This window comes from Girardinichthys multiradiatus, chromosome 4 (genome assembly GCF_021462225.1).
Source record: "Girardinichthys multiradiatus isolate DD_20200921_A chromosome 4, DD_fGirMul_XY1, whole genome shotgun sequence".
Taxonomy (NCBI): domain Eukaryota; kingdom Metazoa; phylum Chordata; class Actinopteri; order Cyprinodontiformes; family Goodeidae; genus Girardinichthys; species Girardinichthys multiradiatus.
The window spans coordinates 26,557,752-26,796,035 of record NC_061797.1 but is presented as its reverse complement, the minus strand read 5'-3'; the positions used below and the strand labels follow the sequence as shown (position 1 = coordinate 26,796,035).

General features: G+C 39.5%; 7 protein-coding genes across 14 annotated transcripts; 4 read left to right on the top strand and 3 right to left on the bottom strand.

Moving 5' to 3' along the window:
- Window positions 1–2,529: 2,529 nt before the first annotated feature.
- Window positions 2,530–5,033, bottom strand: adma (adrenomedullin a). Its single transcript, XM_047363464.1, has 4 exons — window positions 4,880–5,033; window positions 4,192–4,294; window positions 3,932–4,057; window positions 2,530–3,827 (listed from the first exon to the last, which is right to left on the bottom strand). The coding sequence occupies exons 2-4, from the start codon at window positions 4,284–4,286 to the stop codon at window positions 3,551–3,553; spliced, it is 498 nt and encodes a 165-aa protein (XP_047219420.1). The 5' UTR covers window positions 4,287–4,294; window positions 4,880–5,033; the 3' UTR covers window positions 2,530–3,550.
- A 3,740-nt stretch (window positions 5,034–8,773) lies between these two features.
- Window positions 8,774–137,289, top strand: sbf2 (SET binding factor 2). Its single transcript, XM_047363043.1, has 42 exons — window positions 8,774–8,922; window positions 30,788–30,873; window positions 61,374–61,511; window positions 64,876–65,010; window positions 65,379–65,489; window positions 68,968–69,073; window positions 72,861–72,993; window positions 75,161–75,269; window positions 75,996–76,109; window positions 76,309–76,386; window positions 76,672–76,785; window positions 77,580–77,708; window positions 78,115–78,213; window positions 78,524–78,728; window positions 79,675–79,784; window positions 80,463–80,612; window positions 89,366–89,434; window positions 105,624–105,794; window positions 105,959–106,230; window positions 107,784–107,956; window positions 108,171–108,244; window positions 111,835–112,030; window positions 112,265–112,392; window positions 115,381–115,556; window positions 115,677–115,810; window positions 115,914–116,115; window positions 116,218–116,414; window positions 116,603–116,743; window positions 119,330–119,413; window positions 121,298–121,372; window positions 122,456–122,634; window positions 124,238–124,414; window positions 124,796–124,897; window positions 127,648–127,833; window positions 128,793–128,919; window positions 130,193–130,320; window positions 133,184–133,408; window positions 133,498–133,605; window positions 133,703–133,893; window positions 134,407–134,494; window positions 134,562–134,693; window positions 136,012–137,289. The coding sequence occupies exons 1-42, from the start codon at window positions 8,868–8,870 to the stop codon at window positions 136,108–136,110; spliced, it is 5,706 nt and encodes a 1,901-aa protein (XP_047218999.1). The 5' UTR covers window positions 8,774–8,867; the 3' UTR covers window positions 136,111–137,289.
- A 7,937-nt stretch (window positions 137,290–145,226) lies between these two features.
- On the bottom strand, window positions 145,227–159,494 carry swap70a (switching B cell complex subunit SWAP70a). 2 transcript variants are annotated; one of them, XM_047364196.1, is made up of 12 exons: window positions 159,313–159,494; window positions 157,798–157,938; window positions 154,306–154,479; window positions 153,088–153,312; window positions 152,853–152,999; window positions 152,607–152,715; window positions 152,336–152,517; window positions 151,156–151,263; window positions 149,311–149,477; window positions 147,111–147,309; window positions 146,231–146,327; window positions 145,227–146,070 (listed from the first exon to the last, which is right to left on the bottom strand). In XM_047364196.1, the coding sequence occupies exons 1-12, from the start codon at window positions 159,406–159,408 to the stop codon at window positions 145,952–145,954; spliced, it is 1,764 nt and encodes a 587-aa protein (XP_047220152.1). In that variant the 5' UTR covers window positions 159,409–159,494; the 3' UTR covers window positions 145,227–145,951. The 2 variants fall into 2 exon arrangements, with proteins under 2 accessions (XP_047220152.1, XP_047220151.1); XM_047364195.1 differs by lacking the exon at window positions 154,306–154,479 and having other exon boundaries at window positions 159,313–159,493.
- Window positions 159,495–161,173: 1,679 nt separating this feature from the next.
- On the bottom strand, window positions 161,174–175,899 carry ipo7 (importin 7). Of its 2 annotated transcripts, none has more exons than XM_047363705.1 (25): window positions 175,686–175,899; window positions 172,962–173,043; window positions 171,567–171,720; window positions 171,301–171,459; window positions 171,056–171,212; window positions 170,860–170,949; window positions 170,650–170,744; window positions 170,477–170,561; window positions 170,247–170,381; window positions 169,718–169,817; window positions 169,553–169,629; window positions 169,337–169,453; window positions 167,632–167,721; window positions 167,376–167,541; window positions 167,133–167,293; window positions 166,812–166,940; window positions 165,664–165,730; window positions 165,399–165,524; window positions 165,180–165,277; window positions 164,622–164,717; window positions 164,268–164,488; window positions 163,928–164,136; window positions 163,617–163,820; window positions 163,379–163,495; window positions 161,174–162,228 (listed from the first exon to the last, which is right to left on the bottom strand). In XM_047363705.1, the coding sequence occupies exons 1-25, from the start codon at window positions 175,767–175,769 to the stop codon at window positions 162,131–162,133; spliced, it is 3,117 nt and encodes a 1,038-aa protein (XP_047219661.1). In that variant the 5' UTR covers window positions 175,770–175,899; the 3' UTR covers window positions 161,174–162,130. The 2 variants fall into 2 exon arrangements, with proteins under 2 accessions (XP_047219661.1, XP_047219660.1); XM_047363704.1 differs by having other exon boundaries at window positions 163,617–163,823; window positions 175,686–175,898.
- Window positions 175,900–183,433: 7,534 nt separating this feature from the next.
- tmem41b (transmembrane protein 41B) lies at window positions 183,434–192,621 on the top strand. Its single transcript, XM_047362385.1, has 7 exons — window positions 183,434–183,679; window positions 187,589–187,706; window positions 188,893–189,021; window positions 189,259–189,352; window positions 190,009–190,113; window positions 190,455–190,593; window positions 190,683–192,621. Exons 1-7 carry the CDS (start codon window positions 183,580–183,582, stop codon window positions 190,850–190,852), a joined length of 855 nt encoding a protein of 284 aa, XP_047218341.1. The 5' UTR covers window positions 183,434–183,579; the 3' UTR covers window positions 190,853–192,621.
- Window positions 192,622–193,765: 1,144 nt separating this feature from the next.
- Window positions 193,766–225,997, top strand: dennd5a (DENN/MADD domain containing 5A). 4 transcript variants are annotated; one of them, XM_047362866.1, is made up of 24 exons: window positions 193,766–194,016; window positions 204,226–204,297; window positions 205,070–205,179; window positions 205,284–205,962; window positions 211,200–211,387; window positions 211,990–212,298; window positions 213,456–213,671; window positions 213,868–214,102; window positions 216,046–216,196; window positions 216,289–216,382; window positions 216,629–216,733; window positions 217,076–217,207; window positions 217,561–217,713; window positions 217,812–217,896; window positions 217,971–218,058; window positions 219,927–220,055; window positions 220,553–220,674; window positions 220,757–220,902; window positions 221,798–221,916; window positions 222,000–222,181; window positions 222,462–222,544; window positions 223,239–223,362; window positions 224,202–224,370; window positions 224,521–225,997. In XM_047362866.1, exons 1-24 carry the CDS (start codon window positions 193,917–193,919, stop codon window positions 224,702–224,704), a joined length of 3,975 nt encoding a protein of 1,324 aa, XP_047218822.1. In that variant the 5' UTR covers window positions 193,766–193,916; the 3' UTR covers window positions 224,705–225,997. The 4 variants fall into 4 exon arrangements, with proteins under 4 accessions (XP_047218822.1, XP_047218823.1, XP_047218824.1 ...); XM_047362867.1 differs by lacking the exon at window positions 204,226–204,297; XM_047362868.1 differs by lacking the exon at window positions 216,629–216,733 and having other exon boundaries at window positions 193,767–194,016.
- Window positions 225,998–227,211: 1,214 nt separating this feature from the next.
- On the top strand, window positions 227,212–231,563 carry sinhcafl (SIN3-HDAC complex associated factor, like). 3 transcript variants are annotated; one of them, XM_047362491.1, is made up of 6 exons: window positions 227,212–227,363; window positions 228,367–228,530; window positions 228,638–228,737; window positions 228,835–228,949; window positions 229,628–229,778; window positions 229,882–231,563. In XM_047362491.1, exons 1-6 carry the CDS (start codon window positions 227,229–227,231, stop codon window positions 230,048–230,050), a joined length of 834 nt encoding a protein of 277 aa, XP_047218447.1. In that variant the 5' UTR covers window positions 227,212–227,228; the 3' UTR covers window positions 230,051–231,563. The 3 variants fall into 3 exon arrangements, with proteins under 3 accessions (XP_047218447.1, XP_047218446.1, XP_047218448.1); XM_047362490.1 differs by having other exon boundaries at window positions 229,625–229,778; XM_047362492.1 differs by lacking the exon at window positions 227,212–227,363 and adding an exon at window positions 227,380–227,697 and having other exon boundaries at window positions 229,625–229,778.
- Window positions 231,564–238,284: the final 6,721 nt, after the last annotated feature.

The window sequence follows — 238,284 nt, the reverse complement described above, 5'->3', positions numbered from 1 at the left end:
TACTTTCACTTTTTGATGATGGGTTGAACAGTTCTCTGTGAGATATTCAAAGCTTGTCATTTTGTTTTAAAACCTAATCCTGTTTAAACTTCTCTACAGCTTTATCCCTGACCCATCTGTTGTGCTTCTTGGTCTTCAAAATGATTACTAATGTACAGCAAACCTTCCTAGAACAGCTCAATATATAGAGCATGATTCTGATTACTAATTAGTTGCCTTTGTTCAGGAGCTTCAAAGTAAACAGTTTTGAATACAGATTCCACCCGTTTTAGATTATTTATTTGTAAAACATATTACAATGTGTCCTTTTCCGTCTACAGTTATTTTGTGTTAGTCTATCACAAAATTGATCACATCAAAGTTTGTGGCAGTAATAGATAAAATGTTCAAAAGGAATTTTGGGTATGAATACTTCTGCAAGGCCCTGCATCTTAAACCTTTACAGAGAAGATTAGACAGACTTGCTGTGCAGTATGGGTGCACCATGACTTATGTCTCTTCAGAAGACTCACATAATAGTGAGGCCATAAGCAGCAGTCCCCGATTTAGCCTCAGAAGTTGTTAAGATTATGAGGCTAATCCTCTCCTCTGAGGTTATCAGCGCACCTTGACAGTTAGTTTACGTCTAAGTCCTTGGCCTGTATCCATTACTGTCACATTTATAATTAATCTGCTTTCCTCTGCTGTTCTATCCTGTTATACTCTGCCCTCCTCTCCTCAGTGGTAAAAACGATGCATCAAACGCCATACATGGGTGAGCAGATACATATTCCAGTTCCAGAGGGGATATTTTAGACCACTTTCTTTCTGTCTCTTTTCATTTTTTTCAGTTTGGTAGAAGTATTTCTTATTGTATGATTAAACCAATATCCAGCTATAAAAATAAATCAAAGGTCTTTTTTAACATAGCATTGCATAAGGAATGAAAGAGCAGTCACTTAGCATGCAATAAGAGCTGGAACGAAGGTGTTGTTTTTTAGCTGTTGACCCAGACTGATCAGTTTGTTGATGCTATCAGAGCATCAATGGCGTCACCAGCTGATTGGTTTACTGGAGAAGTGACACCATCACATAATTGGAAAGTACAAAGAGTACATCCATTCGTACTATTCTTTACTCTGATGACATTTTGTTTTATTTGATTTACTTGTGTTTTTTCAACTTAGGGTCTTTTACATTCAACACGTAGACATTGCAAACGGTGTAACTAACCACTAGATGTCGTAGTTGTTTTGTTCCATTACGTTACTTTTGCACATGTAGTGGAGTCATTTGTGTGACAGATCCTGCAAATAATTTTAAAATAAAAGATTAAAAGAGCCCTTTGCTATTGTTTGACACCTTTTGTTTCCCCTTTAATAAACTCCATACAAAATAGTCATGCATAGTCCTTCAGCATTTTTGTGATATTTCAATAAGTTTTTTATCTACCGGTTTTGGAGTATGAATTATTTTCCTAATGTTTTCAAGGATTTTTTGCAGTGATGGATTTGAATTTTAGTTTTTTATTGTTTTCCACCAAGTGTCACACATTTTCCCGTATTTGGATGCAGTGAAACCGATCCTGCATACTTTTGCGAAATGAAAAACAGTGTTTCATAAATCTCAGCAAGAGATAACTGGATTTTATTTAAGATGAACTCACATTGTCAATGATTAATTGAGGGGCGTGTTTAAATATAATTCAGTGAAGACTAAAGGGTAGAACTTGTGCAAATCAGCAAGATGATATTACTGTTTTCTCATCCTATACCATTCGTAAGTTTAGGAGAGGTTCTTTCTGATCTGATATCTCTAGAGGGCGACAGAGATTGCATTTACATCATAGAGCAGGATGAATGATTGCAACCTTCTCTCCACTAGGACATTTCTGTTCACTGATAGTTTGCTGAAGTTCTCTGGGCATTAAAAAGATAATCTATTAAGGATTGCTTAAAAGTCAAACTAATTGATGCCAGTTAGGTCTTGTTGACCTGCTTGAAGCAGGTTCTGCAGGTTATGTCAAACAAAAATTAGCATTCATTAAATTTAAGTTTTAATCTGTCATACGAAGCATGCTGTATTTCTGTGATAAAAGGTTCCACTTTGTGGCTGCTCTTATGCAGAAGTTTTGTTTTAACAAAAATAGGGCGAGGTGATCTGTTGTAGGAGCTTCACAGTCTCTCTGATGCACTCAGAGGAATGTTAGACCGGAACCCTCTCCCCCACCTCTATACCCCACCACCCCATGTGAGCCTCTTGTGTCTAAACATTGAATGCAGATGGAGCTAAATCTTCAGCCTCCCCTTGAAGGCTTTAAGGTTGCTCTGTGTAGTGGGGTGAGCCCACAAATATGAGTTAAACCTATCAGGAATGTGCCAGGCACCCTGTCTGCCCTTCTTTTAAAGGGGACGGCGGGGGTCAGAAATGGGGGAATGTTGTGAGAGGAAAGATTTTGAACCTGTTAGACCTTAACAGAGACCAGGTGCTCTGTGTTTTTCCCCTAGACAGTAGAATGTCCTAGAGAATAAAGGACGTCAGAACAAGACATTTTGTTTGCAAAAGGTTTATTGAATGACACAAATAAAATAAAATACATTTACAAATATAAAATAATATACTTTCAAACCACATCCATTTAGCACAGTTGGCAAAGGAATAATGACAAATAGCTACAATGCCCATATATATATATATATATATATATATATATATACATATATATATATATATTTCTGTACAAAAATAGCTTTATCTGCAAAAGTACTCCAATGTAACTTCTATATAATATTTAAATAGAGGAATTCATATATATATATATATATATATATATATATATATATGTGTGTGTGTGTGTGTGTGTGTGTATATATATATATATGTATATATAAAAATATTTGCAAAAAAAAAAAAAAGATTGCACATGTTTTTTTTACAGACAATAACATTTTCAAGTATAGTTAAATCCAGTATGGATTGGCACATAGCTCACAGAATTTAAGGCATTTTCCCTAATACAGTGTCCAAAACTTGATATATATTGAGAGCATTAGAGCTCTGTAGGCATATTGATAATAATATATTTTCTTTATGATTTACTCTGCTTAAGTTCAAATGGAAAAGTGCAAGACATTTTTAGCAGTCTTATGGAACATGTTGATGTAGTCGTTCGAAGATAGCACTTTTTAAAGTCTAAGCCTTGAGGAATAAGTGTGTAAAGTCCTAAAATTTTAGTAGAAGGTTCCCTCTTTCAGGATGTGCCCAAAGGTATATTCACTCATCCTTTTTTCTCTGCCGAGCAGAGAGCAGCACCCGTAGTTTGCTCCAAACTGTACCCTCCAGTGTCTTTAAGCCAGCTGTTTCCATACTCTAGCCCACTGAACCACAAGGCTCAGGCATCCCAGAGCCTCGGCTGTAGCCAGACTCACTCTGACTCAGTCCTCCTGCCTGGAACAAATGTGCTGGAGTATACTTGGCAAGAGTCTTAGGCATTTGGAGAATTTCAAAGTCAAGCAAAAGGGGACAAAAGCTGGAGAGTCCAACTCCCTTGCTATTTGCTCCCACCTCCCTCTTATGTCCTTCCGAGGAGAGCTTCAAGCTTGTGAATCTGCGAGTCGTTCAGTCTCCACATGGGTCTCAACCTGCCGTTCTCCATCCTCAGGGAGACTCGCCTCTCTGGAACAGATCTGCGCCTCCGGCCGTATCCATGAGGACTCATCTTGGCAATAGGCGCACCAGCCTTCAGCTTGTTGCGGTTAAACTGTTGTATGCGGTATGCCAAGTCGTGCACAGTGCAGGTACCCAGCGAACAACCTTTGGACCTCTTGGTTCGGATATTAACGTCAGTGCTAGAGACAGAAAAGAGACAAAACGTCAATCCATAACTTTTCAAGAAAAATATGATCAACTGAGGTAGTTTTTAACTTCTGGGATTGGATGATTAATTTCTTACCTGGTATGTGGCAGCAAGGTATCCCTGATGTCCTCTGGTCTGACAAAGTTTTCAGACACTGATTTCTTCTCCACTGCAATGCTCTCAAGTTCCCGTCTCAATCTGCTCCCGAGCCACATGCTTAGTCTGCAAGCGGAGACGAAGGGAAAACTCCATTAGTCTTGGAGTAGAACATTCTTGGCAAGTAACTTCTGCCAGAGACTTAACAGACTTGAAACATTATTATTATTACTGCAGGAACTGATTTAAAGTTAACTCACCTTTTTTTCAACTCGGGATTCACCTCAAGTTCCACACAGTGTGCTACTGAAGCCAACAGGCAGCAATAGAGGAAGGAGTGGCAGATCGTTTTCATTGTGGCTCCTGTGGCAAGAAGAGAGAGGGAGACAGAGAAAAAAAAGTTTGGTTAGTTAAACAGTTATGATGGAATTTAATATTTAGCTGCAGAAATTTCAATTCTGTCCCTCTCTACATGGAAAACTACCACATAACTATTGCATTGAGAACCAACATTATGTTTTCTTACACAACAGTCCAAAAGCCAAGTTATTTGCACATATTCATTTATTTAGAAAGTTAAACTAAGGTCACAATTTGCTCGGCTAAGTAAATCTGCAACCACGCTTTGGGCCCCTAGCCAGTTATTTGAAGGACACGGACTGAAATAGACTCAGCAGAAGTCCAGGAAAACTTGCAATCTGTAACAGTTTGACTTCATTTAAAAAAAAAATGGTAATGCACTAATCCTGTTGGATGCTTTACAGACTGTAGGCAATTCCCTCACAGACGCGCACACATTAAGAGCTGAACTGTTTATGTAACCAGACAGATAACCTGTTCCTGTCTCTACACTTGTGCCCTGACCTAAAAAAAGTAAGGATAAAGCCATCAGCTGGCAGTGCAGCAAATAACAGCAATGTGTGTTGCTTTAAAGCAAAGTGAACATACCTGTATATCAGTTCAGATGGGTTCAAAAGTTCTTCTTCCAAAGTAAAATAATATTCCACAGGTTTTCTTCAGGTTGATTATGGTTCTCTAAGGCAGCTGTGTCACTCTGCTATTAGCCTCTACACACCAGACCGGCACCCTTTATACACTTACTCAGGGTGGGAGGGGCTCCGTGATCGACACACGCTGTCTCATCCTTCCCCCACCCCATTCAAAGCACTTAACTACTCTTCTTTTGTTCATGTTTAGCAACACGGGTGGGGGTTAAGTTTAGGAATGACAATTAAAATCATATGTTAAACAAAACTTTGAAGAAAAATAGTATATAAATCACATGCTGCTATTGTATCCTGTTTTTTTTTTTTTCACTTAGTCATAACCCACTTTTTTATGCAGGCTTATATAAGAGCAAAATTATTAAAAAAACAACAACACAGAGTCAAAACTAACACTCAAAAAAGAATGCAAAATGTTTGTCCTGACAGGCTTCTTTGCATTATAATTAATAATTTTCAAAACATTAAAACTTTTATATTGTGATATTTGAACTCTAAGGTCAGTTACACACATTCTTTATTGTTTATGCTCTTTTCAGTCCCTCTGGCAACAAAGGAAATAACTTTAAGGAATGTTCCCATCCTCGGCTTTCCAGGGCACTCCTCGACACTATGAAGTTCCATGTGAGCCTGGAAACCCAGACGACAATGAATCCAAGACAAGCATTAAGTTACTGATTAAATATAATAAATATACCCAGCTGTAAATACAATAAACTCAATATACTTGTTTAGACAAGGCAAATATTGACTTTGGACCCATTTGGATGGTTAGAAAAATGAAATGGAATTTTATAATTATAAATCTGTTGGAACTTGATTGATGGCTCATGGAGTATAACGTAGCTTATTAAGATGTTAAAATAATTTAAATGTACTTTTACCCGAATAGAGAAAGTAAATCTACTAGGTGAGGATTGAAAAGACATCGAGTTTGTTTTTATGGCTTTTTAACTCCTTTACATGATCACGCTTTAAAGGTGTGTTTTATATTAAAGCTAAATGTTTGAAAGTCACACAAAATGTAGAAAATGAAAAATCAGAGCCCCAAAAAGCAGATATTAGCGTGCTTTTTGTTGTGATGAAAATTATAAAACCCAGAAACAACCTGTTTCAATTTACCCGAACAAGTAGTTTAGGAAATGCTGGAAAAACCAAAAGAAAAAACAGCAAAGAAATTCCTGTGTAGAAATTTCCACACGGCATTGTATAAGTAAATCTTTCAGTTGTAATTTTCCTTTCACTTTCTCTAACTGTGAAAACCAGCTACATGACATAAGGTTTACTCCATAGTTGACATTCCTCTGTGGCATATCAAGATCCCTTATTCACATCCTACAATCATAATGAAATCCTTATGAGTTTATTTATATTCTCATGCGACCCCATTCCGCTGGTGGTGTCATATTTTTAAACTCTAGAAAAATATATAAATGGCAAACACATGCGATGTCAAAATAAAAATGTTTTGTAAGCACTGTGTAATGTTAATTGGTTCCAACAGATCAGTAATCCCCCTACCAGAGTTTATGACAAGAGATGGTGCAATCACGACAACAAAATTCTTCTACTGCCTTTTGGCTCCATATATAGCAATCTTTTCCGTCCGTTTGTGCAGAGGAAGTTGGAGTTTGACTGACAGTTTTTGTACCACCTTTTAGTTTAGGTATGAGCAGGTATATCAACAACAGGAGGCTTATTCATAATTATTGTAAACCTGTCATGAACCATAATATTTCAAGATAAACCCAGTTATCTACTTTGTGTCTTCAGGTTTTGTTGTGGATACAACTTCTTCTCTGCCTCTATGTTGTTTTACTTGCACACACAAGCAATGTGCAGGAATTTAGAAAGCCATTGAAAACACAGATGACAAGTGAGGGAAATCGCTTGCTGGGTTCCTGCTATTGTTGGTGGTTTGTCTATTTGCCTCACACACATGAGCTAATCCCCACGTGCTATACCCTGTGACAGCTTGTCCTGTTTTCATCCTTCTTCAATATTTTGTTCTAACCCTAAGAGTTTATCCTATTCCTTGAATGTTCTATGGAGGGATCATTTTGTTTTGTGAAACTTGCCATAAACTGAAGATATCTGGTTTGGGAAAAAAAGTGTTGCTAGAGAACAGTGTGTTTAGACCATGTGGCTTCATGATGTTCTGCCTTTTACTGGAGGAAAACTCGATTGCTGTATTTTTTTTTTTTTTAAATCGGAAATGAAAATGTTACAGTATTAGATTTGTTCAGTTGTCAGACTTCTTCACAAATCCATATCATTAATAAATGGTTAATAAATGGTTATCCATTAAAGTATCCATTAAATGTTGACCTACATAAAAGATTGGGCCTGAGGTCATTTCACCACAGACTGGTTGGCTTTGTTAAAATAGAGTTTGGAATTCATGATTCCTACGCAGTTTGAAAAGGTAAGGAATTTGATTTAAGTATTTACCTGGTCTGGATAAGTATGGAAAAAGACTGTATTATGGAAAAAGTGTTGCATTTTTAGACTTCAATTGCATAGTTGGAGTTATTTCCATCCATCCATCCATCCATCCATCCATCTAACCAACCTTCCATCTGTCTCTTTGTGAATTTCCTGGTTATTTCCATCCATCCATCCATCCATCCATCCATCCATCCATCCATCCATCCATCCATCTAACCAACCTTCCATCTGTCTCTTTGTGAATTTCCTGGTTACACTCATTTATTTGTTTTAGCTAATACAATCTAAAGAATGACTTGTGATAGATAAGTATTACCATGTTACCCATTGTGGAAAAGATTGTTATCACTTTGTAGCTGCTATTTCTGTCTTTGCTTTAGCGACAACACTGTGGTTGTTTTTTATTTTTATTGTGGCAGTTAGTGTGATGTCTGTGATTTTCCATTAAAATCGAGCCTTAGCTGTGATTTTTTTCAGTTTCTTGTAACTTACATCTAAAGTCAAAGAGAGGCTTTGACAGACGAACCTTTCATTTTTTTACAGTTTGATGAATTCAACAGTGCACTTTATTCGATTTGAGAATTTGCTGCTTACAATACAGACATAAAAAACCTCTGTTGTGCAAAGTTTTTTTTTTTGTAAGAAATGGGAGACAAAAGGACAAAATGATGTAAGGTGTAAGCCAGTTATATTCAAATTGCTTATACCCTTAATGCAATCATTACTTCCACCTAGGACGTCATATTTTCGTAGGTATTTATCTGTCCATCTGTTTACTAAATTTCAGACAAGGTGCATATTAGGACAAGGAACAGATTACTAGATTTTGGTGGTGATGGGGAGCACCATCTGGATCCAGGACTTTTTAAAGAGATTCTTTATCATTGCCAGGCCATGGTGCAATGACTTGGAATTCCTACATGGTTCCTCACCCTGTCAACAGCTGACATGCAGTGGTCTTGACGGAGGTCTGTGTTCCCTGAGTACTTTTCTAGTTTTCATATCTATTTAAAATGTCAAAACAACATTTCTACTAGCTTATTCATATATTTTTTTATTAATTTCTGTTTTACCCTTGACATTATTCAAAGGACCTTGGAACTGGCCCCTCTATTATTTCTTGAAAAGTTCGCAGAGCCTCCAGCAAATATGGTATTGTTGCAAGCAGGAAATCACAATTCCCAATGCTCTCTTAGATTAGAATAACATTCATTAAAATCCCCGTGTGGCTGCTGCACATTTGGTTGTAGCCTACTGGATGACAAACATTTCGTTTCGTTTACTAAAGAAGATTGTTTTATTGTTTAAAATAGGAACCTGCGTTGACATAGTGATATTTGTAAACTGAAAGAGGCCCACGCCCATGGATGTATCCCCGTCGCCGCACGCAAGCGCAGTGACGCTCCTTCTGTCAAACATGGCTGTTCTTTGGAAGGAGGAAAAATGCTGAATTGTGTTGGTATTTCTCGGGAAAAGCAGCAGACATGGCTAGGTTGGCTGACTATTTCACTGTTGTCGGATACGACCAGGAGAAGGCGGGTAAGTTGTTTGTGGTCGCAGACCGAGTGGACCTTCGTGGGTCCAGGCCGTGTGTGTGTGTGTGTGTTGATGTTGATGCTACATAGCGTTAGCCGCGCTGCTAGGCGAGACTGGGAAACACTTTCTTTTTCTCCCATTAGCAGGACAGATGTTAGAAACCACTCGGAGGGGCGTGGGTTTACGCATGGCGTTTAATCGGTGCTTGGTGGTTGTCATTAGTGAAAGTTGTGATATTGGACTTGGATCAAGTGGAACTTTTCTCTGTGTTTAAAATCTGCCACATCCTGTCCCTGTTGATCCAGCGCCCATTAATGGGGAAACGCTCTCTGTATGCTGCTCAGATTTCATCATATAAGTTCAAATCTGGCTCCTCCTAATCTGTTTGTCACACGAGTCAAGCAAGGACATGATTATCGATAACTAGCTTTGTAGGTTTCTTGCGTAATGCTACGCATGCTATTTTTACCATCTGCAGCCCTCTGTCATTTTTTTTTCTCTGTATTGTGTATATTTTCCAGTGGCGCCACCAAAGGGGGGAAGAGGGGCTGGTAAATGGAACCCCTAAATGTTGGCTGCCCCAATGGTCTGGCCAGACAGTCTTAGGAGCATAATATGAGTTTAGTATGAATTTAGAAAAATGACTTGCTCTTCTGGTCTATAAACGCATCAACCAGCATGTACTTTACACCCTTTTTCGAGTTCAATAAAAAAATCAGACAATGGTTAAATGCACAAATTGATATGATTTGTTGTGTTCACATTTCTTTCCTCTTTCAAACATCCTGGAGTAAGTACTTTATCTGTTATGTGTTAACAAATCAAAATCAGCCAAAATTGGAATTGGTGGTTCGGACTGGGGCTTGGTGTAAACTCTGAGAACCCTCCATCAGTAACTGTTGTGAATCCTACTGTGTTTTGTTTGAGGATGCTGAAGTTAGCTAATCTAAGTATGAAATCATTCGGGCCACATGTAGCCTGAAAAACATCAATATAAGTTGACATTTATGTTTAACTTGCTTAAATTACTCTTTAAGTTAAGTATAATTTATTAAGTAACTATATTATTAGTTTTGTTATAATACATGTAAATGTTATATTGAAAATATAATGATCTTAGTAATAAGGTCTTAAGTTACTGATTAATTTTAATTCAATTCAAAAATACTTTATTAATCCCAAAGGGAAATTAAATGTTGTTATAGCTCATATTATGAAGGTTTCTTCAAAGAGTTGTTGTAGATGCTGATGGCTGTGGGCAGGAAGGATCTCCTGTAGCGCTCCGTCTTACAGCAGATCTGAAGAAGCCTCTGACTGAAGACCCTCTGTTGTTGTAGGACAGTCTCATGAAGAGGATGCTCAGGGTTCTTCATATGTTCTTCATTTTATGAAGAATCTGTCTTTCCACAATGATCTCCAGAGGTTCCAGAGGAGTCCCCAGAATGGAGCCAGCCTTCTTTATCAGCTTGATGAGCTTTTTAGGTCCCTGGCTCTGATGCTGTTTCCCCAGCAGATGATGGCAGAAGAGATCACATTCTCAATAGACTTATAGAAGATATGCAGCATCTTGCTGCAAACACTGAAGGACCTAAATTTCCTCAAGAAGTACAGTCTGCTCTGTCCCTTCTTGTAGATGGCTTCACAGTTGCATCTCCACTCTAGTCTGTTGTCCAGGTGAACACCGAGGTATTTATACTCCTCCACCACCTCCACTTCTTCTCCCATGATAGAAATAGTTTTTGACTTATTCCTGTTTCTCTTAAAATCTACAATCATCTCCTTTGTTTTAGTCACGTTCAAGATGAGATGATTGTTTCCACACCATGCCACAAAGCGGTCCACCACCTTCCTGTACTCAGCTTCTTGTCCATCTCTGATCCACCCCACGACTGCAGAATCATCTGAGTATTTCTGCAGATGACAGGAATCTGTCTTGTACTGGAAGTCTGAGGTGTGCAGAGTGAAAAGAAATGGTGATAGTACAGTCCCCTGTGGTGCTCCTGTGCTGCTGACTACCTGGTTAGACTCACAACCCTTCAGTCTCACAAACTGTGGTCTGTTTGTCAGGTAGTCTTTGGTCCAGGAGATTGTTGAGGCCTCCACCTGAATCGTCTGGAGTTTCTGACAAAGAAAATCAGGTTGAATTGTATTAAATGCACTGGAGAAATCAAAGAACATGATCCTCACAGTGCTGCTGGCTTTGTCCAGATGACAGTGGGTTTGTTGAAGCAGGTGTATGATGGCATCTTCAACTCCAACTCCACAGCGATAAGCAAACTGAAGGGGTCCTGATGGTTTAGTGTTTGCTTACTCAGGTGGGCCAACAGGAGTCTCTCTAGGACTTTCATGATGTGAGATGTCAGGGCAACAGGTCTATAGTCATTGAGGACTGATGGGTGAGTTTTCTTTGGTACCGGAACATGACAGGAGGTCTTCCACAACACCAGAACCGTCTTCTGAGCCAGGCTAAGTCAAAAGTAACAGAGCTACTCCAACCTGCTGCCACCTTGAGCGTCGCAATTCTAGAATTTTAGTCTGTATTCCAACTTTATTTTTCTTTATTATGCCACTGCAATGTACTTGTTTCTGGATTCTCTTATGTTTTTGCAAGTAAAGAACTTTGAATTGTCTTATTTGCTGAAATGTGCAACACAAATAAACTTGCTTTGGCTAACTATAGATGGTTGTTGGGCAGGGAGGATGTATTGTAGTGGCTTGTGTTGCTCTTTCTTAGTTCCTATCTTCATTGTATTCTTGAGCATGATCAGTAGGCCAGTCTTTGCACTGTCTTTTATTGTTCATTGTGTTGTTATTGCTTACTGCTTTTATGATTTATGATTTTATCTCATCGTGTTTTTACTCACCTTTGCAGCACTGGTTGCCATATGGTATGTAAAAGCGCTTTATATATAAAGTTTTGATTGATTGATTCTTTATTTGATGAAGCACAATCAAGTCTAGATGCTTCAGAACAGAGCCAACCTTCTGTATCAGATTATTTAGCTTTTTTAAGTCACTGGGTCTGATGCTGTTTCCCCAAATAATGGCGGCGTAAGAGACTGTGCTGTCCACTACCGACTTATAGAAGATATGCAAACACTAAAATACCTAAGCTTTCTCAAAAAGTACATTGTGCTCTGTGCCTCCTGGTAGACAGCATAGTTCCTGTACTAAGTGGGAAATTGTAGGGCTTGACAATATTAAAAAAGTTATGTGATGGACACTGTATTGCCAAACATATTGGGTCACAGCACCAAATCAATGAATTCTGGTGTCCCAGTCACTTCCATGGCTGCAGGTTTATAACGTTTGGTGTGGAGAAACTTGACTGACCTGCACAGAATCCTGACCTCAACCTTCTTGAACACCTTTAGGATGAATTAGAGTGAAGAGTGCAATTCAGATTTTCCCATCCAACTAGAAACACACCACTAAACCTTGTGGAAGATGTTTACTGAATGATTAAAGTTGCTATTTCTGGTAACAGTCAGACCATCAACATATTGGACCTTATAGGTTAAAAATAAGATGCCATCAAAGTTCATGTACATGTAAAAGTAGACAGACAAATACTTTTTCCAATCTGTTGCATTAAATCCACATTTCTTCTCTCCTTTGTTTCTTATAGCCGCCATTACAATGCTTTTAATTAGCTTGGGATACTTTGGAACCCTTCCCTAATTGCTTGCAGTTCTAGTTTGCTTTGTGATCTTTACAGGGTTTATTCACACAGTCTTGAATAGCCTGGAAAGCATCGAAGTAGATTTTTATCATTTTCCAAATCTTGATAAGTACAGAAGAAGGTTTTCAGATCTTATTGCTTATTCCACTTTCTAAATGTAAAAAATGTAAAACTCAGAAAAATAGAGATGTTAATTTTGGTTACTTTGGGTTGAGTAAACACACCGCAGTGTACTCGTTTAAAACATTTAAATTTTACAGCATTTTTGGCCACTAAACCGTCATGGATCAGAGTTTTAAACTGAACCTGTCGTTCTTAGTTTGGGTCTGGTTTATTTGCCAAGCAAAATATGGCAACTCCTATTGTAATTAAGTTATCACGTCTTCATACCCTGTGAGTGGAACAGAGTTTAGTTGGTCCTGATGGCGAAGAAGAATACGTAAATGACCCTTTACCACACTGTCTAATTTGAATCTAGCTTCGGCGTTGTGTTGCTTCACAAATTTGTAGAGCGTAACGATAATACAACCATCTTCCTTCAGTATCTTCAGCTCTGTTATCGGTGCCAGTTCTGAGCATCTGCCCCAAAGAGACCCATTCACTGAATATATATTATTGTGTACTGCACTTTGTTGCCATGACATGGCCATGACTCCTGATATGGCAGTCAATGAACTAACTAAGCCCCATTCTGGTTATCCCATTAAAAACTTTCTGGGTGCTCCTTTTAATTATTTATTTGTACATGTCTGAATAGTGCGGAGCAGTGTTACCCTGCAGTGTCAATTTTTGTGCTGAAGCCTTCCCCTCTGCGCCGGTGTTCTGCAGCAGGACAGAAAGCCTCTCATGTTTACACTTCCATGTTATGCCTCAAGTCCAGCCTCACATTCCTTTCATCCAAAGCAGGAAGCAGCTTTGCACACATGTCTAATCATTCATAGATAAATAGATGAACACTTTTTCTTTTTTTAGGCACAGTTAGGGCTGGACTTTTGATAAATTGCCATCTACTTTTAGGATAGCTGAATTTTTTGTAATTTATTGCCTTTTATGTGCTTTTCAGGATGCATTATAAATGTTGTCTGCAGAAAGTAAAGAGATTGAGTTAGTTAGTTAGTTAGTTAGTTTGCCTAGCCTCTTGTAGTGGCTCCCATCCTGCTCCATGTCTGCCCTGGCCTGAATCTGCTATTACTTCGCTATGCTGCACACAATAGGTAAACAGCATATTTCTTTGGCTGTGAGCATCCCAGCATACACTGATAAACATTTGCGCAAGAGACACATTGTTTATGTTATTATCAAAAAAGTTTAACTAGATTCAAATTTAGACAATCTAAGGACAAGACAGAGATGTTGACTTTCATCTTCTCTGTACTCCTAACTAAAGATCAAGTTAATAAGTGATCCAAATCTCATCTAGAAAGACAATAGCATTCCCTGGCTCTGTACTGAATCTGTCTGTTTACTGTTAGATTTTCTCAAAGTAGTTGCTGTTTAGCCTCAAGGCTGCAAAGATGCCTTGCCTGTTAGGAAAATAAACAGGTAGCCTATGAGATTTAAAATGCATGCCTTTTTGAAGTCATGCAATTTTCAGTGATGCACAGTTGTTGGTCTAGATGACAGATTTCTCTTTCGCCTGTCCCATCTCACTCGTTAACTCAGACCTGGAGTCCCTACGTGGCTCATCACTGCGCCTGCTGCTCCATCCTGGCTTCTGCTCCACTGGCCTGACCCAATTCTCACGGTTGGATCGCTGCAAATAAAACTTAAGCTTGCAATCTGCTCATAGTCAGAAGAAACAGTTCATACAACTTTTGTGGTGACAAGGATTCTCTCCAACTGTTGCAGGATGTTGTGGGAGTAAGAATAAAAGCACATACAGAAGAGATGGCTTACAATTGTAAGGGTGGTCAATAAGCAAAAGTATGGCTGTAAAAGTGGAAATATATTCACTTTAAATTCTGTCTCAGTTTGCTCAGAATTTGCATGAATCCACGATGTATGTCTCCAGAAACATTTCTATGGCCCAAAAATGAATGAATGCACAATCCAGATCAGACTGAAGGGATTTAAATACATATATGAGGTAAAGTGTCTCAATGAAGTTGTTTGGGGCGGGGGCTATGACTAGTGAGGTGGGTTCACTGTGAAATCAGAGCATTGTGCTTCCCACTTGGAATAGTTTCCACAAAAAATGTTGGAAAACTATTCTGTCCTGAACCCACACTACTCTGTATTTTCCCTTTTTTGCAGCAGGGAGCTGTTTCTCTGTGCTGGCATACCTTTATATAGAGTCTGGTAAACTGTTTCCTCAAAATTGCAATTTTCCATGTTTAAAAAAATCTGACCAGCTGCTTTTCTAGCAGTTTATTTGAAGGAAATCAGCACTGTTTTATTGAACCAAACTGCTCATTAAATGCATCTCACAGATGCTGTGGACAGTCTCAGCTCTGTGGGACTTTACAAACAGGATCGTTTGGTCTGAACTAGGGGATTTCCTTATGTAATCCAGCAAATCTTTCAAAATATTATGAAATTCGGATTTGAAATGAGAAAAAGATGTCCCTCTGCAGCTCTCGTTATACTCCTGCGTGGAACGGCATGTACGTGTTGCGATGCCAGTCTGCAGGTGTCAGATGTGGTTTTGTTTCCCAACTTGGTTGCAAACCAGTAAGTGCCGTTTAGAGCATTATTGTAATAGCTGTAACAGGAGTGAGTTCACGCAAGGTGTGCTGCTCCAAAACTTGCATGAATTGACTTTTTGTTCAAACTTCTGAAAGAGAGTTTGTGCACGCCCACATGATTTGTGCTTTCTCTAAAAATCAACCTTTACTTGAACTAAAAGTTCATGGTTCATGTTTTTTCCTGCTACTTTTGCTCTCAGGTTTCGTCTTGATGTTATGATTATGGACACATCATAATTATATTAGAGCTTTTGTGGCTTGTTTAAATGTCTGAGTATGCAGACTTGTATGTGTTACAAGCTCCTGTTGATCTGCTCTGCTGGGGGTCCTTAGTTTAATGACGCCTTTCCTTTGTGACAGTTTCAGTCGTGTTTGACTCACAGTGTGTTGGCTTCATTCTGACATCGTAAATAGTCTGTTTAATTCTGCTGCCTCCTTGGTTTATCTGCAGCACATAGACCTGATTAAATAATTAGATATTTATTGCAGAACTTCTTCCACAGCGAGATAAGCTAATACTTTTGAGAAAATATGCAAAGCTCGACTAAGTGCCGACGTCTGATAACGTTTTAAGGATGATGTCTTAAAATGTTATTGTGCCGAGGTTGCCAAAATCCATATATTAAATTACAAAGTTTTAAACTTGGTTACACAATGTCATAAAGTAAACATGGTTCGGGTACACTCAGTCAAAGCTCTTCTAACAGCTGGAGACTTTCGATTTCAGACGTTAAATCATGAAGTGCTGCCATGTGTTATTGTTGGCTGTCTAAATTGTTATATATTTTAATAAAGTTGTCTAGTTTGTTTTGTTCTTATCAGTAATAACATAAACCTGATGAAAGTATGGCTTTCCCAGTGCTTATTAGACAAGGTTTTAACCACTTCAAAAAATAAATTGTGCAAGCCTCTAGAGGAAAATTCAAGTTTTGAGCTTTTGCAATTTACAGACTCTTTTCAGCTTGCATCCCCGATACATTCTCATTGTTCTGAAGTATTCACTAAAAGTATAACCTATAGTGACCGTCCTAATTAAGAACCTGGTAACTAATCTAGTGATGTCCTTGAAGGAAAAACAAGGCTAAGCAAAATTTTTGTGACCTTTTCTTACCTTGTAAATTGTTTCCCTATCTGTGTATACTGTATATAGATAAACCTGCTGTTAATGGTACATGTCCACACATCGACAGATTCATGGACAGTTCAGTGATTGATATGAGCAGATTTGAAATTTGTTGATAAATTTAAAAATAGCAAATTTAGAAATGGTTAGTTACACCATATGTGTTCAAACCATGGATTATGGCTGCACAATATATCACAAATTTATTGTTATTACAGAATTACTGTTTGCAGTATGCATATCACAAAGAACTACCTAGACCACAGGTGTCAAAATCCAGTCCTCTAGGGGCGGTATCCTGCAGGTTTTAGATGTGTCCCTGGTCCAACACACCTCAAACAAATGGCTGCATTTCCTCCTCAGTATGCAGTTCTCCAGAGTCCTGCTAATGACCTAATTATTTGATTCAGCTGTATTTAAGCAAATACACATCTAAATGTTGTAGGACACCAGCCCCTGAGGCCTGGAATTTGACACCCCTGAGTCCTAGACTGTAATAAGTGTTAGCTAAGCACGACACTTGTTTAACAGCTTAACATTTAAAACAGCAGACATCATCTAGAAGCAAGTTGTTCAGTAAAACCTTGCTGTTGAGATGAAAATATTGTTATTTTTAGTAGCTGGGTAGACTACTCGTTATCTGGGGGTCTGTGTTTACTATAAACAGAAAGACATCAGAAAGGCATCAAGACTCTAAACTAACTTTTAAACTTATTGCATGCCATGTCGTTATCGCAACATTCTCCATTATTCACATATTGCATGTTATCTTAATATTGTGTATTAAATTAAGTTGTGTATAATAAAAAGGAAGGGTAAAGAAACATCAACATCAATTTGATCACAAATAACATCTCTTCTTTTTTTTTTTTTTTGCATGTGTGTACAGGATGGGTCATTACCACCCTCTGGTGATAATTTATTTGTCAATTGCCCCCTTTAGAAATACACTGCTCAAAAAAATAAAGGGAACATTCAAATAACATATCCTAGATCTGAATAAATGAAATATTCTCATTGAATACTTTGTTCTGTACAAAGTTGAATGGGCTGACAACAAAATCACACAAAAATCATCAGTGGAAATCAAATTTATAAACCAATGGAGGCCTGGATTTGGAGTCACACACAAAATTAAAGTGGAAAAACAAACTACAGGCTGATCCAACTTTGATGTAATGTCTTTAAAACAAGTCAAAATGAGGCTCAGTATTGTGTGTGGCCTCCACGTACCTGTATGACCTCCCTACAACGCCTGGACATGCTCCTGATGAGACGGAGGATGGTCTCCTGAGGGATCTCCTCCCAGACCTGGACTAAAGCATCCGCCAACTCCTGGACAGTCTGTGGTGCAACGTGACGTTGGTGGATGGAGCGAGACATGATGTCCCAGATGTGCTCAATCAGATTCAGGTCTGGGGAACGGGCGGGCCAGCCCATAGCTTCAATGTCTTCATCTTGTAGGAACTGCTGACACACTCCAGCCACATGAGGTCTAGCATTGTCCTGCATTAGGAGAAACCCAGGCCAACCGCACCAGCATATGGTCTCACAAGGGGTCTGAGGATCTCATCTCGGTACCTAATGGCAGTCAGGCTACCACTGGCGAGCACACGGAAAGAAATGCCACCCCACACCATTACTGACCCACTGCCAAACCGGTCATGCTGAAGGATGTTGCAGGCAGCAGATCGCTCTCCACGGTGTCTCCAGACTCTGTCACTTCTGTCACATGTGCTCAGTGTGAACCTGCTTTCATCTGTGAAGAGCTCAGGGCGCCAGTGGCGAATTTGCCAATCCTGGTGTTCTCTGGAAAATGCCAAGTGTCCTGCACGGTGTTGGGCTGTGAGCACAACCCCCATTTGTGGACGTCGGGCCCTCATACCATCCTCATGGAGTCGGTTTCTAACCGTTTGTGCAGACACATGCACATTTGTGGCCTGCTGGAGGTCATTTTGCAGGGCTCTGGCAGTGCTCCTCCTGTTCCTCCTTGCACAAAGGCGGAGGTAGCAGTCCTGCTGCTGGATTGTTGCCCTCCTACGGCCTCCTCCACATCTCCTGGTTTACTGGCCTGTCTCCTGGTAGCACCTCCAGGCTCTGGACACTACGCTGACAGACACAGCAAGCCTTCTTGCCACAGCTCACATTGATGTGCCATCCTGGATGAGCTGCACTACCTGAGCCACTTGTGTGGGTTGTAGAGTCCGTCTCATGCTACCACGAGTGTGAAAGCACCACCAACATTCAAGAGTGACCAAAACATCAGCCAGAAAGCATAGGTACTGAGAAGTGGTCTGTGGTCCCCATCTGCAGAACCACTCCTTTATTGAGTGTGTCTTGCTAATCACCAAAGATTTCCCCTTGTTGTCTATTTTATTTGTACAACATCATGTGAAATTGATTGTCAATCAGTGTTGCTTCCTAAGTGGACAGTTTGATTTCACTGAAGTTTGATTTACTTGGAGTTATATTGTGTTGTTTAAGTGTTCCCTTTATTTTTTTGAGCAGTGTATATTTACATAGTAAATTGGTGATATGTTTAATGCTTATTTTACCCTGTGTTTACACCTTTTTCTAGCTCATCTTATTTCATTGCATTCAATTTTACGTTAATATGCTTGGATACATCACGCTGTGATCAGCCTGCTTCTTTAGCAGTGACCTTTGTTACCCTCCATGTGGAGGGTGCCAGTGATTGTCTATTGGACAAAGACATTGTTTAGGTCATAATATAACATTTCTGTATAAAGATTCATTTTTTTATTGGAAACCAAGAAAGTGAATTTAAGTTTTTCATTAGTTGTAAGCCATAATTCTCAAATTTAACAAAAATAATTATTTGAAATGCATTCATCTACGTATTGAGTTTCAGTTTTTGAAATTAATTACTGGAATAGAATAACTTTTTCATAATATATACTAATTTATTGAGGTGAACCTGTACATGTTTTATACTTCACACAATAAGCTTACTGTTCTGCCAACAGCTGATTATGCTGCTGCAGGGGTTTACAGTGAAATGAGAGAGGAAAAGCAACTGACATGGCAGGGATAACAACATGGGAGACAACGGTTAAGACTAACAACAACAATACTTACAAAAAGTAAAGCTTTATGGTCTAACTTCTTCATCAAATATCAGCCTCCTCAGCATCAAAGTAATGTGCTTTTTAAAATCCAATCCATGTTTTTGTTGTGACTGCTTTGATTACGTTTAAGAGTTTAAAATTTCAAGTACTGATCTTGGAAAGACAATAAACAGCAATCATGGGGCAGATTTTTTTTATTTTGAGATGTAAAACATAAGACAAAGTACTTGTAAATGATCTTTAATTTGTAACATTACCATTGCAAACATTTTTGACCTTTAATTTATGTGGTTCTACAAATGGAGCATAACTGAAAACAAAAACTTGGAGTAGATGGCAATTAGGAAGCGAAAGTCCTTCCACTCTGAATTAGAGAAGTGACGTTCTTTTTCCTTGCAAAGTTGGACTGCTTACTGAATAAATGAGAGAAAGGCTCTGTTTTTTCAGGGTTTTAAAGTTGGGATTTTCTTAAAGGTATTTTTATTATTGTTAAATGATTAAAAGCATCCTTTAGATGTTGACCCATGTGTCATTATTTGTTTGAGCATTAGAGATCATTCCTGACATTATTCCACCACAAACTGGTTGTCTTTGGTAAACTAAGGTTTGGTATTATAACTAGAGTTTCTATGCAGTCTGGAAACGTATGGAGTTTCCATCCATCGTTTTCCTTTTTCCCAGTTTTTTGTTTTTTTTCAAGCCTTCTGGTGAGAAACATTTAGATTACAGTGGAGCAGTTCCTTCTTTGTTTTAGGCGAAAGTCTGATATGAAGGGAAAGTCCATGGACTTTACATGCAGAACATGATGACGTTTGTTGTAATGCAAATTAATCCTAAGTTCATGGCAAGAAACATTTTGGTCATAATAATTTTAGAAGTGGAATTTGACATTCAGGGTGTTGAAGAGTATACCAAAGCTAGGCATCATCTCTGCAGCCTGTCAGTCTGACCTTTTTTAATATTCCAATGGGTTCTCTGTCCAACAATATCTAGATCTTGATAACCATTTCAGAATGAAGCCTGCATGGACTCTCTCTGATGTGTTTTGTTTTTCTTCACTCATTTGACCGGGGCACGACCTTAAGGTTCTGTCATTGTTTTTGTGTATTTGACCTTAAATTGTAATTTGAAGCCATAAAGCTTCCTGGTATTTATGACATCATCAGTTGGTTAATCTCCAGTACCATTGTGGCATGCAAACTATGTTCTGTTTCATCCTTTGCATATCATTTAGTGGACAATCAGTTTGGTTTCCTGATTATCAGTGAATCTAAACTGGGTTTCCTCATATCCTAACAGGGATTTTTAATGTAATTCATATTTTGATTTATATAAACATAAACTTATAACTGCTCCTAATTCTGAATTGAATAATTTAAAACCTGTCTTGTTTTTCTTTCTTCAGCATATGTTCAACCCAAGTTTTTTCTGAACCATAAAGTCCAAAAGAACTAGTTGCTGCTAAATCAGTGCCAGCTATAAGTTAAAAAAATGCATTTTTTTAAATGATTCTCTCTTTATGGTGAATCAGTCTTAATATTCTGGGGTTTACAGATGTGAAAAGACAATACCTGTGAATTTGTTTCAGCATAGTCCACCTGTGTGCATAACCGGGCCAAAATCAGGTTAGAGACTGATCTCTGTATTACGTAACTGGCAGAGTCCACTGGTGGCCTGTCCATAAATGGTGAAGAAATAGTGTTGGCTGATTTAATCAGCCGCAACAGAGGTTAGATAAATCAGGAAGATAAATTGAAATTTTTCTTTTATTGGGAGGAGAAACGTCTCCTCTAATGAAGGAAGACTCATAACTTTCCTCTGTGAGTTTTTCACTTGCCTTTGAAAATATGCCACACCACGCAATTCAGAAATAAATTATTAGGTTCATTCAGTCTAAGTCAAATATAGATATTTATATATGTGTGTGTGTGTACTGACTTGTTCTGTAGGCAGAGCTCTGACTGCTTCCACGTCAGAAAATAAGAGGAGCAATCCGAAACACGTCAGAGACATCTTCATACAAACGCTTAAAGACTCTCCAACCTAACAAAAATCAGAAATGACAGCTTTTCCAGGTCTATACCGATTTCCAAAAAGAGTTTTTTTCCCCCTAAGGACAGAAAAAGAACGAAAACAAAATGTGCTGCAGGTATACTGATAGTAATACTAGTTTTGAATCCAGCAAATTACAAGATTATCTGATTAATGTTTTTCAACTCAGAAAACTGCATTAAAGTTCTTGCTGTCGGCTAATACTTCTATGCACCATAACTAGTTGGATCTTATAGTTTTTTGTTTAATAAACTTAATAAACATTAAATAAACGTTAATAAACATTTTCTCTTGTTTTATTGCTCATCAAAAAAGTTATGTTATTTTTTTTTCTGTCATGGTGCTTCACTGTGCTGAACCCTTCTATGTCGCTTGATTTATTTATTTTTTTCTGTGTTTGGACTTCACTGCCCTTTGTTTTGTGCTGGCGGATGTGCAAATTAGCATGCTTCTTTTTCAGGCCTGGATTTCATTATCCTCACATATGGGGGTTCTTTATAGTTATCTTGGGGGTGTTGTTTGAAAGCAGGGCTTGTTTTAATACACAAGTGCTGGGTTGTGGAATTTGAGGAATTTTGTCATTTACTTTAATCTGATGTTGAAAATTAGAACAGAGAGCACTCAGTCCACATGTTTTTAATTAGAGGAGCTGTAAAGACCTGACACATGTAATGGTCAGACAGATTGCAACATGTCCAAACACGCTGTGTTTGGACATGTTGCACTTGATTATTCTGATTTATCAAAAAAGGACATACAGCACTATAGAAAACTATTTGCTGATTCCTTCTGTTTTTTACTCTTTTTATTTCCGATCATCAAAGAAAAAATAATATCAGACAAAAATGACCAGAGTAAATGCAGAATATGGTTTACAAATCAAATGATCATTTAAATTACTAAGAGAAAAATGCTATACAATCCAGTCTGGCCCTCAATAAAAATATAATTACCCCTGCTTGTTAAATCATGAATTAATTGTTATTAAGCACATTTGTTGGTTTAATTTCACTAGCCACATCCCAAGCTTACCTGTAGAGTCAAGAAAAGCCATTAAAAGGACTTGTCTGACAACATGAAGTAGGCTAAAGGATATTAGAAAGCAACATATGATCTAAAATATTCAAAAAAAAAAGATTAGAAACAAGCTCTTTGGTATTCCTGGTAAAGGTTACCAAACCATTTTTAAGTATTTCAGACTGCCAGACTGACTTAAGGATGTTGATCTTAGGGCTTTGTTGGCTATCTTTTATATGGAAGCAAATCGTTACCATATTTCAAATGAAAAAGCATTTTCAGAAATGCTTTTTCATTTTAAGAATGTGGCTGCATTGTTTGACTCATAAATGAAATTAGTAATCAATAATCCTATTTGCATTTTAATTTTCTTCTTCAAGACTGCTCATTCTTTCACTTAATTAAAATGAAAAAGAAAAAGACATTTGAGATTTATTTTTCAAAACGTACCCCAGCAAATAGATACCAAAATTAAATTTGAAATGTAAAATTTGAAAATGAAAAAGAATTTCCAGAAATGCTTTTTCATTTTAAGAATGTGGCTGCGTTATTTGACCCATAAATAAAATTAGTAATCAATCATCCTATTTGCATTTTCTTCTTCACGACTGCACATTTTATGCCATAATCAAAAAGAAAACAAAGCAGACATTGCTTTTTCGTTTTTGTGGTCCGCCTGCAAAGTCCTGCCCAGAACTCGAAAACGAAAAAGCATTCCGAGCGGCGAGCGCAGAAGAGTGACGTCAGCAGCCGCTCTTCCTCAGCTCCCTGCTGACCAAGCTACCCAGCTTGTTCAGTAGGGGGCGCTGTGCACGTCTGCATTGCATTACATTGCAGACGTGCCAAGAAATTGATTGAATTGCAGCAGGGCTGAGCTCAATTTGTGGCAGTGACAGGCAGAACTGCCACAGCTTGCCGCAGGGTGGCACGGGATTCCGCGAGGATGCCAGAAGGTGCCAGACCGGCCGTAAAAACTTGCCAATGCGGTTGCCGCTGTTTTTGTGGAAGCTGATGCTGATTATCGGCAAATGGGTTGTCATTGTTGTTATAGCCTGTTACCTTTAAATAATGATTTCATTATTGATTATTATTTAATAAACAGCTTTAGACCCATAACATAAGGTGATTGTATTTACTTGACATGGAAAATAAATAGCACTATGTGTATGTGTGACGTGTTGAAAGGATGACGAAGATTTATTGTACAAACAGCCGGTTTATTATAAAGCACGAGCGGCTATTCTGAATTGTCACTCACAGAAAATTTTAAATAAATGCTTAAAAACATGCTGGATGTCCCAGGCCATAAGGCTGCCACGAGGATGCCACAGCCTGCCACCGGAACTACCAGTTCTGCCTGCCACTGACACAAATTGAGCTCAGCCCTGCTGCAATTCAATCAATTTCTCGGCACATTTGCAATGTAATGCAATGCAGACGTGCACAGCGCCCTCTACCGAACAAGATGGGTAGCTCGGTCAGTAGGGAGCTGAGGAAGAGTGGCTGCTGACGTCACTCTGCTGCGCCCCCAGCTCGGAATGCTTTTTCGTTTTCGAGTTCTGGGCAGTACTTTGCTGGCAGACCGCAAAAAAAACAAAAAAGCAATGTCTGCTTTGTTTTCTTTTTGATTATGGCATAAAATGTGCAGTTGTGAAGAAGAAAATGCAAATAGGATGATTGATTACTAATTTTATTTATGGGTCAAATAATGCAGCCACATTCTTAAAATGAAAAAGCATTTCTGAAAATGCTTTTTCATTTTCAAATTTTACATTTCAAATTGAATTTTGGTATCTATTTGCTGGGGTACATCTTGAAAAATAAATCTCAAATGTCTTTTTCTTTTTCAATTTAATTAAGTGAAAGAATGAGCAGTCTTGAAGAAGAAAATTAAAATGCAAATTATTGATAACTAATTTCATTTATGAGTCAAACAATGCAGCCACATTCTTAAAATGAAAAAGCATTTCTGAAAATGCTTTTTCATTTGAAATATGGTAACGATTTGCTTCCATACTTTTACAGCCTAGGTCAGCTTCTTGCTAAAAAAAAAAGAGATGTTTTTGTTTCTAGGTTTATGTATCTGTGTGAATCTAAATATTTAAGGTGACCCAAAGTGTGAGCACAGGACTGTATGTATACTATTAGACCAAGAGGGTCTCGAACTTGAGGCCTTTGTTGTGACTGATGATTCACCGGCCCATGTAAAGGTTTAGCTTTCAAGGACTTGTTGACAGCAGGCCTAGGGTCCCGGATGGCGGCAGTCCAAAGACCTTGTGTTATTCTGTTGATGTGTAGCTGCTCTTTTTTCCTGTTGTTGTGGCAACTCTGCCTCCCTTGTGCATTGTATCTAATCTCTGTTCAGACTCTAACACGAAGGCTTCATAAGTAGTATGATGGGGAGCTTGCAGTGTGGCTTGTACTGAGTTATTCGTGCCAAAAAGCACAAAGTGGCTAAATATCCAGTGCGGATACTGAGTATATAACAGTTACCAGGGTGTCCTAATCTACGTTAAAAAAGCCTTGATTAGTCACTTACACAGGGCAAGGTTGCACATGGACATTTATTTGAAAGGCTGATCTTGTATAAAATACATCGTGGGTAGTTTTTTCAAGCAGGTATTTGTACAAATGTTTATTTTTCAAAATAATACAGCCTTCATTAGTTATGCAAACACTTTAATTTGTCTAGTAATCCAGGCAACCTACAGCTGGTTATCTTGCAGTGACATGAACACAACAGTTGTTAGAAATATTAAGTAGGGCTGCACAATATTAGGAAAATTATGAAACGTTTTTCTGACACTATTCTTTCTTTTATCATTAAACTGTATCCCCACCACTCTGTGTGCTTTAGCGTCTCAGCAACTAAACATACACAAGTTTGGAAATTAAGGACAATTAAGAGTCCATCAAACTGGCCAAATATGCTATGTCAATGTCTGACACTTGAAATATATCATAATAAATAGTCCCAGGAATTCCTCAAATTGCAATATTGCAGCCAGTGATCTTGTGATTTTGTGCAGCTATAATATTTAATGATTAAGACTTTAACATGCATCTGATTTCACATAATTCTAATTCCCGGTTTTGTAGAAATTCTGTTCCACATTACCTTTTAAAGGACTAGTTTGTAAAACGTCAGTGGAGATGAAATGCTGTAAAAGAAAAAAAAATCCCCTCTGCTAGCAACAAAGCAACAATAGACAACAGATTTATTTTTCAGTCCCTTTACACAGCTGACTGACAGTTTACAACAACAAGTAGGGGAGGGATATGCAGCTTGTTTGTGATTTTGAACCATGACTTTTTAAAATTTTGCTACAGGTATAACTTAAAACTGGAAATCAGGACATTCTTGCCTATTGTCAGATGAATGCAGCAATTGACTTTGTGGTGCTTTTTCATAAATAATATAATATTAGAAGATGGCTTTCAATTTGTCCTCTGTGGCCATGGGACATTTTATGTATTGAGATCTTCATGAGATTTACACTGCTTTGAGGTCAGTTGGAATAATATTTTATGGCTAATTGTTATGCAAATATTTGGCATTCAATGGCCAATGTGTTTGGTTAATTATGTGTCTATTTTTTTTCTTTGCACAATGTATATTTTTGCATATTTTATTTATTTAATTTTTTCTGCATGAAACCACTATGCTGCTGTGGGCAGAAATGTGCTGCCTAATGTGGAAACTAAAAGCAGCTCATAGTAACGTCATTATAAGAAGAATCTTTGAATTTCTCTAATTCTAAGATTTTTCTTATAATTTTACCTCGGTAAGGTAAAAGTTATTTACAAAGCACGTTGGGCCTTAAGAGACTTCCTAAGGTGAACAAATGTTAAGAGTAGTGAGGAGGACTTTTAGTGAGCTTAAGAGTGTCTTCAGCAGAAACGATGACGGAAAGACAGACAGAAAGGAGAGAATGAACAACAGTGAATCTATGAAAAACCACTGTTTCAATTGTGCAGGGATCCACCCTCTAAACAGTTTGGTTAATGAGCATATAAACTCCTATAATAGTCATACAATTATTAATATAGAGATAAGATAAACTTTATCATCCCCCTAGGGGAAAATGAAATAGTTTCAGCAGCAGGACAGGGTAAAGGTGTACCTCTAGTAATGTAATATTAGGAAGGATAAACAAATAATAGAAACAATAATGAATAACTATGAATAAAGAGTGAAAAAAATTCCAAACAATAAAGTACAAAATAATTTAAATATTATTTACAGACTGTAAAATGCTTCCAAAAATAAACATTTGGAAAAAAGTTGAAAAAATATATATATATATATGTATATAGATCGATAGAAGTACAATGGGATCTGCGCTCCGAAGTCTGCCTCTTTGTTCCCTGGACCGAATCTACCTTTCAACACTCCTCTCTCCTCCATCTGCCGTGCCAACAGCTGGATTCTGCTCCTCTGTCCAGTTTAGTTTCCTAAACCTTTTTTCACCGTTTTGTTGTGAGCGTTTTGCCAAATCAAACCTCTTTATACGAGAAGGCAATCACAGTAAAATGCTGACAGGTGAGTGTCAAGTGTCCACGTTAATATCAAATAGATGAGGTAGGAAAACGACCACCACGGCAAGTAAACACAATTATAAGTACCGTATTTTCCGCACTATAAGGCGCACTTAAAAACCATTAATTTTCTCAACAAATGACAGTGCGCCTTGTAATCCGGAGCGCCTTATATATGGATCAATTGGTTAATTGGTTGATCCATACTGGTTGTACACGGCGCTCTGTCAAAATGTTTCAGTACGACTGGTAAACTACAAAGCCGCACCGCTTGCAGCATTACGGCTACCGTAGTCAGGAGCGTCGCCGAAGTAATAGCGGTAAACACCTGTACTGTGCTTACTCCTAGTCCAACACCACTTGTGTGTGTATAACGTTTGAATGTACTGTTGCAGGAATTGCCTGAACTATATGTGATTAGAAGCTCAGTGTGTGGGGTGTATGTTTCGTGTGTGTGTATGGAAGATGTTGACATTACTCCTCCGGACAGAGGTGGCGCTGTGTGCTGCCGTAGCTGAGAATCAAGAGTGAAGGAGTGACGTCGGTATTATTGTGTGTGTGGGGTGGGTAGAGACGGCGACCGGAGCAGCGGTGTATGAGTCTGTAAGCCCTCCCTGTGTTTTTACGTGCTGCAAAGTCATTAAAAAGAACCCCGAATCTCGTCAACAACTCAGTGTTTTGATGCTGTTTCTTCATGCTCAACTCAGCAACGTATGAGTGAGGGAGTTAACCCCGAGGAAACTAGTAACTTCGGCCTTGGAGAAAGCGTCTCCCCTGTGTCATCAGACTACGGTCAGGGGACAGAAACAGGAAAGGTTAACAGTACTAACGTTTGATTTAGTGCATCAAACTGTTTCTTTTACGTGTTTACTGAATCAGGGAAAAGTTCCCTTTCACGTTTTAACTAACATTTGATTTCAACTTCAACTTCATAGACTCCAATGCATTCCTAACGTGCGGTTGGCTCTATTCAATAGAATTCTATGTAGAGGAGACCTTACCATGAGAGTGAATGGAGTTATCAGAACGCTGGTTTGTAGTGTATTAATAAAGTTTGACTGACTGACTTATCTGACTGTTTTGTTGACATTCTTTAGCACAGCTCCATCTAGTGGATGCATAACGCAACCCCAGTCAAACGTTTGACTGCAGTAGCTTCTATTCTATGCGCCTTATAATCCGGTGCGCCCTATATATGAAAACAGTTCTAAAATAGGCCATTCATTGAAGGTGCGCCTTATAATCCGGTGCGCCTTATAGTGCGGAAAATACGGTAAATAAAAATAGTTAGCTGAATCACTCTTAAACTGAGACTCCTTGCAGGAATTTTTAGGCTTAGATAAGAGGACTCTGAGAATCTTTGAGAATGCAGACCCAGATACGCAAACTTTTGTAAAAAGGCATAATGCCCGCCACGTTATTTTTCCGCTAGACACACAACGAGCTTCCTACAAATAGTTTAACTCGGACTACAAGTAATCCTAGACTGCTCATATTTTATTTTCATGACACAGCTTCCCCTTTGACTTCTCAATGCCTGATATAAAATATCGTTGCATGCAACAGCTTTATATGACGGTTTTATTTTCTGCAATCAGCACAGCGGTTATACTAGTGATTCAGATTTCATGGTTGCAGTTGTATTGTTTGCCTAAACAAAGATGCATTAACAGATTAGTCATCTTGGCTAAATACATTCTTTAATTGGCCACATGTATGCAATTTCTGTCTGCAAGTGTCCCTTTGGGAGATCTTTTTTTCTAATGAACAAAAGTGTGTCCAAGCTTACAGAGAGTGGGGAAAAGTTTAAAATAACATCAGGATGAAGTCATAGATTTCTTTTCCCTAATTAGATAAATATCTTTTATACTGGCCTTCAAGATTGCTAAATAAGAATGCTGCGGTTATACATCAACCTCTAAATAGATATGTTGACATGCATTATGACTTGTAATTTAGATTTTTTATGGATTTTTACAGAAGATTTTTTATGGAGGACAATAGAAAACCTGACAATGTTTGCTTAGTTTGCCAGCTTAGCTTAGTTAATATCTGAACAGTGACATTTTTATTGCATTTGTGACTCAGATGAGTTATAATTTTCATAGCAATATGTTCCATCTTATATAAACAAGCTGCTGCCAAATAAGTTCAAAAGTATCGTTAAATACAAATAAAAGTTTTTGTTTGAGCTGATGAACCTGTTACTTCTAATGTTTTTTTATTGGGTACTAGGAAAGCTAACAAGGTATAGAAATTAAAATGAAAAGATCAATTTTGAATGTATGATTGAAGGGTTGGGAATGAAGACGTTGTCGTGTTTCATGATCTGCTTTGCATTAGTTCCTAGTCCTTTGACCACAGTCCTTGTGAACCATCTTAATGTCCTCAGTCACACCAGTTAAAGTCATGTTCTCACCATTTAAAAAAAAATATAATTTACCATATTTGAATAGTTTGTTCTTTTTGGTGTAAATTTTTATCTAATTAAATTTTTGAAAAGAAATCTGGATTTAATCCACTTTTACCCATCATGGGAACCTTTTAACTTTTTATCAGATGTACCTTCTCTTTTGGTTTTAATGCACTCTGTCAACAGATTAAGATTCATTCCAGTTGTAGCATTTCACACTTCCTCTAAACAGCTTAAAATACTTGAAAGCAAACTTCCTAGAATTTGAGAAGAACTGAAATCTCGTTTGCATGCAAATCATTTATTAAGTCTGAGATGACAGTGGATGACTTTTAAAAAAAAGAGGTTATAAGAAAACCCAAGAACTGTCAGTCAGAGCTGTTCCGTGTGTTTTATTTGGGTTTTGAGAAAATAAAGGGTTAGATTTATCACCTGGTTAGGTCTGTTCTTACACCTGAGCGATAAAAGTGTTTTATTGACTGTAGAAGCTGGAGATCAGGAATGCAGCCTTGACCGATGAACAGATGGAAACTCATTGTGAAATTTTTACATTTGGTGCATATATACTGCATTGCTCTTATTTGTTTCTATATGCTTTGTATGTGACTCTTCAACAACAGCTAAACAAGCAAACTAAACAAACTGTACATGGTTTGTTTAGTTTGCTTGTCTAAAGAACAAGTCTTTCAGATTTTTTGTACCTTGGTCTTTAGTACACAGTTGTACAATCTGTTTTTGCTCTGAAAATATTTTAATAGATTGATGTGTGACTGGCATGTTGATTTTTTGTTGATGGTTTAGTATTGGTCATGCCAGTCCAAGATATTTTCCTTCAAATAAACGGAAAGGTTTGACAACAGTAGGGATGCTATGGTGTATATTTTCGGACATCTCTATCAGCCGATATTCAGCTTGTTCATTCTTACCGACCCATCAACTAACAGGATAATAAACCAGTTGCAGTGGTAGCTGAAATTTATCTGATTATTTTGCCGTAAAATATTTTTTTACATAGACATTTGTGCAAATTGTAACATAGTGAGAAGTAAAACTGGAATATGTAAAGAAGTTTAGTTAGTAACACACATTTTACTTTCCTTCGCAACTTAAAACCTCTGTGTTAATTACAATTTTTGATAATATGCATTCAGTTTTTTGCCATGAACATGCGAAGATGTTTTATCCACGATGACCTGCTTTGTGTCATTTACAGAAACTGACTAGTTTTCATGTGGGCCAATGGACTGATTTCTGTCCTTTTACGTGCAGGTTCAGGAGAAGGATGTGGGAAGATTATTCAGCGTTTTCCCAAGAGAGACTGGGAGGGAACCGCCTTTCCTCAAGGGGTGGAGATGGTGAGTTTTAACAACCTCGATAATTACTCGAAATGACTGAAACAGTTTTTGGGATTAAAAAAAACAATTGAATGCTTTTTTGGGCTGTTAATTATTAAATAATTGATAGTGAAACTCTAAGTCAAGAACATGCATTGGTTCTACATCTCACTGTAGATGTGTGTTAGGTGAGAAAGCAAATGAATGACATTTGACACATTTGCCCTTTAGGGCTTGAGCTGTAGATACTGGCATTTCCTGTTGCAGTTACAGTCATCACTCTTTTTCTAAGTTTGGTTTTCATCTCACTCCATACTCGCTAATTAAGGAAACTCGCATCACATTTGCCTTTCACTTTATGCCCAACTTATCTTGTTTCAATTCCTGTGTTCTCCGTCTTCTCTAGTGATATGAGCAGAATTAGTTGCTTGTTTTAGTTTAGCCCTTCCTCCTCTAACTGGAGACTCCATGGGGTCTTTGACAGGAGGTCTGTTTTCCTTACATGGACAATCCAATAGATATAGGAAATATTTTCTTATCAGGGATGGGAAAAACTGTCAGTCTCAAGGGAAACATTTACAGTTGACGGGATCACACTGCCCAGGACATTAACGCCTGCCTATATCTGTTTTTGTCCATTTAAACTTAGCATTCTGATAAGCTCCTAATGACAAAGCAGACTGGTTTGGCAGTCGAAAAAGAAGCAAGTGAAGAAAATTCACTTTTCATTCCAACAATAATCATCCTTATGGTTTCTATTTCTGCTCACAGTTTGTACAACATGGCCAGTGACTCAAGTTTTTACATTATTATAAAATTATTTTTGCTTAATTAGTTACTACTGGTAACCAAATTTGTAATGTCTGACAGCTTACATTACATGCATTCATAAATCTGCTTGGAGAGGGGAGTCCTTATTATGGAACCCCATCCAGATAATAAAGAATTTAAAATGTGTTATTGCAAATTAAAAATGTAATAATGTATGGTCCATCATGCTAGTTAGCTTCACTAGAAGCTAGCAAATCAAACCAGCAAATTTAAAGACATAAAGCATGGAGACATGTGAAGGCTGACGACGCTGGTCTTTCTGCTTGGGAACACTGTTTATACTGTACCAAGTAGTTTGTCTTAATTTTATGCAAGGAAATACACACACGCACACACACACACACACACACAGAGACGTAAAAAATAAACGTATGTGGTGAGGGGCTGCCATCCCCTCGATTTTATTTTATCTGTAGCTACTGAAGAGAATAATTAAATAATTAATATTGTTCAGATTTGCATTTAGATTATAATTACAAAATTAGTTTTCTAAAGTTATGTTAAGCATGACTTTTTTAAAACTTATTTACACCAATTCTACCCTTAAAATGCTCCATAGCCCTATTATGTTTCTCACTTTAATGGTCTAATGATTAAACTAGATCCTGAAGATGTGATATATGAATGTAGCTAATGTAGTTAATATTTATATGATTCAAAAAAAGTTATTTTTAGTTTGGCTCAAAGAGAGCTTTCTCAATCACTTCAGCTCTTTTTCTAGATTTAGTTTAGCCAAAAAGAGAACAGTAAAGTATAACTAAATAATAATTTCAAATATACGTAGTTGCTTTTTTTCTGTTTTGGTGCAAGGTAATCATTATAGGAAGAAATGTGTTTGTCTGTTATGACTTGTCTGGGGTTGGCCAGACGTTGACATGAAAAATTATCCATTCTCATCAGACCTCAAGCAGCCACAACACCGTTAGTGCAGTTTTACAGTGATTTTATTTACAATAATGTGAATACTTAAATGTTTTAACACTGAAGAAGGAGCAGAATGACTTCAAGGTGAACTATATGCCAAAACAACAAACAAAAGGAAACTATCTGACATCTTAAATGAACTAAACTTCTTAAACATAAATAAACCAGATGACAACAACTTGCCTCCCTAACTAAAATAAACAGGAGAAAACTGGAATAAAAGTAAAAGGCACTTCAGCCCTATGAACTCCTCAAAGTATTGGCATCTACTGAACATCGCCTAGAAAGGCGTGGCTGGTTGAGATGAGCAGAAGAATGACTGACGAGCAGCCCACAGCAGTGTCATCTTATGCATTATCTCCGTCAAGGTAACCAATCCGTATTCATCTTCCTTCTGGATCCACCAATCACGGAGAGGCACCCACACACTCAGATTACATAATTTAAAAAAAGGAAAAACAAATGCCTTATGGCCTCAGTCATAACAAGTCACTTTTTAATAAAACAAGTTGTAATCATATTACTCTTATTACATTTGAAGAATAATAATCCTCCTGTGGTTTATCCTTTGCGTTTATATATAGATTTGCACTGACTCTTAAAACACTGAATATTGTGCGTCCGAATTGATTTAATACAGAATGCCTCTTGTTTGTCAAAAAGCAACGATGCCATATTTGAAAGGACGATTGGTAACCCTAGATCTGGCGAAAAATGGTCTGTTAGCACACTTGGTGTCCATTTGAAGGTGCAGGCAGTGTGCAGTGGAAAAACTTACTGTGAAACTCTTTCCTTATTTTCTATGATTTTATTTTGTGATAAACAGCTTTCACCTTAACTCCAACCAATATCCAACCAGCTTTAGCCCTTTTAATGCTCTCAAATCTTCCTTCAACTCTATTTAGTTTTCTTTTATTGTTTGCTTGAAGTTGTTATTTATGTCTTTATGGAACAACCATTCATTCAAATCCCCAGTTTTTGGTCTATGACTATGGTCAATGGTTAAAAGTATATATCCTGGTATTTTTAGCACATAAAAGGAAAAACACTGCATGGGTTCTTATGGCTTTGCTGTGTCTGTATTAAGGAAACTCTTATTAGATGTGTGGTTTATTGTTGTGATTTTGGGAACATATTGTTCATGTTCATGACATGGTTATAGCTGCAGCTACAGTATTAATTGCTTCTCTGTGTAGACGTGGGTAAAAAAAAACCTGCTATTTATTGTTTATACAGCGGTATTTATGAGGCAGCTCAGAACAATTGAGGCTGTTCTTTTGCCACAAATATTCATTTAGTGTCTGGGTGGTTTTGAGTGTCACGCAGGCATTTTCCTGTTCAAGCCACTTGAGTCCATTGGTGGCCATTAGGAATGCGTCTTGTTGTGTGTCGCTGCTTAGAGATGAAATTGGATGTGTCGCATCACAAAGCTGACAAACATTAACTGTGACATGGAGGTTATAAAATCTGAAATTAAAAGAATGCTCTTTTAGGTTATTTTGGGAACTGGATGTTTTTATGATGAAGTTGGAACTCATTTATTTTCTTTAATGACTGAGGGATGAATCAGGGTGGCTCCACTCACTCAGCATCATCCCTTAAGTATCTTGTCATGTTTTTTCTCTCTAAATATAGAAACCTTGCACCAATTTTAGATTTTAGCTAAATCTATTTGTCTAGTGTTTTCAGATGTCTTCCGGGACCGTGGCAGACCGATTTAAACCGGTGTGCTTAAAATTTAGAAAAATAACAGAAAAAATGCCAAATTCTTTCAATCTTTGGCTGATCTTTTTAGCATTTTTGATTTAACCGTATTTGCTTCTGCAATACATTATGTTTTCAAGAATATTCTGTCCAGCTACGTGTTCAGTGACAAAATTTGGTTTAACGCCAAATGACGGAAATTCCTTCTTTGAAGCTTTAATGATGATACGCTATAGTGTTTAACAGACCCACTAAGCAATTTGCATTTTGGCTTCATTTCGGGCTGGTATGTAAAACATTATTATTTGCAGATTTTGTCTTCTCCATGAAAAAGAAAATGACTTTTTTTTTTACAAACACATCTGTAGAAAACAGTGGATCGAGCTAAGCACGAAAAGCATTTTGCGGTCACAACAGGCCCCCAGCAAACTAAATAGCCACAGATGAGGAATGCACCAAGAAAAAGCGTTTACAACTTGTGCTCGGAAAAATGTGTTTCTAATCTTTCCAGGCAAGTGATGATGATAGGAACCAGCTCAAACCCTCATCTGTTGCGGATGAGCCAGGTCTGTGGACGGAGGTCAGTGCTACATGAACCTAGTAAATTTCCATCCCTTCACCCTCTAGAATCGATGCAGGGGTGCTTGGCTTACTGTAAATGGTCAGGGGTTCACAAGAAGGTACCACAGTGGGGTCTTCGGGTGAGGTTTTTAATGTGTAAATTCCACTAAACTAAATGATAATGGCTAAATGAGATGCATTAGTGGTTGCCAACTGCTATTTTGCAATTCATTTTCATTGTTGAAGCATTTTTATAAGTTTCAGCCTCATTATGTGGCAGAGAAAAGCATCTGAAGAAGGTTTTCTGCTATGATTAAAACTATGCATGAACAATTTTGGCTAACCATACCATATTTTATGATTGCTTTAAACATTATAATACTTAGATAATTAGTCTTGTGAAGTGAGTTACAAATTCCAGTATTTTTAAACATATTGCTGCTAAAGTTTCCCAAGCCTAGTGGAGTTCAGCATCAGTGTTTTGTTTTCATGACTATACACGTCCTCAGCTGCAGCTGTTATTTATCATTTGTGTACAAATTAAGGTCAGTGGCTAAATAGAGTTAGTTCTAAAATGTTTTAAACTGTTCTTGTTTCTGTTTGTGTGGGATTAGTTTGACACTGGTGTTGTACAGCATGTAAACAAAATAGTTTTCATGTCTAAAACTTTTGGTGATGAAAACAAATGGAACAAACATGATGCTGATTGATGCTGACTCTGTTTTGCGCCACTGCAGTCTGACTCTCTTCCTGTTTGTAACTGTAGTGAAAGTAAACATCTGCCCTGGTACAGGTAGAACATACACTTAACGGTTAGAAGTCAAAGCTTTGATTACCGGAAAAAGTGGAGGTTTTTGATATGGATGATATGGCTTAGTGACTTGCTCTCTGGGGAGGCATGTGAGGCATTGCCACTATTCATCATTACAAGTAAAACACTAACAGTAGTAGGAAAAAATAATTTTGTTCACTTGAATGTTCAATAAATTTGTTTTCATAGTGATTTAAACGTTTTTTGATTAAAATCGCTGAATTTACTCATTGCCTGTTCAAATACATGGGAGATGGGTGAGGTGAGGCTGTGATAAGCTGTTTCACCTCTGATGGTGCTGTCACACATTGACTGATGCAGGTAGTAGACGCACGCCCTTTGCTGTCTCTTTTTATATCACCAATGTATATGTTTGATTGCACATGTACTGTGTGACATATTAAGTCTCTCTTATCTGCCATAAATGCACTGTGAAAATAAAAGTACTGTGCCACACTGATAGGGGGCAGTGCTGAGCCCCATAGGTACAATGGGTAACAGGTGCACGTCGTTACATGTTGTTCTATAGAGCGGGAGTGTTATGAATGTAAATCTCCTGGACCACGTCTCAGCATTTAGGCCCAGAAGGATCTAATGCAGCAGACAAAGTTACTCCATCTGCTGCTCACTGTGTACCATCTACAACTGCATCTGTGGAAAAGGTCATTCTCCGCAATAAAAAGACTGAAAACATACAGTCGGAATAAGGCCGATCCAGGTCGACTCTCCGCCTTGGTGATTATCTCCATTGAAGCAGGCAGACTTAAATATAAAAGCAAACAAGGACAGTTTTTACAAAACAGTGACAGAGATTTTTGTGGAGTTGGATAGATGTATGGACTTCATATATAAATATGAACTGGTACCAGTCATGAACCTCATCGCACTTCACTGAAATGGCTCTCCACCCAAGTTGCAATTGTGTCATCGGGTGGTACTAGTACTTAAAAAGTAACTTAATAACAATAAAGGTTTCTATTGCATTTCCCATCAACCCACTCAAAAGCTAAATTAAATGTTTACTTTTTGATGGAAGACAGGCAGTTTTTCTAAGGAACGTCTTCCAAGCATTTTAGAGAACTAACCACAGATCTTCTGTGGATGTAGCCTTCTGTCTCTTCGTGTAATCCCAGACACACTCGATGGAGATCAGGGCTCTGTGGGGGTCATGCCATCACCCAGGACTTCTTGTTCTTTCTTACACTGAAGATAGATCTTACTTACTTGGACTGTACACTTAGGGTCATTGTCCCCCTACAGAAAGTATTTTGGGACAATCCTACTCCTCCCTGATGGTATTGCATGATAGATAAGTATCTGCCTGTATTTCTCAGCATTGAGGGCAAAATTAATTCTGACCAAATCTCCAGCTCCATTTGCAGAAATGCAGCCCCAAACTTGCAAGGAAGCTCCACCATACTTTACTGTTACCTGCTGACACTCATTATTGTACCACTCTTCAGCCCTTCAGGAAACTAACTGCCTTCTGCTACAACCAAATATCAAAAATTGTTTCTGTACCACAGTTCCTATGTTTTCGTACATATTTGAGTTGCTTGGCCTTGTGTCCATATCGTAGGTATGGCTTTTGGCTGCAGCTCTTTTCTGAAAAGCACTTCTGGCCAGACTTCTCTGGAGAGTAGATGGGTGTTAACTGATGGCACTGCTGGACATCTTCCAATTTTGAAGGGAAATAAACTTGTTAAATGTGTTTTTCATCTGGAAGTTTCCATGGCTGACCACTCCATCTACGATCCTCAAAGTTGCTCGTTTCTTTCAAAAGACCTTGAACAGCATATTTTGTAACACCAGTCTGCTGTTGCTGTTTCAGTTAATGACTGTTTCAACCTACATTTGACATTGATGAGCATTAGTGCCTGTGTGGTATAATTGGTTAATCATACTCTTGACTTCAGTCCTACAAAATCCCTGACTTTTTGCAAGTGTACCTAAAGGAAATTATGCTGTTTGAAGGCATAGGGTAGCAACACCAAATATCGATGTGATTTAGATTTATCTTTTGTTCAATCACTATGCCTTTTGTAAATTGAAAAAAAAAAAAAAATCATTATTATATAGAAAACATCATATATATATATATACACACACACACACACACACACACCACCGGTGAAAAGTTTTAAAACCACTTTCTCACTTTGTTTATGACTATTTACATTGTATGTAGATTCTCACTAAAGGCATCAAAACTGTGAATGAACAAATGGAATTATGTAGCAAACGAAAAACTGAAAAATATGTTTTATATTTTAAAATCCTTCAAACTTGCCGCCCTTTCCTGTGATGACTGAAATATTAACCTTTGTCCGTTTTCAATGAACCTCTGGGAAGTTCTTTCAAGACTCTTTGGAAAACCATTTCTGGTGACCACCTCATGAAGCTCATGGAGAAAATGCCAAGAGATCAAAGCAGGAATCAAAGCAGAGGGGGCTATTTTCAAGAATCTAAAATATAAAAATGTTTAGAGTTATTTCACACTTTTTGTTTGCTACATAATTCCATGTGTGTTTATTCATAGTTTTGTTGCCTTTGGTGACAATCTACAATGTAAATAGTCAAGAAAATAAAGAGACTCATTAAGTGACAAAGTGTATCTAAAACGTGTGACTGGTTGTGGAAGTTTTAACTGAAAAACTGATGTGGCAGGCCATTCTAGTTTGCTGAAATGTCATTGCAGGAACTAAGAATGGTACTTAGTTTGGTAGTAGTTTGCATGGTGCTAGTTGTATGTATGCTTGTATGATACCTGACAACGTCGGGGCATGCTCCTTATGAGATGACGGATGGCGTCCTGGGGTATCTCCTCCCAGATCCTGACCAGGACATCACTAAGCTCCTGGACAGTCTGAGCTGCAACCTGGTGGTATCAGATGGACCTACACATTATGTCCCAGAGACTTCCTATTGGATTTAGGTCAGGGGAGCGTGGAGGCCAGTCAGTGGTATCAATTCCTTCATCCTCCAGGAACTGCCTGCATACTCTTGCCACGAGGCCAGGCATTATCACTTACCAGGAGAAACCCAGGACCCACTGCACCAGCGGAGGGTCTAAGAATTTCAACCCGATACCTAATGGTAGTCAGGGTGCCGTCATTTATCCTGTACAGGTCTGTGTGTCCCTCCATGGATATGCCTCCCCAGACCAACACTGACCCGCCACCAAACCGATCAGGCTGAACAATGTTGTATGCAGCATAACTTTTACTACAGCTTCTCCAAACCCTTTTACATCTTTCATGTCTGTTTCTAATGGTTTGGTCAGACAGGTTAGATCCCAACTGGATAATTCGACACTTAACAGATATTTTTAAAACTGTTTGAGATTTATGATACTTTTATTTTTATGAAATCACACAAAAAAGTATTTTCATTGTTTTCTGTTTAACCTTGACAGGCATGAAAACAGTATATATATATATATATTGATCAAAGCTATGCAGAATTATTTTTCACTGATTAAAACATTTTTTAAAATACAGTCTGGATTTATGAAAAGAAAATGATATTCTTGCTTTTTTTAAAAACGATTGTATAGTTCCAGTCTCGTCTTATTCGTGTAAACCCAATAAAAGGACCCCTCCCAGGGCGGCATTTGCGCTTGAACCACCAAGACAGGCAGTAGTATCTGTTGTTGGCTTTGTTTTTTAAAGTTTTCACCCAACCTGAATGCCACGTGGTCCTGTTATGTAACAAAGTAGAAGTCATATTTATTGGCGCTACATGGAGCAGTTTTCTTGGAAATAAACAATGTGTGCTAACTAATAAAATCGTCCATATTTAATTATGTGGAAAGTTTTAAATATACTGGTTAAAATTATAAAATTTCAGCTGTTATTTTCTACTCTTTCATTGGTCCACCATTTAGCAAATGTTCACACTTCGTCAGACTTGGTGTCTTTAGTTTGCTGTTTACCACCAGATGGCTTTGAGCAAAAAAAAGTAAACACACAAGTTATATTTGCCACATATTCAGCAAAAATCCCTGGAATGTCTTTTCACTCAGTCTGTTTATTTGCTCCGTTTGCTTGTTTAATTACATACACCATTTGTTTTATACATGATGTACGTCAATGTTTATAACATCAGCATATTTGTATCATCTTGACAACCGGGCTAAGTTTGATCTTGGGTTTTGGATCAATGTCCTGTTGATGAGCCAACTTCAAACAAGCTTCAGCTGTGGGGCAGATGGCCACATGGCCATACAATACAGAGGATCTCATTGTTGAGTCAGTGACCATAAGATACACAGTTCCTATAGCAAGCCCCAATCATTACTCTTCCCCCACCATTCTTGCTAAACATTTGAGGCTGTGCAATAAGGCCAAACATTTCCACTTTCTTTTTAGAGAGAAGAGGCTTTCTAATGGCATCAGATGTAAAAATCCACATTTGTTCAGTCTTTTTCTAACTGAACTGCCATGAAGTTTAACATTTTAATAGAGAACTGTCAATCCATCAACTAGAGATTATAATTGGGCTTTTTCTTGATCAGCTCAAACACCAGATAAAGGTTACAGAAACACACTCGGATGCATCAGGATTAACATTGGAATTCCTTCATTCTCTGTTGAATTTAAACATACCACATTTATGAAGAAATGTACTCCACATTTTACTATGCTATAGTCCTTATAGGGGAAAAAAATCAAAATTGGTCAAAATTGAGATTAGCAGGTCGGACTCGCAAAATATACCAAAAATCCATATTGTCCATTAAAAGCCTCATTAGTGCAACTCTACTTTAACATGCTAACCAAGGCCTATAAAGAATAAATATTTCTTATGTTTCTTTTTCTTTTTTTGCAATTTCCCTTAGCATTACACAGCCTGAACCTGGGGTGAAATAGGTTGAAGATTAGTATATGTGGTCAATGTCTCCACATCCATCATTATACAGTGATGATTCACAAAAAGAAGAGTGATGAACTTTGAATTGTTTGTATATGGCCTTGTAACCCTTCCCAGATTGTTGCATAGGGAACAGCTGGCTAAGGTCACTGCTGATAGCTATCTGCTTTGGCATTGTTTCACCACATGCACGTGAGTTTCTGACCAGCGAACTGCAAAAACTCTGAAATTCATATAGACGGTCAGGAATAGCAAAGTTGTAGTGTTTTCCCACAACTGTACCGACAATCATGGAAACGTCCTTGTTACTGTGACTTTATAGTCTGCTGATGGACACTAAACCTACTTCATTTGTGACTCAAATCCACTAACTTCTTGGAAATGTTCTTTAATCACTGAAGTAAAGAACATCAAATTTTCTCAGATTTGCCTTTGCAGGTCCTTGCCACGGCCAGCCAATTCAGTTGTTACAACGTTCCTGACAACTTCACGTTCATCAAATTTGAGTGTGCCAGCAAAACTGTAGAAGCACAAATGCTATTTCTGAAGGAAATTGTGATGGTTCTTAGTTACTATAAAAACATTTTCAATCAAAAATAGGTTTGCACACTGTTTATTATTACAGATCCAGATCTTAATAAACTGACTTTATTCCTGCAAACATAGATAATGTGTCTAAGAGGTCCACTTAGTTTCTGCATTACCATTTAAAAATTCTCTTAGGTTTTTTTACAGCTTAAAAGGTTTTTGCAGATTTACAAATTTAGCTAAATTCATTCAATGTGCTCATTAGTTTAAAAAAATCTAATTTTATTGAATCTGTGTTGTAGTTACCAAAAAATGTGAAGTCTTGTACGCTTTCTTTTGCTTTATCCCCAGCTGACAGTATTGTATTTTCAGGTAGCAATGACATTTTATCTTCATCTGAGCTATGCAGTTAGATTGCATGGATGATATGACTCATTTTGGATTTCACAACACAGAATGAAGAGTTCCTGGCTGTTTTTAAGGTGACCATTTGGTAATTAATTACAAAATGTACAGATTAAGTCATATTATTTAAATCAAAACCGATGATTAATATATAGTATTACTCATTTGAAATTTCTGTGACCTTTGTCTTCTCTGTTGTTTTTGTTTTTAATGTTTGAACTTAATAAAAAACTCAGTCATGTGTGTCCAACTTGATTATCTAATGCCACATAAACAAAATGTAGTTTTGAAATTTATTTTCCCAACATCAAATTTGAAAAGAAAAAAACTGCACCTCTGCAAATGTTGACAATCAGTTGGTAAACCGAGCTTTAATAGTGAAAACCATTTCTCCTTAGATCAGCCTCATGCTCACCACAAGGCACGACCGCAGAATGTCATTTAAGTCCTGAAAGATAACTAAGGACAAACTGATCCCATAGCAACTGAATGAAATGAGCAAGAGCATTTGTTGAAAATGATTGGTTTGTGTGGAAGCTTGGCTAGCCTTTGGATTTGTGGATTCGGGTGAAGACAGATGCCTTGAAAGCTACGCCCGAGAGGTCAGACGCATTCCTAAGTGCTGCAGAGTTCAGTGTTAAACATGAAGGTCAGCCCATTACATGTACCCTGCAGACAACGTTCAGTCAACAGACTCATCCCTGCTGTCTCCTGTGAAGTCATAATTCCCGGCAGAAAAACAAAATGTCTCCAAAGATATACGCTCCTATCGGCCCCGTTTGATCATAAGGAAATAAGATCCCTGCCTCTGCTAGAAGTTCAAGTAGAAAACCTTATTTCTTTAACACCACAAAGACAAGCAGAAAAAAGTGTGTTTAAAGCACTGAAATGAGGTGAAAGTGGTGTGTAGCAGTCACTGAATCACTCTCAAGATAGTTTATCCCAAGCTATTAGGACAATTCATTCTTACCTTTTAGCTGCTCACTATTGATTGATACTGTAATATGCTTCTTTACAAAAAACATTTAAATTATATTTTTTTGAATAAATTGATCTCGTCTTGATATCTAAGGGGGATTTTCTGTACAACTCTTAATATGCTTACTGTCTCGTGACCGCCTATCTGCTCGCTGCGTGTGTTCATTGCATACAAATGAGCTAAATGCAGTCAAATTCCTGTGTGCCTAAAGAGACACCAACAAATGAATGATTGCTTTTTTTGTGTCGGCAATAATCTGTTATAATTTGAGCATCTTCACCTCCTTACTGGTTATGTCAACTTTTTATGATTACCAAAAATTACTGTGGGGGCCTATTTGCTATAATCACCATGGCCGACAGTTTTTAACTGACAATATAGTGGCTGAAGTCCTCCTCAAGGACAGGTTTATACGTAAACCTTGTAGTTGATGAATACCATCCACCGTTTACTTGTTCCCATCCTTTAAAGAGGGTGTCGGAGTGTTTGGACAGTGAACACGTATGACTAGTAATTAAGCTCTAGTCCGTTATATAACGCACTATTCAGTAGACATGGGCTAGGTTCCAGTTTCATGGTATAACACAGTATAAAAGAGTTGCAGTTTAAGAACCACAGAAGGTTTGTGTCAAACTATTTGCATGTTGGACTTCATGGTGGCACGAGGGTTAGTACTGTTGTCTTGCAACATAAATGTCCTTGGCTCCCCCCAGAGATCTTTCTGGATGAAGTTTCTCTTCTCCATGCATGTATGGGTTCTCTCTGGGTACTCTGGCTGCCTCCCACAGTCCAAACGTTGCGTGTTAGGTTACCTGAATTTTCTAAATTGCCCTTAGGAGTGAGTATGTGTATGCATGGTTCTCTGCTGCCCTGTAATAGACTGGCGTCCTGTCAAGGGTTACTGCGACTTTGCAAGGATATGTGGGTACAGACAATGGACTACTCGTACTCGTACTCGTCGTCTTCCGCTTATCCGGGACCGGGTCGCGGGGGCAGCACACTCAGCAGAGACGCCCAGACGTCCCTCTCTCCAGACACCTCCTCCAGCTCCTCCAGGGGGAGCCCAAGGCGTTCCCAGGCCAGCCGAGAGACATAGTCCCTCCAGCGTGTCCTGGGCCGTCCCTGGGCCTCCTCCCGGTGGGACGTGCCTGGAACACCTCCCGAGGAAGACGTCCTGGAGGCATCCGGTATAGATGCCCGAGCCACCTCAACTGACTCCTCTCGATGTGGAGGAGCAGCGGCTCTACTCCGAGCCCCTCCCGGATGGCCGAGCTCCTCGCCCTATCTCTAAGGGAGTGCCCGGCCACCCTACGGAGGAAGCTCATTCTCGTTCTTTCGGTCATGACCCAAAGTTCATGGCCATAGGTGAGGGTAGGAACGTAGACCGACCGGTAAATTGAGAGCTTTGCTTTTCCGCTCAGCTCTCTCTTCACCACAACAGACCGGCACAGTGCCCCCATTACTGTGGCAGCCGCACCGATCCGTCTGTCGATCTCCCGCTCCATTCTTCCCTCACTCGTGAACAAGACCCCGAGATACTTAAACTCCTCCACTTGAGGCGGGAACTCCCCTCCAACCTGAAGAGGACAAGCCACCCTTTTCCGGTCGAGTACCATGGCCTCGGACTTGGAGGAGCTGATCCTCATCCCAGCCGCTTCACACTTGGCCGCGAACCGCCACAGCGCATGCTGTAGGTCTTGGCTAGAGGGGGCCAGCAGGACCACGTCATCCGGAAAAAGAAGAGACGAAATCCACTGGTCCCCAAACCAGACCCCCTCCAACCCTTGGCTGCGTCTAGAAATCCTGTCCATAAAAGTTATGAACAGGACCGGTGACAAAGGGAAGCCCTGCCGGAGTCCAACATGCACCGGGAACAGGTCCGACTTAGTGCCGGCAATGCGGACCAAACTCCTGCTCCGCTCGTACAGGGACCGGATGGCCCCTAATAAAGGGTCCCCGATTCCATACTCCTGGAGCACCCCCCACAGGGCATCACGAGGGACACAGTCGAATGCCTTCTCCAGGTCCACAAAACACATGTGAACCGGTTGGGCAAACTCCCATGAACCCTCGAGCACCCTGTAGAGGGTATAGAGCTGGTCCAGTGTCCCACGGCCGGGACGAAAACCACACTGCTCCTCCTGAAGCCGAGGTTCGACTATCGGTCAGACTCTCTTCTCCAATACCCTGGCGTAGGCCTTACCAGGGAGGCTGAGGAGTGTGATCCCCCTGTAGTTGGAACACTCCCTCCGGTCCCCCTTCTTATGAAGGGGGACCACCACCCCAGTCTGCCAGTCCAGAGGCACTGTCCCCGACCGCCACGCAATGTTGAAGAGGCGTGTCAACCATGACAGCCCTACAACATCCAGATACTTGAGGTACTCAGGGTGGATCTCATCCAACCCCGAAGCCTTGCCACCGCGGAGCTTTTTAACCACCTCGGTGACTTCAGCCTGGGTGATGAAAGAGTCCATCCCCGAGTCCCCAGCCTCTGTTTCCACCAGGGAATGCGTGATGGCAGGATTGAGGAGATCCTCAAAGTACTCCTTCCACCGCCCGATAATGTCCTCAGTCAAGGTCAGCAGCTCCCCACCCCCACTATAAACAGTGTTGGCGAAGCACTGCTTCCCCCTCCTGAGGCGCCGGACGGTTTGCCAGAATCGCTTCGAGGCTAACCGGTAGTCCTTCTCCATGGCCCCACCGAACTCCTCCCAGGCCCGAGTTTTTGTCTCTGCCACAGCCCGGGCCGCAGCACGCTTGGCCTCACGGTACCCGTCAGCCGCCTCAGGAGTCCCACAAGCCAACCACAGCCGATAGGACTCCTTCTTCAGCTTGACAGCATCCCTTACTGCCGGTGTCCACCACCGGGTTCTGGGATTGCCGCCGTGACAGGCACCGCAGACCTTACGGCCGCAGCTACGGGCAGCAGCATCGACAATAGATGCAGAGAACATGGTCCACTCGGACTCTATGTCTCCGACATCCCCCGGGATCTGGTCGAAGCTCTCCCGGAGGTGGGAAGTTGAATAAATCCCTGGCCGAGGGCTCTGCCAGGCGTTCCCAGCAGACCCTCACTATGCGCTTGGGCCTGCCAAGTCTGTCCGGCTTTCTCCTCCTCCAGCGGATCCAACTCACCACCAGGTGGTGATCAGTGGACAGCTCAGCACCTCTCTTCGCCCGAGTGTCCAAAACATGCGGCCGAAGGTCTGATGATACAACAACAAAGTCGATCATCGACCTCCTGCCTAGGGTGTCCTGGTGCCAAGTGCACTGATGGACACCCTTATGTTTGAACATGGTGTTCGTTATGGACAATCCGTGACTAGCACAGAAGTCCAATAACAAAACACCACTCGGATTCAGATCGGGGAGGCCTTTCCTCCCGATCACGCCTCTCAAGGTGTCACTGTCGTTTCCCACGTGGGCGTTGAAGTCCCCCAGCAGAATAATGGAGTCCCCGGGAGGGGCACTATCCAGCACCCCCGACAGGGACGCCAAGAAGGCCGGGTACTCCGCACTACCACTCGGCCCGTAGGCTGAAATGAGTCAGAGACCTTTCCCCAACCCGAAGACGCAGGGATACGACCCTCTCATCCACTGGGGTAAACCCCAACACGAGACGGCTGAGCTGAGGGGCAACAAGCAAACCCACACCAGCCCGCTGCCTCTCCCCGTGGGCCACTCCAGAGTAGAAGAGAGTCCAGCCCCTCTCAAGGAGATGGGTTCCAGAGCCCACGCTGTGCGTGGAGGTGAGCCCGACTATTTCTAGTCGATATCTCTCGACCTCCCGCACAAGCTCAGGCTCCTTCCCCCCCAGCAAGGTGACAATCCACGTCCCTAGAGCCGGCCTAAGCATCCGGGGATCGGGCCGCTGAGGTCTCCACCTTCATCCGCCACCCAATCCTCTTTGCACCGGTCCCTCACGGTTCCCCCTGCAGGTGGTGGGCCCACTGGGGGATGGCCTCGCGTCTCTCGTTCGGGCTTGGCCCGGCCGGGTCCTGCGAGGAGCAACCCGGCCACCAGGCGCTCTCCGACGAGTCCCGACCCCAGGCCTGGCTCCAGGGTGGGACCCCGGCTCCGCCGTACCGGGCAACGTCATGTGCCTTGATATTTTGGTCCTCATGAGGGATTCTTGAACCACTCTTTGTCTGACCCATCACCTAGAGCCTGTTTGCCATGGGAGACCCTACCAGGGGCATTTAGGCCCCAGACAACATAGCCTCTAGGATCATTTGAGCACTCAAACCCCTCCACCACGTTAAGGTGGCGGTTCAAGGAGGGGCTAATGGATCTCAATCTTTGACATAAACTCAAGACGGAATTATCTCCATTAATCCGTATCTTGAAAATATAAAATAGTTTTTCTAGATGGTCATCTGTGATTGCTCAATCCCCATCCCCCTGCCTTTCTATGCATCAAAATAGAAATAAATGAAGATCAGTTACTATTATAGCTAAGTGTAGTTTACCGGTTGAGTTCTTCATATTGTAGCCACTATTTTTCTTTCTTCATTTTCAGCTTCCACCTCCCTTTTTCCAAATAAAAAAGATGATATAGTGGCGCACCCTATAATTGCCTGGGATTTCTTTCAGTTTCAAAAAATGTTGGTGACATTTTAACACAATCTTTTGCGTCGAAGCAGAGGCTATACACAAGATAGTTGATAATGGAAGGAAGGGGTTAATTGAAGTAAATGTATCGTAATCTCTGCTTGTCCTCAGCAATGGACAGTGTTTGTAGAATTTGTATAAACATAGGACTCAATAAATGAACACAGTGAAACTGCTGTAAAATCTTTTTACAACAGTCATAACATTCAAGGTAAAATCACCTTAAACCCACCTTTTGTGTTATGTCATAAGGTTTTCGGAAATCAACTTTCAGGTCCTGCCCCCTCTAATGAAGGAATGTGACCTGATATGTCCAACTTGCAAATATTTGTGTTGTCTCACGTTTGTGTCATCTCTCCTGTCGAGAACGTTGACTTGTTGAACTCATTCCTGCTTCATCAAATCCCTGCTGTAATGAGGAACTTTGTTCTCATTTCCAGGAAGGATGGTGGAGCTATTTAGAACATTTGTGACCTGCTGGTGTCGTGTGGAAATAAGTGTAGCAAAAAGTAGCAATTTAAGGAATTAATGTTGTTTAAAAAACCTTGAGGATCTTACTGAAGAACTTAGCGTTTTAGGTCTGGTTCACTGCAAATGAATGGGCACTTGCATTAATTTTACAAGGAGCCAAATTTCTAGCTTTGTTCTCGTAGTAAATTGAATAAGTGAATCATGACCAAGCTTAAATGGATCATTCACATTCAGCACCCAGAGTTAGTCAGGCTTTAGGTTCTGCGCCAAGCCACAGACTGGTGAAAGAATGCAGTCTAATTGTTTCTCTTTATAGACCAGCTCAAGTGACCATAACTTGACATGTCACAGTGCATGTCGAACCTACCATGTTTTGCAAAGCTGAGAAAAAAAAACCTTAAACATTGCATTGCACATAGAAGAAATCCATTCCAGGCAGGGAGAGAATGAGATGATATGTTTGTCAGGAAGATCCCCAGATGCGTAATCAAGGGTTTCTGTGCCAGCAGAGCTAAACACATCAGGGAACAAAGCTGGAGCTGTCAAGCCAGCAGGAATTTCCAGGCTGAAAAGCACTGCTCCTGCTCAGGAAACGGGGAATACACAGGATGAGATTTAGCCCGAGAACATCAGAGATTGGACACACACAAACTGAAGCTCCTTTCAGACATGGACTGTTTTCTGTTTAACAGACAACAGCTGAATAAATCGCTGTGGTGTCCATAGGGGGTCCTTGACCATTTGTTTTCCATGATATTTTACAAAAACAATCTGACTCGGTTTGACGAAGAAATGCATGAGATACATGACAATTGTATATGGGACAAATGTAAGCTGCAGCAGCCATATTAATAAAACAAATATGTATAATTTTTTTTCCATCATACATTTGTTTAGGGGATTTGAGTAGATTTTATTTCATCTGTCTCCTTCTACTGAGTCTGAATCAAATACATGTTCCTCCAGAACACAGTTGCTATTTTCAGTCTGTCTTAATCCTGTGCTGGGCCGAGAGAATTCCGGCACAACCTAGCCAACCCCTTTAATTTATTATTTCTTATTTTATCACACAAAATGACTTGCACAGCCATTTGGTCTATTTTCTAGTGTCCTCATCTGCTTTACACCCTCCACTTTATGAAATCTTCAGATTTGCAGGGTATGTCGGGATGCTTTTGAGCAGATGAGTAATAGGTCCAGTTAGCAGACCATTTCACAAACATCAAAACTCACATCTGTAGTACAGCCTGATTGTGGTCACATCAAATTAAATGCCTGTAGGTGGTGACTGTTTCTGTCACAACCATCTCATAAAATGCTTGAATTATAGAGATTGCAAGGTGCTTTTTGAAAAATGACATTTCTATATGGCGTGGTTTTGCAAAGTTCAGCAGTGTTACTGCTGGCTAATGGAATAGTGATTAAACATCAATTACAGTGATCAGTTTAAAAAAGGCCTTGATGTCAAGAATCAGATAATTTATATCAATATATTGCATTATTCAATATGTAACATCGATGTTCAATGTTTGCCCTCCTTGCACTTAACTTATACTTTTACTCATATATTTGTTAGCATTTCTGAGCCAAATAATCAAGAGGCTGTGTACAGTGTGACCCTGTGAGCCTGATGTCAGCTTTGGAGAAATGGCATTTGTTGTGTGTGTGTTGGAGAATTCAGTATGTGATCCTCTAATAAAGTACAATATGAATTTTCTTTCGTTTTTGGTGGAAATAAACTTTCATTGGTGCAATTTTTCTTAAAGTTATAATAGTTAAACTTTTTAAAAAATACTTAAATATGTAAAACAAAAAGTGGTATTTCATCTGCTTTCCTATACCGTTCTGGTGGTTTATGAAACTGTAAAGCTTTTAGTGTGCTTATTCAATATCATGCTGATATGACGTCTTGTGTGTGAGTTTACGAGGGCGCCGGTGTTTTTCCTCTGATTTACTGGCCAATTTCAAGCAAAGGGCACTTTTTGCATCCTTACTTTATCTTGCTTTCTTATTGTCATGGGCTTGTCTGAATGAAGTTGTGGGGACCATGGTTAGAAAAGTAAGCAGTGCCAGAATACTGTTTTCTGACTAGCTGATAACCTTCCACCACACTGAGAATTTATATACTTATCTTTTTTTTTTTTGTTGTTGCACAAATGGCCTTTATTTGCCATATTAAGACAGAAAATAGGCTGAGAGAGAAAGGGGGAAGACATGCAGCAAAGGTCCGAGGTCGGAAATCGAACCCAGAACGCCTGCGTCGAGGACTAATAGCATCCGTATATGGGGCTGACCAAGCGCTGCCCCATATACCTATCTTTAAAGTCGCATCAAGATGATATCTGCCTACCACAAGTAAGGTACTACTGATATTACCATCACAGAACTTCACTTAAAAATATCCAACTATTTTTACACCTCGGGTAAAAAAATACTATTAGTAAGTTATTTCTTGGCATTCATTCATAGATTTATGGTCCATCCCTACCCACAAAAGAGTTGGCGGCTTCCTTACATCTCTCTGCATATCTCATGGTGAATGTTACCCTGTGCATGTTTACCTTTAGCGTTCACTGGCTGATGATAACACTAGATGGGAGCTGGTGATATTGCCTTGAAGCCTCTTGATTGACTGCATCTCTTGAGGTACCCTCAAAAACAGTTATTCCAGCATCATTTTCAGCATTTATCTTCTTATAAACTGGTGTCTGATGGACTTGTTGTGACACAAATTAGTTGTTTGAAATGTCAAATCCAAAATACTGATATGTTGGCCATTTGCAGGTGCTAACAGAATAATAAGTTGTGGCCGTAATATATTACTTTGGTGTTATTCATTAACATTTGAGTCATGCTAGTGTGAGATTGAGTCTTTTAAAGTGTTCGTCCAACCCAGTTATTCTTTTGGTTTCAAAGCACCGTGCTGTGCCAGGGTAGTTATTTAGACTGAAAGCTAGATAGAGATATCAGATGGAAAACAAGAAATCTCAGACTCATGGAAAAGTTTTCTCACAAAATTATGTATTACCTAGTGAAAATATGTGGCATATATTTCAGCATATCCCTTTTATTAGCTGCAGCTTCAGGGTGGTGGGTGTGTAGCGACTAGCCAATTGTTTCTTGAGGGCATAAAGAAGATGAAAAGCGGTGATTTGTTCAAATTGCTTACTCCTCTCTTGCCCCCTCTGTCTGCATTTAAACCACAAGCGCACATTCACATAAACTTTGCAATTTCAAAGAGATGAATGACGTTTTTCTCAATCAGTACCTTGGTATAACTTTGTAATTCAAGCATACAGTTTAGATAGTGAGCTTTTTTTCAGTCGACATCTTTTACCTATATGAAAAATCTTCTTTTGCAGGACTGCTTTGGTTCCATTCAAAAACGCATTTAGCATTTTTGTAGCCTCCTAAAAGTAAGCTGTTCTTGTCCAATCCAGTTAAGCTGTAAGATGTTTTATGTCAGAAAATAAAGTTCACCTTGGCTTTAAAAAAAGTTGACGATAAGTTAGAATTATCACTATCAAGTGGGTTATCGTGGAAAACATATGTGTGTGTAAATATACACTGCTAAAAAAAATAAAGGGAACACTTAAACAACATAATATAACTCCAAGTAAATCAAACTTCTGTGAAATCAAACTGTCCACTCAGGAAGCAACACTGATTGACAATCAATTTCACATGATGTTGTTCAAATAAAATAGACAACAGGGGGAAATCTTTGGTGATTAGCAAGACACACTCAATAAAGGAGTGGTTCTGCAGGTGGGGACCACAGACCACTTCTCAGTACCTATGCTTTCTGGCTGATGTTTTGTTCACTTTTGAATGTTGGTGGTGCTTTCACACTCGTGGTAGCATGAGACGGACTCTACAACCCACACAAGTGGCTCAGGTAGTGCAGCTCATCCAGGATGGCACATCAATGCGAGCTGTGGCAAGAAGGTTTGCTGTGTCTGTCAGCGTAGTGTCCAGAGCCTGGAGGCGCTACCAGGAGACAGGCCAGTACACCAGGAGACATGGAGGAGGCCGAAGGAGGGCAACAACCCAGCAGCAGGACCGCTACCTCCACCTTTGTGCAAGGAGGAACAGGAGGAGCACTGCCAGAGCCCTGCAAAATGACCTCCAGCAGGCCACAAATGTGCATGTATCTGTACAAACGGTTAGAAACCGACTCCATGAGGATGGTATGAAGGCCCGACGTCCACAAATGGGGGTTGTGCTCACAGTCCAACACCGTGCAGGACGCTTGGCATTTGCCAGAGAACACCAGGATCGGCAAATTCGCCACTGGCGCCCTGTGCTCTTCACTGATGAAAGCAGGTTCACACTGAGCACATGTGACAGACGTGACAGAGTCTGGAGACACTGTGGAGAGCGATCTGCTGCCTGCAACATCCTTCAGCATGACCGGTTTGGCAGTGGGTCAGTAATGGTGTGGTCGCCAGAGGTAGCCTGACTGCCATTAGGTACCGAAATGAGATCCTCAGACCCCTTGTGAGACCATATGCTGGTGCGATTGGCCCTGGGTTCCTCCTAATGCAGGACAATGCTAGACCTCATGTGGCTGGAGTGTGTCAGCAGTTCCTGCAAGATGAAGACATTGAAGCTATGGACTGGCTGAATCCAATTGAGCACATCTGGGACATCATGTCTCGCTCCATCCAACAACGTCACGTTGCATCACAGACTGTACATGCTTTGGTCCAGGTCTGGGAGGAGATCCCTCAGGAGACCATCCGCCGTCTCATCAGGAGCCCAGGCATTGTAGGGAGGTCATACAGGCACGTGGAGGCCACACACAATACTGAGCCTCATTTTGACTTGTTTTAAGGACATTTCATCAAAGTTGGATCAGCCTGTAGTGTGTTTTTCCACTTTAATTTTGTGTGTGACTCCAAATCCAGGCCTCCATTGGTTAATAAATTTGATTTCCATTGATGATTTTTGTTTTATTTTGTTGTCAGCATTTTCAACTTTGTACAGAACAAAGTATTCAATGAGAATATTTAATTCATTCAGATCTAGGATGTGTTCTTTGAGTGTTCCCTTTATTTTTTTGAGCAATGTATATAAAAGTTATAGGCCTAATTCAACCTTTTTAGCAAATGATCTGTGTAAGACTCAGCTCATCTAGTCTAAAGCTAATTAGACTATTCTGTTTGTTCCTGTTCTATTCAGATTCATCTTTACTTTTCACACTAGATTAGTGAGTTTCAACAGAAGGAATCAAACCTGTTGCGGTTTAAACAGAGTTTATTAAAGGCATAAGTGAGACCGAGAGCTGTAGTGAGCTCTGTAACGTGGCCAGAATCCCCAGAAAGTGGTGGAGGAAGCACCTGTTCTGCAGCTATTATCTTACTGTGCTCTAAAGGGCTGAGCAGCCTTACACATGACAGCCATTGTACTGAAATACAACGTTAGGACAAAGCTGTTTACCCTGCTCTTTCATGCATCACTCCATGAAATGTGGTTTGATGTTTTGTGCTTGCTCATTGTAGACAAAACAAAATAACAGACACAATTAGAAACAAAACATGTTCCTGTTTATTTATCAGTTTATGTGAAATCACATTAGTGTGAATGTCAAAAAACACAGTCTTTGTTAAATATTGAAATCCTAAAAACAACCCGTGTTTGTTCTTTCTGGAAAAAACATTAATAAACACTCCCAGCTGCCCACAGATGTTGACCAGGGGACACGCTGAGTTTTAAGGCAGAATGAAACCTCCAGGCGCTTCTGGCTGTGTTTTATTTTTATTATTATTTTTTTTTTACAGTGCTTTATAAGTACAGCTCATTTACCTGTTATGGTATCTTCAACAAAGACCACGGTTCTTGAAGGTCAAATGCACATCTGCAGCCTGTCAAGGTGTGAAAGCCAGATGTGACCCTGTAGAAGGCTTTGGGGAGGCGTTGCGTCATTGTTAGAGCAAATGAAATCTAGCAGAACCAAACTTTGTGTAAATAAAATATTAGCATCAAACCTTTTTTATTGTACTTATTTACTTTAACTAAACTGATTTAAAACCAATACTACAAGGACCACATACACTTGAAGTCCACATCATCATTTCTTTTAAATGTTTGTGTTTTAGTCTCAAGTTTAAACCATACACCAAAGAAATGATGGCGATTTTCAGCATAACTGTCAAAAATGTCAGAATCGGAAGACGTTATTACAGTCTGATCATGTCTGTTTACATTCGGCACTCTCACAGTTACATTAGTAGGGCTGCATGATATTAAGAAAATATGTAACTGTGATACTATTGTTGAATATTGCCATGGCTACGATATGGGTTACATTTCCATGACTCTCTTCCTTCCTTTTCACCTTTACAAGTTCCCCACCATTTTCTGTGAGCTTTAGCGTCCCTTCCAGTAAAATATACATGTGGTGTGCATCAAAGGTAGTTGGCGAACATCTAACTGGCCCCAAATATTATGTGGTTGCAAAGTGTGAATTTAGGGGAGATGATATGTCATCCAACCAAACATTGCATTTAAGCAGTTCTTTGTGATTTATTGCAAACATTGATATTGCGATGGTGAGTGCAATTAAATAAATTGTGCAGCTCTAGTTGGAAAATAATTAACTAGAGCTGCCTTTTTACCTTTACAATAAAATACCTTGTCCACTACCTGGGACTTTATACAAATGAGTCTCTGAAAGCATCTAGTCAGTGGAAAATACAGTTATTAAAGTAGATTATTAAAAACTTAGTTAAACAGTTTCCAAAGCAGGTATTAACTGTCCTTATGGTGTTTACAAATTAATGCATGGTTGCTAGGAAACAATGCATGGATGATGGCTCCTACCGACTCTGCTCCCTCTTCAGGTACCGAAAGAACAAAAGGTGCAAGAGCTCAATATGAGCAGCACCCAGAGCAGGATCCATTAGATGTTGATAAAGTGTCTGATGGTAATTCATGTTGTAATAAAAAAGGTCTCTGAATCCATGGCTCACCATGTCACACTTTTTTATTTATCTTTCATCTGTTCTGTTGCATCAGTTTTGAAAGTCTTCCCAGCATTAGTAGATTTTATTGTGCAGTAATGCATTTAAAACCGTTTTGGTTTTGATATCAATCCTGCCATTCAAACCCATAAATAATCCATTTGGGAAAATTTCAGGACTTTCCTTGGATTACTAAAAGGAATTTTCTGCTATTTCACAAAAGATTTTTCCTTAAACTATTATTCAACTCATTTATGTTTGGATGATGTGTTGTTGTATTACCCTACTTTAAAAAGGACAATGAAATACTGCAGTGCGTTTAAAGGCTGAGACCCCCCGCATGGTTTTTAGATAGAATGGATCAGTTTAACTGCGATTTATTTCAGCAGATAAATGCCGAATCCCCTGAAGGATTCATTTTATTTCCCTTTGTCTAGAAGTTTAATGCGGTAAAGTTGCTGCATGTTTTTAGTTTATGCTTTGTATTTAGGATAAAGTACTTGCCATGAAGTGAACAAAATCTCTTTAAGGTATGTTTGTGAGCAGGGTTAAAGGCAGTTAAGGCAAACCTTTCCAGATGAGTTTATTGGTGGACTGTATCACTAAGAAATTAGCCTTTTATGTAGTAGGTTCTTTCTCTGGTGTTGCATTTCCTACACATAAGGTACATCATAAGGTACATATGATGCTGAAAATTGTGTAGATGGCTTTATACTGCTGGACTACATAAAAATTTTTTACATTGATTGTCCTTGATCGCAGTCTTCTAAAAATAACCCTAAACTGAACCATATGTGCTGAGTGTTGCATAGCATTGCCACAAAAATCCTCAAAAGTGTTGGCGACAGTCGCGAAGCCGAGCTTTGGAAGCAGCACTTCTGAGCTTTTATGCAATAAATCCAAAGCTGTGGAGCAGCGGAGGAAACCTCTGCAGCCACTGAATAGTATTTGAATAGCAGTGTTATTATGGTCATGTTGTTGACAGTTTGGTTTCTTGTAATCATCATGCTGACCTTGACTGAAGAAGCAAATGTTGAGGGAAGCAAGCGCGCGCATGCTTGTGCACCAAACCACATGGCTGGAGTAGAAAAGTCTGCTTGTTTTGTCCGCTGCTCATCCTGCAGAGTAGATAAACTCAGAGCACCAGCCAGGCAGCACACCATTGACCTTTTCACTCCCTCCAAGTCCCTCTCGCACCCCTGACACCTTGCACTGCGCTTTCCGTCATTGTGTTGTCTTCCTGCCAGAACCTTTTCTATATGAATGAGGAAAGAACAAGCAGGAGGGAGGAGAATCATGGTATTATCCTTTGTTTTAGCTTTAGCTTGCTTTTATATTTGAGATTACATGGTGCGTTTTTATGTTTGTACTGTTCAAGCATCTTTTATTTATTTTTTTTAAGTGTGCTTTTTGTATTCTTGACATCAGCCAGTTGCTTGTATACAAAGGTTTTGAAATGATACAGTTTTAAACCAACTTAAATTTTCTGTCAAAGCATTCCTACAGTTCAAAGTCTTTTTAAGGAGATTCTGGAAAAAGCTCCAAAATTTTGTCCAGCTGTATGCTTCCCCCTCCCTTAGCTGTTTTTTGGGACTGTTGGTACTGTTGCATACTCCTACAATCTCCCATCAAGCATTAATCGGTTAATCGAAAAAATAATCAACAGATTAATTGGTTAGCACAATAATCATTAGTTGCAGCCCTACTAAATAGATATGATGATGATGATGATATGATATTTTTAGGTTATCCTAGTGACGATCTCTCACTGGCTCATGCAAATAAAATACTAAAAGGCTTGTTGTAGGACCTTTTTTTTCTTTAATAGAGTTTAGGTCATTAATGCTGCAGAGGATACTCTGGGATAGTCAAATGTGAGGAGAAAGAAAACATGCAAAGACTTTTGTGGCTTTTTCCCCCTGATTTGTAACTCAACTGACAACCCTGTTCGAAAGATCTGTGGGTTTGAGCTCATTTGTAGTAACGGCAACCCTTGAGAGGCTTTTCAATCCTCCGTCTGTTTGTTTTTTCACAGTTACAGCATGTTGGTTTGTAGAGCAAAGAAGGCAACACTAGAGATGCAAGATGGTGTTGCCTCTCGGTCTTTTGTCCTGAATCACCTTTAGTTGTTGCTGCTGCTCTAGTAATATCCAGCCTGCACCGGCTTGAGCAGGCATTAATGTCTAGTCTTAGCATAAGAATGTCACCTTATCCTCACACAACAGCTCCCTGTTGCCTTATTTTCCTTTTTATTGTTACTGCTCATGCTTATGTTTAGCCATTCTTTCTACATATTAAATGCTACAGTCTGAGTTTCTGAATTGCACAGTTGCAAATCTGTCAGGCCGAGCAGCAGCACATAATGCAGAGAGTTTAGCTTGAGGGCAGCGGTTTCGTCTTCTTTGACATCGGTGAGTGTGTCCCAGAGTTCCTATGTCATTTGATTAGGGTCTAATTTGGGAACAAGAGATGCCCTTTCTCTCTGCACCATGTGTGGGTTTCTACGTGTGGGCATGCAATGTTCAAAGGCCAGCTTTCCTATGCATTGACCTTTGTATGCGCTACACAGCGGTGGATGGCTTTGCAATGTTATAGATCAATGTACAACGTAGCCGATGGTGCTTTTATTAGTTGTTCCACCGGCCCTGTGTAGTGTCTCCATTGACTGTAGCCCTGTCACTCAAAGGGCAAGGCTTCTGCTAGTGTTTTTCCAGTGCTGTTTTGCCTGGTAACATTTTCACAAATGTCTTTGATTAGTTTACTTTTGTGAAACCGCACAATGTTACACATTTGGCATTTATCCTGTACTTATGAATGTATTGTGTGAATGAATAAAAAAGAAAGGGTTCCCACTGTCAAACCTTTATTAAATTCAGCTATAACATAAAGCATAGCGCTATTTTGTGTGTATATATAGTGTTATAGGCTTGGTACAGTTTTGTTTGTAAGTTTGTGGTACACTGGTCCCTGAGAGTTTCATAAAGTTCAGTGTTTTTTTTTTTAATCTGCCAGACTTTTTGTGTGTAGCGATCAAGCACTAATGAAAAGGTTTTGAGTTTTACAAAAGTTTAAAAATGTAAAGATTCACCAGTCAGGCTTTTTCTGGCCGATACTGACTAATGATTTTCATTAGGTGCTACTTTTAAAAAAAGCAGAAAATGCAGGGATTACAAGGTTCTCCCTATTTGTGCATCAAAGCATGTGTCCTTGACCCTTAATCTGATAGTTATTAAACAAGAGATGTACCGATTAGAGTTTTCACAATGTGCTACTGATTTTCAGTTCTCTTTGTGGTCTGACCGGCAATTCCTAATTTTCCGACAACACACAGAAGAAAAAATGTGCTTTAGGTTATTTTTAATAGATGTAGTCATTTTATATCCAACTGAAAATGAAGGAATTAAAGATTGTTCCAGTTAAACGTCAAAGTATACAGTAAAGACCAAAGGTTTGGACACGCCATCTCATTCAAAGAGTTTTCTTTATTTTCATGACTATGAATATTGTAGCTTCACACTGAAGGCATCAAAACTATGAATTAACACATGTGGAATTATATACTGAACAAAAAAGAGTGAAACAACTGAAAATAAGTCTTATATTCTAGGTTCTTCAAAGTAGCCACCTTTTGCTTTGATTACTTCTCCGCACACTCTTGGCATTCTGTTGATGAGCTTCAAGAGGTAGTCACCTGAAATGGTTTTCACTTCACAGGTGTGCCCTGTCAGGTTTAATAAGTGGGATTTCATGCCTTATAAATGGGGTTGGGACCATCCGTTGTGTTGTGCAGGAGGTGGATACAGTACACAGCTGATAGTCCCACTGAATACACTGTTAGAATTTGTATTATGGCAAGAATAAAGCAGCTAAGTAAAGAAAAACGAGTGGCCATCATTACTTTAAGAAATGAAGGTCAGTCATTCCGAACAATGTGGAAAACTTTGAAAGTGTCCCCAAGTACAGTCGCAAAAACCATCAAGCGTTACAAAGAAACTGGCTCACATGAGGACCGCCCCAGGGAAGGAAGACCAAGAGTCACCTCTGCTGCGGACGATAAGTTCATCCGAGTCACCAGCCTCAGAAATCCCAGGTTAACAGCAGCTCAGATTAGAGAACAAGTCAATGCCACACAGAGTTCTAGCAGCAGACACATCTCTAGAACAACTGTGAAGAGGAGACTGTGTGAATCAGGCCTTCATGATAAAATAGCTGCTAGGAAACCACTGCTGAGGACAGGCTGCGCCAGATGACCTGGCCTCCACAGTCACTGGACCTGAACCCAATGGAGATGGTTTGGGGTGAGCTGGACCGCAGAGTGAAGGCAAAAGGGCCAACAAGTGTTAAGCATCTCTGGGAACTCCTTCAAGACTGTTGGAAAACCATTTCAGGTGACTACCTCTTGAAGCTCATCAACAGAATGCCAAGAGTGTGCGGAGCAGTAATCAAAGCAAAAGGTGGCTACTTTGAAGAACCTAGAATATAAGACATATTTTCAGTTGTTTCACACTTTTTTGTTCAGTATATAATTCCACATGTGTTAATTCATAGTTTTGATGCCTTCAGTGTGAAGCTACAATATTCATAGTCATGAAAATAAAGAAAACTCTTTGAATGAGAAGGTGTGTCCAAACTTTTGGTCTGTACTCTATGTCCCGAACCATGATGTGTGTATAAATCGGCGCTACAAAAATAATAAATCTGATTTTGCCCAACTTATTGCGGTGTAATTCAAATCAATTTATTTAAATTATTTTCAACATTGTGACTCTGTGAACTGACATTGTCTAATAGATTAAGTCACTTTTTACACATGTAATGGACTGTAGCTCTATTAATACACACACACACAGGATATATAATGTATCTCTTCTGATCTTCTGTGCTATGCAGTCCCAAATGTGTTTATCTCCTTCATGACAACAATGAATGGCATAGCTGGAATACTTTAGGATGAGCACAGTTTTCCGCACTTGTCCTTGGATCCTGTCTCGCCACAGTGCACACACACACAGATGCACTTGCGCACAGCTCACCACAATGCAGTTTTCAGCATATTTCCTGTGGGCTATTGTATCTACTGGAAGATGGTGGCATCCTGGTCCAAAGCTCCGTATGGAGCAAGCCAAATACCTCCCTCTCTCCTTCTTTCCTCATGTCTGCTCACAATCTCCCTTTTCCTGTGCTTCTTATCCTCTCTGACTCCTTTGTCCATCTCCTCTGCTCTTGTTTTTTAACCACAGTACCGTACACATGCAGTTACCCATTATTCCATCTGTTTTGATCTTTCCACCCCTTCTTTCAGCCTGTCATCTCTCCACCTCCCCTCTGTTAGACCAAAGGAGCAGTCTAAACAACATTTTTTAGAGCCAACTGAGCCTCCAGCAAAAACAGGGAAAAACCAGACACACTTAACTCTCTGACCTGCCTACCTTTAGTGTTTTGCCCCTTCTTTTGTGCCACTCCCATTTTGAGAGTGCAATAATAAATAGTTATTGCATCAGAGGCAATGATCTATAACTATACATGTCTACCTAAACACTGTACCACTAAAACTTTGTTTTTTTTTTTGTCAAAGTGCAGATGTTTTGTGTCAGCTTTGTAAATGACTCATTCTGCCGCTTTGAGACTTTAATCCTTTTAAAGATGTGTTTTATTACATCATTTCAGATTTGCCCAAATGGTTTTAGAATTTGCTCACTTCTGGCAACTGCTTTAGCGAATTTTTGCAATTTTTCAATTCTCAGCACACAATGTGTTTGAAAATATAAATAGTGCACTATTTCAGCAAGATTTTGGGGAAAAAAAGACGTATTGTTGGGAAATCCTTAGTCATGTCTGCTTTACTCAGCTGTTTTGCCACTCTGTGAGTTTCAGTCTTTAACCCAGACGAATATAATATAATGAATATATTTCACTTACAAACACAAAGGTTAAACTTTACTAACTTGTTTTCAGTACCAATAATAATAAAAGCATTGGTGTTCTGGCTGTAAGATACAAGAATGCTTTGTAAGGGTCTTACATCTACCACTATTTTAATGCACTTTGCACACAGTGACGGCTATGTTTCTAAGTTCCTTGGTACTTTTCTATCAGTCTGAACTCAAATGCACTGTCATACGGCTTCGCTGATGATTTTCAAGTAAAATACATTTTAGTCATGCTACTTCCTGCTCCATGGCTTGACCAGTAGATTAAATTGCTGCACTGGAACAGGATGTCCTGTCTGTGCTTTTTATAGAGTCGTTAGGTGTAGCCATGACGTTACGAAGTAATTTGCTGATGCCCCTTACATTTATGCTTTGAATGTTTTCCCTGGGAGCATTTTCACAATTGTGGGATGAGCTCGTTTCTTTGGGTATAAATATGAGGTGAGACAGAGCCACCAACCACTTGGGCCAAAATCTGGTGTCCTCTGCAACAAACATAAAAAGTGGCTCTTTGCTGTATCCTTCAAAATAATTACCCTGAACAAATGATTGAAGTAACACAGAAATGGTTCACCAGACACAAAATCCACCATCTTCCATGGACATCTCAGTTGCCAGACCTAAATCCTACAGAGATTGAGCTGAAGGAGAGCATTTTGTGAGGAGCCAGAACTAGGAAATATGTGGATTTAATGTAATGAAATGTTAAAGGAGAATATTAAGTGCTATCCCATTGCTAATACATTTCTTTTCCTCCTTAAAAAATGTACCCAAATTAACTTCTAAATTTTACAGTGTGAGATTTTGCTACTGCATTTATTTTATGTCTTTTACACATATTTACCAGGTATGGCATGATTGTGGAGGGTGCTATAGCTGACCATAGTCCATCATGTTTTAAAGTGATGTTTTCCTGAATCTCCTTACAGTTCTGCCAGCCTGGAGGTTGGAGGCTGTCTCGAGAAAGGAAAGCACCCACCTTCTTCACCGTTGTACTGACAGACATTGATTCAGACCGACACTACTGCTCCTGCCTCACTTTCTACGAGGCTGAAGTGAATCTACAGGTAAGACTTACAACCCTGACTCCCACACTGCTTGTAATGCATTGGTGTAAAGACGTTTTCACTAAAGACAAGAACACAGACATAGAGTGTTGAACAGCAGGCCTTGGTTTGCTTGCATGTCTGTCAGGAACCCTTAAGGCTATCACAGTTGGGCAGTCCAATGGTACTTACTCTGGTAGCAATTTCAGCCTTATTTATTTTGTTTATTTGGAACCATTTCAGAGCTTTTTTGGCATTGAGGAAGACCTGTCGCATGTGTGATGTCTTACAGGATTTCAGGCATTATTTGGAAACAAAAGCCTGCTTGGATCCCGTCTAATAAATTTTGACTTGGCCGAGGGATTCTCTCGCAAAGAGAGAAGATGGACGCGTGCTCCTTCCAGCACTGTTCATTTGTTTACACATGCACACAACATTGGGTTTGACTGTGGATTAGCAGTCACAGCATAAATGTTCAGAGGTCTCATTAATTATTGATTACAACACATATGTTTGGAGGAGAACGTTTTATACTCAAGAATTAACTTGTTAATCTGTGTTTCTACCAAAGGCCCAGAAAATACCGAGGTAATTGTTTCACTGTGTTGAAGGCCCTTTGTAGGAGGCCTTAGAGGCGCCTGTCCCCCTGCCCACGGTGACTTCACATCCTTTCACATGTGGACGGCAGTCGTCAATCACATTCCAGTTAGATCCGCCAAACGTTTCATGTTAAATCTGAAAGGGGGGTCGTGCTGGAAAATTGCATCCACTTCAGACAAATGCAACTGAGTCAGTTTTGTGGAATTTTTCAAAACAAGTTCTTTAGTATTTCCACATTATTTTACCTCTGCTTGTGGTAAAAAAGAATAGACCTGAATTTTCACATTTTCTGATTCTAATCAAAAGCATCAGAGCAGAAAAGGTTTACTGTAATGTGGTGCTTTAAAGGAGAAAATTTACCAAAATGAGACCAGTTGTTTGCTTTTCTCAAAAATCTTTACAAATGGGCTAATCTACAGACTTATCTCACATTGCTCATCACTGTATTGTGAAGCCAATCTGGTATAGATGAAAACATGTTGTAGATTAGACTTGTACTGCACGATATTAGACAGAGCAATGCCTGATCTCACCCTTGGAATATAGTAGCTATCAAATATTGTATTCTAAAGAGTTGTTTGTGATCTTGATGTTGTACACACTGAATATGTGGTGGCAATGCATTGTCGGTATAACATGAAGCCCTTGATTACACTATTATTCATTTACATTTTGCTTTTCTTGCCACTACCAGAAAATTTAAACTCTGAAATCAGATTTCACATTTGTATTTGAAGGTTAAATTGCTTTAGCGACGCAACTTATGTGGGTAATTACTGCAGTTGTTTTTAAATCAGTTGATCAAATGCCTGATATTTACCAGGCATAAAAGATGTTGACCTGTAAATAACATATGGGGGTCTCTAAATAAATTAGAATGTCATCGAAAAGTTTATTTATTTCAGTAATTCAGTTCATAAAGTGAAACTCATATTATAAAAATTCATTAGGTAGAAAATTATATATTTCAAGTGTTCATCTCTGTTAGGTTTTATAACTGGAGATTACATTTGATGAAAAGCCAAAGCTTAGTTTCTCAGAAAGTCTGAATTTTAAACCCGAGCATTAAGAAAAAACAGACATGTAAATGTAATGTCCTACACAGCTATGACTGCTGAGCTGTCAGTTCTCGAGCAGACCTCAGTAAACACGCTTCACCAACGGTATAAGCCAGGAAAGTTCAGGAAAGTTGAGCGGAAGGAAAAAGTGTGATAAAGGGGCACGAGCGCACAGGCATGTCCAGGACATGGGCTACAACTGTTGCATGTTGTATGTTAAGCCACTTATGAATTGGAACCGCTGAAGTATTTTACACATACAATGGAGAAAAAGGATTTACCAAAAACAAATTATCATCGGTTTTCTCACGTTTAACAACAAAGACAAAGTATTCATCAGATGAAGGCAATGCAAACTCCAAACTAAAACCTCAAAATCTTTTTTTAGATTCAGTCAGTTAGACACTGAGCCACATGGTTGAGTAAACTTCCTATTTTCTAAGAAAATCTTCATCATACTGTTTTATTATTTAAAAAAATGACCGGCTGTGTGTAGTTCTGTATGCAAGAGCAGTCAGTAGGGTTAAGTGGAACAAAAACCCCAAAAAAAGATCATTTCTGTTTTCAAAATATACTTTTGTGTTTGTTGTTTCAGCGTTTTGCTTCTCTTCAGTTTTGATTATACTCAAGTAAAGACAGTAGCCAAAATGTTTATGCATGCCTAACTGACTTTTAACCAAGGCTCGTGGAAAATCAAAACTGTACTTTGAAATATGAACTTTTACACTTTTAAATTTACCTCCACATCTTTGTTGTTTTTTTTCCCTTACTTTTTTTTGTGTCTTGTGTCTCATCAGATTATGTACGTTTTACCTCCTCACTTTCCTGCAAACAAAGACACATTCCAATTCACATTTGAAAGCCCTGAAGATCCTCCTGAAACTTGAGGGTGTTTTGACAATCTTTACTGTCTGAACTGACATCCTTATCTGCTCTCGTGGATCTCAAGGAACGTTCAGACAGCCGACGCAGGAATGTGTTTTGTTTAATAATTAAAACAAATTATGCGAATGATGGAGAAATGTGACCGACGTCTGACTGAGGTGCATTAAACCCTCAGTGCTAAGATGGTTAAGCACTCTTTTTACTTTCTGGAGAAATAGTTTAGATTTTAACATTAATTTAGAAATATGAACACTGAGCTTTAATTAGGCCACCAGCAGGGTGACAAAAAGACAACTAGAACCAGATTAAATGCATTGACCATGTGTTAGCTCTTGTTTTTTATTATTCCTCATTTTTAGAAAAATTATAAGCTATATTTATCATGCGTCCATAGTGTTAAGATAATTTCCAAAGCAAACTGTGATCTGTCATTAAGTCATTAATTTATGACCAAAACTATTATAAAACAAAGGTTTTATTCTCTGCTGCATTGCAACAAATCTTTTACAACTTTTTCAAGCTTAATTTATGATACACTTGAGTGCTTTGTAACCTCTTTAAAAGTGAATTATTTGAAACTAAATTATAGGCCATTTTACGTCTAAGCTTCAAAACATCTTTGATCAGTGAGTAATATTTTTCCTTAAAGAATGCGCACGTGCTGTGTAATACATGCCAGATACGTACTGGACTGTGTGATAAGCTTCAAGCACTCAATGGATCCCTAAACTAAACCAGGAGTTTAGTGCTACTTACTGGCGCTGGCATGCTCCACGGTTGAGTTCTAGGTCTATGACTCTGCTTGGAGCCCCTCTGACGTTTTCTTACCTTAAATGTTTCAGGGATCAAAAAGTATGGAGGCAGATGGAGATGATGATGAGGAGCCAGAGGAGGGTGGCCTGATCCAACCAGCTCAAGTGTTTGCACCAAAAAGTCTCATTCTCGTGTCCAGACTGGATTATCCTGAAATATTCCGGGTAATAACGCGTTGTGTGATTAAATCTTGATTAAAAATATTGTTTTGTCTGTTCAGAAGACATTCCTGGAATTTTTGTCAAATTGTTGTTTTATCTTGTTATCCTGAGATCATAAGAATCTGTTTTGTACTGTCTGCTGCACAGGTCAAGTTGGTTTAGGTGTAAGCATGCACTGGAGTAAAGTGGGCATAGTATCAAGAGCCTCTTATCCTATTTATTTTACAAAATTTAATTACACAGAAAGTCTGTCATGCTACGTTATCTCTTAATAAAAACGGTCCAAAATTGTCCTGCAATCAATTTTCTTTTGATTTTATTAAAGGAATAGCATGCAGTATATGAAACTACTATGCACGTTTTCCTTACAGGGATGCTTGGGACTGATCTACACTGTGTATATCGACAGCCTGAACTTCCCTTTGGAGAGCCTGGTGGCCAACCTCTTTACATTCCAGGTTCCCGTTGCAGGTGGATCTCAGGTACGTCTTGTTTCTGCAGAACACCATGCAGCTCTGCTACTTGAGTGTTTATCACAAATAGGTCTGAACTCCAGACCACCAATCTATCCCTTAGTCCTTGTCTGTCACGGCATGCAGATGAGGTCTGAGGTATGGTTTTTGTTTGTCGTGCAGGCAATCGGGAACATCGTGTTCAGACAATGCCTGGAATTGTTGATTTTTTTTTTTTTTGTCCCTACTATGTTAAGCAGAGCATATTGCATTTGTGTACTGGGGACAAGGCTGAGAGACTTTGAAACTGTCAAGATTGGAGTATAAACAAATTTATCTTTTAAAATCAAGATCTGTTATTGTTAGGTTTTATGGTCTCCATGGTTTAGAAGTCAAATTTCAGAGACCGACTCTCCAAATAGTTACAAAGTAATAGATAAGTATAAAGAAAATGTTTAGGCTGTCAGCAAGACCACCCGAACACCGTCGGTATATCTGATAACTAGTTCTGCCACTAATTGCTATTTTATATTAATCTATCAATTTTTTTTTCTCTTTTTTTAAAGATTTTGTTTTTTCAGCAGTAGTGGCCGTTATTTCCTTTTTAGTTAGTCGACAAGAAAGGGGTGTAGAGAGGAGGAAGACCTGCAGCAAATATGCCTGGACCAGGAGTCGGACCAGCTCACGGGCTGCGTCCAGGACTGAAGCCTCTATACGTGGGTCGGGCGTCTTCACCCCTGCGCCACCGCCGTGCCTCTTTTCATAAATGATTTTTCTTTTAATTGAATAATTTTCTTTTTTCAAATATCAAAAGCAGTTTTGTTTAGGTTTATTTTTACTTTTGTACTCAAACACCTGAATATGGAGCATTATTGCTGCACAATGTATCCTGATTGCAGTATTAGTGTGCTCAACTTTAATATGTCATCTGGATTATTTGGGATGCAATAATTGGTGGATAATATATTCCAAGTGTTATAAGCTCACTTTTTGCATCCCTATATACAGCAGGATTTGGCCTGCCGGTTGGATTCTCTGCAGTAGATTCCTACACCTGACACAAATGCCCAAGACAATAAAGGTCATGAAGAGTGTTGGAAGCACAGATTTATCACAACTAATGAGTTTTGAGTTTGGTTTGACTTTAAATGTTAATTGAAATATTAACACAACCAGAGTATATGTAACATCTAGATATGAACCTAATTTACATAGATTAATGATTTTAAAACAGGCAGTAGCAAAACCAATACGATCAGGTTTGTGAATCAACAAATGACCATATTCTTGTTAAACGTTTCCTTAAAAATGTATTCAGAGGAAAAAATGTTTAATTTCATAGCCTTTAGCAGCTTTAAAAAAGAATTTCAATAACTTTGTCTTTTGTCTGTTGTTTTATCAACACCATCTGACACTCGTGCATCTCCCTGGGCTTCGGTTTTAAACCGTACAGATCAGGGAAATCCTCTATTTATAGTCACCTAACTCGGAGTACACCCAAACTTTAGACCTCCTCTGTTCTTTGACCCAGCTAATTTGTCACTGAAGCAGATGCTTTAACCACCATGACTGTTTTAAATGACACTCTAGACGGGAGTGACCAGTGTGTGGCGGTTCCATCGATTGACACCTAGTTTGAAATAAACCCAAGCTTTAGAGGCTTTTGGTCTTTAAAAAAACACATTAACATCGCTACAGAAGCTGAACTCTGAGCACCTATACTTCACAGGCTTCACAAGTGTGAAACAACTGAAAATATGTCTTATATTCTAGGTTCTTCAAAGTAGCCACCTTTTGCTTTGATTACTGCGCCGCACACTCTTGGCATTCTGTTGATGAGCTTCAAGAGGTAGTCACCTGAAATGGTTTTCCAACAGTCTTGAAGGAGTTCCCAGAGATGCTTAGCACTTGTTGGCCCTTTTGCCTTCACTCTGCGGTCCAGCTCACCCTAAACCATCTCGATTGGGTTCAGGTCCGGTGACTGTGGAGGCCAAGTCATCTGGCGCAGCACCCCATCACTCTCTTTCTTGGTCAAATAGGCCTTACACAGCCTGGAGGTGTGTTTGGGGTCATTGTCCTGTTGAAAAATAAATGATGGTCCAACTAAACGCAAACCAGATGGAATAGTATGCCGCTACAAGATGCTGTGGTAGCCATGCTAGTTCAGTATGCCTTCAATTTGGAATAAATCCCCAACAGTGTCACCAGCAAACACCCCCACACCATCACACCTCCTCCTCCATGCTTCCGTTCACCTCTTCTGCGCCGCACAAAGACACAGTGGTTTGAACCAAAGATCTCAAACTTGGACTCATCAGACCAAAGCATAGATTTCCTCAGGTCTAATGTCCATTCCTTGTGTTCTTTAGCCCAAACAAGTCTCTTCTGCTTGTTGCCTGTCCTCAGCAGTGGTTTCCTAGCAGCTATTTTACCATGAAGGCCTGATTCACACAGTCTCCTCTTAACAGTTGTTCTAGAGATGTGTCTGCTGCTAGAACTCTGTGTGGCATTGACTTGTTCTCTAATCTGAGCTGCTGTTAACCTGGGATTTCTGAGGCTGGTGACTCGGATGAACTTATCGTCCGCAGCAGAGGTGACTCTTGGTCTTCCTTCCCTGGGGCGGTCCTCATGTGAGCCAGTTTCTTTGTAACGCTTGATGGTTTTTGCGACTGTACTTGGGGACACTTTCAAAGTTTTCCCAATTGTTCGGAATGACTGACCTTCATTTCTTAAAGTAATGATGGCCACTCGTTTTTCTTTACTTAGCTGCTTTTTTCTTGCCATAATACAAATTCTAACAGTGTATTCAGTGGGACTATCAGCTGTGTACTGTATCCACCTCCTGCACAACACAACTGATGGTCCCAACCCCATTTATAAGGCATGAAATCCCACTTATTAAACCTGACAGGGCACACCTGTGAAGTGAAAACCATTTCAGGTGACTACCTCTTGAAGCTCATCAACAGAATGCCAAGAATGTGCGGAGCAGTAATCAAAGCAAAAGGTGCTACTTTGAAGAACCTAGAATATAAGACATATTTTCAATTGTTTCACACTTTTTGTTCAGTATATAATTCCACATGTGTTAATTCATAGTTTTGATGCCTTCAGTGTGAAGCTACAATATTCATAGTCATGAAAATAAAGAAAACTCTTTGAAGGAGAAGGTGTGTCCAAACTTTTGGTCTGTACTGTATATATATAAAGAGTTGTTTCAGACATTTTCTGCTAGGAATTTTCCAGAGACTCTTTTAATATATATTTGCATTTGTTTGTTTCATGTGAACCTGTAACGGCTTATTTTTGGTCCACCATGCAATAACTGTTGATTTGTCCAGGCGTGACAAAACAGCTACCAAAGTAATGTTTTCATTATGTAAAGCCAACAGTTCACCTGACCATAAATCTGAATTACTGATTGCCAGCTTGACATTGAGTGTGTTGCCTGTGGAAATTTACCACAAGATCTCTCTGACACATTTTTTCTCTTTGTGTTGCTTTGCAGAAACTGTTCAGTCTGGGAGCAGGAGATCGGCAGCTCATCCAAACGCCTCTGAACGACACTTTACCTGTCACATTTAAGAGTGTCGCCCTGCTCTTCCAGCAGCTGGGTGGGTTCAGGCTGTGAAAGCTTGTAACCTTGAGACACATTGTGATTATTTGTGGCTTTTTGTAGCAGGTTTAATTTTTGTGGCTTTGTAGCTTTACTAAATGTCCTTTCTGTTTGCAGGTTGTTACATTCACTTAAGTTTCCACTTAAAATTACTTTACAGTTTTTGTTGACATAATTAGACTGAATAACATAATGTTAGTTATAAATGCTGTTTTAAAAATCATTGTAACACATCTTACCCTGTGTAAAATGCACTACATTAATTCACATTAGAAGCTTGACTCTATTCTGTTAATCACTTAATTTGCACTTTTACAGTCAAGAGACTCGCAGTGAGCCATTAAGAGCTTATGTTATATCTGCACCGAGTGTTGCTGAGGAGATGTTTTGTGGTTTTCACTTTGACCCGTCAGTCTCACCATATTTTGCATGAATTGGAAGGAACACATGATCCAAATTGGAAGTAGTCTTCAGGTTTCACATTGCATCGGTTTTGCAATGCGTTGATAGTGTGGAATTACAGGATTTGGGCAGGCGATACATGTTTGTTAAATGCATTACACGCCTTATCTGTGGTGACTCATACCTGATGTTTAGCTGCTTTTAGGGGTAAGATCTCCACTCAGCCCTTCATGGCTTGGCATGAATCATACTCTGAGCTATTGAGCATTACTTTGTGTTTGAGTTCATTCGTGAAGAGCCACGCTCATTTGACTTTTGCAGCATGCAGTTGCTAGCTCAGGGTGAAATTAAATATAATTCACCTAAAATTTGTTCTGTAATGGAAAGTTGGCCCCATTTGATCAGGGGAATGTGGTTTAAACCAGAACAGTCTCTATTTCCTCTGTGCATTAACAGCATCCTTTTGTTGTTTAGACAGAATGAAGGACATGCACATGGGGGGTACTTGCACGATAGTTTTGATTGGGGTTATGCTAAGGTTATGCATTTGCAGCCAACCTGGATACACAGAACAATGTTGACATTAAATCCTGGCACAGGCCGGTCAGCCCTCATAAACCTGCTTTCATCAGCAGAGTGGGCTATGTAGTTATGTTTGCTCATTTTACCATCCAGTAGACATGTGTGGAAAATCTGCTCAGCTTTTATTTTGCTTAGTTAACTTTCAGGGTAATAAAAGGCAATGCAGAACAGTTGGAAAAACATCATCTTCATTTTTGAAGATGTCCCCAAATGTTATTATTTATTTGCTAGACCAAGTCAATAGAAACAAAATCCTAAACCTTCCAGCTAAGTAGCAGTGTTTATGTACTTATATGTAGTTTTAGGTTTGTGACCTGTAGTTGTACAATGTTGGAAAATGTTAAGTAAGATAACACAATACAGGGTGAGAAACCATTTAGGGATAAAAAAAACATTTAATGACTAAATATACAAGCATATGTTTTACAAATATGCACATTTTTAAGTTTTTTTTTTTTTTAAGTTGGCCATTTTCATAGATTCTGGTTGACATCATTTAATTTTATATAAAAGGACAATTTTCATTTTGATTCCCACATAGTTAAACTGCACTTTGGTTGTTTTAAATAGGAAATTAAACTGTTCTAGTTGGTTGCTTTGTTTAAATTGGAAAAAAAAATGAGTTTTTGTGCAAATTTAATCTGGAACCTGAAAAATAATCAAACTACGTAGGTTATCACAACAAAGATTGGGAAGGTAATTTGAATATGATTCAAAAACAAAAGGTAATAGATCTTTGATATAAAGGGCAACGTTCTGTTTTTATGGTTGTGAAGCACCAAAGCAGACCAGACCATCACACTACCACCACCATGTTTGCCAGGTGGTTATTTTGTTTAAGTCCGCTGTTAGTTTTATGCCAGAAATAATGGGATGCAAACCTTCCAAGTTTGAGTATTTTACCTAAAGCAATAATTGAGAAGATTAAAGGCAAATGGGAGACAGACGTCTGTGGTTTTGGTCCTGGAACTCTTCCCTTAAGACCATTTTTACCCGCTTTCTTATTGTTGAATGATGAACACGGACCTTAACCCTGGCAAGAGAAGTACTTTAGGTCTTTTGTGACCTTGTGGACGAGTATTCATTGTGCTCTTGGAGTATTTCTGTAGGCAATCCACCACTGGAAAATTCTTCCCAAATATTTTTTTTATTTGTTTAGATCAAGTCAAGCTTGATATATATAGCTGATGCTTAATATTTTAGGAATCATAATCTTAGCAGCAAATAATGATTGTTTGCCTCCTATTTTTACATTTTTAGTTATAGTCAGATAAGTGAGAAATTATCAATTAATAGATTATACATAGACAGACAAACAAAAAGTGTTTCATCTCCACTAATTAGGTCATCCTTATGTCCATATTAGGATAGCTGTGTAAATATGCAGCTTGGATTATCGCTCTTTGTGTGCATAGGTCACAGAGTCACCAGAGAGGAATGTGTGTTAAATATGTCACATTGCACAGGAAGTAAACCTCCCCAGGGTCAAGACAAAACGGGCCATCAACAGCCCCGCTGTTTTTTTGTTTGTTGCCTTTGTTTTTCTTCTGTCTCCAGGGCCTGTTGCTGTCACTTCTTTATTTACAGCTCGGAAATTCCTCACTGTTTCCATGAGATAAGTGCACACCTGAACTCTAGGCCCAATTTTCAAACCTGAACTTCAGCTTTTTGTTTTCTTTTGAATATTTTCATGATAGAAGACGGTCCCATCAACATTACATAATTTGTCCCACTGTATCTGGTTAATTAGTTGGGACCCATGTTTCCTGTTTATCATTGAAGCGCTGCACTCGGGCAGTCCAACGTCCAGACCCAGTGCCCCCAGCAGTGCAGACATGTGTGCCAAGGTTCCTCTCTTCTTATCAGTCCAACGTGTGATTAATGGGTCTGTCTGTTGCTTGATAGGAAACAATAACAGGAACTATAAACTTAGAAATCATCCTGATTGTCACACTGGTATTTGAAATATTATTTATACAGTATCAGAGTGTGTAATTTCCTTTGTGTTTTGGAGGAAACAATTCAATTGGGTTTTGAATGATTTAAGGTTTTGTGTCCTTTTGAAAAAATTACTATAGTTGTGGGGAAATGACAGTGATTCCAACTATTATTTCTATAGTTTCTGGAATCAAGCATATTAAATGTCTTTCTCTAAACTAAATCATGTTGTAACTCATTAGAAAGCTAGACCAAATCAATAGTTTTACAAAAATACAAATGAAGAGATTTTATTTAGCAGTTAATTTCATTTTGCTCTCTTTGCTCAGTATTATTATCTTTACATAAATTTGCAGCAGAAAAGGAATCCAAAGGAAATGACTATGGTAGTTTGGTTTTCAGCGGAGATCCAATGAAACAGGAAGAGGCTCATGCTCGCTTCTGAAATAAAGGCACTTAGCACAACGTTCAGGCTTTTCCTCTCTCCATTATAAAAGAAAAACAGTTGTGAGCCCTTTAACTCTGTTGTAGTAAAGTGGTTTCAAACATTGCATGTCAGTTTCTGCCATTAGAATCTTCAGTTACCCTCACGTGTTCCTATTTGTTTCCTTTTTGTACTTGGTTTGCCTTTCAAGACACATTCAGCTGTTTACTGTTTATTTTAAAGTTGTACTGAAGCTGTGATAGACATTCATTTAACTTTTTAATTGATTGTGTTTGTTTTAATCTGTTTTTGAGATAAAACAAAATAATAAAAACCCTCCACAAAAAAGGAGTGTTTGAAGAATGACCCTGAATACACTGTAAGTCAGATTCCAGCAAATACCTAATCAGTTTTGGGTTTTTTTCATTTTTCTTTTCAGGAATCCAAAATGTTCTGAGCCTGTTCTGTGCGGTTCTGACAGAACACAAGGTTTTGTTCCATTCTAGCAGCTACCAGAGGCTGGGAGAGGCGTGTCGAGCCCTGGAAGCCCTCATGTTCCCTCTCAAATACAGGTGAGTGTGCACGTAGCCACACAGACTGAGCAAATTATCATGTGACTTTCCACTAACACTGTGACTTTTATGGCTCATATGTCTTGCGGTCTCACCGATAATTAACCTTGCTCGTTATAACCGCTTTACTGCTTCATGTATACATCGGTCTTCCTGTTATGAAACATTATGACTATTTTGCAAATAATCAAATCATTACTACAATTAACTTTGTGTTTTTTTATGTATGTACTTTGACAATAATATAAAACGGGTGGATAAACAATAAACAGCAAACACTGACCTACCAAAGCACCATGACTCTAGTTTATTAAAAACACCCACCATTTCCAGAATATAGTTGAAAAATATATTTAGTTTCTTTCTGTAGTGCCAGCTATCAGGATCTATATACACTCACTGGCCACTTTTTTAGGTACACCTTGCTAGTACCGGGTTGGACCCTCCTTTTGTCTTTTGACAGGTATACCCAATAAAGTGGTCATTGAGTGTACATTTAGCCTTGTTCTTTTATCAATGGAGCTTGCTGCATCCGTTCTCTTATGAAACCATCAGATTGAATGAGAAATTGGTAGTCAAAATTACCCTGTGTTCCTGAAGCCAGTTGGACTCTGTTTTTACCAGGGCAGAAATGTTGAGCTATAGGCCAGAGTTTATTGCCTGTAGTAGTTAGCCTGTTCACTGATCTTATCAATTAGCAAATGACACTACTTTTCAATTTGGTTATGCTTGGTTTGATGGTGTAAGCAACCATCAGCACCTGTTCCAGGTCAAATGAGTTCTGCTTCGGTTCTTTGAGTTGTCAACATTCTTTCCAATTAATCTCTTTAACAAGTTTTTGATGATGGGGTCACCACATGGCTCAGCGGTAAAGCAGGTACATTATATGCAGAGGCTACAGTCCTCACACAGCCATCCCCAGTTTGATTCCCATTTGCTGGTCAACATGAGGATGTTAAAACCATGCTAGACTTTATTAAAATCTGTTTCTATTGAGGTTGTACCATTTCACAGGATGCTTGTTTCCATTCACCTTATTAACCTCTAGCAGTCTGAGGTTAAAGCTTAGTCAACTGACTTTTAACTCTGAGGTTGTTTGAAGCTGTAAGTAAAGTTTTTGCTTCAAAATGACTCTACCTTGCAAACAATGCCTGACTTCTCCTTAGATCAACCATAATGCTGGACATGTTGCTACTAGCATGAGCAGCACCTGTTGCATGGTGCTTGAACACGGTCGTAGTTTAAACGCTTGTTCGGTGGAAACGTTGGACAGATAAACTTGAAAGCTGCTGAAACCATGCTGCTGCCGATGGTGCCGGTCATCTAACTGCGGGCCTGACAGGCAAAGCTGCAAAGTTTGTATATGGTGAACTGGGTATCAGACACATGAAAGTTATTCAAGACTACAGCCTAACACTAATTGTTTATGGCATATGTTTAAATCTAAAATAAAAGTTATATAAAAAAGAGAGAAAACACACTAAATATAGAGAGTAAACATGTAACTTGGCTAAAACCAGGGCTGTTGCCAGGAGGCACTGTTAGCTGCCTAGTAATTTCAAAGTGCTTTCAGGGCTTTTAATGGATGTTTCAAAATGCTGGTGATGCATCCTTAAACCCCACAGTTCATAAACCAATCCTTCTAACATCCACGTTTGACTTAGGATTTATGCTATTATTTGTACATTCAGTTTTAGAAAATTTAAATTTTAGTTTAGCAAGCACCTATAAGGGTCTGTTTGCCAGTAACAACGTTTGAAACCTGACTAAACTTACAGTGACTCAACATTTAATATTTCAAAACATGCCTTTTAGGTGTATGACATTAGTGCTGCTCAATCCAGGTATTGAGCAATTTGGGGTTATGGGTTGAATTAGAAGATAAAGTGTTTAGACATGAGAAGTAGTACATGATGTATGTTCAAAACTTTCTGGCTTTTACTCCATGTAACACAGGTTTCTCGGAAATTATGGTAATGCAACATTTCCTAAGCTTTTATATTACTTAAGCCTGTGGGGATTTCTTATATTTTTTTGTTCTAATAATGCAAGATTAATTTCAGCATTGCCAGGAATTGTTTTCTGTACTTTAACCTGTTTTGATTGACAGAATTGGATATGTAACATATAATAATTGTCAATGTTTTTTTGTTTTTTTTGTATTCAGTTACCCATACATCCCTATTCTACCTTCACGGCTGCTGGAAGTGTTGAGCTCACCCACACCTTTCATCATTGGAGTGCACTCCATGTTTCAGAATGAAATCCAGGATCTGGTGAGTGCTCATATTTAGGGATTTTTTTCATTAATTCAAATTAACCTTTCCTGTTTTAGATCAGTTAGGATTACCAAAAAAGTATGTTTTCTACACAGCAGAATTTTTTTATTACCCTTATTAAAGCCAGAAGTTTACATATATGTTCTTATTCTATTGAGCAACTGCAGTATATAACTGTATGACTTTGGTCAAACATTTTGAAGCTTTTCAGAGAAGCTCCTGCTGACACAACTGGTCTAACCGAGCCACCTTGCTCACACACAACTTTTCAGCTCTGCCCACAGATTTCCTATAGGACTGAGAGCAGGGCTTTGATATTCACTCCAAAACAGGGTATGCTTAGGGTCATCATCTATTTGGAAGACCCATTAGTGACTGATTTCTTGAGATATTGTGTCACTTTTTCTACATAATGTTGTTTTTTTCTCAGTATTCTGGCTGGTAGCAAATAGAACATTTGTTTTTAATCCCAATTTAGTTAAAACAGGAAAATATTAGTCTGATTTTAATATTTCTCAGTAAAGGCTATGTGTATTTGTATGGTGTATGTAAATATGTGGCTTCAGCTGCATTTTATTTATTTATCTTTAATAAGTCATGCTATGTTTTTCATCCAAGAGTTTTAATTAAGCCTTCCGCTTTCTTAAGTGTAATCTGTAATTGACCTTAGTGCTTCAGTCAAACCATCTAATCTGTTATTGTTTTTTTGAATGTGTTGATCAGCCGGATGTTATTATTGCTGACCTGGATGGAGGAACTATAAAGATTCCTGAGTGCATCCATTTGTCCTTGCTCCCAGAACCTCTTTTGCACCAAACGCAGTCTACTCTGTCCCTGGTAAACATTTGCACATGTTTCCTCACGCTCACACATCTTTACTACAGAACCTACAGTGTTTTCTTGTCTAGGCCCTTCTTTTTTATAGTGAAATCCTTTGACATGGGTTTTTGAGAAGAAGAACCAGCCACTTATGCTGCTGTTTAAAGGAAGCTGGAAATGAATACAACATCTGCTGATATTAATGTTTTTGTCTCAGGTGTTGCACCCTGACTTGGAGATTGCAGACAATGCATTCCCTCCGCCGCGCACGGCACCCTCCAACCTCAAACTCCTGGTAAGCAAGGTTCATCATGACCTGGCTATTTTCATGATTCTTAAAAGGTCTTGTTTTAAGGGCAGACGGCCTCCTAATCCCCTCTGAAGGAGGGCAGGCTTTTCTTCTCAGAAATAGTTTCTTATCAGAAAAAGGTCAGTGTTGGAGTGAGAGCACTGACAGTAACTCATTACCTTAAAGACAAACAGCATGTCTCTTGCATAATTAAGTTATCAGACTGCATTTGTGGAATAACTTATTGATGAGTAATGCTTTTGGATGTGTGTGTGTATGTGTGCCTGCCAGGACAAAGAGGTGAGGGCTGTCTTTCTTAGGCTGTTTGCACAACTCTTCCAGGGCTACAGGTCTTGCCTGCAGCTCATCCGCATTCATTCGGAGCCTGTTATCCACTTTCACAAGGTGAGAAATTTGCTCCCTGAATTCCCGGGGGCAACATTTAGTAAAAATCCAAATTCCCGACATGCGTCCTTAAATAAAGTTGTTGAGCAATTTCTGATGCTAAAACACATTGTTCCTTTAATATGCCAAGAATGTAATGTAGGTGGATTTACACATAAACCTGACCGATAAACTTGTCAGGGAAGTATAATGTTTATGCTTGTGTGCACATGTGTGAGTTATGCATATTGTTTTAAATGTGTCACCAGGGTTCCATGACTCTGCGTCAATGGTATCATTTTGTTTATCCAAGTGTCGCATAAAGAACCGTAAACCTGAGCAAAGCCTCGCAGGGTGCCATATGAAACGTATTAAGTTTACACTTTTGTTTTGTGTCTGTACCGTTGTTTGTTTGTGTCTGTGGTGTCTCCGTAGTAACTCATTAGCACATCATCCTTAAAGTACCCCACATGGATCACATTATCAACTAAGGCTCTGCCTGGAATCTATGATTGGAGTGTTTTATCTCCTCTACCCACAAGCACAAATAATTACACAAGAAAATTAAAGTATTTGCATGCAGTTATTTATAGAAACTAGATTTATTTCCCTTTTTGTGCATGCTGAATAACTTATCCATGTTTCTAACTATAAAAAACCCCTTACAGAGATTTTTCTTTAGAAATATTTGATCACAAATAAAACTCCTGTGATCACAGTGGTTGTTTTTTAGTCTGCAGTAAATCTCTCTGAGTAGGATTACATTGCTGCCATCTGTGTTGAATTGTAACTCCTCTAATGCTGACATTTTCCAGACTGCCTTCTTGGGCCAGCGAGGCCTCATTGAGAACGATTTTCTGACCAAGGTTTTGGATGGCATGGCTTTCGCTGGCTTTGTTTCAGAGAGAGGTCCACCTTACCGAGCCTGTGATCTCTTTGACGAGGTACGGCGCCACCAAACACTAAGTACAAGTTAAAAAAACGTTCATGCTACAAGTAGCTTAAAATCTATTTGTAATGTTTAGATACACTGTTATTCTATAAAATGTATTTCTATAGCAGTCACATTTACATGTCACATTTTAACCACCTCTGTCAAGAATTTATTGAAATTGATTTGTTCTGCATAATAGTTAAAATTACCGATATGCTCTGTAATTACTCTTTAAACATAATTACTCATCCAAACAAGTTATTTAAATTTTTTTAACTGTAGAAGAAATTCAAAACAGTTATATGTGTGTTGCCTTTGCTTCACAGGTATTCAAACTTTTTGCAGAATTACTGTAATGATAAGTGCCTCTTTACAGTACAGTTTAGTTGTGTTTTTTCCTCTATTTTGTTTTACAGTTGGTGGCCTTAGATTTTGAGAGCATTAAAGAAGAGGAAGCCAGCTCTACCAAGCTGCAGAAGCACATCCGGGAGCTCTCAGAGCAGCTCCACAGAAATGTATGGCTTCATCCAAAAACCTGATTCAATCTTTCTCGTATAATAGTGCTGCACTGTACAGAACATGGAACCTCTGTTTAACATGTTCTCCATCAGGGGTGGGAAATTAATTTTGAATTATAAATCGTTCATGTCTATTTTTTATTTACCCCCACAGTCTAGTGCAAGACAAATAAAGGGCTAGGTGTATCCTGTGGGCTACAAAATGCCCCAGGTCTGCTGTACATGCATGTTCCTGCTTTTCTTTGGTTTTAAAAAGCTCAGTGTTATTCTATAGTTTTTCTGGTTTTCTTTTTGTTTGGGGCTGTAGGAGAATCCAAACCCTCACATGGCATTCCAGAAAGTGCCTCGGCCCTCTGAAGGATCCCACCTACGTGTGCACCAGGTACCCTTCCCACTCCTCAATGACGAAAAGGTGGAGAAGATCTTTCAGGAGGGTGTGGCGAAACATAGCATCACACCTGCTTCCACACGACCAGAGAGGAAGTGTGTTGTTCCTGCCGGACCACCTGTTGGTATGAGCAACCTTAATCTTTTATAAACTTGAATACTCGTTATTGTGCAGAGATTTTTCTCCAGGACTTTTTATGTGTAAAATGACTTGTGTATTATGTATAAAGAAGAATGGATTTTAATTTCAGTATTTTCCAGGTCTGGATAAGTATAGAACGTGAAAATAAGGGAGCGGAAAGTATTTGTATGTGTTCCCTTCCTTCCATCCTTCTTTCTTAGTTTCTTTGCTTTCTTCCTTGTGTCCTTCCTTATATTTGTCTTTCCTTTCTTTCTTTCTTGTGTCCTTTCTTTTGCATCCCTGCCTCATATCCTTGCTTCTTTCATTCTGTCCTTCCTTCTTTCCCTCCTTGCGTCCTTCCTTGTGTCCTTATTCTTTCACTTCTGCCATGTCTTCCCCTCTTTCCTTTTGCCCTTCCTTGTGCCTATACATCTGTTCCTCCTCGTGTCTTTTCTTCCCTCCTTCTGTCCTCCCATTCTTATTTCCTACCTTCTTTCCAGCCTTGTGTTATTCCTTTCTTTCTTCCTTCCTCATATTCTGTTTTCTGTACCAGCTTGTGTTCTTTCTTTTCTTCCTTGTGTTCTTTCTTCCCTTCTTGTCTTTTCTTCCCGTCCATCCCTCCCTGCCTTGTGTCTTTCTTTTGTTCCTTCCTTCTTCCCTTACTTATGTCCTTCCTGTCTTTCCTTCTTTGTTTCTTCCTTCTTTCCTTTTCTGTGTCCTTCATTGTCTTCTGTCTTTACTTCCTTGTGTCCCCTCATCCATTTTCTGTCCATCCATCCATCCATCCATCCATATTGTATTTTACATTTTAAAATGACTGTAAAGAACTGAGAACTCTGGAAAGTGGAGTTTGAGAAAGCGTGGAATTGTTTTATGAAAAATATGTAGGAAAACAGCTTGTAGCAGCTTTATTTTTTAACCAGCAGTGGTTTGTCTTTTTTCTTTTCCAGTGTCCATTATGGGCAAGTGTGGCTCTGTGTTTAACAGCGCACGCAGGCTGGAGGTGGTGAAGAGCTGCATTTCCTTCATCTTTGATAACAAGACACTGGAGACTGAAAAGGTGATGCTCACTGTCTTTCATCAGAGGAGCTATTCTGCCTTTAAAGAAGCTCACTGGCCAAGAGCACCTTTTCCCTGAATTACACCACACCAGAAAACGGTCACTAAGCTTCAACCAGCTCTCCACCTTTATCAGTCATATGTCCCAGCTGGGGTACAGGCACGCAGATCATTATTGAACTCTTTTTGGATATATTCCTAGAAATAATTTCTTCAGTAAATACATTTTTTAGCATAGAAGTTTAAAATTACTGTTGCGTGTTTTTCTCAGCTTGTGTAACGTCACACATGAACCTTTTTCCTGATGTGCCTTCGTACAGTTGCCAGTTACTTTATGTATCCCAGTTGTTTTAAATAGGTGTTGTATAACTCTTGCCTGCATCTTCATGCACAGTATAAGGATGCATAAAACACATTCTCTAAACCCCTGAGGAGACCGTAACACTTAAATGGTCAGAAAAACACCATAATCCATAGCGCAGGTCAGTTAAGTCATTTTTTACTGATACAACATGATCTGTATTTCCCCCAAAAAAGTTAGTTTTGCCATTTTGCTTTTACAAACTACAGACAAAAATTGTCTTCTCTTGCTTCTCAGCTTCTCCTGTCAGGTTAGTTACTTAATTTCCAGTTATTTCTTCACTTTTTAGCCCCCGTTTGTGGATCTTTATGTTAACAGACCCTGCCTGCTGCACTTCGTGCATTAAAAGGAAAGGCGGCCCGCCAGTGTCTGACTGAGGAGCTGAGTGTCCACGTTCAGCAGAACCGAGCCATACTGGACCACCAACAGTTCGACTACATTGTTCGAATGATGAACTGCGCCCTTCAGGTGAGTTGCCTCATAGTAAGCGATTTATACATTAGGATAGGCTGCCACTGTAAGATTCTCACAGCATTTTTACCTTGAGTAAAAGTGTCACAGCATTAGGGTATTTGCTAAAAAAATACTGTTATGCAGTCCATATTTTGTGTGGCCAACAATATTGTCCAGCGCTACCTTAACTCTGTTGGGCCTGGAGTTCACTTGAGCTTCACAGGTTGCAACCGTAGTCCTTCTCCACTCCTCCTTGACAATATCACAGATCCAGTGGATGTTAGAGACCTTGTGATCCTCCACCTTCCATTAGAGGATGCCCCTAAATTTGGACATTTTCATTTAGGACAACAGTAGCTCATTTTTGTGGGATACTGTAAATGTCTTCCACAATCATTGGTTCTTCAAAAGTCATTTGCAAAGGTTTAAATCATATCTCCTTCACCATATAAATCTATACGACTGAGATTGCATTTGGATTTGAAGAATTGTGGTGAGAAGATAAAACATTCTGTTTAGTTATAAAATAAAACATCAAATTAAACATCATTTAATAACACTGAATTATGAAAACCTGATGGTTTCCAGTCAAAAATTAAATGTAGAAAAAACATCTTGCATATTCAGCTGTAATATATACCGTAAATTTTGTTTTAATACATCTTAGTAGATTTATTTATTGCTTACATTCATTTTTGTAAAAATAACTACTGTTATTAAAGTTATTAAAAGTAATGTCTGCAAGTCAGGAGAGATGCTTAGTACATATATTTTTAATAGTGGGGTGGGGGTTTTGAGGTTATCCAAAGATTTCTTCATATTAGGTTAAATATGTATATTTGAATATTTATCCCTGTAATACATTGCAATATTTTTAGAACGACTTATGCTCCTTTTTGTTTACCACACCGTGCGTTTCTCTCTTCCTGGTGTTGCCGTTTTTTAACCATCCTGTGGAAGTGTCAACGTGATGTTTCACGCAGCTCATAATGAGTTGTTGAGGCTTTACTCACCCTAAGCAGCTGGGTCTTTACTGGTAGTCCTTCATGTTTTACTGCCCTGAATCAGCTCAGTCCAGATTTTTGGTAAGTTAAAGCTGTCCTTCTTGAGTGCAGTTTTTATGGGGTGACTTCAGATTCCATGCATTCCTTTTTCCCCAAAAAAATGGATAGTGCAGAGAACCTACGGAGGACTATTAGATGTTTCATTTATACATGGGTCCATATGAAATTGCACTCTTTCAGTTCATTTAAATGGAAAAAGGAGGATACCTGTAAATTCATTCGTTCTGCTAAAAATATATTTTTAAACATATCTACATAAAAGGCTAAAATCTGTAGATTGTGACTACATAATTATAAAGAAAATAAGAGTTTCTGAGGGCGTTTCAAAGAATGTTTCCCCTTCATGATTCCTTTTGGCAGGCTGCTGAAAAAAGAAGTGATCTACAGCAATGTGTGGAAAACAGTAATTATTTTACACATGGTGAAGAGATTTGATGTTGAGTGCACTTTTGTAAACTGAAACACGGGGTAAGAAACAGTCTGGCTTTTCTCTGAGGATTGTTTGTGCCTCACATTTATTTATTTTAAATGTGTTTCTCTTTAAATTGCCCTTAGGTATGAGTGTGTGCATCTACAGGTCCTTCTCAAAATATTAGCATATTGTGATAAAGTTCATTATTTTCCATAATGTCATGATGAAAATTTAACATTCATATATTTTAGATTCATTGCACACTAACTGAAATATTTCAGGTCTTTTATTGTCTTAATACGGATGATTTTGGCATACAGTTCATGAAAACCCAAAATTCCTATCTCACAAAATTAACATATTTCATCCGACCAATAAAAAAAAAGTGTTTTTAACACAAAAAACATCAACCTTCAAATAATCATGTACAGTTATGCACTCAATACTTGGTCAGGAATCCTTTTGCAGAAATGACTGCTTCAATGCGGCGTGGCATGGAGGCAATCAGCCTGTGGCACTGCTGAGGTCTTATGGAGGCCCAGGATGCTTCGATAGCGGCCTTTAGCTCATCCAGAGTGTTGGGTCTTGAGTCTCTCAACGTTCTCTTCACAATATCCCACAGATTCTCTATGGGGTTCAGGTCAGGAGAGTTGGCAGGCCAATTGAGCACAGTGTTACCATGGTCAGTAAACCATTTACCAGTGGTTTTGGCACTGTGAGCAGGTGCCAGGTCGTGCTGAAAAATGAAATCTTCATCTCCATAAAGCTTTTCAGCAGATGGAAGCATGACGTGCTCCAAAATCTCCTGATAGCTAGCTCCATTGACCCTGCTCTTGATAAAACACAGTGGACCAACACCAGCAGCTGACACGGCACCCCAGACCATCACTGACTGTGGGTACTTGACACTGGACTTCTGGCATTTTGGCATTTCCTTCTCCCCAGTCTTCCTCCAGACTCTGGCACCTTGATTTCCGAATGACATGCAGAATTTGCTTTCATCCGAAAAAAGTACTTTGGACCACTGAGCAACAGTCCAGTGCTGCTTCTCTGTAGCCCAGGTCAGGCGCTTCTGCCGCTGTTTCTGGTTCAAAAGTGGCTTGACCTGGGGAATGCGGCACCTGTAGCCCATTTCCTGCACACGCCTGTGCACGGTGGCTCTGGATGTTTCTACTCCAGACTCAGTCCACTGCTTCCGCAAGTCCCCCAAGGTCTCGAATCGGCCCTTCTCCACAATCTTCCTCAGGGTCCGGTCACCTCTTCTCGTTGTGCAGCGTTTTCTGCCACACTTTTTCCTTCCCACAGACTTTCCACTGAGGTGCCTTGATACAGCACTCTGGGAACAGCCTATTCGTTCAGAAATTTCTTTCTGTGTCTTACCCTCTTGCTTGAGGGTGTCAATAGTGGCCTTCTGGACAGCAGTCAGGTCGGCAGTCTTACCCATGATTGGGGTTTTGAGTGATGAACCAGGCTGGGAGTTTTAAAGGCCTCAGGAATCTTTTGCAGGTGTTTAGAGTTAACTCGTTGATTCAGATGATTAGGTTCATAGCTCGTTTAGAGACCCTTTTAATGATATGCTAATTTTGTGAGATAGGAATTTTGGGTTTTCATGAGCTGTATGCCAAAATCATCCGTATTAAGACAATAAAAGACCTGAAATATTTCAGTTAGTGTGCAATGAATCTAAAATATATGAATGTTAAATTTTCATCATGACATTATGGAAAATAATGAACTTTATCACAATATGCTAATATTTTGAGAAGGACCTGTATAATTGTTTGTCCTGTGTGTCTCTGGTGCCCTGGTGACCTGTCCAGTGGACACCCCGTCTCGCCCAGTGACCGCTGGACATGGGCACCAGCTACCCAGCGACCTCACATAGAAAAGCGAGCATAGACCATTGATGGATATGTATGTCATCAGGTTTGTTAAGATGCCAGCCAGGCTTGTTTTTGCCCTCAGTTCGGTTTCCTCCTTAGGCTCTGACATGAAGAATCAGCCTCAGATGATCTGAAGCAAATATAAATAGAAAATGCCGTGGCCAGTAATTAGTTTCATATTTTGCAACCCCCAGTCACGTAAGTCCCCCAAAACAAAGATATTCCAAGCGCATCTGTGTTTGCCGGTGTGACGTCCACTGTTAAAAATGTTGCTCGCTCTTTCTTTGTCTAATGACAGCATGTGTCCTTGTTCCAGTTTCTGGAAAATTTGTTAATGTGACACATTGATCTGCATTGACATCGCCATTCTAAGACCAATCACAACATTTGTCGTGAGCTGTCAGCTCCAAGCTAGCATTCCTCCCTTGGATTCAATCAGTGTTTCCCTTTTAAAGGTTTTCATAGCTGCAGGAAGTGACCTAATAGTTTACAACAGCTTAAAGGTTAGGGCATTATAATTTGGTGGAGTTATTCCTTATCAATACTTCTTTTATTTGTTTAGTCTGTCACTAAAAAATCTTGTTTGCATGTCGAGAATGAACTGGTGTTACTCATTGTTTCTGTTTAGACTCTTTTAATGAGGATCTGTGCCGTTTCTTTGCCATTAATCACTCACAACACTGACCTTCGTTTAGGCATTGACTCATTTCATTGCACACTAATTAGTGTGTGTGTATGTTTACACACAGTTTAGTGCTGCAGGATTTAGAAATTAACGTTGTGAAAGCCATGTGGGGGGAACGGGCCCTGCTGTGGATGTGTCCTGGCATCCCAACCATTTCCTGTCAGAGAGGATTATGAGCGCTCTGCACTCTTATGGCCGAGGGCCTCATGATGGTGCTCGGAAAAACACTCTGAAATGCAGTTTACTGTGAGGCGGGAGGTCCGTGGTGCATGGGGATGCAACAGCACGCAGTCCGTGAGCTCTGTATGGTTGGAGCGGAGCGCACGTTAAACACAGATGTTTTTTGATGTTTTCGAAGATTGACCTGTAATATCGCTGTCGACTGAGTGTGTAGCCATCATCCAAACACTGCGTACCAGACTTAAAATGCGTCCAGCATTTACATTATGAGATTTTTACATGATTTAGATCTTATGAGTCTCCTGCTGTGAGAACAGGGCTCCTTTCTGCCTCACTGGCCTTGATGGAGATTACCTTTATGTAACGTGGTCACTGGGAATCTCTGCCCGATCTTATTCCCATAACAATTTTTCTAGGATACTCACCAGTAAATGAAAGTTGTATATCTTGGTTTTCATGCTTTTTCAATAAAATCTGTTTGTTGCTCGTTTATGCAGGACACAGTGCAACTCTGCAGTTTATCCTTCTTCCCATCAGTGATATTACAACCTGTCTCACCATTTGCATGCTGGTCACTGAGTATTTGTGTCCATAGTAGCATTGAGTGGACAGGTCAGTTTAAAAACCACAGATCGAAGAAATCTTTCTGCTGTTATAGACTCAGACAGAAATTCTAACATTGTACAACAAATGGCCACTTTATTAGGTACACTTTGCTAGTATCTGCTTGAACCTTCAGAGCTGCCTTGTACCCTTGTGGCCTGGATTCAACAAGATGTTGCCAACAGTACATTAAGGTTTTTTTTTGTTTGTTTTTTTCTTCACCCACTGGTGAAGTCTTTGCTGCTATGGCGGTGCTACAGGAGGCAACACCTGGGTGCAGGGCCAGGCAAGTCAGGTGGTATGCAAGGGCAGGGGTCTAGGCATGCTAACACCCAGCAGTATAATCTGGCTTATTGTAAAATGATCTGTAAGGGTCTGAAAAGGTACTGAAAATTCTTGGGCCCGAATACATTTCAGAATTTCTCATCATGTATGAACCATCGAGACCCCACTAAGTGTTCCCAGGACCAGGATCAAAAGAGGAAACCTGGTTGCTCGTCTGCTTTAGATTTAACATTCTGTTAACCTGATATGTGCTGAGATTTTTTCTTTCCCATAAATGGAAGGGAAATATCATCATCTTTGTTTTTAATGTAGTTTTTTGTTTTTACCATAGTTTGTTTATTTTCCTCTTAAGCACTGGGAACTACCTTTTGCATGAATGGTGCAATACAAATTAACCTGCCTTGTCTTCCCTTACCATAACTGAAAATGTTTTGTTCATTGACCTCAAACTGCCATCACACTATGACATGTAATTTTATCCAACAGCTTTCCAGGAAAGTGCAACTTTTCTTAAACTCACAGGAAGTTGCTGTTTCTTCACATCCTTCTTGCTCGCAAACACAGACTCCTTTTTTCTCATTTGTTTGACTGCATACGTGCCAGAGAGAGAATAGCCGTGTTAGTCATCACCGCCATTTATGCTCCGGCAGCTTCAGAAATTCAGAAAAATGGTGAGACATGCACTAAATAATGGAAGGAAATGAAGACAGCAGGGTCCTCGCGAACAGACGTGCAGATTGACATAAACGTCTCACCCCCATTCTTGAAATCCCAAATAGGTTAACATGCTTTTCCCTGCCATGGTGCACCGTCTGGTTCTATTAAACCTGCTGACAATCACTGAGCCTCATACCATCTCAGCTTTCACTCGTCAGTGCTCCTAATTTCATGCCATGCTTTCACTGCTATCTGTTTTCTGTGTTAGTTGACCTTCAAAGCTTCTGAGTTTCCTCTTTGCCACTCTGTTTGTTTGCTAAAGATAAAGGTAAAGATTTGACAAAGATGAAAATGAAGCTGGTCATGCTCCCTTTGTAGTTCTGAAAAAAAGTATTCACCCACATAAAGATTTCTTCAGTTTCTGCTTTTTTTGTCAGACTTGCATTTTTCAGATAATAAAATGGAAGCACATGATGTCCAAACCAAACTGGCCCTATGTGAAAAACTAATTTCCTCAAATTAGTTGTGCAACTCTTAGCAGCAACAACTGCCATCAAGCATTTCTGGAGACATTTTTTAATGAGTCCTATCGGCGGGTTTTCAAGCATGAAAGCCTGGGCATTTCGCTGCATCTGAAAGAGATTTAAGTGCAGACCTTTGACTAGGCCACTCCAAAAGTTGCAATTTCAATGTCGACTTGCTGGTGTACCCCAGATCATTGTTGAGCTACATACTGCATTCAGGGTTCCATCAAGTGCAGCAAGTCGTCTAGGTCCTGAAACAACAAAGCAGCCCCAGACATCACACTACCACCACAATGTTGAACTGTCAGTATGATGTTTGTATTCTGAAATGCTGTGTTAGTTTTATGGCAGGTGTAGCATGATACACATCTTCAGAAAATTACATTTTTGTGTCGTCGGTCCAGAAAATATTTTTCTAAAAGTCTTGGAGATCATCAAGATGCTTTTTAGCAGATGTCAGATGTGCCCTTGAGTTCTTCATGGTCTTTTCCATAAATGCCATTTTGCCCTGCCTCTTTCTTATTGTTAATCGAGAACACTGTACTTTACTGAGACAAGTGAGGCCTGTGATTTAGGTGTTGTTCTGGGTTCTATTGCAACCTCCTGAATGAGTTGTTGATGTACTCCTGGAGTAATTTTTTTCCAGGCTTGCCACTCTGAGTTTACCTATGTTTTATCCATTTGTGAATAATCTCTCCTTTGCAGTGGTTCACTTGAGTCACAAAGCCTTAGAAATGGGTTTGTTACCTTTTCCAGCCTGATATAAGTCAATGACTTAGTTTTTCATCTGCTTAATTTCTTTAGATCAGATTGTGATGTGTGGCTTTTGAGAGCCTACTTCATGGTGACAGACAGGGTCTATTTAAGTGTTTCTTTTTACTCTACAGGTCTGGACAATGTTTCATCTGAAACATTTAAGTGTGACAACACAGCAAAAACAGAATAAATATTTAAGATCCTTTAAGTGTTTATTGTAAGATATGAGGTGTTCTTCATCTTCAGCATGGCGGAGGCCTTTAACAGAGCTCAAACTGTCCCTCTGAGTTTCTGTTTCGTCAAGTTTTCGTTTTTAGTGGAATTTTGGCGGTTTGTTAAATATTCACTTTTTTTTTATTTTTTTTTTCGTCTGTTCATTTCCACTTGTTGTTCTGTTTGACAGGAGTCCATGAACTTCCATGACCTGCAGCTTTGTTAGAGAAGCTGGTAAACAAAGGTTTGGTGCCGCTCCAACAGGCTGGAACATTTTACCGCAACCCAAATAAGAAAAAGAAAAAGCAAAAAAATTAGCTTCAGGGAAAAAAATGAAACTATGTTGCTCGACGGGGGGCCAGGCTTTCATGTGTTTCGCATTTTTTCCCCGAGTTACATTCTTGTCATGAGAAATGATGCTAACACACCACTATCTGAGTGAGCAGCATTCCTTTGACTATCTCCTGATTGTATCTCACAGTATTTGGAAAATGCAGCTGTCCAGTTAATATTTCTGAATCTGTGCATTTGCAAGCAATGGACAGAAAATGCAGAAATTGCTTTTGATGAACTTGTTTTGTGTCTGTGAGGACACGTTGGGGGTTATGAGGTGCGACAGCAGGTCAGACTCAGGGCTGCTGTTTCAAGCGGTCTTAAATCAAGCTTCCTCTGGCCATTCTTCTTCAGCAAATAAATCCCAACACAGCTTACCAGAGATAAGAACCAATTTCCTGTGAGTCAAGTACTTTTAAAGCCAACATGAGTATTTTCTCCTATTCTCATCACTCTTATGTGCTCTCTGTATGAAAAGTTTAGTTTGGGCCCCTAATCCTCTCTCCTTTAAGCCTCTTAATGCACTATTTATCTGAATGTATTTGTCTTGAACAGACAGGTCCTCTTTATAAATAGATAAAGCTCTCTGACTAATTGTGGCTGCTTGATTGATGTCCTGGTTAATTTCATGGACAAAAATATGGATTTCATGCAACATTTTGTCATTTATTTGAATAAGGCTCGTATGACCATCTGAGTTAAAAATGCTAACCCTGACATTGTCAATAACATGACAAAAAATTGCTCTGACAATGGTGTCAAGGAGGAAATTATATAAGGCTATTGAAAGCACATGGTCTGGTAATGGAACAGACCCGAGTGAGAGTTTTGGCAAGCCTTTCTTTAAGCATTGCCCAGACTTTATATAATGCATTTGGTGAAGATGGATTATTTGGACCCCAGGAGTCTCCCCAGATCACATCTCCATGGTGGTAAGTTACAGCAGGTTATCAGTTATCCTCTTAGATCATGCTTTTTATGGCCCTGATCCAGAAATATGGTGTTCAACCTTTTAGGGTTAGACAAAACTGATTGTTCTCTAGCCACCGTCTGTCTAACCTGTGTGATGAAAATTATTGCTTCTGAGTTTGCAGCTCGAATGATGAAAGGGATGTTCAGAGTTTGTAACAGTTCTGCTGTTTTGTCTCACACTGCCTTTCGTCTGTCTTGCAGGACTGCTCCACCTCCGAGGAGTTTACAGTAGCTGCTGCCCTACTGCCCCTGTCAACAGCCTATTACAGGGTAAGGAGACTCCTTGAAAACAGTAATGCATGAGTTGGCAGGCTGGAGAATCAGCATACAGTATTCTAATGTTTACTTTGTGTCTCATCAGTGTGCCCTACGCTGGCAAAATGTCTCCGCGTCTCTCCAAGCTTGACAGTGTCATCAAGCAAATAATTTTCTTTAACCTATTAAATTGCAACATGCAATTCTTGTCATGGTCTCAGTTCTGCCACAACACACAGTGAGGAGGATGCTCAGTATGAGAGAACTGCAGCAAATTGTTTCATCTTGGGGTCAACAGTAGAGGAGGGGGGAAGGTGGGCTGGCTTACATGTGTTTTACCTGAAAATACATTCTGTTTTGCTTCTCCAAAGCAACTATTACACATTATATACTTTCAGGCTGGTTATTTTGGAGTGAGGGCAGAAGAAAAAACACTTTTTGTCCAATCACCACCAATGTAAACATGTGATGTTTGTTAAACTCTGAAATTTTAGCTGGAACCATGTGTTTGGGTTGGATGACAATAACACTGAGCTTTTTGGCAACACACATTCAGGTGGGGCTGCAGTGAAACGAGGGATGAATATGAGGAAAATCACCTAATGCCTACTGTTTAGTATGGTGGAGGGTCTGTGATGCTCTGGGCCTGTTTATCTTCCGAAGGCTGTCGGAGTACATGGAATCATGAGCTCTGCTAAATACCAGGAGATTTTAGAAAGAAAATCTGGTGGACTCTACCAGTAAATTGGCCAACATTAGGTCTTTCAGTAGGTTAGTGATCTAAAACATGACCAAATCAACACAGAAATTATCCCTCCGAGTCTAAATAAGCCTTGTTGTCATCTCAGTCGCTTGATCTAAATTTATAAAAACTATGGGGTGGCCTGATCGGAAGAGTGGGGAAGAGCAAACTAAGCAATCTGGATGATCTAGAATAATTTTGTGCAAACAGGAATGGTCAAAAACTCTTCCTATTGCATGCTCCAACCTTGGGAAATGATATACAGGTCCTTCTCAAACAATTAGCATATTGTGATAAAGTTCATTATTTTCCATAATGTCATGATGAAAATTTAACATTCATATATTTTAGATTCATTGCACACTAACTGAAATATTTCAGGTCTTTTATTGTCTACGGATGATTTTGGCATACAGCTCATGAAAACCCAAAATTCCTATTTCACAAAATTAGCATATTTCATCCGACCAATAAAAAAAAAGTGTTTTTAACACAAAAAACATCAACCTTCAAATAATCATGTACAGTTATGCACTCAATACTTGGTCAGGAATCCTTTTGCAGAAATGACTGCTTCAATGCGGCGTGGCATGGAGGCAATCAGCCTGTGGCACTGCTGAGGTCTTATGGAGGCCCAGGATGCTTCGATAGCGGCCTTTAGCTCATCCAGAGTGTTGGGTCTTGAGTCTCTCAACGTTCTCTTCACAATATCCCACAGATTCTCTATGGGGTTCAGGTCAGGAGAGTTGGCAGGCCAATTGAGCACAGTGATACCATGGTCAGTAAACCATTTACCAGTGGTTTTGGCACTGTGAGCAGGTGCCAGGTCGTGCTGAAAAATTAAATCTTCATCTCCATAAAGCTTTTCAGCAGATGGAAGCATGAAGTGCTCCAAAATCTCCTGATAGCTAGCTGCATTGACCCTGCCCTTGATAAAACACAGTGGACCAACACCAGTAGCTGACACGGCACCTCAGACCATCACTGACTGTGGGTACTTGACACTGGACTTCTGGCATTTTGGCATTTCCTTCTCCCCAGTCTTCCTCCAGACTCTGGCACCTTAATTTCCGAATGACATGCAGAATTTGCTTTCATCCGAAAAAAGTATTTTGGACCACTGAGCAACAGTCCAGTGCTGCTTCTCTGTAGTCCAGGTCAGGCGCTTCTGCCGCTGTTTCTGGTTCAAAAGTGGCTTGACCTCGGAAATGCGGCACCTGTAGCCCATTTCCTGCACACGCCTGTGCACGGTGGCTCTGGATGTTTCTACTCTAGACTCAGTCCACTGCTTCCACAGGTCCCCCAAGGTCTGGAATCGGCCCTTCTCCACAATCTTCCTCAGGGTCTGGTCACCTCTTCTCGTTGTGCAGCGTTTTCTGCCACACTTTTTCCTTCCCACAGACTTCCCACTGAGGTGCCTTGATACAGCACTCTGGGAACAGCCTATTCGTTCAGAAATTTCTTTCTGTGTCTTACCCTCTTGCTTGAGGGTGTCAATAGTGGCCTTCTGGACAGCAGTCAGGTCGGCAGTCTTACCCATGATTGGGGTTTTGAGTGATGAACCAGGCTGGGAGTTTTAAAGGCCTCAGGAATCTTTTGCAGGTGTTTAGAGTTAACTCGTTGATTCAGATGATTAGGTTCATAGCTCGTTTAGAGACCCTTTTAATGATATGCTAATTTTGTGAGATAGGAATTTTGGGTTTTCATGAGCTGTATGCCAAAATCATCCGTATTAAGACAATAAAAGACAATAAACATTTCAGTTAGTGTGCAATGAATCGAAAATATATGAATGTTAAATTTTTATCATGACATTATGGAAAATAATGAACTTTATCACAATATGCTAATATTTTGAGAAGGACCTGTAGGAGAAGACTAAATTGCTGTTGTCAAAAGGGGCCTTGTACAAAGAATTGACAGCAGAGGAATAAATCATTGCACTACGTATGATTTAGTTTAAATTAATTTAGTTATTTATTTACATGGGATTTGTCCTCACCACATAAATCTGATCAAATTAAAGGTTGTAATTTTCTAAACATTCACTGTAAAAGTATGGTCCTGCAATATTAAGGCTTTATTCACATCTTTACCAGAGCATAGGCTTGTTGTTGTGTTTATTCAAACTTTATTGGTGCAATCATTAATATCAGTCGGTCTAAAAAAAATGCTGCCATGAATAGCCATAAATCACAGGATTCTTTTGCAGCCACGAAATGTTAGAGGAAAGTATGGGTTTAGCTATGAAAATAGAAACAAAGTACTTGTGATTTACAGGCTTCTTCGCACAGCATAAAAGTCAGAATTTCTAAACATAAATTGTTCAAAAACTGTAAAATTTCACTTTAAATTATTAGAAAGTTGGAAATATTCTCTATGATGTCGCCATTTGGTTTTTCCACATTGATGTAGAGTTTTTAAATAATATTTAGAAGTCAAACTGTTTTAATTATTAGCCAGAAAGTAAACCAGAACATCCAAAGTCAAAATTCTAACTTGGAAAGGGAATTCAGACAACCAAGAAAGTCCAATATGGCTCCCTCACTCCTAAAAACTGCTGAAGCTCTGCTTCTGATGATTGTGTCTCATTAAAGTTGCTGCAGAGACAGTAGTGTGCAAACTATGTTAGTGAACATGGTTTGTATGTTTTGAATACAGAGAAATTAATCATTATTAGGACTTCTGTAACGCAGTAGACTTCATCATCAGCCAAGCACGAACATGTTTGGTCCGTTTTAAAAGGTGGATCAAAGGGGGCATACATAAGTAAAGGCAAAGTGCACAGGTTAGATTTTTTTATTTTGAGCATACTCATACTTGACCTTAAGCAATGTACAAATCAGTTGCAAATGTGTACTTTAATTGAAAAAGTGGCTCTAAATTGACAGGTATTTGGACATTTGAGTCTGGAATTTGGTATGGAAAATATGCATGAACCCTGAAGGTAGGAATAGGCTGTGACCTTTGCAGATTTTTCAGTAATTAGTGCAGCATGTTAAAGTTCCCACAGAGAAGTGTGAGCAACAGGTCGTGGTCTATAGTTCCTAAATCATAACATTGGTGAGGTATAGCTGCAGCTTTCACCGCAAGGTCCTCCCAGCTTGCTTGTTGCTATAGCTATGGACACAACTCCCCAAACTGGGCTTTGGTCAGATACCAGTGCTGTATCCTGATGGGCAGGTCCTCGACCTGGCCAGCTGCTGGCTGATGAAACTTTCCACTAAAAGCCATACCTTTCTTTTTTTCTTCCTTTTTTGCTCTCTAAGGTCTTCAGCAGTGAAAAGTTGTCAACTTTAAGAGTGCCTCCTAGCTTACTTTGGTAAACCATGCAACAATTAAGGGCAGAACATAGTCGGGCGTACTGTGAGCAGGATGTACTGTAAGCAGCACGGACTCCACACGCACTGTCTTCATGGTTGACCGTACCTATATTTTTATATTATATATAATATAATATGTTTCCTATATTTCTGGTGTTTCTAGCTTTGGAAAAAGGCCATTAAACCAGACTAGGGACGAATAACAGGCACCTCTCAGTGCGAGGCAGAGGCCGTGACGCTGTGCGTACTTGCTACCGGCTGCTCGGAGCAGTGTGTCACATATAAAACAGTTCGATGTAGAGACTTTTTCCCCCCCGAGCAGCTTATTGTGTAGCACCGCTTACGTGGTCGTAAAAATGGAGCTTGCCAAAGTCAAGCATTTCGCCCTCTACACCCTAAGAAAAGCAGTTTCTCTTTTTTCTAAACATATTCATAAAGATAATTACACCACGGCGGTTTTCCACTGTTTTAATGGGAAGGTTAGGAATGATTTGTTGCACTGGACTCATAACTAGTTAGAAGGAATGAGATCTGGAGAAATGTGGTTTTTGTTTTCTTATTCAGAGAAGATTAAAACCTTTGACATGATTCAACACTGGCTCAACTAAAAAGGCTGAGAAGTAAAATAAGGACAGGAAGGAAATGTACCAAAGTATCTTTATTCTGAGCGGTAACGGCACGTGGACTGTGGAGTGATGAACAAATGTGAGGAAAAACATGGCACCTTCACTAAAGCTGTCCGTTTGGGTGGGGATTTAGAGGCATTCGTCATCTGGACACAGAGCCATTAATTCATCATCCTTCTCTCACATGTTTGTACGCCTTTTTTTATTCTTTTTATCCTTCCCTTTAAAGTTCTTTTAGATGGCTGGAATATGTTAATTTTTCACAGAATAATCTGCCCTATGGTGCTAAAACATAATAATACAGTAACAGACTGTGTGTGGCTTCCAAATACTGCGTGACAGTCATGCTTTAGAAGAGGTCGGAGGAATAAACTGCATTGTGGTTGACCTTTATTAAAGATTTAAAGATCTGATAATGGAAGTAGCTGTAAAAAACTGAACTGAAAGTTTTGTTCTGGACCTCTAAGTTGTTTCTGCTGTGGTACAAATCATCAAGTGCTTTCATATTTTTATAGTTGTTGAAGGAAGTTTCCTTGCTTTGAAAGTCCCTCGGGAACTGCAGCTTGTAGCTGAAAGAACTGGGTTGTCGAGTTTTTCTGTTGTAAGTTGTTCATCTAAGCAGGTGTTTTTCCAGCATTAACTAAACAGTCTCTAAGGGAGCTATGTCAGGATAGATTTAGATGATTTTAGGGTATCTTCCGGGTTTGTTTGAAGTAGGGTTTTGTGAAGTACCTGTAAGCTTTAGTCTGTGCTTTACCTGAATCGCATGAAAAGTTGAGAAGACTGGTGGTCTTGCTCCAGGAATGCTAGGCTAACCAAAGCTCAGAAAAGGGTCAACTCTGTGTCATTTTACTGGTTTCATTTGACTGTTTTTGGTTTATGTCTCTTTAAAATTGCCAGATATGGCCTGTTGTGACAATAAATTGTTAAATAATACCTGCCCGTAGACTGGTGTATTTTTTTTCATTTATTAAACATTCCCTTCAAAGTGACTCTGTAAGATGTGACCTACAGGAAAAGGCAGTAGCTTGAGTCAAACATTGTGTGCAAGACTGAGTGCAGTTAGAAAGATGGCATTCAAGAATCAACAAGACATACAAAAAAGGTCTACTGGGTTCTTCATGAATGCATCCTAATAAAAGTGTTGGTTATTTAATCAACAAGCAGATTTACTCAGACTGACTAAGGGCAGAGTTTCTTGTTATTCTCCTATTTAGTGCTGACTGCATTTGATCCTTTTAAATTCTCATCACAACATTATTCCTTCTTTCCCGTGTTTCATACCAAATTGTTGGTAAGAAACTCTCCTCTCCTAAGGCACTCCTGTTAGATCAGATGTCAGACACTGGTCTAGTTTTTGTTTGGTATTCTTGGCCAGACATTTCGCTGCCTCATGGTGATTTTTAATGCTTAGTAGCACTGTTGCCATAGTCGGCAAGTTTGCAGGTCAGGGAACGTGGGAAGAGTCTTCTCAAATGACTGTTCCCCAGATTCTGCACAACGAGGACGCTGTTTAGCTTTATTGCTTCCCAGATACTGACGCTTTGCTGACGTTATTGGCCAGGTTTGGTGTTTAGATGTTTTGCTTTCACATCTCTTGGGTCTTTCCCTAGCCACTCCTGTTGTCATAGTTTAAATCAGGTTCTGCCCCTTAAAATAACAGTGGAAGAAACTTGTGACGCCAGCTATCAAGTATACAAGCATTACCACCAAGTCAGTTAAATTGGGGTAAAATGGCAATACAAACAGCATTTACTTTTATTGTTTTATCTATTTATATTAATTCTGTTCACTCTTGATTCTCCGCTACGGCAGCACACAGCGCCACCTCTGTCCGGAGGAGTAATGTCAACATCTTCCATACACACACACGAAACATACACCCCACACACTGAGCTTCTAATCACATATAGTTCAGGCAATTCCTGCAACAGTACATTCAAACGTTATACACACACAAGTGGTGTTGGACTAGGCGTAAGCACAGTACAGGTGTTTACCGCTATTACTTCGGCGACGCCCCTGACTACGGTAGCCGTAATGCTCCAAGCGGTGCGGCTTTGTAGTTTACCAGTCGTACTGAAACATTTTGACAGAGCGCCGTGTACAACCAGTATGGATCAATCAATTAACCAATTGATCCATATATAAGGCGCTCCGGATTACAAGGCGCACTGTCATTTTTTGAAAAAATTAAAGGTTTTTAAGTGCGCCTTATAGTGCGGAAAATACGGTAGATCTGGTGACTGTGCAGGCCATGGGAGATGTTCAACTTCACTTTCATGTTCATCAAACCAATCTTTCACCAGTCTTGCTGTGTGTATTGGTGCATTGTCATCCTGATACACGGCACCGCCTTCAGGATACAATGTTTGAACCATTGGATGCACAGGGTCTCAAGAATGGTTCGGTAGTCCTTGGCAGTGACGCGCCCATCTAGCATAAGTATTGGGCCAAGGGAATGCCATGATATGGCAGCCCAAACCATCACTGATCCACCCCCATGCTTCACTCTGGGCATGCAACAGTCTGGGTGGTACACTTCTTTGGGGCTTCTCCACACCGTAACTCTCCCGGATGTGGGGAAAACGGTAAAGCTGGTCTAATCAGAGAACAATACATGTTTCACATTGTCCACAGCCCAAGATTTGTGCTCCTTGCACCATTGAAACCAACGTTTGGCATTGGCATGAGTGACCAAAGGTTTGGCTATAGCAGCCCGGCTGTGTATATTGACCCTGTGGAGCTCCTGACGGACAGTTCTGGTGGAAACAGGAGAGTTGAGGTGCACATTTAATTCTGCCGTGATTTGGGCAGCCGTGGTTTTATGTTTTTTGGATACAATCCAGGTTAGCACCCGAACATCCCTTTCAGACAGCTTCCTCTTGCGTCCACAGTTAATCCTGTTGGATGTGGTACGTCCTTCTTGGTGGTATGCTGACATTACCCTGGATACCGTGGCTCTTGATACATCACAAAGACTTGCTGTCTTGGTCACAGATGCGCCAGCAAGACGCGCACCAACAATTTGTCCTCTTTTGAACTTTGGTATGTCACCCATAATGTTGTGTGCATTTCAATATTTTGAGCAAAACTGTGCTCTTACCCTGCTAATTGAACCTTCACACTCTGCTCTTACTGGTGCAATGTGCAATCAATGAAGACTGGCTACCAGGCTGGTCCAATTTAGCCATGAAACCTCCCACACTAAAATGACAGGTGTTTCAGTTTCATTGTCCAACCCCTGTACTTTATCCACACACACACCTTTTATCTACCTTCCCTTTTTTAGAGGTTGGGTTTTACTTTTTGGTCCAAGGCCCAGTTCCTGTGTAAGTTTTTTATCTAATGCCTGGTGGGTTTATCAGGAGATGAACAGGTGTCCCAGATGACTGAATTTGTTGTTATTCTGCCCTTAACAGGCAGATAGCTCTTCCAACATTTAAATGTGTTTTTACTACAGCTTGCAGACATCAGATTGGAAAGCCCTTACACATCTATTGCTCAACAAGATCACTTGACTGTTTCATTCTTGTAGACAGAGTTTATCCATGGACTAATCTGTCAACCTACTTTGTCAAACTGCTCTCCACATTGTCCCACAATGGATGGTGACGTACTTGGTAACCTTTGTGTATGTAAAAATGCCCAGCTCTTGTCATTTCTCTGTTTACTTTATTGCAGCATATTTACAGTGCTGTGAAAAGTTTCTGACTTCTTACACATTTATTTTCTATATGCTTATTTTTCACACTGAAATGCTGTAGGCCATGAAACAAATGTTAATATCAAACACTGAGAACTGGTAAAAAAAAAAAAAAAAGCAGTATTCAAATGATGGTTTTATTTGTTAAGGGAAGAAAGCTATCCAAATTAAGCTGGCCTTATATAAAAATGAAACCGCCCCCCTTGTTGAACCATAGGTTGGATGTGATTTACCATATTTTTCAGTGGTCCATGTGATATAGTTGTGTCTGAGTTTCAGCTCTTTTCTTAGTTGTTTGCATTTTAGGGCTTTCTTGTAACACACTCCTGTTACGTGGTAAAAGGATGGATTGTTCTCAGGTCAAACATTCATTCTCACCAAGGACTTGTACAGAATCAAGTGACTGTTTTGTGTCAGCATTTCAAGAATGCTCTTTAATTCTTGCAAAACATGTAAATAATGTCGCTGCCCGAAGGCTTGCGACAGCACAGATATGACAGTCTTCACTTAACGTCTCTGTTCAAGTATGCACTTGTCCTCCTGATGACACACATTGTCTTTGTCTTTCTGCAATGCTGTATAGAAGTTCTGAGGCTATAGTCAATCATGTTGCGATGGTGTTATTCAGGTCCTAGAGTTCAAAACAAGATGCCAAAACCTGATAGCTTAATTCCTCTGACCTGTGTACTCCTTTCTGTCCCCCACCCTTCATGTTTTTTTCTTGTTTTTCACCCTTTCTCCCTCAACCGAAAAATTCCTCCTCTTCCCTCGTCACACAGCCAGATGGGTCCGATGGTGCTGCACTCCCTCCTTCCCCTTCATCTTTCTATACCTTCCTTCCCTCCTCCCTTTCCTCTCCTTTCCTCTGTCCTCCTCCTTGCACATCTGATCTGCCTGCGCAACACTCAGTAAGCTTTGTGCGCGATCATCGATAAGAGAGGCTGATCTCGGTCAAATTGACCTAAGCATATCTGACAACTCAGGAAAGTACAGCCAGGTTGAATATAGACAACCCTGACAAATAACACACCCATACCCCCTGCACAAACATGGACACGTACCCACATAACATCTGCTTCAAGACACTTAACACACTCAGCTGACAGGGAGGTATGAGAGTATCTAGAGGGCTACATTTCTTCCTATACTCATGCTCTATCACTTAATTGTGCAAGGTTTGACAGCATTCTCCAGACTGTAAGACTCTAAGATTGCAATCTTGCACAATTCTGGGCTTAGCTGCATTGAAGCGTCACTTCAAAACATTTCTATCAGCTCTAGATGTGTTCTTGTTATTTATTCCAGCAATCATCTGGCCTCCCTCCCATACTCACTTTAAGGCAGCATGCTTGGTTCCTCTGATAGCAAAGTGAGATTAATCATCTCTCTCTCTCTGTGAGAGAACAGTTAATGTATACATTAATGTCATCTAAATTTTGGTTTATGAACTACTGCAAGTTTGCACTCTGGTGGGCTGCGTCAGTCGTTCGGAAGCAGGCTGAAGAGGAGGGTTTCTAAGAAGTGAGGGGAAGTTTAGAATCGGTTGACTGAGAAAATCCTGCAGAAGGAGACAGGTTTCAGTTTTTGCTTAAAAAATTTAATTTTTGAAGATTTTCTGCTGTGGAAATATAGGAATGTTTGTTGTCAATCTTTTTCTTTTAGCTAACAAGCGATTTGCAGTTTTAGTTTTCCTCCACACACTGCACTTTGCAGGTAGACCAAAATGTTAGATTTTGGTTTCATCTGATCAAGGCAACTTATTCCACATGGTTGCTGTGTCCTCTACATGTGTGCAAATCTAACTTCTTATGGCTTTCTTTTGCAATTTCTTTATTTTTACCACTCTTCCAAAAAGGCCAGATTTGTGGAGTGCGCAATTAACACTTTTCCTGTCAACAGATTATTTTACCTGAGCTGTGGATCCCTGCAGCTCCTCCAGAGTTTCCATAGGCCACTTGGCTGCTTCTCTGATTAATGCTGTCCTTTCCTAGTGTTTCCGTTTAGGTGCACAATCCTGTGTTGGCAGGTTTATAGTTGTGCCGTACGTTTTCAGATGATAGGCTGAACAGTGCTGTCCTTAGATGGTGAAAATATAATAATGTCCACAGCATTATCCTTGACCTGTCTATTGAGTTCCTTTGTCTTCATTATGCTGTTTTTTTTCACTAATGTTCTCTGAAGAACATCTGAGCCCTTCCCATACAGGTAGACTCTATTTACTGATTAGGTGACATTTGAAAAGAATTGGTTTCACTGGATGTTATTGAAGAGCATCACAGAGAAGGGGGCTGATTACAAATGCACGCCACACTGTATACATTTAATTTGTAAAAAAAAAACTATAACTATGTACCTTTTCTTTCCACTTCATCGTTGTGCCATTAAATTGTGTTGACCTTTCACATAAAATCTTAGGAAAATACATTGAAGTTTGCAGCTGCAACATGACACAGTGGTAGTGACTGCTCAATATGTGAGTTTATGCAGTAGTTCCCAATTGTTGTTTTTCCCACAAGGCCTCAAGTATTGCATTGATAAAAAGCTGTGCACCATCTTCCAACCATTAAACTATGTGTGCACATTAAAAAAAAAAAAAAATCAATTGTATCTATCTATATATCTATATATGTTTTATATTTCCAAAACATGTTGACATTCTCTCTGATTTGACCCCACCCCATTCCCGCAATCACTCCAGCAGAACCCTGGTGGAAGCTAGGAGGGGAAACAGCCCTACCTACTTTTAAGTATCATATGAAACAAACTATTCAAGTGTTTAAGAGGTCTTTAGCTCCATTATTTATTAAAACAAATAGGTCACTTACAAAATGTGTTGGATAATGGCGTCATGTGACATGAGTTATGTTTTCCCCCAACCAGTTTGCTGTTTCAGAAAAATTTGAAAAGAAAACTGCTGACATCTCAGCTGACTGAAATCTGCGACAAATCATCAGCACAAAACTAAACATCTGCTGTCTACCATCTAACTGGTCTGCCTGCATACTTGCAATGAGTGAATCTGTTTCCGATTCCTCTGATTCATCTAACCGACTCCACCCTCTAGTTGTACTATATTAAACTTTACCACTGCAGTGTTTTGTTTTTCGTATTTTCTGTATTTTTTATTTGTCTTTGACTACTCTGCCTGATCCGTTATTTGTTTGCATTTAAAAAAGATTTTGACTTTAAGCTACTAGCTAATTCGCAGGAAGCATAGTTTCTCTAAGCGCTCCTGAATGCATCAGGAGTTTACCCTCTTCTCCGCTCATTCGGAAATCTTCAGTCTCATATTTGTTTTGCTGTCTTCTAGTCGGTTTGTTATGCTACAAAATGGTAGTCATTTACCAAAGTTCCCATGTGATTACAGTACCCTGCAAAAAGTGTTTTCCTTCACTAAACGTGCCACGTGTTTTAAACACTGCTCCTGCAGTCACTGATCATTGATCTTTTTCGGTGCATACTGTGTCATCATGCTGTCAACTTCTGTCATTTAGATGTGGTGTGTGGCAAATAATTATGAGGTATTGTCATGGTCTGTTTGTGGGTTAGAAGGATTTGTCTTTGTCTCAAAGATAAATCCTTTGTCGTTTTTGCAGCTATGTTTCCCAGTCCAAAGACAGTTACAAAATTTGTTGATTTTCCCCTGCAGGCGGAAGGAGGGCCGGAGTTCGAAATAGTGCCATAAATGTATCTTGTGTAGGCCTGTCGCAATAAGCAATAAATCAACTAATTGCAGGGATTAAATTAAGGGTATGATAAATTAAAATGAGCTTGATAATTTTCATTTGCATGCTTGTTTGTTTTTCTGGTGTCTCTCTTTCTACTAAAGAAACTGGGTGACCCCTCTCCTTCTTGTTTTGTTAGCGTTGGGAGAAATTAACTCTTGTGTTCGGTACTTGCCAGGCGCATGGTCTCGTTACGTATCTCATTACGCAAGCCAGAGAAACGCTAGTTGAGATTTGGAAGATGAGATACAATTGGTTCCAAAGATGAACGCGACAGCTGCAGTGTGAGAGCAATTTGGATTCAAACCGAATGACCGTGTGTGAGCTGGTATGTCGCATTTGTTGTAAAACAGTAGCAACTAAATGCGTCAGTACAACAAACATGCATCTCAACCTAAAACATAATCATTCAATGCAGTTTTACCAGCTGGGAAAAAAACTACAACCTGGCCGCCTTAATCTTTCCGACTGTCCACAATCACTGGAGCGTTTAATTGTTTAATCTGACAGACTAAAGTAGCTAAAGATTTGCATATGGCCTGTAGAGACATCTGCTCTTATTCCAATTCAATTCAATTCAGTTTTATTTATATAGCGCCAATTCACAGCACATGTTGTCTCAAGACACTTCACAACAGTCAGGTACATACATTCCAATTAATCCTAATCATTGAGCAGTGCAGTCAGATTCAGTTATTTATTCAAATTGGATAAAAAGTTTTTCTGTCTAAGGAAACCCAGCAGATTGCATCCAGTCAGTGACTTGCAACATTCACTCCTCCCGGATGAGCATGTAGAGACAGTGGACAGTCACTGGCGTTGACTTTGCAGCAATCCCTCATACTGAGCATGCATGTAGAGACAGTGGAGAGGAAAAACTCCCTTTTAACAGGAAGAAACCTCCAGCAGAACCAGGCTCAGTGTGAGCAGCCATCTGCCACAACCAACTGGAGGATTGAGAGAACAGAGCAGAGACACAAAAAGAACAAAGAAGCACTGATCCAGGAGTACTTTCTATGGGAAGGAAAAGTAAATGTTAATGGATGTAGCTCCTTTAGTCGTTTCATCTAGAAAGAAAGAACAGATTAGCTCTGAGCCAGTTTTCAAGGTTAGAGTCTGAAAGAGAGCACATATAATTAGTTACAGTAAAAGCTCAGTCAATTTCCATGTCTAGGAGAGAGAAAGGGTTAAACACTAAAAGACAGGGCCATGTGGATCATCGGTAGAGGGTGAGCATTAAGTTGTTGCCAGCAGAAGCTTGGACAATGCCCCTCTCCAGAAAGGTGTCACAGGTAGACACAGAGCCAGGCCAGGTGTAGCTTCTAGGAAGAGAAAAGAGAGAACAAAGTTAAAAACTGAAATAACAGCAAATAATGCAAAATTGGAGAGTAGTGTGAGAATGTAACGAAGAGGTTGAAAGTGGTCATTATGTCCTCCAGCAACCTAAGCCTATAGCAGCATAACTACACAGATAGCTCAGGATAACCTAAGCCACTCTAACTATAAGCTTTATCAAAAAGGAAAGTTTTAAGCCTAGCCTCAAAAGTAGACAGTTTGTCCATCTAGAGCCCACTGATGGCCATTGTTATACTAAAAACCACAACGATTGGGATACCTCTCTCTGTCAGATTAATTATAACCATTGAGTACTTTTGTTGTTAGTTTGCAGTTTTTGTTTATAAAACCGTCAGTTATGCCTGTTTTTCCCCGTCTGGGCCTAACAATCAATATTTTTAAAGGGCAATTTGGTTTACAGAGACTTTATAATCCATTTTTATTATTGTTTTTGGTTTTTAATTTATTTTGGATATTTAAAATGTCTTCCAGTTCCAGTGTTAAATGTTCTTTAAAAAATCAAGTTTACTCCCAACATACAGTAATGTAAGGTTCCAGGAAAAGAAGGTTTGAGCCTGAAAAAGATCTAAGACACAGCTGTGCCCAAGCTCTAGAACCAGAACACAATGTTTATTGAAATGTATATATAAAAATCCAGTAAACCAAATCTTTGAGAGAGTGTAGCTACTTGCATTTTTATGCAGTTATCATCATATTCGTTGAAAGTGGTCTTCTTCAGTTTCTGTCTTTTCTTTGATCAAAGAAGTTATTGTTCTCTGCATTGTGGTCAAATTTTGATTTCATTTAAATTAAACATTTGACAGTTCGGTTGTTTTCGCGGTTTTTATTTAAAAGTCTGTACATGGTAAGTGATTTATTGTTCGTCCTGTCCTAATGCAAGGGGCGGTTTGTATGTCTGTGCACTACCTGTGTAAATTTTCCCATTAAATCGAACGCACCAATCTCCTTGGCAACCGTTCTGTTTTGGGTGTAACCGCGCATGTGCTCACGTGTAGTTTATGTGAAATTTGTGGTCGTAAGCGATGTTTTTGAGCTGTACTGTGTTGTTGTGATTCAGAAAAATAACATGAAACAACGAGTTTCTCTCCCTTTGCTTTTAACTGGGCTATTTAGCAGCGAGCAGACAGACATTAAACGTAGCGGTGCTCATTTTAAAGGCTGGCCGTTCATTAAAACCTCGAGCTCCGAGGACAGAGAAGCAAAGCAAGAGCATTGAGGCTCCAGCATAGCAGAACAGTTCAGAAACTATTTGGAATGAGGGGAAAAAAGCTATATTTATGTTTTAGACTGGCTTTTGGTAGCGGATCTGATCTTCTTTGTGTGCTCGTGAATTTTTGCAGCCGTAACTGGTTCTGGATGACGGCTTCATAGCAGACAGCCGTTCTTCCCTCTTTCCGGTACTGTGTACCGGCGCAGAATCTTTTGGTGGTATGCAGTACCGGACCGGACCGGCTCACTTTCACCCCTGGGAATGACGGTTAACAAATTAACGCCTACAAGCTAGGAGGAACACTTAGTGTGTGTGTGTGTGTGTGTTCTGCTATGTGGGCATAAGCTGTAAGCTCAGCTCCCTCCTGGCGTCCGGGGAGTTGAGTAGAGTGGAAGTTGAGCTGTTTTGGTTCTGTCTCCAGTAATTACAGTGACCCCCCCCCCGCTCCCATTCTTCAAACGCAGCTATAAAGTAATAATAGATGCCGCTGGATTGTGTCAGACCTAGGGAAGACAAATCAGAAGCTGATCTAATAACAGGCTCAAGCTGGGCATGTGGCCCTCAGGCTTTGCTGCGAGGTAGGTGGATGGTGAAAGGTTGCTTTCTATTGCCGCTCTGTCAAAGCCATGTAATTTTTCTAATGCAAGTTCATTTTTCTGCTCAGCCATTCTGACCACACCTTTTGCACGGGGCAGTAGTATACAGCTGTGTTAACGCGTATAGCCGAGGACTCGATGTTCCTTTGAAGTAGTTGCTTTTGCAAGCTGCAGCTGATTCACTTTGCAGACAGCTCTAATGAAAAACAACAGCTCTGTTTCTAAATACATCTTGGGACAAAACACAGGAGGGGTGGTATGTTGCTCCAGTAAGGATTATTATCTTTTTAAAATGTAACGACTGGTATTAAATGATTGATTTCTCTTTAAACATTATGGCTCGCTTAGTTTAGTGGTTTCTTCTTATGATTCTAGCAGACTCATTTTACTGAAAGGCGCTGTTATAATATGCAGCCACAGAAAGATTAAATTGCCCCAATTCTGACTGCACATATGGAGAATAATATGGATCCTATCAACACAGTTTAAATGACATCTATAGTTGCTTGGTTTGTTTTTTATTGTCCAATGTCCTGGTGAGGGGATAAAGCTGGGCTTGAAAAAACTCCATCTGTCACAGTTAATTTAAAAATGAGCAAATCGAGATAATTATACATTTGGGCAAATAGTCAATTGTTACCCTTTGGTTAGTGCACAATTATTTAGTTCTTTTGTATATCCTCACTAGGTTCTTCTTAACACTTTGTTTTGTAATCATTTTTAAGGGTGGCGAACTATTTTGGGGCTATAAGTATTGTAAATATTTACTTCCAAAAAAATGTTAGTCCCACTGTGTCTTGTCAGAACTACACAGCACCAATTAGAGCAATTTTATTTGCAAATTTTTAATCATAAACACATTTGTGTTTTTAGTTTATTTTTTAGTATCATCCTGACCTTGGCCTTGTTTTGTTTTACAGAGGCTGGCTGCTGGGGTTAACCAGTTTGCCTACACCTGCATACAGGACCATCCAATTTGGACCAACCAGCAGTTCTGGGAAGCCACTTTCTACAGTGAAGTCCAGAGTCAGATCCGGGCCCTGTATTTGAACACGCCAGAAGAAAAGAGAGCCATCACCGCCGCCCCTAAGGTAAGAAAAAAAAGTCTGTGGAGCTTTGCTTTCTGAAGCCACATTAAAGCTGTAATGAATGATCCACAGTTAACTAAAACTGAAGGAAAAATACTTTTTCACTGGCAACAAAATTGGCATGATTGGAAGGAGTGAAGCTCCATCTTTTACTTGTACCTCTGCAGGATGTGGACCCCCAGTCTGCTGCAGGAACAGATGAGGAACAGACAGCCATGGACCTGGCGGCACAGCAGCTGCGCTCGTGGCCCGGCCTGAGCAAGGAGATGCAGCAGGAGCTGGTGAAGAACGAGGAGAGCACCGTGTTTAGCCAGGCCATCCACTATGCCAACCTTATGGTTTATCTGTTGGTTCCTTTGGACACCAGCAAGAACAAGCTGCTGCGCAACACACCTGCTGCAGACTGGGAGAGCGGCAGTAACAGCATCGTGACCAACAGGCAAGGATTTCATTACCTGGATTAATGCAGAGCTTTGATTTCTTCTCTTTTGGCTGTATTTTACACTTGAAGGTAATGCAATCAAACTACTTTTAATATCAGACAAATATAACCAGAGTAGAGTCAAAATTAAGTTTTTTGATGATTTCATTTAGTAAGGGAAAAAATAAATTTTCAAACCTACCTCTCCTGGTGTGTTAATGGTCTACGGCTGCTTAGGAACCTCAAATTTTCCTCTCTACCAGAAAATCCTGAAGGAGAATGTATGACCATCATTTTGTGACCTTAAGCTCAAAAGCGCACAAATGAATCCACATCTGAATGGCTGAAGAACAACAACATTAAGATTTTTAAGTGGCCTAATCAAACTCTGGACGTAAACCCGATGGAAAGCTTAAACAGGACGTTCATGCTCAAATACCTTCTAATGTGGATGAATTAAAACAATTCTGCAAAGTTGAGTGGGTCAAAATTGGAATAAAGACTCACTGACAATAAAAACAGCCAAAATTCAAATTAGCTGTTGCCTCAAGTGTGACAGAAGCAGTTATTAGGTTTTGGGGGCACTTCCCTATTCTATGAAATTCTTTTTGGATCAGCAAAGAGATAAATGCTTTTTTGCAGCATTGCTGCATTGCATTTTAATAGCATTTGACAAAACATAACCAGATCAGAACTTGATTTATGCTTGTTCAGAAGATGTAAGGTAGAACAATCAGTTTCTGCTGGAGGAAACCTCAAGTTACGTTTTCAGGATCTGGGAGGATGTGAGTTTCTCTTTAACTAGTCTGTGGGTGGATGTGGCGTAACTCACAGTCTACATGATACCTTCCTTTCAGGCCAAACAGGCTACTGTACTTCATTTGTTTCCGACTTCAATCTGTCATGTGGGTTTACTCTGCTCCTGCAAGAAAACAGAACAGGGCTCGTTTTCATACACCTTCAGAGTTTCCTGAATGATCCACACTAAATTGGTGTTTTTCCCTCTGTTGTGCAGCACCTGAGAAGGGAATCAGACTTGGGAAAAGTGCCCCATGTGTGTTTATTAAAACTGGAGCAAAGTGTGAATTTCACAATTTGTTTCCAATGATCAGATTTAAAGTTTTCATTACAGTTCATGTAGAATTTCATATCAACAAAAAAAAACACAATGTTGGTATTTTATTGTGTTATATTTATTCCTGGAAATGGCAAAAATGTTGCAGCCAAAGATTTATTTATGTGGAAAATATTTAGTGTTTTGTCTTACATTTTTATCCCAGACTTGTTTATTTCTCTCAGGGAACATTTTGATTTCACCATTCTGTATTTGTTCCAAGGGGAAAGTTGCATCACTTTCTCATGTGAAACAATCTCCTAGAATAATACAATTTGAGAGACAAATCCAGTCATCAATACTTTGCTAATGGCACACTGAAAATCACTCGGCCATTTGCTGCTCTTTATCAGAGTGCATGTTTAAATGTGAAATCTGTCAGCACGCGGCCCCTTCTCTTGGATACAGCAGTTTGACCTTTTTACTGATCTCACTGTGTCATAATTTATATTTGCAGCATCGCTGGCAGCATGGCAGAGAGCTTCGACACAGAGAGTGGGTTCGAGGACTCTGAGAACAGCGACACAGCAAACTCTGTGGTCAAGTTTGTTGCCCGCTTCATCGACAAGGTGTGCACAGAGAGCGGAGTCACCCAGGAGCACATCAAGAGCCTGCACAGCATGATCCCAGGTGCAGCATTCACACTCAGTCACTTCCCAGATTTCCCCCACTTTGTACGCAGTACCTCCTGGATGCAGGCATTCTGAGCTGATGCCAACACCCACAGAAATGAATGAGCTCATTAACTCCTGACATGTCAGAGAGCCTCAGAAAGTGGATACATGCAGACTTGTACACTTGTTGTGTGTGTATGTGGTAACTGATCCCTATGTCTGACCAACAGGAATCATAGCAATGCAGATGGAGACTTTAGAGGTGGTTCATAGAGAGAGCAGGAGGTTGCCCCCTATTCAGAAGGTGAGATTGTTCCTCTACACTTAGTTGTGTTCAAATTTATTTCTGTACAGACCTTTATGCAATTAAAAAACAAGCTTAGAGTCTACTGAGAATTAAAATGTCAAGCCAAAGAAGATCAATAACAAGTGCGGTTCTGCTGTTCTGTCCAAAAGCCGGAAAATCTAAATCCTATTCAGCCATGCTGCAGAATAATGGAGCAAGCAGAGCAACTGTTCCCCCATTTACCCTAAAAATCTGATCTTTGTCTGCAATCAGAAAAATTTATAAAGTATGTTATTTGTATATTATTACACTTTTCTTGATGGGCATAAAATAAGTATTAGAAATAACTACTACATCTTTGACCCAGTTTAACTCACCTCATGCCCCACAATCCGCTAGTAAAAGTTGCTACCTCCCAGTGTGATCTCTTCAGTCGGACAGCCATGGAGAGGAAAGGTAAAGAAACTGAGCCTGAATCAGTTCTTTCAAAGTGTTATGACATTGATATATTTTTCTCATTTTGCACAGCATTACACAGCTGCTCAGAGCTGCTGGGCTGCAGCAGCGACATACGTCTACACACACATCATGCAGTCGGTCTGTTGCAATGCAGCTCTCCACCTTACATAAAAACAGCATCCCTGAGACTACCGTCAAGCTAAACTTATCTTAAATGCCTTAAATTGCCTTACTGAATCAGCATACATCCATAAAACAGTTGCACAACATAGGCTTGCTCAACATATTTCTATCAGCTGGATCATATGAGGATACTTTGCAGATGGTGTCACAGTTAACTTTAAACTAGTTCAACTGGAAGTTGTCCAGGTCCTGTGGCCCAAATCATGATGTCACACCACCCTGCTTGACAAGGGCTTGTATCTTTGAGGGGTTTGTGTTTATGTCTTCAGTGTAATTTTAGCCATACACTGTATTAGGACCAAAAAGGTTTCTTATTTGTCTTTGGGTTTAAAGGGATTTCATTTTGCAAACAAAGACCATATTCCCCTGTGTGTTTCAAAACTAAAACGATTTCTTCTTGAAAACCACTCATACTTTTTTTCTTATTGTACTGTTACAAACTTTAACATGTAAGCTGTAGAGTCTGCCATGTTCTGACATCAGGGTAAACTGGCTAGGATGTGCGCTCTGTGGGAGATTTGTTGTCCCGCCTGTGAAAAATCTTTTTGCTTATTAAATAACAGATGGGCAGCAGCAGTTATTTCTCTATGAATCTGCCTTGTTATGTTTAGAAAGGTTTTTACTTGTGTCACAACTCTTGGTGCTTTTTGTGCCTCCAAATGCTAAATTTAGTCCAGTTTGCAGAGCACCAGTCTCATCCAGTTTTTTTCTTCGTCAACATTGCACTTTATGTTTTGACTTGTGGATCCAGCTGTTCCATATGTCTGCCAGTTCTCTAGAAATCACACAACTACACACATAAACAAACGTCATGCTATTACTGTCTTGGGAGCAGTTTGGAAACCATGCACGTTCTGCCTGCTGCTCACATGTAAATGTGAGACAGAACTTCCTTTCTGGACATTTAAGATAAGGCCATAGTCTGCCAGAAAGCATGCAATAACAGATTCAAGATTGTTGATTTGAATGGTTGTTATTATAACACTAAGAAGCTGTAATTGATCACTGAGCTTGCAGGAGTTATGAGGTGCTCAGGGACTCTTCTCTGTTCTGCTTTCCGTTCAAGGACAGATTCAGGAGGCTATAATTATCTCTGGGCCAGACCTCAGCTCCCTTAGGTCGGCTGTGGCCTTAACAGGAAGACCTCTGATTGAGCTGATGTCCCTTCTCTTTCAGATTTTTGACTGGGCAACAATTTAATGTTTCTGTGGAAGCTCTGCAGGTCAGAAGGAGTTGAAGCAGGGAAGGTGCAGACATGCAACAGAAGAAAATGACCATATTGTGCCAGAGTCTAATCAGTCCTATTAACAAACCACTAAAGTACACTGTTGTGTGTTAGAGTGCATCAAAAAAGTGTTAAAATTTTCTTCTCTTTATTTGTCACACTTAAAATGTTTCACCAAATTAAACTAAGGTTAATATAAGACAAAGATAACCCGAGTAAATACAGTGCACCTCTTAAATTATAATTTTATTAATTAATAGAAACCAATTTGCCTGAAAAATATCTATAGAAATGATGTAAGTAGAGCCCATATGGCAGCATGACGTAGGCTAAAATATCACATTTCCATTTGCAGTGGTAAACCTTTGACAGAGTGGCCAGCCAAGAGCGCAAAATAACATAGAACAACATCTAAGCCCTGCAGGCCTCAGTTAAGGTCAGTTTGTATGGTTTAACAATAAGAAAAAGACTGCCCAAAAATGGCAGTTATGGGAGACTTCCAACGCCAAAATGTCTGAACAAAAAAAACACAAAGGCCATTTCATTTATCCAACCCTCTAATGTAGCTGTATTGGAATGATTCTGCTAAGCAGAGTTGGTCAAAATTCCCTTAAAGTGATGTAAATGACTTAATGCCAGTTAATGCCTACCTTTGATAACAGTTGTTGCTGCCAAGGTTGGCACAACTAGTCATTAGGTTTATGGGTCTTTCATTTTATTTTTTACATAGAACCAAGTTGGTTTGGATAACAAATAGCTCTTTTTTTCCTCTAAAAAATGTAATCATCATTTGGAAACTGAATTTTGTGTTTAATTAGATTATTTTGTTTTGATATTAATAAATATGTTTGACGATCTGAAACACGAGTGTGGGAAAAGAAGAAATGGCACTGTATTTCTTGCTGTGTGTGCCCTAAAGTTTCCTCAGATCATATGAACATAAAAGTGCAATAAAACATTTCTTAGAACCAGACCACAACTTCTCCTCCATGTTGAAAGCATAGGTCCATGCATACATGATGGATGATGATTAATTCATGTGAAAAGCATTTAAACAAACATTCATACAGTTACTGTCCAAACCACCTTGATGTGATTGCTGACACATAAACTGAATTTCAAGAGTTTCTAATTATTACCATTTTATTTTTAATAAACAAAAAGGGAAGTGTTTGCTTTGTCATGCATTTCAGTTGCATTTAAATTGAAATCTTTAAAAATAATTACAGAGGTCTGGGCAGAATCAGCTCAACGTATTAAGCATGTGCAAAATGCATGATATCAGTAGTCCAGATGTTGAAAACAAAGTGTGAAAATCAATAGTTCAGTTTAGTGAACAGAACAAACAGCCATTTGTCCTCAAAAACAGATTTTGAGTTCTGCTGCAGAGATTGAAAAAGAAATTGTTCTCCACAGAGACTTGCAAATTGTTTTTCTTGGATTTTTTTGGATCTTTTTACAAATGCTGTGTGGTGCTTTGTGGGGATTTTTGTTGATTGTGTGCACGTAAGGTTTAAAACCTTTCCAAAGAGGCCATATGGTGCTCTAATTAGACATCATGATGATAAATTTATTTCCTGAATCTGATTCAGTGACGCAAATCTTAACGCTGAGCCCTCCACTTTTAATGCTCACTTGTCAATGAAAAATGCCTGAGCTGAAGCTCGGACGTGCCTGTATACAGGTATAGCGTGAGCGCCTGTTCTTTTGCATAATGTGTTGGGTTTTTTTTTTCCATCAGCCGAAGATTCTTCGTCCAGCTCTGCTTCCTGGAGAGGAGGTGGTGTCAGAAGGTCTGCGGGTGCTACTGGACCCTGACGGCAGGGAAGAGGCCACCGGGGGCCTCCTTGGGGGTCCTCACATCCTGCCAGCAGAGGGGGCCCTCTTTCTCACCACATACCGCATCATCTTCAAAGGCATTCCTCATGATCCATTAGGTACATACTGAATGACAGCAGTACTGATCTCAGACTTAATAAAATCTTGCGTTACCTAAATAGGTTTCATATTTGAAATGATTTTTATGACTAGTTCACATAAATGCTAGATAACATTGCAAATAGTGCTACTGATGCTTTAAAAGATTTTAAAAAGAAAAGTCTGTTTTGTCACTCAGCTGCTGCAGCCATCATGTCTACATAGTTCACGCTGATCGTTCTGTCTGTGTGCAGTGGGGGAGCAGGCAGTCATTAGAGGGTTCCCTGTGTCCACGCTGACTAAAGAGAAGAAGATCAGCATCCAGAACCAGCTTCAGCAAAACATGCAGGAAGGCCTGCAGCTCCGCTCTGCTTCGTTTCAGGTAAAACCCAAACATGTTTGTTAGGTGATATGGGTTGGTTTGGTAGTTGTTAAACTGTTGGTGTGTAGAGCTCAGCCAAATGCTGCTCAGATAACTAAATGCACAGCAGGAATCATGATATGTAGTGACCTTCTCTAATTTTTCAAAACATAACATTCAGTGTTGCGCAGACCATTTCTGTGACCTCTCAAACTCTTGGCTTTCATTCAAACATTAATTACTGAATACACCACACTTATTGGCACCCCTGGTAAGGATGTTTGCCTTAAAATAGATTCATATTGTTTTGCAGTAGCAGTTAATTTATTCAGAGGGGGAACATCGCACATTGAAAGGGATTTTTGACCATTCCTCTTTGCATAATCTGTCTTGATCCTTCAGTTTCTTTTACATTATTCTCTTCAGCTAATCACAGTTTTCTATAGGATGTAGGTCTGGGGGCTGACATGGCCATAGAAGAAGGTTGAGTTTGTGTATGGCCACAGGTAACCCTAATTTTCCAGCCGAAAGACCCAAATGATCATCCATTTTCAGTTTTCCGTTAGAGGTCATCAGATTTTATTTAAAATCTCCAGGTATTTTAAATACTTCCTACTTGATGTCATACAAGGTTCCGAGACCCTTTGGAAGAGAAAAAGACCCACAGCATCACAGATCCTCCGCCCTGCCTAATAGTCAGTAATGAGATGCTTTTCCAAATACTCATCTTTGTTTTACAGCAAACCCACCCAGCATGTTTGTTGCTGAAAAGCTGAATCTTAGTTTAATCTGAGCAAAGGACACAGTTTACGTAACACTGTTGGAGTTTAGCAAATCTTAATTCATTTTGTGGTGGTAGGACTGAAAAGGCTTTTCGCTTGATTCATTGACCCCAAGGTGCCACTCTTACCTCCCTTACCATCTTTCTCACTGTCCGTGGTGGCGACATGAATTACTTTTCCTTGCAGCCTTGTTTGTCACAGTATCAGTGAAGACATTTACAGTCTTATTTGGATGATACTTTCTCTTGCCTTTCCCATTTTGATGAGTGATGAATAAAAAAAGCAGGCCTTAAAAAGTATAAATTGGAAAAAGATAAATCTTTTAATTTATTTCATAACAAATTATAGTGGTGCAAGTGATTTTTTTTATTTTTATGACATGGATGTCTTTGCAGTGTAGGTTATTAAAGGTAATGTTTTTCAAATTTGTCTGTGCAACATTATGCTACTGCAATACAGAATTCAGTTTAAAACTTTTAACACATCTTTCTAGCCAATAATTATGAAAGGGAACTCTATATATTTTTGTAATTTAATAAGGTCATCTAAAAGCTTCAGAAAACCAATGTCAGATTATAGTAGTGTTGTGAGAAACAAAGTAGTTTGGTGAATAGAAAAATTAATCTGTAGGAATCTAAATAGGTTGAATATCATTTAGGGCCTTTCAGAAGACACTTCCTTAATGTCACCTTCCTGTGGATGTTTGTCCTCTCTTCCTTACCTCTTTAGTTGGGCGCTTGTCTTTGTCAGCTGTCAGCAGCATGGCGTAGGGTTGAAGTGGATAATTTCCAAAACAAAACCACATATTTTTTTCGGTCCAAAGTAGAGACTACAGACATCCGTAGACCATGTATGCTTTGCTGAGTCTGACTGAGACAGAGGCTTGAAGACATACAAGTCTAAGAGGTATTTGGGTCATATTGCATTTAATTACGTAAGGCAGGGAGAATAAATTATGATTTTATGGTTGTTTTAATGCCATTATATTTATTGGCAGTCCACCAGTATGGACAGTCCAGGTTACTCTATTGTACAACCTTTGCCTTTTTCCCATTTATGATTCCAGCAGCGCACGGCTCGGCTCTGCTCTACCTCAGCAAAAAAAATTCTGTTGTGTTACCATTGACAACTGGAGATAGGGCTTTAAGCCTCCAGTTGTCTTCATGTGCTGTGCAAAGTAAAATAAACACTCACCGTCGCACATCATGTCCTTTTACAGTGAGTTTGCAGAGTCCAGACCACCCTCCCATCCACAACTCGTGGGATGATGGCCATAAATGGCGTCCATAATTTCGAACCACCACTTTGGTTTTGACCCTCTCCGGCCGTTGAGGTCCTTAATATATTTGTAGTAGTTTTTTTTTTGTTTTTTTTTTTTTGTTTTTTAGCTTTTCCCAGCATTGCCCCGATGTACAAAACAATACATGGAGCTGAATATTGCAGTCAGACTGATACGACTGACCACACCCATAGACAATCAGTGAACAGGAGTCTGAGCCCTATTCAGCCCCAATTGGACCTGCTGTTGAGCATGTACCAAAAACGGCAGTACCAGGACAGGAAAGGCAAGTAATAGAAACGGTTGCAAAACCGGCTAAGTGGAGTGGAGCTGGCCGAAGAACATCATTCATGCACCGAGACACTGACCTCAGACCCTCCTCCATGCTGTGGTCAAACTGTTATCAGCCATGTTATGGCTCCCTGAGTCATCTGACCGTAACCCACTGAGCTTGATAGGAATCTCTGGAAAAGGATAGAACAATATATTAATCATAATGTGTGTACAGTGGAATCACATCCTGCTTACTCAGAGTTTGCAGAGCTTTGCCTTTTGACACAATTAAGAGACAATTTTTTAAGCCTCATATTTTTTCGCATTGTTTCATTCAAATGTGATAGCACCTCCTTTCAAAAAGCGTGACCCTGAAATGTATGGATGTGTTCATACTTTCGGAGGGGAAACATCTTTTAAAGTCCCTGTGGTTTAGCTATAACAAGCTTCTCCGAATCAAAGAGAGAAGCTATTCTTGTGAAGCATGTTTTTGTCCTCTTTATTTGTTCTCCTGCAAAACTGTTTATGGTTCTTTTCTGTCGTTTTACTGATGAAAATAACCCAGTTGTTCTGCCTGTGCGTGTTGTTTAAAATATTATGAAATCGGAGTCTGATATTCTGTTTAAATTGTTGCCTGTGTTTTTAGGTAATTGTGTTTTTGTATGTCTGTTGCAGTTGATAAAAGTAGCTTTTGACGAGGAGGTTAGCTCAGAGATGGTGGAGATCTTTAGGAAGCATCTGCAGAGAATTCGCTACCCACAGTCCATCTTCAGCTCCTTTGCCTTTGCAGCAGGACAAACGGCTCCTCAGCTGATCCTTCCAAAACCAAAAGAGAGAAACACTGGCTTTAGGTTTGTAAAGAAGCTTTTCAATAATGCCCAGAAGCTAAATTGTTGTTTTAAATCAATCATGTGTGTAATGAAATCTAACCTTAAATAGATGCTATCACTTCTGCTTTGTTCTCCTCACAGAACACTGTCAAAAACCATTGTCAAAGGAGCGAAGAAGGCAGGAAAGATCACCATGGGCCGTGGTAGTCAGAGCTCGCTGAAGAAGATCGACAGAGGTAGTCGGATGACATGGCATGAAGATGATGACATTTCAAGTGAGAGAAAAGACGTTTTTTACATGTGAGAGTATCAGTGTGGTGAAAAAAAAGACTGGGATAAAGATTTCTTAATGTAATTCAGTTTTCGTGTTGGATTTAGTATCTGATGATGGTGAACCACCACCCAGCAGCACTTTGAGAGCATCTGAGAAGTCCACCATGGAGCAGCTGGTGGAGCAGTCCTGTTTCCGGGACTATCAACGTCTCGGTCTGGGCACCATCACAGTCAGCTTGTCTCGCTCCAAATCAGGCGAGCAGTTCAGGATCACAGCTGTAAACAGACTCTACTCTCTCTGCCGCAGGTACTGCCCCCCTTTTTATCACCTATGTCACATCATCTACAACAGCGTAACGTTTTTCCCCCCAGTTAATCACATCACCTGCTTTTCTTGCTCTCTCTTCAGCTACCCAGGACTACTGGTTGTTCCCCAGGCTGTGCAGGACAGCAGTTTACAGAAAGTAGCCCGCTGCTACAGGCACAACCGTCTGCCTGTTGTGTGTTGGAAACATCCACGGACCAAAGCTGTGCTTATGCGCTCGGGAGGCTTCCACGGCAAGAGTGTGGTGGGACTGTTCAAGTCACAGAATACTTCCTCAGCATGTGGGTTTGCTTTCTAAGAGGCACAAAAAAGCCTAAAAACTTGGGCTTCTTAGTAATGCTTGCTACTTTGCATAACTACTTAGCCTGAATTGCAAAGAAATCATTGCAAAATAATTACCCTATTTAGAAAAGAAATCAAGTTTTATGCTTAAAGTGATGGTTTTATTTTTTTCTGTTTGCGTCTTCAGCACCAGCCTCCTCGTCAGATTCATCCAGTAGTCTTGAACAGGAAAAGTACCTTCAAGCCATTTTTGACTCCATCCCAGTCTACTTTAAAACGAACGGCACCAACACCCTATCCGACCGCTCCCTCATCGGCCTCTCACCAGGTAAAATAATATTTGGAGCGCTGGTTTGTCAAACCCTTTCTAGGAAGAGCCGTCATGGTACTTCATCAGTTTGTTGCGGCATACCTTTGAAACAAAGAAAAAGGAAACCGAATAAATATTCCTATCCGCTGGCACTGCATGAATAGTTTAAATAAGTCACATTTTTGCTCAACAGGTGACATTTTTGAGTTTTATGTAGAAGAATTTACAGAAAGGGCCACTGATGTTGGAAATCCAAGTTGGCAAGTCAGAGGCTTCTTTCCAACCTCAAAATCCAGTATGTTCTGCCTTGAATATAAAACTTAGTGATAGCTGCTATAAAAAAGTGTTTGTTTGCACTTTTGACTATTTTTATCATGTCAGGTCTTTCCACACAATACTATACAACCTCCTCAAGGTGTTGCTGCAATGTATGATGGCACAAAATGCTTAGAAATACATTGTTATTAGCTTACATCGCTAATTGTACTTTGGTTGACCACTGAGAATATCAATTTGCAAATTCCTTAGTTTTTGCACCTGGAACTGGAAGCTTGGTTAAGTTTGTTTAACATCCCCAAATCCAAGGTATGACTTACACAGCAGAAGTACTATCTGTTTATTTTTTTATTCTGCCATCATAATCTACATCTGCTCTTACCGACTTAAAAGAATTTGCATCATACACTGATGATAATCTGATGTTTTTGTACCTTGCTGCATATATATTGACATTATCTGTTTTAATGACAAACTGCTATCAATGCATGGCTTCAGTTTATTTGGCTTCACTTTATTTTGTAGATCACCTGTGGTGTGAAAATCCAACTTGCTTTTGAGTTAACTACATTGTTTTTAAACTTTTTATATCCAGCTAGAGCGGTAGAGATGGATTTTCATATAGAGCTGTACCAGTTGGCCTGCTTTGCACAGTCGTTGAAAACCGGAGCATGTAAATGGAGGACAGCCAATAATGCTATCAGTTAACAGTAATGGCTCTTAGTCAAAGTGAGGGGCATGAGAAAGGGCTGCCTAAAGCAAACAGAACAAAAGTCTTTGTTGCCTCTGCTGCCAGTCAGACTCCTCAAACACCTTAAGTTTTCCTAACAGGCCCGACTGAGTCACATTATGACCTGAACTTGTATCCTTGTCTCTTTAAAAAATAACTCATGGAAGTGAAGGCTGGAAGTATTTAATAAATCTAGGCTGCCCTTGGAAGGAAGTGAGGATATAAACATTGCTGGTCAATGGGGCTGGAGTGCTATCAACACATATCAATTATTTCAATAATATGTAAGTCTTGCCTCCATTTTAGGATTTGACCTCAATAAAATCATGGTACTATTATGGCATGTTAATTTTTTCAACGTTTAGTTACAATTGTATACAGTTTTCCTTCAATTGAGTTTGTCTGATTTAAAAAGAAATGCTATCATAAAATCTAATATTCCAACATGCCAGATGGCTGAACTGACAGAAAAAGTCAACTTTACATGCAGGGAATAATTTACTTTAACTGAACTATAAATTAAATATCGTTAACATAAGCTCCCTTCACTGCTGCCCGTGCCCCAACCTCACCTGATATAGCTTTGAGGGGGATCATCGGGGGTCCCGTGGGAGAAAAACTTACCTTGTTTTTAAAAGGACAACAGGCCACATAGAGTTCATTTCTTCCGATAAAGAGAAAAAGGGCACACTTGCACTTCTCAAAGTTATTTCGGTTTGCTCCTGCTCTGTTTTTGTTTCTTTGTTCTCAGGTAATTGTCGTCTTCCTTTTTGACTTTGGTCAGCAGTTATCTTTTACCCACTTATCGTTATGTGTTAGTGTGTGTGAGTGTGTCGGGTTCGAGAAAGTCACAGGAAAAGGAGACTGTTTATATTTAAGGGATTTAAAAGGAAATGTGTACAATAAAAGGTTATGTCAGAATCACCAGACAGTCTGAGGCCTTTGCTCGGTTCATTCATCTCTTCCGACTTTACCCAACCCTGCCTGTATCCTGCTAACACAGATGGTTTCTGCATATTTAACTCAGTCAGTCAGTCATTTTCTACCGCTTATTCCATAGTGGGTTGTGGGGGAGCTGGTGCCCATCTCCAGCAGTCTATGGGCGAGAGGCAGGGTACACCCTGGACAAGTCGCCAGTCCATCGCAGGGCAACACACAAACAACCATGCACACACTCATTCATACACCTAAGGGCAATTTAGATTAACCAATTAACCTAACAGGCATGTCTTTGGACTGTGGGAGGAAGCCGGAGTACCCAGAGAGAACCCACACATGCACGGGGAGAACATGCAAACTCCATGCAGAAAGACCCCCGGTCGGGAATCGAACCTAGGACCTTCTTGCTGCAAGGCAACAGTGCTACCAACTGCGCCACCGTGCAGCCCCTATATTTAACTCAAATAACTCTAAATTTTCTCATCAGGAAGGATTTTCAGAGGAGAAAAAATATACAACCAGGTTTTGCTGCCTTAAGATAAGCTGATGTTGACATACTAAGAAAGCATTTTTTATCTAATTCCCATTGAGAAACTTTATATATGTAGCGTGCGACTTGTATTTACATCCTGTTTGCTATGTCACTCTTTCGCCTTTAGGCAGTGAAAGAAGAACATCGCGGTTATCAAAGATGGCTCCTGTCCACTTAGAGATCCCATTTTCAAACAGCTTCACAAGAGGAGGTAAGGGTTTGTCGTTTTTTTAAAATTCAGGATTGTGTGTGGTTGCTGCTGCCAGGTGAAATATGAAGCACAAGCGTCACATTAACACTGTAGCTCTTATCCAATCCTTTAAAGTCACCGTGACGATCATATTGTTGCTGAAATTATCATCTGCACAAATTTCAGTTCTTCATATGTGAAAATTAGATTTCATTGTGAAGAGAAAATAAATCTAAAAATGTAAGTGAATTTAACTGAGGTAAAATTCATAACTAGTATCTGTTTTTTAGCTTGTAGTTTTCCTGACTCATTAGCATTGTTGTAATGATATCCTCCAGATGAAGACTTAATTTACTGTTAAGCTGATATGTTAATGTGACAATTTGTGTTAGAATGTGAACTCTTTAAAAGAAACCTCAGTACAGTGTTTTTTTCTCGGATTCTGCACATATCTTAGCTGTTACACACCGATTCAGATTAAAGGTCAGAGCCAAACATATTGTTCAGATTGACTCAGCTGGTTTTGAGCTCACTCATGAAAGCATGACACATCACCTCCTTTTTTTGTGATTTACTCCCACCTTTTTAATCTACTGGGTTAAGAAAACTGTCTGAGAAAAAAACTTCATGAAAATGTTTGGTAATCTAGAAATATGTTCACTCATCTAAGTAAATGGGTTTTTCATTCTTGGGATGCTTTTCTTTATGTCTGCTTGTAAAAAATTAGGAGATTTGTCACTTTGCCTTCATGAAACAACTTAAACTATAAAACGAACCAACCTGAAAAGTGACTCAGCCTGATTTGAGTCACTTGTAGGCAGTTTTTGTATAGGTGGCATGGCTTTCTGCCCAGAGTAGGATAGCCTAGAGGGGCATAATGACACCAAAAAAAAAGTTTATTGGTCTGAAGAGTTTTCTTTTGCTCATTTCTATGTCTGGTCAATGGAAATGGGTGCTTCCCTGTGGTGTGCACAGTGTAAGGTGTATTAATCCCAAACGCTGCTGGTGGCTGAAGTTCGTATCTGAAGTATAAATCTGACCTATTTAGACCAGAATATTTTCTGTATTTCAAAACTGGGCTAAATTGTTGTACAGAACTTAAGGATGCTTTAAACATTTTACATTATCTACCATTTAAACCAGATGTTTACATACACGGTGTTAAAGATACATAACTTTTTTCTGTCTAACATGAAATCTGACTTTGTATTACTTTATTTATATTCATCGATTTACATAGATTCTCCTAGTATTTCTTTTAAACTTTATGATCTAAATCAAATGTTTTGGGTTTTATTCCACAACGTCTCACAGCAGTTTAAATATTGGCCCGTTCTAGTAATCATCCCTGACCTGAAACAAACAAATTGTTGTGTTTTTTCATACAGTTTGTGAGGGTGGAAAAAAGAATATTCTTATTTGTTTTTAAATGCTGAAATGTATCCATCCATTAATTCCAATCACATATCAGTTTAATATTTTTTTTTTATATTCTAATGTTTCTGCTAAGTTGCATAATAACAAATGGTTCTCTGCAGAATAAGCTTTGTTTTGGAGGGGAGTGTGATTAGTTTTGTATGGGACAGCAGAACGTGGGGCTTGCCCAGGGCGCCATTCATGCAAGAATTACCACTGCTCTTAGGAACAAATATTTCATATCTGCTCTTCACAAAAATAACCTAAATCTTCTCTTATTTTGTTACTCAACCAGTCATAACATGGAAAATCCAATTATGCATGCTACTGTATGACAATCATTCTCCCCAATCATTAAACAGTCATTTTCATGCAGTTGCTATATGTGGGCCACTCTACTGTCTTTTGCATGTTTGTGAGGTTGTAAGTTTGGTTTGTAAGGTGATGTTAACTTTGCCCCATCCTCTCTCCTGCCCAACAACCACCCAGTGCTTGAGTACAGAGACAAACTATTCGCTCACTCAAACCAAAAACCTGCCAATAAGGAAATAATCCAAAACCAAGGTAAAGTAAAACTGTTGATCCCCTTCTTTCTAATACGTCTGCCGAGCCTCAGCCTTTCTGCCTCCTCTAATCTTCTCAACCGCTCACTAACCAAGTAATAACATGGCTTACCGTGCTGCAGAGTTCTTGCATAGACCTTTGTGGAGCGTCCTGCTAATCGTGACTGACGTTGCGGCTGCTCCTCTGGGAGCTGTGGTTTTTCACAAGCCAGTGTGGCTGCTTTGGTGTGGGCTTTTCTGTTCATGTTTTGGCTCAGCATGACTGTGGTCAGCTATGAGCCGGGTCCAAAACGACAACGAGAGGAAGCCATTTGTCATGAAAAAAGACTCCAACATAATGAAGCTCTTGCAATCCTGCAGCTCAGAGAAGACAGGTCAACTAAACAAGAAATGTGCATGCCTGGGAATAAAACTTCTGCAAATATGTTTGCTTTATGTGTGACGCCAGTGTTTTTTGGTTTATCGATTCATATCAGCAACTTAATCCTGTCATCAGGTCTGGCTTCAAATGTAAACAGTTAACTGATCACATCTATGAAAAGTTTTACAAAGAGCTTTATCAAGCTGGATCTGTTTCAAAATAAACTTAGATTATAACAGCCAAGCATTCAGCATATTTTTGTTTAAACGCTTAAAAGCTCCTATAAAACTGGTCTGCATTAAGAACTTGACAGCTATTGTAGTCCAATGTCCATAAAGATGAAATTCAAAAGGCCTGAAATTAATTTTTGTGAAAAATAACATCCCTTGATGGTGATTTATAATGTTTGAAAGTTATGGCATACTGGCTTACATAGAAATTGGTTTGCAGACTGGTTGACTTGCTAAGAATTTCAACAACTTCTGCTTCTAATATCTCACATCCACACAGGCAACTGCTTTGCTGGCAGGCACAGGACATGAAGGTGTTTACATAATCCGAATTGAACTGCTGTGCATGTGAATGTAGTCTGCATGTCGGACGTTGTTCATTATTCAGTCATAGTTTATTTGACAGCATGTGTTCATCAGTGCCATTCAGACAAGCCAGCTCCTGCACATGTATGTAATTAATTTTTTTTCTTTTGGAAATGTCTGTTTGCAGGCATGTGGGCCAGTCTGCGTTCAAGCGGCAGACTCTCTCAACACCCATCGCAGGGTGAGGTGGGCACCAGACTGGCAGGGAAGGATCTGGCGCCCCCTGCAGGAAGCAGCAGTCTGCAGGCTCAACTCCGGAAGCATCAGGCTGCCTTTTACATCTTTGGAGAAAAGTCACATCTCAGAGTGAGAAAGACAAAAAAACAACCTCTATAATTCATTATGAATTGTTTTATTTTGCACAAACATTAGTAACTCAGTCACTCTGTTTTGCCCTAAATTCAACTTTTATACCATTTTTGTGAACTGTAAACACAGGTTCAAATATCTCTTTTAGCTGTTCAGGTTGTGGCAGTCACATAGTTGTAGTGATCTAAAGAAATAATAATTCTGCCAGCGTTTTAATATGTACGTTTCTGTCAATGTCAGACTGAAAGGTGGTATTTATGGCATAATTTTAAGTAACCTTAAGTAACACAGCATGCAGAATATTTAAAATATTGTGTATCTACGACAGTTTCCAGTTGAGCTCTGAGAAATTCCACTCATTGGCCACTTTGTTGGGTACAAGTGTTCAGGTGTTTGTTAACACAAATAGACAGCAAATTACATGAGTGCAACTCAATGCATTTAGGCATCTACATGTGGTGAAAACAGCCAGATGAAGCCCAGGGCAAGCATGACAGAGGATAAGAAAGGAGATTTAAGTGACTTAGAATGGTTATTGGTGCCACACTAGGTGTTTCATAAATAGCTGATCAATTGGGATATTCACGCACAACCAGCTTACAGGGAATGAAAGAAAAGGTCAACTATTCACTGAATGTAACTGTGTGGACAAAAGCACCATGTTGATGTCTGAGGATATTGGGGAGACTGGTTAGAAATGATGGTTAAAATGATAGAAAGGCAAAAGTTATTCAAATAGCTACTCTTTACAACTAATGTATGCCAGGTATGTTGTGGGGGATAATTTCTTCTTAGTACCAACTGAACAACATAGAGGATGCACATGCAAAGCCTCTGCAGTCACCAGATCTCACTCTGATAGAGAACCTTTAGGATGTGGTGGAACGAGAGATGCATTTCATAGATGCTCATCCAACAAATCTGCAGAGACTGCATAACGATGTCATGTCAATATAGACCAAAATCTCTGAGGATTGTTTCCAGTTGTAAATTCAAACGGGAATCTAACCAGGTACATGCAAAGTGCACCTAGAAAAATGCAGCCACTTGAGTCGGCTACATCCTTTGTAATTAAACGGTGCACCACAAAACCAGGTGATAAAAGCAGCGCTGTTGGTTATAATTAAGCACTTAACTCCACCCTACTTAACAACTACACACTAACTCGGCCCTGTGACCACCTCCATCTGAAGATTAAAGGCCTCACAGGTCGATTTCACTTCCCATCTCACTTCGTTCATTAATATTAAGACAGACAGAATATGTCTGTCTCAATGTCTCAAGGGTTTAGTAATGAACTTTTATTTGTCCTAATATTTTATGTCACAAAGCTCACCACTAAATAGATCCTTAATAATAATAATTATTATGATAGTAATAAATAGGTTAGTTTCAAGTTGTTTTTTCCCACTGCTATCTCTGTGGATTAAAACTGGAGTTGTGCATAGATGTTGGGTGAAATGTTTTATGTTATGGTGTATTCAAATAATTAAACTAAAGTTGCCTTATTACTACAATCACAAACCTACAGTATTTACATTTATCAGTTTCTTGTGTTTGATCGTGCATGCTTGTTGCTTGTTTCACTGTTTACATACAGGGACTCAGATTGGACTCCTCCCTGAACTATGAGCTGGTGCCAGTGGAGTTTGCAGACGCGCGTCAGGTGAAAGCTGCATTTAAAAAGCTGCTGAGGGCCTGCGCCCCAAGTGCCCCCTTGTCAGACTCAGAGGACTCCTTCCTCAAAGCCCTGGAGGACTCTGAGTGGATGCTCCAGGTGACTAACAGCTACACTTCCTTGTTCTCCACATCTACAGCAGGATATTCACTGGGAGTCAGGATAAAAGTTATGTGAGAATGAGAGGGTCATCCTGTATAGCAGATTCACATCATGGATGAGGTATGCGAAAAATCCACTCTGAAGCCATTTTCCCAAAGGAAATACTTAAAGCAGAGCTGAGAGCACGCTAGTTATCTGATTGGCCCCCTGCAGCCTTACATTGGGCACTCACAATTAAAGAACACAATCTGTGGGAAACTAGCAGCACTGAATAAGTCCTTTACTCCTAGACCAAACATGGCAATATGTCCAGGGTGGATTCATTTTGTGTATCTGTTTGTACTTTTGCTCACACACATGTATATCAACTTCTCACAGCTTCACAAGATCCTGCAGCTGGCCCTATCTCTGGTGGAGCTTCTGGACAGCGGCTCATCCATTCTGCTCAGCCTGGAGGACGGCTGGGACATCACCACACAAGTGAGAAAGCTGTATTAATGCCTTCCTGAAAAACACAAATAAATACGTACAGATGTGAGGAAGAAGTTGAACTCAGCGGATCCACAAGGACGTTTGGCAGATCTTTCCTGATAAGGATCTCAAATGAGACACCAGTTTCCATGTGCTGTTCATATTACTGCCAGATTTGTACAATCTAATTAGTGTTGCAAATATCTTTAGTAGAAATTTCTTTGGTAAAGTGCCACTTTGAATCATTTCAGTTACTGCTGATTGTTTTCCAAGTGGAGAGCTTCCCAAAGATAGTTAGTTTGTATAGCCATGCTGAGGAATCCTATCGTGTCACAATTCATTGTTCCTGTGTAATTTATAGAGATTGAAAGCAGAAACAAGTACCTTCACACTGCACCTCAGAGCCAGCCATGTGTGACTCATAAATCTGCCATCTCTACTATTCCCGCTCATCTTCCAATCAGCTGTGTCACTGATATCCAGATATTGCAACCTTGTCTCACTGACTCACTCGTCTCTGACCTTGGTTTCTAGGCTCATGGTTTTGATTTTGTAGGTATGTAAACAACACATCTGTTTAAGTTCCAATCGGTTGTCAGTATCTTAGCATTTTTTGTTTGTTTTCTGAGCTCATGTTTTCCATGTTGACCCGTGCTCATGTACACCCCTCGATGTGTTTATGAGGCTTGTAAGTCCCCAGGCTGCTGCTCTGAGGATCCCTCTTGTGGGGTATGTGTTCGGCCCTGAGCATCTTTCTCCATGGGCCACTGGCTCCAGCAGGCCAGGTCCAGCTCGGCCCCAGCACGCACAGATGGAATCCATATGTGCTGGCTCTTCTTGCCTCGCTTCATAGGCACCCAGCAGACAGGATGCACAACTGTCTTTCCTTTCTTTCTACACGCTGTTTATCCCCACTTTCTTTTCTCACTTCTTCAGAGGCTCATTTAGTTGCCAATGCTCAGGGGAATTTTTTTGTTCACTTAGGGCTGGATCTTCTTGTAAACTTCACAGGGGAAAACTTAAACTGTGTTTCTTCATTTGACACGTCAGGGCTCATTAGCTAGGAGGACGCGGGCAGGGAAGCAGGCTAACCACACAGCATGTATGGACAAATGATTCCTAATTGTTGTTAAACTACAAATGGGGCTAGTGGCTCTCAAGAGTTTGCAACTATAATACATATTGATGAGTTTACGTTTTTTATGAACTGATGGTGAAGACCAGGGGGATCCATATTTAGTTCTTAAGAGTGGTTGCTACTATCCTGCAACCTCTAGATGCATCCCTTCTCCAACACACCTGAATCAAATGGCTGAATTCACTCCTCAGCATGACATTCAGCTCTGCAAGGGCCTGTCAACAAGGCATTCATTTCATTTAGTGTGGGAGAAGAGATGCATCTAAAAGTTCCAGGATAGTAGCTCTTGAGAACTGGAGTTGGGTACACCTGGTCAAGACTATATGGTGTTCATGTTGCTGAAAATTAAAAGTGGTGTTCAGTGAATTCATGCATACCAGATTCTGCACGGTTGTGGTAAAACAGTTGCCAGTCTGTTTAACTCGTCTAATGATCAAGGGTGATATTTGACGCTTACCAGGACATTTCAATCGCCAACCTATGTTAAACAAAGGCCCTTTATCAAAAGCCCCATTATATTTCCAAAAGGCAGTGTTGCATAAAACACATATAATTTTATAGATTTTTAAGAATCTGGCTTCAGCACCAAAAAGCTATAATTGATGGCAAAGATTCAATTACTTCATCGCTATAATATGTCCATCGTGTATTGTCTTTTTAATGCATTCATTTTATTAGGCTGTCACATCTGGAGAAGAGACGTGACCACGAGACTTTATGCACTTGGGGAGAGATGTAAACATTCCAGACATTTCATATTTAATCATTTAGTGCATTATCAGCGTAAAGGAATGCTCCTATTTCCTCTTAAAAGGTTCTGTCAGGGTCAGAATTCAGAACAGCATGTTCACTGATTGTATGGTGTTCAGTTTATCATTTAGCAAATGTGCAAAAATAGTCTATATTATAACTAAAGATGCATTAGTAAGAATTGTGTGGGTGATTTCCAGTTTTTAAATAGCTTTGTCCTGCTGAAACCAATTTTGGCAGATTTTGATTTCTCTTTAAGAACAGCATTCAAAGTGTTATTTTCTAGCATTAGCAGAAGTGATGTCTTGCCATAGCAGTCAGTATTAAACAGGGTTTTACTCATTTAAAACAAAGGCAAAATGATAGCAAATTCGCATTTTAAACTGTCTTGAGCATCTTATATATACAGAAGCCCTGAAAGGCAGGTGAAAAAACATTTTTTAAGACTCATTTGCTAAGTTTGACCAAATGTTCTTTGTCTTGTGACTTTAGACATTTTCTGCAAATTTCTGAGGTTTGTTTTTCTTTCTTTTTTACTTGCAGATAACTTTGAAAGTTGTGAGAAACAGAAAATTTGATCAGAAAATGGTCCTTTGTAAAAACAAATAACTTGCCTTTCAGGGCTTCCATTTATTAGCATTTAGCGCTGCCTTAGGTAAATAATATTCTAGTATAGTCTTACTATACAATCAACTTAGTAGCATACAAAAGCTGATCACCACCTAAGCTAGAGTGGCACATATTTTTTGGGAAGAAAAATGTAAATCTAGAGCGTGTGCACCGCTCTTTCCCTTGATAGTGGTTGATCTGATGAATGTTCTGGGTTTTTTTTGATGAATCGTAATTTTTCATATGTTGTTTCTCTTCTCAGGTTGTTTCATTGGTCCAGCTTCTAAGTGATCCCTTCTATCGCACCGTGGACGGTTTTCAGGTGCTTCTGGAGAAAGAGTGGCTCTCCTTTGGCCACAAATTCAGCCAGCGTAGCAATCTGAGTCCCAGCAGCCAGGGCAGCGGCTTCACTCCCATTTTCCTGCAGTTCCTGGACTGTGTGCACCAGGTGAGCTTCACACCCTTCCATCGCAGATCCACTGAACCTTCCAGTATCTCCTCCTCTGCTATGTGACTCCTATCAGCTTTCCCTCCGTGACTTTAACTTCATTCATGATTTGCTTGTGAACTCGTGGCATTCCTCAAAAGTGAGTGAAGAAGTTGAGCGTTTCACTTGTCATTGATTAGATGTTTGTGTAGTTAGGCACATCTAAGTGCTGGCTTTGTTACAGTTTATTGCAGCTGTCTGTGCTCGCATGTTTTTTGGGTGCGCTTTTTACTTTTCATTGCATGTTTAAAGACACATGTTGAAAATTTAAATTTTGGGGATTGAAGAAGGGAGGCTTTGGGTGTGTTTCAGGCTTTGTGGTGGGGGCGTCAATCTCGCACAGCGGAGGACCAGAAAATTCTGTCAGCTCTGAAATGCTAAATTTGAAAAATGCTGTGGGTTTTTTTTTGTGTCTCCTGGGGTCTCACAGACCCACTCCCATACACTTACATCAACGCATAGTTTCTGCATTTGTCTTTTGAAAGTGTGGGCTTGGCAAATAAGACAGATTGGCAGGGTTTCTGGGGTCTGGAGAGTTATAAACAGGGGGAGGGAGAGGAGATTCGGACAAGAGCTCAAAATAGAAGTGCCTCATCTCCAAAACAGCTGTTGTTTTTGCCAGCAGACCCAGGTGGCCTCAAATATTCAACACTCTTGTTGGCCACCTCACACCGCTGGATGGGAACAATAGATCCGCAGTCCGGCTAGTTCAGTCTGGATCATGTCTGGCTGTGATGATATTACTGACCTTTGAGGGGACAGGAGATGCTCTTTCCTGTTTCTAATTTATACGCTGGACAGATGTGAAGCTGACACACAAAGATTCATCTCAGCTGTCCCACACATGCACACACATACAAGGACTTTCCCTCCTGGCCTCTTAACTGTCTTAATCTTTTTTATTTTCAATGTCCTTGCAGATTCTGGAGCAACATCCTCTGGAGTTTGAGTTTAATCAGTATTATCTGAAGTTCCTGGCCTATCATCACATCTCTAACCGCTTCAAGAACTTCCTGTTGGACTCAGACTACGAGCGCTTGGAGCATGGTCAGTGTCAGTAAAGTTAAAACCATAAAGGATTAGGGTTTTTTTTTTTTTTTTTTGAGAAATTTGTTACCTAGAAAACTGTTATAATGAGCTGAAAAGATAGAAATAGTCTTGGACGACATTATTAGATCACAGGTTTCAACCTAACGGTCACAGCCTTGCTAAAGTATACACACTCATTAAGCTTTTTGACATTTTCTGTTGTTACAATCTCAAACTTCAATGTATTTTATTGGGGTTATATTTGATAGATTAACACAAAGCAGTGTTTCAGCCCCCTTTACTTTGATACCGCTAATACAAACCAGTGCAACCAACTGCCATTAGGAGTCACCTAATTACTGATTAGAGTCTACTTTTGTGTAATTTAATCTCTGTTGCCTGCATACACACATAGTAAGCAGTCACTCAGCACTCACCTTAAGGAAAATGCTGTGGCTCTTTCTGCCTAAAATTTCCGAATAAAGCACTGTTAAATAATGTCAGGGTGAGCTGCGTTTATCATGTAAAAACTAGGTTTGTTCAGTTCTAACATGCTCTAACACTGGATTAAGGTAATCTGCCTGGGTGGTTGAACTTTGGAAGAATTAAACTTTAAAATCCGAATCTAAAAGTTATAGAAGGAATATAAAACCTTTAATGTCTCTAAAACTGGTTGACCTTTTATAACCTCAAGAAACTTTAATTATTATCGTAAAAATGATAACGGCACTAATGAAAACTTGCATTCAACACCAATATAGTAAGATTTGAAGAAGGTGTGGGGGGATGGCAACTTCAATCAGGTTTTCCATTGCGACACATGGTAGTGGCAGTATCATGCTGTGGAGATTGTTTTCTTCAGCTGACTGGGGAATAGGTTCTGATTCCTGCATTAATAAAAAAGCATTGATGTTTTGTCATTTCCCTTCCACTTCACAATAATTTATGTGTTGGAATAGCACACGAAAGAACAAAAAATACACAAGTTAGAGGGCTAGAAACGTTTTTTGATTAGATGAATTAAATGAACAATTCTATGATTAAACTGTTAATCTTTTATCTGTTTTATTAAATTTTGTTGCAGTTTATTTCAAACATGACCAGAGAAGAAAAAACTTAATTATAAATGAACAGTAAATATAAGATTGTTTTCATGGTTATTTGTGGGAATGAGATGTTATTTATTTATTTACTTTTCCACGCTTGCTTAAAAAGGAGGTTTCTATTTCTACAAACCAGTATAACCATTGCTTTTCTCCAACATTTACAACAATGCTGTTGTTTTAAACAGGGTTGCTATTTGAGGACAAAGGGGATAAGCAGGCCCGGAGAGGGATCTGTATCTGGGATTGTATCAGCAGGATGCACCGGAGGAGTCCCATCTTCTTCAACTATCTGTACAGCCCCTCAGAGAGCGAAGTGAGTCTTTTTGCTCCCCGTCTGTCTTCCACTGCTGAAATGAGGCGTGTGTAGAAACGGAGCATAATTAACAGGATGAGAATATTATATTTTTTACAATAAATATTAGGTTCAAGAAGCCCTATGTAGGGTTAAGTAAGTTTTTTGTAAATAAACCAAGTGTATGTCATTTATCCAAGTGAATCTTAGTTTTCTAGGGTTTTTTTGTTTGTCTAATGCATTTTTACACAGATGATCCTGTCAGATGTCTCTTTGGCTTCTTTTATATTTCTGTATATGACGAACCTTTGGTAACTTGAGTACAAAGCCTGATTTTCACCAGGCTCTAATAGTACAAACAGCTGCTGTGTTGCAGTTGGCCGTGAATTATTGACAAAAATCATCAGAGTGCATTTAATCAGAATTTAGACCACGCGTTATTTGCGTCTTTCACTCTTGACGTAATTTCTTCTGTTGATCTTAGTATTTATCCACTGCATCACACTCCATCACAGTTTACAGGTCCTTCTCAAAATATTAGCATATTGTGATAAAGTTCATTATTTTCCATAATGTAATGATGAAAATTTAACATTCATATATTTTAGATTCATTGAACACTAACTGAAATATTTCAGGTCTTTTATTGTCTTAATACGGATGATTTTGGCATACAGCTCATGAAAACCCAAAATTCCTATCTCACAAAATTAGCATATTTCATCCGACCAATAAAAGAAAAGTGTTTTTAATACAAAAAACGTCAACCTTCAAATAATCATGTACAGTTATACACTCAATACTTGGTCGGGAATCCTTTGGCAGAAATGACTGCTTCAATGCGGCGTGGCATGGAGGCAATCAGCCTGTGGCACTGCTGAGGTCTTATGGAGGCCCAGGATGCTTCGATAGCAGCCTTTAGCTCATCCAGAGCGTTGGGTCTTGAGTCTCTCAACGTTCTCTTCACAATATCCCACAGATTCTCTATGGGGTTCAGGTCAGGAGAGTTGGCAGGCCAATTGAGCACAGTGATACCATGGTCAGTAAACCATTTACCAGTGGTTTTGGCACTGTGAGCAGGTGCCAGGTCGTGCTGAAAAATTAAATCTTCATCTCCATAACACTTTTCAGCAGATGGAAGCATGAAGTGCTCCAAAATCTCCTGATATCTAGCTGCATTGACCCTGCCCTTGATAAAACACAGTGGACCAACACCAGCAGCTGACACGGCACCCCAGACCATCACTGACTGTGGGTACTTGACACTGGACTTCTGGCATTTCCTTCTCCCCAGTCTTCCTCCAGACTCTGGCACCTTGATTTCCGAATGACATGCAGAATTTGCTTTCATCCGAAAAAAGTACTTTGGACCACTGAGCAACAGTCCAGTGCTGCTTCTCTGTAGCCCAGGTCAGGCGCTTCTGCCGCTGTTTATGGTTCAAAAGTGGCTTGACCTGGGGAATGCGGCACCTGTAGCCCATTTCCTGCACACGCCTGTGCACGGTGGCTCTGGATGTTTCTACTCCAGACTCAGTCCACTGCTTCCGCAGGTCCCCCAAGGTCTGGAATCGGCCCTTCTCCACAATCTTCCTCAGGGTCCGGTCACCTCTTCTCGTTGTGCAGCGTTTTCTGCCACACTTTTTCCTTCCCACAGACTTCCCACTGAGGTGCCTTGATACAGCACTCTGGGAACAGCCTATTCGTTCAGAAATTTCTTTCTGTGTCTTACCCTCTTGCTTGAGGGTGTCAATAGTGGCCTTCTGGACAGCAGTCAGGTCGGCAGTCTTACCCATGATTGGGGTTTTGAGTGATGAACCAGGCTGGGAGTTTTAAAGGCCTCAGGAATCTTTTGCAGGTGTTTAGAGTTAACTCGTTGATTCAGATGATTAGGTTCATAGCTCGTTTAGAGACCCTTTTAATGATATGCTAATTTTGTGAGATAGGAATTTTGGGTTTTCATGAGCTGTATGCCAAAATCATCCGTATTAAGACAATAAAATACCTGAAATATTTCAGTTAGTGTGCAATGAATCTAAAATATATGAATGTTAAATTTTCATCATGACATTATGGAAAATAATGAACTTTATCACAATATGCTAATATTTTGAGAAGGACCTGTATAAGGCCTAAAATGGTGATGAAGGATTATTCAAACTATTGATGGATAATTATCATGTTTTTCATATTTGGGGGTGATGCTTGTGATTATTGGCGATAACAATAAACTCAACTTGGGTTTGCAAACTGCCAAAAAAGAACAGTTTGGTTGGGATTATCACTTTTACTATTTTTATCCATGCATTAAAATATATTAAGATATCAAAATATGATTGAATGCAATTAGTGTGTGCTATTGAGCAGTATAGCTGCACTACTTGACGCAACTCGTGCAGTGATGCAGTCTAAATAAAAATAAAACCCCAGCAGGCAAGTAATCAAGCAGAAGTTGCAGGGAAGCTCATCCATGTCCTTAAATGATGTCCATTTTCTGCAGCTTAAATTGACTTATTTTGATTTGCAGACAAAGGAATTTTGGTCATTTTAAGTTGCATCGATACAGGAAGCGTCATGTGTTTTGTAATCTGAGCAGCTGTGTTGTTGCAGATGTTCCTGCTTTGCATAATTTCAGATTTTCCTTCACAGACTAAAGTAAAGGGTCAGATTCAACTTCTCTGGGAAATAGTAAAATAAGTAAACTTTTTAAATGGATAAAGCTGTTCAAGTACAACATTAAAGGGCATATGTTTTTGACTAAAAAGAAAGTAAAAATTGTGATTTAACACCTTTGTGCCACTACAGATTACATATCGTTTGCACAAACAGATGTTTTGAGGTTTAATTTGATCTCTAAAGAGTAACCCACGTGGTTCTTGTTGTGCAGCTGGTCCTGAAGCCTTTCGTCAGCATCCCCAGCCTGATTAAATGGGACTTCTTCACAGAGGAAACTCTGTCAACGGGGCCATGCTACGACTGGAGGATGATGGCGGTGAGGTCGGAGAGCACGGAAGAGGCAGACGCCAACGCGAACAGCAAGAGGAGGATTGTTTGGCCGTGTTACAGCATCGTGAGCAGTGCCCAACCAGACGCCATCACCAAACTTCTCTCTGTAAGCGGCTGTGGCCAAATGTCCACTTTTTCTTTCAGGTTGCTGTTCTGTCGCTTTTGTAATTCTTTTTGGTCTCATCGGTGCTGTAGGACATTGAGAGGCTGGAGGGAGAGCTGAACCAGGGCCCTGAGAGATGGCAGATGACTTTGGAGAGAGTCCGATTAAGCATACAGGAAGATCTCAAACAAGAAGGAAATGTGCGTCTTTTTAGAAAAGATGACACATATATTGGAAAGACTAAAAAACATTGTTAAATAAAAAATAACCTGTATGTATATCTGTGTTTCTCTGCAGCTCCGTAAGCAGTCGCTGTCCCTCTCGGGCCTTATTCCTACGTCCAGCCTGCAGGCCTTCCAGCGCCGCTCCATAATGCACCTGCCAGACAGCGGCCTGGGTGACGACCACAGCACCTCCACAGCCAACGGGATCAACCGCCGCGCAGCAACACTTTACAACCAGTTCACCCCCAAGAGCGAAGAGAACAGGTGGGTCGTGAACTTCCTGAGCTCCGAGACTAACAAGAAGGAACACATCTGACTCACTGGCCTAGTGGCCAGTCCAGATTTGGAAGATGATTCAGTCCTGCGGTATGCTCCGTGTCATCTTTGTGAGAATTGTCTGTACTCTCGCTTAAAGTCTGGGTGTGTGATTTTTACAATTACAGAGAGGTTAAAGTACAGTCTCTTGGCTCAGATAGTGGGATATTTTCTGGGCTGAACAAACAATCATTAAAATCTACTTTATATCAGTTTTTTTCTGATGAGTTTTGCATCTGTTCCTCATTTTTCAAATTCCAAATGACGTTCTGACAGATGACTTTACAGAGATGAAGTGATTCAGAAAACTAAGATTATCGCCACTCAAATGTTCCTGTTTCTATTAGTGTTAGTGCCAAAAATCCTAAAAAACTAAAATACTCAAATTGACATTGTTTTATAGTTAATTTATACACCACCTCCTGGGATCTAAAGGCTGCTGGACCTCTTCTTGTTCTCCAGGTCTTATGAGGGGATCCTTTACAAACGCGGAGCGCTGCTGAAAGCCTGGAAACCTCGCTGGTTTGTGTTGGATGTCACCAAGCACCAGGTGAGTGAGCTGCTGCTCATTTAACGTGTGAACGTGGAGCAATAGGTTAACTCTGGTGTCTTCACAGCTCAGATACTACGACACCGGCGAAGACACGAACTGCAGGGGTCACATTGATCTGGCTGACGTGGAGTCTGTGATAATGGCCACGCCCACACTAGGAGCCCCCAAACACATCAGTGAAAAGGCTTTCTTTGACGTGAGTACATGTTGGGTTTATGTGTTGTTCTAGAAGTATTGCTGCTTTTGTCAGCATTTACAAAATGATTTTACAATCATGGTGCTGATCTACGGTGGTTTACATAGAAATTCCTCACCTAGAGAGGATGCTAAGGAAGACTCAAAACCATAAATCTTCAGTCAGATTGAGATCCAGGTGGATTCCCGGGTGTGTTTTTATGTTGATATGCTGTTCTTAAAGAGACGTCTTTTGTTTTTGTATGTGTCATTGTGATGAATTAAAATGACTGTAAACTCTACCCTCTACTGATTTAATGGGTCCAAAAGTGTCCTGGCATTCGGTTTTATATGTCTCATTGTATTTGCATCTAACAGAACATCCAATACAGATTGATCCACAGTCCATGAAGTGTGATCTTGCCATCTATTTTTGTGAGATTTTACCATCACTGACTGGGTTTTAATTGTTTATTTTAAAAAAGCTACAGCTGTGGTCAGACATTTACATTTACTCATCAGCATGAATGTCTTAATAATTTTGGGTTTATTTCAACTATTCTTTTTCCATGGTGAGAAGCTCATACAACAAACCACTTTAACACGCTGAATATTTGTCCACTCTTACTTGTTTGAATTGGCAGAGGTCATTTAAACTAATAGGTTTCCTGGTTGACTCTTGGTATAGTCCATACATTTTCAATACATTTTCAATAGGGTTCAGTTTGAGAGCATTTCCGACACTTAACACATAATGATTTACAAGATTAACACTGAGGAGCCATTAGGATACAGTTTCATGTACACAAGCATCGCAGATCCTAATATATTTTGCCTTTAGCTTTGCTGTTTGTCAAAAACAGCTGAGAAAAGCGTTGAATCTTTCTGCTCAGCAGGACATCAGCAGAGGGCACACAGACTAATAGTTCATATTCAGGCGTGATACAGACTGAAAAGGGCCTCTTTTACTCTCACTACTGCACTGTTTTATAACGGAGGCATGTGATCAGAAAATGAATATGCATAGCAGACCACAGATTTTCAGACAGACTCTTAGTACTTCACGGAACTTCACTTCATAGAAAACAGAGTATGGTTTACCTAATAATCGTGTACTTACATCATCTGGTTGCATTTATCTTGTTCTGGATGTTTATGACAACAAAGATTCAGTGACATTAATTTCAGCTCCAAATCACTGCTTCCCAGTCATGCCCTGCTTGTTTCTCATTGGGTCATTTTCCATGTTTAAATTTTATATTTGAAAAATTGAATTTGAAAATGTTTACAGGCACCTTATTTTAAATAGAATAACCTTTTTTTATTTGATGGCCCTTTAGCTGAAAACCAACAAAAGAGTCTACAACTTCTGTGCTTCCGATGCGCCCAGCGCTCAGGTGTGGATGGATAAGATCCAGAGCTGCATATCTGACGCCTGAACACCGAGGTCTAATGACATATCACCCTCATCTGAGGTGGAGTCGTATGGCTGAGAGCTGAAACATGACAGCAGCTCGATTCAGCTGTCTTTAATTTAAGGGTATCACAGCGAATGAAGTGCCTGATGGTGGAGGATGAATCTTGTCCTCCTACTTCTCTCCCCGCAGCTGCTTGGGCCACCATCACCCTGCAGGTGGAGCACATCGGCCTCAGCTATCTGCTCCCTCTGATCGGGAAGCAAGGCAAACATAAGCTGACATTTTTAGAGACTGTGCTACCAAGGAAATTTTTAATTTTTTTTATATATCAAAGCTATATCACTGGCCAATAAAACTGTGGGTTCAATTTTAAATTTAAAAGCATATAGACAGCTTGTAAAAGATTTTCTATCAGATATTTTACTACAAGGAAAAGGTTATTGCTGCTTAAAGAAACGTATAAACCGCCGAAAACTCAGATTTTAATGCACAACTTTAAAAAAAAAAAAAGCAATTTGTTTGCACTTTGCGCTAAAGTATGCACTCTTTATTGAATATTGACTTTCTAACAGATGCAAACAGCCAGGCTTCAGGCATTATTTACAGTGTAGATGTGATCGTTAAGGATTAAATGAAAAGAATTTGCACAGAGATTTTACAGGTGTTTTTTTTTTTTTTATTTAAGTACATGATAATTTTGCTATTCTGTTGAATGTTGTTTTTCTCTCTTAACTTTGACGTCTCATGCAACGTAAATTATTATTTTTTATTAAATGTGTTACCGTGCAAGTGTCGTTTTTTTTTTCTTCTGTAAATACCTTTGTTACATTTTATTTTATATCCAGTCTTCTCTGAACATGATTTACCTTTCTAACTTTAATTCTGATGTGTTTGAACCTTGTTTTTTTTTTTTTTCATGTCTTTACTGATCAAACTCTTCCGGTTTTCCTTCTTTGTGGTGAACTGTTGTGAATGAAATGACCTTTTGTTGTTGCTGACCTTTTCCAGACAGTCTCTGTCTCTTAAGGGCTTTTTAATCAATATTTTTGAGCAGCTTTCTGATTATCTGCCCTCTCTTCTTTACAAGAAAAAGCACATAAAGCTATTCAAAGATGTCAGAGGCTTTTTTTGTTATTTCTTCTTTGTACCATGTTTTGTGATGACACTACATTTTTGCAAATAAATCAAACATACTTGAAACTTCCTTTTTTCTGATATTTAGAGTGCTTCGTCTGTACAGCGGAGGGTTGAAAATGGGATTTTAATACGGTAGGACTAAATGTTTCTATCAGTATGGCAAGATCACCTGACATTAAATGTGTAATTGCACTTTTTTAGTGGAAAAACAATTAATACCTGTTAAACTTTATTTTTCTAGATTAAAATGAAAACTGTCTTTTCGAGAGGCTGCTAGTTACACATTGCCTAAAGATTTAGTTTAAGTCCACATGTATAAAAGGTGATCTAGGTCTACCAGCATTTTCAACTTTTGAAATAGTTTTTAGGTATTTTGTATGTTTTCACAAATATGTTAAGGAATTCATGAATCTCACATTCAAGTCCAGGGTTTAAACAGTCTAAGCATTCTGGATTTTTAACTACAGATAATTAAATGTAGTCTGGACACCTTTAAAAAAAAAATTATATAGCCCTTTAATTAAGCACCAAGTCAGAAGCTGTGAATCTGATGCCCTCTTCAGCGATATTAGCTTGTTGAGAAGCTCAGCCGTGTTTTTTTCATGTGCTTATACTGTGCAAAGCACACAAGGTTTCCACTCCTTATTGACTGGACATGTAAAGAAGCAATAGAAAATTCGTTCAGAACCCGATTAACATTTTTTTGCTTTTGTTGTTGAGTGCTTATGTCATCCTCCAATGCTAGGTTGCCCTGGGCGGGAAGCCGTGTCATCCTTTTTAAAAACCTTCTCTGACCACAGCAGAGAATGAATATTACCAGTAAACAAACCAGTGTTTGTTTTGTTGCCTCCTGATCTGACTATACAGCCTAGCCCTCTGAAGGGTTTCCTGCTCCAGCTACATTTTGTTTAAAGCTTTTGGTTTGGTTTGGTTTTGTGAAGCAATTCTTTGGTTTCCTCCAAGAGGTTTTCTAAGTCATTCAGACAGTGAATTCCATGTCTCAATGTAACTTTTATCACAAGTTACCTGACAATATTTTTATAGGTGATTTTGGTAGGAACTGTTCAGTTTGATATTTTGCCCTGTAGGACAAGGCAGGTTTCTTTATAAAGCACCATTCCCACAAGGGGTAATTTGAAGAGCTTTACATACAAATAGATAAATAAATGAACAAAGAAAATAGAATCCCATTTAAAAACATGAAATGCATGAAAATAAGAGTAAGTATTTAAACATCACATAAAAGGTAACATTAAAATTCAAATTTCAGCGAATAAAAAGGCAAGAAGGCATTGTAGGTGATGATAAAGTGATATTTGACCTTTATGGGAAGCTGTAGTAAACAGTAATATTTTCCACCCTGATTTAAAGGAATCAACAATTTCTGCACAAAAGCATAGAAAGTAATGATGCCTCCTCTTGTTCACTTCTGATCTTAGGAACACTAAGTGAGCAGGTTTTTGATGGCCTTAGAGGTCTACAGGTCCTTCTCAAAATATTAGCATATTGTGATAAAGTTCATTATTTTCCATAATGTCATGATGAAAATTTAACATTCATATATTTTAGATTCATTGCACACTAACTGAAATATTTCAGGTATTTTATTGTCTTAATACGGATGATTTTGGCATACAGCTCATGAAAACCCAAAATTCCTATCTCACAAAATTAGCATATCATTAAAAGGGTCTCTAAACGAGCTATGAACCTAATCATCTGAATCAACGAGTTAACTCTAAACACCTGCAAAAGATTCCTGAGGCCTTTAAAACTCCCAGCCTGGTTCATCACTCAAAACCCCAATCATGGGAAAGACTGCCGACCTGACTGCTGTCCAGAAGGCCACTATTGACACCCTCAAGCAAGAAGGTAAGACAGAAAGAAATTTCTGAACAAATAGGCTGTTCCCAGAGTGCTGTATCAAGGCACCTCAGTGGGAAGTCTGTGGGAAGGAAAAAGTGTGGCAGAAAACGCTGCACAACGAGAAGAGGTGACCGGACCCTGAGGAAGATTGTGGAGAAGGGCCGATTCCAGACCTTGGGGGACCTGCGGAAGCAGTGGACTGAGTCTGGAGTAGAAACATCCAGAGCCACCGTGCACAGGCGTGTGCAGGAAATGGGCTACAGGTGCCGCATTCCCCAGGTCAAGCCACTTTTGAACCAGAAACAGCGGCAGAAGCGCCTGACCTGGGCTACAGAGAAGCAGCACTGGACTGTTGCTCAGTGGTCCAAAGTACTTTTTTTGGATGAAAGCAAATTCTGCATGTCATTCGGAAATCAAGGTGCCAGAGTCTGGAGGAAGACTGGGGAGAAGGAAATGCCAAAATGCCAGAAGTCCAGTGTCAAGTACCCACAGTCAGTGATGGTCTGGGCTGCCGTGTCAGCTGCTGGTGTTGGTCCACTGTGTTTTATCAAGGGCAGGGTCAATGCAGCTAGCTATCAGGAGGTTTTGGAGCACTTCATGCTTCCATCTGCTGAAAAGCTTTATGGAGATGAACATTTCATTTTTCAGCACAACCTGGCACCTGCTCACAGTGCCAAAACCACTGGTAAATGGTTTACTGACCATGGTATCACTGTGCTCAATTGGCCTGCCAACTCTCCTGACCTGAACCCCATAGAGAATCTGTGGGATATTGTGAAGAGAACGTTGAGAGACTCAAGACCCAACACTCTGGATGAGCTAAAGGCCGCTATCGAAGCATCCTGGGCCTCCATAAGACCTCAGCAGTGCCACAGGCTGATTGCCTCCATGCCACGCCGCATTGAAGCAGTCATTTCTGCAAAAGGATTCCCGACCAAGTATTGAGTGTATAACTGTACATGATTATTTGAAGGTTGACGTTTTTTGTATTAAAAACACTTTTCTTTTATTGGTCGGATGAAATATGCTAATTTTGTGAGATAGGAATTTTGGGTTTTCATGAGCTGTATGCCAAAATCATCCGTATTAAGACAATAAAAGACCTGAAATATTTCAGTTAGTGTTCAATGAATCTAAAATATATGAATGTTAAATTTTCATCATTACATTATAGAAAATAATGAACTTTATCACAATATGCTAATATTTTGAGAAGGACCTGTACATGGTTCATACCTGACCATCAACATAAACCATTTCCTTCTAGATCATCAGCAAGTTTGAATCTGTCATTTTACAAACAGGGATCCAGTGCAATGATTTAAGAAAATGTGCAATATGGTTAATTATCCTGATGTTGATCAGGACTCTGGCAGCACATTTAGAATGAGCTGCAGCTGCTTGACTGATGTTTTATTTTATGTATTAAAAACTGTATACTATTACAATTATCTACTGGGGGGGGGACATTTCTGTCCTTCTTAGACACAAAGATCATTTCTGTCAATATTTTGAGGTGGTAGTAGACTGATTAAGTAATCGATTTAAAGTCGTCATTAAAATTGAAGGCTGAGCCCATGATTACTGCTAGTTTTTTTTTACATGCTCATTGATCATAAGCATCATCAAGTCTAGTTGGACATACAAACTGACTGTAGTAGACTGTAGGATCATCCGCATAGATATCGTAAGAGCTGTTGTAGTACTCCATAATATCCGCTAAGAGATCACGTAGAGGTTAAATAAAGATATCACAAGGAAGGAGCCTTGAGGAATCTCACATGTAATCTTTCTTTATTCATATTTATGATTACTAAATGAAACAAAGTAGCAATGATCTGCCAAAATAAGGGCTGTACCTACAGTCCTGCGTGTAGAAACTGTGTCCCCTGGTGTTCACATTAACACTGAATCGAAAATACAGCCTTTCATAGCTGCAAACTTTGCTGGAATGTCTTGTCCTTCAGTGAGTCATATATCACAAGATGAAAACTTCCACTCTGTCTTGTTGCTATGTTTTTCCGACCCCCTAGAAACACTTCTAATTTAATAAACAAAACAAAAAAATCTCTCAATGAAAGGTAACACCAAGCTTTTTGTCTTTCTACAATGATCACAGGTGTCTCCCCTGCCAGAGGTGGTTGTGGTTAAGAGCCTGAGCTCATGGTGTTTGGCGCCTGGCTGTCGTTGCAGAGCAAACACTGCTTCGGGTTTCACTCAGAGGAAGCTGAGGTCACAGCGAGATCGGGTGGGTTATTTTGGAGGGATATGGTGGATGTTTTGTCCCACAGTGCAATTGCGCAGCTGCCCTGTAGCGGCAGCAGGTGCAAAGCTTCATCAGCCTAACATCTGGGCAGACCTTTTGGCATATCCCCCCATTTTTTAAAGGCTTGCTTTAGGCACGGAGATTAGGCCAAAAACAAGGGGGATGCAGCGGATGTTGTCCTGCAGGCTTGCGTGGAATGGCATGATTGGAATTATATTCCCCTTGAGTTGGAATTGGTGGTTTCCCAACAGCAATTTCATCCAATTATTGGTTCTCTATAGCTGTGTTAGTCTGACTAGATGAAATCACACTGATTTAGTTTAGTTATGTGAAAGTAGGACAACATGAAAGAAATGCATCGTTACATAACCCATGACGTGAGGTTTGGTACATTATTGCTCCTGCAACTGATTTCTTCTCTGATGGCAAATTACTGATGAAAGCTTCCATCATCCCAGAGGCCAGCAGTGTTTTTACATGCATTTCTGTGTAATGGTAATCTTGTGTAACTTGGCCGCATTTATTTTCCTCAAGGTTCAGTGATTTGCCTCGGTTGGCTGGAAGCGTGCCGCTCTCAAATAAAAGACAAATCAAAAGCAGCCTATAAATTCAGGCCTGCACGTATCTGCTTGTTTTAGATCCAGGATTCTTTCGCCGCAGTCACAGCTGTGCAATTGAATAAAATAACTTGAAAAATAAGCTGACTGGCCTTTTCGGAGACCCCCAAAAATACCCCAGTGACACATAATATTGATTTATTTCAATTGGTCTTCTAAGTCCTATTATCCTTGTAACCCTGTGGCTGCAGTGAATGAAAGATATGTTCTCATTTCCTTTGCGCCTCGGCAATGTGGGCGATTGAATTCAAAGCTGCTGGGGGGGGGGGTTCTGTGGGCACCTGCTCCAAAATCCAACCCTAAAAGCTGATACCACTTCATTTACTCCCATTGCAGAAATCGGAATAATGCAAGCTTGCCAGTAGATGGGAGTCTACTTGATGCATGAATCGACCGATGAGCCGATCATCCATGAACATGAAAAGTTCAATTAACCTTTCCATTTGTACAACAAAAAAAACAAAAAAAATGAAGATTTCCAGAACAGCTTGACACATTTCTTTTGCGTTAAAAGTCAAGCACTGTGAGGAGCCATCTGCAAGACATTTCTTCACACTATCCCATAAAATTTCCCAGTTTGGACCGGGATGTTTTGGACAGAAACCAGATGAATTGGTCATGGGCATTAGGGCTACTTTTCGGACACATGGGTCAAGGCTGAGACAGTTAGAGATATTCTTAAACCTGGAATGTGAGGGCTTGTGCAATTTAGCTACGGAGATCAGAGACTCCCAATTCTGAGAATAGTTTTAGAAATAGAACAAACAAACAAAAAAAATAAAGGCTGCTATTTCTCAAATATAAATACCTCCACAAGAAGATATGTGAACAGTAACACACAAACACACTCACAGGAGTTCCTGAGCGCTGCAATAACACCAATTTAATTTTTTTGTTTTGTTGTTGTTGTCGCACTGTAAATCAAGCAAACAAGGAGGTCCATAAAATCTTTCCATCATGGTGAATCTCAGCAGCATTAGCTCAGACATTTGGGCGATCTGCCTCTGTATCTGATCTTATCTGCGCACTGCCGGTGTTTAGATGCGTGCATGGTGTCAGGTCAGTGGTGTGAATGCAGGCTCTTATCTCGTCTTCTGCTCTGTCAGCTCTGAACTCAACTTGAACTCTCTGTTTCGTTTCCAAACCCTCTTGGAGAACCAGAAGGACAACGGGGTGACGTCGGTGTTGCACTGGAGAGTAAAGGAGCTCATTGTGCAGACTAGCAAACAAGAGACAAAGCCAGTGCCCAACTCTGACAGGTTCACCCAAGTACAATGTTCCTGTAACTGAAGCACGACGGCGTGGAGGACAAAACTGAAGCATACGTGAGGTGAACAGAGGCCCTTTGTTGCTTAAGGTGATTTGTTTTGACAACAGGATCTCACTGCTGCATGTCGCGTGCATTAAGTGTAATTAATCTCGCCTTGTGATTACTGGAACAATAAAGTCAGATTATACTGCATCTACCAACCTGCCATGCAACTTTGTCTCTCTGAGATCAATTATACCATCTGGTATTATCAGGTTCCCATCTGAAAACTGACCGTTGTTCCTCTGATCTGACTGAGTGGAAGTGGTTTTAGTGAGGCGACGCAGTCTGCTCCAACAGGTTTGTGTCAGCTCCAGTATCAGTTTGCCTCATACCTACGTCAGCGTTTTCTAGAAAATCTAAATCAGCCCCCCAGGACCGGACCGACGCTGTGCCAAAGTGATGACAGAAAGTCCCCAGCGGATTCCAGGGCTGGCAAATGTTGTTTCAGACTCAAATTAAAACTAATTCAACATGCATTTTCCCACCTACATCTCTGTAATACTTGACCAATATAAACAAGTATGCAGAACTGAGGCTATCATTGCTGTGGGAGGTGGTTTATAATGCATCATGTTCAAGTTTAGAAATGTATTTTAAGATCTGTCTGTATGTCTGAAACATAACAAAATATTTTAAACACCTGAAAATATCCCGTTTTATCCAATTTAATCATTAATTCGTTGTAACTATATTGCCAATGGATCATTATGCACTGCACAAACATGCTCAAAATATCTTTTGCAGGGATAATAAAGCACAAACACTGCCTTGCAAAAGTATTCAAATAATTTTTTTTAAAGATTTTGTCATGTTACAACCTCACACTTCAATGTTTTAACTGAACTTTGATAGATCCATATAAAGTTGATCTATCAAAAAATGTATTTTAATTCTGAAACAGAAGGAAAGAATATATGGTTTTTAAATCTTTTTCTTAATAAAAATCTAAAATTTCAGACGCAATTGTATTAAGCCTCTCTGAGCCAGTACTTTGTATTTTACCACTTTTCACCACAGTTCCAACTACAAGTCTTTTGGTGCATGTCCCTACTAGCTTTGTACATCTAGAGACTGAACATTTTGCCCATTCTTCTTTGCAAAATAGCTCAACCTCAGTCTATTTAGGTCTGAACTCAAATCTAACAGACCGGCCCGTTGTAACACATGAATTTGCTTTGAGCTAAGCCATCCCATTGTAGCTCAGGTTGAATGTTTAGGGTCATTGTCCTGCTGGAAGGTGAACCTCTGGCCCAGGGCCAAGTCCTTTGCAGCCTCTAACAGGTTTTCTTCTAGGATTGTTCTGAATTCAGCTCAACCCATGTTTACATCAACACTGCCCAGCTTCCTTGTCACCACTGATGAAAAGCATCCCCACAGCATGATACTGCTACCACCATGTATCACCTTGGGGATGGTATGATCAATGTGATGTCCAGTATTAGTTTTCCTTCACACAGGTTTTGCATGTAGGGCAAACAAAAAACAAAAAACTATTGATATCTGATGAGCTTAGGTTGTTGTTTTATAACCTAACCCTACTTTAAACCTCTCCACAACTTTTTCCCTGACCTGGTTGCTCTGTTTCGTGGTATTTATAATGCTGTTTTTTTCACTAATGTTCTCTAAAATACCTTTGAGGCATTTACAGAAAATTACACACAGATGGATTATTTACTAATTAGCCAACTTCTAAAGGCAATTAGTTGCATTGGCTATGTGGTATGAATACTTTTGCAAGGTACAATGGGGAGACAAACAAGAGAAACTCAAAAAACATAATGAAATTCTGTCTATGCAATTTTATACCTTGTTGTTTGTGTTTTGCACATTTTGATAACCGTCTATAAAAGAAAGCAGACTTGTCCTGCGGCACCGGTAATATCCAAGAATGTCTAATGCTCATACTGACACCTAGTGGACAAAACATAAGTTACAAAGGTTTGAATGTAAAGCAAAAAACTGCTTGTCTTTCCAGTTACATTTAATATAGCTTTTGTTGTGAAAATGGTTATTTAAGACAGAAACAAAAAGAAACCATTACCGCTGTTGTAAAAAACTGAATAGTGTTCATTACAAAAGATTTATTTCAGTCATACTAATTTTAAGAACTGGCAGTCAGATAATGTGTCGACTTTTAGTTGTGCCAAATATCAGTAGAAGACTCTATGGTACAACCAGTTTAGAAGAAGACTCAGACAGATTGGATGATAATGGAGTAGATATACTGAATCATATAAATGTGTTAAATAGAAATGAATGGGACTGTTAATTTCTGACATTAAAAAGTAATTAAGTTGCCTTATTTAAATTTTCTTTTACCGCTGGAAAAAGGGTCTCTAGAGACTAAAAGAAATGCAAGAAACAAGTAATTTTATAGTGACAGAAGATTATTTTTCAAGCTTCTTCTTACGAAGTCAGTTTGAGATTTTATTTTCTCGCAGGGGGAAATAGCAACATCCAGTTTATTTAAGCAGTCCAGACAAGATAATTCAGACAGGTGATGTATTGCTCAGTAAGCTCATGATTAAAAACCTTTTCATACCTTCATAGTGGTGTTTTACTACTGCCAGAAAACTTATGAGTTCAATCTGTTAACTAAATGATGGTGATTGAAATCAATGAAGAGTGAAAGAGGCACTGATTTGTCCTGATCATCTAAAACCCTCACTGAGTCTGAGCTCCCTGGTTCTTCTTCTCCTGCCAGGTCTTCTTCCTCTGCTCCAGCTCAATGTCAGTGAATGAGGCCAGGCCCCAGTTAGTGATCCTTTGAGGTCCTTTATGACCTAAACAATAAGCAAAAACAGATGCAAGCCACTTAATAATCTTTACTTAAAACCACAGATAAAAGCACTGTTTGCTGACATTTGACCTGAGATGTCCCATCAGTGTTATCTCATGTTAAACCTTGATGCTTACAGTTAAAGGAGCATGAATTCATCTTACCTGGCTGGATGAGACGAACTAGCCCCTCATGTTTGGCCACCTTATCTTTCCAAGTCTTAGTCTTGTTAGCTGCTCGCTCCAGTTTTTTCGATACCTCCTTTAGACGAGGAGGAAAGACAGAGATATTTAATTTGCTTTATATAAACAGTTTTTAATATTTTCTTCTCTAATGACAGGGATTTACGACAACCCACTGACACAAATCATTAATTATATTAAGTCTCAGTAGAGTTATCCTTTTGGTTTCTTAAAATAAATAAAAATCTCTTCCAAAACCTACATTTTTCTACTGTGGCCCTGAATGAACAAACCTAATCTATATAAGCAAGTGTCCTCATAATAACAATAACTTTCACCTTTCAGAAGCTTCTGTTTGTAGACCGACTGGTAAAAATCCCGTTTCAGGATGTTTAAATGAAAACATAAAAACAAAGTCTAAAGCCATCAGATGTTGTCTATGTCAACCTAATTTATCGGCGCTAATTTATCGTCCAACAATAATTTATGTCAACATTAGGAAATATTGGCTTGAATATCAATAATCATGATATCCACTGGATGTCCTTGAAGCTCTAGTAGTAATATATGCCTAGTTTGGGACATCAATTGTTGCCACTAGATGTCAGCAAACTATTCACACTAAACCTTTAATTTCAAAAAGTTGATTTCATTCAATTCATGTTGGATACTTATAAAAAATTTATTTATTGTCTCAAATGTAATATAGTGGAAGATAAACTGTGAAAAGTATTTAAATTGCCTGCTTTATATTTTAATGACCACAATCAGAAGTAAAAAATATCTCCTTTGTAATTCTAAAAGCAGACACCAAACCTCATATTGGACCCTGCCTTTATCTGATCTATAAATCCTGATGAACCTGATACTGCTCCAGCGCCCCCTGCCGTTCTTTCTCCAGCCTGTCCAGCTGCTGAGATGCTGCCTGCAGCTCTCGCTCCTTGGCCAGCTGCTCAGCGATCAGCTCCTCCTTCTCCGCCTCCGTCTGAGACAGCTCCCTCTGCTGTTTCAGGTAGATCTGCTCCAGCTCTGCCCTCTTTGCCGCCTCTTCCTCCAACAACCTGTTGAGAAGCAGACAGCAAACACGTCTGTTTTTTAAACAATGTCCTACGACTTTTAAAGAGCAGGGATGCATCAACTTATAATCGTATGAGCAGAGCAGTTTTCTAAAAGCATAGAAAAAGATCAGGGTAAAAAAGGAACCATTTAAAACTATCTCAAAATGTGTCTGTTTTTAAATCCCATGCTAATGAGACTTACTTCCCCTCCACAAGACAATGACTTTTAAAAATCAGTACACAAACAAGCTATATATATATATATATATATATATATATATATATATATATATATATATATATATATATATATATATATATATATAAAGGATCTTCTGAACAACTAAAGGTCAACTCTCACAATAAACAGACATTAAGTGAACTCATTCTAGAGCAAAACGAGGTCATGAACGAATAACAAAGTTTTAAAATGAAGTCAGAGTCTTTATTTTAATCCAACAGAATTGGCGTGGATAGACCTGAAGCGAAGAGCTTGGCTGATAAAACCCCACCAGCATCTCAAAGCCAAAGGAAAAATCCGATTAACATTTACCAGAAACCTTTAGCTGCCTTTAATGCTCAGATATCACTCCAGATACCGACATGGTGTTCCATAGAAAGTACTCCTGGCTCTGTGCTTCTGTGTGTAGCTGTGGGTGATTCCTAGACAGACACTAACAGAGCTTTTGCTGCAATTATCTTTGCGTACTCTTTGTTTTTCTTTCCCTTAAAAAGTACTTCTGGCCCAGTGCTTATTTGCGTTTTTGTGTCAACCCCCCAGGATGCTAATACTGAGCTAATACTTCTTGTTAAAAGGGAGTTTGTCCTTCCCTCTGTCGCCACATGCCTGGACAGGAGGAGAGATTGTCACAAAGTCAATGACTCTTTGCCAGGGGCTGCAATCTGCAGCTTCAGGGCCACATGTGGCTCCTTGGCTCCTCCACTGTGGCTGTTTTAAAACCAAATAGTAATGGTTTTGAATTATAAAGGCAATAAGAAAGGGTGGTTTTATCAGTTCTTCTCCATGTTTTTATGCAATATCTGGCATTTAAAAGGCTTTTAAAACTAATTTAATGTTTTCTAGCTCCAAATTATTTGCTTTATATTTTTAAGTGGGCTTCATATCTGTCTTCATCTTATATATTTATGAAAAGGGCTCACTCAGCTGGCCTAATTTTAAAAAACAAAGAGTTTTCTCCTTTGTAAAAGTTAATGATTTATTTTGTCATAAACTCTGACAATAGTTTCAAAATAAAGGTTTATATAGTTTTATAAAATCTTTTTTTGCAGCACTACACAGCGGGGGCAGAAGTGGCACTTTGAATAGAAGAGACTGCCGATCCCTGCTCTATGCAATCAACTGGGCTTCTTTTTATACGTTTCATTTTATGATCAAGTGAATTTGACTGTGTTGTATTAAAATTAGGACTGAGTTGGACCTGACTGTATTGCAATGGGTTGGATTGGTTTGAATTAACCAAACTGGACTGAACCAAACTAGATTCTATATAATATGATATAATTTGAGCCTGTTTATCATGTAAATGGTCTTAATATCTGTTGTGCATTGGCACCATAAAAATAATCTAAACCAAGCTAGAACTGAATTGATGTAAATACTATTTTTTATGCCAAAAGGTAACAAGCTTTCAGGAATCCCCAACGTCTTTGGGGACAATAAACCTGTTAATGAAGTTACTGTTGGACTAAAGGCTTATTGGTTTTAATCCAGGATCTTTAACGGTATAGTTAAGGTTACGTTATCTCAGCTACAACTGGCTCAACTCCACACATTGCTGCACACTTACACACACATACTGACTGTTACCACAACAAAAGGTAATTATTAGCTCTACTGCAGAATTTGAAAGCTAGCTACCTATTAACAGCTTGGTGAACATACAAGCACTGCTACTCTGGCTTGATCATCTGTTGAAATGTGTTGTAAATTGGCTCTATATAAATAAACTGAATTGAAACTGAATCATCCTATGTTTCTGACACCTGGCCTGCAGCTTCCTCATGGCCTCCTCATCCTGCTTGGCTTGTCTCTCGTCCTCTAAGGCATCCTCCAGACGGTGGTACATGTCTTCGAGCTCTCGGACCCGCTGAAGGTACTGCTCCAGCTCGCTGGACTTCTGAGCCATCTGCTCCTCCATCTCCTGCCGCACCTGAAATAGTTGACATGATTTTTATATCTCGAGCGCTCATCCGATAAAAACTGCAGTTTGTGCAAGATCATAACCCATGGAACTGTCTTAGTCTCAGCACAAAGATGACTCAAATTTAAAGCAAAAAAAGGCTAAAACTGTTGAAAGTATAAAACGTAAACAAACTTCAGATTATATTTTTATTGTTTTTAATTTTAAAAACACATTAAAAAAAAATAGCTGTTGGAGCCGTGCCTTTTTAAAACAGACATAATTCTACATACACTATGTCTTTTTAAAACAGACATAGTGTATGTAGAATTATAAATTTACAACCAATTATTTAAGACAGAAAATTGTCTTCTTGACAAAAATACCATTCTAGCAGGAACATTTTGATGTATGTGTTGCTGCTTACCAGCAGCAGAAAAAAGGGTAGAGTGAGAGGTCTTCTGTGTAGGAAAAATCAGGTAAGCTCAGTGAAAGTGGACACGCTAGGAGGGCAAATTTCTCCTCACCCAGGAAACACAGTCTCTGCGTTTGACAAATGTTCCCCCCAGGATTATAAAACAATTCTTTCCTCGTATTAATTTGTAAATAATAATGTGTGAAAACAGCCTGTTGTATGCATTCAGGTTGTTTTTGATATGAGTTTTTTATCTAAAACATTTGTGTGATTTTTGTGATAAAACGGGAGAACTTGCAGTTCTAGTGGATTCAGCAGCCAGACTATTGAGGTCATTTGTGAGCATAAAGTTTCTTAGGTAAGAAATTGTGGTGTTTTTCCATGATTTGTATTTGTATATCTCCTTTCACTACAAAGCATTTGCTAATGGATCACTTTCTCCTAATGTATCCTCTGCATTGTTTTACCCACAATAATTAGCTGCAGTAGTGATTTGTTTATTCTCAGTGTCTCAGTGTCTCACTGACTTTTCATAGTCCTCATGTATTGCTTGAAGTTACATTTAGGGCCGAACAACTTTTGTGATTAAGCTAAGTTATGGGTTATAGAGTTTTAGTGCCTAACTGTGTCCTCAGAGTAACACATTAAGAGCTACATTACAGTAGTGCAGTGAAATCCTTGCAAGTGAAGGCCAGACTGATTATGTGCAGAAAAGTGAGATTTTTAGCACCTTACTTTCACTACTTGCAATGTTTTACACAACTAAATGCACAGCTTGCTAATATGATGTACCCTGTTGAGACAGTTGTTCAAAGAAATGTGTATTTTCTGCATCAGACCATTTCTGTGTGCATCAATGCTGGTCAGAACTGGAGCAAAAAAAAGCAACACCTCACTACATATTGCAAGAATTTTTTATTTTTTTTCATTGCCGTTGTTGTTTCAAGCAGTCATTCTCCACTGTGGCAAATAACAGGCAGACTAGGCTCACCACAAAGCTCTTTTAAAACCTTGGCTTGGGTTTATTTAGGTCTCTAAGCAGCTACTCTCAGTACTTTGATTCTTTTCACTTTTTTACTAATTTCTCGACTTTAGGTTTCTGTTCGCCCAGAGACATGGATACAGTTATTGTCAGCTGCAAAATCCAAATACATTTGAGTTGTACAATTAGTGATATATGCCTTTTGTCATCATCGTAGGTATATTCTTTTTAAAAATGTGATACGTTTCTTTAAGCATTTTCACAAATGTGTAACCAACCGATGTATAAAGCAGTGAAGAAAAACCTTTCACCATTTTTTCTCTCTCCAAGTCTAATCTGTAGCGATCCTGCAAGTCCGACTGCTTCTTCTTCCTTCTGAGCTCCTCCAGTGCAGCTTTGGCTGTGGCCTCTTCCATTTTCTGCAAAGCACCATAGAGGAAGAAGTTGTTACTGCTCTGCTTGAACCGAGGCCACAAACAGGACAAAAACAGCTTATAAAGTTTCTGAGGTTTGATTAACGAGGGTGTTTTAAAGAGACCATTTCTGGATTTTAATATACTGTAACTACAGACAGCCGCATAAAGCTTTTGTAGTTATAGAATATGTTTTGATATTTGCAAAAAAAAAAAAGCCAACAGGTAAATGAAAAAGAGAAGTCAGATATGAGGAATAAACTGCTTTGAAAGTTTTGAGCTCGAACGCCCTGTTTCAGACACAGGTGTCCAACAGATAAAAAATGCTGTTTGCATAAAAGTTTTACTTCCCTTTTTACCATCAGTATTTATGCAGAGTTCAACCACAATATGTGGGCAGATGTGTTCAACACCCAAGTTCAACTGATATTAAAAACCATCATAATGGGCGTTGTGCTGGTAGTGTAGGGGTTCAGCGCAATCATGTGCAGAGGCTATAGTCCTCAATGCGGCCGTTCCGTGTTCAAGTCCCGGTCCTGCCTACTTTTGCCAAATATCTCCCCCTCTCTTTGCCCTCTTTCCTGTCTACCTACTGTCGGAAAAATAAAGGCCTCTAGTGCTAACAATAGAGATATATTTTTGTTCTCTGAATTATTTATTACTTTAAATATTTACAAAAACATTTACTACACATAGAAATGTGCAAGTTCTGTGCAAATCTGTCTCTAACTTCTGCTTTTTGTTTAAGTGCTGTGCAACAGTCTTAAGTCATCCCTAGTTCATCTATATTTTGCTTCTGATTTGAGTGTTTGCTATTTTTAGCTCCGGTAGCAAAGAAATATTTGTTTCTTATTCTTAAAAACTTGGCTTTCAGACACTTTTTATCTGCAGTCTATGGTTTTGTAAGACTGCCATTTACTATTTTAATGAACAATCTCCTACTATGGTCATTTATAGGGACTGGACTAAAAAATAAAAAGCAGCAAAAGTGTAAAGACATGCTGGACAACCTTCAGAAAGCCTGGAGAAAAATGATTGCTTGACGTTTTAAAATATTTCAACAGCGTTAACCACAGACCATCCTCATGTCCTCCAGTTGTCTCTGTTTGGCCTCATTAGCTGCCTGGAGATTCTTCATCCTCTCTGCCAGGTCTTCCTGTTCCAGCTGCTGCTTCTGCCGGAGCTCCCGACGCCTCAGCAGGGCGTCGCGGTGGGGAGACAGTAGACCCAGCCTGAGCAGCTGGATGCACATTTGTATTGCTGCCAGAAAACATAGGGAGGGGAAGCTCACTGACAGGTGTTCAACAATAAAATGACTCCCAGGGACGGGGAAGTTGTCTAGTCAGTACCTTGAATCCATTCCTGCTTCTTCTTTTTATCCGAAGCACTGATCTCAAAGCTTTTATCAACACACTTAATAATAAAAAGGCATTTCTTCCCATCTTTATCTAGCAGAGACTGGAAGAGATTAAAAAAAATCACATAAAAATAATATTATTTTTTCAAATAAATGTATGAAACCATTTCTGCTCATTTAAATTCTTTATTATCCTTCAGTACATCCCAAAATAAAACAACACTGCTACAGTGTTTACCTCCACACAGCAGCTTTGGTCAAGGACGATGTCCCCCTTCTTCTCCGTGAGGTCTTCACAGACGTAGTAGGACAGCGAGGTGGGTCGCAGGACGAACCAGCGCTCGGTCCAGTTCTTCCTCTTGTGGCCTTTCTTCATCATGTAACCCTTTGAAACACAACAAATAGTTGAACCAAGACATTTCACAAGCCTGCATACTTTATTCTGAGCCCAAAACAGCGACATCCCGCCCAACCTGCTTGAGGATGTTCAGAATGAGCTCCGAAAACACTTCGTTGATGCACATTGACAGGATTTGCCTGTCTATGTCCTTGCTGAAGTATGTCACTCCCACCAGCTCAATCAGCTCCCACACATTCAGCCAACTTTTGGTGCTCTGCTTCGTCCTGTAGTCTGTGAACCTTTCCTCACACCATCCCATTCCCATGGCCTCCATCAGCTTTCGCAGAAAATACTCGACCTACGTGGGTGGACAAAATACCCTTACTTGGAGTGTTAAAGCAAAGTAAACAAATGGTTAAATATAGTTGTAATAGGTCTATAATGTAGCATATTTTTTAAGTCAAAAAGACAAATATAGTTATACTAATCTTATAATTGCACTTGTTGAAAGAGGCGACATTACTAGCAGAGCATCCTTAGGAAGATGTCCACTTATCTCAAAGGAAAAATAAAGCAATAATAATTTTATTAAAGTATGTTAAATGACATTTTCTTTTACCAAAAAGGCAAAAAAAAGTAATAATAATCCACTATACTGTATAACACACAAGACATGTCTATCAGAACAATGTCGTCATCCTAACAGTAAAGCACAGTGGCGGAAGCTTCATGGTTTGTTAAATCAAGGCCAGGACACCTTATAACAGCTGAAGTTGGAGTAAATTCAAAACTAACTACTACAGATTTCACATACTCCTTTCAGGCCAAGAAGAAGAAAACAAGATGGCTCAAAGCACACAAGTTCAGTTTGGTACAAAGGTTTTAAAACAGCCTTGATTTCTTCAATCTTTGTTTCCAGGAAGCCAGGCTAGATTGTAACCTTTTTAAATTGCCTGAAGCTGTCATGCTGTCATAGTCAGCAACACTACCCCAGAAGATCTGGAGAGGTGTTGCTGACTATGACTGCATTTTATACAGTTGTTTTATATAGAAAGAGAAGAAAAAAGTGACAAAAGTGTCATATTTATACCAAATGAGCCATTTCGGAAATTCGTGTCTTCAAGAAATAGAAAATAATTCTGCTGAGACCTGGCATATGACATGAGAGATGGGTCATCCTTGTATGTACGCACCAAGTTCTCAGCTAATAGCTCCTTGTTTGTGCTAAAACACCGTTTACTGTGTAAACTTTGGTATTTTTCATGTATCTAACTAAAGAAATGTGGACAAATTGTTCCGTTGCTGCTTGTAACCAAATGCCTAAATATAAAATTTTAGGCCTCTTCCTTACCTCCTCAAAGACTATCACAAGAGGGTATTTGTCTTCCGACAGAAAGTTAAAAATGCACCAGACTTTGAATGCATCGCTATCTGAGATGATTAGACGTTGAGGGTGTATATTTTTCCTGTAACACAAAGTCCAACACATGCGGTAGAACTCCAGCACGTCAAAATCCTCCTGCACCTGTGAATAAAAACACAGCATTGAGTCAGAGTCAAAGTGGAGCCAAGAAGCAACACCAGCGACCTGCTTGTTTACAAGCCCCGAGCAAAGGGACTGTTGTTGGTTTCCTCTGAAAACCTTAAAGTCTGCAGGATGTGAGGTGATGTTGTTACAAGACTCATTTTTATTCAAGTCAGAGTCTGGCAGAGAAAAGGGAAGAAAACCGCCTCGCAGCACAAGAAAGGAAGCCTGAGTTGCTTACTAACCAGAGTCAGTCACCTAAAACTTCATCAGATGCACGGATCATTTTAATATTTATGGGACCATTCTTGTGTACAAAGAAGATAAATAGTGTTACTCTGCATGATGAGATGATGAGTCATTTGAATGTGAATCTGGTTCAGCATCTTCAGCAAAGGAGTTCTGTGATTATGAGTTTTCAGATTTCTATTTTTATTCCTTTTTTTTTTCTTTGATTGCGCACATTTCAGTGGAGCTGTATCGTTAATCGTTCCATAAGGTAAAATTATTACTAAAATCTGCAGTCATTACTGGAAAACCAACAACAACAAAAAATAGAAAGACTAGGATAAAACTATTCTTTGTTGTTCTTATTTTAAATTAGCAAAATCATTTTCTTCTCTATACATAAATATTTTACCACAAATCAAAATAAATCAATAAACTGCAAAAGATATGATTAACATTTCCTCTTAATTATTTTATCCTCTTATTTTCTACCACTTGAGTTTTATAATGTTAGTATTTGTCAAAACAAAAAACAACATTGATTGAATAGTTTATCTATTTATTTTACAAAAACACATTTGCTTTGCTGTAATTCACGCTTTTGAGTTTTTTTTTAAATGCATATTTTCCTTTTAGGTCCCATCATTAAATCTTAAAAAAACAAACCTGAAAAGTGCTTAATAAGCAAGTTTTATTTTTCATTTAAAACACTTTAGCCATGTCATTTCATAGAGTGATAAATGTCTATCTTATGGTTCAACACAATACGGCCTGTTGTGCAACGAATTGCCTCTTTCTTCATCAAATTGACATCTGGGAAATGAGTTGAAAATCATTTTAGGAGATGAAAAAAACATTTATTTTTTAATTTTATAGCCAAAAAAAAGAAAATAATCAGAACCAAAAACTGAGCAACTTTTAAGGCCTCTCGGACAAATGTTTAGTGTACACTTGAAATTGGGAAAAATGTAATTCAGTCAATGCCAAAGTAGCCTATGTGCAAAAAATACCTCATCAGTAAAATCAATGATTGTCTCTACACATAAATATTATTTAATACCTGACAACTATTTTTAAAATTTGGATCTTTATCTGAGAGAACTCCATATTTATACTTGATTTAGCTCAGATTCTGGGTGAGCCTAAAATACAAAAGATACAAAAAAAATAAATAAATAAACAATTCTTAACAGTTCCGAAAGAGTTGAAATAAATGTACATTTTTAGTCATTGTCTCTTCGCTGATCTTCACCTCACGAACCACACAGTCAACACTCCAGGAGTATGAATCATGTCTCCTTTTGTAATTTGGAGCTCAAAAGTATTTCTACCTCTTGCAGATTTAGGTTTAAACTAATATTTTAATTTTATCGACATTTTTCTTCTGACCAGAAGTAACATTTTGGAGAGGCCCAGCCAGATTCCTGACTTGAATCTGTGGTGGGAGCTAAAGATCAGGGCGGTGACAAGGAGGCCCTTCCAACCTCAAAGACTTGGAGCTCTGCCCTAAAGATAAATCATCAAAATAACAGTGGAAACATTAAAAAATGTTACTCAGCAATTACAGGACAAGGTTCAATTGCAGTGATACTAAAAATCTCTTTTCCACTGATTATTTAGAAGGGTATCATTTTTTTTACAACCTACTTTTTAATGCAGGGGTAACCTGTCCCGGTGCATGTTGGACTCTGGCAGGGCTGCCCTTTGTCACCGGTCCTGTTCATAACTTTTATGGACAGGATTTCTAGACGCAGCCAAGGGCCAGAGGGGGTCTGGTTTGGGGACCAGAGGATTTCGTCTCTTCTTTTTGCAGATGACGTGGTCCTGCTGGCCCCCTCTAGCCAAGACCCACAGCATGCACTGGGGCGGTTCGCAGCCGAGTGTGAAGCGGCTGGGATGAAGATCAGCTCCTCCAAGTCTGAGGCCATGGTTCTCGACCGGAAAAGGGTGGCTTGTCCTCTTCAGGTTGGAGGGGAGTTCCTGCCTCAAGTGGAGGAGTTTAAGTATCTCGGGGTCTTGTTCACGAGTGAGGGAAGAACGGAGCGGGAGATCGACAGACGGATCGGTGCGGCTGCCGCAGTAATGGGGGCGGAAACCGTATCTGATGGGGAAACGCGAATCGACGTAACACCTGTTGTACACCGGTCCGTTGTGGTGAAGAGAGAGCTGAGCCGAAAAGCGAAGCTCTCGATTTACCGGTCGGTCTACGTTCCTACCCTCACCTATGGCCATGAACTTTGGGTCATGACCGAAAGAACGAGATCCCGGATACAAGTGGCTGAAATGAGCTTCCTCCGTAGGGTGGCCGGGCACTCCCTTAGAGATAGGGTGAGGAGCTCGGCCATCCAGGAGGGGCTCGGAGTAGAGCCGCTGCTCCTCCACATCAAGTGGAGCCAGTTGAGGTGGCTCGGGCATCTATACCAGATGCCTCCTGGACGTCTTACTCGGGAGGTGTTCCAAGCACGTCCCACCGGGAGGAGACCCAGGGGACGGCCCAGGACATGCTGGGCTCCCCCCGGAGAGCTGGAGAAGGTGTCTGGGGAGAGGGATGTCTGGGTGTCTCTGCCGAGTCTGCTGCCCCCGCAACCCGGTACCCGAATAAGTGGAAGACGAGTACGAGTACTTTTTAATGAATAATATCATTTTTTATAATGTAAACAGATACATTGATACTAATTTCACATTATCTTATTATCTTTTGAGAGATACCTGCCTCATTTCCCATCAGAAACATTGTTCTTAGTTGAATGAGAAATAATGTTTAATCTAAATCTGCCAGAGGTATGAATAATGTTTGGCTTAACTGTGCATACTAAAAGCAAGTGGCACTGAATAACCGAACTGTTGATATATAAAAGAGCACATTTCAAAGGAGACAAAAATCGACTTTTAAAATATTTAAAACAAGTTTTACCCTTTCATCCAAAACTTTAGAGTTAATGGTTGCGTGAAGAAGCTCCCTTTTATTTGTCCAATTTTACTTATTTTAAACATATCTCTCTTCTAAACTACACATACATTTAAAAAGCAACATTTCAGAGTGGGATACTGATATTAAACAGGTTTTTTTTAACCACTCTCGGTCCTCACCTTGTCAAGAATGTACCTGTTGAGGTATGGCATGTATCCCTCATTAGACAGAGGTCCCTTATCATCGTCTTTGAAATGCTCTTCAAAGCTCATGGGGTCATGGGGGATCTTCATTACCGTGTACAGGTTGTAGGACAGCACCTAAACAACCACAACAAATACATCATAGCACAAAAATAGCACAACTCTGAGTATCGATGTATTTATTGATTCAAAATTCAAACTGCAGTGGAATATTGCTCTGATATATGGGGAACTTTAATTGTAATTTAGTCTGTCACATTTCCAAGCATCACTAGTCAAGTGATACTTCAGGTCCTGACAGGGAAACTCTAACATGTTATGCTATGGGTCATTGCTCCCAGCTGCATTACTGCAAAATGTCATCAGTTTCAATTTGATTGCGCTGCTCTGAAGCTCTGATAACAGTTTTGCCTGACAACGCACTGCGTGTTACTCTTGTCACCTAAAAATATCAAACTGAAAAACAGACTCAATGGACAGCAACAGGTTGAAAAAACGTTTAGGCTGCAACATTAAGATGGTAAGGTCAGAATTTAGGGTAAAACAACATGAAAGCCAGGGTCCATCCTTTGTTCGGACCTCTAAGCACCAACTGCGCATCCTTTAAACAGTCCAGCCAATCACAGTATTGTTGCAGATCATGTCCATCCATTTATGACTACAGTGCACCCATCTTCTGATGGCTGCCTACAGCAGGATAATGCATAATGTCACAAGGCTAAACCCTCCTAAACCTGCTTTTTGAACCTGAGAATGAGTGCATGATACTCCACTGGTTTCCACAGTTACCAGATCTCAAACTATAAGAGCACCATTGGGATGTGGTGAAACAAGGGACAAATCTGCAGCAGTTGCATGAAGCTATCATCTCAATATGGATCAAAATCTGTGAGAAATGTTTCAGACACCTAAATGAATCTGTGCCACGGTGAATTAAGGCAGTTTTGAAGGTAAAAAGGGGGTCCAACCCAATAGTAGTAAAGAGGCCGGTGAGGATTAACTGTGCAGGTTTGTGCTCTGTAGGAACTTAAGGTTATGGAAAAATAAAGAAATGAAACAATTTACAGATGAGTAGAGAAACAAGACTCCCAAAATAGAATATGAGTCATAATATGTCAGACGTGAAAACAGAAACATTTCAAGTTCTGGTAGCAGATAACACAGAAGGGCTTCTATGCATACCTATTAGCGTCATATTACAGATAATATAATAGATAATACTTTATAAACTATAAAGCAAAAATCATGACTAACTTCATAAATAACAATTGATATATTGTTTCAAATCCAGTATAAACAGTATGTGAACACAGCAGAAAATCAACTTCAATGTTACAACTTGAAACAAAATGCTTTTAATTACCCAGTAAATAGTGAAAACAGTAGTTTTTCACCGCACTACTACAGGGTTAGGAGTGGCATCATAAAGGATACAAAAGTACCAAACCAAGAGTTTGTGGTGAGACTGGAATAAACCGAAATGAAACGCACCTTTAACTGAGATTTGGAGACTTTTCCACGGTGATCCACGTCCAGGGCTGTGAATGCGTGCCAAATGGCTTTCAGAAGCTCCTCTCGAAGCCACATTTTGTCTTCCAGCGGCACCAGAACCGACGGTGGCTCGGTGTGTGTTTCTGTTTTAACCTCTGGGCTCTGAGGACGGCCCAGAAGGAGAAGTGTGATGCACACTTCACGTGATGTGTAGTGGGTCAGGTTTTTGTTCTTATTATTCAAATATTGGCTGACATGTCCGGGTGAAGGAAATAATCAGCATCCTTAAAATGTGCTCAACGTTTTGATACAGTTTTAAACGTTTAGATTAAAATTCAAACAATTCTGCATTTTGTTTTATTTTTTAGGAAATCTTCCCGTCCTGGTGTTGTTCAATGAGCTTCTCCCGTCCAATATGAATCCGAACTTGATCAGCGCCATCTGCTGCTGTGAACTATTTCTGTAGCAGTGGGTTTGCATTTTGACTCAAGTTTGCAAAATAAATTATTATTTAGAGACGTGTGAAATGTATTATTTTCTATCTGAGGTTTTATTTGGATAAACCAGATTAAGAACCTATTTGTGTAACTCAAAGATGACGTGGGACTTTTATAAAGCGTCAAGATATCCAAATGGCCAAATCCAGGGATAGCTACTGCAAAATGTCCATTAAAAAGTACATACTTTTCCAGACTCAAGTGTATGTACTTTGTGTACTATTCTAGACATTTGATTACACATTTTCCAACGTGGGTTTCGTTGTTTGTTCCTCAAATTAAATAATTTGACACAATGTTGCAGCAAGATTCAGATGTTTGATCTGTCAAATTAAAAGATATAGGATGGAATTTACATATGAGTATAAAAAGCCTAAAAAGACAAAAATTCAAATTCATGCAATTGTTTTTCACTTACTGAAAGTCAGAAAATAATTTACTCTAATTATATAGTTTCCAGCACTGTGAAGGAATTCTACAAATCACTTATGTCCTGTTAATTAATGTTTATTGTCAGCTTGATTTAAGGCTCTTTATGTAATGTTAGCTGAAATCATAGAAACAAATACATGACATTATTACAGCCCTAGGTCAATTTAACTTTTGAATTTAAGTCTGTTCTCTGTGTATGAGTTAGACTGTGCCAGTACCGATCTGTCATTGGTTGTTCATCTTATGTGTTGCCGATTGGACAATTGTTTCTGCCACTGTGAACCAGCTTTGGAGCTGTTTAAATTAACAAACCACTTTTGGATGGAAGCAGCTTGCCTTTGTGTCTTCAGGTTTTTCGCGACTGCATGTGTTCAGTCACAACACCTTGTTTTTAATAGTCCTACCGTTTGGGTTCAGTACTTGGACACAGGCTCAGACACTAGTTTATTAACCCCTACACATGTAATGTTCTGTTTTTTTTTCTTAGTTCCAAGCCATCAAAACAACTCAAACCGTTATACCCATTGCTTCTTCCTCATGCATTTTCTCCTTCCACTTAACTTCTCATTTTCTGCTAAAATTAATTTTAGATTTTTATTAGCTGCAAACCATAATCTTCACAATTCACAAAAATTTTTCCTTTCCCTACTACATTTTTTCTTACCACTTAACTTTCCTTTTTCTGAGAAACAGAACTTGGGGTTTTCATTAGCTACAATCTTCAAAATTTAAGTAAATGCCTAAAACATCACTGTGTAATCAATGTTTTACTTTTTGATGGAATTACTAAAAAACTTGTATCATTTTTAAATTCACCTTTAAAGATAGAAAATGAGATCTGGTGACCTGAAACATCTAAACAATATGCAGGACTGTGACATCTTTAAATGATTAGATTCCTTAAGAATGATAAAATAAACAGTCAAAGATGATTCCCTTAGCTTCTTTTTTTTAATATGTTGTATATATAGATGGTTCATCCATACACCAACCAAAAGCTTGAGACCTTCACGATAAGTTGAATTGTACATGCTTCAACGATGTATCCAACAGCACTCCCAGTGCTGACAAAACACTCGTCGTGTAGCCATACTGAACACCAAAAGCATCCTCTCTTCCTGAAATTCATGTGTGCAACTGATTCACTCCAACCAGATGCATTGTTAATCAGCTGTTAACACCTGCAAAGTAACAAAGTTACAGCCTGTTTACCTCACGTTTTTAAATAGTTTTGAATTAAAAAAAAAAAATTTGCAGTCTGATACAGAAGGCTAGAAGACCTGAACAATATGAAAGTGCTAGTCATTAATTTACAGAGATCAGGTATCACATAGTAATATGAATTATCCAATATGCTACATATGAATACAGCTGTTGATACCTTACAAAAGCCTCTGGTCGTTTTTTCCAAGGCTGCTTGAAAAAAAAAAAAAAAAAAAATCAATAACCTTGGCTGGTGTGTACATAAACGTGTTTGTTTATGCCGAAAGTTACGCAGAATTAACCACTACCAATCGTATCACGGCCCCAGTGGTGATAATGAAATATTTTGTCCCATTATCAATTTTATTCCCCCCCCTTTTTGTTTCAGTGGGAAGAAAACACGAAGGAGTAGCTGTCTCAGGGCTCCAGCTGACAGCATTGTTCAGAGCTTCTTCTCTTGCATCGTGCTCAAGTTCTTGGTTTGGTTTCCTGAGCCATCGGTTGCATTTTAGTTGCTTTTCCGCCACATGTTCTGGTGCCATTTCCCATTAGACAGATTGAAGAAAGACTCAGAAGAACCAGTTCTGGGACTACTATTTAAGGGAACAACACAAGCTTTTTTTTCACTTCACTACAATCAGTCACAGAGTAATAAAAATTTAAAAAAAAAAAGTTGAATAGATGACTCAATTCATTCCTGGAGCCGTGCCTCCGAAGTTGAAAGTAGATGGCACCACTGGCGCTGTGAACTTGTACCCGCCGTGTTTCTCGATCATTTTGGACTCTGGAATAACATGAAAAGTAACATTGGTTTGAAATCAAAAGAAATCTTCCATTTTTAGCTTAAGACAGCTTTCATGCTCCCATGTAAAAAAAAAACAAAAAAAAAAAACAGGCTGCTCAAAGACAAATTGCTGGAAAACAGATGAGACTGATTGCAGGATTAGGAACATGAACTTTGTTACTCTGCAGTACCCAGTTCAGCCATTTATGGTGCTCTCTACTGCCCCCTATCATCAGCTTTGTACTTTCTTCTGAAAACACCATGACAGGCATGTTGATACATAACGGGAAGGTTAAAGCCCGGATGCAAGGTTCAGGAGCACAGTCAAATTTATGTTCAGCATATATCAGAAAATGTGATTAAAAAAAATATTTATAAAAAAACATAACTTCAGGGTTTCAGCAAATTATACATGTCACACTTTTCAATACTGTTTTCTACATTTTCATACATTTCGTTACATTTTAATATATAATGTAACTATTTGAGTAGAAAAAAAAGTCTGGTATATTATTTCCACAAGCAACAGTAAAAATGCCGTATGATTGAGAAGTGTGGTAATCGGCCATTTAACAATCTGAGCAGAGTCGGATAAGCTCTATTTAAAGTCTGAAAGAGGGGCGTTTAAAATAAATATATTAGAAGTGGAGGCCTAAAAAGTAGTCAGATTGCCTTATTTGGAATAAGTCATTCTATTTCTGGTCACTTTGATAAAAACTCAGATTTAATTTGGCAAAAAAATAAATAAAATGGCACCTCAACATAAACCACAGTAAAAACCCCTTTTCAGAATTCATCTTTTGGATAAAGGAATAACCAATGAAGTCTTTAAAAGCAAACATCTTTCACCTTACATGTATGGAAAACCCTTTAATTTATAATAAAATACTGATCACTTTATTTTTTAAATGGCATCTTTCACTATATTTTAACTTTTGTTTTATTTTTGCTCATCGGACACTTTCTAACCTCCGCATCAGTGGAAATAACTAGCAATAAAATACAAATGTATTTTTATCTGAAATATTAAACTGTCCAAACTGCTGACTGCAGAAAAAAAAAAAAAAAAAACAGGCGAAAGAAGTCATGCATGAATTGCTTTATTTTCAGACTTAGGCCCAGCGTTGGAGTTTTCTTAGCTGGCGCTCACCATGTGCTGCCCGCCTCTGGTCTGCAAGTGTGCCGATTTCCAGAAGCTGTTTGCGCTGCTCCTCGTCTAAGCTTTGCGTTAGAGCCTGGTACCATGCTGGGTCGCGGGTCTGGGTATCTATGGCAAGAGTGATGAGATCACAGATGGGTGAGCAACACAGCCCTGTTCTCTGCATTTAATCTGAAATCTTATATTTTAACACTGATTAAAGCGTTCCATCAACAGGTAGATCTCGTACTCTGTAGTATGGCTTTAAAGATCTGATACTCGTCCACTAGGTTATCTTCATCATCTACAGCTGTAGTGTAGCCCTCAAGTGCCGTCTCTTCGGCATCGTCCTCCTCCCAGTCTTCATCGTCTCCATCCTCTCCAGCATGCTTTGCGAGCATCTCCAGATACTCCTGGCCCTCCTCATCGATGTCGTCCTCATCGCTTCCCAGCTCTGCTACACCAGTTACAAATAAAATACATTTACAATACGGACTTCATGCCAGTTTACCTTGAAGGAAAACCTTGGAAAAAAGCTGACGCAACAGAGAAAACACTCACCAGTGTCATCCTCTTCTTCCCCATCTTCGTCATCATCGTCTTCTTCATTCTCATGCTCTGCTCGACAGGCGTACGCCCTCTTGAGGCCGTTGAACAGAAGGATGGCTGCGGGAAGAAGCTGCCCGCCCACCTGGTTGACTGCCTGAGGTCTGTGATCGAGGTCGATGAGAGCGCAGAGTCCCAGAATGCACATCTTCCTGTCGTGGAGGCTGGTAAATAAACAGGAATAATTAGTCAAAGCTACAAAATTTAACAAAGATCCCTGCCTCTTTATTTTATTTCACAACGACTCGAACCAAAGCTGTAATCTGCAATATGAATCGCGACATTAAGTTCGTACCCAAGGAAGCAGTCAACATCTTTCAGCCACTGGGTTATGAAGTGGTTGGTGATTGGCTCAGTGCTGTTGGGAAAGCGAAGATTCTCCAGAGTGTTGAGGAGAAGAGAGGGGCTGTAATAGAGAGCAGCGATGGCCACCTGCAGACACATGGTCCTCAGCTCGCTGGTCTTTACCTCCCGCGTCAGACGCTCCAACGCCGTGCCAACAAACAGGGGTACAACCTGCACCCAGGAAGTTTTCACGTTTAAATGAAAACTATGGCATGACTTTCTATGCTAGACAGTAATACTGACATCCTGGTAGCTTAGCTGTGGGAAATGTACAAAAACAAACAAGTGTTTATCCAAGCCTGACCTGATCAATGCCGCGGCCTTTGCACTGCAGAATGATCACCTCCAGGATCTTAGCAGCATGGGACTCTGGATCTTCACCTGGATCACCTGTCAGGACCTGCACCAAATCCACAAAGGGATTTATGTATTTATGGCTTTCCACAAATATATAAATAACCATCTGGGTTCCTGAACCTTTTATGTTTTTTCAACTTTCTTTTGCAAAGCTTTGGCTGTGTTGATGCATTTTTTGAGTGAATGTTAATTTTTTTAAATCATGTTTTTCCACATCCTTTAAAAAAAAAAAAAAAAAGACAATTTGATTTGATCAAAATCAATGTTGCTGCTGATTTTTGACACTTGGACAACAGGCTAGGCAGTTGAAAGCTGAGAAAATGTATGAATTTATTATGTCTGGTGGAACTATTGGTGGAATCAATTAATTAATTACCAAAACGTATGTTTGCATAATAATCCTAAGGCAATATTTAAAAAAATAAAATAAAAGCATGTTTTTGTTTTTCACAAGTTTAGTACAAATGAAGGGAAACCCAAGGGACAAAGAAGCTGCACCATTTACCTTCTTGCACATGCTATAGATGATCTCCAGGTATTTGGTGTCAGACAAGAGGGTGTCTGTATCCACTGTGATGTAGTTGTGAAGGAGAGGCACCATATCTACAGAAAAACATTTTCGCTTGTTACCCTGAATGGTTTTACTGCATTTAGAAGTCTTAATGCCATACTAAACACATCTCTCTTCTAATATGGAAGTAAATGCTTTCTTCAGTGTCTGTACCTGTAAAGTAATCAAATCCATCTTGCTGGAAGACTTCGTACAGAAGTGGAAGAAGCTGCCACATCTGTGGCGACACCTGCTGGCAGGTCAAGCTATGAGCCAGGGACAGGATCTCCTCGTAAAATTCTGAGAACAGAAAGGAGCAGAGAATTACTGGATACATACCCTCCCTGTTTATAGTCATCGGGTTACTTTCAAGCTGGCAGAGTTATTGCACAACATGCATGTGGAGTGGGAAATCTCGGGGTGAACCACTTCTGCTTACCCAGAACGTGCTGCTGCAGGACAGTGCCGATCACCTGCAGACAGATGCCCTCCAGCTGTTGGGTGATCTGCAACGCCACAAGTTGAAGTTGATAAAGATTTTATCCATGCATAAAGTTTAACACACAAGCTGAAAATTAAACTAATACCATCAAAAAGGATAAGTGTTAAAGGAGCTTGTTGTACAGCGTGCAACATGCAAGCATATTAATGGAAGATTGAGTGGATGGGAAAAAATGTGGACCAGCAACATCTATAACTCACAGCCTAGAGCAAATTGTGAATCAAAACCCTCGTACGGGCTTGGGGGAGATTGACTATGGTCTAAGTGTGTCTCAACACCAGGAACGCAACAGTTGTAGCCCTTCTCCTGGACACATCTGCGTGTGATGGCTCTTGAAGGGCTGACTCCAGCTGCAGTCCACGTCTTGTGAATCTCCCTCACACTCGGCTCTCAAAGTTGCACGTATTACTTTTACACCCTTTTTCCTGCCACATTCTTGGTATCTGTCCAACTTTCGATTCTCAGAGAAACTGAATTTTAGGTTTTCATTCGCTGTAGGCCATAATTATCAAAATTAACAGAAATAAACACTTAAAACAGACACTCTGAGTGATGAACCTGTGTAAAACATGTTTAGGTTTTAGATTAAATTACTGAAATAAATGAACTTTTCAATATATATTCTAATTTATTGAGATGGACTAAATACTTCAATATTTCTTTCTTTCTTGCATGAATAATAAGGGTCTTCATCCACATGGGATAAAACGCACTAAATTACTTAGTCCAACATAAATAAATGCACCAAACATGTTCAGCATCATATTCTCAGGTACAGAGCCATTATGCAATCACAAAACCTCAAATTGGATGGTCAAAATGTTGGAGTACTTTGGCTTCGAGTACCAGGAGTGCATCAGCAGACATGGTGGCAGTGTGCCCCAGCACTATTTCTAGCATCTGCCTCAGCTTGTGAGTCATTCTGAACATGGTGAGAGTAGAGCCTGTTCCCAGGAGTTGGTGGGTGGTGCAACCGTGTTGGCAGGAACTCTGTAGCAGACCGGAGCTGATTTCCCCTCATGAAGTGGCAGGGAGCTGAGCGATCAGAACGCATCCATGTGTGGGTTTGCGGCGATGCTGCTTACCTCTTTGTGGTCCTCCACCACACTTAGCAATGTGTCGATGGTGTTGAGGATGCCCATGGCCGTCACTGCCTTATCATCGCCTCCCTCCTCATCAGGCCCAGTCTGAATCACCTGGTTGAACGTCATTGCCTGCCAAAGAGCAGATAAAAACATTTCTATGTTGGGGAGAGATTCGGACACAGGAGATCAGACAGTTTCTTTTCATTTTTATACTGATAACATCTTTCTTTCTGAACTCAATCTTAAATAATGTGATAAAGCTCTAATTGGGAGAGTGGAAGTTGCGTTCTAACTTATATTATCTGAGTCGGCGCCACTCACCAAGTGCTGTGTCATCTCCACAGCAATAGGAGTGACCTCCTCGCTGTATTCGCAGATCATCTTTTGAATGACGTTGGTGAGGTCATCATTCTCCGTTTCCCTGACGATGTGCAGGAGAGCCTGCATCACCGGTCGAATGAAGGAAGCAATATATTCTTTGGCTGAAAAAAGAAAATATAGATGTACAAGTTTTTTTTATTAAATAAGCCAGTTGTGCAATTACTTGAGCAAAGCCAGCCTCACCTTTCTCCTGGTTGCTGATGAGAACTTGCAGAGCGATGGCAGCCTCCACCTTCACTGGCATCTCATTGTCATTGATGAGGCAGTGCTGGGTCAGCTCAAGAGCTGTCTGTAGGTTCTGATCGCTTTTGAACTTCACCTCGCAGAAGTAATGCAGCACCCAGCAAGCCTTTTAAGAAACAAATTGAGAAAACTTGGTTTAGAAAGCCGAAAGTTTTTTTAATTGAAGAAAACCTCAAATCTGGTGATCTGCACTCACTCTGGCTCTCATGTAGCCCAGTTCACTGCGGAATAGGGGGAAGACGTGATTCTGCAGCATGATCTCCATCTGGTCTTTGTAGATCTTTTTCTGTGCAACAAGAAATGATAATGTTTAACCTGTACAAAAAACGATGCTAAATTTGTGGTTGCCATGTTGGGTTTTAGGTAGTGTACAAAGTTTTAGGATGGACTTTTAAATAAATCAACAATGTCCATCTTGCCACACAGCTGATTGTCCCAGAGAAACTGTTGTTTGCCTTTGTTATGAATCGTTTCATGATTATTTCATCATGCCATGCTTCCAGCAATGTTCTAATATAGGATTATGAGGTGCAGAAACGTACTGTGATTTTAAATGCTATGCATTTTTAGCAAAAAAAAAAAAAGGGTGGGAACCTGAACAAATTTTTCACTTCCATTATTTTTCCGAGATATAAACTGTGTTCGAACAAATTCATGAAACAGGGCTGTTTAGATTGACATTTTAGTGAATTTTAATATTTCGAACCAAAATACCAAGTTTGTCTATTAAAATTACAAAGCGAGGAAATTTTAGCAGAACACAAATACACATGGGGCGCAACTACCTACTTCTGAGGGGTATGCAGACACTTTACTGACATTAATGTCGTCACTGGTCTCCTCTAAAGCAGATGCCATCTCTGACCTCATGTCTGTTTCCTTCACCCCTTGCCTGTGTTCTTCTTTGTTAAGTCACACTGTCAAACAAGCCTTATTTAATAGCTTTAAAAAAATGACACATCTTGCAATGTAAATAAAAGAAATAATAAAAATGAATTACGTGCCATTACGTGTCTGTTTCCATGTTTTTAAAAAAAAATACTGCTGTCAAACCACATATAAAGGCATGACATTTTAAATGATATCCTTGTTGGATATCAGTGATTGGACGCTGCATCTGATCAATTATCAGATACAACACAACAGCACTGTAGTGTTATATCCGAGTGAAGACATTTAAACTCCCAAGTTCTATAATTTATCTGTTTTATAATTCACCATTTAGTTAAACAAATGATTACTGTCTGAACAACTAAATAACCACAAACAAGTTCCTTTATTTTTCTTGTGATGATCTGTTATATTGTAAATACTAATCAGCACACATTTGCAAGACAACAACAACGTGTCATTTTATTAGTAGCTTTATCTAACCTGAATATTTACAAGCCTTCTCTTGATAGACTGACACAACTTACCTACTGTCTTTCACCCACTTTGAAAAGCTTTTTTTTCTCCCATCCCTACAACATCTTTATCCTTCTCCCTCTTCCGTTTCCTGAGACCTTTTTCTGCCTATCCATCTTCAGCTCCCTGTCATCAAATGGCTACACGCGGTCCAGCACGTCCTCGAGGAGGCGCGCACTGGAGTGCCTATAGTGCGTGTATGTGTGTGGGGTGGCCCACAGGAGGGGATGTGAAGGACCAGAGGGGCACATATTCAGTGACGAGCTTCTGTTATTGATATCATTTGCACATGCGCAAACAGTTGTTAAATATCCAAAATGCAGACTAGATATAATTTTTCCGCCACGCTTTGGCGCCCCCTCTTGTGCGGGGCCCCCCCCAAGCGCATTCATATAGTGCATATCCACTTTTTGCACCACTGAATAGACATCAGGATATATTAAAAGGAAGTAGAAGACATCAGCTTTGAAGGATATCATGCAAAGTCAGCTTACTTTCAGCAGGATTTCAGCTAGAGAGCCTATCATATGAAGGGCGCCATCCTTTTTCCTGGGGTCACAACTGGGATCAGTGAGAATCTGGTAGCAGAAGCCCATTGTCTTTTGCAGTACCTAAAAAACGCGGCAAGTTCAGAATTTGATCTATGAAGACAGAAATAGAATTAACAGGTCTGAGTATTGAGAGAAAGAAACAATTTAGATTTCACGCACTTCTTTCCTCTTGTTGCAGGCAGTGAAGAGCAACGTCTGGGCAGCTGTGGTTGGAGAGATGAAGTCCTCAAACACATCTATTAGAAGATGGCACATGTTAGAGAAACTGTTAATCATTGCATTTGCACTAAATTCCTTTGGGATTACGGGCACGGGTTTCCCCACCGAACTTCATGCGGATGTACTCGTACGGATCCTCCTGCCAAAGCTCCTCGTCGGAATCTGTGTAACACATGAGGGGGAAAACCACGTCCTGAATGATGCCCTGGAAAACAAGAGCAACAATCAAGAGATTTAGCGCCACACAGAACGGAGACGAGCTGTGGGTGAACACAGTTTCAGTCACTTATCAGTAAAACAAAGTATCACAATACAGTTTGCATCCAGCAAACAGTTGATAAATGCTTACGCAGTCATTGCAATGTGAACGTGTGCAGAACATCGCAATCGCAAAGGACTGCATGAATGCAATATCATGTCCCATGCTTTTCAACTCTGTTTGCCAATTACATATTTGGTCTCTTGGATGGACTTTTACTGTCCACACCTGATCTAGAGTTTGGTGACCAGGACACTTGTCACGGGGACATTTGGATGATGGATAAGTCAAACGGTAGGAACGGAAAATACAAAAAATCTGAGTTAAGTCCTGTAGCCCTGGTTTACGAGATGTTTAAATAAGCTGCATTGGTACCTGAATGTGTGGTTTGAGGTTTTTCCATGTCAGAGCATGTGCGATTCCTTGGTTGATGAAGTTAAGTGTCTGTTGGAGAACTCTGGGAGCAACATATTGCTTTTCCTTGTACTGGTATAAGACTTTCAGCAGCACCTATGAAACACATCCACAAAAACAAGACGACTTCTTTGCACCAGGCTCTCATACAGTACCGTTTACTTTAGCTGGTTGCAGTTTGGCATTTTTACCTGCTGGGCAGCCACTGCATGTTCCTTCAGGAAAAGTTCAGCAAACTCTGCGTACTCTTTGGTTGTGTTACCAGGACTTCCATACCTGCAGACGAGGTTGAAACGAGGTTTGGTGAATAATTCTGTAATATTTTAGATAGCAGGTTAAGAAATCGTTACAGGATTTTTTTTACCTCTCAAACAGTCGAGCCAAAATGTGAAGGGCCCATTTCTTACATTTCCACCAAGGCAGCTCAATGCGCTCATCTTCATCTACACTCATCGTCTCCTGCACAGATAACATTAGCGTTCTCATGCAAGATTTGTTATTTATTTTTTAAAAGCAGACTTGATTTTTTTTTAACATTATATTAAAGCAGTTGTGATCCGTTCTGTCTTCTTACTAGGGGCACGTCTCTGTCCACCACTGTCTTCAGAATCTCCATCCACTCTGCCATAATCTGCCTGTTGATGAGCTCCAGAGGGAGGTTATACTGGGGAGAGAACACAGACTGACTTTAAAAATATCCAATCCACGGACCAAAAAACTGACTTCAAGTCAACACCGTTTGTGCTGCTTAAACTCGGATCCAACTGTACCTGAAAGAGAGCGTAGAGAATTTTGAAAATCTGTTTCTGAATGAGGACAGAATCGTTTGAGTGGTCCGGGAGCAGCTGGATGAAGCGGTCCTTCAGCATGGGCATGAAGATGTGCATGGCTGCCACGAGAGGCTGTCTTTCTTCTGGCTTCTTATATCTGAGTCAAACACGAGCGCAGTGTTAATTCTGCCACAAACCCGGCTCAGAGAGAACACAAACACCAAGGATCGAGAGCCTTGACTCACTCGTAGTTTTTGACGAGTTGGTACAAGCAGAGCAGGATGCCCAGCCAACTTGAACTGTTGTCTGACTGCAGGTAGAAGCCGACCTTGTCCACGATGCCCGTCCACTTGCCGGGGTAGTCGTGCTTGATCATGTGGTGAACACACGTTGTCAGCTGGACTCTGGTAGTGCAGAATTAGAAAGAAACAAGATGGATGGATGATAGAAAATAAATAAATAAAAATCTGAGCTCCTTCAGCCTAAATGAGCCAGCAGGGTCTGTAGTTACCTGATGCGATCAGGGGAATGGATGATTGCCTCTACTATGTTTTCTCGAATAAACGTCCTGTCTTCCTCTGGGATGTTATTAACGGGTGGCTCTGTCCCTGCAACCTCTCCATCACTCCAGTGCTGGATGATCTTGTTCTTAAGGTAAATCACGCCTACAAAGAGAAGGAACACAACAATCAGGCCTTCACAGCACTTTCAAACAAAAGAATTAAATCTGAAGACAACCACCAGATCCTACTCCACAGTGCCTTTTTAAGAGCAGTTGTACAAATTCAGAAGAACCAACAGTCTAATTTCTGGAGAAATAAACTCTTCCCTCTGCGGCTGGGTGGTTCTGAATGTGACACCAACGTGAGCCCGCCTCGCCTATACAATGTGCGGCTGCGCTCAGTTGCGTGACACATGGGGAGAGGCATTTGACAAAGCAAAGAAGAGAGAGCAGACGTCAGAGTGCTGACACACATGTCTCCACCGCTGGTGATAATAATCCAGCCCATCGAGGCTGACAAACCATAAAACCCCCACCCCACCTCCCCTTCCATTCACCTCCAACCAGTACAGCACAAAGAACCTGTCATTCAAAGTCACAAATATTTCATATGAAATCAAGATAAATGAGAACAACTAAAAAGTCCAATGTGCATCAGCTTTCAGTTTTAATATAAAAAGAATCCCCTATGAGGAAACGTCAACAACCTGAAATGCAAGGACTCTGCTTACAATCTGATTTATTTTTGTGATTATTCTAAGAGCTCCCATACAGCCTGGAGATGCTGTTCTTCCATTCAGCCCCAACCGCCGTCACATTTCGTCCACAAGGGTAATTCACTACATCTGCCCTAAAGGTAGACCTACAAATATCTACAAATGTGTGAGAATGGGGGAAATTAATCTGTTTTAACTACAAATTTTAAACATACATTATTCTCTCCATTCAGCAGCATGAGTTTAAATCACAACAGATTAGATTTACCTAGCACGGTTTGTGTGCCCAACTTCAGGAAGGCTCTTTAACCTCATAAAACCACCATGACTCATACCAATGCCAATATATACCTTCTAATTAGGCCAGCGTTCACAAAAACATTGATCTTGTTGGATAATATTTTTAATTGAATCAAAGATGTAAGTCATCATGTTCAAGTTAAATCAAATGTAAAGTTTTCAAATAAAAGAAATCATTGTTTTTATCCTCAGGCGACCTGATCGAAACGTAAAACCTTGCCCGGATGGTAGGCAGGTACTGCAAAGTTTTGAGTAGCCATTTCGTTCAGTTATTTCACAAATACATGTGTGAATTTGTGAGCATGCCTCACACCGCTGAATGGCATTTGCAGCATATGCTGAGTTGGCTTCTGTTTTGTCTTAAACAGTAAGCAGAATACAGGCTCACCTGCTTGCCTAACCGGCAAATCCAGCTGATCAGTCATGGTGACACGCAGCAGAGTGGACATGAAGTTTACCTGGGTATGAGCCTGTAAATAAGATCAAAAACGGCCAATTAGAATGCAGACATAAACATTCATGTGATCTTAAAATCCCACAACCTTTAGATATACAGCCCAGCAGTTCTGATTCATACCGGTTGTGATTTTCCCAAAGCAACTTAGAACGAGGGTGCAAACAAAGACAAGCTGAATATGTGTAAAAAATAAGCTGTGCATGATGCTTATTCTTGCATACACTGTTACTGAGCAACTAAAAATAAAACAGGATATGCCCAATTGTCTGAGCTTAAACAGCATTATAAATATAGAAATAAAAAGCTGTGTAATTGCTTCTTAAAAAATGTATAACAAACAAATTAATTCATGTTATACATTCATACAAAAAACACATAAAAAACCATTAATTGCATTAGATAAGTTATGATTGGGAAAGTTTCTCTTTAATCCAAACATAAGCATTTAGCACAAAGACAGCAAATGAATAAAACAATTGTGCATAAGAACAACAGCTGCTCTGTGGCAGATAAAGTTGATGCATGCAGGGTACAAAAAGACCAAGTATCTACAAATACAGTGGTATGCCAAGCTCTCTGCAATAAATATAACTCAATAAGCATCAGTAAATTCTTCCAGTCTCTTTGCAGCTTCTCCATTTCCAACCTTTTCTGGAATCAGATAGACCGAATCCCAATTCCTTCCCAAATAAATTACTGCAGTTTATGTTACTTTTTATTAACTTATTTTATTTGGTTTCTGGAGGTTATCCTAAACCTGAAAGCCCAGCTTTGGGAACCACTAGTTTGATGCACCATACATCACCGGATTATTTAACTAGTAGTGTTTCATTAAAAAGTCAAAGGGTATGAATGGACATATGTTCTGTAGACAATTTATTTAAACATGAAACAAAAAGGCTGAGCCGGAAGCCAACAGTGTTCTCTCAGCTGCGCTATTCAAGTGAACCATCGCCATCAGTGCTTATGTGGGTGTACAGGAAGAAAAAAGAAAAAAAAAAACTTGCCCCGAGCACTGCCAAAAATACACTTGAGATGTTTGACTAAGTAGAGCAAAACACCATGAACATTCATCATAATTTCAATTACTGTTTTGATAGGAGTCATAAAACTATTGTTGTACATATCAGAGGCTAAAGCATGACAACCAATAAAGACAATTAGATTTTTAACACTTTTTTGTAAATAGAACATGGATCTATTTTGTAAGATGGAGTCTTTAAAAAATAGTCTGAGGCCAGAGTGGTGTTAGAGGCATCAAGATGTTTTTGGAAAACCTACACTCCAGTTGTTTACATCTTAAGTTTCTGATCCACCGATAAAGTTTCAAATAGTATTTTCACCCTTTGCCGTTTAATAGCATCAAAACTAGGGCTGATTAACTGATTAGCAAAATAACTGTTAGTTGCAGCCCTAATCAAAACATTAATCCCCCAAGTTTGTGGAATATTTGAGAACAACCTTTTTCCATGTGTCTCCTGGGATTTCTGGACTATTCCTTTCTACCACCATTCCCCAGGTCCAAAACTCAGTTATCTTGCCATGACTGGGATCATTATTAAAAAAAAAACATCTATATACCAGCTGGGTACTCTTACAAAGCCAATGTTTTGTTTAGAAAGCTGGTGCACTTTGTGTTTTGCTCTAGAATGTCTTAATAACTTGATATGTAATCATCATCAATATTATTATTATTATTATTATTATTATTGAATAACCACCACAGTCTGTGATGGCCGTGGGAATATCAGGCTTAGATCCAAGTCATCAAGACAGGTAAAGCCACATAACTTTTATTACAAGCTCTAGTTCGCCTTCTCCACAGGACAGTTTTATAAACATTCATATCGATAGCCTCATAGCATAAATGCCCAGGTCATGACTTTGAGGCTAACGATTCAGATTAAAGTAGGACATTTAAACGGGCGGTTAATGGCAAACAACGGGCCAAGTGGGTGAACTTTAACCCTGAGCTGGCGTATAGTTGTCTAATATATAAAGCAACTACGTGTTCACCAATAACGTGATTAGAGAAACTAAGAAGATCTTTATTATGGACAGTGCCGTTTTCATTTTGTGTCCATCTTCGAGCATATCACAGTGACACGTGAGCAGGAGAAGCAGCTCTGTAGCGGAGCTAGCTGATATTAGCAGCACAGCTAACCTCCCTGCTGATGATACCCTAGACTAGGAATTGTCCGAAGATTCTCACAACCTTATTTGTTACCAGATAACCCAAGTGTATGATTTGGAGGTTATGGGATGGGGTCTGACACAATTTTAACTGTATCAAAACAGAATGTGGCAATATAGATCGCCCGCACTCCGCACCAGAAACTGGTTAGCTTGTTTAGCACTAGCAATACAACTGGCTTCAGATGAAGCTAGTAGCGGTTCCTGTCATCGCCATTAAAAAAAAAAAAAAAAAAAAGCTTCTTAGTTTGTGGATGTAGCGATAAACTGACAACATATAAGACCGTGGTAATACACAGTAAACGAGCCGACAGAGTTTTCAAGCTTGATATGTCAAGCTAGCGATAGCCCAGCCCGGTGCGTGTGATCGCTGCATCTTTATGTTTGTGGACGGCCGAGGCCCGAGCTTAGAACCGCGCCACAAACCGACATCACCGTGAACAGCTAACCTCAACTTTTTACCTCGTTCAGCTGTCGCTCCGCGGCCTCCCGCAGGTTGGGGTCCATCGTCCCCCGAAGGGCCTCGACCAAACACTCGGGATCCATCGCGAAAACTGTGCTTGCGGCTCGGATTGTAATACTTCAAAGGGGTATCAGTTCCCAGTCACTGCGCACATGGACGCACGGCTCTCCGGTTACCCGGCGCGAAAGGAAGCAGTGAATGAAGTACCCGGATAGATCAGCGCCAAATTTGTGCAACACGAACATCCGACTGCAGCTGCAGCAATGTGGGAGTTGTAGTTTAGATTGGAAATGTGGCTAACATATTAATTCAGTAACACGTTTAGTTATATTTACTTATAGTATTCTGTATACTACTAAAGGTCATTTCAGACGTTTTAAATTCTTGATATTTACCAATCAAACCTTTATCTGATAAGATGATTTTTGCGTTACTCTACTGAACTTTGGACTGCAGCCTTTAGGCATCTACCTCCAGCTATTTTAGGTGGAATGAGCTCCTTATCATCGCTCCGCTCTAAAAACTCCCATTGGATGTTTCTGTGGATTGTGAAATGAAATGTTCCATGTGGGGGAACTTTTAAAGACATTTCTTGAAGTCAAATCAAATACAAAAATGATAACATATAATTGTAATAATTATTGCATGTTACATTTGGCTACAGTGCTTGCCAGAATTATTGTAATTTTTATAAAGACACGTAAAAAACTTGAAGTAAATGTATTTATTATTGAGATAGTACAACCACACTAAACTCTTTTGAAAAATCATCTATGGCAAATGTGTTTGTGGGAGTTGTAGTTTAGATTGGAAATGTGGCTAACATATTAATTCAGTAACACGTTTAGTTATATTTACTTATAGTATTCTGTATACTACTAAAGGTCATTTCAGACGTTTTAAATTCTTGATATTTACCAATCAAACCTTTATCTGATAAGATGATTGTTGCGTTACTCTACTGAACTTTGGACTGCAGCCTTTAGGCATCTACCTCCAGCTATTTTAGGTGGAATGAGCTCCTAATCATCGCTCCGCTCTAAAAACTCCCATTGGATGTTTCTGTGGATTGTGAAATGAAATGTTCCATGTGGTGGAACTTTTAAAGACATTTCTTGAAGTCAAATCAAATACAAAAATGATAACATATAATTATTGCATGTTACATTTGGCTACAGTGCTTGCCAGAATTATTGTAATTTGTTATAAAGATATGTAAAAAACTTGAAGTAAATGTATTTATTATTGAGATAGTACAACCACACTAAACTCTTTTGAAAAATCATCTATGGCAAATGTGTTTGTGGGAGTTGTAGTTTAGATTGGAAATGTGGCTAACATATTAATTCAGTAACACGTTTAGTTATATTTACTTATAGTATTCTGTATACTACTAAAGGTCATTTCAGACATTTTAAATTCTTGATATTTTCCTCTAGACAGGCCATAAAAACAACTATCATTTAATAAAAAACACAACAAGTTGTCTGGTTTTCTTTCAAATACATGTCATTAATTGAATTTTGAATAAGGACGGCCCATTTAATGGTACACTGTAACGAGACCCCCACGAAACACACCTAGTTCGGAAGATAAACAAAACAATCACAAAAAATGCACCAATGATTTTCTGTTTCCTCAATCGTGAATGGATTGTTTTGCTATTTTGTTCTCTCTTAATACATTTTAAAATGATTTTAATTTTCTTTTATCATGTATGGTGCATTCTTTTTCTCATTTACATCATTTGTAAATGCTTGTTTTCAGACAAATATCAATTGTGTTGGAATTTGTAACAAATTGTCTCTTTGAGTTTATTTTGATTGTCTGAAATGTCTTGTTGAGCAAGGCATATATTGTTATAATAACTGTTATATTTTGTTCTCCTTAGCACACAGCTTCAGATGATACAGCTAGAAACCACCAATCAGGCTCGAAACCTGGATGTAGTAATGGACTCAGACCTGAACCTTCAGAGGCACATAAAGACAGCAACAAGGTCAGCCTTCTATCACCTAAAGAACATCTCCAGGATTAAAGGACTAATGTCTCAGCAGAACCTTGAAATAATAATTCATGTGTTCATCTTTAGTAGAATTGATTACTCCAACAGTGTCTTCACAGGTCTGCCTAAAAAGTCGATCAGACAGCTGCAGTTGATCCAGAAGGCTGCTGCCCGCATCCTCACTAGAACTAAGAAAGTGGAGCACATCACCTCGGTTCTAAAGTCCTTACACTGGCTCCCTGTAGCTCAGAGAAAGATATCTCGAAGAACAGACTTTAAAATACTTCTGTTTCTATAAAGTCTATAAATCACTGAAAGGCTTAGCACCAAAATATATTACAGATTTGTTGTCAGTGTATCAACTACCCAGACCTCTCAGGTCTTTTGGCTCAAATCTGCTCTGCATATCCAGAACCAGAACCAAACATGGAGAAGCATCTTTTAGTTCTTATGCTCCACTAATCTGGAAAAAACTCCCAGAAAACTGTAAAAGTGCTGAAACCCTAAGTTGCTTTAAATCAAGCTTAAAAACTTTTTTTTTAGAGTGACCTTAGACTGTGCGATCTAAACATTATTAGTTAAGTTTTCAGTCCAACTGTCCTTTAATTTTCTTATCAATCACGTTATCATGAATTTTTCATGATTTTATTTTTTTATTATCATCTTATCATTTTAATTATTATTTTTTATTCTCTTTAATTATTTGTGTTCCTTAATTATTTAATTAACTTTATGCCACTGTAATGTGCTTTTTATATTATGTCTCTTTTTCGTTTTTCATGTACAGCCCCTTGAATTGTCTTGCTACTGAAATGTGCTACATAAATAAACTCGCCTTGCCTTGCCTTTGTATTACAATTTTGTATTTTTTCTCTGTTATTTGTCTCTTTTTTATATCTTCAGAGCTGTTTTTTGTTGTTTCTATTTTTAAATAGATTTTCAAACATTTAAAGCGAACTCTTGACTTATTTTAAAACTTGCATGAGCTGGCTTAAGAATGAGTAAGGACCATTTATCAAGCAATTCTAAGAAAATAAGAGGCAAAAACTTTTACGTAGATGAGGCACCATCATTGATTGTGCTACCAACAATATTACACATCTTTTGGAACAGTGACTCTAAAAATCTTTATCTACCATCGCAGCAATCAAACCTTTATCTGATAAGATGATTTTTGCGTTACTCTACTGAACTTTGGACTGCAGCCTTTAGGCATCTACCTCCAGCTATTTTAGGTGGAATGAGCTCCTTATCATCGCTCCGCTCTAAAAACTCCCATTGGATGTTTCTGTGGATTGTGAAATGAAATGTTCCATGTGGGGGAACTTTTAAAGACATTTCTTGAAGTCAAATCAAATACAAAAATGATAACATATAATTGTAATAATTATTGCATGTTACATTTGGCTACAGTGCTTGCCAGAATTATTGTAATTTGTTATAAAGATATGTAAAAAACTTGAAGTAAATGTATTTATTATTGAGATAGTACAACCACACTAAACTCTTTTGAAAAATCATCTATGGCAAATGTGTTTGTGGGAGTTGTAGTTTAGATTGGAAATGTGGCTAACATATTAATTCAGTAACACGTTTAGTTATATTTACTTATAGTATTCTGTATACTACTAAAGGTCATTTCAGACGTTTTAAATTCTTGATATTGTCCTCTAGACAGGCCATAAAAACAACTATCATTTAATAAAAGACACAACAAGTTGTCTGGTTTTCTTTCAAATACATGTCATTAATTGAATTTTGAATAAGGACGGCCCATTTAATGGTACACTGTAACGAGACCCCCACGAAACACACCTAGTTTGAAAGATAAACAAAACAATCACAAAAAATGCACCAATGATTTTCTGTTTCCTCAATCGTGAATGGATTGTTTTGCTATTTTGTTCTCTCTTAATACATTTTAAAATGATTTTAATTTTCTTTTATCATGTATGGTGCATTCTTTTTCTCATTTACATCATTTGTAAATGCTTGTTTTCAGACAAATATCAATTGTGTTGGAATTTGTAACAAATTGTCTCTTTGTGTTTATTTTGATTGTCTGAAATGTCTTGTTGAGCAAGGCATATATTGTTATAATAACTGTTATATTTTGTTCTCCTTAGCACACAGCTTCAGATGATACAGCTAGAAACCACCAATCAGGCTCGAAACCTGGATGTAGTAATGGACTCAGACCTGAACCTTCAGAGGCACATAAAGACAGCAACAAGGTCAGCCTTCTATCACCTAAAGAACATCTCCAGGATTAAAGGACTAATGTCTCAACAGAACCTTGAAATAATAATTCACCAAAAAAAAAAAAAAATCATCTATGGCAAATTTTCTAAATCTATCTATCTATCTATCTATCTATCTATCTATCTATCTATCTATCTATCTATCTATCTATCTATCTATCTATCTATCTATCTATCTATCTATCTATCTATCTATCTATCTATCTATCTATCTATCTATCTATCTATCTATCTATCTATCTATCTATCTATCTATCTATCTATCTATCTATCTATCTATCTATCTATCTATCAATCCATCCATCCATCCATCCATCCATCCATCCATCCATCCATCCATCCATCCATCCATCCATCCATCCATCCATCCATCCATCCATCCATCCATCCATCCATCCATCCATCTATCTATCTATCTATCTATCTATCTATCTATCTATCTATCTATCTATCTATCTATCTATCTATCTATCCATCCATCCATCCATCCATCCATCCATCCATCCATCCATCCATCCATCCATCCATCCATCCATCTATCTATCTATCTATCTATCTATCTATCTATCTATCTATCTATCTATCTATCTATCTATCTATCTATCTATCTATCTATCTATCTATCTATCTATCTATCTATCTATCTATCTATCTATCTATCTATCTATCTATCTATCTATCTATCTATCTATCTATCTATCTATCTATCTATCTATCTATCTATCTATCTATCTATCTATCTATCAGAGAGTTCACCAGTGTTATTTTGGCAACAGTTTACGTTCCACCTTCCACTGTTGCTGACACTGCATGTGATGCCATCAGCTCAGTTGTTGCTAAGCTACAGACACAAAACCCCAATGCTTTTGTGGCAATTTCTGGTGATTTTAACCATGCTTCACTCTCTGCTACACTTCCAACGTTTCAACAATTTGTCAGCTGCTCTACCAGAGAAAACAAAACATTGGATTTGTTTTATGCAAATGTTAAGAACTCATACATCTCTATAGCAAGACCTCCTCTAGGCAAATCAGATCACAATCTTGTTTTTCTCTGCTCGAAATATAAGCCCCTTGTTCAGAGACAACCTGTAATAAAGAGGACTGTGAGAAAATGGTCACAGGAAGCTGAAGAAGCTCAGCAAGGTTGCTTTGAGGATACAGACTGGGACGCACTGTGCCAGCCACATGGAGAGGACATCAATGCCGTGACTGAGTGTGTAACCGACTAAATAAACTTCTGTGTGGATAACATCATCCCCACCAAAACCGTGAGATGCTTCCCCAATAACAAACCTTGGATCACCAGTGACCTGAAGGACCTGCTTAACAAGAAAAAAAGAGACTTCACACAGGGAGACAGAGAATTATTGAGGAGTTTATAGAAGCAACTTAAAGTCAAGATAAGAGACAGCAAGGAGGTGTACAAGAAGAAGCTGGAGAGCAAGCTCCAGCAAAACAATATCAGAGATGTATGGTCAGGAATGGGGAAGATCACAGGCTTCAAGCAGAAGGATGATCAGACCGGTGGAGGTCTGGACAGAGCCAATGAACTGAACACATTCTTCAATAGGTTCAGTTCAGAAACAAGCTTCGCATCCTCCTCTCCTGCTCACAGCCAAACAGACATTCCATCTTCCTTTGACCCACAGGACCCACAGCTGTCCAGTAACACCTCACATTTTTTATCTTCCACCTCAGCCCTAGACCCTTCTGCTTCTACATGTTTGCCTTCAACCATATCAGAAGATGCTGATGCTTCCTTTGCTTCCCCCTTCCACCTGTGTGTCTCAAGAAGTCAGGTGAAGAGACAATTGGAGAGACTGAATAGGAATAAGGCTGCAGGTCCAGATCATGTCAGCCCTAGAGTCCTGAAGGCCTGTGCAGAGCAGCTCTGTGGGATTCTGCAGCACCTCTTCAACCTAAGCCTGGCCCAGAAGAAGGTTCCGGTGTTGTGGAAGACCTCCTGTCTTGTTCCAGTACCAAAGAAAACTCACCCATCAGTCCTCAATGACTATAGACCTGTTGCCCTGACATCTCACATCATGAAGGTCCTAGAGAGACTCCTGTTGGCCCACCTGAGTAAGCAAACAGTAAACCATCAGGACCCCCTTCAGTTTGCTTATCGCTGTGGAATTGGAGTTGAAGATGCCATCAAACACCTGCTTCAACAAACCCACTGTCATCTGGACAAAGCCAGCAGCACTGTGAAGATCATGTTCTTTGATTTCTCCAGTGCATTTAATACAATCCAACCTGATTTGCTTTGTCAGAAACTCCAGTAGACTCAGGTGGAGGCCTCAACAATCTCCTGGATCAAAGACTACCTGACAAACAGACCACAGTTTGTGAGACTGAAGGGTTGTGAGTCTAACCAGGTAGTCAACAGCACAGGAGCACCAGAGGGGACTGTACTCTCACCATTCCTTTTCACTCTGTACACCTCAGACTTCCAGTACAAGACAGACTCCTGTCATCTGCAGAAATACTCGGATAATTCTGCAGTCGTGGGGTGGATCAGAGATGGACAAGAAGCTGAGTACAAGATGGTGGTGGACCGCTTTGTGGCATGGTGTGGAAACAATCATCTCATGTTGAACGTGACTAAAACAAAGGAGATGATTGTAGATTTTAAGAGAAACAGGAATAAGTCAAAAACTATTTCTATCATGGGAGAAGAAGTGGAGGTGGTGGAGGAGTATAAATACCTCGGTGTTCACCTGGACAACAGACTAGAGTGGAGATGCAACTGTGAAGACATCTACAAGAAGGGACAGAGCAGACTGTACTTCTTGAGGAAGCTTAGGTCCTTTGGTGTTTGCAGCAAGATGCTGCATATCTTCTATAAGTCTGTTGTGGAAAGTGTGATCTCTTCTACCATCATCTGCTGGGGAAGCAGCATCAGCGCCAGGGACTTAAAAAAGCTCAACAAGTTGATAAAAAAGGCTGGCTCTGTTCTGGGGACTCCTCTGGAACCTCTGGAGATCCTTGTGGAAAGAAGGATTCTTCATAAAATGAAGAACATTATGGAGAACCCTGATCATCCTCTTCATGAGACTGTCCTACAACAACAGTGTCTTCAGTCAGAGGCTTCTTCAGATCTGCTGTAAGACGGAGCGCTACAGGAGATCCTTCCTGCCCACAGCCATCAGCATCTACAACGGTTCTTTGAGGAAACCTTCATAATATGAGCTATAACAACATTTAATTTCCCTTTGGGATTAATAAAGTATTTTTGAATTGAATTGAATTGAATTGTCAAACATTTCGTCTAGGCTAGACGCGGGACAAAATGAGAAGGAATTTTGGGTACTTTCTTCCTATCTCACCACAAATACCAAAATCAATTCCAAGTAAATGACTTTTATTCTTTGGCTTTTGAAATATTTTTTTTTTTTTCAGGGAATGTTTTGAGTGACTTTCTAATTGTGTAGGTGCATCCGTGTTCGTGCGGGGGGCGCTGCTGTGTGTGGCGGAGGGTTTTTGCAGCTCATAGCGGAGAGGTAAAAGGTCGTTCTTTGTAACGTGTCAGTAGACAGTCGCCATACCCGGTGTCACTGTGCGCCTGGGTTGCTGCTGATTCACCCATTGATATATTGAATACCTTTCTTAGCAACGGCTTGAAAAAATGGCCAAAAAGCGGAGAGATGCACGAGACGCGGACAACTTGTCCTCACCAGCGCAAACGGAAGTGAAGTCCATCGACAAAAACTCTCAGCTTCTGAAAGGTAAGTTCGCTATAGACGCTAATTGTTGACCTGAGAGCAAAGAGGAGTAAATACTTATTGGTAATACCTTCATATTAGGTAACACCTCGGGCTAGGCTCGTGTTTACACGAACAGTGGTCTGTATTAAAGAGCAGAAGCTAATGTTAGTTACAGCAAGCTGGTGAAACATTACCCTTGAGCGATGACTTCGATGGTTAGTTCATATCATCAAAGTAACATTTCAGCAGTAGAACAACGAAAACGTACTTTTATCTTTCAAATTAGTGACCCACAAAGCTGAAATTATGATTTTAAAACCATACACAACACTAAGGTTTTACCACCTATGTTTAAATAAATAGTTGGTTAACAAAGATTGCCATTTGACCAACTTTGATCTTCTTTAGAAGCAGTTAAATCTCATGTAGTCCTGGAAAATCTACAAGTATTTGTCATGAAAAGAAAAGGAAGTTAATTAAAGGAACTACATTCATTACGAAAGTTAGTTCTCCAGTTTTTGGTCCTAGTTTTAGACATTTCTTGAATGTCTTTGCTGATCATATATCATTAATGTGCGTGAAGTTACAATTGTACATACATTGGGTATTATATTTAATAATGTATTGTAAAAATAATACAGTTTTTGGGTCTGAAATGTCAAGAGACTGAATTAAACAAAACTGAACTAAATTTAACCTAAACTGCCTTTGGATACACTCCTTTTACCACATTTCATTTTGACATGTACAAGTCCTTCTCAAAAAATTAGCATATTGTGATAAAGTTCATTATTTTCTATAATGTAATGATGAAAATTTAATATTCATATATTTTAGATTCATTGCACACTAACTGAAATATTTCAGGTCTTTTATTGTCTTAATACGGATGATTTTGGCATACAGCTCATGAAAACCCAAAATTCCTATCTCACAAAATTAGCATATTTCATCCGACCAATAAAAGAAAAGTGTTTTTAATACAAAAAACGTCAACCTTCAAATAATCATGTACAGTTATGCACTCAATACTTGGTCGGGAATCTTTTTGCAGAAATGACTGCTTCAATGCGGCGTGGCATGGAGGCAATCAGCCTGTGGCACTGCTGAGGTCTTATGGAGGCCCAGGATGCTTCGATAGCGGTCTTTAGCTCATCCAGAGTGTTGGGTCTTGAGTCTCTCAACGTTCTCTTCACAATATCCCACAGATTCTCTATGGGGTTCAGGTCAGGAGAGTTGGCAGGCCAATTGAACACAGTGATACCATGGTCAGTAAACCATTTACCAGTGGTTTTGGCACTGTGAGCAGGTGCCAGGTCGTGCTGAAAAATGAAATCTTCATCTCCATAAAGCTTTTCAGCAGTTGGAAGCATGAAGTGCTCCAAAATCTCCTGATAGCTAGCTGCATTGACCCTGCCCCTGATAAAACACAGTGGACCAATACCAGCAGCTGACACGGCACCCCAGACCATCACTGACTGTGGGTACTTGACACTGGACTTCTGGCATTTTGGCATTTCCTTCTCCCCAGTCTTCCTCCAGACTCTGGCACCTTGATTTCCGAATGACATGCAGAATTTGCTTTCATCCGAAAAAAGTACTTTGGACCACTGAGCAACAGTCCAGTGCTGCTTCTCTGTAGCCCAGGTCTGGGGAATGCGGCACCTGTAGCCCATTTCCTGCACACGCCTGTGCACCGTGGCTCTGGATGTTTCTACTCCAGACTCAGTCCACTGCTTCCGCAGGTCCCCCAAGGTCTGGAATCGGCCCTTCTCCACAATCTTCCTCAGGGTCCGGTCACCTCTTCTTGTTGTGCAGCGTTTTCTGCCACACTTTTTCCTTCCCACAGACTTCCCACTGAGGTGCCTTGATACAGCACTCTGGGAACAGCCTATTCGTTCAGAAATTTCTTTCTGTGTCTTACCCTCTTGCTTGAGGGTGTCAATAGTGGCCTTCTGGACAGCAGTCAGGTCGGCAGTCTTACCCATGATTGGGGTTTTGAGTGATGAACCAGGCTGGGAGTTTTAAAGGCCTCAGGAATCTTTTGCAGGTGTTTAGAGTTAACTCGTTGATTCAGATGATTAGGTTCATAGCTCGTTTAGAGATCCTTTTAATGATATGCTAATTTTGTGAGATAGGAATTTTGGGTTTTCATGAGCTGTATGCCAAAATTATCCGTATTAAGACAATAAAAGACCTGAAATATTTCAGTTAGTGTGCGATGAATCTAAAATATATGAATGTTAAATTTTCATCATGACATTATGGAAAATAATGAACTTTATCACAATATGCTAATATTTTGAGAAGGACCTGTAGAATAAAACAACGAAGTTTCAAAATTCCAACAGAGTGCCTGGGTTGCGGTACTTGATTGGCCCTGATACTCCCACTGCCATGCATTCATCCTTTGTACACACCTATTATATATATGTCCAGCAAATTGAATTTACGTTACCCCTTCTTCTACAGGCTATTTCGACATGAAGTGGCTGAGATATTACAGCATAAAGACCATGATTAGAATAGCTTGAAAACAGAAAAGAAGAATATTTTTAAGAATTGTGGGTAAATTGTGATCAAGGTATTGCTATATGCAACAATAGTATTGCAATCGTTTTCCTAACAAACTGTAGCCCAAATTTCTTTTGATCCAAATTTTCAAGCATTTTAAAGGCATGAGTTCAGTAGTTGTCTGCTTAAAATCAGGATTCTCTGTACATTTGCTTGCAGTTATAAGTCATACTATATCTGTGTGGTGGATGTTTCTTTTTACCCACTTAAATCACAACACCTGCTGCCCATCTATACCTGGAAAATCCAAAAGAATACAACTTTCTCCAACCTTCTGTTGTGTACAGATTGTAACTTTTTGATCTTTATTCCATATTTTCCAAAAGTCATTTTCTCCCACTCCAGATAACATAATCTGTCAATACTTGTTCCTCTATTCTTAAAAAAAACAACAAATAAACTGATGTGTACTATGAATAGATTATTCTGATCAGTCTGCCTACATTCAGAGGAGATCTGATCTTAATATGTCAACATTGGTATCGATACCCTGTGGGCCAAATTAAAGGGCATTCACTCATGAGAGAAGAAGCATGCACACTGTGTCAAAACGTATGAATTTATAAAAGATGTTACAAATGATAGACTAAAGTCCATCTTTATTTAGGCTCTTAAAATCTAGCTAACCAAGCCTAGCGAGTAATGTGTTTAACAGCTAGAGATGCACCAGTTAATCAGCCAGCGAAAGGATTGGCCAATTAGCTTCTTATTGGCTAAACTGATTTTTTTTTTTTACCTAGTTATTAAATGTGTAAAAAAAAGAGTTAAAAAAACATTAGTTGTTCTGCTATAAATCAGGGAATTGTTAGTTGCATGAAGTATTTTAGAAAAATGCCGTTCTCAGAAATTATAGAGGAACCAAAAAATGTAATATGTTATTGTTTGAAGATGTTTTTCAGAAAAATAAGCATTTTAAACTTCCATAAACTTTTATTGTATCTGTCATCAGTTGTTTTTTTTTTTGTTTACTTTTCATTTCTTATTCTTGAGTTGGTTTGTTAATGTTTTATAATTTGTTTTTAATTTGTCTGCCTGGTTCTATCATCCTACCCTTTCACATGTTGAGTTTGAGTAGACAAAAAAAAATGCTCAGAGGTTTTCAGAATAACATGCTATCTTTAGATGGTCCATCGTCGTATCTTTTCTAAAAGTAATCGCTGAAAGCTTTTTAAACAGGCTGTTACAGTAATATCCAGAGTCTGTACCACATGAGAGCCCGAGTCCCCTCCTGGACCTCAACAAGTGTTGCAAAACACATAAACAAGTTAAACAGAACTCCAGGGGAGCAAGTTTGTCTGCTTTTACAGTAAACATTGCAATTATAGGAAGAATTAATTATCATTTGTTTTCTCACAGAGGCTCAACAAAGTATTGGAGGCTCAACACGCATGTCTCTGCTAATTCTGGTATCGATATTCGCCTGCTCCGCCTCGGTCATGTACCTGGTCTACAAGAACTTTCCAGAGCTTCCAGAGTAAGTTGCTGTTTGGTTTAGAGGTGGTGGCAGTGTAAAGAAAAATCTTTACAGGCATCAGAAGTCCTGCATTTTGGTGTTTGTTTACATAAAAAAAAAAAAAAAAAAAAAAAAAGAAATATATATATATATATATATCTCCAATATGTTTCCAAAGTGGATGACAAATAAATGTCTCACATTTAGTAGCTGCTGTGGCAGGAAACTGGGAGGTGTGAATACCATTCCATCAGAGAAGAGAGCCACACAGGTTAGGATGTACTGTCAGACTTTTATTAAAGCTAAACCGCCTCCATTGTGATCCCTGCATCTTTTCAAGAAAGGGAAAGTTTTCATAATCCTGACCACTTGGGGATTCGGTTGTTGTGAGGGGGCGCATTTAGTTATTTATTTTTTTTAATAGATGCATTTGAATACATTAGTGAAGCCTTACCCATGGAAGAATGAATAAAGTCTACAGATTATCACACTGAGAGAGACAGGCGCTGATTAAGTGTCACATTCATGTAAGGTTTTGCCAGCAGCTCTTGGCTTGGCTGCAGGTTGGACTCTGTGACTGAGCTGTAACAGAGCTTCAGATTTTAACATGAAATGTTACTCAAAATTATTAACGTGATCAGACTTTGTTTAAGCGTTTAAGCCGGGGGAAATAGGAAAGGGAGAGGAGAGAAATCTCTACAACAGGAAGCAATAAATCGGACTCCAACAGCAGAACATCCATCAACACATGAACAAAAGGACTGATCATTTATTACAGGCTAAATAAAAAATAAATAAACTTAATAACTTTTTATTTTATTTACATCAAAACTATCACGTGCTACAATATGTTGTCAGGTTTAGAGGAGTAGCAGTACAAAGAAATGACACAGATCTGCTTAACTGAGAATACATGATTAGAAATTGGGATAGTCGCGGCGCTGATGGTGTAGGAATTAACCGCACGACCAAATGCAGAGGCTACAGTCCTCGAAGCGGCCGTCCGTGGTTCGAGTCCCGGACCCGGCGACATTTGCCGAATGTTTCCCCCTCTCTCTACCCCTCTTTCCTGTCTGCCTACTTTAAAAAAATAAATAAAAATAAAGGTCACTAGTGCTGAAAAAATATCTTAAAAAAAAGAAATGGGGATGTTATGCTTTTTTTTTCTCAATTACAATTGTTTCTCTTTTCTTTTTTTTTAAAACAGCGATGAAATGGAAAAAATCAAGATCCCAAGAGACATGGATGATGCCAAAGCTTTAGGAACGGTGTTGTCCAAATACAAGGACACCTACTACACCCAGGTGTTGGTGGCGTACTTTGCAACCTATGTTTTGTATCCTTAAAAATAAGAAGAATACATTTCAGTTTTCCTTTTTTTGTAAGGGGAGATCATTAGTTTTTTTTTTTTTTGCTTACCTCATGGCAGATTAAATGTTATTGTGAACTTGGTGTAAGAACGTCATGACAACATTTCTCAGAACGATGATATTTTCCTCTTTATTACTTTTTTTTTTTCTTTTTCCTGTGCCTAATTTATTTGTAAGGTTGTTCACCTTAACACTCCCGTCAGCCTCCAGACATTTGCTATCCCTGGATCAATCTTCCTCAGCATCCTGTCGGGCTATCTCTACCCTTTCCCGTTGGCTCTTTTCTTAGTCTGCTTGGTGAGTAAAAACGCTGGGACAAAGTTCAATTAAAACTGGCCGCATTGCACAGTGACAACTGAATTAATTAAAAGAATATATTTGCACATCCAGGATGGTCAACATATCATCAGTTGGGTTTTATTTCTTGAACATACAAATCTAGTATACCATGCAGGTCTTTTGTTTTGAAACTCATAATACTGTTTTAGTAAACATAACCCATGTTTATATAAAGAATAAGGATATATTATGTTGCTGTTATTTTAATTAATAGTCGTTCTTAAAAATGCGGTGTCATCACGAAGTTTCTGTTTTAGCTCAGCACATGAATGTTCGCCATATCCTGTGGCGGTGCCACTCCTGCTTTTAGTCTTCTGACCCACTGTGCAGCACTTTCATTTTTCTATATTCTAATGTGTGACAAAAACGCATTTACAGAAAATAAATTCATATAAGTGTTCATAAGATCAGAGGGTTGTGGTTGAAGTGTGAAAACCCAAAAGCCTCAGCGTCGTCTTTGGAACCTCTTGGTATGGTTTCTAAATAACTCTGCACAGAAGCTGCTTGAATTTAAACAAGCTAATTATATAGCCACTGGTTAAAGATAGACCGTTTAGGTATATACTGTTATATTACATGTTTTAATATTTCATCCTGTGTCTAATCTGCTGCAGTGCTCTGGCCTTGGGGCTTCCTTCTGCTTTATGTTGTCATATCTGGTGGGCAGACCGGTGGTCTACAAATACCTCACAGAGAGAGTGCAGAAATGGTCCCAGCAGGTAATAATAATAATAATAACTTGGGCTTTTAAGGAAATTCTAAAGGTGTAGAAGCAAATATTGTTCTGTAACTATATTTGATACTTTTAACCAAAAAAAGTTAGAAATTAAAACTGATGTAAAACTTAATGACTAGTCTATAAACCAACCAATTACAGCTTTAGACAAACACAATGAAGCTGTGGCATTCTTTCATGTTAATGTGAACGTTAAGAAGGGACCATTTTTATGGTAATACTTTTACTGCGTGGTAGAAGTAACAAGTGATCAAAATCTCAAAGATTTATTGCATATCTGTTGTGTTGCATTGCAGCATTTTTCAGCTGTTGATTCATTGGCAGGTCGACAAACATAGAGATCATTTAATCAACTACATCATCTTCCTGAGGATAACCCCCTTTCTTCCAAACTGGTTCATTAACATCACCTCGCCTATCATCAATGTGCCTTTGGGGGTTTTCTTTGTCGGCACCTTCCTCGGTAAGGTTCTTTGTGCTTTCTACTTTATTGTACTGTCGGTGAGATCGCTTGTTCCTGACTCGATTGTGTTTAACCTGGCTGATTGACAGGGGTGGCGCCGCCGTCCTTTGTAGCGATCAACGCTGGAACAACACTGTACAAGCTTACCACAGCCGGCGAGGCCGTGTCCTGGAACTCTTTGGCTGTGCTTGGCGTCCTTGCCGTGCTCTCCATCCTGCCCGTCTGCTTCCAGAAAAAGCTGCAGCAGAAACTTGAGTAGAACTCTTCAGGCGCCTCAGCATGTCATCCGCTGGCCGTTCCTAGCGTTCCCTTTGCTCGGTTGAGGAACACACTGCTGTCACTGTATCTGCTTTTTGCATCAGCCTCGTGCGCAGCCACTGGTGTGCTGTTCGTGGAGAAGTCCTAACAAGCACGGAGTACAAAATGCATGCTGCGGTGGGGTTTTCCTCATGTTAAGTAAAATGCAAACTGTTTGCAGAATATTTTTCTTTTCGTGACTTATGTTGCTGATTGTGGCACATCTTGTAAATAAGATGTAGTTTTTATTTAAGGCACTGTTTATTTTGATTCTCTCAAGACAAGTGAAGGTGCTACTAGTAGGATGCTTTTCGTGGTTGTGTTCAGCACACAGACTTATATGCTGTCTGTTAACATCCATCTTAATAGTTACTGGCACATTGGTTGCCCGACACTAGCTGAACAACACTTTCCAGTGGTTGGCATCCCTAACCTTTCTTAATATTTATTTGATCATTTTTTGTGTTTAGTTTTATCTGAGTCATCTGTATTACCACGGCAATAATTGTCACACTGTTCTGATTTTATGTTTTTTAAAAGCATAATGGGATGAAGTGGAAAATAGATGTAACTAAAATTGTGCCTGGATCCACAGAGTTCCCTGTCTCTTTTTCAACCTGAAGCAGGACGTGCTCTAGGTTAATGTTTGTCTTCCCGAAGGGTACTTCCAGGGCTAGATCTTCTTCTGCTAGTGTTTTTAACTTATTAAATTAAAAGCAAATATAAGATTTCCACAAAAAATGTGTGTAATCAAAATGCCTATTTAAAAACAAAAAGATTGCAAAGCAATTATCTTGATTGTATAATTGCTACTATGAGCTGACTTTAATTATGATTTAAATGATGTTAATTCATTTCTTTGTGTTCACTCTGTTTTGTTTTGGGGGTTTTTTTTGTGTGTAATTTTCTCCCTGTATTTGGCAGTGTGGTTCATACCACAGATTGTATAGGAAGGGGGGTGGTCCATCAGACTGCAAATATACTCGGAGGTAGGAAGGCCATGTTGATTTACTGGTTGCAGTTCATCATAATGACGTGTGTAACTGTGGTCTTTATGTCGCACGTTTCCTGTAACTTTCTTACAGTGGTAACCTTTTACAAAGACATCCTATTACACAGAGGATGGTAAAACTGTTCCTTTTTTTTTTTACTTTAACACCTTAACACAGGATGTTTAGTGCATTAATGTCCCTCTAAAAATGAGAAATAAAGTGATTATTCCTAAATGAATTTATGTAGAAACCCACCAACACCAACATTTGTTGTTGTTTTTGTTTTTATGTCGTTTCTGAGAAGATTTTTACACCAGATATACACTGTTGACTTTGAAAATAGAACTTACAATGCATTAGGTAAAGGTGATTGATAAATTACTATAAAGTCAAATCTTATTCTGTCTTCATGTATAATTAAAGACTTTTAATTAATATAATTCTTCCATACAAAATTCAAGCGGGTAGATTTTGATCGATTTAATATGAGTGTTCCCTATAGAATCCCATTACCAGCTGTACACTTGCTACTGAATATTTTTGTTCTTGATGTTATTTTATTCCTCCAAATCAAATGTCAAAATTCTTTTCACCCCTTTTTCCAATGATGTAAAAGGCAGTATTATGCTCGACTGAGTAGTGATGTTCTTCTATAACAAACGGATTACAGCTTTTTTTTCCTGTCCAGACTAAACCTTTTTTGTAAATGACCAATTAAAAGTATCTTTTTACAACGTGAGTTGTCTGTGAGGAGGCACTTTTTTTGGGGTTTTTTTTTTTTTTTTTTTTTTTGTCAATGCTTAATGTTGAAATTGTGAAGTTTTGATGGAAATTAATAGGAAATTGGATTCCTTGTATAACATCCTGTTGACTTGATCGGCAAATTTTATTTACGGTTCTGGGAATCATCTAAATGATGTCATTGTTCGCTTAACTTGAAACACGGGAAAAGAAAATCCTTTTTTAAATGGAGCAGGACATTTCACGCTGGGAATGAGAGAACAGTGCCATCAGGTGGTGACATTTGGGTCATTCAGGCCAGTCTTGCAACATCGGGTTCATTGACGGTAAAATCCTTTGTGCGGAGTCTTTTACAGTCAGTATGGCAATAATACTTCTAGACCTATATCAAGACCCTCTTTTACAAATCAACTGAATAACTTAAAATTATGAACCCAATGTTCATAATTAGAGCTAATAATAAGAAAGCTAAAGAATTATAGCTAATTATTTGTATATTCAATCATCTAGTCCAGTGGTCTCCAAAGTTGGGGTCACAAATCAACAAGTCTGTCATTCTGAAGTAAATGACACAAATGATTGAAAAAGCAAACAATTTCAAAGAATGGACCGTTTGGTTGTTGTGTTGTCATTTATGGCCCTGTTAAATGTCTTACTGTTAATGATTACTCGGTAATTGGGGGTCTCTTATCAATAATTTGATTGTTAGAAACTCGGAACCACCGATCTAGACAATGGACACTGGATATTAGTAATAAACTGTTTCTGAGCCGTTCAAAGCAATTTAAACATCTCCTAAGCATTTAAGAGAAATATACAGTCTGTTGTTTGAATATTCGCAGTTGAAGGACTTAATTTAATTGCATATGTTTACTAAAGTACTGTAAAAAGGTCCAAATTGTGGGTACTTTAATCTTTACTTAGAGACAAATGTATCTGAGACAGTTGCTGATATGTAAATGATGTTTCGGATTTTTGTTGTTGTTATTTTTATGTAGACGGAACCTAATGTTAGAAATCTAATTCAATACACGTTGTAGTACTTGTGCCAACTTTGAGAATCAATCCTGAATTAATGCTGTGAAGCTTTTATTTTGTTTTACTTTTATTTTGAAGGAGTCTGAGCGGAAGTGTGCGGATGTCGGATGTTTCTACTGCGGCTCCAGCTAAATATGAGTGCAGATTTTCGAGCCTCGCAGTAACGCACGTAATGGCCAGGAGAAATCACGTCTCCCAGTTCCTTTAATATGCTCCCTGTTCCAGGGGAGAGGGCATCACCGGACCAGTCTGAAAATGACCACCGGTTTCAGCTCCGGTTCCTCCCGGTTCGCAGATTATTTTGTGACCTGCGGACTCGACACCGAAAGCGGGCTGGAACCCGACGAACTGTCCGGTAAGCCTATTAGCCGTTGGGGTTAAATGTCGTGCTAGGAGAACTAAGGAAAGACTTAATCGTTTAAAGTATTGTTTATTTATTTCGGTCTTCCTTGGTTTGTCTTCTAAATGATGTTTATTCGTGTATTTAAGATTTAATGCGGGCTGCTGATGTAAAAGAAGGACGAGTATAATAACGCCGGGCCTAGCTTACCGTCTCTCAGCCTGTTTGTTTGTAATGCTCGTTTAGGATCGACGGGATTACTGGCTGGTTATTCCTCTTTATCTCATTTTAATTCAGGTGTTGACCTTCACCTCCTCTCTGGCCGTGTTGGGGTGTGTTGTAATAAACATTCTCAGAAAAAAAAAAAAACACTCATGTAATTCTTAGTATGTAGATTTATTAACATTGATGTATGCTTGCACGTACCTGTTAGACATTCAAATAGAGCAATGCACACATGCAGTTCAGCCTGTCAGATGCCCCCACCCACATATACACTAACCAGCATCCATCAGAGACCCACTGTTATTGTAACATTTTCAAAGGGCACGCCCTTCCCATCAAAAACAACCACATAAATGGCTATCTTCGCAAAATAGGACAGTAACCTCTTTGGTCGTGAATTTTATCAGCAGAGATTGAGAGACCTCTGCAACATGCGTGTGGGAAATAATGGGCCTAACATGTGATGTTAGAGTACAAGTAGTTGATACTCCTGTCTTCACCCCTGACTCCCACTGTGAAGAAGATTTGGTGGTATTTGTTATGTTGTGGTGAGGGGGTTGGGGTGGTTTTATGCTGCCATGAAGTGTGATGCGAATGACCAACACTGAGTACAAGTGATTGGCACGTTCATTTTTGATGAGCAGGTATATGGTTGTGCCGATCACCAGATCTCGACCCAGCTAACATGCTGGACTGATTGGCAACAAAACCAAAACACAAAATGGGGAAAAAACAATTGTTTTTAATAATTGTTTTCCACCTCCCCAACAGAGATGCAGAGCTGTGGACTAAAGCTTTTCTGTAGGCAACTTTCTCGCTTGTTTTTTGTAGGTTTGGCACTCTTTAGGACACACAGAACAATACAGAACAACAGTTATGATATTTTTTTACTTTAGTATTGATTAATACTGATTTTTGCGGATCCCTTTTAATTATTAGCTAGCCCATATCACTGAATGTGTGTTTTTGAATTGACGGTAGGCCAGCGACACTGTCAGTACTTCAGAATATAAAGGTACAAGTAGATGGAGACAACTCTAAACATTTTGAATTACCTTCGACATAATAAGTCTGATCATTGTTTTCTAGTTCAAATTCAGCACCCTTATATATCCTGTCTTATGTAACCAAGTCTGTGTTGGGGAAAGTTGGATCTAAACTCTTCTGAGTTTTTAGTGTTTATTTATTTTTTTTCTATTTGAGGAGATTCAACTTTTTGAGTGACGGACCAGGTTTATCAGTGCAGTGGGTGACATTAGTAGAAGATGGAGCTCCAGCAGCTCCATCCTGTACTAATGTCAGGGTTTTCCATTCTAATGTCACTGTTAACAATACTTTATGGGGAAACCCTGAATGTTGAAGAACTACAAACGGGTCTACTCACCTCAGATGGTATCTCTAAGATTGCATTTGCATCCAGATGCTCCATTATGCCTGATTAACAGAAGAAAATCACCTTAGCTGTTTTCACATTCTACTGAAATGCCTCCTGCTGGGTGTTTAAAAATGAGTATTTTCGTCTCATAACGGGTAATGCCTGCATGCTAGTGTCCCATTAGGTTCAGCCATGTTTAGTAAGCTTGTTTTGAATATCTTGACTTTTGAAAATGTCAGCCAATTAAAAGCCTTCAGCACAAGTGAAGTTTCCCTGTTATCCCCTTTCTGTCTCATACTAGTGTGATTTATTGTGACTCAGCAGGTAGTGAAAGGCCTGTGAGGCTGCTGCTGTAGCTGAAAGAAACTTGTTCTTTCCTCTTTAAAGCAATAACTTGACCAAAAATCATTTTAGTTGTCTAAGGCTGATGTGCTTCTCCTTTTTACTTCCTTTCTTTAATTACTGTTTACAGCTTTAAGGACCAATTCAGTGAGTTTATGGAATGGAAGAAAAAAGCTTTAGAGCATGCAGTCTCGGACTGGGGTTGTCTTGACGCTAAAATTTCAGTCCCAATACTGATACTAAGGAAAAACACATAAAAACATATATAATTTGAAAGTGTTACTTTCCTTTTATTGCAAAGTATTAGACATGTTAACACTAGACGTGTTAATATCCTTTTATAAAAGTATGTGTAATGGATTCAGTTTTGCAGTTAACTGAATATAGGACTAACAGGTGGGGGTGAGGTGCTAATAATTGCCGCTTCGTCATTTGGCACCCGATGGAGCCGTCTGCTGCGTTCCTCAGCGTCGGTTCCCGTGGTAGATCAGATGCCTTTCGACACGTCTACTAGTTCACTACTGCAGTTACAGGAACTTTACTGACCTTTTATATATGTCTCTTAAACATCATAGCGTCTGTGTTTAAAATGCTTTACCGGGTTGTGGTGCTAGAAAAGTTAGCATCTAGTCTTACTGGCTTCATTCGGCTTTCCTGTTGGTCTGCTTTATAAGCACAATACCTCCAGTCAATGCTTTTGCCTTCGTCAGACGTGCTTGCCGTGTTACAGGAGTTTTCACTATTTTGATTCTCAGCCGTGTTTGTTCAGGTGAGCCCTTGTTAGGAAGGGAAGGGAATTAGTGTCTGCAGGGCTGCTGTGCGAAGTTGTGTACCTACCTGGGTAGATGAAATTGTCTGTTTGCATCAATTTATGAGGCAATGTAGTATCTAGTGTTGATCATATCTATATATTGATTATTTTGACAACCCTACTAGGTACAATTTTAAGCTGAGACAAAATTTCCTAAAACATCAGATGGAAAAAATATCGACATTGTTGCAGTCGGGGGTAAAAACAATGTTTTTTTATTTTGACCTTTGATCACTTGTGAAGTTCTTGTCTACTCGTCTTCTGTCCAAGTCAACTTAAAATGTTTGTTATAAAATTATGATTTATTGTTTATTTAACACAGTTAAAGACAATCAAATCTGACCTGAGTTTTGTCCATTTGGCAAAACCATGAGCTTTGTGGACGTGGTACAAAACTAAATCTTTGGAATATGTTTGGGCAGAAGAAATACTGGATTGGTATTCCTGTTTTCAAAATGTTTAAAGCTTCAGTGTGACCAAAAGATTAAAACCTGTGGTTGTTTTTCACTGCGGTTGATGAGATCAGAAAGTTTTCTCGCAGCTCGTAGAGGGGAGCATGAACGGCGCTTGTTTCAGACTTGCCTAGCATAATTAAAAGAGTCCTTAAAATGCAACTTACTGCTACTGGGTGCAAATTTTTTTTCTATCATGCTTTAGAAAACAAGTTTTTTTAAAGTGGCTTCACAGCATTGGAAGTGCATGTTTTCCCCAGGTGTGTGATAACACTTCTTTTAAGTTTCTGAGCAGAGACACAAAATGTAACCCACCGAAACTTTGCTCATACGCGCAGCCTGAAGCTTTGAGGTCAAACATCTCTGATGTTCTACTTACAGCATTTGGCTTCTGTTTGCTGTAGAAAGAGATTAGGGGCTTGCCCTTATCAACTGTTTCAGTTATGACTTGAAGAAAGGAAACGGTGTGGAAATTCCATTGTCAGAGGCTGCAGATAAACGTTTGTTGTAGGTATGCTGTTCCTAGAAGTTCTCATTTCTGCTAAGTCAGGCATAAATAAAGAGAAGTGTCTTATGGCTCCAGGTTTCAATTTGTTGGCTGCACTAGATTAGATTTTCTTGGTCAAGAGCTGTATGTAATTTATTTTCAGATTGAACTCTTAAAAAAAAAAACAAAAGGTATTCATGAACAGTGTAGTTTTCTGTTATCTCTAATAAGGTTGCCTGAGTCAGCCTTGTAGAAATGCAAAATTGGGGATTTCTGTAGCTGGTTGCTTAGAAAAGATCAAGTCAGCATCCTTTAGTTGCTTTGTTGATGATTAGAGATGAGAATAGGCTATTTCCTCCGATCAGCAGGTTGAATTCTGTAAAATCTTTGATTAATTTCATAAGTCTATTACAGAAAAACTTGCAGTATATTTATTTCTTTTGTGTGCTCTACAAAATTGGTATTGACCAGGAAGAGCGTGATCTGTGATTCTTTATTAATAAAATGAAATGAACAATAATCAGATCCAAAGCTTTGCTTAGCTTAAACCTTTAGTTATTTGTAGCTTCTCCTTGTCTTTTAGAACTAAAAGAAGCAGGACCACTGCTTTGTCTTTACATTATGAAGAACGTACACAGTTTCATTTGAACGATCGAACTGAGTTTAGGCCTTTAACTTGGCTGAAACTACCTGCTGGATGTATACTGTCAAATAAGCTAACTCTCTCCCTCTCTGTTGGTTTTCTCTAAAGATCTAAATGAGACTCGCTGTGTGATTTATTCTTAATATGATGGGAAGTGTTAACTTATGTACAGTGGGGTAAAGAAAAACAACAACAAAGAAATGGATTGAAAACATTTCTTTCAGTGGAGTGTTTGGCAGCACACTCGGCAGTTGATTTGCATATGTATGACCCTGCGGCCTCTCAGCCGCACCGGAAACAGTAGGAATCGAGGGACATGAGTAAACTCTGGACAGGCTCTCTTTATTCAGATGCTAAATATCCTTATAAATTTTCTGGGCTGGCTCTCTTCAACCCTTCTCTGCAAACAAATGAGGATGAATGGCCCGGCTAGAAAGCTTGCTCAGTCTCATTGATTATTTTCTTTCTCAGTAGCTCAGTTTGGGGATTTTTACTATCTATCTGAAAATAAATAAATATTATAACTTTGGAGAAATACATATGAGGTTAGTTTGTGGTATTGGGCCTTATCAGGTTTTAGTGCAAATGATATATTTTTTTAAGCGTCTGTCTCATTGGGTAATCGTAAAAAGAAGAGAGGAAAACACACTGAAAACGTTAGATTTTAGATGATGCGTAAAAACGACTTTTGTCCCTTGTTTGAATAAGACATGCATGATTTTGGTCAGTACCTTAGATGTAGCCTCGAGACCTGGAGGTTAGCATTGGCCCCAAAATGGCAGCGCAGTTACACCAATGCACCCTTTTCTTTAAGGATTTGTCTTACCTTCACATCCTTGACAATCTTTTTTTCCTCGGGTGAAACTTCATTTAAAAACCTGAAGAGATGAAGCAGATTACAAGATGTTCTTGGCTTGAAATCTTCATTGTTCAGGATTATAGAAAGTGACAGACAAGGTGGATTATGTGATGTTAAAATTGTTTCCTTGTGGTAGGGGAACATGTTTGTATTTTCCAAATGTTTTGATCGGGGCGATTTTGACCTAAAATGATCACAAAATAGTTTGGATTTTTACACAATATCTGGGCGGTATTACTATAACAGTGATCAACTCTGGTGCATCTGCAACAGTCTGGCAGATGGTCAGATCTGTCTGCCCACAGCAGGACAAAAGCACCATGTTTTACAGGTATTTTGCCTCATGAACCATGAAGGTTCAGTTCCAAAACAAAGCTGAAGGTTAGTTGCAGACTTTGTCACACAGGGTGTGATGTTGCAACCACTCACTGCAGGAAGCCTTGAAAAATATTTTGAATTCTGTTTCTGTATCTTACTACTTCACATTTGGCTCAGTGGGTAGTGGTCTTGCAATTGGAAGGTTGTGGGTTCAGAAGTTGAGTTCTTCTTGACTATAACTCCACGGGAAGTGAGGTCCATCCATTTTCTGGCGATCCTCTCTACAGTAGGCGTGAGCGTGTCGGCGCACAGAAGCCCTGTAAAAGTGTGGGTGGTCTCTGACTCCTCATCCCATCAGTGCTGCTTTACTACTCCCACTGCTATCCGTTTACATCCTCGTGGCATCACAGACCTTTTGTTAGAATACACGACGAATCAAGAAATAACGGGTGCTGTTGTAGATTCATTAGGACGTCACAGGGAGGTTTTTCTTGGCTTGTGATTGGCTGTGAAGTGAATGGACATTTGAGTGGAACTCCCATTCGCTTAAAACAAAAGTAAGCAAAATAAAAGAGTAAAAATGTTTTTTTTTTTCTTTTTGGAAAATCACATTTTAGTTGTAATGTTTAGACTTCATAAATAAGCTTTACCGAAAATGAAAAAAATAGCAACATTTTTAAATGTAAAGGGAATAGGAAAGGCTAGATTTTGTTAATTTATCTGTTTGTTATTGTTTTTTTTATATGTCTGTATAGATTTTACCACACAATTGATGCAGAAAATACCATTTTATTTTTCTTTTCTACTCAAAGGCAAAAAATACTTCCAATATTAATCAAACAAATGTAATAAAGTCTATATTTAGAGAGCTGAATAAATCCAAGGGAAGTACGTTTTGCTGGTCTAGGCAATTATATTTCGTAGAAATGAGGGCAACTGTAAATGGTACTGACCCTACAGGACCGGATCATTTTTACAGGATAATTATCTGGAAACCTTCACATTTATGGCTTCAGTTAATTAAGTTTTTGCATCAACATAAATTGTATTTTTTAAAATCTTTTTTTTTATCTATTTCAGTAATTTGTGAGTTCAATCATATTGGAACTATTACTAGTATGGGATTGTCAGCCTTAGACCACTTGATGCTGATTTAGATAAGATGGCAGACAATTATTTCCTGTATAACCAGATAGTTGAACTGCTGTAATGTACTTTAGAATCACTTGTTTTACTCCAGGTTTGTTTTTTTCCCCCATATGCTCAAATTGACTTAGACCATTGAGAACATCTTTATGGATTTTGTTTTATCTGACTTGCTATATAGGAATGTTTGCTTTAGTCTTCCTCTGTTTTGCTGCTGGCGTGGGCTCCGATAAAGACCTCCTCGTGTTTCACAATCGACAAAGTTTGCTGTTTGAGTTCAAAGTTCAGCCTTTTTGTTTATTGTGGTGTTAGTTTTTTTTATTGTTAGTTTTTATTTTTATTTTATTTACAGCTACCTTCTGTTAATGCTTATTGGCTCATTTATTACCCCAAAACTTAACTCTGTTCATCAGAATTGTATATTTGAAAAATAAAAACTGTTTGGTCGCTCTACATGCTTTTTGAAATAAACACCACGATTTATCAGCTTGATGATGTCTGAGAAACTGCTATCGCTGCCTTCCTAGTTGTAGATAAATCATTGCTCTCGGTCACAAAGGTTACTCCACAGGTTGTTTGGGGCGCCGTGGCTTAGTTTTAAAGCCAATTGGAAGATTGAAGGTTTGATCCCTTATTCTGCCACAGTGTCCTTTGGCAAGAAAACAAGCCCCTCGATGACCTTGAAATGGTTATCGGAGAAAAACTGCTGCGTATTTGCAGTCTGTCTTCATATTTATTCATATAGTTATATAGAAAATGAAGGTTTTTATGGTGTACAGTGTTGATTGAATAAAGTTGTACTTGCTCTGTAGCCAAATGTTTGCACGTTTGGTTCAAGACTTGCAGCTTGTACAATTTCAGCATTATATATTCTCTCTGATTTAAAATCGGTGAAGTTTTGTGCCTTTTTATTAATGTTGAATATAAATGGAGACATTCCCTTTTTTTTTTTTTTTTCTTATGTTTTCAGTCCTAGCAATCCAGTGGCCTGTTGGTTGCTGATGTTCCTGTTGTGGTCTGCGTTGTGTGTCTGGCCTAGTTTCGACTGTGTGAGCTGTTTGGATATGAAAGCATCAAACAGATTAAACTAAATCCTTAAGACTTTCAGTCCGTCACCAGGACATCTTGAACTGCACTGAAGAGCCCAATATAAAAATCGGTTCTGCTGCTCATTGAGAGCATTTTAATCTGATCATTTGCTTGTAAACCTGACACCACTTTTATCAGTTCTCCTATAAAATGCATCTATTATTCTAAAGTTATTTCTGATCAGTGAGCAACAGAAGAGGACAAGATCTGCAGATGTGAGGAAATTGATTATATCTTGGCTTTGTGAAAGCCATCATTTGATGAATGTAATAAAAAATGATTTCCTTTTTGTGGAAAAGTCCCCGTTTGTCTTTGGGAACATTATAGCCGGAGAACAGCTTTACTTCAGCGCTGACGTAGAGGACCCAGAAATGCTTCGACAGCATGTGTCCCTCGTCTCACGTTTTTGGGCTTTACGGTGCTACGTGTGTGCAGGCAGAGGTTTTTCATTATTGCTTAGCAAATGTGATGCATGAGGAGGGTTGTCAGTAGCATTGCCTGGCTGCTTGCAAAGAGGACAGAGCTGCTTCTTTATGTGAAATGTTAGAGAAGCTAACATAGCCACAGGGCTGAGATGTAAGTGCAGTCATTCACCATTATCCAACCCATGACCGCCTGCTGACGAGATCCACATTTTAAACAGAGTTCACTCAGTCTGAAATGTCTGTATAAAATGAACATAATAAACATTACTACTTTATTATTAAGCACTTTGGGATTTCATGTTGGGATTTAGACACTTAAATACACAGGAAATCTCACCTCCATAGATGAGAATATCACAGAGATGTTGATATATTTCAGAATTTCTCATTTTGCATGAATTACTGCCTCAATCTGATGTGTTATGGGGGTGATCATCCTCTGGCTCTGCTAAGGTGTACAGAGAGCCCAAGTATCTTTAATATTAGCCTTCAGCTCAGCTGCATTGTATGGTCTGGTGTTCTCATCTTTGTGTCAACAGTGATCTATAGATTTTCTGCAGGGTTTAGATCAGGCTAGCTTCCTGGCCAATCAAAAACGGTGTTGCCAGGGTCTTTAAGGGAGGAACTAGTACTTTTGGCAGTGTGGAGAGGTGCTTAATCCTGGTTGATGAAATCAGCATCTCCACAAAGCTCATTGGCAGTGGGAGGCATGAAGTGCTCTAAAACGTCCTGGTAAATGGCTGCACTGACTTTGGACTTGATGAAACCATGTTGACCAACACTAGCAGATGCAATGGCTCCCCAACTCCTCATTAACCTCACACTGAACCTTAAGCAACTTGAATTCTGTGCCTCTCCGGCCTTTTTCCGGACTCAAGGGCCGTAATTTCCAAATGACATACAAAATATACTTTCATCTGAAAAGAGAACTTTGGATCAGTGAGCCAAAAATTGTCAGACATCAGACAAGGAGCTGGGATCTGACAATCACCGCCTCTGACATTGGTTCTGGTTCAGAAGTGGCCCTACACAAGGAATATGACAGTTGTAGTCTGTGTCCAGGATGCATCTGCATGTGGTGGCTGTTGAAGCTCCTGCTGCTGTCTACACCTTGTGAATCTCCGCCCAAACTCTTGAGAGGACTTTACTTCACAATCTGCTCTAGGCGGCAGTAATCCCAAATGCTTAGTTTGATGCTTTTTCTTCCACTAAACTTTCCATCAGTACACTTGGTGGACTGTCAGCTTCTTTAGCGATGAACTTTTGTGGTACCCTCATTGCGGACAGTGCTGATGACTGTTGGACAACTATCCCTTTTTCCCCCCCTTTCTGTTTTTAATTGTCTTGCATGAGATCATTTTTGGACAAACGTTTGGTTTTTCATTAACTGGAAGTCAGAATCTCCAAAATTAAAAGACACAAATACTTGAAATATATCACCCGGTGTGAAATGAATCTATGTAAGCGTCACCTTTTTATTGCTGAAATAAGTAAACTTTTTAATGATGTCCTAATTTACTGAGATGCAAATGTTTGCTTAATAATTGATCAGGTTTTGTTTTTCGTGAATCCTCTTAAACCTAAAGTAAAAAGTGTCTTCGACTATATTGTTATTTTTTGTGAGGATATAGCATATAGTACCAGCTTCCAGGCACGTTAGCTGGCTCAGGTTTGCATTTTTCACTGTAATTCAGTCTAACAAAGCTGCCAGTACAACTTGTTCTTTTCCTTTGTGTTCGAGTTGAGAACATTTGTCCGCGCTGCAGCAGAGAGGTCACAACAGATCTTTAGGATGAGCCGCTAAAACTCAAGAGCTGCTTGGTCCTTGTATCACAACCCTGGCAGCTGGCTTGGACCAGCCGATCCACCTGACACAGGCAGATGATGTCCTCTGTGTGTGTATTTTGTGCTTTTTTTTTTTTTTTTTTCTCATAGAGAAGCTTTAAAAGTACAGTTGTGAGAATGTGTGTGCACAAACTGAGAGGTGATGCGCTACCCAGCAAGAACTGGGTTTTTAATTACCATATTTGTTTTGTTTTATTTGTTGTGTAGCTTTATGCCAGTATATAGAGGATACTAAATTCAGAGATGGGGCCAGAGGAAAATTGGCGATGTCAAACGAAGGTAACCATTCCCACCACACACTGCTTCTTCGTCCTGACCTGAGCTTAGCTTTGACCCATGTAACCTTCAACCTGATGCACCTTGTTATCACCCTGCCCCCACTCCACTTCTGCATTCCCTCCTTTTTTTTTTAAACCCCCAAATATGGGATGGATTTTTGCCCTTCCTGTTTTGTGCACTCCTGATTTCTCTCCTCCTGGTTTCATGCCCCTCCTCTCCTCCAGTAGCAGCTGAACAAGGAGCTGATGTCCGACTATCACCGCTTCTGTATCTCGCACACACATCCAGTGTCGCCTGCACTGGCATCGCTTGGTCGATGTTTACTCTACCCCTAAACTCTCAATGACTTTTCAGTACTGCCTTGGTGTGTGCAACACTTCTGCTTTACTCTGGGTCTAAATCAACTCAACTCTTGCTTCTCTGACTGATTACTCTGTGTGTCCCTCTGTACTGCCATTAAAGCTGCCGTGAAGCATTTTGATCCACAATGTTTCACTTTTCACCACAAGATGCAGCTGTTAATTTGTTTACTTTTTCGGCACAGGATGCAGATGGCAGCTTTACATGATGCAATACAAACTTCCTCTAAAGAGACACATGCTGATTTTTATTATTTATTGTTTTCTCTTTCCCTTGGTGATGCGCCTGGCACTATAAGCTTGCTTCTGATCAAGCTGCCTTTTTTTTTTTTTTCCATTTTCTGCATGTGATAAAACTAACTAAACGCATACATGTCTGTTTTTGCATTTCTCTCTGTTGGTTTGACTTCCAGGTGAGAATTTTGAGCAGAGTCCATTGCGGAGAACTTTTAAATCCAAAGTCCTAGCACATTATCCTGACAATGTCGAGTGGAATCCATTTGACCAGGATGCAGTTGGCATGGTATGTTTATTTGTGTTTGACGAAAAAGTATTGCATGTTGCTGAGGTTTAGTGTTGAAATATAATCGTTTTTATCTGATTTCCTTTGTGCACCTCGTCTCGCAGCTTTGTATGCCGAAGGGTCTGTCGTTCAGGACACAAGTTGACTCCAGAGAGCCACAGTTCCACTCGTTCATCATCACCAGAGAGGATGGCTCCCGGACCTATGGCTTTGCCCTCACTTTCTTCGAGGAGGTGACCAGCAAGCAGATATGCAGTGCAATGCAGACTCTTTACCACATGCACAACGCAGAGCAGTACGACATCTTGCACACCCCCACCTCCCCGCAAGGACTGGAGGACCAGCGACTCCCCCAGTCCCGTCCCGTGCTTCATGCTGCTCCGGCCATCTCCCGTCTACAGCGCTTCAACTCGTATGACATCAGCCGCGACACGCTGTTCGTGTCCAAGTGCATCTGCCTGATAACGCCCATGGCTTTTGCTCAGGCCTGCAAGAAGGTGCTGGAGCAGCTTCACCAGGCTGTCACGTCCCCCCAACCCCCGCCGCTGCCGCTGGAGAGCTACATCTACAACATCCTCTACGAGGTGCCTCAGCCACCTTCAGGGCGCTCGCTCAAGTTCTCGGGGGTCTACGGTCCCATCGTGTGCCAGAGGCCGAGCACTTCTGAGCTCCCGCTCTTTGACTTTGCCATCAGCGAAATGTTTAATCTGCTCGGGGTGGAGAACGTTCTTCAGCTGTTTACGTGTGCCCTGCTTGAGTTGCAGATCCTGCTCTACTCACAGCGTAAGTCGCTCTCGTCTACTGTTACATTCTGTGCTTTCACGCAGCCTTTAAGCTTAGTCTCATGGGATCGCAGGTAGATGCGGAACTGGTTAACATTGCAACCAGCATCAAAGAAGTGAATATGTTAAACGGCTGTTTAGTTTAAAAATGCTTCACCAAAACTGTACACGCCTTGTTACTGTAGATGGGAAGGGAGAAGTTACCAATGCATTAATTAAGAATGATCAGATTTTGTATGATTGTTGGTCTCGACATGATGAAGTGCCTTGCAAAAGTATTCATACTCCTAGGAACTTTATCAGAAATCAACCAGAAGCCTTTAAAGTGATAGACTAGTTTTTACAAATAGAAATTTTCAAATTTGGTCTGCATTAGTATTGAGTCATCTTCACTTTGCTGCCTCTAAATAAAATCCAGAGCAATCGTTGCCTTCAAAAGTCACCTAATTAGAAAATTCAGCTGCCCTGTGGTGATTTATTCTCAGTGTAAATAATAGAGCTGTTCTATGACGGCTTTAGAGGTTCGTTGGAGAACAAACAGCATCACGAAGACCAAGCAACACAACAGACAAGTCAGGAGTGGCATTATGGAGACTTTTCCATGCAATTCGGTTTATTTGTTTCAAGCAGGGTTCGGTTATATAACAGTATTTCAATATTCGAACCTTTCAGTGTTCAGTCCATCTTCTAAAAATGGAAGCAGTATGTCACCACTGAACACCTACCAAGGCATGATGGTCGACGTGGCCTGAACTTACAGCCAGAGCTACAGTGGAATAGTTTAAATCAAAGCAAGTTAATGTTTTCTAATGGCCCAGTCAAAGTACAGGCTAAAATTCAATTGAGAATTGGTGGGAAGATGTGAAAATGGTTGCTCACAGACTCTCCACAGCCAATCTGACTGACCTTAAGCTATTTTACAAAGGAGAATGGGGAAAATTTTAGTCTCTAGATTTGCAAAGCAGCTGGAGATATATCCCTAAAAGCCTGCGACACAGTGTTCACTTTGAGGGGGGGTGGCCAAATGCAAGGCATGCCTCACTTCTTGAATTTCTTTTTTTACTTTTAGAGTTCCTTCTACTTTGCATTTAAGCACCATTTTGTATTGGTTTATCACATACAAATTCCAATAAAACACAGTAAAACATTAATGTGAAAACGTTGAAGCGGTTTTAATAATTTTGTGGGGTGCCGGAGATAATCTTGGCATCAGGGCATTATGCTTCTTTAAGGAATTCCCCCTTGCACTTTCTTGCGTGAAAAGGAAATGAAATCCTGCTAAAGAAAGCCTTCGGCAGGTTTTCGAGACAACTACAACTGACCGAGTGCAGGTGTAGGTTTCTATGGCTGGTGGGCTGCTTTGCATGCTCTGCTGTCAGAGTATTAACCATTTTACGCAACCTAGCTCATCTCTGAGAAGCTTGGAAAATTAGCATCATTGACAATAGTGTAAACAGTATTTTTCAAATATACTATTGATCTATAGATTTTTCTGTGCTGTTTATTTCGGTTTAACATTTGCACAGAACACTCGGCAAGAATCAAACTTCTACTTGTTGTCATTTTCTTTCATAAACACTTGATTAGTCCTTTTAATCACTGAGGTCTCATCGCTGTCTTGATTTATTTATCAACAGTCTGAATCTGGCATTGCATGATGAGCAGAGCCTGCATGTTTTTAAAGAGATTTTGGAGAAATTAGCATATCGCTAAGGGATGCTGGGTCTGGTGTGGCGACTGGATCCATTACAATTGCAAGAGTGAGAGCCAAGTGGTTTACAAAACGGCGGGGGCCAGGAGGGAGAAGATTTTAAGGGGGAAAACTGTGGTGTTGCCAGGCAACCCAGAGACGGAGGAGGATGGCGATGATGCAGGATGATTGTTATTGGTCGGGAGTGACATCATACCTCTTTTCAGCCCCGTGACGCTCATCGCTGCAGAACATGTGAGGGGTGTTCAGAAGAGTTGAGGCCTGGGGATCTTCCGGCGAGAAGAAAATTGGCTACGCACTAGAATAAATACTGAGGAGAGACATCTTCTGCCAGTACAGAAACAATCAGAGGCTGTTGTCTGTTGAAAACAAATCTACAATTCAGAAGCCTGATTTTAGGTTTTAAAATAACAAATGTTTTTAGTAATTTTTTTTATTGGAAAAAAACTTGTCCTGTTTTTCTGATAAGATCATCGTGTGGGTACCAAGGGCTTTGATTCGTTTTTATTCCTGGGTATTTCCTGCCCCTGTGTGATTCATGCAGTTGAAAGTGACGGGACCGATTAGAGGAGAGCAGCATGATGGGAAGATCTGACCTGACTGGGGTTGTTTAACTTACACATGTATGCTCATTAGAGCCACAGCAATGAACATGGCTGCAGATGTCCCTCTGTCTGGCTTTTTTCATACACCCTCATACACCCTCCTGCTTGCTTTTCAATCATCTACACATGATTATTGGGGAACAGGGTTATCATATTTTTCTAGTTTATTCTAGGTTCATTATTTTTATATTTAGCAACATAAAATATATTGCAAAAAATATTTGTACACCCATCCAAATAACTGAATTCAGCTTCCAATCACTTCCATGGCATTAGGTGTATAAAATCAAGCACCTAGGCCTGCAGACTGTTTCTTCAAACGTTTGTGAAGGAATGGGTCGCTCTCAGGAGCTCAGTGAACTCCAGCGTGGTACTGGGACAGGATACCACCTGTTCAACAAGTCCAGTCGTGAAATTTCCTCAGTCCGAAATATTCCAGTAGAAGAAGCGAGTGGGAATGACAGCAACTAGGACACGAATCGGTAGGCCGCGTAAACTGACAGACAGTGCACAGAGGTCGCCAACTTTCTGCAGAGTCAGTCGTTACAGACCTCCAAACTTCATGTGGCCTTCAGATTAGCTGCATCCAAGCCATACATCACAATGTGCAATGCAGCACGTCGGGTGCAGTGCTCGAAAGCACGCCGCCACTGGACTCAGTGGAGGTGCGTTCTCTGGAGTTGCTATTCAGGAGCTGCGCTTGACCCTCTAGTTCCGGTGAAAGGAACTCTGAATGCTTCAGCCCACCAAGAGATATTGGACAATTCAATGCTCCCAACCTTGTGGGAACAGTTTGAAGATGGCCCTTTTCTCTTCCAACATGACTGCACCAGTACAAGCAAGGTCCATAAAGACATGGATGAGAGAGTTTGGTGTGGAGGAGCTTGACTGGCCTGACCCTGAGCGGACACTGAGATTCAGGCCTTCTCGTCCAACATTAGTCTATGACCTCACAAATGTGCTGTTTGGAAGAATGGTCAAATGTTCCCACGAACACGCTCCTAATCCTCGTGGACAGCCTTCCCAGAAGAGTTGAAGCTGCTATAGCTGCAAAGGGTGAACCAACATCCTATTGAAGCCTATGGATTAAGAATACGATGTCATCGAAGGTCATATGTGAGACAAGACAGGTGAGGAAAACTTTTGGCAATATAGTGTAGATCTGGATCTGTGGTACTGATTTCTCCTGATGTCTCTCAGGACTGACAGGCTGATCTGACAGAGTTAAGTGAAAGTGCCAGTGTTTAACACTTGACTTTTTAATGATCTATTTGTCCATTCAAGAAAAATGTCTGCTTTTAAGGAAACTGGAATGTTGAAACACATCTATTAGGTGCTTTACACAGCTGACTTCACATCTGCACTGAATGAGTAAATAGTTGGCAGCATAACTTCATGTCCAAACTAATATCAGCTCTCTTTTAGGTCATCTGCAAAATATTCCAGTCATGCAGCTTTTTAAGTAGTTTCCTGTTCTGATGGCCTACTTTAAAAGAGCTTGGCTGATATTAGCATTCTTGTCCCTATCCTGGGAAAGACAGCATGCTTGAGAAGGAATGAGTGTTCCCCACTTATGGACCAGCACAGAGCCAAATGTAGCAATGGCATTTATTCTGGCACCATAAGAGGAGAGGCAGAGCTGCTGCTGAATGCACAGTAGGTGTCAGCTGGGATTGAGCAGGAATGCAGATGAGGACTACACACATATTTGCATGTATAGCCGTTGACTGAGGAGTGCAGCCCTGAGCTCTGAGGAGTGGTGCTGTGTGAGGTCAGGGTGGAGTAATTTAAAGTTAATCAGCTGGTCAGCTGCCTGCAGCTGTGTCACGCTTCGGTGTCTCTGTTCTCCAGGGGGCAAAGGGCAGATACGCCTTAAAAGAAGAAGAAACCAAAACTAGGGCTTAGTCTGTTTTTAAAATGTGAAAGACTTGGTTTAATCTAATAGTAAAGATGGACTCATTTAACCTATTCTACCTTAAAGGGCGGGGTATGGCACAGGTGTCAAACTCCAGCCCTCAAGGTGTCCTGCAACTTTTAGATGTCTCTCCTTCAACACACCTGAGTCAAGTTCTCCAGAGTCCTAATTATATTTATATATATATATATATATATATATTCCTTTTTTATTAAACTCTAAAATAATATATGTTTTGATGCATTTGATGAAGCTTTTGACTCCCCTATCATGGGAAATTTGGCTGCTTCTGACATCTGTCTGATTGGTGCATCTCTACATATTTTGCATTATCATCTGTGCCATAAGCCCAAGTAAAAAAAGACCAACACAAAAACTCATTCCTGGTTTACACGATCTAAAGTAGGGCACGGTTTTAATGTTTAATAGCCCTGCCCTTATTCTAAAATACAAATGTTTACATTGATCGGAAAGTCGAAGCTCATTTTGAATGCCATATAACTGCACTCATTCAGTTGCGTAACAAAGATAATGTGGCTCAAGCAGCTTCCTGTCATGTCTTGTTAGTCCAGTTTGTCTCTGCAGGATGTCTTCTTTGCTGCAGAAAACTCCTGCCACTCTGTTTTAGATGACTTTAAACTGTCGTGCTGTTCAAAATCATTTCTTTTAACTGGAGCTCATTTTTGTCAGCAGTTTGTTTCTATAAGTCCCGCGTCAGCTGATCAGCCTTAATGACGCTCAGCTGACTTGTCTTATGATGCCGTCAGGCTTTGGTTTTGGTAATTTACAGTAGAGTTTCAACATTTTTTATTGGTCATATTAATACAATTCTAGTTAATGACTCGTGTATGTGGTCAGTTTGGGTTTAACTCAAGAGAATAATGTCACCAGATTTGTAGGATTTAGTTCCACAAACAAATCAGACATTAAACCTAGTAATATAAAAATATATATACTGCTTGTAGATATCCTTGATTAACCTCGTGCTTTTTGCGTGTGTGAAATAGATTACCAGAGGCTGATGACGGTGGCAGAAAGCATCACGGCCTTAATGTTCCCCTTCCAGTGGCAGCATGTCTATGTTCCCATTCTGCCCGCTTCTCTCCTGCACTTCCTGGACGCTCCTGTGCCGTATATGATGGGCCTCCACTCCAATGGGCAAGACGACCGCACAAAGCTGGAGCTGCCGCAGGAGGTCCAAAATTAAAACTCACACACACACACACAGTCATAGATCGATAGATCGATAGATAGATAGATGGAGAACGGAGGTTCAGTTTAAAAAATGTTAATGTGTGTAAATGGATTTCAAAGTAAAGGTTGTTTTCATAGAATAAAATGGACCTAGAGCAAACTGGCAGTTCTAGGTTGACCTATAGAAGTTATGGATACACATTTTCTCAATGTCCTCACAGCTCCTCTTCTTTTCAATCTTCATCTGTCTACATTTTGAAGCTACTTAGAGGTGTCTAGTTACTCCAGATAATTGGACCCTGAGTCCATTTATATTTAACTTCCCTGGTGCCTCGAGTGTGCTGGGATATTTCAAGCCAGTCAGCTTTACTCCGCAGCTTAGTTGACCAGCAGTCAGCTTGTTACCGGGAAATGTTTCTGTTTGCTTTTATATTTTTGCACAGAAGTGTTGAAGGCAAAATCTAATGACACAGACGTGGGTTCCATTAAAAGGTTGAACCGTGAAATTTCCAGTTTGTGGAGTTTCAATTAATATTATTATTAATTAATATTTATCGCATGGATTGAGTGATCGTTTTTCTAACTGAAATAATTTCCCCCCAGGCTAACTTGTGTTTTGTGGACATCGATAATCACTTCATTGAACTGCCGGAGGAGCTGCCGCAGTTTCCCAACAAGCTGGAGTTCATTCAGGAGATCTCAGAGGTGCTCATGTCCTTCGGCGTGTCTCCAGAGGGAAACATCCGCTCCAGCGAGAGCCAGGCCAGGTACCGCTTCCGATCCGTCGACGTGGTCTCAGACAAGCGCAACGGCAACCTGGGGTCGCCCCTCAGCTCCTACCTGCTGAGAGAGAACGAAACGATCGCCCGGCTGCAGGCGCTGGTCAAGAGGACTGGTGTCAGCCTGGAGAAGGTGAGAGATGTCGTCATCTCATGAATTGCAAATGGCCAGCTCAGATGGTCATTTAACATGTAGTCGGGCTTAATTTTTAATGAACAAGGTATCATTGATCCAAGAAAAAGAACAGCCTGACAGTCCAGTTCCTTATTAAGTTACCAAGGTGGAAAATATGAATAAGCTATATGTAAAATTTCATGTGATTCACGCGATTATATGATGATGTTCTGTGTTTAGGGCAACAGATCATTACAAAATTAAAGAATAAGTGAATATTTTTATATTTTGGATGTACTGAACTAAAGGCTCTATTATGCAATGAGCCGATATGCATACTGTGTGGAATGAACAAAGTCACGTCAGCATATTGTTTTTTACATTCCTACGTCGTGATCGGGTTGTTTGTTTACCTCTAAAGTGGCGTTTTACCTGCATTAGTTCTCACAATGATGGCAGTGTTGTTGTTGTTGTTGTGTTTTGGAACCAGCTGTTTACCCCACAGTGCAGCTGAAAGATGGTTGAAGCCTGTAATTGTCGTTTAAGACCAAATGTTTTTGAAAATCCAGTTAATTAGGGATTTGAAGTACTGCTTGGGAATATAGCTTACCCAGATGACAAAATGTGCTCATGCTGGTTAGAGTTTGCACATTTAACATTGTTTTTTGCTAATTTGCATACACTGAATAATCAGGGTGAATTCGATGCCTGAATAAACTAATCTCTATATGAGAAGTCTAATCCACTTATGAACTTATTGCAGCCATTGCTCTCCCTGAACAGATTAGGGAGTCATCCCTGTATAGTTTGTCAGCTATGAGGTCAATCCGTTCTTATTCTTATTCTGTCTAAACTCACTGGTGAGTTACTATTTAAGTAACAAGGAAGGGATTCAATGGTCCCTAGTTGAGGTTAATAAACCTAATTCAGCATATTTTGTTTGTTAAACATGTTAATGGCGGTACTCCTGCTTCTTATTTTAGCCTCCTGGTTTCCTTTCCCCAGACCGTGCTGATTCATCAGCAGCCCATGATGGCAGTTAGATGAGATAAGGAGGAAAATGTGCTGTTTTCTTTATTTTTCTTCCTGTTATACCAAAGGAGCCGTCACTTTCTTTTTTTTCTGTCATCAATGACAATTACATGGTGCTTTAATCAATGTTATCTACAAACCAGTTGGAGGTGAGGGAGGATGCCAGCTGCAACAAAGATGCGCGGGCTCAGTGTGACGAGGAAGAGTTAAAGATGCACCAGCTCAACATCCAGGTGCGCGAGGTCTTTGCCAACCGATTCACGCAGATGTTCGCAGACTACGAGGTGTTCGTCATCCAGCCGAGCCACGACAAAGAGTCCTGGTTCACCAACCGAGACCAGATGCAGAACTTCGACAAGGTGCGTTGTTATGGTGTGGTTTATTTGTTCTGCAGGAAAAGCGCACTAACATTCTGGTGTGAGGTTTATACAAGCTCATTAATAAAGACGTGCAACAGGATGTAAAAGTTAAAATTACGCAGCGGTCTATTAAGTAATGTGCAAACTATTTGAAAACCATTCTGTATGTTTATCACCATTTCATGTCTGTGTGCAGGCCTCCTTCCTGTCTGATCAGCCAGAGCCCTACCTGCCCTTCCTGTCGCGTTTCCTGGAGACTCAGATGTTTGCCTCTTTCATCGATAGTAAGATTCTTTGTCACGACGATGAGGAGAAGGAGCACACACTGAGGGTGTTCGATGCCCGTGTGGACAAGATCCGCATGCTGAACGTTCGCACGCCCACACTGCGGACCTCGATGTACCAAAAATGCACCAACATCGAAGAAGCGGGTAAGAAGAGATCAGTCAGAAGTTCAAAATGCTTTGAGTATCTATGTATTAAGGGAAGGATATCTCATCTTTTTGGAGTATAAGATTTTCTGACTATAATTGTAGAGACTTTAAACTTGTAAAACTCCTTTTTAATTTGCAGTCCAATTTTCTGACAAGCAGGGATATTTGCTGTCATATGCTGTCTTGTTTGCAGACGGGCCAATTAAAAAGCGCTTTGCAAAAGCTGGTTTTGTCACTACTGGACCCCAAGTCATTGGGCTGGAGAATGGCTAGACCAACCTTCGTAATATTTGTTATTGTCTAAAGCATCTGTGGGTGGCAGCTCTTTAACTGTGTATGAAATGGGTTTCGTCAGTAAACCCATAAAGGGCTCCTTTTGGTGCTGAAAAAAACCTAACGTCTGCAATGTCTGTGTTCAGAAAACCTTAAAGTTTGCATGTTATGTAACTTATTGATATTGTTATTATTGTTATTATTATTATTATTGTAGATGACAGATTCCTCTGCACGTTCCTCTAACCATTGTATAGTGTTGCTAATTTTGGTGAAGATAATCTGCTTAAGGATAAACTCCTTAATCATTCCTTCTTATTGTGGTTATCCGATTACTTCTAACACGTTGATGAATGAGTAATAATGAAATCCATCCATCCGTTTTCTATACCCGGTTCTCCCGTTCAGGGTCACGGGGCAGCTGGTGCCTATCTCCAGCAGTCTACGGGTGAGAAGCGGGGTACACCCTGGACAGGTCACCAGTCCAATAATTAATTCATTTTTAGTTTAATCTCGCCTTATGCTGCAAGTTCTTTTTACTGACTACGTAATATCCTTATTGACATTATGCACACAGACGTAGTGTGGGTGTGCAGCTGTTCAGGCATCAGAAATCGCTGTCTAAAGCACCATTCATTCTGCTTCCTTTGAGCATAAAGTCGATTCTCTGCCTTTTGTTCTGATGCTTCTTCTGGTTTTGTAGGTGTTGAGGAGGACATGTTTTGTTTTGTTACTTTTCCATTGTAAGATCTTCTTTGTTCAGATGCCAACTTGTTCTTATTTATACATTTTCAGATTTCTTTTAACATGCATGAATACAACAAAACAGTCACACAGTGGGATATTTAAAGTAGAATAACCATATATAATGTCTCTATTGAAGCTTTACTGGAATAAATGACAGATTTCTTCTTGGATGTAAAATGCATGTCGTAACAGAGTTAAAGAAATTACTATCCAATAAACCTAAATTTAAACTTGTTTCTCATTAAATTAGAGGGCCTTAAAAATGTACTTCAGCAATTTAGTACTGAAACTCATGTACTAAATGGGTTTATTACACAGACAATAAGATTTTTCAAACATTTATTTGCTGTTTTTGATTATGGCTCACAGCTAATTACACAAGGCTGATAGGAATTTTATTTAGATACAGATGCGTACTCATACTTTACAGTACATTGACATACTTCTCAGTGAGCCAACATTTCTGTAATAAAATAATTTTTTTTATTGGTCTTTTTAATTGGTGTGATTATTCTAATTTTCCAATAAACTGAATTTTGATTTTTCATAAGCTTTAAGTTATAATCGTCAAAATGAACAGAGATCAACGTGAAACATACCATATATTTACTGAGGTACTCCTGTAATACTGTATTAGTAAAGCGACTGAATAGAATAAATTACAGGATTTGATTTAATGTGTCCTGTGATCGACTGCCGACCTGTACCCCACCTCTCGCCCAATGACTGCTGGAGATTAGCCCCGCCCCATCCCATGACCTGCATTCATAAGTGGGTACAGACAATAGATGGATTGAAAGCTAATTAGAAATGTGGAATCTAAAGAAAAATCCCTATTCCTAAACCGGGGTCAGTGACAAATCATTTAGGGTAATTAGTCCATTGAAAGTGAAGAATGCATGTTGTATTCATGTCCGCAGAGAAAGCCATTGAGATGAGAGTGGCAAAGATCGACCATACTGCCCTGCATCCCCATCTGCTCGACATGAAGATCGGTCAGGGCCGCTACGAGCAGGGCTTCTTCCCCCGGCTGCAGTCGGACGTGCTCTCCACGGGGCCCACCAGCAACAAGTGAATATGACTGAGCTTTCTGTTCCCTTGAAATGACTTGTAATCTGGTGTTTCTTTAAAGCTGATTGAAGGTGTGACACTTTGTGCTGCAGATGGGCGAAGAGAAGTGCTCCTGCTCAGTGGAGGAGGAGAGACCGCCAGAAGCAACACGCTGAGCACCTTTATCTGGACAATGACCAGAGAGAGGTAGGACGTCCTCAAATGATTTTCAGAAGTGGGTTTATTCATACAGCCTTTCTGCCTGAGCTTTGTTTGAACCCCCTCTTTATGCAAGACATCTTAATCTTCTTTATCTTGACCTCGCTCCTTTCATCCTGTCTGCACTCCCACCGCCTTTCACATATCTGTTATTTTATTTTATAAATATTTTAAATTTCTTTTTATCTCTGTCTCTCTCTGCCTTCTTGCACTTGCGATCTCGCACACTCTCAGCATGTAGAGTGTTTGTTTCCGGAGCCGCAGCTCCTGCTGTTTCTTGACTACTACTGGCTCTCGCAGTCCTTCAGGCCCTGTCTAAAGTCGGTATCTGTGGACTTGGTATGTGATGCTAGACCACAGACCAGATGTGAAAGCCAACACATGTGGTCTTTACCACCCTTTGCCTCTCTAACCTTCAGCAGCTGAGCTTTACGTTTGTTTGTTTTTTTTAATTGATGTTTCCTCTTTTTTGTTGCCAAGGCTGCTCTTTAGATTTTAAATTTCTTGTGACTTGTTGGCTTCAAGTTTGACAGCCGTAAAGACTATTAATATAATTATAGCAGCTTTTTATTTAAGATAAATACTAATACAGTAGCTCTCCTGGTACTTTCTGTACCTCAGTTTCCAAGTTTAAGAGCTGGTTTTGGATTGATTGATTTGCTGACTGAATTCTTTTATCAGAAATACATCCAGGAAGCCCGAAACTTGGGCACCACCATAAGGCAGCCTAAACTGTCCAACCTGTCGCCTTCCGTCATCGCTCAGACGAACTGGAAGTTTGTGGAAGGATTGTTGAAGGAGTGCAGGAATAAGGTTTGTCATCTGATGTAGTCTTTATCTATTCCTGCTCCATATTTACCAGTCTCTCCTGAACCACTTCAGTTATCAATTATCACCTATGATTGTCTTCAAAATGCATTACTAATTAATACCCTAAAGAATAAATGCTTCTTAGTTGGCTCAGTCTGCATCTCTTCTACGTCCAAGTAAACAAATTTGTTCTTTGAAACTTTAAATCTTTCAAATGTTTCAGCTTTGTTTTTGTTTCTGTCTTTTGTGTATATTTTATGGTTTTTCTGCAGCACCTGGATTGATGTCAGGTTATTAGTATTAGTTCTAGTTCTCTCTATTGACAAGTGCGTGTTTCTTCTTTGTTGTGTCTGTAGACGAAGCGCATGCTAGTAGAGAAGATGGGTCGGGAGGCCGTGGAGCTGGGTCACGGCGAGGTCAGCATCACGGGAGTGGAGGAAAACACCCTGATTGCGAGCCTCTGTGACCTGCTGGAGAGGATCTGGAGTCATGGGTTGCAGGTTAAACAGGTCTGGAAAACATATCGTCACACAGACTGATTCCTGAGAGATTACTAGTTGAAAAGTCCTTGGAGTGAGCTTTCGCTCAAGTGTTTTTCCTCTTCTAGGGTAAATCAGCCTTATGGTCCCACCTCCTGCATTACCAGGACAGCAAAGAGAAGAATGCCACTCCAGGCGGTTTGGGACCTCCAGGTAATTGCTCGTGTTATTTCTCTTAAGGAGTTCAATGGTGGACGTTTTCATAGTTACACTTACTTTTACGCCAGGGTTTATTCATGACACGGAGCGAAGGAAATCTGATGGCGGTGGATCAGCCATGCCTCCTCTCAGGATCTCCCTGATCCAGGACATGAGGTGAGGAACATCACGACAGCCTGTTAATGCAATCTTCTGTACAGCCAATTGATGTTCAAACTACTGATCAACATTGGACAGATGTACAGTTTGGTAGATTAATGCTGCCCCCTTGTGGTGGTTGTTCATCTGGACCACTAAAGATTATTTCATGGCTGTGTGGATGCTCAAGCAGTAGTTACAGTATTGGCTTTATTGCTTTACAGTCAAACAATGTTGACTAAACAAAAAAGAAATACCAAAAGTGTGAATAAGATTAATAATATTTAATTTTGTATTGTTTTTTGTTCTGCAGATTTTTGTTGCATCAACTTTCCAAAAGATGAAAAAAAAAAAGTAAAATCCGTATGATTGCAGCAAAATTGACTTCGCTGTGATGAAACATGTTTTGTTGATGTATTCTTTATTGTACTTATTTATTTTTTTATTAAGCTTTTCTTCATTATAGCAAAAAAGCACAAAACATAACCCCACCCACCAGTCCCAAACCAGAGGATGTTAAAAGCGTAAAAAAGGAAAAAAAATCACAGGAGGGACAGTGAATATACACAATATGACCTAACAATCTAAAAAGTTAATGTCAATCCTTTGGGATTTTTTGGAAGCTCTTCAAAAATCATTTGGCTGGTAAAATACATTAATGAAGAAAAAAGACCCAGACATCTAGAAATCAACACATACATATTATTCAAAAAATATTTTTTATAAAACAATGTACTACTTTTATGTTGGGCAAAGATGGAGAGGATGACACACATCTCATCACTCTGTTGATTTTTTTCCAGACCACCTTAAAATTTTTATCAAGAAAAGTTTTTTTTTTTTTTTTATTATTATTTTGATGAATAGACCAGTGACCTTCTCAGAGGCCCTGGCAACACCTTTGTGAAGGTGTGACGGCAGACCTGCTGTCAGATCATCCACCAAAAGCAACCAGAGGTAGACAGTCTGGGCTTGCGTGAAGAAGGTGCAGTGTCTGCGTGGAGCAGCGAGTTACTTCCACCCTAATTACCAAACCTCCCACCAGTCCCACTGAGACGGGGAGGAGGGGGGGTCATCTCAGGGCACAGCCATGGAGCTCCACTTTCTCTTGTGAATACATCATGCTTTCTGTTGGTGAAAAGGTCTGACAGCTTTAGCAGAGGCACGCTAAATAAATCAAGTCATCTATAACAATTACTGTGTTGATAACATTTTTCCTATTTTAAAGCTTATAAGCAGAAGCTCCCACTTGTGTTTACTCTCTGGTCTCTAACATTAATAGCTCACAAACGTTTCCCTCTGCTGTCATGGAGACAAGGAGCAGAGAAATCTGGGTTACTTGGTGTGAGTGAGGGTGGAGACAGCGGGGTGGGTGTGGAAAGTGGAGGAGGCGTGGATGTGGCACGCGTACGGCACAGGTGGAGTGGAAGGGAATCTGTCTGGACATCAGAGACATGATGGAGGCTGGGAGCCGTCTCAGAGGGCCGACTTTTACATTATGGAAATGAGCTGTGGTTGAAATGCCGCTCGGAAAAACGGTTTTCCCAGGCTGTTGTGACGGGAACATGTTGCTGTTCTCTGATTCGCTTCGGATCATATTGGTACATTTAGATAAAGACATGATGGATTTTTATGAGATTCTTTCAGACTTTTATCTAGAACAAAAACCCACTGATTTGTGTAGTTATTAAACAACTAACAGGATGTGTGCATATTTCACATTTTCTAAACGTGCTTAAAGGATTAAGTATTTTGGTATTGGCCTGTATAAACCTATTTTATTTCCCCTATAATGTTACTCCCTGAGCTTATTCATCAATTTGTGTGTATGAGCCTTTGTGTTTGTCTCTCTCCCCTGACACCTGAACCTGTCATTACACTTGCAGACACATCCAGAATATCGGTGAGATCAAGACCGATGTGGGCAAGGCCAGAGCCTGGGTCCGCCTCTCCATGGAAAAGAAGCTGCTTTCCAGACACTTGAAGCAGCTTCTATCAGACCACGAGCTTACAAAGTGAGTAATACCACCACCCTGCATTTGCAACATTTGTTTTTATCAAAGTTAGATCTGCAGGAACATTTTAAAGTTAAGTGAATCTTTCTGCCCTCCGTTTGTTCACTTTTAATGGTTTTATTTCCTTTCATGTGCAGGAATGTCTGTTTAATTTGAAAGGCAGATAGTGTGTGATCAATATGATTTTGCATTTCTTGTGCAATTGCAGCGCATCATGTTGAAGTCCAGACTGCATGAATAATTCACACACTTCTTTTATAATTGATATCTGAGTGACAAACTGGGTTAAGGGGATTCTGTCTGCCTTTCAGACTGTAGCGTCACTTTTCTTCCAAAACTTGAACAACATGTTATGTTTACCCGAGTTTTATTTGCCTACCATTGAACTTTGACCGCTAACAAATGTTGTTCTGATATGACAAATGGCACAAATCATTTTGTTTAGTCAAGTGTTTTTTTTTAAAGTTATTCTTAGACAATCTTTTTTCTTTATGTAGAAAACTGTACAAGCGTTACGCCTTCCTGCGCTGTGACGATGAGAAGGAGCAGTTCCTTTACCACCTGCTGTCCTTTAATGCCGTCGATTACTTTTGTTTCACCAACGTATTCACAACCATCAGTGAGTGCTGCTTCGAAACTTGACTTATTGGTATTTTTTTGGTTTGAGCTTCCAGAACATTTCTCTTCTCTCTTGCTCCCAGTGATCCCGTACCACGTGGTGATTGTTCCAAGCAAGAAGCTTGGTGGCTCCATGTTCACCGCCAACCCCTGGGTGTGTGTTTCCGGGGAGCTGTCTGAGACTGGAGTCCTACAAGTGCCCAGAAACACTTTGGAGGTCACGTTTGAGGTTTGTGTGTATTCTTGCATAAGAGATGGTCTCCTGTGGGTTGTTGTTACTAAAATCAGATCTGTGCCGAGGTGAGCTTAGATGTATCCGCAAAGGTACTTTGTCGTTTAGGCATCGTGTCCACACAGATCCAGCATTTTGGGAGACCAAAATCGATTTCGAAATGCCGGTTCTGGATTTTCGTGTGTACTTGCGAAACAATGACACCATAACTCCACCTCTTAGCTCCACATTAGATTTCATAATCAAGCCAATCAGGATTTCTTTTTGTTGAGTATACTACTACTGCACATCTAAATCAGAGCTGAGACCCTCTGCTATATGCTGTCTGCCCACTATGTGACGTTGTGTTTATTTGCATGTACAGTCTGATCAGTCGGGCTGGATCCGAATTTCAGGTGTGAACAGCAACCCTCACAGCTGGTCATTTTGAGACCTTTTAATGCCTGGGCTGAACAGAGCGATTTCAATCTGCTTAGAAAGCTTTGTTAACAGAATGGTTCAGCAAAATGGCCGCATAAGGGAGATCCTCTTTAAAAGTCTTCACTCATGATCTCCATTGAGGATCTTTGATTATACAAAGGAGGCTAGAATGACGTGACAGTGACACCCTCCCCCACTTCACACTTGGTTGCCAACTTTGCCTAACACCCCCTTTGCTGTTTTGCAATGACTGACATGGGAGAAGGGCTTCTAAGGCCTAGCTTGAAAGTGAATGAATGTGCCTATCCTCAATCCTGCCCAGAAAACCTCTGATGGCCAAATGCTCAACTACACCCCTAAACACACGGTAGAAAATAAGATAATTTCAATACAGGAGCAAAACATGTTCTGCAAGTCTTATTATCATAGTTTTATTTTGGTGTTTAACATCGACGTTCGCTTTTTGTTTTAGTGTCAGAACCTGGGAAAACTCACAACTGTGCAGATGGGTCACGATAACTCAGGACTTTATGCCAAGTGGCTTGTGGAGTGTGTTGTGGTCCGCAACGAGATCACGGGGCACACCTACAAGTAAGTTAGCCTGAAAGGAAAAATCCAATATTGTTTCTGAAAGATGTTTTTCCTTGTAATCAGCTCTCTTTGCTTGGTGTTAGGTTTCCATGTGGCCGCTGGCTGGGGAAAGGCGTGGATGATGGCAGCCTGGAGAGGATACTGGTGGGAGAGCTGATGACACCCACCACTGAAAATGATGAGAGGATGTGCCGCACACCACCCATGCAGCAGTCTCCAGGGATGATGAGGAGATTTGTTACCATCTCCCCAAGCAGCAAACCAAGTCAGTAAATCGTCCTCATTGCTTACTATTTACTCAGATTATTTTTTTCTTCTTCTGCGTTTAACTCAGCTGCCACTTTAGGGTAATATTAATCACAGTGTGATTTCCAGTCTTAATACCTGCACTGGTTGGGTGAAAAAAAACTGAATACATGGATGATGAAACAAAATGATAGAGATAAAAACCAGTTGGGGGATTTTCCTCTCTGATCATGCTTTTATTTTTATTTTTTTTTCAGAGCCACATTGTTTACGTTTTTCTCTTTCCCTCCACTTTTAAGAGTTGAACACAGGCCAGATCCAGGAGGGAGTGGGAGAGGCCATCAACGGGATTGTGAAGCACTTCCACAAACCAGAGAAGGAGGTGAGAAAGGAGTAGTTTCGACAGGCCTGAACACGCAGTTCCATTATTTATTGCGTGTGAAGAAAAACACGGCTGTCTGCCCCTATCCAACAATACCTTCAATTATTTAGGGCTACAGTGGGAAATTTAAAGATGCTGATTTGTCTTGTTTTTATTTTTTAAGTGAATCTGTAAAAAAAATCAATCAATCACTAACAATTACTGCGTAGCGAGTCCAGGTGGGGGTGATATCTTCAATCAAGAGATGCTCATTGAGGATTATTTTGGTGCATTAAGACTTGACACTTGATTATAGGGTTTATCACTAATTCATAGTTATTCAAGAACAAAGGACCTTTACGAGGAAATCCCCTTTACTCTCACTCTGCCTTTAACAGACCAGCAGAACAAAGGAGCCTGATGAGAACTAAAAATGTTTGGGTCAAACTTGAATGTAGTTGTTTCACCGAATCTTTATGCAGTCATCTATAGTATTTATGTTTCTCAAAACTGAAAACCAAGATAGATTTTTAAAACCTTCAACTAAGTTTCAGATTTTATGTTGCCGGGTCTGAGCGCCCTTAGACCTCCTCCCGTGAAATATTTTGAGAATTATTCCATATTTCCAATAGCTAGGAGCTGTGGTAGTAAACCAAAGGGATGTGCTTTGTTCTCTGAATCCTCTGCAACTCCATGCATTTGTTTCCCTCCACAGAGAGGCAGTCTGACGCTGCTGCTGTGTGGAGAGTACGGTCTCGTCTGGGCTCTGGAGCAAGTTTTCCAGCACGGTTTTAAGTCCCCTCGACTCTTTAAGAACGTCTTCATCTGGGACCTTTTGGGTAGGAATTTGGGCTTCCTAAAGCAGATTGGAGGTGTACATTTTTGTTCGTTTGTTTTTTCTGGTGTTAAAGAATATAACATGTAATAAAATGCTGTTATACTTCAAAAGTAACAAAATAAGGGAATTTGAAGTCAACTAAACAAAACAACCGAAAAATTCAACAAAACACTTTCAATTAAATAAGGTAAATATTTCGGAAATGGCAGACAACCTTTCTCTTGGGACATGATGAAATTACTAATACAAGCAGGAAAAACTCAAACAAAGCAGATAGCAATTAGGCTATGTTTATTTTTTTGACCTGTTGTTTGGTTGGGAGCTTTTTTATTTCAAGGTTTTCTGGCCTTTTTGTTACATTTTCTGTTTAGCTCTTTTGTCGAACGCTGGTATTGTTGTTTAAACCTTGTTCTGTTTATGAGCTTAAGCAATATGCTGTTTATAGCAACTGGATCAAAGCATTTTGTGGTTCCAGAAAGGAGCATAAAGGCTCAAATGGCTTCAAAGTGAAGTTAAACAACAATAAGCCCTGTCTCTTGTGTTTGGAAAATTTTTTATTTATTGTAGGTATTTTTTGCCTTGAATGCTCTGTTATAAGCAATGTAATTTTAATAGTTTAACCAATCCCACTGCAGCTTAATCTTATATTTAAAAAGATCGGACTGAAAGCCACAAAGCAACAAATTAGTTGGAGTTTGTGTGAAAATGACTCTCGAAAACATTACAAACATTAAGCAAATCTCCCCTTTTACCTGGTGTTTACTGCTTCAAATGGGTTAATTATTATTCATACATTTGTGCAGTGAGTTAAGTTTTTAAATGGTTGTTACTCTACAACAGAGAAGGCACAAGTATACTTCGAAAGTGCTGAGCAGCGGGAGGCGACTCAAGATGAGAACTGGCAAACCAGAGTGCGCCACTTCTGCCGCTTTATGCGGGCCATCAACAGCACGTCGAGAAACATTGGCAAGGACGGGAAGTTCCAGATGCTCATCTGCCTGGGAGCAAGGTGGGTAGCAGGCAGCTTACACTGTTACGACTCATTTGAATACAACACATTATTTTAGTGCTTGTTCTTTGTGATATGGATTTTTACCCATTTTTATGTTTTCTATCTTCTCCAAAGGCTGTTTTCTTGACTCTGTGTGTGTTTGTGCAGGGACCATTTGCTGCATCACTGGATCGCTCTGCTCGCAGATTGTCCAATCACCTCCCAGATGTACGAGGACACTGCACTGATTAAGGACCGCTCACTGGTAAACTCTCTGATCCGAGTCCTACAGACTCTGCAGGAGTTCAACATCACCCTGGAGGCTTCGTTAGTCAAAGGTGTTGGCATCTGAAACCAAACTATGCTCTCCACCAGTCGTACCCAAACAGGAATATCACTGAGAGCCACTAAAAAAAAAAAGAATAACTAAACCTTTTTTATGCAGGAACAGACTTGAACAAAAGACTTTCTGGCCTCCTGAAGCTACTGTCACATTTGCCATATGTTAAGTGCAATGAGCCTTTTAAGATTTGTTATTTTTATCCTCGATGATGATGATGCTGTTAGATGTTGAAGAATTATGTTTTCTATTATGGACCATGGTTTTCACATTATTGAGGATGGCCTTGTGCTATAATGTTTTACTGAAAGCTCAATATTTTCATTGTTGCCGTGACTCGATGACAGCGGTTATATTTAAGGGAAAGCGAGGATTAAAACTGTTAATATATTTTCAGATAAAAACAGTATTATTTTGCTAAATCGGTGAAGTTGCTTGCTCTGTTGTCAAATCTGATTTTTAAATATAACACCAGAGTTTAAAGCAAATGATGTAGAAGTATGCTTTATAAGTATGGCAGGGCGGCTCATAGAGTGGTAGGCATTTTAAGTTTGAGTCTTTCCCAGGCAAACGTACATGTATGTATGCAAATCTTTTACATGGAATACCTTCAGCCGAAGAAAAGGTCCCTCCTAGCAAGATGAGACTGTGTTTGAAGAGCCTGCACCGAGTGACAAAAAGTATGTTCAGCTGGATTCAGGAAAATAAAACCAAGTCTTGTGTTCCAGAGTGCTCCAAGAGACGCTTGACCCTGCTATTTTTGCAAAGTGGGTCACAACTTCAGCCTTCAGTGTAAATACCTCCCAGAAGCCCTTTCCTTTTACCATCATTGCAGCCCATACACTACACATACTCTGTTCTTTGAACTACAACGTGATGACCTGAGTAGTTCATGTGCTGACCTCCTGATAACTCTGAAGAGCTCAAAGGACTGTTTTTTTCCCCACCTTCGATCCTGATTTGTTTTTTGTTTTTGTCGTCATGGTTTCTGGCTATGCAATACTTCCACAGAAAAAAAAAACTGAGATATATTACTGGGCTCTCCCCCATTTACATAGGATTGAACTTTATCTTGCTGAATAAAATATTTGATATGTGACAGACTTCTTTTTGTGTGCCAACGGCGTCTGGAATGACTGTTGTACTCATCTGTGTAGGACCCACATGAGCATCTTGGGAGATATATATTTTTCTTTTCCAGTACAGTTGTACATTTATCGACATACCTGTGTAATGTAGTGTTTACTAAGTGAGCAACCGTGTACAGTGTAAAAATATTAAGAATAAAGCATCTGTAAAGCATTATTCTGGAGTTGATTTCTTTTAGAAGGTATGTTGCCATTAGCAGGTCAGCTGCTGCTGCTTGTGCTCCAATCACTAAGTAATTCCTGTATTAGTTGCAAAAATGGCTTTCTATTTGTTACTGCAGGTTAGATTTTAAATTTTTTAAATTACTAATGACAAACTTACCCGGTATATAATTTTTCCTCTTTTTCTGGGAGCGACATTACTAGTGCTTATTCCTGAAGTTCTGGTCTGCGAGAACTGTGTATGATTTACTCAAAGATGAGAATTTATTCATTTATTTAGTTTTATTTAGATCAAGGATTTGGCTTTTAGTAAATGGATTTTAAGTAGCTATACTGGAAATCCACTGATTTTAATTGGAAAATAATTTCCAACTTCATTTCAGGATTTAAGAATGAAAGCTGAATATATTTTTGTTTCAAAGCATAATCTCAGTAGCTGTGATTTGTGAATATATATCTTTAAAGTACCAAATTAGTTTTAAATGTCAGTTTACTGACGAAGGCATAACATCAATCACAGATAATTTGTTGTTTTAATTGCCGTATCTATGTACAGATTTCAGTGTAAATCTAGGGACTGCAGAATCTCAGCTTTTAAAGAACTGTTTTAATTCGCAAGCTACACTACATGCATGATATAGTTGTGATTTAAGTTATATGCGTTTTTAAATTGTTTTTGACATTCAGCTCTTACAACGTTGCATACATACCTACTTTTAGAGTTTATTAGTTTTTCTTTGTTGTGTTTAAAACATTATCTTCTAAAGGAGCATGGTTTATTTAAACATATGCTTCTTAAACACTGTCTTTTATAGTTTTTTAAGTCTTAAATAATGAACATTGTCATTTGTTTGGCTACTTGATCGGCTTTGTATTGTCTATTGTGAAACACCTATTCAAGTAGGATTTATATCTTTAAATGTGTAATAATATGGTTTCAATTTCAGGCTTTAATAAGCAGTTATATTCTCTGTTGAATGTGCTTTCTCAGCTGTGAAAACGTAAACAAAGTCGTTCGCGCCATGTCAGGGTGCTGTTTTTCTTTGCAGACTCCGGCCAAGTGGCTTATGGGACTTCGAGTTCAAATTGAGGCCTTCTACCGCTGACGTGCCCGCGTTTTCCCGCTCATTCACTACGCCTCCCATCATTCATGTTTTTCGAAGAGTACGAGAAGACGGTCGCGATTGGTCGAGTCCAGGTTCAAACCCAACGGCTACACTCCTTATATGGTCATTCTCCGCTCGCCCTTTCATTCCAGCTTTTTATGCAAAACACATTCTAATGACCAGCTGTATGCAGCAGTAGTAAGAGCATGCGCAGTGCGTGAAAAGAGGACGGCGAAGATTCAAAGTTTTTGTTCAGTAAGTACACTGTTATTTTCTTTGTGCACGGCTTACATTAATTTGACTTTTACGGACTTGTTATATATGGAAAGTGTGGTTATATTGTAAGGTTCTAGTAACATGACGTGTGGGGTCGTCGCGGTTGTGTGTTAAACGTGTAAAGCCTCACCATGTCGACAATGGGATAACGTGGAAGTGAACGAGAGCGTGGCCTCGTAGGCTAGCAGTCATGCTAACGGCTAACAACAATGAGCCATATTTGGCGCACTCGCAGGCGAAAAGTTTGAATTTAAAGGGGAAGACGGCGTCCACCGTAACTTCGTGTTTTTAACTAAATCGTTACGCTATTGCAGTAAGTGTGTTCAAATCGTAGTTGTTCGGGTTATTTAAAAATCGCGGTAGCTTTTTGTCTTTGATTTCATAAAGTGTAGCTGCCCGCTTTTTGTTTAGGGCATCCATTTCAGACAGATCTAGCGCTTGACAACGTCCCGTAGCGGACACGGTTACTGTAGTTAAATATGAAGGCTAGCTTCTTGTCTTTTGTCGTGTGTGAATTTGGCGCTTATTTTGAGGGTAAAACGGTACTCGTGTTATTGTGGGTTTAGGATCCCAATTCAGACACATCGGTTCACTAAACCCGACCTAAAGTTTAGCTTTCTGTGTAGTAAACACTATTATAACTTTAGATTAGTGCCACGATTGTCTGCCTGTGGTTATTTTTTGCTGTTTGGCTTTAAATTACTTAAGATAAGTGAAATAAAGTGGATTTTCGTGGTATTGTTATGCTATGTTGGGTATTTTTGGGCTTTTAATTCTACAGCCTTATACTTAAAATGTGTATGTGCTCGTTGGATTTGTTATTAAATGTTTAAAAGGGTTTGTGTGTGTGTGTGCGTACGGACCGCCCCCTTCCAGTAGCAGAAAAGGCAACTGTCTGCAGACTTCTATGCTGGTTATAAACCAGCAAGCACTGGGACGATTACGGATCGTGTTCTTTCTTTGTTTTTGTTTTTTTGTGCAGGAGTTTCCTCGTCTTGCACCGACCAACAAATTCAAGATGTTTGGCTTTCATAAGTCAAAGATCTACCGGAGTAATGACGGCTGTTGCATCTGTAAGACTAAGTCTTCTAGTTCACGCTTCACAGACAGCAGCAGATATGAGGAGACTTTCAGGATGTGCTTTGGGTAAAACCTCTAATTATGTCATATCATACATTTATGCCTCAATAATAGCTGCTTATTAAGGTTTCAGACGTAGTTACCTTTTACTTTTTGTGTTGCATTGATTCAAGACTCTCAGAAGATCGTGTTGGAGACATTTGCAATGCGTGTGTGCTACTGGTGAAGAGATGGAAGAAGCTGCCTCATGGCTCCAAGAAGAACTGGAATCATGTATGTAATGTCTCCTGCTTAGCTTGAAGAGGTGCAGTGCCATTTTTTTTAAAACTATAAGTTAACTTGGTTGCATGGTTTATCTGCTTTTCTTCAGGTGGTGGATGCCAGAGCTGGTCCAGGTTTTAAGGTGACAAAACCCAAGAAGATCAAGAACAGCGATGGGAAGAAGAAGAGCAAACTTAAAAGGCTTCATAAGTTTAAGAGACAAAGTAAGTGGTTAAATATGAACAAAAAAACATGTTGTGTTTTCATGTGCGTTTTGAACATAAAATATTTCAGTCATTTAGTGAAGATTAAATGTTTGAAATACCTTAATTTATTTTTTTTTAGCTCTCCCAACGAGGCTCTTTTGATAAATGTGAAATGTTGGCTTGTTTTTTGTGATAGGCTACTTAATTAAAACATTTTGTATGCCGAGGGAAATAATCATATGCTGCCCTGTAAAAGTGTATCGTAAACATGACATTTCCTAAAAACACAATTTCCCAAATAGGTGTGTTTTCACTGTGCATGTTATTTTGTTCAGGTTTCATCTCGGTATAAACTGAATGTCTTTGTTAAATATTCACTAGCATCACCTAGTGGCTAATTTAGATATAGCATGAACTGGATCTAGTTTTTATTTTCCAAGCTTCCACTGCATAAGCAAATGGCCACCGACTTCTCTCTCTCTGTCTCTCGCTGTGTGTGTGATTTTTCATACATGACTTGAAAATCAAATCTCTGGCACTTTGGTCATTGGTATTTGTACTATTTAAAGAATAACTCATCTGCTGGTTTACATTCATGCTTCTTCGGGTATAATAAATAAAGAAAAGGGACATACTGTCGTAAGTCTTAAATGTTTTGAGTTTTATTTATGTTTTTTGTTTTATCTTTTAAAGCAGACTCAGATGCTCACAGCACAACCTCCAGCATGTCTCCTGCACAATCTCCCAGTTATAGCAACCAGTCAGATGATGGTTCAGACATGGAGTCCAAACAAAGACGGTCTTCTCCTTCAATCTTCTCCTTCTTGGATCGTTCTTACTGGAAAAGGTAAGATAGCCTCAGGGATCATCACAAAACATTTACTTTTATTCACCATATTGTCTTGTTTTAATCCGATTAGTCTCTCAGCACGTATTTCTTTTTCTTTTAGGCAAAAGGTGTGCTGTGGAATTGTCTACAAAGGTCGATTTGGAGAAGTGATTATTGATCCCCGGGTTTTTAAGCCTTGCTGCAGCTCAAAAAACCAGGCGACACTGACGCCTACGCAGGTGCCCACACTCCAACCACAGCACCCAGAGGATTTGAAAGAAACCTGGTGAATGGTTTTGTCAAGTCTCCCCTTCCTTTATGGGGCTATCCATGGCAACCTCCTGGATTTGTCTCCAGTGGCAGACCTCATTTTCATTCCCCGTTAGATCAGTTAATGTTCATCCTTGTAATTTTCATTTTTATATGGGTATTGTTTTTTTTTTTTTTTATCTTTTGTATAGAGTTGAGTTCTTTCTTTTATAGAGAGGAAAAAAAGAAAAAAAAAAACTTTCGGGCATTAGTGTTATTTATAGGATAAGGATAAGGTTAAAATTTTGGTTCCAAATTGCTTTTGGTTATTTTTGTATTGAATTGTCAGTTTTTGTAAATAATTTCTGTTTTTATTTCATATCAGGACTGCTTTATTTTTTTATAACTTGTAATACTGTAATTGTGTGTATGAAAGACACCAGCTATTTCCAATACCAGCTTCATGTGTGTTGAAGGGATTCTTCAACATTGTTGCTGCAAAGTTTTGTCATCCATTAGCTCTGTATGTTTTTGTTTTTTAGTGCACAAATTGCTTTTGATAACCCACAAGGATCTTTAGCAAATCTGTTCTCTGTAAATCTTTTATGATTTTTGTGTTTTTAAATGTGTACAAATTAGACACCTTGGACATAAACAGCTTTAGCCACCAGTATGAAACACTCACTTTTATTTTGCTCAGCAGTTTGTGCACATTAGACCATGCATGCAGTATGGCCCTCTGCTTGTTGGATTGACGGTTTTATTTATTTCTTTTGTACAGCCTCCAATGAAATCACATTGCATGTTGTAAAGCAAATTGTTTTTAAAATGGATTTTCTAAGTATAGCATTTTGGCTTGTGGGTTTTCCAAAAATGACATGAAACAGCGAAACCACTACATCTGAAGAGGTGCTGAAGGCATGTATTTATTTGCTAAAAGCCAGTTTGATCACTCATTATTTTCTCAGGTATGTTTCTTAAAAGGCTTGCCTTGTTTTAGTTTGTGATCTCTGCAGAAATAGTTGTTTAACTGCAGGATTAAAAGAGAAACTTACCTGCAGAATCAGTGAGCTGTGAACATCTGTTTTGTGCTATCAACCTGAACATGCTGGAGACCTGCGGTTGCTCTACATCTTTAATGCTCCTAGAGGAACATGTTCATCAAAAGCAGCAATTGTCAAAAGTTCAAACTATGCAGACATGTTGAATGTGAGAATTGTTCTGGCGGTTTGTCACGTTTAGTGTATAGTGATGGACCCTCTTTTTTTTTTTTTTGTAACCAAATTGGCTCTATTTTTAGCAATAATGTTGCATCATCATGACCAGTCAATGTCTCACATTGTATGTATGCCATGTTAAAAATATTGCTTATATTGCACAGTTATTGCCATGGTGTATACTGTTTCAGTACTACAGTGACAACAGTTGCTTTTTATTTATTTTATTTTTTTTAATTTTTGTAACCAAACTCGAATTAAAATAATTGACAGGCACTGCTCTGTAAAGTTGCTTAATATATATAAACTGTATTCTGCGGCAGGGTAGTGAAATGCTGAAAAATTGTGATTCTTATTGAAAAGAGGTAAGCTGCTTCCTTTGTTAGCTGGAGAATAAGCTGTTTTTTATCTTTAGGAAGTTGCCATGTTTTTCCAAGGTACATTTTGGGATGTAAGATGTGCCTTAATGAATGACCTGACTTTTTTCACTATGATTCGTATGTAATTTTATATTTATTATTTCACAACCTCTTTTTTTTTTTTTTTTTTTTTTTACTGGAAAATGAGCTAACTGGTGTTGAACCTTTCAGAAAATCTGTTTTTAATTTTGTGCACTTCCTTTTGAACATGCATTGTATGTTTTGTACGCTTTTTTTGTATACTGTACCACAAAGTAGATCTGTATAATAAAAATTACAAGAAAAAAAAAAACTGTTTTGAATGAGAAAGGAAATCCTCTTTAATGCAGACACAGGGTGCAGTTTGTTTACTGATAGTTTGGTTCATAAAGAACAGTTGAGAACCACACTGTTCAATAAAACTAGATACAGTTATTAGGTCAATTTCTCCAGCAATAATGCTCCTATTTATGTATATGCAGTCAATACTTGTTTTGGGCTTCTTCTGCATAAACTGCTTCATCAATGGAGCGTGACATGGAGATGATCAGCTGGAAGGGCTGCTTGAGATGTTAAAACACATCCAAGAAAGTGGTGATTGACATGTTCTGGATAAATAGATGCATTTAATTAGGCTGATTTGTTCCTAATATTCATCTTTTAGTAAATGAACCAATCTACCTCTTGTAAACCTTGATTATAGGACCGGTAACAAGAATTTCGAGGAGTGTAGAAAATGTCTTTAAGGCCAGCATGTCCTGGAGCTACAGACTAATTTCTGTCTGAACCACTGAAGGAACTGATAAGCCCAAATTTATGTTGGTATTGAGCAGCACCCAGGGGCGGAGCCAGAAAGGTTTTATTGGGGTGGCCAAAAACTGACTTTAGGTTTCTTTTTGTGGCACTAGTGGCCTTTATTTTTGTTATTTAAAAGTAGGGTAAAGAGAGGGGGAAGACATGCAGCACAGGTGGCCGGGGTCTAGACTCAAACCAGGGACAGCTGCGTCGAGGACTGAAGCCACTATATGAGTAGCGCACTCCACCGCTACTTTACACACCGTACCCTTATTTTTGTGGTTTAAGCAGGGGTGGTCGCTCTCTCTCTCTCTAGCAAAACTAGTTCTAACATGTCATCTTTCATGTTAGTACATCATCAATGTGGGCAATCCACATTAATTCAATTTATAATAATGAAACCTCCTTTTTTTATTCTAAAGTGCAGTGACACCTTGAAACCATTTACAGCTTTTATGGAAAACCTTAAATAAAATAATAATAATGGAGTACAGCACTGGGCACATTATTTCTCTTTCAAAAGAAAAAGGAGAGCAAAGAGATCCCTTCCACTTATGTTAGTTCAGATGCTATTTATGAGCTAACAAGCATACACACATAACACATTGCCCTTTCATAATTGCAGTTATGTGCAGCGCACATAACACTTTAGTGAACATTATCTAATTTTTTCAGTTTCACAAGAAAACCAGCCTTTTTTATGTTTTGTTTTTAAATTAAGATAGAAAACTTTTCAAGGAAAATAAATGTTTTTGCTATTTTAACTTACCTCAGAGTCTGACCTCTTCTGCAGCAGAGGAAAATGAGAGAGAAATTGTACCATGCTCCACAAAGTCCTTCTGTAGTTTGTGCTTTTATTGATTTTGTCAATGTGAACCAAAACCACTTCTTCTGTTCTAATTGTGTTAGTGGTTAAGAGCATTACTGCTGCCACCATCTGTTTTAAAGGCGAACTGCTTGTTACTGGGGTGGCTGCAGCGGTGGCCAAAGATTGGCTTATAGTGGCCATGGCCATCCCTTGGCTCCGCCCCTGTGTTGCCCTGCGATGGATTGGCGACCTGTCCAGGGTGTACCCTGCCTCTTGCCCGTAGACTGCTGGAGATAGGCACCAGCTCCCCCGTGACCCACTGTGGAATAAGCGGTATAGAAGATGAATGAATGTTTATCATGTGCAATTCAGCACAAATGCTGAATCTGTTAGTGGGGGAAACAACTGTGTGCACTCTGTGACTGATACTATGTTGAAGCAGCTTGTGATTCAAGTTTTGCATCTAGTCTTCTTTGGTAGGAGTCTATCACCTTCTATCTTTACTTGAACATATTTGCCTTCTCAGCCTTGCAGAAGTTCTTCAAATTTATCAGACTGAGAGAACATTTCTTACCCACAGCCCCCTTTGGATGACCATTGTCTGTTGAATTCAGTTCTGGACATTGGCTAGGCCATTCCAACATTCTCATAAGTCGATTCATTTGTTGATTTGAACATATAATTAAACTCACTGTGGTGTTGAAAAATTAAACTCATCTTCAGCTGTCTGGCGGACAACTGAAAGTTTTGGAAGAAAGTTAACGACTGGTATTTAGAACTACTTACAATTTATTTCGGACAAATATGCTCCATATTTTCTTCAATCATGGATAACTGCCTTCCCTCTGCCATGGTGAACATATGAAGTTGTTGCATATATTTCTACCCTTCTCTTGACTGAAGCCTTTGTACTTTCTCTTTAAACTTCAGGGCTGCCCTTTGTCACCGGTCCTGTTCATTACTTTCATGGACAGGATTTCTAGGTGCAGCCAAGGGCAGAAGGGGTCTTTATAATCATCAAAATTACAATAAATAAGCTTGAAATATTTTACTCTATGTGGAATGAATCTCTACAAAATAACCATTTTGATTTCTAAAATGACTGGCAAAAACTATTGTACTTTTTGTAATATTCTTAACTTTTTTAGATGTACCTCTACATAGTTTGTTATAGATTATTCTTTTTTAAAACAAAATTGCTCCAGTTGGAGACAAAAGAATACAATTTACTTTGATTTCTTTTCATTTCATAGATTTTATGCTGTGCATAATAATACATTTTGATGATACACCGAGTAAATGTCATAACCAAACACTATGTCCTATGCAGAATGAGTCCTACAATGGAAATCAGCTCTTTTATTTGATCAGATTGCCTTTTATGAGGCAAAAAACACATTTGGCAAAATCTGGGCACAATTATTTCAGTCCTACCTCGCTACAGTTTGGGTCAAGATGTTAATGAATATAAACTGAGGCTTCTCCTAGGTTTTCAAAAGGATTTTCATGGTGATTTGCAATGTTTGTTTAGAAATCTTTTTGGTGCGGCTTAAAAAACATCATTTTTTTCTTTGCTTGAAAAACAAAAACAAAACATTAATAGTTCCACTGGAAAAATATTATTTTATGTCTTACCTTTGTACAGGGACCAAAAGTTTGCATTTAGACTTTATAACTGGAGCTATACATGATTTATTTTAGTTATGTAATTTCAGCCAGAAATTGCTTCCAAAACCCTTGGGGCTTAATAATGGAGAAGAAGACAAGAATGTAAAAAAAAAAAAATCATCCTTGCCAATCATCCGATTTTCAGGCTGAGGTTTGTTTTTATGTTTAAGCTCACCAACTAATTAATACTCCAATACAAATTATTGAATAAAAACACCATCATTGGTCCTGTCCAGGGTGTACTCCGCCTCTCGCCCATAGACTGCTGGAGTTAGGCACCAGCTTCCCCACGATCCACTATGGAATAAGCGGTATAGAAAATGACTGACTGACTGACAATCATTGGTTGCAAATAATTTATTATTTTGCATATCTAACTTATTTATACAGCACAGATACACAACAAAAATTGTCTCTTGGCCCTGCACAAGACAAACCCATTAAATTTATGTAGAGAAATATATAATTGGATGAATCCAATCATAGACACATTCAGAGTCAATTATATACATTCCAGTTCGATCCTAGTTATAAAACAATGCAGTAAAATTCTAAATGTTTGCGGCATCTTCCCTGCAACACAAGCATTCAGCGACGGGACAGTTGATTGCATCGACTCGTTAACTTTGCAGCAGCTTAAAAATTGGCTAAATAGGCTCCTGCTTATAAGAGATACATTGAGATATATCTCCTTCTTTGAGCATAAAGGCCAGTAGATGACTGCCATGCATTCATGACTTAAAACATAAATCAAAGATTGCGGTAAGGTGCATTTTGCATGCATGTGCTCCACATGTGGCACACTGGTTCCACGCTGTCTTTACTTTTTGGAAGGTCCTGGCTGTGGTTCCTTCACAAAACCTACAGGTTTGTGAAGCGCAGAATTAGCTACAGTCTCTCGGAAAAACTAACTATTCTGACAGAAGATGCACCTCCATAAACATGCTATGCTGCACATCCAATAGGAGAGAGGAGTCCCTCTCTTGATAAAGAAAACATAAACAAAGCCAACTTGGCTTTTGATTCTTCAAATTAAACACACATATACACACATAAACAACCACACTAACACCACTCCTCTTTATCATTCCCAACACACCAAGACTACTGTTGTGTTAATTTTTTTTTTTTTTCCCATGCATTTTGAATGGTAAGAGAACCACGTCCCCCATTGAAGGTATATGTGAAGAAGCGATGGTGCCTGTGGTAATTTAAGGGGGTAATCACACCTAAAACCAGGTTTCATTGTATTTTGAAGGTAAAGGCTTAGATTATTTTGGTGCTCATGGGAAAGGTATTGTAAAATACAAGGATTACAGTGCAACAAAAATACGTGGTTATAATGGAGGTCACTGGGACCTAATCGGTACCAAAGGAAAACCAAACCATACCGCTTTATTTATAAAGCACTTTAAAAACAACATGACTGCTGACCAAAGTGCTGTACAAAAAATTAAAATAAATAAAAACAGGAATAAAATAAAACACAAAAGAACTATAGGATATATAAAATAGTACAGGTACATAGAAAAGATTAAAAAGGTGAAGGATTAAGGCACATATGCCAAGTCATTCTGGGTTAAAAGCCAGGGAGAAGAGGGTTTTTTTTAAACGAGTTTTAAAAGCAACGAGAGATGGAGCCTGCCTGACCTCCAGCGGCAGCTCATTCCACCTTTTCGGAACAAAAACTGCAAAGGCTCCTCTGGACTTATAAAAGGTTTAAGGGATAGTCAGAAGCATCTGGTCAGCTGATCTTAGGGCACGAGTTGGCTTGGCACGTAAGGGTGACTGAGCTCGTACAAATAAGAAGGAGCAAAACCAATAAGAGACTAAAAACAAATAAAATAATTTTCAAATGAATTCAAAACTGAACAGGAAGCCAATGAAGAGACGTTAAAACCTGAGTAATGTACTGTTGTTTACTTGTACTAGGTAAAAATTGTAGCTGTAAATATGAGACGGAGGCCCGGCTAACTCCAATAATCAAAGCGTGAGGTGATAAAAGCACAGATCATTGTCTCTATACGTGACGTCTAGACAGGAGGGGCTTTATTTTTGACAGCCGCCTCAACTGAAGGACTTGAGCACAGCGTTAACATGGGAGCAAATAGATTGCAAATGGATTTTTACTTTTTTAACCTGTAGACTTCAAAGGGTTAAGGTTAATGACAGGGTGGTATTTTGAGTCCTTTGTTGTATACTTTGTGTTGCATCAAATCCTAACAACTTGATAATTAAGTATGCTCCACCAGCTGATTTATTGGTGTGGACTTGCCAGTCTTGGAGGACATTTGCCAACAAAGGCTTTGTTCCTTTGCATCCGGCTGCCAGAGACGTGTTTATACTGCTTCCTTCTGGGAGGCACTATCGAGTAATTAAATGTGGGACATCGCACCACAATAAAAGCTTTTTTTCACAAGCTGAGACTTTATGATGACTGTAATAAGCACTTTTTGGCTCTCTGTTTTACTTGGGTTTTAGAATTTGTTTTAAATAATTTTTTTATGGGACTCTCTTGTTGTTTTTGACTGGGAGGTTACTGTTTGTTTTTTTGTCCCTCTGTGTGAATGTTATACATACCGTGAGCTACTTGGACCTCTGGTTCTCTATACTGCAAATGGAAGATAAACTGAACTGATCAATATTTGTTAAGGGTGCAATGGTACACAAATATGTTGGTTCGGTACAATTTTGGCGCACTTGAATCTAGAAAATGTTTTGAAAATATGATTTTTACTTTAGTCAGCAGTGGACAAAAAATCGTTCTCAATTCCTGAAATTAATTCAACTTTATTATGTACTAAAACCTAAAGTGGAAAGCTACAAACTGAATGACTTAGATTTATACTTGGGCTTGTCTTCAATGTCATTCAGATTTGCATTCAGATATATAAAAAAAAAACTTTATTGGAAACTGCTATGAAATCAGTTCAATTGCAATGGACACAGAGATGGAAACAAAAAGGAAAAAACCGAAGCGAGAACGAGAGACGGGTGGGGCAAAAAGGAAAAGGTAGAGAAGGAGAAAAGAATAGAGGAGAGGAAGAAGGATGAAGAAATGACAAGATACTACAAGACTGCTTCTACACCTGGGGAAAAATATATAACAGCAATGTTATTGATAGTGCATGGTACTAATGAATACAAGATGTATTTAGTGTACCTGTGTATCTGTTAACACCTGAAGCCAAACACCTGTGGGTGTACAATAGAATACATTTGTATTGATCAGTTTGTATTGATCAAGTGAGTTGGCACCTTTCAAACCTGAGACAACTGGAGCAGTTTGCTCATGAGGACTGGGCCAAAATACCTGCTGAGAGGTGCAGAAGTCTCATTGACAGTTATAGGAATCGTTTGATTGCAGTGATTGCCTCAAAAGGTTGTGC

Excerpts from the sequence above, each read along its gene's own strand:
- sbf2 (XM_047363043.1), top strand. The coding sequence starts at position 8,868 with ATGGCTAGGTTGGCTGACTATTTCACTGTTGTCGGATACGACCAGGAG. Across the intron at positions 69,074-72,860 it reads CCTGCTCTTCCAGCAGCTGG|GAATCCAAAATGTTCTGAGC; the intron begins GTGGGTTCAGGC and ends TTTTCTTTTCAG. Across the intron at positions 116,415-116,602 it reads ACAGAATACTTCCTCAGCAT|CACCAGCCTCCTCGTCAGAT; the intron begins GTGGGTTTGCTT and ends TTGCGTCTTCAG.
- tmem41b (XM_047362385.1), top strand. The coding sequence starts at position 183,580 with ATGGCCAAAAAGCGGAGAGATGCACGAGACGCGGACAACTTGTCCTCA. Across the intron at positions 183,680-187,588 it reads AAACTCTCAGCTTCTGAAAG|AGGCTCAACAAAGTATTGGA; the intron begins GTAAGTTCGCTA and ends GTTTTCTCACAG. Across the intron at positions 189,022-189,258 it reads TACTTTGCAACCTATGTTTT|CCTCCAGACATTTGCTATCC; the intron begins GTATCCTTAAAA and ends CACTCCCGTCAG.
- swap70a (XM_047364196.1), bottom strand. The coding sequence starts at position 159,408 with ATGTGGCTTCGAGAGGAGCTTCTGAAAGCCATTTGGCACGCATTCACA. Across the intron at positions 151,264-152,335 it reads AACTGGAGGACATGAGGATG|AAAATGGAAGAGGCCACAGC; the intron begins GTCTGTGGTTAA and ends GGTGCTTTGCAG. Across the intron at positions 146,071-146,230 it reads AGTTCGTCTCATCCAGCCAG|GTCATAAAGGACCTCAAAGG; the intron begins GTAAGATGAATT and ends CTTATTGTTTAG.
- dennd5a (XM_047362866.1), top strand. The coding sequence starts at position 193,917 with ATGACCACCGGTTTCAGCTCCGGTTCCTCCCGGTTCGCAGATTATTTT. Across the intron at positions 216,197-216,288 it reads ACGGGGCCCACCAGCAACAA|ATGGGCGAAGAGAAGTGCTC; the intron begins GTGAATATGACT and ends TTTGTGCTGCAG. Across the intron at positions 218,059-219,926 it reads TCCCTGATCCAGGACATGAG|ACACATCCAGAATATCGGTG; the intron begins GTGAGGAACATC and ends TTACACTTGCAG.
- adma (XM_047363464.1), bottom strand. The coding sequence starts at position 4,286 with ATGAAAACGATCTGCCACTCCTTCCTCTATTGCTGCCTGTTGGCTTCA. Across the intron at positions 4,058-4,191 it reads AATCCCGAGTTGAAAAAAAG|ACTAAGCATGTGGCTCGGGA; the intron begins GTGAGTTAACTT and ends CTCCGCTTGCAG. Across the intron at positions 3,828-3,931 it reads ACCTTGCTGCCACATACCAG|CACTGACGTTAATATCCGAA; the intron begins GTAAGAAATTAA and ends TTCTGTCTCTAG.
- sinhcafl (XM_047362490.1), top strand. The coding sequence starts at position 227,229 with ATGGTCATTCTCCGCTCGCCCTTTCATTCCAGCTTTTTATGCAAAACA. Across the intron at positions 227,364-228,366 it reads AGATTCAAAGTTTTTGTTCA|GAGTTTCCTCGTCTTGCACC; the intron begins GTAAGTACACTG and ends TTTTTTGTGCAG. Across the intron at positions 228,531-228,637 it reads ACTTTCAGGATGTGCTTTGG|ACTCTCAGAAGATCGTGTTG; the intron begins GTAAAACCTCTA and ends CATTGATTCAAG.
- ipo7 (XM_047363704.1), bottom strand. The coding sequence starts at position 175,769 with ATGGATCCCGAGTGTTTGGTCGAGGCCCTTCGGGGGACGATGGACCCC. Across the intron at positions 165,525-165,663 it reads CCTGCAGCAGCACGTTCTGG|AATTTTACGAGGAGATCCTG; the intron begins GTAAGCAGAAGT and ends TTCTGTTCTCAG. Across the intron at positions 164,718-165,179 it reads TCTATAGCATGTGCAAGAAG|GTCCTGACAGGTGATCCAGG; the intron begins GTAAATGGTGCA and ends GATTTGGTGCAG.